The sequence below is a fragment of the Buteo buteo genome, chromosome Z, assembly GCF_964188355.1.
Source record: "Buteo buteo chromosome Z, bButBut1.hap1.1, whole genome shotgun sequence".
Lineage (NCBI taxonomy): Eukaryota > Metazoa > Chordata > Aves > Accipitriformes > Accipitridae > Buteo > Buteo buteo.
In genome coordinates, this window is record NC_134204.1 from 73,654,279 (window position 1) to 73,895,899 (window position 241,621).

At 41.2% G+C, this 241,621-nt stretch overlaps 4 protein-coding genes across 10 annotated transcripts; 2 read left to right on the forward strand and 2 right to left on the reverse strand.

Moving 5' to 3' along the window:
- Nucleotides 1-25,223: 25,223 nt before the first annotated feature.
- C9orf72 (C9orf72-SMCR8 complex subunit) lies at nucleotides 25,224-53,174 on the forward strand. 5 transcript variants are annotated; one of them, XM_075019560.1, is made up of 11 exons: nucleotides 25,224-25,539; nucleotides 27,073-27,558; nucleotides 30,620-30,679; nucleotides 31,585-31,680; nucleotides 32,346-32,410; nucleotides 34,530-34,602; nucleotides 48,022-48,138; nucleotides 48,827-49,062; nucleotides 49,569-49,626; nucleotides 50,153-50,262; nucleotides 50,344-53,174. In XM_075019560.1, exons 2-11 carry the CDS (start codon nucleotides 27,097-27,099, stop codon nucleotides 50,528-50,530), a joined length of 1,464 nt encoding a protein of 487 aa, XP_074875661.1. In that variant the 5' UTR covers nucleotides 25,224-25,539; nucleotides 27,073-27,096; the 3' UTR covers nucleotides 50,531-53,174. The 5 variants fall into 5 exon arrangements, with proteins under 5 accessions (XP_074875661.1, XP_074875659.1, XP_074875658.1 ...); XM_075019558.1 differs by lacking the exon at nucleotides 25,224-25,539 and adding an exon at nucleotides 25,739-25,771; XM_075019557.1 differs by lacking the exon at nucleotides 25,224-25,539 and adding an exon at nucleotides 25,751-25,907.
- A 21,964-nt stretch (nucleotides 53,175-75,138) lies between these two features.
- MOB3B (MOB kinase activator 3B) lies at nucleotides 75,139-214,801 on the forward strand. 3 transcript variants are annotated; one of them, XM_075020409.1, is made up of 7 exons: nucleotides 75,139-75,269; nucleotides 106,412-106,513; nucleotides 125,236-125,844; nucleotides 173,456-173,658; nucleotides 212,017-212,103; nucleotides 214,067-214,123; nucleotides 214,579-214,801. In XM_075020409.1, the coding sequence occupies exons 3-6, from the start codon at nucleotides 125,427-125,429 to the stop codon at nucleotides 214,121-214,123; spliced, it is 765 nt and encodes a 254-aa protein (XP_074876510.1). In that variant the 5' UTR covers nucleotides 75,139-75,269; nucleotides 106,412-106,513; nucleotides 125,236-125,426; the 3' UTR covers nucleotides 214,579-214,801. The 3 variants fall into 3 exon arrangements, with proteins under 3 accessions (XP_074876510.1, XP_074876511.1, XP_074876512.1); XM_075020410.1 differs by lacking the exons at nucleotides 212,017-212,103; nucleotides 214,067-214,123; nucleotides 214,579-214,801 and adding an exon at nucleotides 195,607-196,025; XM_075020411.1 differs by lacking the exons at nucleotides 212,017-212,103; nucleotides 214,067-214,123; nucleotides 214,579-214,801 and adding an exon at nucleotides 195,611-195,708.
- Nucleotides 82,310-92,181, reverse strand: LOC142027148 (interferon beta-like). Its single transcript, XM_075020834.1, has 3 exons — nucleotides 92,130-92,181; nucleotides 86,184-86,245; nucleotides 82,310-82,723 (listed from the first exon to the last, which is right to left on the reverse strand). Exons 1-3 carry the CDS (start codon nucleotides 92,179-92,181, stop codon nucleotides 82,310-82,312), a joined length of 528 nt encoding a protein of 175 aa, XP_074876935.1.
- LOC142026553 (uncharacterized) lies at nucleotides 144,133-145,953 on the reverse strand. The gene has a single exon (XM_075019675.1). It carries the CDS (start codon nucleotides 145,951-145,953, stop codon nucleotides 144,133-144,135), a length of 1,821 nt encoding a protein of 606 aa, XP_074875776.1.
- Nucleotides 214,802-241,621: the final 26,820 nt, after the last annotated feature.

Sequence of the window (241,621 nt, forward strand, 5' to 3'; positions counted from 1 at the left end):
CTGAAACCAGGACAGCACTCCAGAGTGCACAAAAGCATGGGTCCCTGCGGCATTGCATCTGCACCCTGACACTGCTCTACTGAACCTCGTCAGCTCCACTCACATCACCTTGTGCAGCTTGGCAGGGGTCACAGTACAAACCAATAGCATAACAACCACACCTTAGAGATGACTTTGGATTTAATCAGATGCATAGATAAGACTGAACCCACACACCTGCCTGTATAAAACCAAAAACTTTTCGATAGGACTGTGCCAGAACTCATAAAGGGACATGATGTTGCTCTTTGACAAACACTGTCTGTCACATAGAGCCCTTCAGAGAAGAAAACTGTTCCTTCCAAAAAGTCTGAAAGACTGTTATCAAATCCAGCACTTCAGAAGCCATATCTTTCTTGCACTACTTGGCCATGCATTTTCATCTTCATCACTCTCCCTTGCAGTTCTGCAATTTGTATTAACCCCTTCTGAGTTCAGTGATGGAGAACTAACTTTACGCAAGAGGACTGAAGAAGCTCAGCTTGTTTCAACCAGCAAAAATGGTCTCAAGCAAGGATGTGATTCTCCCTGAATACAGCAGAGTAAACACTGGGGAAGGATAAGGACTATTTAAGCTAATGGATGATGTTGTGAGCTAGTACAGCAGTCTGTTTGCAGACTTCTGGAAAAACATCCCTATAGATCTTCATACTCCCTTCACTTTCGGAGATTTCTGTGTCAGCATCGGGTTAGAAATCATCCCTCTCCTTTTATTTCTCTCTCTCAAATGGAAGATTTCAGTTCTCTATGCAGTTTTGCAGCAGGTGGCAATGCAGAAAATGGGACAACCGTGGAATTAAGAGAATGATTAAACCAAGTATCCTGCTACTAAGTCATTCTGCAAATTAGATGTGAAGATCTTTTTAACCCATGAAATTTTTAATGCACTTATGTCACCAGTGCATACAATCCTACTGCTGTTGTGCCTCTGGGAAGCCATACGGACCTCGTGCTTCATACCAAAATCTTTGTACGACAGAGAGCTACAGGCTGTGCAGCCCAGAGGGAAGTGAACTCCAGATTAAGTCACAGGCAGGAGACAACAGCTGTTTGTGATGGCTCCCATCACTCTGCTGCAGTATATGACAGAGCTGGGCATGCAGAGAGACTTTGAAGTGAGCTGGGTGGTGGCTGCAGTGGCCCCGAATGTCCACCTTTCCATGGTGAAGGTTGCTCAGCTGCCTTTCTGCCAGCACAGTTCCCCTTTTGCATGTCATGTTCCAGAATGAGCATCACATTGCTCTCCAAAAACTTACAGGGTTTAGAAAAGGCTGTGTTACTCATAAAATTGCCCATTACAACTGTCGTACCAACCAATCAAAGATCTCCTGAGTACTTTTTAAAGTACTCATTCACAGTAGGATTGCAAGACAGATAGTGCTTCATTTACAGCTGAACTAAGTGACAACCCTTAGAGAAATGATGCCATACTTAGTAACTCCAGTTCTGGCTGACTTCTGGTGCTACTGAGTGGTCCTTCAGTCAACAGGGTGCCTTGGCCAGGACCATACTGAAGCAGAGCCATGAGCAGAGCAGTCCCCAGCTCCCTGTGGAGCTGGTAGCATCACACCACGTTCACTGATTTCTGTGGCAGTGGTAAGGATGGCTCCTGGGTTCACCTAGTTAATGATATTACACACAACAGACAGCATTAAGAACACAAGTATAGATTTACCCACAGGTGTACAATATGTGTCTCAGAGGAGAGAAATGGAACCCTCCTGCTAAGCAAGAACAGTAAGTGCTGAAAAAATAAATCACTTCACTGCTAACAAACTCGTTGGAACAGTCCTTAAAACAAATCAAATCTACCATCTCCATCAATGTCTGACTAATTGTTGGACAAGAACTTGTGTTCTTTCTGTATTGTTTCTCTGCAAATGCCCACTCTCCTTGCTTGTTTGCTGATTCTTGCTACAGATGATATAATAATACTTAATTTACATATAGATTAAAAATTACCTTGAAGCTTTTTTACCTGTTGATGAAGAAAGGCAGTGGAACACCATACAGATAGATAGGTTGCATTAAGCCTGTGTCATATTAAGTATTAGAACTAAAAATTTCGGTGTTCAGTTTTGCTGGGTCAATATCACAAACTGAACTTTGGAAAACTGCTGTTTTCATAGCACTTCAAGTACAAAGTATTATTGCAGATACTAATAGCCACTGCTCAACTGTTGCTATTTACTTTAGAGTTTAAAAATTATTAGGCTTGCTCTGGTTATTAAAAATTATTGAGTTTGTTCTTATGCCTCATTGTATTATCTTCAGCACATTTTACGAAACTTTCCTCTCCCCCTCCTGGTCTCAGACGCTGTCAGCACAATGTGCTTTCAGATCTGGCACCCTGACAATAGCCCACTGTCCCTCTGCCTCTCTCTCAACTTTGTCTCCTGACACTGATTTCTGAATCAGGACACTTCACCTTGATCCCCAGAGGACGTTACATGTCTTCAATAATGCATTCTCTGCATAGTAAACAAGAACTAGAGATGGAAAAATAACATGCCAGGATGTAAGTGACTAAAATCTTCCCTTTTTCCTTAGTTTCCTAAGGAAATTATTAAACTTTTCTGTATTCATTTACTGAGGTCTCCTTATCTTCTACCATGCATTAAGCTTCATTATTGCAAAATATTACAGATGTTTCATCACCTCTAACTGCTTGTTTTCAGTTTAACAAGAATAAGAAAGGGAGCAATTGCTGACAATAAGACAGGCATACATAGTGTTCCTAAGCTTACTAATTTTCTTTATGCTCCACATATTATTGAAACTTTGTAGTCAGCTGAAGGATGTCTCCACTGATCTTTTTTCTGTCCTTTCTCAGAAGAGGATGATGCATATTTTCCCCTTCTGAAGAACCTTGCAAGTGGAGCATGAACTTAGTCTTTGTGAATGCATTTCAGGCACTGCAAAGCCTGCCAGGATGCTGCCGGGCAGCAGCTCTGTCGGAAAGGGGAGCCCGAGGCCCCGGCTGGGGCACGTGCCAGCAACCTCCTCTTGACAAGGGCCAGCCCAGGCATCCGCACCACTTGCTGGCTGATATTTAGTGATATTAAGAACATGGGTTATGCTCAGTTTTAGTATACAAGTGAAGTGCATGTCAGTGGACTTCTGGACATTTTCACTCCTTGGTAACTTCAGGTCTAGGCTGTGATGGCTAGTGAAAGAAGGGTACTCATAACCTTCACAAAAACAAAAAATCAGGTTGGAGACATTTGCCTGTCTGATTGCACAGCCCTATAGCCATGGCTGAGAGCCCACAGTTCAATACTTAATCCAATATTAACTTTTTTAATGAAATGACACCTCCTTCACAGCAAGATCAGGTATAGGACTATGGGTTAAAAAAAATTGGATAAGAAAAGAAGTATTGCCAGCCTAAGTGTTCATTATTGTGTAAAAAAGGGGAACTAACCTAAAACTTCAGGGAAAAGCAGTTTTCATGATTGGTACATGTTTCTTGTCAAGAATGCCTTTAAGAGAGGCATATAATGGGTCCTCTAGCATGTGTAAAAAGGTAGGTTTAGAGCACCCTTAAACCCCAAGGCATTGACTGAGCCTGTAAGCTTTAAAGCCCTTGTGCTGATTGTCACTTCGAGCAGTTCAGCTCCAAAAGCATCATTTGAAACCATTGGACTAAATCAAATCAGGAGAAAGAGGACGTGAAAAGACATATCAGTATCATGAAATGACTCTGTAGAGGACTCTCCAAGCTCAACCAGAGTGGCTGTACTTAGAGCTCACTTGGTACTAATGGGGCGCCTGAAGTAGGATCACTTTTCTGAGAAGCAGGAGTAATGGCAGCGTAGCCCCATCCCTTCCTGGCTCTGAAGACACACGCAGGCGGAGCAGCTCTCACTCGCACTCTCTCCCACGCTTCTCAATCAGCAATAACCTCCTTTCCTAGCTTGTTTTCTCTCCCACCACAGCCTACTCAGGCCACTGAAATACAGCACCGTGCTTGCTGCCACAGAATGAGAGGCCCCCCCAGCAGAAAGGAGGGGAACAGGTACTAAACAGCTTTCATTTAAAAAAAAAATTGCTGCTATTTGTTGTTATGGTTCACAAACATTGCTGGAAAAAAGGCCAAGTATTTAATGCAGAAGACAGGGTGCACAAAAGGGCAGGGGTGGCTATACTGCATAAATTTTTCTTCCTTCTCTGTAAAATGGAAGGTATAACAAAAAAATTGCACCTTGCCCCTTCAACACAGTATTGAAACCTTAAGTTGTGTCAAAAAGGTATGTGCAAGGCCATACTACTAGTATCATTAAAATCCTTCCACAGAATAGCCTTTTTTTGTAATGAATACAGCCCCTTCACTTCTGTGTTCATTTTGACATACATGATTTAAGTATTTAAGACCATTCACCATGGATCCGTTGTGAGAGACATAAGGGACAGATTCCTTGTAGCAATCACCATTCTTTTGCTGCGGTAATTTTTCTCAGTTCTCTGATCTCTTTGATTTCAAAAGAAGGCCATCAGCTTTAATTTTTTCTAAGCTTCTCTTTTCAGTGATTGAAGTTTTATTACATCCTCTTACAGTGTCTTGCACAATTTGGTGGATGTTGTAAGTACAGGAAGGCCATATATGAGTAAAGAAACCAAAAAGAAAGTGCACAAATATCAATAAAGTAGACCTTGAGTTATACTTTTTTCGAGCTAACTGTGTTTTCAAGAATTTACTATGACCTTACATATCCATTTGATAGCTGGGTAGGTATTTTTCCGATCTTGATAACCCTGATGTAATTCTGAGTATTGGTTTAATCCTCCTACTATCTCTACCCAGACAAAATACCTCTTTTCAGTGGGGCTGACATTTTACCTTTTTCTTCCCAAATGATATGACCATATCCTACTTATCCTATAACCACACAGGAAAAAAATTGAATTGGAGGTAAATGTGTGTCCTGTGAAAACTATGTGTTCCACTCTGTGTGTGTCTGTATGCCTGCATCTTGGTACATCTCCACTGTACTCATAACACTGTGTCATCCTGACATCCACAGAGTATGACGTGCACTGCTTTGGTAGGACTCTGACAAGTCTACTTGGAGTTCACCTGTTATTGGCCTGTCTTACATAGGGTGTTCTGGCACCCATATTGTCTAACCTTTACATAATCTACACAAATAATGGTCTTAACAGAAAGAAGTCAGATGTTTAAAAGGCCTGCAGTAAAAAAAACATCTGTGGACTATCTGTGGAAGTAGAGTGGATACTGTGCACCTGGTAGGATGAAAAATACAGAAATGAATCTTGGGGTGTTGTTTTTCCTTTGTATTTCATGACTGGGTGGCTGTGGTTTACAGCTAGGCACATACTTACCAAATGCAAGAAAAAGGTCAAATGGGTCAGTGAGCAAATAACTGAAGGAGCTTCCAACTCACAGACTGTATGTGCAAGCAGTTAAGAAATAAGGATTACACATAAGGAAGAACAAGCTTTGAATTCACCTGAACTGTTTCTAGACAGGAATAAAAGAAGAAGGGCTCCAATGATGATCACTTAGAGACAGACTGACTGGCTGACTTGGGTGTCTATAAATTGAGTGGGGTAATCCCCTGGGCAATGACGATGTGGGTCTCTGGACACCACCCTCACTCCCTGAAACCCTCTGCTTTCCACATGGGTTATTATGGCCTGCTCCATCCTGAAACCCCCAGCTGACAGTATCATAAGGACAATGCATGTTTCACTATGGGTGGTGGATATTTTGTAGATCAGACAATTCTGTCATTTTTTTGTATTAGTGTCCCTGTAGTTTTTTCTTAAATGGGTAACATGATTTATTTCCCCTGAGTAAATTAGGTATTACATTATGACACAAAACCTCAGCTTTTTAAAAGCTGTGGCTTAGAATCATTCTGGTTTATTCCCATCTGTTTATCTGTGCAACTACTAAGGGACTTGTCCTACAGATCTTTTTCTCCCCTTTGAGTGAGGGGAGAATGAGAGTTACTGCAACAGCTGCAAGAGCCTTTGAAAGGGAGACTTTCAGTGTAACTTGGGCACTGAACTACTGTTGTCTTGGAAAATGTCTCCCTTAATGACATGCTTTGGCATCTGTTTTAATTTTGGTTGCTGACATAGCAGAGAGGATTTTGTTTCCCTTCATTCTTGTTTCCTCTAGGGAGTTTCCACAGAATATATAACGCTCATATCTTTCTCTTACAATACCTGTGAGATGGATAATACTAGCAGCTCCTGTATTCATTCTATACCTCTAGTCAGATCTATTAAGAATACCTTTGTTTAGTCTTTGAGAAAACAAAATATATTTTTTTTACTGCCATCCTGAGGAACTGGTTATTTCTCTGCATCATGCTGTGATGCTGCCTTCAGTCACATCACTCTGGAAAGCGCCCAGGTGTTTTTTCTCTATTATATTAAGACATAAGAAGATTAAAGTTATATATTTCATTTAAGGTGATGTTTAGTTTTGTATGTTACTAATCCAGTGTGTTTATGCCCAATTAGATACTCAGGAGGGCTTATCAAGTTCTTTCAACTGGCATCAGAAGAATAATGTTCATTTTTTAGAACTAGCTAAAATTAAAGCCTAAGTCATTGCGAGTCATTTGAACTGTGAATCACAGTCTCCATGACTGGAAGTTTCCAGATGTACAAGTACTATGTTCTCCTTCGGGGCTTTCTGAAAGGAAGGGATTTGTGTTTCATAGCTATATACAAGTCTGCATCAAAAATAGTCTGCAGTATAGGAATGGTACTGAATGGTCCCACTATTCAGTGCCATGCCTTCAGTCTAAATATATACAAATAAACAAGCCATGCAGCCAGATCTTGCCTAAATTAAGCATACAACTGATGCAACTGCATAATAACAGTGTGACCTCAGCTGGCCTTTTGTCCACATAAAATAGGATTTTAAAACAATATCTAAAGATGACTGATTTGCAATAAATCCTGATACCTTTTAAAAGATACAAAATTTCATCCACATTTCCTTTTTTTTTTCCTTTCATTCTCTTAACTGTTTGGGGGATTGTTGATCCAAACCTGGATGAGGCATACCTGGCACTCTTTTGCATGTGTGTATAGCTTTTGCACTGTCTTTCAGATGTCTGTCTTCCTTAAGTATTTCAGTCACACCAAGGGCTGAACATAAGAGAACCATGACATATTTTTAGCCCCGCTCCCTACCTTGCTTCAATAAGACCCCTTTTCAACATGAACAAAACCAGGATCTGGCCTCAAGGCAGGCAAAAAGAACCCAGAATACCGTTTCAAGAGCATTGCCTTTAATCCCTGCTACCTCCTGTACAGATTGACATGAGCATGAGGTCAAATTAGCTTTCCTTACACCAGAATGGGTGGGCATGTTGCACTACTCCTGTCTTAGAGAAAGTTTAAGCTCATTGCAGCCAAAGCAGAGATTTGTGACACCTAGAAACTGAGTGAGCATTACTTAGGGTATAACTAACATTAGCTTGCCTTGAACCCAATATAAGCATACTAAAAACTGTAACCAATAACAGCATGTAACTGTTTTGTGCCATTGTCATAGCATAGCCATACACAACTCATAAGCACTTTACGCATGTGTCTGAGCAATGTGAACACCAACAGGGGAAACAAGTATACATACAGCTGCACACAGGAAGCATCCAACCAAGAAAAAGTTAACAAAGAACAAGACAAATACAAAAGGCTGCAGTAGGCAGGACATCCTGCTGCATACAAATGAAGGATGACTGACAAAACCAGAACCAAGGTAAGCAGATGAGATCTCTCTTTCAGGAGGCAGGCAAAGAGCATATACACATCAGGCAGGGAAAGAAAAGACAGAGAGGGAAGAGGAGAGGCCCACATATGATCAGACTTCCCTTATCAAAGAGCTCTCAAGCCTGATTGCCTCCACGCCCATGACTAAGGCCACCAAGGACTCAGTCATCAGCCCTGACTTCATGGCACCACATACACAGAGGTGATTTAGGATATCAGTGTTAAGGACAAACAGTTTTAAATATATAGTGAAGACAATTGATATCATGTAAGTGCTAACCATTAGCAGAAAACATGAGTTGTTAATGAATGAATTTAATAAAGGCTTTTAACATTGGCCTGCTTTATCAGTCTGCTAAAAACTCCAGTCATAATGATCTCTATTTCTCTATATGTAAACATATATTTAGTTGCAAGATTACCCTCTTTTTAGCTTTAATGATCACAAAGTAAAAATGTGAACTATTATTTTTTATGGGTGCCAGGGTCCTTGATTGTAAAGTTTAACTCATCCTTGCTGTGAGGGTACTGTGTCTGAATCCTACCAGGACATATGGCCTTTTCTCAGTGAAGAGTTAAATAGAGGCAACTCATGTAGGGGTGTGAGCATCTGAATGATCAGAAAGTGCCAAGCTGACTAAAGCTTGTGCTGTAAGTACTGCAGATAAGTAAACATATAACTTTTCAGTGTAATCTGCTGAAATGTTGATTGCGGAACATGTCCTTCTCTCGTGTAAGTTGACCAAGCTCCATGGCAGTCCATTAGACCCAGGCAAGATGCTGGTCCTACCCATGAAAGCTAATTCTTTGCAGTTTGATCACCTCTCAAATACTTGCTAGCAAAAGGCACTTACTGAAAACTTTAGCAAATAATCTTCTGTCTGTGTCATTTTTAAGGTGTCACTGCTTATGTATCTAGTACAGAATCTCCTGCTGCTGTCAACACATGGTTTATGTCACTTTTAATCATCTCTAATTTTGCAAAAGCATACTCTTTAGCAACCCTATTGTTTCAAAGGAGATGTGTGCATACTGCTGTCCCTCACTTTACAAAGATATAACTAGAATTTCACCTCCTCATCCCATTCCACTATGATTTGTCCGAAGACTTTTTTCTTTTAACTTCTGTTCATAAATTCCAAATGGAAATAGCAGTGACTGATTACAGCAGCCTTGTGTTTAATCAGTAGTGCTGCCCATTTGCCCAAAGCATTTGATTTGCATATTCTTTAGATGACACATCTTCTTCAATTTCATATCAGAAGGATATAACCTTGCTAGTCTGCATCAAATGCCATTGTTATTACATTTCTGCAGCTGATGATGTAACTGCAGCTGATGATGTAACTGAAGGCCTTCTCTGCCCAAATGCTGGGCTTACAATTTTTTGTGTTTATCTGAAACATTGCTTAAGCATGCCTCTAACATTGCATACAATTGATTATTTTTGTCATTTTTATTTTAAAAAATATACAAATTAAAATTATAATCCACTAGGTATAAGGAAGTTGGTAATATCTTAAAATATTTAATAATGCACTCAAAGTTCAATTAAAGGTATCCCGTTACTTTGCAGGCTGAAATAGAGCAATGTTATAAAAGATCCCCAAATTTGGTTTCTGTGAAGTAGAGATTAGAACCAGTTATGCAATACTAGCCAAAAGAGAGTTCACTTGTTTATAAACTGATTACTCTGATTATAAGCTGATTGCTCTGACTAAAGTGCCTTGGTTGTCCCACTCCAGACTCCTCTGATAGTGCAAACAATTTTGAATTCCTAAAATACATATTAGTGTATGTAATGCCATTATGAACACACTTAACTTCTCTGAGCATGCATTAATCACAATTTCTGTGAGACTTGGTAGGTGTTTGTGGATCTAAAGTTTATGACCTTGTGAGACACGTGACATTTTGTCTAGTCCTCAGTACCAGTGGGAGTTAGGGGCTGACTAGGATTACTCCCTATTGGCTTGTTAAAGCTTCCTCTGTTCTTTCCTACAATCCTGTGCAAAATAATGTACAAGAGAAAGCCTAGGCAATAACAATAACTCATTTAAATCCCTGATGATTCACATAGGCTCTTCCATATCTCATCTTATGCCAGGGTAGCCAACTGAGTCCTTGCGAGGTACTTCTTTCCTTGATCCCAGGGATAGCAGATCTCAGACCAGCCTGCTCTGTGACCTACTACCTTTTCTGGGGCTTATACACATTGCTAAGATGGCTCATTTTTTCAGTTTACAGATTTATCACACCACTTCCCCCATATAAGAAATGCTTCACTTGTTATATAGCTTATTTAAGATCATCCTTAAAACAAGCCAGCTTGAAGTGAAAGCCAAAATAGCATCATAGCTTCTAACACAGCATCATTACAAAAGTTCTTAAAAAAGTAAGCCAGTGGAGTTGGGGCAGAGGATTGTTAAAGTGGATACTGAATGTATTTGCAGCATGATCATACTTAGATTCCTTATGTTTCAGGCTGCATGCGTTAGAGAAAACCTCCTGATGAAAAAGCTTCCTGCTCGCAGCCAGCTCTACTAGTTTCTTTGGGCATGGAAATGTTCTATGTTTGGACCATAAGACCTCCACTCTGTCTATTTACGCAACTTCTCAACTCCTTGATGTCACGTAGAATATCTTCCTCCCACCTGGGTGACTAAGGCTGCTGCTTTTGCAGAGTGAAGTGCCTTCACCTGTTGAGCATAATATTTAACATCATTTGCACACTGAAAAAAAGCTCAACAGAAATATTTGAATGGGAAAATGCAAGTAGCTCATTACCGGCTCTTGACTGAGATTAGACATGACCGTAATTAATCACTGCAGGATGACATTAAGCTTAGTGTGGCTGACCTCCTCCACATTTGAGAGAGCATAACAATTACAAAATGTAGATAACAACATGGTGTGGCTTCCTGTCTTACTCATTTGTGCTCTGCACCTTTAGCATTGTTTACAAATTCATATTGTTTCTTCTATCAACAAAATAACTTAATTGGCTTTTACACGTGTCCTGTTTGTACAAGATATTTTTCTCAATATGCATATCAAGATTGGATTCATGCTTTAATGAAAATACCCGGACAAACTCTCTCATTACTATGGCTGTAGAACTTATGGAGCAAGCTTCGTCAGTCAGGTTGGTCAAGGATACTAATTATCGGATATACCACCCCTCACCATAAGAGATCAAATACAGCAGTCTTCAGATCTATTCACACAAAACTCAATTACATCTGAAGTTGTAAGTGGCAATCAAAGAACTGGTGAGTTCATACCATCCCCAAAGACATTGTTAACAGACTGTAGCTGTAACACACTGGAAAACAGGCCAAGAGGGACATAGCTCACTTTATTCAACAACTTTCTAAATGTTACTATGTTGCAGAAATTCTTGGATTTTTGAATGAACTAAAACAGCTGTCTATTCCCTGTCATATGCTGGAGTCAAGTAATATAGTGGGGATTTTTTTGGTCTTTATTTCAAATATACATGCTGAAATATGCTCTGGAAACTGACCTTTTCAGAAGAGGTTTAGCAGTAAGCATGTCTCAACATTGTTTGAAATGTCATCTCAGAGTGAAAGCATGTAACTTGGTCACAGTCATGCATGTTTAGATTGTCGGCAGTGTTCCTCCTGTGGCCGTGGATTGCTGGTGTTTGACACCTAACCATTGGAAAATCATATTAGGTCACCAAAACCACTTCACAGACAGCACCAAAGGAGTAAATGAGAGCAAATGGAACACTCCTGGCCTTTTTTGCTCAGAGTCCTGAAGGTCAGTAGGACTCCACCTACTCCACCAGTGGCGGGAAATATCTGCACGTCAAATTACAGTGACCCTTTTTCAAATAGCCTGGCATTGGCCTCTGGCACTATAGAGTGGATATCAAATGAAACCCCTGTGTTTTTTCTAAACGACCTTCTTGCCATAAACATTTCAAGTATATGAGAGCTGCTAAAGTGCAAGTGCACTTTATATGATGACATCGGTGTGTGCCAAGCATTTGACTCATACATGAACTTCTGTGGCAGAGATGCTAGTTCTCTGCTGTAGTTTGTTCCACTGCATATAAGCTTCCATGGCATCTGCACAGTAATTACAAACACAGATTGAAACAACTGATAGTAGCAATGTTACTGAACACACCTTTGACCAGATAAGCATCTTGACTTCGTGTATTCAAAAAAGGCACTACAATTAAAAAGTGTCTGCCTATTGTAAGGGAATTGGAGCAGCTAGGAAAGACGTGAGTCCTGGAAGTGCTCTGGGGCTTGCTAGCAAAAAAATTCAAAAGAATGGGGCTTTGTTCCTCCTTAGGTGAAAAATATGCTGCAAACAACAGGCAAAACATACCATTCCCTGCTTCTTTAGCTGCACTGCAGCACAGGAGAGAGTGCACTCAAATTCCCCAAGCCTTGAAACAAGCCCTTGAGTGTCAAGTACTAACTGTGTGGTGCGTTGACCCTGGCTTGACACCAGGTGCCCACCAAAGCTGCTCTATCACTCCCCTCCTCAGATGGACAGAGGAGAGAAAATATAATGAAAGGCTTGTGGGTCAAGATAAGGACAGGGAGAGATTACTCACCAATTACTCTCATGGGCAAAACAGACTCAACTTGGGGAAAATTAACTTATTACCAAGCAAATCATAGTAGGGTAATGAGAAATAAAACCAAATCTTAAAACACCTTTCCCCACCCCCCCCTTCTTCTAGCACTTAACTTCACTCCCAATTTTCTCTACCTTCTCCCCCCACAGCAGTGCAGTGGGACAGGGAATGGGGGTTGGGGTCAGTCCATCACACCTTGTCTCTCCCGCTCCTGACTCCCCAGGGGGAGGACTCCTCAACTCTTCTGCTCCAGCATGGGAGCAGAAGATGGGAGGCAGTCCTCCACAAACTTCTCCAACGTGGTCTTTCCCATGGGCTGCAGTTCTTCACAAACTGCTCCACCGTGGGTCCCTTCCACAGGCTGCAATCCTTCAGGCACAGACTGCTCCAGCGTGGGCTCCTCTCTCCACAGATCCACAGGTCCTGCCAGGAGCCTGCTCCAGCGCGGGCTTCCCACGGGGTCACAGCCTCCTTCGGGAACGCACCTGCTCCAGCGTGGGGTCCTCCCCGGGCTGCAGGTGGAGATCTGCTCCCCCGTGGACCTCCCTGGGCTGCAGGGGGACAGCCTGCCTCACCAGGGTCTTCCCCATGGGCTGCAGGGGAATCTCTGCTCCGGCGCCTGGAGCATCTCCTCCCCCTCCTTCTGCACTGACCTGGGGGTCTGCAGGGTGGTTTTTCTCACATGCTGTCAGTCTTCTCTCCGGCTGCAGTTTCTGATGTGCAGCAACTTTTTTTCCTTCTTAAAAATGTTATCACAGAGGCGCTACCACTATCGCTGATGGGCTCGGCATTGGCCAGTAGCAGGTTCGTCTTGGAGCCGGCTGGTATTGGCTCTGTCAGACATGAGAGAAGCTTCTAGCAGCTTCTTACAGCAGCCACCCCTGTAGCCCCCCCACTACCAAAACCTTGCCACACAAACCTAATACAAATTGCCATAAAGAGCTGTCACTTACCCAACTCCCTTACGTATCTCTTAGCAGCACAGCTGCTTTGAACTCATTGGTGAGGGGCATGTTATTTGCAAAGACTATTAACTCCTGCTACAGATTCTGATCTCAAATATTTATTTTAGTAAGAGATGAGCTTGTTCCTTGCCACTTTTGTTACATTTCTTGATGGAACACAGTAAACATGAAAAGGTGTCTTTCACAAGTATTTGGCTAGCATGAGGATTGCAGACAGCTTTGCAGTGTGTTAAGTTTCTTGTAAAGTGCACTATTAGAATATGGCAAAAACAAATTCTCCTGACTTGCTTCAGTAGCCATGATGACTGATGGATTACTTACATCTGTCTGTGAACAGGGAAGTAACTTTCAATGTCTCTAATTTATTTTTTTTTAAAAAAGCAGAATTTCTGGTCTTACATGCTGACTGATTTTGAATAACAAATGGAAATGACGGCCTTTTAATCCTGGCTTCCGACAACAGTTTACTGCCTCTGCCATTAATATATCCTGAAAAAAAATGAACTAGTAGTGGGGAAAAAATTTGTTGCTTCTTCCTCATCAAATTCAATACCTCTTTCAGTATTTTTAGGTGTTATTACAACAATAAAAATGACTTCGTATTCACTCATTAATTCTCTGGAATGAGTTTATCCATCAGCACCTGAACTTTAATTTCTCGTGCTCTAATATCTCATATTTCTATTACTCATTTCTGCCCAGTATACCAAGCTACTTTGCCCTGCATTTTGAAAAGAAAACTATTATTAACCTCATCAGTGAGGGTGTACAGGTCTTACACTTTGCTTAAAAATTTTGGAGACATATTGGACAACTTCCTGTGAAGTTGTGTTGTAGAAATGATAAATTCTTGTCACATAGTGGCAAAGAAAATACTGTCAGACCCATATTTCTAAGCCACCAATTTTATTGCTCCCTGGCTGCACTACTGTTTTTAGATACTAATCCACACTACTTACTCAGGCAAAACTTCCTCTTGAAGTTCCACTTTTATGCCAAAGCAGAAAGGATGAAGAGAGACCCTGGTTTTGATTCATGTTTTTCTTTGCTTGTGAAGAGGAAACAGAATACTATATGCTCTTCATTGTTTCTATCTATCTGAATATTTTCTTATATTTCCTAAATATAAGCATTTGTTTTACTGGATGTGGTACCTCATTGCTATAACCAGTCCTTAGAAATTCAGAACTTTGTCTGAAACTGCTGATTATTTTCAGCATAATCTAAAAGTACAACTGCTTTTTGCAATGAGGCAATGACATATGAGGCCACATAAGGCAATCCCCCCTTGCATCAAGTCACACTGCAGAGTAGCTTTAAAATGGCTGATAGGATTTTAAGCCCAAGTGGAAAATTAATAGCATGTTACAAGAAAAATGGATAAGATTCTTCAGTGACAAGACAAGAAAAATTGAAACCAGACCATAGAAAATTTTGTGTTCTTTACACCTTTTAATTGTTGATACAAGTAAATGTGGTGGACAAGAAATACCTTGGATAGTTAACATCAACAGGCAGGAGATAACCATAGGGGTTAGGGGTGAGTGTCCAAAACTAAGCTTCTGAATTCTCAGGCACAGGTCTGCTATTTGCTAGCTACAACCTGTATGGGCTTACTGTAAAATGTAGCAACACCTGGTCTAGAGAAAAGTGACATACACCAAATCGTCCAATGAATAAAAAAGACACATGCCATAACATGAGGCAAAACCCTCAATGAGGAGGCAGATCACGTGTTTCTACATATATAATATTTAGATGGAGAAAAGCAGGTTTTTAAAATCGGAAAAGACCCTGGAAATGGTGGAATTCCTTGGAAAGGCACCTAAAAAATCTCAGGGATGCATGAGGACTTGGCCACTGACACCCAAGATCAATAACTGCAAGCACCAGAAAAGCACAAAATCAACACTTTTTCCTGAACTCTCCAGGACCAGCTGCAATCTCCTCAATGAGAAGGAAGTCAAGACTGAGTGAATGTGAGTTTGGGAATGAGTGTGTGTGTGAAATTATCAAGGAGGATAACAGTACCAACATCACCAGTTCTTAAAACCTCGGTATCCAAACACACTATATTTTCTCTGTCATGTTCATGACAGTATGACATGAAAATAAAGTAGAAATAAAATATGTAATAAAAATGTATTAGTAGGTTATGTAGACAGAAGCTTCTGTAAGACATAAACCTACCATAAACCGCTGCAAGTTTAGCCAGTCAAACAACCACTAAAACAAATATTTGATGAATCACAACACGTTTTTTCAGTATCACTCAGAAAGATTCTCTAATATTTGAACATACCAAAAAAGATAATCAAGCCTGAAAGATAAGGACAGAGAAAATAAATATTGAAGTTAAGACAGAACGCCATAGATGCGAAGCTTGAGTCTCTTACCAAGCTTTGTATGCAACACTTCAGAGCACAATCAAATGAAGGAGGTGTAGAAAGCTACGAAATATTTTCTCCAGTGAAAACAATCATACACATTATGAGGCACTGCTGAATTGTACCCACATTGCTGTTCTAAGGTAAAGCTGTCATTGACAACTGCAGTAAATAACAACCTGCACTGCCTCAAGGCTAGGCTCTCCTCTCCTGGAAATCTAAAGGAAACTTCTGCCACTGATCCCAGTGGAAGTAAATCCAAATGCAGAGAAAGCAAAAAGACATAGCAAAATAAATAGAACATCTTCAACACAGATTTATTGCTGCAAACCTCACTGATACTAAAGGTTTGCCTGTGTAAAATGCCAGTGTTTGACTTTAAGAGATGAATGAGTATCTGTAATCATTTTTAGTATCATGAAATCCTATTTGTATTTCTAAACTGACATCATATACTGATCAGAATTCTTTACAAGTAGCTTAGAGGGCTTGCTAAATGCATTTGACATGACTGCTAGCCAGCTGTGTGGTTGCTTGAAGAAACCTAGTCACCTTCAACAGTCCTAATATCTATGCAGCCAGCAGCCACTTCATCAAGCGGTTACGTACTTGGCTTCCACCTACTCATATTGAAAGACCATGCTCTCACATATGACTCCTTCCAGCTGATGATAAAATGCTGAGCTGTATCTGAATTTTAAGTACTTTCCCATATGGAAAGGATAAGAGACTTAGCAACTCCTGTGATCCTAAGAAACCATCGTTTTTCTTCACTGCCCAGTCCAATTTTCTGTAGGACAATGTGTGTGACTGGCTCCTGAGTCACACACAGCTCTGGGAAGTTCAAGTGCAGTATTTCTGCTGGAGCTACAGCCAGTGATGGCAGCAAGGCAACAGGAGGACAGGGTTGCTGGATAATCAAGTGTCTAACTATGAGAGCTAGTGAGCCGGCAGGGAATGCCAAAGGTGCCAGTTCTTCATTGCCTTGCTGTCTACCTGAATATCCAGCTATCCCTCAATGAAGAACTACTGCCATTTTCTGCTTGCAAATTACTCCCAGGCCCTCTGCTTGGAGATAGGTGCTATGTGTGTTGAGGTTCTGGGAAGACTTGGATATGCACTTTTAGTCTGACTAGGTAGGCTGGAATATATTTCTTTGGCCTTGGAACTGTAGGAAAAAAGGTGTAGGAATTTTGTTTAGCTCAAGAGGAGGAACAAAGAAGTCTATGCACCTAAGAGTTCTTAACAATGCTATGCATAAAATCCAGCTCAGGTGTCTTCTGTCACACATGCATAGAAGAGCAGCAGATATAAGCATGCTGCTCTAACAACACAGTTTGGGGCACCACAGTATTTTTATCAGAAGAAAAAGATCAGATTCTTCAACACCTGTAAATGCCTTAATAATGGCAAAATAATTGTAATGTGGTGATTAAAATGAGCTGGCAGTAAGACAATGAAGCCAACTAAACAGCTTGATAGCCTAGCTCAGTATTCATAGCTCTGTAAACTTCTGATCACCCTTCAGCTGGTGCTATTTCAGGCACAGAATGCACCAGTGTCACTAAGACTCTTTTCAGGTATTTTAACCAGAGGACTACATGTTCAAAACACTATCAGAGCACCAAAACGACATTATCTAGCTTGTGAGAATCGCCCACTAACCCTTTTGAACAGGAAGTTCTGGTTAGTTTGTTTCCCTCTAGAATTAGGAGCTCTTAAATCAGTGACAGACAACCTGAGCTGGCCATGCAGTATAGGTAACAGTAAAGCTATCCCCAATTAATTGTTGGATGCTTAATACAGAATGCTATGTCACGCATGTAGAAGGGAGGACTGATCAGCACTGCAAGTAAGTGTGGAAGTGTTTTCGACCTAGTAATCAAAGCGTCAGTGTGTTTTATCCAAAGGTATGTCTGTCCTGGTTCTAAGGTTCCATGCTTTGGTTTTTACTCTTAAAATGCCTTGTGCACTTACATTTAGATGTATGGCATGTTACAAATATGCAAGCAGACAGGACAGAATATGGCTTTTCCAGCTCCTCATCCTTTCCTTTCAGCCACAAAAACATCTTTCTATGGTTAATTCCCTGCTCAGATTTCTGATAGCTAGAATATGAGAGAGATTGTTGCGATGCCTGCGAGGCCCCTCTTCTCGTTCAAACAGCCACATAACAAGAGTGGATCAGATAGGGAAATAACAGTGTAACAGTGAATGTGAATGGGACACCCAAAACCGTCTCGGGGCATTTGTCCAACAGTGATAATGCTAAAGATGAAGATTACTCTCAGATGGATCAAACAGTAATCAGGCAATTAAGAGAGACTTTGGAAAAGAAGGGGTCAGCCTGAAAAGCAGTATAAAAGCAGCAGAAACATTTGCAGGAGTGGGGAAAGCAGCCAAGTGCAGGAGTGCCAGTGCAGCCCTGGGACACCGCAAGAGCTGCTGGTGCTGGGGCAGACAAAGCAGCCTTGCTGCAGGGCACTGCTGGGCACCTGCACCCCATCACTGTGAAGGACTCAGGGGAAGGAACCCCCATTTGCACATGCCTACGGGACCTTGCATGGGGCTCCCTCAGTGGCATGTGGGTCTGGGTTGGTGGGGTGACACGGGTGCAGGTACAGCTGGAGCACCCTGTCACACACAGCAGTGCTCAGGAGAGGGGACACGAGCTTGTGACCTACATACCCAGTCATCCATTTAACTGGAGGGGGCCGGGCAGCATACATGGATGTCATTGTAACTTTTCGGGATTAGAGACAGGCATATAAAAACGTGCAAGTGGCTATTAGTGTTTTGCCAGCATCTAGTATCGGTTTGTCTATTATATTGCTGACACTGATCCTGAATGCACAGTTCATTGATTGTCAGTTCACTTCATGACACTGAATATGATGGAACACTTAGATCCTGATTTGACAATGGGGATTTGAACATTTCTATGGTTCTAGAGCAGCTGATGATTACAAAACAAGTCCAGTAACGTATGCTTAAAAGAGCATTGTGAAATACCAGAAACATCAAAATTATTCTTGTAGTGAGGATGAGACGCATATGTGTTAGTAGGTTTTCACAGCTTTTATGTAGACATCTGCCTTCTGCCACATTCCCAAGCCCTCCAAATGCCCTGTAGTTCCTCGCTGCAATCATTCCTTGTAAAGATGAACAAGGAACCTCAGCCACATTTTCATGGCTGGTCAGGTTGGTGAAAAATCTGTCAAGAACAGTTGTGATATAGCAGATCCCACCTCTCACCTGCAACCTTATTTGCTATGTTTCAAGTGAAGCTGCACACTAGGGTTCATTATTTCATGAGTGCAGTCATCATGTGTGAAGCACGTATCATGCTACCAAAGGTTATCACACCAGCTTTGTACATTGCTTTAACATGTTGTGGTACTAAGCCACAGGTAACAAGTGAAAAGCAAAGCATTTCTTATTGGAATAACATTAAAAAGCAGATGCATAACAGTCAGTGATTCAATCAAACTGACTGACTACAGAAAATTGCATATACGGAGGATTCAGCAGGAAGACTGATGATGTCTGCTTTCGGTGGCAGTTGCAACTTTGGCTGACCTCTGAGCAAATTTTAGCACTGGGTCTCAAATGGGACAACACTAGGAGGAACCTGATGGCTGCTTTCAGGTTTGGGTCTGACCTTGGACAACTCCTGAGGAAACTTGCTTGTCCCCAGTAACCTTTAGTTTACAAGAAGTCTTACGGAAACTGCTTCTGCTTACAGAGCAATGTCCTTTGGTGACACTAAGTAGACCTGGTAAGGCTGGATCAAAAAAGCGGTGATATCAGAATAACCCTGCTGCTTTCCTGTGAGACAGACCTTGACTTCAGAAAGCCCCTACATTTTTCCCTGAAAAAGCTTGCACCAAACCTATGAGCATCAACCTCAGATACTACATGAGAAAACTTTTTACCCATCTTGGACTTGTTACCCACCTCCTGACCAGCTTCTACTGACTCTGCAGCAAGTCTCTAACCCATTCCAAAGCTAAAATAGAAACTGGATGTTGCCATGCCACTTAAGAGTGTACATTAATGTATTTTGAGAAAACATGATGGTAATTTTATAAGTTACATACTTTCTTCAGAAACAATAAGCACTCCCTACATCTAGCATGGTATAACACTTCTGACAGCAATAAGGCAGATGGTTTTAAAATCAGTGTCCTTTTTTCAAGAGGAAGTTATATTGGAAATAATGAAGTAAAAAATCAATGTTTTTAAAGTGTACTTGAATATTCTGTTAAAAGTGGAAGAAGAAAGACCTTCAAGTACAGAAATACCACATCTCAAAAGTTTTTATGTCAGGGCTCATGAAAAGGCTGTGTATCCATGAAAACAGCTGGGCAAGGTACTACAAAATATGTGATGTTTTAGATTTAAAACTTGAACAAACTAAAGTCTTCATTTTCAGTTTTAGTATGAAAATCTTTGGACTTGAGAAAAAAAACAGGAAAAATGAATATAAATTGTCTTTGCTGGCTTTCCTGAAGTCCCTTATCCAATGAATAAAAGTACTAGTATGTAAACAAACAGTAGGATACAGAAGTGTCCATCAAATATGACATTTCCTGACTAACCCTGTTCAGCCATACCTGACTGTGAGAGGAATGTAATTCCTTAGCACGGTCTGCTCGGTGATGGCAGGTACCTGGTCTGTTTTGCTATCCAAAATTCAAGAGTGCCTTTCATGGCAGCTGGAAGGTCCATGAGAGGACTTTATAGTCTTCTGCCCGTTAGTAGATAAAGGTTAATGAAATCAAACAGATTATTTTAAAACATTTCCCAAACCTGCCTGTCCTAATAGGGTAGTACTGGGTCATATTCATAAGCCTTGGAGGAAAGGGCAAGATTTCCTCTGCCTGAAACTCCTTTAAGATGTTGTCGTGGTTTCAGCCCAGCCGGTAACAAAGAACCCCGCGGCCGCTCGCTCACTCCTCCCGCCCCCCTCCGGTGGGATGGGGGGAAGACGGAGGAGAGAAAAGAAAAAAAAAAAAAACCTGGAACTTCGAGGGTTGAGATAAAGGCAGTTTACTGGGACAACACAAAGAAATTACAACAACAACGACGGTACTAATGAACGAGTATACAAAAAGAGTGATGCACAGTGCAACTGCTCACCACCCGGGACCCGACGCTCCGCCACTTCCCCCACCGAAAGAAGAGACCACCCCCCGCCCGCTCCCTATATATATACTGAGCATGATGTCATATGGTATGGAATAGCTCCTTGGCTAGTTCAGGTCAGCTGCCCCGGCTATGCCCCCCACCTCCCAGGTTCCTGTAAAAATTAACTCCATCCCAGCTGAACCCAGGACAGATGTCTTGATTGCCAGTGACAAGCATGTCCACGGCAAACTGCAGGGGCTATCTACAGCTTTTAAAAACAGCATGTTGCCACAGATTTTCATCAATACTTCTCAGAGTCTTCCCCAAGAAGAGAAGTAAAACTCAACAGAAGAAGTGAAACTGAGGAAGAAGTGGTTTATGTAATGGTCCTAACATGAAGTGCTGCTACAGTTTCTCCGGCCTTTTTCATTTGTAACGTGTATTGAAGAAAGCTTTCATTGAAGTTTTTTTTCCAGCATCTTTCAGACTTGAAAATTTCCCAACATATACAACTCCTATTTTAAAATATGGTATTGGGTTATGACCAATTTTGGTTTATTGTTATAAAGCTTAATATGACATGATATATGCTTGCTTCTGTACAACATTATTCCCAAAGTTAGGTTTGCCTGCCTACGTACAGAAATGAAAAAGAAATTGGTTTTCAGACAGGTGAGCCTGATCTGTTGTACAGCTAGTTTGTATCATCACACAAACGTTAATACAAGCAGAAAAAGGAAAGTGGGAACACTCACCTGGGCCTGGGAAGAGAGGAGAGACCAGACCAGACCAGCTGTTTTCAACAGCTGTGTGAATTCAGATTTGACTTAGGTCAGCTGTGTAACTGCACCTGAACAATGCCATTGAGTCTTAGAAAGACAACAGACAAATAAATCTACCATAGTAACTTGGATCACAGAAACTAGCCTTAGCTAAGCTGTTACTGCTATGAGAAACTTGATTTTACAAGGCACATCTGAGAGATATAACAAATCACAGGACATTATCTCTTATTTATTGAAAGTGACATGTCTATCTCCACGCTCCAGCTAAACTCTACATGGATTATTGTATGTTTGCTTTAACATCATTTATAGTCTTATTGAGACAGTATCCTCCCTCAGTGGCATTAGAATGAAACAACAGAGCTGGGTATACCTCAGTGGTGGATTCTCCTTGAGTTTTGTAATTTATTTATTTCTAATTGATGCTGCAGCAATATGGCATGGACTCCATGCTCCCACCATTTTGCCAAGTCAAAACTACTCTGATGCTTATTAAAGCAGAACCTGTCTTGCTGTGTTTGGAAAACAACTATGAAATCAACAAAAAACTCAGAGCTTACATGACCACGGCTCCATCATAAATAAAACAGTATCATCTTTGGAATTTTTTATTATAAGTATTTCTAATCAATGCTAAGCATCTTTAAAGACACCAGATTTGGTTTTCGATTTTTTAAATATGTGGCAGCTTAAGAGGAACTGACAGTGTGATTTCAACAGCAAGCAAGAGTTAATTATCTTTCCTGCCTAAATCCACAGTCTTTCTATCCAACCCGTACAAAGCTGAACTGCTGTTATGTAAAACTTAGGGACATCTGTCCAGATAGAGGAAGCCCAGTGTTCCCTGAGCTCCAAAGCAGCTATTGTCTGAAAGCTCTTTAGCCATGTATATTCTGCCTCCCATAAATCTTTTGTTGTAATTTTACCACTGTCACATGGGCTTGAAGAGATACTTTTCTTTAAGAGATCAAATCACCCTTTCCATGTGTAAAAGGATCACGAAAAAAAAAAGTCGTGGGAGTCCTCAGGATAAAATACTTCAGTGCTCCAAAATTCTGGATCCTTAACTTCCATTTGAAAATTAACTTCCACGGAGTGGCGCTAGAATTGTAGGCTGCTTTCTGTCACTGTTATTAATGGATCCCTACACTGCCATGTCCGTCCATTTAGTGATCTGCAAAGTGTTAACAGGATAATGACAGCAGCCTGGGATAGCTCAGATACAAACAACTGGTGGGATGCTGCTAGAATCAATACTAGAAGTTGTGTGAAATTAATTTTTATTCACAGGTCAAGCTCAAATTTCCATGGACCCTAGCACTTCCTAAAGCCAGTGCTCCTAAGAACAAGTTAAAACTGGTAACAAGAAACTCCATAAGCATGACAGTGAGAGTGCAAGCATACTTCACTGGTTTTACCATGGATGTGAAACTACAACCTTAAACCATCAACCAGAGATACTGCAGAAAATCCCACCTTTCCCCTGTTGTAGGAATGAATAGCTGGGGACAGGGTAGTGCAAGCTTTGTTTTTTCTAGAGCTGAATCTGGCTTCATGTTGCTTATATGTGCATAAAGTGCAACCGCAACACTGATTTCTGCACCACCACCAAGCATTCCTGCTTCTTGCAACCTCAACCAACCTTTCCCATTTGCTCTCCTTTACCCCATGTATTAATTTTTGCGGCAGTCCGATCTGGCTGGAAAACATTATTTTTATTACTGTGAAATTAGCTTTCTTCAAGATCAGTTTTTTGCAGTGGTGCAAACTTGCATTGGCCTGAACACATGCATGCTTTCAGTGCAACAGGGTAGCTAGGTAATGCCTTGTGTTTCCGTGGCCTTTCTCCACCAGGCTGAGCAGCTGAATTCCACTACATTTTGTTTCATCCCTTTCCCTTTCTGCCTATGTACTCCCTTATTTTAAAGCATGACATCAGTCACGATGATGATTCAGGATGCCATACTCAAAACATAAATAAATAAAACTGAAATGTGTTTTTGCTTGAGCTCAGAGCCTGAGCTCATTCACTCTCTAATTAATTTCTCTGCAGCTGTGCAGCATTAGGCTTCATAGCCAGATGTATTCTCTGTCAGGGGAAAAAAAATCTGCTTACACTGCAGCCTGTCACCACATCTCTGATGCGTACACAAAAGGCACCTGCAGAAATATTGTTAGTCTCTCCAAATTATATGCAATAGGATTCTTACTCCCTCCTCTGCCTGAAGAAAGCATGAAAAACTGAAGGGGAAAAAAAACAACAACAACCAGACAAGGGTCAATATTTCTACAACAGGTAGAAATTTCACTCTGTCAATAACACCACTGCAGCAATTACAGAGACTCATCTATTACTTCCAAGAAAAAAGAAAGGATTTGTAAGTCATGCTAATATTTCTTTTCACAAAGCACAGTGATTTGCTTTTAAACGTAGAATTCTTAAAGCAGTTTCTGATGTGAAAATTGATGCAGCACTATCAAGTGTCTTATGCAAGGCTACATTACAATTCAGTGACAAAATAAAGATAAACCCTACTTGTCCACCCCTGAAGCCCTCTTTTCCTATACCATTACTTATCTAATATCAGTGCACTTTTCTTACCTTACCATAGAGCTTAGTGTCTACAACTACATGAGAAGCAGTTTACGTTCATTTACCTTCACTGTTCAAAGATAAACTAAATGCACAAAACCTGGGGTTTTTTTATAAACTGCATAGATTTACATTTATATGAGAGATAAGTACTGAAATTCCACTGAGTTTGATGCCTAATCTTTGAATTCAGCAAATTAAATATCAGCAACTTTTAAAACTAGACTTTAATTCTGCTGTTCCTCCAAGCTCTGGTATAATCATTACATAAATTTTGTGGTCATTTATTTTTATTGGAATTCTGCTTCTCGGAAGCTAAACTACAATCCAATATACAGACATAAGTAATTTTAGATTCAGTGTTTGTTTTAAAAATCCTTAATGAAAGTAATCTAAAAAGCAAATTTTAGCAGGCTGAAGGCTACATTTTTCGATGTGAGGCTACTCAAATTGCCTAACGTTAAAAGGCATTTTTGAGGAAGGTGGCTTTGTGGATAAATTGGGACGGTAAGGCTCAAAACACCGCGCTTCAGGTCTGTTGTGGCCTGTTAAGACTTTCTGTACGGGCCACTTCAAGCTGCTTAAGACACAACCCCTCAGGGTACGGCAGAGCTGAGGGAGCCTGCAGGACTGGGCGTGTGTCGTCACATCAGAGGGGTCTCTTTCCTTTTTAGGCTGTAAATGAAAAAAATGCCTCTTACATGTGACTGTGGCGATTTTCATCCAGACTGGATGGCAGAAGTGATGGAATGTCGCGACCATACAGCTGTAAAACTGAAGGAAGCTCAAACAAGCGCACCTTCACCGTTCTGCATGCAGTATGTTCGGCTACTAACCTAATTCTGTCATTATTAACTTCTTATTTTGAGCCTAAAAGCCCCTCCACAAAATGACGCACCCGGCACAGCGCCGGCAGCCGGGGCGTCCTGGCCTTCCTTCACAAGCTGCACTTGGTTTTCCCGCCGGCCCGGGGGCTGGGTTGGGGTTGTTCCCTCCCACAGTGGCCCCTGGCTCACACGCACTACTCTTCCCCGGGCACACCGGCACTGCTCTCTCCGCCGCGGCGGAGGCAGCTGCCGCAGCACCCAGGAGCTTCTGCGCACGCTGCGCCGCCGGCCGCCATTTCTCCTCCGCCACCCCTGAGGTAACACTGCCTCCCCGCTGCCGCCGCCGCTCCTGAGGTAACACCGCCTCCCTGCTGCCACCGCCCCTGAGGTAACACCGCCTCCCCGCTGCCGCTACCGCCGCCGCCCCTGAGGTAACGCCGCCTCCCTGCCGCCGCCGCCCCTGAGGTAACGCCGCCTCCCTGCCGCCGCCACCCTGGGAAGGGCTTGGGCAGCCCGAGTCCCCACCCGCCAGCACCGCCCGCTCCCTCCCCCCGCCGGCGAGGGGCGGCGCCGCGCCTGCGCGGCAGCGCCGCTGAGGCCCGCCGCTGGGTGGGCAGGCGGGAAGGGGGCGGGCGCATGCGCGGGGCGGCGGCTGGTGCGGAGGTGAGGCGGGCGCGGGGCTGGGGCGGCGGGCGCTTTCCGTCCCGGGAACTGTCGTCGTCGTCGTCTCCGTGTCCTGTTTGCGGAGGGAAGGAGCTGGGCCCCCTCGCAGCTCGACCCCCAACCGCCTCCCCGAGAGGTGGGTCCTTTCCGAAGTTCGGAGCAGAGCTGGAGGGTGTGAAAGGGGCCTGATCCAGGCTGGGAGCGCGGTGTTCCTGCCGGCGGGCGGGCGGCCGTCGTGTGCCGCGGCTGGCTTTCCTGGAAAGGCTGCGGTGAGAGGGAGTCTCTCGTCAGCCCGTGAGCGTAAGGGAGCAGGGGTGGCTGACGCGCTCTTTCGTCTTCCCTGAAAACTGTGAAGTCACGTGTAGAGCCTCAAACGGCTTCCCCCCTCCGGGCTGGTCAGCGGCTGGCAGGGGATGGCCTAGTGTTCAGCCGGCCTTGAGAAGGAGCCGGAGAAGGGTGCTTTACCCTACCGCTGTGAGGAAGTGCATCTGGACGATCCTACTAGGGACGCTGATGAGAGGAAAAAAAAGTTCAGATACATGGAACAGAACGGTGCCAGAGGCCTGGCGAGTTACAGCTGTGTCAGTGAGGTGGCTGTTACTGCTCCTTAGGTACTCCAGGGGTGTCCCCTCTGGAGTGCTGCAGGCAGAGAGGAAAGGAAGGCTGAGTTCTGGTCATGTGAGGTTTTGTCGAGATCGGTGTGTTTTAGCTTTTAGAGTTTTCCATCCTGGGTTGAATTTGTCGGTAAAACTTTTTTATTTAATGCATTCCTGTGACTGTAGCGTAACTTTTAGGGAAGGTGGAACTTCCTGTTATCTTCTGCAGCCCTATGAAAATAGGGAAGCTCTATCAAAATGGGTAAGTTGCTAGGGAAAATGTTTAAGGATTTGTGTGTACGCGGACACAAATGTCTATGTGTCTATGAAGAATTTTCCATCAACAGATTCTACCAAGTGCTAAACATTCATCTTGTATCGCAACACCCTGCATGTCGCTGTGATGTAAAGGATATATATAGCATTTGTCAGTTTTCTTACACAAGTTGAATGTTGTGCAGGCTCATCATACTTGTGTAGTGAGTAAAGGATATTTGAGGTCTGACTGACTAAAGTTTGTAAAGCGTACCACTTCATTATGTGGAAGGTATGCGTATATGCTTCCTTCTTGAATGAAGTCTACAGTGAAATCTCAGGTGTAGAAGTCAGGTTGTCTCTTGAAGTCTTATTTGGAAACAAAAGAAGATGAGATAATAATGAGCGCAGCTCTGATCTTGTTTTTTTCTATGAAAACTTTTTTTTTAGGTAACGTAAGCATTTCAGTTATACATGAGAGAGGAAGCAGGCATGTCAGCTCTTTGTCCGCCACCATCTCCTGCAGTTGCTAAAACAGAGATCTCTCTGAATGGCGAGTCACCTCTACTAGCTGCCACTTTTGCTTACTGGGACAATATTCTTGGCCCCCGAGTGCGGCATATCTGGGCCCCAAAGACAGAACAGGTACTTCTCAGTGATGGTGAAATAACTTTTCTTGCTAACCACACCCTGAATGGAGAAATACTTCGGAATGCAGAAAGCGGTGCAATAGATGTGAAGTTCTTCGTCTTGGCAGAAAAAAGGGTAATCATTGTGTCATTAATCTTTGATGGAAACTGGAACGGAGACAGAAGCACATATGGACTATCAATTATACTTCCACAAAGTGAACTTGGCTTCTACCTGCCACTTCACAGAGTATGCGTGGATAGGTTAACACATATTATAAGGAAAGGAAGAATATGGATGCATAAGGTAAGTTTATCGTTCATTACTAAAACCAGTTGTCCAGGTTATCTTGAGCAAAAGCAAGAATTAAGATTCTGTGAAACTTGTTATGTAGCAATTCATACACAAAAGCTCAGAGGACGTCGACCTCTAAAAGTATACAATTTTGAACGTTAAAAGTTATCAATATGTCAGCAAATTCAAGGCTGGGGTTTTTAGCCACATGATTTATCCTGGTAATATTATATAACCTATACCAGGCTATCTTGGTGAAACAGGTATCCTGTACAGATCTTAATCTCTGTGAATTTGATATAAATTTTTGCTTTTAAGTGTGTCAATTAGTGTATTTAAACTAGGTAGAATTGTAAATTTACTGTGTTTCAAATCATTGTTTTCACTGTTGAGTTCCAGAAGAGGGAACTGATGCAATTAATGTTGTCATTGTTATTACAGTGTTATTTTTCAAAAAAAGGGTATCAACAAACAGTTTGGCAGGTGTTAAATTGTGTAAAACTAGTGGGAGAACCACAAAAATACATCTTCTTTAGTCCAGATATTTCTACTTTTGAAATTCAAAAAGGAAAACATGCTAGATTTTTCTTAAGAATTGCAACTCTTACTTTTGGATACATTATGGATAATTCCTTATGAAGTGAAAATTGTTATGTATTTTTGTTTAAAATAAATAACTTTCTAACAAGAAAAATTAAAATCTCTGTCGTCTTCATGGAGTACAAGTTGTCTTAGAGCAGTAGATTGCATGTCAGCTGTAATGTGTATGGTGATGCATGTTTGATAAAGTTTTTGTTCCTCTTCTGTTTTGAGACTTCTAGTCAACATACTTTAGACTTCCTTTTTGAGTGCTCTTATCTGAACTAATTAAGATTCCAGAAATAATAAGCTGATGCTAATTTTTGTGGTGGTGTTTCCTTTTTGGTACACGAACAAACTCCATTGATTTTTGCTGTATTGCCTGATGATGGCTGCAGTGTTTTCTGTCACATTGGGTCTTCATACTTCTGGGGTTTATTTTTCAGGGGAAGGATAGGACGTAAAGTTTATTTCTAATATAGTAGAAACACAAATATGTCATTCCTGACCTAGTCTTCTAAAAGCCTGCTGGATGTTAGTGCTTTTGACGTAAGTGATGCTATCTCATGTTCTTGTTTACATTCCTTCTCTGTCGTTTAGTGTCCTTTGTAGTGACTTTTAATGTGAGTGGTCAAATAAGAATTTTCCATCTTCCTTAGCTATAGTAGGTCTTCTGTCTTTTTAGACATTGATCCATATCAGTAAGTTTTCACAGTAGAAATAACCGTCAAGTGGCATTGAGAATGACAAAAAAAATGTTTTCTACTACTTTCCTCAGAAATCAGTCATTAAGTTCTTCATTCTTTTTCAGATATTCTTGAAGCAGATAGGTCAGCTGGGTTAGCTGAGACAGTGATACGTTCTGAAATAGACTTTTATTGTCTGTCTTTTTTTTTTTTTTTTTGTTTTGTTTCTGGAGGAAGATCAAAGGTTCCTGCATATATCTGCAGTTCTGCAGCCATACCTAGAAGAGAGAAAACTGCTTTGAAAATGTAGATTAAACTTTAGGCATGAGCTGTAGAATGATAATACTGAATTAAAACAGGCTCATTTTGTAGTTTGCGTTTTGAGGCAGTTCAGCAACTATGGCTACAACAGAACAAAAAATGTTGAAGTCATATCTGAAAGGAACTGTGTATCTGTTCTGGAATTTCTAATGGTTGTGGTTATCAGCTCTCATGAGTTCTGTGTAGAGCCAGACAACAGTTCCAGCTAGACTGTAGAAGAAGAAACATCACCTCAAGGACTAGGAGAAACATGGAACAGTGTCAGACTGGCAAAGAAAGACAAGCAACTCCAAGCAAGTCATCTATATGGGATTAGAATCCCCTTTTATCTACTTCAATTTTATGTTACAGATGTTTGTCTAATAATTTTGAGCAGTTATATTTCTAAAAAGAAGTGGCTCACACCATTTGTTCAGCCTTATCTTCATGAAGACTGACTTCTTTTAAAGCAAAGGATCATCATTGTCAAGGATGTCCTACTTCACTGACGCTGAACTCAAGGATGGAGTTGCCCCAAAGGAATCTGCCTCGTTCCAGTATTCTTTTTCACAGATGCTTCTTTTAAATGGTTAGACAAGTTTTATTACTGTTCTAGGGCAAGTTACTGTAGCTTGTTCCCTATTCATCTGCTCAGAAAAAGTCATGTAAACTCTTTTCTCACTTGAAGTTGATCAACTTTGAGTAGTTCAGTCACAGGAAACTAATGAGTAATCAATAAAAATGCAATAACCTGCCAGCATCGAGCAAAAGATACCATTAGTTCTCGCAGCATCTTCCATTTTGGGAGTATTATATTGATTGTTCCAGTGATTAATGCCAAATTCTCTTTGTGAATAATAACTTGATTCTGTTGTAAGTTGCAGTTTGAATCCAGTTTGCTACTCAGATGCTGATGAGTCTGTTTTGATAACTTTGTCCAGTCTCTTGTACATTGTCTTTTGTGTATTTTGAGGTTTCATGTCTCCTGTACTTGGTTAAAAAACAATGTTTTGAAGACTTGTCAGTGTCTCAAGATGTGGAAAAAAAAGTCTTGTTTTTCCTACCCTCCCCAAACAAATAATTTTTCTCATTCTGAAGATCTCTCTTTTCTCTTGCTGCATCAGGATCCATCAGTCTGTATCCATTTGAAAATAAAAATCCATACCTAAAGTGGAATTCTGCACTTTAATCTGATAATTTGGCATTTTCTTGATCTGTAATGAAGAAACTTAATGTTTTGTCATTGTCATCACACCCTCCCTTTCTTGCTACTCCTGGCCAAGCATGTGAGAGGTTTGGTAGGGGGCAAAGCAGGGCATGTTGTTCTGTTTAAAATGACATCACTTCCTGCTAATGTCAACTCTGTAAAAGAAAAAAGACTTGAACATCGAAATTTGAATCTATGAAGCGTGACTCCACAGGGAAGAAACTGTACCATTTGACTGTTGTGTGCATACATATATAAACAAATACCAGAGCGTTTATATTTAACTGCTTCTCTTGCTCAGGAGAGGCAAGAACATTTCCAGAAGATTGTGTTGGAAGGCACGGAGAGAATGGAGGATCAGGTAAGGGCCATCTGATTGATGCGTATGGCACACCATCACAAAAGTATTTGACTGCATCTGGTGACTGTAGAAGTTGGTGCTGCTTCTTATTTTTGGGATCCAGGAAGATACTTTGGAGTGGCTGATGACCTGCCATGCACAGGAGGCAAAGTTTCTGAAGATAGGATGATGGAAGCTGTGAACAAGTTGAAGGACAATATATTTCATCACTTTATGGGTAAAACGGAAATCTATGAAGAATATTACCTTTCAGAAAAGGAAAGTCACTTGAACTTGAAGCTCTGTAAAGGTAGTAGCTTCCATAGATTCATGCTCGCCTCCTATCAAGGATGGTTTTTCAATAGGTCGTTACCTTTTCAAGTTACAGAGACATACGGAGTCTGTCATATTGGAATGTGGTTGGAGACCTAACGGATAAGACTGTGCAAAGAATTTGATTTCTGAAACTGTAAATATGAAATTGTCGCTTCAGTTTCTTGTGATAGATAAATCAGATAAGTAATTTTGTGTGTTATTAACTAATATGCCTGTGTTTGGTTTCCTGTCATTGTTAAAACATCAGATTTGAATCTAAAATGCTTAACAGTAATTGCATGTAATATGGTATGATCAAATTATCTCACTCCAAATACTTGTCTGGGCCAATCAAACTGACTGTGAAAATTAGCACTGGACCCTGGAAATACATTTTAGACATGATGTTGAGAAGCAATATGTATGTTTCCAATTCATAATTATTGATGAGCAAAGCCCAAGAAGTCTATGCATCAATTTCCACTCATACCACACTTCCAAACAATAGGAAGTTAAAGATGTTTTGCATGTAATATTGCAAGTTCATGTTAGTAGTAACTTCTAATATTGCACAATGTGCTTTTACTTGAAGCATTTTATTTATTGTGCAGGGCCAGAGCATCATTCCAATGCTGACCGGAGAAGTCATTCCTGTAATGGAACTCCTTTCATCTATGAAATCACACAGTGTTCCAGAAGAAATAGATGTAAGTCCTTGCGTTCTTTGCATTCTGAATAAAAAAGTGGCTTTGGCACTCTGCTTTGGTACTCCCTTTGGTGGACAAAACCCCACAGTTGTCATAAATTCTTGTACACCCCAGTTGTTTCACATCAAGTTCTCCTAAGTAGTGTCAGTAATGGTTTAACATAACTGTTATAGTTTGGTAAATATAACAGTAGTAACAGTGGTTTTTGTGGTCAGCACTTAGCAAAATTGACTGCGTAGGACAATACCGTTTTTAAGAGTGGAGTGGAAAGGCTATTTGATGCATAGCAAAATGAATGGGGAGGTAAATGGTTTTAATGTTGATACTTGTTTCAGTGTGGTTTAGACTTCTCAAGGAGGAAGTAGAAGTGATCTCTCATGTACTGATTTAAAGTATTTTGGACAAGGTTATAGAAAAGAGCCACTGAAAGGAATCTGACTTATGACTGGTGAAGAACATTTAATAATCAAGTAACTTTCTCATTTTCAAAATGCTTTGGCTAAAGTTAGAAGGTCTTTTTAAGGTTGTGCTTTTTTGGACAGTCTTACAACTTAGCTTAAATAGTTCCCAAACAGTTCCTACCTATCATTAAAACCAAAAATCAATTAATTGGAATGTGTTGCAGAAGGTTGTCTAACCTTCTTTTATATTTACTTGCATTTCAGATAAGTGACACGGTACTAAATGATGATGACATTGGGGATAGTTGCCATGAAGGCTTTCTTCTCAAGTAAGAATTTCAGTTTTGATTTATGCTGCAGTAAAACAGTTTAAACTTGTGTGTGTATATGTATGTATATATTTATCTATCTTTATGTGCATGTGAACATGTATTAGATTATTTTTCTTCATAGGAGATGGGAGGATGATATGTATGTGGCTTTTTGAAATTTTTGTCTACAAAATGTGGCAGAAGTTGCTGTCGTTTTAGAAGAATGGCTCTGAGCTGATAGCTGCATCTCTATAGTCACAGAGTCATTTTCTTGATAATAGAATTTCCATCAAATATGATTTTTCTTTGATAATTACGTTTAACTTTATGAGGATATAACTCTTAAGTCTTACATTTTTATGAAATGCCAAAAAAAATGGGTTGTGGTTACTGCCCAAACTATGAATAAGAGTCATTAATGGTATGGCATATAGAAAGGTTATTATTAAATTGTATATTTCTCTTTTTTCACCCTGTTTTTAATGTGGAATTGGAAGTAGTGGCACTTGAGAGCATCTTGGTCTCTTCCTGTGGGAAAGCATATTTCATAGATTTTAATTGATGTTCCATTACCTTTCAGAACATCTCTGGTGTAACCGCATTCGTTTATGTAGTGCCTAGTGCCATCTATTAATACAGCGTCACATATGCTTTCAGTACTACAGAAATTCATGTGCTAAATTAACTAATTCTTCACAATAATGTAGTATTTAGTTCCATAGAGAATTTGGGAAATAATGAAGTGACTGTTACGGAGTGTATTATTGTAAACAACTAGAGCCATTGATCCTACAATGATGAGCTATTCTTATAACAGATGGAGATTTATTGGGCAGGTAGTAGCCGGTAGGGTGTCAGGTTAATCTCTTGTGCTGCTGCTTCTCCCTGGAAATTTTGCCCGGAAAAGAATAACGTGGCGATTCGTGTGAAGGGTCCAAATGTCTGCTTTTTAGCTTATCTGCAAAGCTTATTAGCTCATCTAGGTTCAGATTTCAAGTCTTAAATATAATGTTGTATGGATTTATACATGTCATTGAATAAAAATTGGATTGAACTAAGTTAACTGCCATATTAACAATACCAACCTCTAAAATAAGTAGATATGCTTTCTTAGTAACTTCTAAATGGAATTAAACATCTATTTCTGCCCCAAAGAAAGAACTCATAGGTATTCAGATGACCTTAAATTTAAATCTTAGAATATACTGGATAAGAGAAATAGTAGCAGGTCACTATAAAGTCCACCTGTAGGATTTCAGAGTCTGAGTGTAGCTATTATAGTCCTTATCAATTAGAGGTGTTTATTAGAACTGGTTAATCACATACAATTCATCCTTCAGTAAGATAGTATAAATGTACTTTTGTATATTCACAGGTATTGGAGAAATTTTTTAATACTACCTGGACTATCTAGGGTATCTAGACTTTTTGAAGCTGTCAGCCAGGTGCTAGTTTGAGAAAGTACAGGGGGAAAGGGAGGATGAGGATAAGAAACCTCAACAGAAGTTTCTTAAGGACAAGTTCAGAGTTGTCAAGGTTAGTCCAGCTATATTTACTGCAGCCTTCAAGTTTAAGGGAGACTAAATCAGACCTGTGTGCTGTTGGCAACTCACAAGACAAGATCATTCAGCTTCAAGCATGCCTGTGTATGTTTTGAGGGACACAAGCTTGTGACATGCTCTTGCCCATGTAGTTAGCAAGAGTAGAACAGTTTACCTGCCAGGTCTCCCAAAATGGGTTTCTGACCCACAGTTTCAGAAAACTGGGACAACCATGGAATACGTCTTCTGTATAGATGCTTTTGCATCCTTCATTATTAGTATGTCTTCTGTTACTTTAGATGAGTTATTTTATACAGGTTCTGTAATACAGTTAGATAGTAGCAATAGACAGTTTTTGTTTGCTCTGTAACTGGTGTTTGGAGATATTGAGTGACAGTCTTTTTATTCATCAAAATGAAAACGTAGATACTATTGAACTTTTGGATTTCAGCAGTAACCTACACAGCTGTGTGAGGCCCTATGGGTATGGGCCTATATTTATACTAGAAGCACTTCATTTTTCTTATGAAGTTGATAATTGTTTTATTTGAAAAGTCTGATTAAATGTATTAACCTATGTTTCTTTTTATTTGCAGTGCAATTAGTTCACACCTGCAGACCTGTGGTTGTTCTGTAGTTGTAGGAAGCAGCGCAGAAAAAGTTAATAAGGTAATGCACTTTCTAATAAACCAAATTTAAATGCTGTTAGGAGTGTTAGTGTGTTATTTGGAACAAGGTTTATCTATAAGCATACTTGAGGTTGAAGAAGGACAGAATACTGTTGTCTGGTTGTCTTACTTCATCTGATTCATCTAGCAGTTGATAATTCTGCCTGAAAATTGCCTTATCAGTTGTATTCTGGCAACTATAAGAAAACCAATGTATTTAATTTAATTGATACTCTATATAAACAAGTAAATTAGTCTGAGCTTTTTGTTAGCTACAATACACAAATTGAAGAGGTCTGAACTGGCTTCCTCAGTTCAGCTATGTCAGTGGGTATTTTCCATGTATTCTTAAGAAATTAGTATCTGCATAATTTTTCTTAACGCTGGGGAATAAATGTACTTCTGCATCATGAACTGCTCATGTTTTGTGGAACCTCAAAGCTGCTGAGCCTGTAGTCACACACACAAACATGTTGAACAGGCAAGCTTACCAGGACTTCAAACCATTCCAGCAATTCCAGTATATTTTTTCATCATAGCTGTATTTGTGTTGACTTCATCTTCAGTCTGTTTAAAACTTAATTGGTAAGTAAGTGTACAGTTCAGCTGGTAGATCTTAAATTAGGTTTGACTCATTGTCCTGGTTTCAGCTGGGATAGAGTTGTCTTTCTAGTAGCTGGTATAGTCCTGTGGTTTTGAGTTAGATATGAGAAGAATGTTGATAACACACTGATGTTTTCAGTTGTTGCTAAGTAATGTTTAGTCTAAAGTCAAGGATATTTCAGCTTCTGATGCCCAGCCAGCAAGAAGGCCAGAGGGGCACAAGAAGTTGGGAGGGAAGACAGCCAGGGCAGCTGACCCAAACTGGCCAATGGGGTATTCCATACCATGTGACGTCATGCCCAGTATATAAACTGAGGGAAGGGGCAGGGTGGGGATCACCGCTCAGAGACTAACTGGGCATCAATTGGCGGGTGGTGAGCAATTGCATTGTGCGTCATTTGTATATTCCAATCCTTTTATTATTACTATTGTCACTTTATTAGTGTTAGCATTATTAGTTTCTTCTTTTCTGTTCTATTAAACCATTCTTATCTCAACCTAGGAGTTTAACTTCTTTTTCTGATTTTCTCCCCCATCCCACTGGGCAGGGCGGGGAAGGGAAGTGAGCGGCTGCATGGTGCTTAGTTGCTGGCTGGGGTTAAACCATGACACTCGTCTTTCCAGAAGAACCAGAAAGAGGCAAAGTCCAGATCTAAACCCCTGAAAACGTGTCCTCTAAAAGCAAAACACTCAGTGTGTCATACTGGCTGGAGCACATCAGGGATGATGTTTAGGAGCTTTCAGGTCTAGAAAAAATAAGCAGCATTAGCTGTACCTCTTAAAAGGGAAGAGTGTATACATAATTATGGTCTATTTGGGAGGAAAAAAAGGTCACTCTTGGAAGCTATCATTTCAGAACAAGAAAATAATTACATTTTTGTGTCAGACTTTTTTTTCCCATGCTGTTAGTAACTCTCTTGTAGCTTGTTATGAAATATTTAATTTGAACCAGTATGAAACTATCACCTGCCCTGCTTTTCCTCTAATGTTTTAGTGTAAATGGAGAGTTTCTTGATGCTTATTTTAAACTTACCCAGTATGTGAGGGAAAAATTCAAATGAGGATGTTTTCCTTATTCAGAATTGTCCAAGTACTTTTTTTGTATACAGCTTTTTGATTATACCAAAATGCTAGTTTCAGATAAACTGAAGGCAGCTCCTGGAAGAGATACACTTGTGTTTACTGTCCATTGAAATATTTCTTAAGCATATTTCCTTTTAGTGTACTGCAATGCATCAGCATTTTGTTTAGAGAGATTTCCCTTTAACTTGCATTTAGTTAGGGTGTTACTCCATCCCTTCTAATAAAAAAACTGAAGTTAATTTTCAGTTAGGATATTCAGAGATAAATCATGAAGGAAATGTTTTCTTTGAGAGTAGATGTATTTCACTAAATCAATTGCCTCTCTACGTTCACAGCTGTGTCCTTTTAATAAACCTCTTTGATTCAGAATATCCCTCCAACTGGGAATGAAAAGAAAGGTTTCATAAAAGTGCAATCCTAGAGCCTTCAGGTATTAGGCACCACCACACTTAATGACTATACCAATACTGCTGTGAGGGTAAGGTTCTGTGTAGTTATGTAGCATTACAAGTTTTCAATTCACACTGGGGCCTCTGGGCCATACAATAACAATAGTCCTATGTCCTGAGACCATGACAAAGGTCCTACAGTGGTACCTGTGGAGAAGAAGTATATTCAGAAAACGTCATTTTGTGATAAGGAATTGTTATAAATTTCGACCACAACAGATTACAACCCAATTGTAATTTATTGATTATAGCAAGTAGAATATGAGCAAAAACAGCGCTGGATGGCAGGGGAGTCTGCGCTCCGCCAACTGCCGTGAAAAGCAGTTCAAACAGTCCCTTCTTATACATCTTTACTTCCGTGCTCATGAAGTAGTGGAGATACTCTGCGCATGCTTCAGTTATTGATAGGAGTTCGTTTTCTGCCTCCTGGGGTCGTTGAGGGGATAAGAAGTCTTCCTCCCTTGTCCCATAGTCGACCCTTTATCCATATGTCCTTATGGGTCATTTGTCATGTTTCTGTAGGTTCCTGGAACATCTGGCGGTTATCTTATCTTGCACAAGCGGTATCCGGTGGTTGTTTTAGTTTGCGTAAGCGGTTTCATATCCTTTACGGTGCGACCTTTACATTGGGCTTAACATAAATCTTAATAAACAATACCATACTCCATAGTTTCTCACAATCCCCCCTTTTTCTTTTTATTCTATTATTGTTTATTAAATGCTGCTTTCATTCTCGGTGCTGCAAGCAAACCTTTTTCCACAATCCCTGCATTTATCATAACATTCGCAATGTAGTTTCTCACAACTACAATAGTCACGTCGCATATCGCATTCACAATAATCTTCATCCTCATCAGTAGGTACACTCTTATATTTTATTTTAGATTCTGTAGTTAAAATAAGCAATTTAGCTATGTCAAACCGTTCTCTAATAAAGTGTAAAATATAGCGTAATATACAAGGCCCAAATATAAGTCCCAAGATCAACATAATAAGCGGTCCTGCTAAAGCAGACAACAAAGTGGTTAACCAAGGTGAAACATTAAACCAATTTTCATACCACGACCTGCCCGTCTCACGATCCTTCTTACGTTGATCTAACCTTTTCCGGAGTTCAGACATGGCGTCTTGGACTACTCCCGTATGATCAGCGAAAGAACAACATTCCTCATTGAGAGCTACACATAATCCTCCTTCTTTTAAAAATAGTAGATCCAATCCCCTTCTATTTTGCAGCACTACTTCTGATAAGGACTTTATTGAAGTGGCTAAATTTTGGATAGATTGTTCTATTTTCGCTAAATCCTCATCTACAGCCATCTGCAAATTTTGTAATTCTTGACCTTTTACTAGAGAGGCTATACCTGTACCTACTCCAACTCCGCCCGTTATCAACAACGTAGCTAGGGTTACCACTGTAAGTGGTTCTCGCTTATGTCTGTTCAGGTCTCCTTCAAAATGGTGTACTATCTCCTCAGAGGTGTGATAGATCAAACGAGGAACAATAACTACCTGTATACAAAACTGAGATTGATTAAACACGTTTAGGGATAAGCAAGGTGTTACTCCGATGTCTGAACAAACCCATTTAGCTCCTGATGTCGGGATAGCCCATTTGTCATTGTTGTGTGTTTTTATGTTGGTGCGAGTGACTGTTGTATTGCACAAAGGCTGATATTTTTCGGGAACTGTACCTATACATTTTCCTTGACCTGTCACGGATTGAATAGTAATTCCTTGAGTATGGTTCCTCTGGTCATCCCATGGACATTCTCGTGGGTTTTGACTATTGGACCATTGAATCCTACCTAGTTTTCCAATTGCCTCGAAATATGGTGGTCTAACATTGTAACATAACCAGCATTCCTTAGTTAAATTTGGTTTGCTTTCATTAAGAGCGTGATAGGAGGCTTTCATTAGATTCCATAAGGGGTCTTTGGGTTCTGACAACTCTGGACCCCTGGATAAGGAGAATTCAGTCACAGTGTCTTTAGTTGTTTTTGATAGGGAGTTTAAAGAATCGGTGGTGATAATTGTGGGGCCAACTTTTTCTTTTTCTTTAGAGAAAGTGGGTGGATTTAGGACCAGATTTGGTCCTATTGGCAAAAGGTCATGAGGAAGCTTTTCTTTAACAACTTTAAAATAGCTTCCTCTATCCGCCCCTGTTTCCCAAAATCTGATTCCCCAAATTCGTCCAAGTAACCATGTGTCATCTTGGGGTTCTCTTATAGTAATCTCAACTCTAGGACATTGTGGGGGTTTACAGCCTGGGGGTCCCCGAGTTATGTCTATGTATTTGTCTCCTTCTGTTTTCCAGTCTGAAGCAATAGTTTCACAACCCCAATATGCACAAAAATATTCGCCTGGATGATTGCAATAACTTTTGCCAGGGTTACTTGCTGGGCATATGTAAAATGGTATTTCCTCGGCCTTAAACCTCACACCAAGGCGGCCTCCGCGGCCCCCCCGGCCATAATTCTCCTTGAATTGCTCAATAGGTATCAGAGAAGTTATAGACACAGAAAAGTTCCATTTTCCTGGACCGGTCTGAGTTTGAATTAATTTTGATTCTTGAAAGTTATACAATTTCCAGACCATAGGTTCATGTGGGTTTCCTGCCATTGTGGGTAGGACTAACATGCTAAAGGTGCACAAGAAAAAGGGTACTGTGAGATGGTTTTGTTTCTTATTAAACTTTATGCTCTTACCAGTCCTGGGGGAGTTCAGCCAAGGTCGTTTGCGCATTCCAAGTTGTAGGCTCTTTCCTCTGGTAGGTTCTCCTCTGCCTCGCCCGTCGACTGGGTTGCAGCCAGCCACGGGGGTTGCCATCTTCTCGGCAGCAGGAGTCCCTGGTGGGAATATGCCTGTTGCACTTGGTTAATCGGTGAACATAAGCAGGCCAGGCCTTGGCCTTTACCATATGTCCGTTGCACCTTATGGCTTTTACTTCCCGTCTACATTGGACTGTGACAATATCAATTACGAATGGTACTCGTTCCTGAGGGTGATAGCAATAATACTCAGGGTTTATTCCGAATGCAAAATAAAACCACTGTTCAGGAGTCCAATCCGGAAATTTGTTTCCAAATCGTTTTAGGGCCCAATCAGTCAGGTGCCTCTCGCTTTTATAGCAAGAGCTACAAACTCCTCGAGGAGGAGTTCCCCTCTCACAGTGTGTCCACCATTTTTCCTGACACTTTTTGCACTTAAAACATATAAATGGATAGCACTCACAGTTAGGCTTCTCACACTTTACCTTCACGTCAGAGGTATAGGTGGCAGAAGTTGAGGTGACTTTCAAGTAACAAAATTTTGGTAGATTAACTTTCAACGGACAAGCCCAAAAGACTTCAGGCTGGGTCATATACTGAGCAGACATAAATTTAACACACCCCTTTTCCACACTTAACTATTTTCCACAGATAATATACAATCAAAGAACCAACCAATGCAAACAATATTCCTATTACACACTGTATACCAAAAGGTAGATTTAAAAAATACTGAAAAACAGTTTGTATCATTACTTATCGTCTTAACACAAGCTTGGTGTCTCCGGGTGAACTAACAATCTTCCACTGTGGAGGAGTTACTGGTCCTTTAACACGACTGGCATGTGTCCATCCGCACTCTGCAGTGCGGATAGCTGTCTCTGTGGTGAGTAGAACAAGGTAAGGTCCCTCCCAATTGGGTTTTAGGGTTTCTTCTTTCCACGCTTTAACCAATATCCAGTCCCCAGGTTTAAGATTATGAATCTTTAAGTCCAACGGGGGTCGTTGCACAATCAGTCCATGTTCCCAAAGCTTGTTACGATGTTCTGCTAATTGTGAAACATATTCATTAATCACACGGTCTCGAATTAAAACATTTGTCTGTGGACTTTCAATTCTATAGGGCATTCCATACACCATTTCAAATGCTGATATTCCCGCGTCTGCTCGGGGTCTGGTTCTAAGAATTAATAGTGCCATGGGTAGGCACTTAATCCATGATAATTTAGTTTCTATCATTAATTTAGTCAAAATAGTTTTGATTTCTCCATTCATCCTTTCAACTTTTCCCGAACTTTGTGGATGCCGTGGTGTATGGTATTCCCACTTAATACCCAAACTTTCTGTTAAATCTCTAACAATTTTTGACACAAAATGTGTTCCTCTGTCCGAGTCGATTACCTCAGGTACTCCATATCGAGGTATAATGTGTTCAAGTAACACTTTAGTAACTTGGTTAGCAGTTGCCCTAGAGGTAGAAAAAGCCTCAACATAATGCGTTAAATGATCCACCATTACTAATAAATATTTGTAGCGCCCTACTTTGGGTAGTTCAGTAAAATCCACTTGTATGTGTGAAAAGGGTCTATATGCTGGGGAACGCCCTCCAAAAGGTTTTTGTCTCATGCTGCTTCGATTAACCTTTTGACAGGTCTCACAGGCTGCCGTGACTGCTTTTGCTATGTTATATACGCCTATACAGGCAAACTGTTGATTGAAATGATCAACTAACGCCTGGGTTCCCCAGTGTGTTTTACTGTGTATTTTCGAAAATATTTCGAGTGCTATGCCCTTCGGCAAGACTTCTCTCCCATCTGGCAATATGTACTTACCATCCTGTTCCTTAGCCCCCATTTGTTCTAGTTTTCCCTTTTCTGCAGGCTCAAAACTCAAATTTTTACTAACAGGTATTTGTCGCATAGTCAAAACCGTACTATAATTGCCTGCCACTCGTTTCGCTTCTGTATCAGCTGCATTATTTCCCCTAACTTGATAACTTGTACCTCGCTGGTGTCCCTTTATATGTACAACTGCTATTTTATTCGGCACTTTTAATGCCCCCAGAACTCGCCAAATTAATTCCGGGTGTATCAGTTCTTTTCCCTGTGAGTTAACGAATCCTCTTTCTTCCCATATTTTTCCAAAGGTGTGTACTACTCCAAACGCATAGCGGGAGTCTGTATATATAGTTCCATCCTTTCCCTTCAGTGACATTAATGCTTTCCACAATGCATACAGCTCACAGGCCTGAGCCGACCAGCTGGCACTCAGGGGGCCTGATTCAATTGTCTTAAATTCTCCTTTTTCTAACTTAACGATAGCATATCCGGACAATCGTTTACCTTCCACTATTCGTGATGACCCATCTATAAATAGCACTTCTCCACATTGTAGTTCTTCTTCTTCTAAGTCTGGCCTAATGCGTGTCTGTTGTTCAATTGTTTGAAAACAATCGTGCAGTAGTTCATTACCTTCTCCTGGGTACAAAAATTCAGCGGGGTTAACTGCTCCAATAGTTTTCAAAGATAGTTTAGGGGATTCTATAAGTATTCCCTCATACTTTAATAATCGGCTATCTGTAAGCCATTTTTCCGCTTTTTGTTGTAACACTCCCCTGATGTTATGAGGCGCATATAAGACAACTTCTCCATTAAAGGTAATGCGATTTGTTTCCTCAAGTAATAAGGCAGCAGCCACAATGATTTGTAAACAACTCGGCCAACCCCTGCTCACAGGGTCCAACAGCTTTGATAGGTATGCCACCGGTTTCTTTTGTCCGGCCCATTCCTGAGTTAATACTCCGAATGCCGTTCCTTCATGTATATTAACAAATAAATGGAATGGCCGCTTTAAATCTGGGAGGCTTAAAACCGGTGCTTGGCTTAGCTCTCTTTTGAGACTGGCAAACTGTTCTTGATCCTGAGGGGTCCACTTGGGTATTTTGTCTTTAGACAGTTGTTCATATAAAAATTTAACTTTAAAACTGTAATTCTCTATCCATTGCCTACAATACCCAAATAATCCTAATGCCTGCCGAATTTGCCTCTTAGTGACAGGCATAGATAATTCCAGAATTCCTTTAATGCGCTCTGGATCCAATATCTTCTTGCCGTTAAACAAATAATGCCCTAAATATTTCACTTTTTCCTCCACAAATTGTAACTTTTCCTGTGATACCCGTAGTCCTTTTTGTGCAAGAAAATTTAGGAGTCGGATACTCTCTTTTCTTACATGCTCCCTATTATTCCCTGCTATGAGCATATCATCTACATACTGTAACAATATGTTTCCCGTTTGTACCTGGTATTCTTTTAAGAGCTCTTCCAGGGCTTGTCCAAACAGATTAGGGGACTCAGTGTACCCTTGGGGGAGCACGGTCCATCTTAATTGCTGTCTACGGCCTGTCTCTGGGTCTTCCCATTCAAAGGCAAAATAATTTCGGCATTCTTCCGCCAGTGGACAGGCCCAAAAGGCATCTTTTAAATCTACCACACTATACCAGGAGTTATGGGGTCCTAGCTTGCTTAGCAGTGTGTATGGATTTGCTACTACAGGAAACCGGGTGACAGTTCTTTTGTTTATTTCTCTTAAATCATGTACGAGCCGATATTTCCCATTTGGTTTCTTTACAGGCAGAATGGGGGTGTTAAAGGGTGACATACAAGGCTCTAGGATTCCTTGTGCTAACAATCGATCAATTTCTGGTTTTAATCCCCTTCGTCCTTCTAGAGATATTGGATATTGTTTTACCCTCACAGGTATGTGGGGTTCAGAAATTTGGACTTTAATCGGTGGGATTTCCAGTCTACTAATTGTGTCCGGAGAGTACCAGACATCGGGGTCAATTTGTTTTTGATCTTCTGCAGTCAAAGGGTAAGTAGACACCGTTAGTTTTTGATTTTTCACTTTAATTTCTAATTGCAATTCAACAATTAAATCTCGCCCTAGCAGATTAAATTCTGCTTCAGGGACGAGCAAGAGTTCACCTATTCCAAATTTATTTTCGGTTTCGAATACCACATCTTTGATTTTGCTTACTTTAAAGGGTTCCCCTTTCGCCCCAATTACTTGTACTTTTTCAGGGGAAACCTTACATCCCTCAGGTATTTGCCTAATAGTCGATTTTTCAACCCCAGTGTCTACTAAAAAGGTGAACTCTTGTTTATGGGGACCTATTTTTAATTTTATCAAGGGCTCATGATGACTCCGGTCCCCTAGGATATAGAGCCCCTGACTTTCCTATTCCGTTTTTAATACTTCCTCATCCCTGATCCTTTCTCTGCAATTCCTCTGTATATGTCCCTTCTTTCCACAGTAAAAACAACATCCCTGTTCCTTTTTTATTACTACTTTCCCTTGTTTCATTCCAACAGGTCTGTGTTCACCGGTCCACCCCTTGCGATCCTCTCTGACTGCTGCTACCATCATCTTTACTTGCCGCTTGCTGCTCTCCTCTTCTCGCCTCACGTAGACTTTCTGAGCTTCCCTTAACAATTCATCCAAGCCTCTATCCTGCCAGTCTTCTAACTTTTCAATCTTCTTCCTGATATCTTCCCATGATTTTGCCACAAACTGAGTTTTAAGGAGTGCTTGTCCTAGAGGGTTGTCTGGATTTACCCCAGAATATAGCTGAAGGGCTTTCCTCAGTCGCTCCAGCCACTCAGTAGGGCTCTCATCTTTCTTTTGCATTTCGTTAAATGCTTTATTGATATTCTGGCCACGGGGTACTGCTTCTCTAATTCCCTGAATTACTATAGTTCTCAGGTCCTGCATATGAGTTCTATGCACCGGGTCCTGATTATCCCAATTAGGTCTTTGAAGTGGCCATTTAATGTCTGCTTGGGGTCCCTGAACATGTTGAGCATCCCACAGTCTCATTCCTGCTCGCCTAATCATATCTCTTTCCTCGGTAGTAAATAATTGACCAAGGATAGATTGCATTTCATCCCAAGTGTAAAGGCTTGGTCCCAGAAATTGATCTAATCTTTCTGCCACTCCGAGTGGGTCCTCAATTAAGTTTCCCATCTCGGTTCTTTTAAAATCTCGTAAGTCAGCCGAGTTTAGGGGTACGGAAATATATCCAATCACGGGTTGAGGTCCCCCCATGGGCATTTCCCTTAGGGGGTACATCTGAGCTGCCCCTTTTTGACTTCTAGTCACACATCTAGGAGTAGGAGGAGGGGAAGACTCTTGTTCTAACTCTAATGGAGGAGTGGGCGCTCTGGGGACCTCTGGAGAGGCTGCGGGGGCAGGAGGGGGAACGTAAGGGGGGGGGGTTAGAAGGGTTTCGTCTAACCCTTCCTTCTTTTTCTTTTGTTTGGTTTTTATTTCATTTAGCGGATAAAGTCTAGCTCCTGGTCTTTCTAGCCATACTTCCGCATATTGACTCTCCTCTGGGTTAAGGGGTCTTTTATTATTGACCCAGAGGTTTAACTGCTGTCTTACCCAATCTTCTTCTGACCCGTAGACCGGCCAAAAGATTTCTTTAGAAATCTTCTTCCCTCCCCATATCTTAGTACAATATTTTATCATTTTCTGCTTATCTTTCCCTAGGGTTCGAGGGAGATATCTCCAATTGTCTAAGAGATATGCCAGAGGGGTATTCTTAGGTACTGTGGGTACCCTTCCCATGGGAGTCGAAGGCTTGCTGCCCTTCGCCCCCATCTTCTGGAATATCCACAAACACACACTCACTCGCTCCTCTTGTTCCTGGCCCAGTCCCTCGCGGGAGATGGGAAACGCAGTACTTAAGAGTCCACACTCGCTTGGTTCAGTATGTTGAACCTCTCATTTGCTATATTCCAGGAAACCCAACCCCGCCCGAACGGCAAGCCCGCGAACAAATTCGCAATATACTTACGCGCCCTGCGTCTTCGTCCGGACTTCCGTGCACAGAATTTTTATGGGATTTTACCGGTTCTTTTTTGCTCACTATCCTAAAATTTAGGTTCGTCGGTAAGGTTGAAGTAAGCTGTTGGTCGCGGGGCCGCGGAGTATCGCGGGGCGCCTCCCCGGAGGACCAAAGCCCACCGTTCCTTATCCGAGTCACGGCACCAGATTGTTATAAATTTCGACCACAACAGATTACAACCCAATTGTAATTTATTGATTATAGCAAGTAGAATATAAGCAAAACCAGCGCTGGACGGCAGGGGAATCTGCGCTCCGCCAACTGCCGTGAAAAGCAGTTCAAACAGTCCCTTCTTATACATCTTTACTTCCGTGCTCGTGAAGTAGTGGAGATACTCTGCGCATGCTTCAGTTATTGATAGGAGTTCGTTTTCTGCCTCCTGGGGTCGTTGAGGGGATAAGAAGTCTTCCTCCCTTGTCCCATAGTCGACCCTTTATCCATATGTCCTTATGGGTCATTTGTCATGTTTCTGTAGGTTCCTGGAACATCTGGCGGTTATCTTATCTTGCACAAGCGGTATCCGGTGGTTGTTTTAGTTTGCGTAAGCGGTTTCATATCCTTTACGGTGCGACCTTTACATTGGGCTTAACATAAATCTTAATAAACAATACCATACTCCATAGTTTCTCACAGAATGGTTTTGTATATTGGGCTTTTCTGTCTGATTATGTTTTTAATTGTGATGTGCTAATTATTGAGCTCTGGTTTATTTTGTAAGACTGAAACCTTCCTTTGAGGGAAATCCATTTTAATTCTCAAAGTTGATGCCCTTTTTGATATATGTATGTATGTATCTGTGTGTATTGCTTCAGTGTGAAATAAAAATTAAGACCAGTGGTCCTGCTGAGAATATTATATATTAATTGTAGACTATAAATATTATGTATTTTATAGTATGTAGGGCTTCTTGCTGCAGTGTAATTGTCCTGGGTTCAGCTGGGATGGAGTTAATTTTTACAGGAACCTGGGAGGTGGGGGGCATAGCCGGGGCAGCTGACCTGAACTAGCCAAGGAGCTATTCCATACCATGTGCCATTATGCTCAGTATATATATAGGGAGCGGGCAGGGGGTGGATCCTTCTTTCGGTGGGGGAAGTGGCGGAGCGTCGGGTCCCGGGTGGTGAACAGTTGCACTGTGCATCACTCTTGTTGTATACTCGTTCATTAGTACCGTTGTTGTTGTTGTAATTTCTTTGTGTTGTCCCAGTAAACTGCCTTTATCTCAGCCCTCGAGGTTCCAGGGTTTTTTTCCCTTTCCTCTCCTCCGTCTTCCCCCATCCCACCGGAGGGGGGCGGGAGGAGTGAGCAAGCGGCCGCGGGGTTCTTTGTTACCGGCTGGGCTGAAACCACGACAGTAATATAATAGCCTTTTTAAAAATTCAAGGCGCCTTTAGTAAACCTGTGTTTTGAAATAAGCACTTCATGATGCTTTATAAAAATTGGGGGGGGGGGGGGTGCATTGTTTCATGTGTATTGGCAGTGATGGTAAACCACCTCTGATGAAATAGACAGTAAATGCTGATACTGAAAAATAATCACAAGCAACAGGGGAACCAAAGAGAAGAAAATTCTCAGTTCTTAGCTGAAATCAGCTAACCACAGTTAATAGGTATTGTTTCAGGGATGTAAGATTTGCACATATTTGAGTTAGCATAATAGGGGAAATGTTAAAGGCTTAAGTGGTTATAAAAAGCTTATAGTTCATAAAATAATTAATTAAAAGGCTTTATGGTCTAAATGGTTATGATTATGTAAAATAATGTATTGATAAGCTAGACACTATAGGAAAAAAAACAATCTGGAAAAATGTGAGTCTCAAGATACATCCGGGGTAAATTTCATAAATTCTACACGGGTTCTTATCAGCAGTGTGCTCTTTGTGTCACAGTGCAACTGTTCTGAAGTAATTGCTTTCTTTATGGCATACTTTAGCTTTCCTTAAAGTAAAAAAACATCTGTTGCATCTTGCTGAAGTGGCAAAAAGCATTAGTGAGAAACTAGGTTGTCATTGTTAGGTACTGCACAAACACATTGTGCAAGGATAGAGCCTTCTCAAACACCTTACAGACACAGGTAGGACTCCACAGGTTAAGACTGAAAGATTAGCAGAATGCATGATTACTTGTAGCTGTAGTAGCACAGGAGTTTGAAAATGGATAATGAAGTACCTTTGTTGCTCTTAAGGGAGAGTTTGAGGAAATAAGCATGGATACTTATTTAGGAAATCGACTGTGCCTGAATGAATAAAGAGGCTTAAAAGGCTAGGAAAGTAATCACAGTAATTCATGTTTATGTAATAGGAAGAGGCAGTAGAAGGCAAAAGTGATTTGTTCTATGTAGTTGGCTAAAAAACAAACTTTGCCAAAAAGTGTTGGATTTTTTCTTTATTTGACAAGAAGTTGGAGTAATATGACTTGCAGCTTAATAATTGAAGTATGTTACTGTTCTGTGACCTTGGTAAAGTTTTGGCTTTTCTAATAAGCATGGTGAACTTCTTTGTTCATAATTTGAAATGCCTAATATATTCTAATCAGAAATTCCATTTGAAGATCAGTTCATTCCTTACATTTTCATGTTTTTCAAAACTGTTCTTTTTAATGCAGATTGTGAGAACGTTGTGTCTGTTTCTTACGCCGTCAGAGCGGAAGTGTTCCAGACTCTGTAGAAATGAGTCTTCTTTCAAATACGAGTCAGGACTTTTTGTTCAAGGCTTACTCAAAGTAAGTAAGCTTAGGGTAGTTCTATTCTTCTGTAGTTTAAGAACTTTCTTTGATGTGTGTATGCGTGTGCATATAATATGCACACACATACATAGATGTTCAAAGAAATACGTGATCTTCCCTTGATTCCTTTCTGGCACTATCACTTTCCTTGTAACTATTTGCATGTTAAAATTCCAAGCAAGTCTTTTCTCTAACACATCTACTTCTTGAGTATTGTTCCTGTACTTTGAGGTACAATAATAATACTCTTTTGCCTCCTTGGGGCTAGAATCCCAAAAGGCATTAAATTTTTGTGTTGTACCAAAACCAAAAAAAAAAAACCAGTCCATCCATCCTACAGTTTCCAAGTATTTTGAATAGAAAAATAATACTTTTTGCTCTAGCAAGCAGTCTAAACTTACCAGATAAATATAATACTGTAGTGTTAATGGGCTCATGAAGCAGATGATGCAATACTATAATATACAGGTTACCTCAGTACCTGTTTTCACGATTATATTAAGGGAAACATCCAGTATGAGGGACTTTTTACTGGGCTACAACCACCAGTTCTGTCAAACAAAACGTGTCTAAATAAATGTGATTTAAAATTTAGGCATGATGCTTTAATACTGTTTTGTTCCAGTGTAGCTTTGGTTTTTTTTAAAAAGTAACTAGAAGAATAATTTTTTTTTCACTAAAACAGGATGCAACAGGAAGCTTTGTGTTGCCTTTCCGTCAAGTAATGTATGCCCCATATCCTACTACACATATAGACGTAGATGTCAATACAGTGAAGCAGATGCCCCCTTGTCATGAACACATCTATAACCAACGACGATACATGAGATCCGAGCTGACAGCATTTTGGAGAGCTAATTCAGATGAAGAAATGTCTCAAGATCATATTATCCACACAGATGAGAGTTTCACGCCTGATTTGTATGTACTTCTCTGTCACATCTCTCAGAAGTTACTTGATTTGGGACAAGAGAGTAAAGTAGTACAAAGTGTACTTTCTAATAAAGTACATGAGTTTTTTTGTTTTTAATAAGCTTCTTCAGCTCCAGTACTTGCATTTGTTTTGGAGGAATTTACCAGTTCCATCAGTAGTTTCATTGCATTAAATATTACTGAAACTCATTTTCAGTGATACATCTGACCATGTTATCTTAATTTTGTTGCCTGTTTTAAATAGGTGTATAACAGGCCTAGGTGTATTTGACAGGGCCCAATGGCTTTCCTGGGTTTAGTTAATAACATCTGAAAGTTTTGCTTTAAAATTCTGGATTAGCTTTAAAAATAGCAGTATTATAAATCACTAAAATTTTGAATTCACTTTTAATTTCTGACAGATTGTAAACAGTAATGCTGTTGCTGTGCACAACTGCTGGACAGTTAGTGTCCAAGACATTACCTCACATGTTTGTTTGCTTTCTTTTCTATAGAAATGTCTTTCAAGATATCCTGCATCGAGATACATTAGTAAAAGCCTTCCTGGATCAGGTAATTGTTGCTTTTTCAGAAAGAACAAGAACTAAAGTTCAGTGCTTTGAGCCCTAGTAACAGATAATTTAACATGAAGATAATTTGTTGGCTTGGTAGCTCTTTTTCATACTAGCGCTATGATTCTTCTCTGCATAACTAGAGAGAAAAATACTTGTGTTATTTGTAGTATAATACTGAAATTCCTTACATATGAAAAACAATGCACATTTTCTGTTGCTGTGCAACAGTCTCTACAGTTACGTATTGAGAAAGCTACCTGATGGAGATTAATTTCATATAATTTTAAAAAGGAAAATAATACTTTATCCAAACAGAATTGTAAAACAGCTTAATTTATTGCATCTGAGCAGTTAGAAAACTAAGAAAGAATGTTGAGTATATCTATAAATATGCTGTTAATATGCCTGCTTTGCTATAATTAAGGATATGTATGTGTGTATGCAATGTTTCTTTATATTCGACATTCTTAAAATGATACTTGAATTTCCATGTCTACTTAATTTTTTGGTATAATTTTTAATAGATCTTCCATCTGAAGCCTGGCTTGTCTCTAAGGAGTACTTTCCTTGCACAATTTCTACTAGTCCTTCACAGAAAAGCCTTAACTTTAATAAAATACGTAGAGGATGACACGTAAGTGAACAGATAATAGAAAGCAGGTGTTGAGAAACTTCCTCTGTTCGTTCTTACAACACCTTTTTTATTTTCTTACAGGCAAAAAGGAAAAAAACCTTTTAAGTCTCTCCGTAGTTTAAAGGTAGATCTTGACTTAACAGCAGAGGGCGATCTTAACATAATAATGGCTTTGGCTGAGAAGATTAAACCAGGTCTACATTCCTTTATCTTTGGGAAGCCGTTCTACACTAGTGTACAAGAACGCGATGTGCTCATGACGTTTTAAAGTTCTCCACCGCTGACGTGTAATATTGCAGTCTTGCATGGTACGAAAAGAAATCTGCTAGTGTGACCACCACACTTGTGACAATCATTGACTTGATTGAGGATGGAGCATTAGGAGCACAGTGACACTACAGTCTGTCTGAAGCAGGAGGGGATCTTGTTAGAGGCAATATCAGCTTAACGAGAGAAGTGTGATTTTAATGAGTCCATCTCTTATGTGTGTTTTAACAATAAATGTTACCAGAGGTTCCCTTGCCATATAGGCTTAGTAGATAAATTTGAAAAAGTTTTGGTGTATGATAAAGGGAAGCATTTTAGTTTTCTTTCCTGAGAGACTTCCTTAAGGTGCATGTCAGTTTTTCCCAGTTCTGCTGTGTCAGTATATTTAGTGTTTCCACAGAAAACAATACATATGTCCTCTCTAATCATGGAGTAATCATGGAGGTTGCAGAATAGGGGCCCTCCAGGCATTTCAGAGAGGTTTTAAAAGTGTTTGTTCTTATGTATGTGGTACAAATCTGAAATATGTCTTCCCTCATCTCCCTTTTTAACACTACTGTCTCCTCCATTTAGAGCATTAAAAGTGTTTGGGATTTTTAATATACTACAAATTGCTATTCTTGTGTGCAAACTGTTGACTATGAGCAGCTTAAATAGCAGCACTCTACTTGTGGGAACTGGGTCATTATTTAAGCAGCTTTCTGCATGTAAGTGCCAACCAGGATACTCTGTCACAGATTGTTGGGCCATCCCGCAGTGAAGTGTTCAATGATCCAGCATAATTGAGCTCTTTCAAAACACAAAGCAGAAAATTTGTGTCATTCAGCAGCAGTTGTCAGTCTTTCTGTCTGTAAACTGCTGCTGTTTTTTCCATTGTCAGTTAGAATAAGGTTCAGATTAAAGTATTAGACCTTCCCGAAGAACACAATGGTGATAGCCAAACTAAAAGATAAAACAGTTGGTTTTTTTTTTTTTTTGCATTGCCATTAATATATTTAGTAATCCTTAATTCAGAGGTGAGCACAGCTATGAACTAATGTGATTAGCATTTTCCTAAGTGAATTCTAGTGAATAATCTTGCTCATCTTCTTAGTTCATCTTAGCACATCTCCAGCTTTGCTTTGCTTGAAAATAAAAACACGTTTTCTATTTGTATGCCTCAACCTTTCCTTCTTAGTAGCATGTAGAGCAGTGTGGTGTCAGGTTATCCACACCCATTTTTTTGAGTTCTGATGCACGGTTGGTGTGTGTTATATTTAAATCAGTGGTACATCTGTACTGCATGTTGTTGTATTACTTTTCTTTTTGGACAAACACAGGAATATATTTGTATTGTGGTAGCATAACCTCATAACTTAATATTCATTGTGAAAGAGCTGCACTTGTGATTAAAGAAGCCACGGTTGCTTTATTGCCAAAATTGTCCTTGGCAAACAGGTTTCTGTTTTCAAGATAGCTTTTTAGTGTCTCTTTCATGCAGCGAGGCGTTGGAAGTTACCAAAAGTTAGATTCACAGCTTCTCCTGAAATGTGCAATACTCAGATTTTAAAAGGAATACTGTCCTTTTTTATTTAGATGTCCAGAATTCCCTTACACTTCCTGAAAGACAAGGATTCACAATTAATTTGGGGCTGTTTAGTCTAGAAAAGAGGAGGCTGAGGGGAGACCCTATCGCTCTCTACAACTACCTGAAAGGGGGCTGTAGTGAGGTGGGTGCTGGTCTCTTCTGTCAGGTGGCTGGAGATAGGACAAGAGGAAATGGCCTCAAGCTGAGGCAAGGGAGATTTAGGTTAGATATTAGGAAAAATTTTTTTACTGAGAGGGTGGTCAAACATTGGAATGAGCTGCCCAGGGAAGTGGTTGAGTCGCCATCCCTGGAAATATTCAAAAAGCAAGTGGACACGGTACTTCAGGACATGGTTTAGTGGGCATGGTTGATGGTTGGACTCGATGATCTTGAAGGTCTTTTCCAACCTAAATGATTCTATGATTCTAAATATTTAGTGCTTCTGAAAGACATGGAATTGAGCCCCACTGCACACCATTTTTGTGAATGAGCATCATCAGCATTACCTGGTTGAATATGTAATTACATTTTGTGGAGCCGTTTTTTTTCTGCACATGCATGTAGGACTCTTGCAATGAGCTCAGTGCTTCACAAAAAGAACTTGTCAGAATTATGCTGACATAAGTTACTTGCGCTGAGATTCTTTTGTCTTCCTACCATTGTTGATCCATTAGAAAAGAGCCTGATTGTGCTAAGTTTTTACTCTCATGTCTAAGATTGTGGAAAAAAATGTAAAGACTGCTGAAACTTCTAATGTAGAAGTTGTGGTGAAGGCTAAAGAAGAGCTTTAAATGTGTTGCTGAAATTAATCAATTCACGTTGATAGCCATTGGAAACTTAGCATTGACACTACTAACAGTAAAGTTCTGTTTACTAAAGATCCTGTCACTTTTTGAAATTACTAAATGCTGGAAACTTTCTCAGTTGCTACTTTTGTTGCACAACTGTCACAATTGCACTGTCAGAACTGCAGAATGTATGGTGAAGTAAATTATTAAATGCGTCTGCATGTTGTATTGTAAATCTTGCTCAGGAACAAAGTGTTCTAATAAAATCCATGCACAATTTTTTACTTTAATTGCTGCTGATTTTTTTCATAGAAATTTCTGTTCTGTGTCTGATAGAATCATTATCTTTTATCCTTTAAAATAAAGAAGAAACCTTTTTCCATATAGACTGCCATTGTTAGAAAGTCATCTGTTACTTAGTTCCTCCACTTCTGTTAAGGACTTAACTCATTTCAGTCTGAGACTGGTGTGACGTGCTATGTTTAGCCTCTACTTTTAAAAAGTTTTAATCCCATATGTGAGAATTTAGAAATGTTTTAAGGAGTTCACTTATATCTACCAGTCAGTGAATACCTTTCTTCAGAATTTTAGTTCCTTGCAGTTAAAAGAATATAGAGCAAGTTTATTTCTTCCAGTTGGATTTGAAAGGGGAGTAGTGTTTTAGAGCATTTTTAGTAGCACATTTTCCCTGATCTTGATTTCTGGTCTTTGCATACCTATAAAGGTAGCACAGAAAGACATCCACTAGAATGTCTTATTTGTGAGGACTGCAGAGGCTATTCCCAGTCTAGGTATCGGTATGTTGTAACGTCAGTTTTATTCCAGAGCGAAACGGGTATTTTGGTAATGTTGTTATCGCTGAGCCACCAGTACGTTATACCAATACAGAGTGCCAGGACTTCTACACTCCATCCTCTACTGAGAAAAGGCATTAGAAAGATTTCTCTTCCTACTCTCAGATCTGTGAAGACAAAGGAAAGTGGTCCAAAATGCGAGGGCAATCTCATACAGGCATGTTGCTCACCTCTGTTGTCTAATCAGAGCCTATAAAGAATATACTTTGTTCTCTCTTAAAGAGTAAAGAGGCATAAACCATGTTCATTAGTATGCAGAGGAGTTTTGCACATGAACAGAACATGGTTGTGTCATTTACCTCTGTCCTGGCACAGAGCTAACGTAGAGCTCTGTTACATCTCCTACTTGGGCAAAACACCAAGGAAACTCCATGGCAGCATAGCCTTATTTACAAGGTTGTTCATGTGATACTTCGGTTAAAGGAAGTAATTATCTCACTTCTCAAAGGCATGCTGTTCATATGCATGTCCAGAGGATTCAAACACAGAAGACTTTAATTAAAGTTGAGAAGTATGAAAAAAGGACACAATCCTGACAATGATCATCGAGTAACTCTGACTTCAGTTCTAACTAAAATAATAGAGCTACCCTGCAAGAACTATTAACCTTCAATTAGCACAGGGGAGCTTTTCAAAGCAAAAGATCAATGGAAAGAGAAATTTCTGCTTAAACGGCATGGCATGGCAACTGGTAATTCAGCCCTTTTTTTACATGTTTGTATGTGTATTGTCATGGAGGTGGGTGAGGTCCCTGGCAACTGGAAAAGGGCCAAAAGACAATCTGGGGAACTGCAGGTTGACCAGTTTCACTCAGGTACCTGGGAAAATCATGGCATGTGTCTTCTTGGAGCATGAGGGAGAAGAGGGTGTCTTCTTGGACCATGTCTTGTCACATGAGGGAGAAGAAGGTGATGGGGAACTGTCAGCACAGCTTGGCCAGGAGTGAATGGTACTTCACCCACCTCATCGCTTTCTGTGATAAAATGAGTGGATTAGTGGACAAGTGGAAAACGGGGGATATCATTTAGGCTGACTTCAGCAAGGCCTGCAGCACTCTCCCACAATGTCCTTGTGTCCAGGCTGGATGTTGGGGTCTGGGTGGGTGCCCCAGCAGGGGAGTAAATACCTGGCTGGGCGGCTGGTTGGGCAGAGATGGTGGTCGCTGGACAGAATCTTCTGGTAGGCTGGTGCCCCGTGGGGTCCCACAAGGTCTGCCCTGGGGCTTGTCCTGTTCAGCATCTCCATCCATGGCCTGGGGAGGTGGCCGAGTGCACCGTCAGGTTTGCGGGTGACGCCAAACCGGGGGGCACCGGCCGATATGCACAAGGGCAGGGCGGCCGTCCAGGGGGACCGGGCCAGTGGGAGGAGAGGACAGGACCCCCCCGCGCTGGGGGCAGGAGCACCGCGCAGCCCTGCGGCGGGCAGGCCGAGGCCTGGCAGCCATGCCGGTGGGGCCTGGGGCAGCTCTGGGGAGAAGGCCCTGGGTCCTGGTGGGCAGCCAGCTAGGCAGAGCCCGAGAGGCTGGAGACAAGGGAAAGCTTTTCCCCCACCAGGACAGCTGGGGAGTGGGGCCGGCCCCAGGGAGGTGCTGCCATCTCCCTCCTGGGAGGGTTTCCAGCCCCCGCGGGATGGAGCCCTGAGCAACCGGCTCCGACCCCGTGGCTGAGCCTGCTCTGGGCAGGGGTCAGACTGGGGACCTACCAAGGTCCCTGCCAGCCCGGGCTGTCCTGCAGTGCTACGTCCTGGCAGGCAGGCTGCGGTCCCTGCTGCTTCGAACCAGAGAACAGCTGAGGTGGGCAGTGACCTCCGGAGGGCAGTGGGTCCAACCCCCTGCTCGGACCAGGCCAACTTCCATCGAGGTTGCTCGTGGCATCATCTGGCCAGTTCTGAGTATCTCCAATGGCGCAGATAAAAGCAGGGGCTGAATAAACTCCACTGTGAGAGCACAAGTGTGCAAAAGCTGAAAGGTGGCCCTGGATTCAGCAGTGAAACTGTGGGTGGACTAATATATGAATCCCAGAGAGAAAAGTTAGGTATCAGGAATACGGTATCTGTAGCGTCTAGCACACACGTTACAATCAATGGCAGCATATCCTTCACTTGAAACACGATGGCTAATCGGACCTTTTTGTAGAAACATCTATCTGCAGCAAGGAAGCAAAGACTTTTAAGAGGGAGGAATGTAGACATATAAGCAAGGGTAATTAGGTAAAATCACTTAAGATGTTTTTGGCTGAGTGTCAAAGCAAAAGCTTGATGCTGTGAAGCAGTGGTATCTCAAAGGCAAACATCTGAACCTTCATCCCTAACCTGTATCTAACATTACGCCAAAATGTTTGAAAATGTACAACAGCCAAAAGCTAATTTGTGAAACTTAAAGTTCAATGCCAGCTTCTCTTCCATTTAGAAAATTGTCTCATTGTAGTACAACAGTGTCTTTTCCAGCTTCAGTTAAATATGACTAATGGTTGCCAGACTTTTGGTTTTCAGTAGAAGCAGCAACATAAGAAATTACAGGTCAGGGAATACTGAAATTTAGTACTGCAGCCTCTACAAACAGTAATTCAGTATTTCTGCCAAAATGTTGAGTAGTGTAGCTGACTGATGAAACTGCAGTTACAGCCTTCTGCACTCATCCATAGGGATGCAAAGCAGTTTGTCCTTGATGAGATTTCTGTCTGTCTCAGGCTGTTATTCACTGGAGATTAATCCTGCATCACTTCATCTCCTGCTGGTGTTCCCTGCCCTGTCTCTGTGACAGCAGTATTTGGAAATAATTTCTGATAACTTAGATTCTGGAGGAAGGACCTTCTGGCATTAGGGTTTTTTTTTCAGTAGCCAAGGGCAGCTGCACGGACAAACCACACAGAATACAAAGGTCCTGGACAAAAGTAATGACTAATTAACTTCATACAGTTTTTGGCAGAGAATTGGGCACTGGCAGGCTGAGGAACATTGTGGCTTCATTCTGCTTTTAGCATTGTTACTGCCAAGGTCCCATAGGACCTGGGCTGCTGTGGGACCGTGTGCCCCACCAGCCGTCCGGTATGCCGAGGCCAAGGGGTTGGTAAGCTCCAGAATGTGCAGGAAGCTGACTGAATGAAGCCATGAGGCACCTTTCGGTGCCAGGACCTCCAGGATGGGGAAACAGAGACGCACTAACAAGGCCCCTTATAGGGTACAGGAGCATGGGGTAGCAGCACAGCACCTCACAAAACAAGCATGGGTTCGGGGACCCACGATGCTGGCATGTCTTTTACTGCAGTGCACTGGTGGTTGTTTGATTTCCTGTGACTCCATAAAATAAGGTTGCTCTTTGATGACAGCTGGTAGTTGCCATGGTGGCTCTGTAAAATGTGAATTGTACTTTAGACCCTTTCACTGTCTCTCAAGTTCTCCACAAAAAGGCAGCTATATTTCTGACTTTTTTAGGATAGTTGTAGCCCACATGACTGTACCATCTGGCTGAGCTGTATTTACAGCTACCTGTATTTCAGGCAAAATTTTCACAGAGGTATAAATCATACACAAATAAAATGTAAACTATGCAGATGTGAAAAAAATATAATAAAGCATTCCAGTCACCTTTCTGATAATGCATTTAAAAAAAAAAAAAGTTAAAAAAATCATAGCTAATAGACTCCATTAACTTTCAGAATGTCTCTTTTCAAATTAATCACCCAGTTTTCATTCCCATCTTCACATATTTCAGTAGATTTCTTTCTCCATTTGTGAATAAACTTACCACTCTGTCACATATGAAAATAAATGTCTGTTTGTTTGACTGCTCGTACGGATTTGGTGACAATGTGATGTCTTTAATTAGTTCCAGAGAAGTGCCAGCTTGTACATGTGCTTATTACAGAAAAAAGTAGCCAGATCTATAGGACTAGATTTACACATTCATGTCAGAGTATATCTAGTCTTTTGATTATGGAGTTTTGTTAATCCAGAGTATGTACACATAAAAAATTTTGCAGTGCTTGAGTGGATGGTTGTGTTGGTGGAGGCTGCATTAAATGTTCCAGCATCTTATGTGGCTTTTTTACGCTTTCTCTGCTGGTAATTTTATTTGAGAGTGCAAATTCACAAACTGAATACCAGAGGTGCCTTTCATTTTGCTAAAAACTTTAATGTTTTAGTCCCCTTGTTTTTGTTAATTTCTGATGCTTAGTAATGACATGTATTACAAAACCAATGCATTGGGATAGATGCCAAAAGGTATTTGTGTTAGATTAAGCACAACCCTTCTACAAAGAATATCATTTGGAAGTTGCAGCAATTTTGAGGCAAGCCTTGAGCAGCCAAGAGCTACCAGAGTGATGCTGAAGCTACGGGCTGCAGAGAGAAGCCTGATAGCAACAGTTTTGAAGCAGAGTTTCAGCCCTGTTTCTGAAAGCTGCAGGCCAGTCCCTGTCTGTGCGAGGAGGCAGCTGTTCCTGGTGATCTCAGCTGTTTGCTGAGCTTCCCATACCTGCCTTTGGTTCCAGGCAAGACTATGAAATGAGCTTAAAAAAAAAAAAAGGATGTTGGAATCTGGCACAGAGGAAGAGAGGTTAAGTTATTTTGCAGGAGACTGAAGAAAGAATCCAAGAGGCAACAGTTTGGTTCTCTGAGCCCCAGCCCGAACGTGGCTTACCCAAGGAAAAGGAGCAGGGTGGAAACCCAGATCGCCTCCCAGCAGCCCTTGTTATTCGAATTCTGCCGTTTGGCTCTACAGCTCAGTGAGGGACAGAGAGGTTTTCCTATGGAGGGGAAATCTCCCCATGGCTTTGCCACAGTTTAAATGCGGAAGAATTAAGTTTTTTTCACCTGAGGCCATTTTTCTGAACTCCAAAGAGCCTGACTGTGCAGAGACTGAAAATATTTTTGCTTTTAAACCCAAACAGGGCTACTTCTTTCCTGAAACACAAGCCAGTGTTATTCTGCTGTGCAGTGAAAGGTTGATTCTTCAGGCTGTGAAAAAGAGGCTTTTAGATAACTTGGGTGCCAGGGGTCACAAAGCCATCCTCTGCCCCACTCAGTGCACAGAGACCTCCTGTCTATCTGCAGGCAGCTGCTGGAAACAGCTTTGCTGCAGTCGGTGGAGCCTGTGACCAAACCAATTGAGGAGCAGCTGGTGGGATTTCAAATGCTCTCTGTTTGCAGAGAGAATTCACAGAATATTTTGAGGAAGAAGCTGGGAAGAACAGCGCAATGACACAGCAAAAGCAAACTGTGTGGTTATGGCTGTGCTGAAAGGGCAGCATTTACTCCAGTGCAAACAAAGCATTTGGGTGGAAGGAGGAGGACTTGGAGTGGTTAGGCATGAAATTCTTCCCAAGTGGGAAGGTAGAAAAAAAAGATCCATCCATGGAGGTCAGGGAAACTGAGCCAAAGCCGTCTAGGAGGGGAGGACTAAGAAGGAAAGGATGCTGGGGAGGGCAGAGCAGCGAGAGACCACCAGTGGTGTGCTGGGGAGCCCAGTGGTCAAGAGGTGCAAAGGGAGGCTAAGAATGTCAAAGCTGTGTGTGACAACCACAGCACTGAGATGAAAACCAGTAGATGCATTCAGAGGGCACAGAACAGCCTTAGTGGGTGTGTGGTTACTCTAATGCATGCCTGTTGTTTTGTTACATGGTTGTTAGCACTTGGTGAAATGGTGTGGGAGCGGTTTCATTAGTGCTGAGGACCTGAAGTCCACACTGTACGTGTCTCAGCAGTTTCACTTCAGACGAGCTTTAGTTCCATCCCATACCCTGACTCCTCACTATCTGCTGAAGTGCCTCTTCCCATTCAGTTTAACGGGATGCAATCCATTTTATGCAGTCCATTAGGTGAGCCAAACTACAGTGAGGAAAGGCAGATGGTCAGGTGAATGATTGTAGGAAAGCATTCCTGATGTGAACAGAAACACTGCTGCAGATGTACCCTCTGACCAGGCAGCTGATCACAAGTAATGGGTACAAGTGTGCAAATGAAACTAAAAGCGAAGAAGGATAACAGAAAGGAGAAAATGAGAAAAGAAAAGGGGGAAGGAAAGGGTTAATTATCCAGGAAGCTCCAAAAGAAGAGGAGAAAGGAATACCAACAGGCCTTTATGTGCAAAGGTAGCATGGTAGGGGGTGGAAATTAGTCTGTTTCGAGATCTGTGCCTCTGATTAGAAAAATGGTCTGGTTTTATCATAAATACATTTGAATTTTCAGCATTAAAAAAAAATCTGAATGGTGGAAACCAAGTAGATATTAGAATGATCATATTTATGTGCCTCTAGTTTTTTTTCCCACATCTGGTTTGGATTACTATACTTTTCTTTCTAGTGGTAGAAGATTGTTGAAATGCATTTAACCGATTCCTTCCTCCCTTCTTCTCCCTCCCAGCCAATCACTGAATGCAGGCAACATTTTTATTTCTAGCAGAAAATTAATGCAGCATGCATCAAAAAAATCAGGCAGAAACATGCCTCAGCAAATATTTTTGTATGTGCTTTATTATGAGAATAACTTTTAAAACTATTGTAATATATCTAAATGCTTGTGAAGACATACAGCTTGATCAGAGGCTATTGAAGTGGACTGAAAAACATCTATTGTTATCAGCCATGGGATGAAGTTGGGGGAAAACCTAGTATGTTTAAGTTTTTCACAATTTGTTTGAAACGGTCTACAGAAAGGAACTGATTACTATGTTCATTGCTGTAGGTTCCTGCGTTTCCAGTGCAGCCTGATTTAATTCCACTTCCACTTAGTTTTACAGGGTTCCTCTCCAAGGGCTTTTTGTGCTGCAGTATCTCCAGTTTTTAGAAGTTTGGCTTCTCATTAGAAAAATCCTGCAGTACAGAGAAGCAAGGCATCTTGGAACCATCTCACACTTAGTTGTGGGCAGAAATTGTGGAATGCTGACTATTCTGCATGTCAAATCTTGCCAATGGCTGGAGAAAAATAAAGCCATTATTAAAAACAGCATTGTTATTTTTTTCCAGCAAAAGCAAGACCCATCTGGTTATTACACTGTTTGAGACCATGTCTATAAGTTTAAGCAGTGCAGACTTTGCTGACTTAAGGACAGACTTCAGAACCAGGATATTTTTAGTGTTTCATGTTCGAAATCTTTTTGGCTCGGGTCATGGGGGAGGCTGTAGATAGGGGTAAGAAGGAGAACCAATGGCAAGATCTATGTGTTTCCATGATTCCCAAGACAGGAGAGAGCTAAATGCCTTCTACCACAGGCTGGAAGGACGTTGCTTACATCATGGCAGCATCTCAGGGTTTCAGCTTGGTGTTTTGCGCATATCTGAAAAAACAGCTCTGGTGACTGTACAGTGATCTGGATAGTGTGGGGTTTAGACAGCTTTTTGATGCTCTGGGTTTTTAGCCTTGCTTTTTTCTTGTTAAAAGATTGCTCTGATGAGTACAAATGACTCTACAGGCAGGCAGCTGCAGAGATAAAAGGTGAAGAGGTTTATACCTCATTAATCAGTGTTAAGTGATTGTGGTGAGCCACTTGAAGCCAGCTAAAGATGGTCCAGAACAGGAATTATTCAAAGTCTGCTATGTTTTAATACTAGTTTACTTTAATAAGTGATTTCTCTGAAGGAGACATTTCTTTTGCTGTTAAGTTTTCTTAACTGCTCCTAGTCAAGTTCTGGGTTAAAGGGTGGCAGGAAAAGTTTTTGTAAGTAGAAAATTTTATTTAACAAAACAGCTGTTTTTTGTCCCAAGTGCAGACATGTCCCAAAGTCAGTTTAAGCCAAGTCATGGCTTATCAGTAAGAAAGCTAGGCTTTGCTCTAGAAGGCATATCTATAGCACAGTATTTCATAGCCTTGATGATGCAAACATGTCATTAATGATCAGCTAATAACAGGATTACTCATTTGGACACCCAAAACCAGCAATGAAACTCTGTGATGTTCCCATAATGCTGATCTTTATTCAGTTAGTGGGGGCAAAAAAGACCAGCCTAAGTACTTCCTTGTCGTTCTCCCTTTCAGTTAAGCCCCTCTGTTAACCACAGAGCCTTGCTGACTGCGTAGCAAAAGTGCTCACACAGTCACTCTTGAATCTCTGATGTGAGGTGACATGTATATTTCTGATGTCCAGCTTTTCTGCTCCCTTTTCTGGCCATAGTGGTTTTCAGGAGGAAGGAAAGGGGAAATGGAAGCAGAAGTGGAAGTAGAAGGTAAAGGAGAATGTAAACAAGCCTCTTACTAATTACCTTCCTGGAAATCTGCCATATAACTAGTTTTCATTAAGGCACTTAGAAACAGTGAGATGAGACCTGTAAATCATTATAACAGTTTTTGCAAACCAATTACTAGCCAAAAAAACCCCAACCAAACAAAAAAAAACCCAGCATGTGAACAAAAAGAAAACAAATACAACAGAATTCTGATTTTTTCTGAGTGATTCAGTTGCCTGTATATGCAACCAAACAAAACTAGAAAAACAATTATTTTTAAAAGCTGTTCCAGTTGAGGTTACTTTGTTTGCCCCTCATTGTCTATAGAGCAAGTACTGAACTGTGAAAGTTGTAATGGAACTTCTCTTAAGCTTTTTACTCTTTCATTTCAAAGCTTGCAAGGACATTTTTGACACTCTGTGTTATCTGCTTTTTACAATGAGTGTTATGGCCTGTAGAATTGGCAGTCTCACTTGCTGGGGAGCCAAACTCACAAACCAAAATTTCTCTGTTCTTTAATGTCAGGCACTCTGAATCCTTGCATGTTTCTGCATGCAGTTTACTGTTTGTTCCCTTGGACCCCATTCAGATACATCACAGAATTAGTTGGACTGGAGCAGTCCTGATGGAACCATCTCCCACTTCAAGTAAGTCATCAAAGTTATTTAGTGAAAATAAAATCAGAAACATCCCAGAATGACATACACATGGAAAAATATACCAAGAAAACTTTGTGTGTGATGAAATACAAGAGTGAATTCCAATATTTTCAGATTAGGATTCAGCTTTTCCTTTGGTTCCTTCTTCTCTGTAGGAGGTGGAGTTGGGATTTCACAGTCTGGATCCTGGTTTGTAAATGGACATCACTTTCAGGGTGTTTCAGATACCTCTTTTGTCTCTTTATTTTGTAGGTACCTGTAAAGAATATTTTGTCATGAGCTAGCTCACCTGAAGGTCTTCATTAGACAATTAAGACCTCACTGAATTCATGATTTGGTTGGATTTAAAAGACACATCTCTTTGGAGCAGATTCAGAGAGGCTCAGGGAACCATGCATGAAGCTGAAGATCATGATGGAACTTGGTGTGCAAAAACAGTGGTCCCATACTGACTTCCTAGAAACTAAAACTGTGAGATTGTAATCCATGATGACAGGAACAGGAACATCCTGCATCAGTGTAGTAAAAAATGGCAATACAAATACATGTGATTAAAACTGCATATGAAATTTATACATAAGGAGACTTTGGGGCTGACACTGATGTTTTTTCTCTTCAGTTTCAAATCTTTTTTTTACAGTATAAAGTCTTTGACTCAGAGGCCACTGGGGGTTTCCAGTACCAGAAAGGACGTCTTTTTTGTGTCATGTGCCTATGGATGGAAGGAATTAAAACATTACCACATTCTCTACCTTACTGTGTGTGTACTGCACTGTCGGCAAGGACAGAGTAGTATGGATGGAGCTTTCTCAGTTAAGGTGCAAAAAGGCACTGGGCACTGCAATATGAGTTTTGTTCTTCACTTTCCTTTTATATTCAGTGTGATTTGAAGTTCTTCCCATTAGACTGACGTAAAAGGTTGTTTGGCCATCTGGATATGGATAACCCATGATTAGTTTATGTAGTCTGGGAATGCATTTACATAAACATTGGTAATTTAGTCACCCTGAAACCAAATTAAAGTGTCTGGACAGGGCTTCACACTCAGGTCTGTAGAATCCTGCTGGCGTTACACCAAGAAGATTTCTGCATGTGGGCAGGCCCCACTTTTTATTTAATTTATTCAAACCCATCTGCTTTTCCTTAGAGAATTATATGTCCTAGGCAAATTGTACCACTGCTGATAATCCACAGGGTTGTCTAGACTAGCTCTGTATTTTGAAATGCATTCCCCACTCCCTTCCATTAGTACTTTTCACCAGCTGGAATGCATAGTCATATCTTGTGATGGATTAGCCCACATTTCCATATCTCAGGGAGATGTAGAGGTGCACTGCTACCTGCTCTTTAATGAATAAGTACATCATATTTTACCTATGGTCATGAAATTGGTGCTCTGAGAGATGGGATTATTATTAAAGCTAGTAACTTAATTAAAAAAGGAAGTCATGTGCTTTAAGATGAGATATTAGACTATGAATACTGCCTCTATTATCAAGTGAGTCCTTAATGTTGTTTGAAGGAGACAGTCACCTTGGAAAATGTAAGCCTCGTGGTTTAACAAGGTGTTTTGGAGCTGTATTTACCCAATTCCTTTCATTTATGAAGGAGGATCTTGTATACATTTAAAGGCAGTACTGGGCCCTTGCCTTTCCTTCACCTGCTGTGGTAGGAATAACTTTGCAAAACTTGTAGGACCCAGGTGATAATGCTGTATGTGCAATGAAGAGTTATTGTGTTCTTCTGTATGTTCTTACAGATCCACTCAGTGAAACAGAGCGCAGACAGAAAAGTATTACTCTCTCCTGCTAGCCAGTGTATGGAAGGTTAGCCAACACATCCCTGCAGAAAGCTGAAATGCACTGAGGCTGCAGCTTTTAGGCTGGAAGAGAGAACCAGGTGACAAGTGAAGAATGATCTTTAATACTTTTTGCTCCCACTGCAGTATGCATGGGTCTGAGCCCTTCCTGGGGGCATCAGCGTACTCATCTTGGTGCCCACTGTTCAAAGAAGTGCATCTCTTTCACTGAGCTGGCACTTCGTCCATGCTTTGGCCTGTAAGGCAACCTTCCTTGTGTGGAAGACAGTAGTGTTATCTTTAGATAAGGGAGTGAATTAAGGGTAGAGTAACTAATTTTTTTAAAAGGGAAACACATGGCAGTGTGTTCCATAGCCTGTCTTGTTGTGATAGTTTAAATTTGAATTCAGACTATCTAGTGTTCTGGATTTGTTGAGTCCTCAGAGAATAACTTCCAAGAGTATATTTTATTTAGGTATGTTTTATAAGACATAAACACCAGCAATGTCTTTCCAAGGATTCAATAGTCTTCCTAGTTTATAATGATATTCAAAATAACAGAATTTCATTATCTAGATATTCTACCAGCTGATGCTACTGCACTCAGCACCTAAACTAATTATATGCTGCAAAGAGCTGCTTCTAACCTTCCCTCTCCCAGTTGCCAGACTGGAAAATAAGATTTAATAACACATCTGGGAGTTCAATCTGGGAAGAAACAGACCTGAATAACCAACCGCCCTTGCCACCCACTTCTCTTTTATATCAAGGCTTCTCAAAGTTGAATGCCTCTTCTGCTGATAAAATAACCCAGATCCAAAACAATTAGAGCCTTGAAAGCTTTGAATTTTCCCTGGAGACTTCCAGGCAGCCAGTGCAGCTGTCTGAGCAGCACTGTAATGCTCTCCTGTCGTAAAGTCCCACTTAATAAGTGGGCTGCCAGGTTCCAAAGTAGCTTTGGCATCCCAATGGTGTCATTAAATAGAAGGAGAGATTAGGGCTAGACAGGGAATAGGCCAGCCTGAATCTGAAACAACATTAATCCACAGCTTTTCCAGTTGCATATACATCCTTCTGAAAAGTGCTGAGGTGCTATATCAACACTCAACAGGTAAGATTAAGTGCCAAGAAAAATATTTATCAATGTACGCATAGGGCTTTTTTAAAGTGTATGTTCACACCTAAACTGTTCTGATGTGTCATTTATAACATGAGGTATCCAAGAAACACCACAAACTTTTCATACCCCATATATGTTGTCAAGTGCTTAGTGACAAAGCATGTCAGACATTCACAGTGGGTCTCCCTTCAAAATGTGGTTGAAATAGAGTAGTGAAGTTCTGCACAATTTCCATTTTTTTTTTTCTTTCTTTCCTAAGGTTTTTTTCCCCCTAATGGCAGGCCAAGCTAATACAGCATAGACTTACTGGGTTTTGCATGAAACATAATTCAGAGTGTGTTCAAAAAGGAGTGTAACTTCTCTGTTAAATACTAGGATCACTGGGAACTTGGGCAAAGAAGGCAGTTTGCAGGACTTTGCATATGGTCCTTTGATTATCTGCTCTAAGAACAGGTGGAGGAGTGATCGTGGTAGCTTTAAGCAGGAACTTAGAAGTTCCACGGGGAACCTCTAAGAGTGGAGGGAAATAGATCAGGAGAAAACTTGGAGATGGATCTTGTAGCTTCCATGCTTAGGGGAGTATTTTAAGTAGCTCTTGTACACCAGGAGGGAGTCAGGGTGGATTTTGAGTACAAGGGATGCTCCTCTTGCCTCTTTCCATAGCATTGTAGCTATATCTTTTATCTCTGTGTGCCCTATGGTAAATAGAACATTTCTCTTTCTCATTTCCTAATGTAGAAAATGCTGGTGGGTAGGCTGGGCCTAGGTGGGAATATAAGCTTGTCTGATGGTTGATGTTACCTGGAGATCTCCTTGCTTCCTCTCCTGAAAAGGTTGTTGTGCATTGCATCCTCTCACAAAACACTGCCAGCGAGGGCTGAAAGAGAGGGCTCCACTTTGCAGGGCTTGTGTCATTATTTCAGCTGATGTCCTCAGGTTAAACAGCACCCAGCCTGTCCTGTCAGGTGCTCTAAAGGCTGTAATGGTTTTCACCTGCTGGAGAGATCACAGTTCTATCCTTCAGCTACATGCGATCATTGGGGAAAGCTGGTTTTGGCCGTGCCTTTTCTGTAATGTGACTTGAGTGGTTGAAAACAAAATCCTCCATCAAATAGCTCTTAACAGAGCCAGAAACTGAACCAATGCGTGCTTTGTGGACCTGACAGAGTGCCTTCTTATTACATTAATGTTATAACAATCCCAGAAGGAGATATAATTTTGCCACTAGTTCCAGGAAAGCATTCTTTCTGCTGTTTATAGGGAAGAGGAAGCAAGTATTTTAAAAAAATAAAAGGAGGGGACTTCAGTTTTGTTAAAATGCAGTAAGATTATAGCACTTTCTGGTCCACACATTTTTGACAAATAAATCCTAAAGAGATGCTGCAATTATAAAAGAGGAATTAAATTCAGAGAGCAGCTTGAATACAACCATTGTCCTGAGAGAAGCCTTGAGCAGCATCTGAGTGAGACGAAATAGTAATTGTATTTTGCTGTTTACTTTTTGCTGGGTAGGAATGGCAAACAATACTCTAATCTCAAACGGACAAAGGGCACCGAGTTCCACTCTTGGTCACCTTCCTATAAATGTATAAGCTCTTCATTGGTAGGAGTGGAAGATTTTCTTGGTTTATGCTGCTAAGATTGAGCAAAACTTGCTTCTATGTACTTCAAGATAAAATCTGGAAGGCATTACCTAATGCTAGCAGAGGGGTTATATTTTGCATTGGAGAGTTCTAGAAAAGTTTTCTTAATGCAGAAGCAAGTCTAATAATTTGGTCACATGCTGCCTTTTCCCTCTAGGTACTGTGTTTCCTCCTTAATTTTAGCATCACTTACACTGCTTAGCAAACACTAAAGAGATTGGATTACCATAGGAATACACAACTCCCTGCCTCTCCCCATCAGCTGTCAGCCACAGAAACCTGTGAGAGTATCCCACAGGTGAGCAGAAACAGGCAGGCAGCAGAGGCAAACAGATGATCCATGCAGGTCTCTTGACCTCAGCAGTGTTTTTCTTTCACTCCTGAAAGCACTAGTAAATTTAGTCCGCTAGCATTCAGCTGGTCTCCAAATGAAACAGGACTCCTTCTGCAAGACAATGCCATGAGTTTTGACAGCTGTTAACTGCATCTGAGCACCCTACCCACAGGGTATCGCCAGTGTCAGACCTCAGTTAAATATGCTTATTTTCTTTTCCCCCCTCACAAAATTTTCAGCCCAGACACCATGCTCTTGAGGCAGTTATGACAGAACTGGAGTAAAAGCATGCAACCAACGGCACGTATGCACCAAAACATGCTCAGGCCTCTGGCACCACAATGAGGCCACCAAATGTTCTTGCTGATGCCATTCAGCTGCTGGAAATAAATTGTTCTATGGGCAGCTATAATTATCAGGACAATCATCAGAGGGAATAGCTGTCTTTCTGAATCACTGAACCAGAAAATAGGCTTTTGACAGGATCATCATAATCTCTGGCCAACATCAACAAAAAAGGATTCCAGCCCTAATGAAGCTGTCATGGGACCATCCAATGGGTTTATTCAGAGTTTCTGTACCTTCCCTTCTCGTGCCCAGCCTCTCAGCAGGTCTGGGAGCAATGAGCTCTGGTTGCAAGTAGTAGCCATTATGCAGGAGCTGGTTGTGGATGCTCTGTGAGCCACCCTAAGAATGGCAAAGCTAGTCCTACAGTGCTTTTTATATCACTATATCCACTGCTGCTGCTTGCCACCATACTACATATGCTGGACCATCTCCAAATTGCAGAAAGCCACCTTAAGTTAAAAAAAAAATAAAAATTGAAAATAAGTCAATATATGAAAAAGCTGATTCTATGTCTGCTCATGATAACAAGGACGCTGTTTGAAATCCCCCCTGCCATACCATAGTGTTTTACAAGGTACATCAGTGGCAGGTTTCCAGGGTGTGATGCTTTGGACTAAGTGAAAAATCAGGCTTGATGGCATAGTTCCTAATATAACAGAGAGAAGATTTACTGCTGTAATATTTTTGCTAATGCCAACAAATTCAATGTATGTTCAACATATTTAAAAAAAACAACAGTAACATGTGAGTCTAGGGACTTTGGAGTAGAGTATTTAGACTTTCTATTAAGAATATTTACAGCATCTAGAGGCATATTACATGTATTGCCCTATCAAAAAAAAAAAAAAAAGAAATTCTATATCTTGTTTTTTATGGGAAAGCATCATGGTTTAACCCCAGCCAGCAACTAAGCATCATGCAGCTGCTCACTTACTTCCCCACGCACCCAGTGGGATGGGGGAGAAAATCAGGAAAAGAAGTAAAACTCGTTGGTTGAGATAAGAACGGTTTAATAGAACAGAAAAGAAGAAACTAATAATGATAATGATAACACTAATAAAATGACAACAGTAATAATAAAAGGATTGGAATATACAGATGATGCACAGTGCAATTGCTCACCACCTGCCGATTGATGCCCAGTTAGTCCCCAAGCGGTGATCCCCACGCCCCCCCTCCCCCCAGTTTATATGCTGGACATGATGTCACATGGTATGGAATACCCCGTTGGCCACTTTGGGTCAGCTGCCCTGGCTGTGTCCTGTCCCAACTTCTTGTGCCCCTCCAGCCTTCTTGCTGGCTGGGCAGCAGAAGCTGAAAAATCCTTGACGTTAGTCTAAACACTACTGAGCAACAGCTGAAAACATCAGTGTTATCAACATTCTTCGCATACTGAACTCAAAACATAGCACTGTACCAGCTACTAGGAAGACAATTAACTCTATCCCAGGTGAAACCAGGACAGAAAGAGTCCCTTTACATTTGTAATCCCAGGTGCACATGTGTGTAGTGGGGAGTAAATTGCCTATCTGTCCCACATAAGAGGGGGGTGGAGACCACACTTTTGGGTCTGAGTTGTTCTGGACATGTAAAGCAGGTGTCTGGGGAGTAGGAATAAAGCTAGGAATGAATGCATGGAAGAAATGCATTTGTTTGCAGCAACAGGTGCAAGCCATATTAGTGGTGGTACCCGCTCCTGAGAGAGCAGTTCTGGCCTCACTGCACTTCAGCCTCTCCCTCAGCAACACCAGCATCAGCTTGCCTCCAGCGCAGGTGCAGGCATCTCAGCAGTGCAGCCACAGCTGTGTCTGCGGTCCAAACTACTGCCTGCTGTGGCCTTGCCTAGGTTGGTGAATACTCTTTGTATGCTGCCAGAACTAGTGAGAAGCAACTATGCTAGATCCGTGCCATACATAGAAGTTTCAAGGGGATAGTATGGTGTGAAACAGGATTACGGTGTTCAGTTTGTCTTTATGGCAGCAGGCCCTCACTGTGCAGTAATTTGGGAGTAAGTCAGAACTTAATGTTTGGTACTGTGTGGAGTACAGTTATGCTGTGAACAATGAAGAGCTGTTAAAATCATGAACTAGTAAGGATGGATACTGACATGAATTACTCTACAGTCTACCAATTGAAAGGAGTGCAGGGAGATATAATCCTATAAGAAAGTATATTTAATTTTGCATGAATTGTGGCTTTAACCTATTCAGAATGTCATTGATTGATTCTCTCTATGTGTTGATTTTTTTCTTTGTCTGCTTTCAATTTTTTGCTATATCATTTTTCTACAGATGGCACAGGGGAGACAAGTGTTACGGAGGCTCACACAATGAAATCCAGCAGCTGTTAAAACTCAGATTTATTCTTCAGTAAAAAAGTTAGTTAGAACTCTGATAACATTTGTGAACCACAGGTTCAATGATGTAAGGGGAACTGGTGCTACACAGCCAATTTATGAATTCTTAAGATTTAAAATGATGACCCAAAATACGCATACCACTCACCTAAAAGCTGAGGGCTCTCTCCCTTGAGGAGTTACCACGGGCGGCATCCCGACCCAAGGGGAGAGTCCCTACTGCAGACCTGCTGCTCCAAGGAGGACTGACTCAAAATGTCCTCTAGCAGGGCCCTTTATACCCTTGTCAAATCTGACCTGTGGTCATTTTAGTCCCCGTTGGCCAAAAGGTCACTTCAGTGTACCTGGCATATCTCAATTGGTCAGTTCAATTTTCAACCTGCGGCCTGCAGGGTTTGGGGTTTTTTTCCTCTCCTCCCTGCCTAGAGAAGTTTTGTTTCCTGGGGCAGTGGGGGTGTACCTGCCACACCAAGTCATGATGGTGATTAAAAAAAGAGGAAGACTCTTTTAAAGGTGACTATAGAGGAAGATCTCCTCTACAAATATGAAGGGTACATAGTGTTCTTTTCCTTCTTTCAAGATATGCTGCTGCATAAACAAATCCAAGTCAGTGAACCCAAATGGTAAAAAAGGTAGGCATATTCTATTACAGTGCTTTGCTGTATTCTGTCCTCTTTCCTTCCTCACATCACAAGGCACCCTTTTTACCGCTGGGAAAAAAAAAAAAAATTAAAAAAACCCAGGTTTTTTTTATTTAACTTGTAGCAGAACTTTCAAACACAAGCAGGTTGGTTACATGTCACTGGCTATATTCTCAGAGGGTGTAGCATGGCATAGTCCTGTGGTTTCAGTAAAGCTGTGTAAGTTATAGTCAGTAGTAAGGCCAGTCCTAATATACACAGAATTGGATGCTGGTAAACACAAAGACATACTTACTTCAAAAACAGATTGAGTTGTTTAAGTTACATTCCAAGTTTTTTTAGTCACGTTACTTTGAAGCTTTACATGCCTACAGCCCCTGACAGGAGAGGCTGCTATAACTTATTTCAGTGCAAAATCAGCTAGTCTGAACTGCACTTGATGGTGGCTGAGCTAAATGAAGATGTTTTATTTTTTAGTAAAGCGGACTCAGTTTTGGAGGTGTTAATCATCACTAAATGGGAGGCAATAAGCTGCTGCAGACAATAGCTTCTTAAATACCCCAGTTGATTTTGCCAAGCAGTATTTAGCAACAGCCTGCTTTGGCTTGATTTAAGCTGATTCAGGGCCTTGACATAAAACTAAATCAGTAAGTTTGATGCAGAATGGAGTAAAAATTATCTCCAAGTTCAAATTGGGTTTAACAATGCCACAGCAATTTCTTGTAGGCTCAAATCAAAACCATAAGCTAGCCACTTGAAAAAGGAAAGAGGATGAGGCAGGCTCTAATTTTATCCTGCTTTCCCAAGAAAACAGAGTTTATGATAGTATCTTGGTTACATGCATGTTTCTATTCTTCCCACTGCCCCCAGATCAATTTTGATTTTGCCAGCCAGTTTTGTAAAATTGATTAAGGGATACAAATCTCAAAGACGGTATGTTCCAGCAACTCCTGTGCAAATTTATGTCAGGGTAGACAAATAGATGTACACAAACTTTGTGACCTACCAAGGAGGCAACGTGAATTCAGTCATACCAGGCACAAAACTCCAAAACAAAACAAAAAATAGACAGAAAAGAGCCATAGGAAAATAACCCTTGTAAACTCCACTTGCAAGATCTTGGTTCTTTCAGAGCATCCAAGCACATCTAGCACCAAACAGGGCAACATCACAACAGGTTGTTCCTGCTAGTTTAAATTGTTTGTACCACTGTGATCTGCCCCATTTGTGTCCTTCTCCATTCCGGATTCCCAACAGTGGAAGACATTCAGCAATCCTCAACCATTTGATAATGAATTAAATTGCATTTCAGTTCATTCGTACTGACAACAATTAATCTGAAGACCTGCTTCCCCCCTGCCCCCCGCCTTGAGCTGCGTATTTTATGCAGTAGGAAGAGGAAAGACCCTTGACTTCAGCATCTTTGCTGTATGTGCTTAGAATAATAGGGCATACATGACTGAATCGATTCCTGGTGAAATTCCCCAGAAGGAAATTGCCTGACTGGGTTCACAGTCCTGGTCTCTGACTTCTTTCCCAGCAGCAAAGGAGCAGCTTCCATCGAGTGTGCTGATGAACGTGGTCATGGTAATGATCTAATTGTACAACATGACTACAGAGAAGGGAGGTGCAGGCATCTTCCTGTTCCGAAAGTCAGCTCTCCTTGATGTGCTTTTAAGCACTTTGTCCCTTTCACCTCCCGCTCTTGCTGGAGTACACTACCACCTTTAGCAATCTATGATGGTAAGAAAAGAAGAAAGGGGATGTGAATTGGAGTTCAGGAAAGGAATCGTCTGCAGTTTGTCCTTTCTGGGCTCTAGTTTGTCAGCAAAAATAAATTCTTCCTAGGCAAAGTGGGCAGGTTTTTGATACGCTTTAATGATTATGGATTACAGAAAAGAGAATGCTGTCCTCAAAGACACCATCTATCCTTGTTTGAGTATCTATAACAAAATGGATCTTGTCAACCACACCTGCATTTTTAAAACATCCTTATGTGCAGTGTGTAGAGGGATGCAAATTTAAACTTTTGGGGATACTGGGACAATGGGAAGACTATAGCTTGTGTAGGTCGTTCAGTTGTTTTTAATAGGGAACTTGCCTGAAAATTGTTTTACTGTGTTGCTGAGTTTTGATCTGGCATTGTCCCAGTATCATGTTTAAGTGTTTCCAAATACTTTAGGAAATTTTGAGTGTGGCATTTTCTCTTTTTTACCTACTCCTTCTTAGAGCTCTGATCCCACAAACTCTCTGTATGCATATTTTACTATCTTCAATTTTCTACATGGGATACAGTAATGACAATGTCAGACCAGGCTGCACCTCAGGAAAAAGGACTGACTCTCTGCCTGAAAGCAGGGAACTGGTAATGAGATAAAAAGCAGTTCCACCAGTGACTTAAACCTGCTCATTCTGTGTTCAGAAAGATTATTTCCACTGCTATTTGTTCAGACAGCTCTGTGAGAAACACCTAATGGCTGCCACACTAAAACTAAACAGTTGTTTCAAAAAGGGTCACTTCTCAGGCTGTTCTTGCTGTGTTTGTGAAGGTACAAGGGTTGCTTCCACTATCTTTATTTGCACATGTTTGGTAAGAACAGTTAATCAGTTGCAATACAGTACTTCCTCCAAGCAACTCAATCTGTCCCCTTCCCCACCCTGGTCACAAACTGCTTAGTTACCCATTCGCCTTTTTCTTCTCTGGTTTGGCAGCCAATAGTTCCTAAGCCAAACTCTCACCTAAAAGGCCACAGATTCAGCCTTTCCCTAAGGCCAGCTGAGCTTCTGCTTTGCCTCTGCCACATGGGAGCTCCCGCCCCACTCCATCTCCCATTTGACAGAAGTTGGGCCCTTCTGCAATGGTACAGTTGGGGTCCATAGTGGGGAAAAAGAGGCCACCTTCCTTTGCCTTTCACAGTGGGAAAGGACAGAACGCCAGCCATCAACAACCTTTGTTGATTTGTTGCAATCTTCTGCAAAGCTGTGAAGTGGGCAGCCCTCTCCCCCATGTCTTACGAGATACGATTCCTCCAGACTGACAGTCCCCAGGGACATTTTTTGATGCTTGCCATGCTGTTCTTTTTCTCAGAAGACTGCTATCAATTTTGCATAGTTCTTTGTCTTGCATCTTCATTAGGCTGTGTAGTTCCTCATGAGTTCCTGCTGCTTGAAAAGAGGGGGATTTGGGTTTTGTTCACTCAGTGAAAACAGGATTTCCCCAACTCATTGCTGTTGGGTTTGAAATTTTTCCACTTAAGAATAAAGAGTTTGGCACACAGCCATTTTGTGTTGAGTTGGGTGGCACTGAAACAGGTCTCTGCTGTTACTATCTCTCTTCCCGTCCCCCTTTATTTAGTTATTTATTGCCCAGTGGAAAAGACGGGTCAGATCATAAGTTGTAAGGCCCTGAAGTCTTGTTGGCTTGAAAAAGAGTTTTTTGTCCAAGCTGTGTGTGTACATGTATATACACACACACACACACACAGAGCTAGGAGAATGCGTTTCGTTGTTGGTTTTTTTTTCCTAGCAAGACAATCCGATCAATGTAACTGCAAAGGTGGATTTAGTCATACGAACGGCTGTGTATCAGCCTACTCTCCATGGATCAGATAAAAGCAAAAATCCCTTTAGCTGATAAAACAGCAACACAAATATGATTATTTATCTTATCCTCCAACCCTGAGGGAAGGGACCGTGGTCTTTGGTCTCTGCTGATGTGGTAAAACGACACCGCTGTGGAGGGCAAACGCCTCCAGAGCACTGTGTCTACGAGGAGCCGAAAGAAGGTGGCGCGGGTTGAGATTCGCCAGCTGCTTGTTACAGACTCCATGACAGGTCAAAGTCCCGCATTTGCTGCCTAAACTGAAGCAACTTCTCCAGCAAGCTCTGCTAACTGCGGTGTAGGATGTAGGCCTCCTCCCGGTAGCCGTGGGGAAAGAGGGCCGCCCATCCGACGGGGCCGCAGGGCAGGGGGCTGCCGCGGCGCGGGCTGGGAAGCCTCGGGGCGCCCTGGGGAGCTGAGGGGAGCTGAGGGGAGCTGAGGGGAGCTGAGGGGAGCTGAGGGGAGCTGAGGGGAGCTGAGGGGAGCTGAGGGGAGCCGCGGCCGCACCGGCTGCCGGGCCCGCGCCGCCCCTCCCCTGCCAGGCGGGGTGTTCCCCTGAGGGCGGACACCGCTGCCGCCGCCACGGCGGGGCCGGCCAGCCGGCAGGCAGCAGGGCAGCGCCGCCATTTCGGCCGCTACCGCCGCTGGCCGCTTCGCGCCCGCCAGGGGGCGGCCCCCGCCGAGGGCCACGCCGAGCCTGTGGGGCCGCGCGGCGGCAGCCCGGGGCCGGCGGGGGGCGGGCGGGCCTGGCGGTCGGCAGCGCCTTGGCGCCGGTGGTGCCCGGGGGAGCCGCGCCGAGCTGTCGCGTCCCTTCCCTGCCTGGCCGGCGAAGAAGGCACCTGGGCGGGCGGCAGCACCCGCAGGGGTGGAGGTAAGGCGGGGGCGGCGGCGGGGGCGGCGGGTCGGGTCGGGTCGGTGCACGTGAGGGGAGAGGTCGGCCCCGCCGCCCCACAAACTTCGCGCTGTGAGCGGGTCGCCGATCGGGACGCGCTCCCAGCGCTCCGGCCGCCCCTTCCCCATCCCGCTCAGCCCAAGTGGAGGTGCCCCCCCACCCCAGCTCCTCCCAAGCCCGCGGGCGGAGGCGGCCCACACCTGCCAAACGCGGGGGGCTCGGCCGGTGCCCGCCCCCGCCGGGGAGGGTCTCCTGCTCCCCCGCGGCCGTCGTGGCCGGCCGGGACGGGGGCAGGTTCCCGCCCCGCCACCTTCCGAAGGAGGAGGCCCCGGGCCGGCGGGTGGGCGCCGTGTGAGAGGACGGGACGGTCCCTGTGAGGGGCGCTTGGCTCCCCGGTCACAGGCACCGTGTGGGTACAGCAGCCGACGGGCCCGGAGCCCCTGGAAAGGTGCATTTTCCTAAGGGCTCCCCCCCCCCCCCCAATGTCTCCGAGGTCGCTGGGTGCTTTCCTCCAGAGCTCCAGGGTTTTGCTCGGTCTTGCTCCGGGAGCCGCTGTCTCTGTAGTCCTGTTGCCGCCCGGTGGATGTCTGGAAGCTGGCGGGACCGAGGCACACCTGGGCAGGGCGCGGGGGGCTCCTGCCCCCGCCCTGTCAGGCACCGGGCGGGCGAGGGTGCACGCAGGTTCAAGAGAGAAAGGAGGAGGCAGGTAGTCGTCAGACTTGGGTTTGGGTTCTCTTTCCCCCCTCTATATATTTAAACCCAGTGTGGTGTCCCGCTCCCAGCCCGCTCGTCCTGCTGCCTTTCTGCACCGCGCTCTGAGGCAGGGAGGTGGGACGCAGAGCCCTGCCCGCTGGTACTGTTGTACCCGTGTTGAGCAAAGGGGTGGGAGCCTCAGCACGACGGGCTGGGAGTCTGTCTTTCGGCACGGCAAACGCTGAGGCACGGCCCGTTGAAAACGGCAATTTTGCTGCAGTTCTTTTAATGGTGGGGACGAAGTTAGTGTCTCAAGAAACCTGCCATGCAGCTAATCTGCCAGGTCTTTTAGCTGTGGAGAGACAGGCTCAGGGTGGCAGACTTTGCTTTTAGTTTGCAAGGTTGCTCAATGAAAAATGGTTTGTGTTAAACTCCTTGTTCACTAGTGGAACACAGAATTTGAAATCTCTGCAAGTCTTTGCAGCATCATGATGTGACAACCTGACAGCTGGTCTCAGAGGCTGACCCAGGGCCTGTTATGGAGAAGTGAGTAATTGCTGGTGCAAGGAGCAGCAAACCCTAGAGGTACCCACTGTTGGCTTAAAAGAGAATAGCTGCAATGCAAGCACAGAGTGGTCCTCATTGGCAGGGTCTCCTGGAGAGTCCTGCTTGCAGCTGATTGACCCTGCAGATCATATGTCTGTCTTCTGGCAAGACTGCTGCCAGCTGGCATTTGAAGATGTAAAGGCCTTCTTGCTCCCACTTGATGGTCAGATCAGCCTGTTCTGGGGCTGTCTGTGGGCAGCTCTCATAAACAAGATGTTCTGATTGATGCAGGGGTATGTCCTAAACCAAGTTAGAGCAAGAACAGGTTACCTGTATGATTATCAGAAGGGTAAAGGGTGGTTGAGGATCTTTCCCACCCTGCTTAGGTTGAAGTGATTTCTTATATAGACAGCAGGATTGTTTCTATTCTCCAAGCTATTTAATTGTGTTTTTTACACACAGTTATAATCTGTATGTGAGGTATACTCATGAGAAAATCTTCCAGACATTCTTCTCAGACTGGAGAGTTTATGGGCTAGATGCTCTGCAGTAGGTAGATGGAGACCCTGTTTCCCCCTCTTCCACCATAGCAAAGCATGTTACATTCTAAGATTTGCAGACTCTTCTGAGTGGACCAACATTTGTGATAGTTTTGCTTCTCCACTCTGTGCGGTAGAGAAAAGAGTGTTCCTGGGACAAAAAAAGGAGGAAACTATTCTTTTGTAACAGACTGTATGCCCATGTCAAAGACGGGGTAGGGTAGAAAGAAAACGAACACAGGGTGGATGGGGTACAGGCAAACAATACTGAGTTCCAGAAAGTACTATAGAGCTAAAGGAGATGGATGAAGAATAGTGTGATGTTGTTTTGCATCACGCAGCTTGGAATGGTGATTTAATGCTGTTTGCCGCAGTGTTGGTGTAGTAGCTGGTGCTGCTTAGAGCACATTAGTGAGTGATGTGAAACTTGGGACTGGACCAAATCACTTCAGATCCTTTGCTGATATTTATCTCATGATAAATGTTTCTTTATCAACTGCCAGCAAAGTACTTGGCGTCATTTGAGATCCTTGAGGAAGGTACTTCTGTTCTGGAACAGAAACTAAGAGAAGCAGAGAGGGCCAAGTGCCCTGGGAACATGGATCACAGAGTCATTTGGAATAGCATTTGTTAAAAATATTACAGGAAAAACATGGTACTGTTCTTTGTTTAATATTCAGTATTTATCATGAGTCAGGTAAACTGACATCTTAGATGGAATAGTTTATAGACAAAACACAATGTTATTTTCATTTTTCGTTTTAGGATATTATCTCAGGATTAGGTGCTTCCGTAGTACCATTGACAGATATCAGTCTTGTGAGCCTTTTCTGAGCCAGGGACTTAGGCCTGTGCAGGTAAGATGGAGACAGAAAGCTGGAATGAGTAAGATATAACTGGAATTTTAATACTAACTGCTGTACAATTAAATTTACTTCCAGAGAAATTACCAGCTTACTACTGCAATAAGCTTCTTTGGTGATAGGTAATTAGCATGTTAGTATTAAAGGAAAAAGGCTTACAAGTGCACTGCGGGTATGGCTGAAGATCTAGTAGTCAGTCATACACAAGAGTAACTGAGAGGCTCTTTTAAAGGAGTTTGGACCAGATAAGAGAAGAGGAGGTTTTACTCACTGTTCTCCTGTGTTTGTTATGCAGTCTTGCTGCCACACTCCCCCCTTCTCTTTTGTGCTGGTTCTTATATGCAGTGGGTGTTCTTCCCTACTTTACTTCAAATCTTTCCCTTGGAACAAAAGTATGGATTTTGTTTGTTTGGGTTTTTTTGATAATTTCCTGTTGGTCTGGTGAGCTCAGGAAAAGGTTCAACAAGTGTTAGATCAGAACAAGAATGTGGAATTGAAAAGTGGGGAAGGGAGAAAGAGAGGGTGTAAAATTGGGTCATCCTGTCTTGTGAACCATAACTTTAGTTTGATTTGCCCCAAAAAGATAAAAAGGGATATAGGCTAATCAAATAGCTTCATGTGAAGACACTTTTAAGAGCAGGGGGCTCTTCAGTCAAGACTTTCCAAGGTCTGTTTGATCTAGGAAATGTGTGTTCAGATTTAATTTAAAATGTCTGCCACTTTGTCTGTTGAGGGTGTTTCCTTACCACACCAATACAATCAGAAAAAAAAGGATTTTCTGTTTTTGTGTGAAGATTGAACAAACCCTCATGCTGTCAAAAGATGCTGGTTTCTAATCTGGAAAGACTGTAGCAAATTCTGTCGCTGGTAACGTGCAGTATATCCAGGTATTTGGTAGACAACCTTTCCTGTCTCAAAACCAAGTCTTTCCCCACTGAAGCGAGCATTGGTTTTGGATTTTTGTAATTTTACACTTATTACCATTTGGGAGTACAAAAAAATTAAAATATATCTATCATAATTATGCAGCTCTGAATTTTTTAAAACAAATGCTAGCAGATAGATGAGTGCAGCCTTTAAATCAGGGACTAGAGGGAGTGCTGAAGCATTTAAAATAGCTTGGGGAGTCTTGACACCAGCCCTTGACTGGGTGGTCCTCTCAGTGTGCTGAAACCAGGGAAGTGTGGCTGAGGGCTGTAAGAAATGAAGTTTCATTTTATTTCTCATCCTTTGGTCATGCATTCCTTATTCCAGCTCTAAATCTTGGGAGATCTGCAGTTTGTCTTTTCCATCTCACAACTGTCTGTATTTCAAAGTGATCCAACCTTTCATTGACCAGTGCAACATGGTGCAAATGCTAGCAGTGAACATTTCAGGTGGCGCTTCCCTGAAAAATATGGACTTCTGCTTTTTCTTCTTTTGCCCGGGAAAATAGTCAAGAAACTGTCCAGTTAGGGGATCTTGAAACGTAGTCAAATTTTTTCTTATAAGAAATTTTAAGTGACTTTGAATCTCTGTACTAATTCTAAGAGTCTTAGAATATAATTTTTACTTTCTTATTTTAGTGTCTTTTTTCCCTTTGCTCTTGTATGGAGTTACCCACTGACATGGTAGTAAAGTGCTTGATAAGGTAGACATTGAAGTGGTGTGTATCCACTGTGGTATTAAAACCCACAATCTAAAAAAACTTGAACAAGTAGACTTATTTTTGTTTCTTTGGGTCCCCAGTTATAGTAATCATAAAAAGTCACAAAAGTGTTAATTGTAAAAGTTAAATGTAACAACAGTAGTCTAGAATTTTTCATAGAAAAGCACAGTACTTAATTTCTAAATACTCCTGTAAGGGAAAAAGTCAAGATTTAAAGTTATTTGACTTCAAATATTAGAAGACCATGCACTCAGACAGCGCAACTCTTTTAATAGGAATAGAAAGTTGCGTATGTATCCTCACTGAGGGGTAACCCTGAATTCCAGACAGGAAATGTGAAAATAGTGTTGTCCACAGTAACTTCTTTTTTTCTTCTACAAGATATAATTAACTTTAGCTTGTAAAAGCAAAGATTTTTTGCAGAAAGAAAGCATAGGCAGTTCTTAAACAACTGTTTCCTATAAATGCTTAGCTGACATCAGTCAGTTAAGCTCACCTGGACACCCCAAATTATCACCTAATGAGTGTATGGCTTTACAACCTCTCTATTTCCTCCTTTCAAAAAAAACCCCAAACCCTGCCTCTTGAAATGGGAGTGACAATGGATGAGTTAATAGGCATATCTGCTTTAGATGCATGAAGGTACCTCCCCAGAAGAGCAGATGAAGGAAGCAAATGTTTCCATGCTGCCCAGGGATGGGCTTTTGCTCATGGTGCTGTCATTACCTAACGAAAATATGCTGTGATGCCATGAATCCCATTAATTGAAGGAATTTAGTAGGCTGTGTAAGGTTGTGTCCAGTCATATCTGCTGAAGTCTGTGCTGACTCTTGGCTTTTCAGAGACTGCAATCCAAGTGCAGATTTGAGCAAAGAGGATTATGTCCAGCATAGACATAGGTATATAGATAGAACTTGACATCATCTTGCATGATGCATTACGCACAGGGAAACCTGAAGTTCATGGGCTTCAGTTTAGGAACTTCCTCAACTTGGGTATCCAAAGTTGGCCTGTATTAATTCCCCACATTTTTACATTAAAAGCAGCAAATTAAAAAAAAAATAAAAATTCAGCATTAAATGGGGTTGAACGTGTTTTGCTGCCATTAAACGCCACTATAGTGTCAACATAGTTGCAAAGTGTTTCAGTTAACAAAACAGGGATTCCAGAGATTGATTGAGGTTGTTGGAAATTTAACTATGTGACAGATTGATCTTAAGCTCCCTTGTTACAACTAGTTAATAACTGGGCTCTTTACCTTGGTGACTGAAAGTAGGCTTATATTCAGAAGTCTGAAACCCATTCTCTCTTTCCCAGTTTCTGAAAATAGAGGTGTGTGAGAGCGAAGTGGGTGGTCCTCATCTCTTTAGCTCAATGTCTAATTTAGATGCTTAAAATTAGGCAGTTGTAAGTATCCTGTTGTTGCACTCCTGGCATTGGGAATAATACCATTCCATTAGGATTGCTACATGCAGAATTAGTGTGTCCCCCCCCCCCCCCCCCGCCCGCAAAGTGGGAAAGGATTTTGAGATATATATTCCATTTAAATAAAGGAAGGGCATGGGACTAAAGTTGCTCTCCAGCCCTCAGGCTTCTCAGGCAAAACGTTGAGATTCTGTGCTCAGGTAAAGGTAACAGCACATTGAATTTTTTCTCTTCAGAATACTTTTTTTCTTCTGCAGTCCCATATAGTCACAGAAATATTTTAACTCTTTTCCTCTTACATTCCAATTCAACATGTTCCATTTATGATAAACATATTTTAGGAATCAGATAGGCTTAGAAATCTGAGGTGGGAAAAAAATCCATGTCAGAACTCATCCAGCCTTCTAATATATAGGGAGTGATACTGAGACCCAGGGTATTCAAGGTCTCTTGAGTAGCAGTTAAACTGATGAAGATGATGACTTGAAGCACTGCCTGTATGATGGAAAGAAAGGTGGGAGAGGAGTGGAAGGAATTTATTTGCATCTCTGTCCATATCGTAAATATTTTCTGATTAATCTTGTCTGCTTATGAACTAAAAGCAGATAGAACAGATACATATTTTATAGAGCGTTGTGAACCAACATATCCTAAAAATCCATGCTGTAGTTACTGAATATGCTGTTGTTACTGAATATGCCTTATAGAAAGATGGGTTTTGTATTCCCTTAGGATATAGAGATGAGTCTATTTGCAAAATAAGGATCAAAGCTGGCAATTGACTTCTCTGGCTCAGAAGGTCTACCCATCATTATTGCTGAGTTTAAAGAGGTGCAAGGCATGTTTAATTCTCATCTGTTTTGTAAATTAAGATCTTTGCAGCATACAGGACTCCAGGAAGGTCTGTCTTCCTTATGCATGTCTGCATCCTGTACTTTTTTCTACATTAGTGAAGCAATGCAGAAGAAAAATCTATGCAGTGTCCAAATGCAAGAGTTTCAGGTTGTAAAACAATTGGCATATTCTGTGGAAAGACCACGGAACTTTTTTGTAGTGCAAAGAGAGAATACAGAGGAGCAATATCCACTTGTTTTTTAAAGAGCTTATCTTCTACAAAAGCAGTGATAACAAGTGCCCCTTCATTTGAGTACTCGACATATTTAACTTACAGCACTGAATGCTTTTTGAAAACAAGCCCCAATTATCAATTTCAAAATGATTAAAATTTGGAAATGAAAAACCTATCAAAAAGGGGAAAATTATCAGATACTTACAAAGAATCAAAAAATAGAAGATGTTACCTCTTTATGATGTGTGTTTTTTCATAAGACTGTCAAAAGTTATAAGGCATGTTCTCAATTCCATTTGGACTGCTTCCCAAGAACAGTGGCTGTATTGTTTGTCTTTTAGAAAATCAGTGATTCTTTGGAAGTACTTTTTCACGCTGAATGTAGTGCTTTTTAGGATCCATGTTTGAAAGCTGCTGCTTGCTTTTGATTGCTCTTCTGACAAACATAACTCCAACTCTTCAATTTGCTGATGAATTCCATTTTGGAATTTCTCAATCTTGCTTGTATTCCAAGCACCAACAGGAAGATTTTTGCTAAATAGTTGGAAGATCTGTTGAAGGAACTCATAGATGATCACTGTGACATTCTTCTGTGTGACCTTGGTGATCTCAGTGGGGAATCTGAAATCAGTTGTTTCGCTGAGACATCGCTGAGAAAAATAACTACCCATTTTGCACAGAAAGTTCATGTGGTGGTAGTGCACTTTGATTCCTTGGAAAAGGCAAACTGGATGTGAGATTTTGATGTACAATGCCAATGTAATGCAAACTCGCAGTAAACTTCTCTGAACCAAGATGCTCATGCTGAAGTAGTCAGCACTATTTTCCTTGCCTTTTTGCAGATCTGTAAGCTTGCAGTTTCTTGATTGTCTTGTCTGTGTTCACATATTTCTCCTTCATGTCTCTGAATTTATTTCCTCAGTATGACATGTTGAGTATTACTCATTTTATAGGAATTGTGTTTTTATCAACTGTGATCCTGCCAAGGTTTACTGTTTATTTCAGTTTCAAATAGTTGCAAAGGTTTGCTCATTTCTGCTTTGACTGTATTTAATTGAAAAAAGAGTGAATCAGTCTGGTCAGTCAGAGGACATGGACAGATTAGCAGGTTAGAATCTGGTAAGGGCATTTCATTTTCTCATAATCTTACCAGAATAGGCAGTCTCGCTTTATGCTGAGAAATTTTACTTTTATGCTTAAGTTGGCAAAGACTGTGAAAAAGAATTACATCCCCAGATAACAGATCTGCAGATTATGTGCTCTAAGCAAGATGTAATTTTATTGATTTAAAAACAAATGTCTTTTTTGGTAGGACAAATTGGTTTGGGGAGTGTCTTAAATTTTATTAGCAAAATAACCCTGTTGTTGACACAAGCTTTGACTCTACTAGGGCATATGTTGCTATCACTATGTTGGCAAAAAAAAGAATTATATACAACTCTTTCTCCCAAATCTCTGATAGTTTGCTACTCAAAGAATCTTTCTTCTACTTCATCACTTGACTAATCAGCCTAAATTTTGAGAACCGTAAAGGAAAGCATGCTTTTTTAAAGAAGAGGAATTCCTTACATTTCAGAGTAAGAAAACTTCTGTTCTGAAGCCTCCTCCTGTGAAGACAAGTTCTCAAGGAGACTGAATTTACTTGTGTTGGTAGCAAAATGTCCTTCTTATCTTCAGGACCACCCCAGCCAGTGTAATGATGGAACGTGTCTCCCAGTGTCTGGCCAGTGTACTTCCCTGAATATCGAGTCTTTGGGCTATCTTGTAGCAGGACTGCAGGTAGCCAACAGCATGTTAATTGTAAGTGCCCAAAACAGTCTCAGTCTTTTGAGATGACAGTCCTGAGGTAGTGCTACATAAGCACTGTGGCTTGAAATGAAAGTGCTTGGTTCATTCCTGAATATGCACTACCAAAGTGCCATGTTTCTAGGTAGTGCTGGCTTCCTCTAGCGTGGTTCCTTTTGACCAGCACTTTTAACCAGTTCCTGTAACCACAGTATGAGAACTCACTGGTGATTGAAGAGGAAAACTGGATTGAATATTAAGATAAGCAAAAGTTACAAGGCATTTAGCAGGCAGATTTGCTTGTCTTCTTGTGGGAATCTTTAAGGATTGCTAAATCTAAACGTGAATGAAAGTGATTTGGTCACTGAAGTGTACAGAGTTTTGAAAGCCAGGGGACATGCCCTTATGTAAGTTAGTCTGCATAATTACAGGGATATTTGAAAAAGAATATGGAGAATGTTGAAGCTCAGGAATGTTTGATGTAAGCAGCAGAGGAACTCTTAGATACTCTTGAGATTAGAAAGTATTTTCTTAAAAAAAAATTGTGTTGATGCTTGGGAGGACCTGTTATAAGGTGTCAGACTGAAAGACTGCTATGGATAAGCAGTTTCTTTAGCAAGCCACAGGATGACTTCAGCAGTTATACCGTAGGACCCTACTAATATATTAATATTCCTGTGGTGATTCTTCTTGTTTTGCTACTGCTGATGCTAATACTCTAGTAATATTATGGTATTATCATAAATAACCTACACCCAGAGATCTTCAGAGAAATTAATTCATGAATGAAATTGTGGGGAGGATGGTTTTGTGTTTGAAAGACTGGACAGAGAATTAAGAAGGCTACGGTAGATTTAATGCATGGATTTGCCACAGGTATCTTTTGGTGAGACATTGAATTACTTTCTTTCAGTTCTTAGTTTTTTTAAAGACAGGATTATTACATTTCCCTTGGGTTTGTTGGGTTTTTTTCTGTATCTGTTTGTATTCCTTGGCACATTTAAGATACACATGATTTTCAGTGTGTAAGGGATCTAAACTTCGTTGGAGGCGTTGCCTTTGTTATATGTTTTCTATTTTTTTTGAAGTCTGTGCATGTATTGAAAGGATTTAAGCTAAACTGTAATTAGCAGGTAGTGTTAACATGTAGTGTTAGGAAGATCAGAATATCTAATTCAAATTTAGTGTAATAAAAGGTTAGTGAAGCTTGTACTAGAGGGATAATGATGAGATCTCCTGAAATTAGATCTATCACAAAAGATCCCAGGACACAGAATGCATTTAGTAGTCATTACATACAGTCTAAAGCAGCAGCAAATATGTTTCTCTGATTTTTTTTGTTAAAAAAAGCAGTGGAGCATTTCTTTTCTAACTGAAGACGTTATAGTGTCAGAAAATTCTGGCTTTAATAGACTTGACTGAGTAGAATTAAAATAAATAGTGGACTGAATCAGATCTTGAGGCATGGCTGGAAGTGTATAGTGAAAGATTAGTTATGTATGCTGAGCTGAAATGGGTTCATTGAAGGCATCATATGAGAATAAATCACATCAGATTCATGTCTAGGTTACAGCTAGAGTAATCACATTAAGAATGTCTATACAGTAATGCCAGAGAGGTCAGAGTCTGATCCAAAAGCTTTACCATTGGGAACACGGTTTTAATGTCTGGCCATAGTTTTGATAGTTCAGTTCAGAATTCAATTTTAATTCACCTCACCTTTAATTTGGCTCATTCTTTACAGTAGAAATCTCAGGACAGAATTTCAATTTAGTGTACATATACATGGCTCTGTTGCATTAAATGGAACAACATCAATTTAAATCAGGTGAGGACCAGTCCTTTCATCTGCTGATGCAACATGAAAAACACCTCAGTGTTGCCTGGCAAAGCTGGATCTGATTGACTGTTAAACTGTTTTATTCTGTTTATACACTGGAGAGCAGTCTCTTATCCCCAGTCATCCCTTGCTTTCCTTCCATTGTGATTTCCTGGGTGATCCATGAGCTATTTGTATGTCGTGAAAAAATACTAAAATTTCAAGGGGAGATTAAGCAATAATTAAGCGTCTTTTAGGTGTTACTAGGGAAGAAGTTTTCTCTGAAAAAAAAGAAGAGGCAACAATGGAAAACCTGTTCGCAGTTACTTCTAGATGAGCTAGTTATAGGTGGTGAAGGAGGGAGTATATTCATTGTGGAAGAACCTTTTGGCCGTGATTAAGGATCTGAGACCTGTTGGCTTTGTGCTGCTTATCTAGGGACAAGTAAGGATGATTGCTTCCCAGGGAAGTTGAGTTGTCTCTACACAATACTGTAACTCTCCTACTTTGAGGACATCTATTTTACTCACATGAAGGTTACCATCTTCTAAATTAAAACTCTTCTTCCCTGAAAAAAGAGAGGAAAAAGAGATACACACATTCTACCTTGTAGTGCAAACCATCCACCCTGAGACCAGTCTCTGCACACTGACCCTTTCTTAACCCATCACTGGCTGTTCCTGCAAACGTGGAAATACTTTCCCTGTGGGAATGAGAAGAACTGCTTGAACGAGCAAATCAGGAGCTATGAATCTATGCTTTTGTTTCAGTGCTTTAGGTTCTTCTAAGCTTTGTGTTACATTCTTTCCTCTTAATCACCACTCTGGAGTTTGGTCAAGGGACCTGGAACAGCTGGAAGAACCATTTTTTCTCTAGTGAGGTAGAATGTGTTTGTTAGTTGGTTTATTTGGTTGTTTTTTTAAGTAATAATTTAAGAAAATCACTCCATTACAGATTTTGTATGTCTGTAATAAGAGTGAGCATCAAAATGTCTTGTGCTCACACAGGCTGTCATGCTTCAATGAAGGCTAAAGAACTTTTCCTGGACTGTGAATCCCATTTTGCGCCAAAGCCCTTGAGGACATGAAAATTTTGTGGCTTAGGAGGGAGCTGAAAACAAACTTCAGAGGTCAAAGCTGAATCAATAGGTCTGCTACAAAGGACTAGGAGACAACTTAATGGAACTCAGATCCCAGATCAGAATTCACCTATGTAATGCCTAGGTTCAAAGTGTCTTTTAGTTTTCCTGTATTTTAAGAAATATTTCAGCAATTGTGGCCAGGGACCAGCAATTCCAGTAGGAAATCCACAGTCTCATCTAAGTGCTTATAAAGTACTCATCTCACCTCATTCGTGTTATTGAGGGCTGAATAAGTGACGGAACACTTGCAGGGATAAGAAGAAATGATTGATCTTTATTGGAATATCTGCCACGAGGAAAATGTAGCGGTCATAGCCTACCAGAAAAACAGAGGTGGAATACCCTACAAAGGCTGTTTGGCTTTCCAAGGGAATTTCCATCTGGCTGCATTGTCAGACTTTTTGTGTTAGATTTTTGTGACTCTAGTGTTCTCATCTGCTTGCAATCAATTGTAATAAACAGTTAGACTAGCATTATTGTTCATCCGTTTGTAAAAAGGTCATCTTGGCAGCCAATAAAATAGCAGTCATGAAAGCATGTCCATAGTGATGGGAGATACAAGGTTCCTAATGCTTCCTCACTTGTACCAGTTTGACAGTGCTGGTCTTATTAAAATTGTGTGTTTGTGTGGTAAAGTAAGAATCCAAAATGCCAGGCTAGATTCCAGGAGAGAAACTCACTCAGTTTTCCTGCTGAGCAGTGTTTCTTTCTGGGAAGAGTGCAAACACCACTGTATTTCTTCTCTCACATGTGAAAAACCCTTAGGCCTGAATCACAGAATCCAATAAATGTGATAGGGAAAACTCCACCCAGCCAACTTGTTTACCCCCAACTGCAGAGGAAATGTTTCATGCTGCATATGTTTTTAGAGATCTTTGTTAGTCAAATTACTCTTGGGAGCAAGCGTCCAATAGAGCACAGATGATGTTGAGCTTAGGGTGAAGTTTTGCCACACACAGCCAAATTGATCTAATAGTTAGCTCCTACCCAAGGGTGCTGGTTGTGTTTCTCTTGTTTGGCCTTAAGACTGTTTCAGCTCGGTAAACTACTGTGACTTTCTCTGAGAGAGGCTGGGCGGGGAACAGGGATGGGGACAATTTTTTGTCTGCTTTTCTACCTTGAACTGACTAATCAGAGTAGAGCTGGTGCCAGCACATAGGGACCACCAGAACATGGCTATTAGCACAGGAACAGGACCTGCTTTCATCAGCAGGCAGCCTTCAGATCACCTGAGATGATATGTTTAGGCTTGGATGATTTGATCTTGCTGATTTCCCTAATGTCTCTGAGGAAAAAAGTTTATTTTCTTAGCTTTTAGAGTGATGCAGACAGTTTGGATCAGGTCTCCTTTGCCTTCAGACCTTTTTAAAAGGAGACATGAGACTAAGAGGCTGGAAACCTAGTATTCTGAGTTTAGGAGCCTGTGCTGTGTATAAGGCAACCTGAAGTAGTCATGGGATCTTGCCTCATTGTGGCAGCCACAAGTCCCATTTTGTGGGAGAGGGAAACATTAGCTATATTGCAAAGTGTCTCAGCTCCTCATCTCTAGTACTTGGTCCTGAGACTGGCTGCAGAATGCAGAACAGAGCAAAAACATTTAAAACCAAACTAATGAAAAGCTAAGAACCTTACCAATTTAACCTGAAATTTCTGAGTACCGTATGTGTGCTACAGACCTCTGTCTTACAGAGTTGATGCCAGATACAAATCAGTCTGGGTTGTATGTTAGCCTGTATGAGTATTAGAGGCTACAAACATGCATTAATATTATTCCGCTTTACAATATATGTAGGCTATCCTGTGTCATCCTCATAATAACAAATAACAGAGTTTTTCAGGTCATTTACATCGGGTGGAGGGCAACTGCTGTTCTGATGTAATGAAAACTTCTTTGTGTTGCTGACAAATGCTTTTTATTTCAGCATGACAGTTTGCTTGTAAGAAATGTCTTGAACAATGCGGCATGACTGTAGGAAGACTGCTAACTGAGTATTAATGCAGAATTTCCCGGACATGGTGAGGTGAAGACTTAATTATATGTGGCAGGTGTGTTTATAATTTTTAAAATTTTCTTTCATGAGCTAATGAAGCCTGGTTTCTGACCTCCTTTCACTCAATTCTCCAACTTGTTCTCATTGCTTTCAGAGCTTTCAGAAGGTAAGACAGAGGATGTAGTGTAACTGATTTTCAACTCCACATGTGCTGAGTGATGAGGTTTTTTCTTGGAGAGGTCAGTAGGCTTGTTTTCATCCCTGTCCAGCTGCTAATTTTGTGAACTCTGGAGGACAGTATTTATTCTGAGGTTTGAACTGCTCTCTCAAACATCATTGAAGCTGGATGATGGTTTGGAAAGTTATTGTGGGAAGCAAGACAGACAGTTGGACTGCGTAGCGTCTTATTTCTAGGAAATTGGTTGAGAAGTGTAAGAGAGAGATAGTTATATATTTTCCCTTAAAAAGTTGTTAAAAGTTATTAACACACACAGTTAGTATGTCTTTGGAATTAAGCATTATTGTCAAGTGTAGCTGCAGTGGACTTTTTGTGAACACAAGTGAAATAAGGTGAGGACAGAGAGTATTGACATTGACTCAGTTTGACACCAGAAGCAATATCCATGCCAGCTTCTGCTTGTTTGGTTTGGTTTTCTGTGCCCCCCAGTAAATGTTAGTGTTTCAGATTAGCTTTGTTTCCCCTGGGTAGATAGTCACATCATGAAAATTGTCATTACCAGCAGTTCTAACAGCCCGCCTTGCTAATGATCTTGGCTAAAGTATTAAATGTTAAATGGTCACAGGGACACTTTTCTCTGTGGTTGATGGGTTATCAGGTTACAAAGTTGTTGAAGGCTCTCATAAGCCTTGACAGGAATGTGTGATCACATAGGTTCCTGCAGCAGGGCAGATTCCTAGTTGGGAACAGTTCATGGTGCTCCGTGAAAATATGACTGTATCTGTTCCCTGTCTGCTGTGTGCATAGGGGTGTTTGGGGTACCATCCATTCTCACACTTCACACTGCATCAGATACAGTTCAGACTTCTGCTTGAAGACCTCCAGTGAATCCAGTGACATTCAATTAATTTGCTCTGTAGATTGTGACTCCAGAGTGACGAACTATTTGTAGTGTGTGTTTTGCTATTTAGGAGTTTGCAGAAGTCTGTCTGTGAAAGAGCTAGGTGGGTTTCCTAAGCACTTTCTCACTCTGCTCAGTAAGAGATTGTTCGGACTGTATGGGAAGACATCACTTCTTGATTTAGTGAATTGGTGCATGTGCCTTTTAATGCAGTGCAGTTAACAAATGGTCTAGGCTTTTGGCGCCAATGCTTATTTTCAAATTGCTCAGCACATGACAGGCAACTGAGCAGGCTAGCACATGACAGAACTGTGTTTTGGACAGCATCTGAACACAGGAACTTTTGATGTGCTGAAACTGTGAACCAGTTCACTGTAAAGCTTATTTCAAACCCCATAGGAATGACAGCTTTAAGACCCTTGACAGAATAAACTGGGTTTCTGTCTGAACACTTGCACATTAGGCAAGGAGAGGTACTATAGCAAACTGCCACAACAGGCTGCAGTGCTATATACTTACTCATCCCAATTCCACAGTGACAGACACTGACCTAACAGCTACATCCTCACTCCAGAGGGCTAGTAGTCACCTTCTGTGAGCCATAATTGAGATTAGTTTTATAGATTTGTATCAGCATTGTGGTTGCAGTGAATGTTGAATGCTGCAAGCAGAAAGCAGCTGTTGGCCCCAAACCCCCACCTGTTTCTAATAGTGAGGTTAGCAAGTTGCTGGAGAGATTGATGATTTCCTGGAAAAACTAAAACTGGGCTCAGTGAATGAGTCCCCTTTTAGTCCAGTACTCCTATTGACTGAAGAATAACCTGACCTGGCGACGCTGGGAGCTGCAAACTTTCCTAAAGCTTCTTTCCTAAATGCCACTGTTGCTTTTGTAGAGACTTATATCAGAGTCTTAGCACTAATGAGGAGAGAGAGAGGAATTCAAACCAATAACAGTATTTTATTGTCAGATGTAAAACACACACCTACCACGTAACAACATACTGAAGGGACTAAAAGTTTTTTATTATGAGTATGCCATTGGGCTGCTGTTATGCAGCAGGATTTATCTGCTGTGTAACTCCTGTATATTGAATGGGTGAAGCAACTGAAATCTTTCTTGCAGGTCCCAAACCACAAGGTGTTACAAGGTGAACCCCTGAGATGCACTACTGTTTCGGCACATGTGCCAGTTTTGATTACCTGTGGTGCTACATGAAGTTAAAATAATAGACTAGAAATGTTCTGTAAGAAAAACTCTTGTAGCAGTGGCATGATTGCGTATACCGTGATAGGCTAAGGACAGGGGAAGAGAACTACTTTCATTTGGTAGATTGAAGTTGAGAAAGTAATAGGCAGGCTTTCTTGTAGAGAAAAGCAGGAGGAGTCCACACTACGCTCTTTGCTTGTTATGTCATTGCTTAAAATGTAAAAATTATTCTGGTTGTCCTGCATTTTTTAACTGAAACAGGCACTTCTGGGTGTGAAAGCCTCTATTTGAAATAAAAGTTTTGTCTGCTACTGTGCAGTTAGTACCACACCTGTTTTTCTGTTCACAATTTGGATGTTAGACGAAGAGGTGAAATGGGATATGATTGATTTTATGAAATAGAAATTTTAACTTTTTAACTCTTTTAATACCTGTCTAAGCTCAGAACAGGTTTCGGTTTAACCCAGTACTGTATGTAGTACTCTTCAAGACTGCTGAAGTGTTTTTATAACAAGAATGGATTATGATCTTTTTCCAGACTGGATTGACCCTGATGTAATCAGAGCAGGGTTCTGGTTTGCACTGCAGATGGGTTGTTTGGTAGGATAGCACTTGTGTGGAGTCTGGAATTCCCCCACAGTCCAAAGTCTTCTTTGGTAACTCTTCAGGGCGAAACTGAATAGGACCAATTTTTAAAAGACAGTTGCTACTTAGACAGTGCTGTTCTGTTAGTGGGCTGGCAAGAGGATAGCCCCAGTAAGTATGTTGTCTGAGAGAGATGAAAGAGCAGTCTTGGTAGTTACCTCTCTTCTCCTTTATTTATTTCTTCCTCTGCTGTGACTGCTAGAAAGATGCCTTCATTTTTTACCAGCATTTAGGTCCTGGGCAACCTGGACAGCTGTAAGCTGGACTGACCAGTTTGGGAACTGCTGTTGAAAAACCCTTGACTTGTCAGCTGGGCCCTCCACACTCCATGTCAAAGAAAAAGAAGTACTTGCATGATTCTGGTTACACCACATTTTCTGTCTACAAACTCTTGTGTCTTGGCAAGGTGATGAAGACAAGTAATTTCCAGGTAACCTGCATCAAATTTCTGTGGTGCTAAAAGGGCATAGCTTTCCTTACGTTATTTCCCATTTTTTAAAAATTAAAGAGTATTTTGAGAAGTAGAGAGAAAGTGCTGTTCTGGCTTTATGGCTTTTTCTACCCATCTTGTCTCCTTGGTTTGGACCACCTTTACTTTGTAGAGATGTTACTTCATCCACAAAAAGAGTCCATTTTTTAACTTGGTGAGTGGTTTGTGGTTTGTTTCTGTTTTTTTTCCCTGTAGCTTATGCAGCAGCTTAATTTAAAACACTCCACAGGAAGGGTGTTGACAACTGCTATTGCCAGCCAAGCAACTAATAATTATATGATGCACCTATTCTCTCCCAGCATGGGGTAAGAAGGAAGGGGAACTCCCAGCGCTGAGTGCTTAGCACTGACATTCTTTTTTCTGGACAGAATTTGGGCTGAAGGATTAAGTCTTTGCATCTCTGTGAAGAGAGTTGTGGTGGGATTCTCACATAGACATTTGGGTCTTGATCAGAGGAGATCAATGGTAACCTGTTTTTAAGGTGTTTAATTTCTTGTAAGGAATGTCCTTACAAGTAATATATACCCTTATAAGAAATATCTTGATAAATATAATGCATGATATTTCTAATGGGGTCTTGAACAAAGCAATTTCCTGAATTAAAATATTTTTTCCTTAATTTTGTTGCGGTTGTCAGCACCAGAAGCATTATTAGCAAATGGAGGCCTCATTTCTTCCTTCAATGGGATAGTGATAATTAGCTTGGAGGATATGCATTTTGTTCCCCTGATCGAAAGGACTTGGTTCCAGAAAACCATTTACTGTGATAGAGTCTCAACCTACACACAAGTTGGAGGTGTATGGAAATGACCTGAATAAGTTCAAACTTACAGAGGCCTTTACTCTAGCTGCCCAAAGGTGAATGAGTAACTGTCCTCTGTTAATCACAAATTGATGGGCAGATGTGCTATGTTGGAAAGAGGCACAGGAATGGGAGAGAAGATGCCGGGCCTTGGAACCTCAAGAGGTTTTGCATTTTCTCTCATCAACTAAGTTTGCCCCTTGATACTATTTTTGTTTTTCCTCCCCAGAACTTACCATTTTCAGACAGAGACCTTAAGCAATACCTTATAAATATCTTCAGTCTAAAATATTGCTATTCCTTTGGAAAGTGATAGTTTCCAGAGCTAAGAAACAAGACAGTGAAGAAGAGGTGACTATCAAGCAGTTAGGTGAAGGACTAGAGTACGTGCAGGAGACAAGTGAACTCAAAAGTGTATTAAATTTGTCCTCTACTCTTCCATCTGTCCCAGAAAATCTAATGAGTCATGTCCATACCTTTTTCCGGTCACTTGAGCTGGCACCTCCCGCTTCTACTATTTTCTGGTTTGCTTGCAGGTTGAACTTGCTAGTTTAATAGTTATGACCATTCCTGTTCTAGTTTAATGACATTAAGACTTTAAGAGCAGTGCAATTTCCTAGCAGGTCAGAGGAAAAACTTCCTGAGGGATAAGAAGATGTCAAGTTTGTGCTACCCGTTTTTCTGACATCTTAAAGTCCAGACTTCATTTCCAGTGTGAATCTATTAGATCCACAGGACTCCGTTATCCAGTGAAAATTGGACGTATGTTGTTTCATTGAGCAGGTTCAAGCTGAGTTAAACAGAGGTGCCAAAGTCTGCTTCAAGAACGTGTTTGGAGTCTAGCTTTATGAACAGATGGCAACTCCAAATGAGGTTAACTGTGGTTTTCTTCCTTGGTCTGCTATTGGCCTGCTATGTAACCTTGGACAAATGACTTGCTCTCATGTTTCTTGCTTTCATCTGCTGTTCTCAAAGGATTTCTGGAGACAAATATTTTACAGAAGTGACAGTGGGACTGGATTTGATAAGAATTTTGTGGTTATATCTTACAGCGGAGAGAGGGGCCACTTGAAAACCAGGTCTTTTCACTATTATAAAAGGTAGCTTTTATAATCTGATTTCTTTTTAGTTTATTGTACTGATAAAGACACCAAATACAACTTCATTACATTAATGGCCTTTAAAGAATTATAGAGAAGGAAAATTCCTCTTGGGTTATACGGCTCATTATGCTTGCAGGTGTAGGCTTCTTACCTCCTAGCTTTTTCTAGTGCCTTGTGCTAGGAATTTACTGATTTCTGCAGTGTCACCAAATGTGGCTGGTTGCAGGGGCAGCCTAAGAATCCTAAAAGAGTCCTAAAATGTCATGTAAAGCATGTAGAATACTGATAGCATTCCACTGTAATCCCTGAACAAAGTCTTGATTTGACACTAGCTTTAAGAGACCTTGTCTTGCAACAAAAATGCTCAGGCTGAAAATCCCTTTGCTGAAGCATCTTGTGCCTGGTCATGGAGGAAAAGAATAGAATGAGCTGCTAAAAAATATGGCTCATCTCTGTAGTGCACAGCACAGGGGCTGCATGATTTAACTCTTTTAGTGTCCTGAGACCAGAGGAATTAGCAAAAATAAATTTTTCCTTGCTAAATCCTTGGAAATTTTGCATTTCTTCCTGATGGCATAGCTAGGCAGCCTTTCTCTCTCTTTTATGAGGGATTTGGAGGAAGCAGAACTTTGCTTCTGCTTTTTGCTTTAGACAATCTTGAGTCCTGCTGTGTGTTGCTTTATAAAATACAATCACCCAAATGCAAGTGCCAGGTCACTTTTTTAAGCAGAATTGCAAATAAAGTTATTAATGATCCATCTCTTACCAGTGAAGCTGGAGCATGAGCTGAGAGAAGCCTGTGTAACCCAGTCCTCCTACTCAAACAGACAGGTTTGCTGCAGAGCAGCATCCAAAATTCTCAAAGCTGGCTGTTTTCCATTGAGACAGGCTGCAGAATCCACACGGGATGATGGATAAGAGTCTGTTATGGTGACCTCATTAACTAGATCCTCTCTTCCAGGTGCTATCTTCTGCATCATACTGTAAACAGAAGCAAAACAGAACTTACCATATGAATAAAGGCCTGGAGAGAGAGCTCTGCCAGTCATCACGAAAACAGCTTCTATTTTCCAAAGTCTGTTATAACTCTGTTCTCCTCTAGGAACTAGTTAGGATTAAAAGGTGGTCATAGCTTGAGGTCTTCTAAGAGAAAGTAAGGTAGGTATAAGGAGTTAGTTTATGCTGTGGTAGAAAGCTGCACAGAATAATAAGGAATGCATATGTGTCCTGGTTTTGGCTGGGATAGAGTTTCTTCCTAGTAGCTGGTATAGTGTTATGTTTTGGGTTCAGTCTGAGAATATGTTGAAAACACACCAATGTTTTTAGTTGTTGCTAAGTAGTGTTTAGGCTAAGTCAGGGATTTTTCAGCTTCTGATGCCCAGCCAGCAAGAAGGCTGGAGGGGCACAAGAAGCTGGGAGGAGACACAGCCAGGACAGCTGACCCAAACTGGCCAAAGGGGTATTCCATACCATGTCATGTCATGTCCAGTATATAAACTGGGGGGAGTTGGCTGGGGGGGATGGATCACTGCTTTGGAACTAATTGGGCATCGGTTGGTGATTGGTGAGCAATTGCATTGTCCATCACTTGTTTTGTATATTCCTATTATTATCATTATTATCATAATTATAATTATAATCATTAGAATAATTATCATTATTATCATTATTATTATTGTCATTATTATTTTCTTCCTTTCTGTCCTATTAAACTGTTCTTATCTCAACCCATGAGTTTTACTTCCCCCCCCCCCCCCTCAGATTCTCTCCTCCATCCCACAGGGTGGGGGGGAGGGATGTGAGCAAGCGGCTGCATGGTGTTTAGTTGCTGGCTGGGGTTAAGCCATGACAATATGATTTATTAGATCAAGAATTTAGCCTTGAGAGTCTGAATTCAACTGGTTACAGCCTTTTAATGTAACGCCTAGCACTTCATGGCAACATATTCAATACAATGAAAATAAAATAAGGTGACTGGAAGGAGACTATATTTAGGGCATGTGTGGAGGCCATGTATGACCATTTGAATTTAGCAGTCATTTGCCTTGGATAGGTAAGATCAAGAATATCTAGCAAGGAGGAGCAAGAAAGATATTTTAGGTTTTGGTCTTCTTCAGCAGGGCTAAATTTTTCAATAGATTTCTAACAGTGTTGTTAAAAATTGTTACCCAGTTCTCACCGGCCTGTTGGCACTCAGTGGACTTTTCAGGCATTACACACCTTTTCAAGTAAAGTTACTTTAATTAAGGCCAGGAGGGCTTTATCTCTGCCATGGTGGTGGCTAACCTGCTTATCTTTCTGAACTCTTTGTTATATTTTATAACTGTGTGTACTGAGTCAATGGAATTGCCCTGTGTTTAAGAGGAGTAAGCCTGGAAGGAGTAACTTGACATTTCAGTGCAGTATGTGTGAGGACACCAGTGGCTACATTAAAACCATAAGGTCGCCGATGGGATTAGATAGAAAGTGTCAGGGTTTGGGGTTTATTTTTTATTGTCCTGTAGGTTTTAAGTCAGCTGTGTATAAGAATCGTAGGTCTCATAATCTGTTGCTGCAATATCATCTGCCATGGGAGGCACTTCTACACTGATGTATTAAAATTCAGTAGAGAATTACTACTGTCTTTTTCATGAAGACCCAATACAATATTTACAAAACATTTATTCACTTCTAAAAATGTCTTGCATCAGAGAATCACATAATGTTTTCCCTGGATGTATTAATGAAACCTTGTTTTACATATAAGCATTACTGTGCTTCTGTTAAGACAGAAGAAAAATGAGCAGAGGAGCATGCCCATAATCTAATGATGTGCTAGTGATGAGAGCATGAAGGGATGTTAAGGATGGGATCTGCAGCTTCCAGCTTACACTGTAAGACTTGCACATCTGGACTCTACCTTAGCTACCTTTATTGTCAGAGGAGACAGATGAGCATTTTTAAATTCGATGCATCTGTGATGTATTTTACATGTCTAGGATGAGACGAGTTGTGCCGTAGAAATGTGTTTCTCTTCATTAACTATAATGGAAGTCTAGACAAGAACCAAATGTGTCAAAATCTACAACAGAAATACCTAAATTTGAACAGATGATTTCCTTCCCAAAGGCTCTAATTGTAACCCCTCTGTATCTTACCACTACCCTACACTTCATCCCAGAAGAAATAAATTCCCTGGGTTTATGTACTTTGCTATGACAATAACCCACACGGCTTACCTGAAAGCTTTAAATTTTGCCATGTTCTCAGTCGTGGCAGTGGCAGCTGCACCTGCTCCTGCTGGACTACTGTATTTATCTGTGCCAGGGCCACCAGTGTTGTGCATTATGGGAGCATTGATTAGCCTGAGCGTGCTGCTGCACCAGTGTGCTCCAAAGGGCCAGAAGTCTTCTCCAGTTTTTGTGCTCTGAGGACCGTGGTGTAGTGACACTTTGAGGACTGGTCTGGCCCGGTAACCACAAAGCCAACACATTTCTGTGTCCTGGGTATGCAATGATGAACCATCAGTGCTGGCAAGGTCAGGTGGCTGATGTGATCAGGCTGTGCTCAGTATGAAATTGTCTCACTGGCTGGAATTGTGTTCTCCCTGTCAGTTGTACAGTCAAAATTTGTTCAGTCCTAAGCCCTTTCAGAATTTAGCCTGTTTTAGGCAATACCAGTCCAGAGGCATAGTTGCCTTACTCTCCATTCTCCAGGTGTCCCACCCAATAAGCTACTGTTAGGTAACTGAGAGTTGCTGGAGTTGCTAGTTAGTAACTTTGTTCATGCACTTATTTGATTTAATATGTGTGATTGTTTATTATGCCATATAATCTGACATTTGGTCCAGAAAGGTGGAGTTGCTGAGTTATTATTTGTAATTATTAGATTTCTAAGGCAGGGCCATTAGTTGCTCTTAATATGAGCTTGTGCTCAGCAGTGCAGTAAATTAAGCTGCTAGGTATTACGTTATTGTGTTGTTCATATTGCCCTGTCATTTGTAAATTGTGGGGTTTAATTATGTCCTGATCACTGTGTTTATATTGCTGCAGTAACACTATCAACCATTAGTATTAAATTTGGCACAACCTGTACTGTTTTTAATGATCAAAGCTAAGCTTCTCTTCAGACAGGTCAGTCTTGTTTTATTAGTTAGACTAAAGGAAGGAATGTACAATGGTCCAGTATATTTCACCTGATATGAAAGCTATTTTTCAAACATGTCTAGGACTCTTAAATTCCAAGATTTATTTTCAAAAGCACTTCACGGGAAGCACACAAAAAATTCAGATCCACTAAAAGTGTGTTTTTACCATGATTTTTCATGTTAAAAAGCCAAATCTTTGTTGGCCTTCCAGACTACTCTCTTACCACTTACAAAGAAAGCAGACAGAATTACTGTTAGTTGGCTGGTTTTGTACAATATTATAGAAAAGGGCAATTGCAAGTGCATTTTCTGAAATATTATATCTTCATGAAGAATTGGCTATTAAAGCTTCATAGTTAGGAGGTCCTTAACATCCCATTGCATCTCATGGTTGACAGGTATAGCATTTCCAGAAGTGGTTTCTTCCTTTAACAAAATAATTAAAAGGGGCTGTTGCTACTTATCTTTCATGGGGTCATCATCATGGTTTTCCTCTAGAACTAATGTACTGCACTACTAGCATGTATTTGTTTCAGATATGTAAACATGAGTGAATGTGCATGGGTACGACAGCATGGAAGGACTAATGCTCATTCTGCAAAAACTGACATGGAAACTGGATTTGAAATTTGAACTTAAGTGGGAACATGTTTACCCACAAAAAGGTTGCTGCTTTACTTTAAGGAGGTGTTAATTTGATTGTAGAGTAAATTAAGTCTTTACAGGTGTCATGGTTTAACCCCAGTCAGCAACTAAGCATCATGCAGCTGCTCACTTACTTCCCCACGCACCCAGTGGGATGGGGGAGAAAATCAGGAAAAGAAGTAAAACTTGTTGGTTGAGATAAGAACGGTTTAATAGAACAGAAAAGAAGAAACTAATAATGATAATGATAACACTAATAAAATGACAACAGTAATAATAAAAGGATTGGAATATACAAATGATGCACAGTGCAATTGCTCACCACCTGCCGATTGATGCCCAGCTAGTCCCTGAGCAGCGATCCCCCACCCCCACTCCCCCCAGTTTATATACTGGACATGACATAACACGGTATGGAATACCCCGTTGGCCAGTTTGGGTCAGGTGCCCTGGCTGTGTCCTGTCCCAGCTTCTTGTGCCCCTCCAGCCTTCTTGCTGGCTGGGCATGAGAAGCTGAAAAATCCTTGACTTTAGTCTAAACACTACTTAACACTGATGTTTTCAGATGTTGCTATCAACATTCTTCTCATACTGAACTCGAAACATAGCACTGTACCAGCTACTAGGAAGACAATTAACTCTATCCCAGGTGAAACCAGGACAACAGGATAGTTTTGTGCTGTTCTGTGCTCCTTTTTACCTCTTTTACCCTCTTGGGGAAGCAAAGCATGCCTCAGTTCTTATTCTCTACTTAGAGCAAGTATAGCATAAGAATTTGTCCTTATACTGAAAATTTATTCCAGAAGATCCTTCTGTGTGCATGCTAGTGTTTCAACTCAAAGCAGGCTGTAAGGTAACAGTAGGGGTTGTTTCAGTTTTCAGGCATACTGAGGCCTGAAACATTGAGTTGATTCCTTGTATTCCCTGTAGATGTCCCCTTTCCTCAGTCCATTTCATTATACCTTCACACAAAAAAAGAAGTGCAGCTGAACCAATTCATTTGTTTGGGTTGCTGCCTGCACTCTTGGAATCTGTTCCAGCAAAGTCACATCTTTTAATGCTCTTAATGCTTTTAATGCTTTTAATGTGAACAGTAGTACAGCAGTGCACCATCTGCACCCTAGACTAATTGTATTAATCTGATAATGTCTCAGAAACCAAAACATTATGAAGCCTTAAGCAGACAAGAAGCGTAATGCTTGACATTGTTTCCTGTGTTTTTTCAGTGAAGCTGTTCTGTAACATCTGCCTGATGCTGGAATAAACCATGCAATTAATCTAACAGTCCTAGTGACAAAGGGATGTGACAGATCAGAAGCGAGCATATAAGGTTACCCCTTAGCCCTTAGCAACTGTATGTTGAAATCTCTTTTGTGCAAGGCACAGTTCAGGTATGGAGTATGCAGTTTCACAGTCTGGATACAGTATCTCTGCCACACAGATGAAATATGAGTCAGTATATCCAAAGACCAATGTCAACAAGCAAAAGTTTTATGTGTCCAGCCTAGCATAGATGACAACTGCTCTGTGGAATTTTGCAGGTTATTATGTCATTTGGCTTAAGGGGTGTTGGATAGGTACTTGTGTATTAGAAATTAAAGCTTACATTCTGTCTCCACAGGTATGTCTCTTGAAAAATTAGAGGTTACATCAGATGTACAAACTTTGAAGGAAATCTGTAGAATGTGAAAGGAACCTGTTATATCTCTGTAGGCCAGAACAGCTACATATTACATCTATGCAACTCTTGTGAGACCCCAGCTGGAGTACTGTGTTCAGCTCTGGGGCCCCCAACATAGGAAGGACATGGACCTGTTGGAGCAAGTCCAGAGGAGGGCCCTGAAAATGATCAGGGGCTGGAGCACCTCTCCTACAAAGACAGGCTGAGACAGTTGGAGTTGTTCAGCCTGGAGAAGAGGAGGCTCCAGGGAGACCTTATAGCAGCTTCCAGTACATAAAGAGGGCCTACAAGAAAGCCAGAGAGGGACTTTTTACAAAGGCATGGTGGTGATAGAACAAGGGGTGGTGGCTTTAAACTGACAGAGGGTAGATTTAGATTAGGTGTAAGGAAGAAGTTCTTTACTGTGAGGGTGGTGAGACACTGGAACAGGTTGCCCGGAGAAGTTGTGGATGCCCCATCCCTGGCAGTGTTCAAGGCCAGGTTGGATGGGGCTTTGAGCAGCCTGGTCTAGTGGAAGATGTCCCTGCCCATGGCAGGGGAATTGCAACTAGATCATCTTTAAGGTCCCTTCCAACACAAATAATTCTATGACTCTGTGAACTCTCTCTAGATGTAATCTGCTTCACTAAATTATATTGGACTTCAAATAGTACAGTTTGCATGGGGCCTACACAATTTCAGAAGCACCCTTATGTTTTTACTATATTCTTGAGACTTATCAATATGTTTATAATAAAGTAAGTCTTGGTTAGGCCTTTAGAGAGGTCTGGAAGGACTTCTGAAAGTGATATATTAACCTTGCGTTGAAATATAGCGGCATGACCATTTTACTGCTGTAAGCTTAATTTAACTCCTGTTAATCCAGTGATCAAGATCTATTTGAATCTGAAGGTGTGCTTGCATTGCAAGGTAGCTCTTTATTTTTCCATAATCAGATCATTTCAGTTTTGCCTGTTCGTTTGACTAGTGTTTTTTTTCTTTTAGTAAGTGGTGGAAAACATAGTGCCAGTGTTGATATTTGTTTTAAAATAAAGAAGTTGGAGCTGAAAGAAACGGAAGAGTGATGATGCTTAGCAGAATTTGGAAAACCCTGATTTCCTGGCAGTAGTAGATTATTGCATTGTAATTATAACTGGTGTAGTCAGTATTTGAAGTTTTCTCCTATATTTATCGTGTTCCTTTACAGTGATCATGTTCTCTAAATTTGTATATTACTTATACCACATTTTTCATGCCAACTTAAGCAGGTGTATTAAAGAATGAATCACAGAGTAGTGGATTTTATCTTAAATTCCCAGGTGTGCCACATCAGTCTGGCTCTGACCTAAATGGAGCTAATCTCTTTTTATTTTAGAGCAAGCAGATGAAGAATTGGGTGATAGGCTCTGGTCTTACAGGCTGTATAACTTGTAGTATGTTGTCCTGTCCTTAAAACAGGAAGTGCGCAAGAAGAATACTTCTCTAATTGCATGTACTCCCACACACATGCAATAGTTTAATAATTGAACCTGTCTGCACATGGTTATATAAAAAGCAGCAAATGTAGGTGGTTTACACTATCTTTGTATATTTGTGTGATTGTTTTCCATAGTTGAACCTAGGGTTAGAAACTCAATAGAGGCAAAACGGGATGTAGCCAGCAGCCTTTGCTTTTGTGCGTGCTGTCAGCCTTCTAAATTGCTGTTTAGCTGGCACTTAAACCAAAGCCTGTTGCAGTTCCTGGATGTGACTGTGAGAAATACTAAGTAGAAGAGTGAAGAAGGAAGAAAGAAAAAAAGCACAAGGAAAATGAAAAGGATGTTTTGGAACAAAGAGAAGACTAGGAGGGAATAGAAATTCCTTATAGAGAAAAAGCAACAGGGGAAAGCATTTCTGATTCTTTGTCTGATCTTATAGCATTGGTGAGATGTGTGTTTTAAGCACATGAAGTGGTATGGAAGAAGCTGTCTATTAACTACCATCCAATTTGCTGTAATCATGGTACCTACAGATACCTCTCCAGTGATTTGCACCTTGGTATTCCTTGGGTATTACCAGTGGTTACTAAAGAAATATCTATAGTCTAAGTTGCAAGTCTTGCTGGAGCCAGGGTACTGGTCTGAAAGATAGTGACTCCCTCAGGAAACTGCTTGCTTAGAAACTTAGTTGTGTGGCTTGCCATCCTGGGTTCTCACTCATTTTTCTAATGAAAACTTGGACTTCTGTCCCTGCTGTGTTAGGATAGGGATTCAGTCTTCTCAGTTAGTCAGCTGGGTAGCATGCTTTTTAGAGAGCAGATGTATTGTTATTAGGGAGTACTCTTGGCATGTGTAGTGATTGCTGCCTCAAATTATGATGGCATCTGCCTCTCTGATAGCAGATATTGTGTGTGATACAGCTGGGTTTACTCAAATTTGGGACTGGATCAAAACCATAATGCATGGAATGCATGGGTGGCAAAAGATGTGATTGAAATGGGATAAACAATAGCAGGGTAGCAATGCAATTTCCTAAGCATTTATTTATGTAGCAACCAGAATGATGAAAGCATCCTAAAGGGCAATAGGTCTAAGGCTGTTTTGGCTTAATGCCAATTTAGGAATAAATTACAAGTACTAAAATTTGTGTGAACATAATCAGCAATCTCAGTATTGTTAAAGATTCTGTAAAATTCTGGTGGATAAATGAAAATGTTAAAATAAATATAATAAATCCATGTAGTAGAAGGGCTAAATATATAGTGAAGAAAAAATCTCAACACCATTATCTGCTGGGTGTTGCAGGATGTGTGTTTCTGGTAGGAAGCAGGAAAGGGAAGGAGATCTAGAACCAGGGCATGGAGACATTCAACAATATAACAGATACTTTTGTTTCTATTATGATGTGAGCCAGGGTATGGCATCTAGGCTGTGGTCTGGATGAACGGGTGAAAAGTGTGTTACAGATACAAGTGTCTCCCACTTGGAAGACTACAAAAGTGAGGGGAGGGCTGGGGTAGGGTGGAAACCTCAGGTGCTAATCACCATCTAAGACCAAGCAATAAGTGATGTTTTGGGAGGATATTTTTTAGTGTTGTTTTTCTTCAGTTAAATACAATTAACTTGAATGTACAAATTATGATTTCTGTAAGGTTCTTCAAATTATCTGCAAAAATTTTATCTTGCAGGCCTTCTGGGCATACTTTTAAGTCAGTTTTCCAGCAGCAGAATATTAGTGAATAATAAAGTGCCATATATTCAGATTCTCAAATTGAAAGTGAGCTGTTAAAAGAATAAGATAGAAGACTGAAAGTCTGAGTGCAGGTAGTGCAGACAGCGCAGGGCAGTTTACTCCAATGACTTCTCCACACATTTTGATGGCTTTCCTGCTTCTGATCTCGCAAAGTGTATTTTCTCTCTTCAGTGATTTTCTGGTTTGTTTTTTTTTTTTTGCTATAATTACTCTAAACCAGCCTCTGCTTCTGATGTCCTAAGGGTTATGTGAATGTGTAAGTCTTACCTTATTTTGAGGGAATAAGAGTCTTGATGGTGTATGTGTTATATGCATGTGTTTAGTGATATAGTGGAGGTGCTGTGAATTCCTTCACTGCTGTAATCACTGTAACCACCTATTGGTTTGGATGTGTCTTTGATAAGACAGCCTCTCCTGCAACATATGTTCCCCAGTATCTACAGTCTCTCAGGGAAAAGTGCCAGGACTTAGGTGCCTTTTAGCAGTTCCCTCTAAAGCTCTTCTGTACATCTCTGCTTTAGAAGATGTGAGGCCATGGGATGAGGTGTGGTGGAAAGTGGCCTTAAAGCTTAAAGGGTTCATTAAGAAACATCACCACGGAACCTCCCTACTGACATTCTAGTTATACCAACAACTAAAAGTTTGTAATGGTGTTGCTCTGGTTGGGGCCTTAGACAGACAGAGACCTTTCTTTCGAGTCACAGCATGTGCTACACATGAGTGTACAAGTAGAAACAGGAAGCTATCGGGTTTTCTTTTCTCTTGGTTGGAAATTGTTGGGGAGTTACTGAACTTATGGGAAACGTGCTGCATAAACTAGTTCTGCAGGAGGAAACTTAAGACACCTTGACAACTCCCACCTTCAAACTGCCAGCATTACAGTCAATTTTTTATTAAAATCAGCAATTGGCTTTTAGTTAGAGCTAAACTAAGCAGTGCCAGATTGTTGTGAACCACTCTAGGTCAAAGCAGAGTCCTTCAAATGGCACCTTCCAGAGGCTGTCAGCTGTGCTTTCCCTGTTTGCTGGCAGCTATGGCCACACACACCACAAGGGGCACTCAATTCTTTTGCTTCAGAGTAAACTGCTTGCTATAATGGTCAGGAAAGAACCCATCTTATCCCTCCCTGCTGGTAATTTTTGCATGTTGTATGAATAATGATTTTTGTTTCCTTCTTTCTGTAGTATTGGGTTTTTACTGGCCACAGCTGTGGGCAACTTGGTTTCAAAAGCCAGATCCTTAGCTTGCAGTGAAGAAAGTTTTCCTCTTTTTATGCCTGTTAAGAGCTTGGTCCTATAGCTCTGTCACAGTAAACTTTTTTGTGCATGGTTAGAAGCAGAGTACGGCATAATACAAAATGGTTTAGGGGAATACAGAAACCTGATCTCAGAGCTAGTGCTGGATGAGTGTCCAGGTTTTGGCTGGATAGAGATAATTTTCTTCCTAGTAGCTGGTATATTGTATGGTTTGGATTTAGTATGAGAATAAAGTTGATAGCACAATGATGTTTTTAGTTATTGCTAAGTAGTGTTTAGACTAAGTCAGGGATTTTTCAGCTTCTCATGGCCAGCCAGCAAGAAGGCCCAAGGGGCACAAGAAATTGGGAGGAAACACAGCCAGGACAGCTGGCCCAAACCAAGCAAAAGGATATTCCATACCATGTAACATTATGCCTAGTATATAAACTGGGGGGACTTGGCCGGAGCGGGGGGCAGATCGCTGCTTGGGAACTGGCTGGGCATTGGTTGGCAATTGGTGAGCAATTGCATTGTGCATCACTTGTTTTGTATATTCCAATTCTTTTATTATTGTTGTTATTATTGTAATTTTGTTGTTGTTATGATTATCATTAGTATTTTCTTCCTTTTTGTTCTGTTAAACTGTTCTTATCTCAATCTATGAGTTTTACTTTTTTTCCCTGATTCTGTCCCCCATCCCACAGGGTGGGGGGGAAGGATGTGAGTGAGCAGCTGCGTGGTGCCTAGTTGCTGGCTGGGGTTAAACCACAGCAGAGAGTTGCTCTCACCACAAACTGTAAAGAGTAATCAAATACTGTACTTCTGCCTAGAAATGGCTTGCTGCAGGGACTAATTAAAAAAACACCCAAACTCTCCTTCCAGATCAGTTTGTGAATAGAAGTTTTGTTTGCTGTCTTAAATGCCTTCTGAAGCACAGTATGCATTAAGCAGTATGTAGAAAAGGCTTTGAAAGTGTTTTAGTTCGCTAGAAAGGCAAAGTAGAATTATAAACTGGAAAGTTACTCTTTGGTGTGTGGGGGGAAGAAGGCTGTTCTGCAGTTGTTCCCTACAGCATATTGCTAGCGCATTGCTCCTCTACTGCTCGTGCATCGTGGCCTGTGCAGAGCTATCCAGTCAATGGCAGGTCCTGGCTACTTAGTCTCTGCTAAACTGCAGTAGGGACAGCACGTTTTTTCTGTCCTATTCTCTCCCGAGGTGAACAATCCTTGTTACAGCAACAGTTGTATCATGAATTGGAGAGGACACTCACTGTCCTCCAAGGAGGTGGTTACTACTATCCTCAGTGTTCTTTCCCATATTAAGTGTTTGATATATCATGTCTCTGACTTCATTTACTTACTTTCATTATATTTCAGGTATCGCAGATGGCAAAGAAAACACTGGATTTTTTTCTCCAAGTGAGTCCTGTAAGACTCCTGATGTAGAGCTCTGGAGTGTGGATGATTACCTAGCCCCAGGTATTCTGTTTCTAGGCTGGTTTGGGGTGGGGGGGGGGCACAGATTTAGCACATTCTCTGGTTTTCCCCCTGTGCATAATAGTAGGTCATTGTGACCAAATGATAAGGTTGAACATGGTAAAGTTGCAGGGTGGTCATCAGAATGGTTCTCTGGAGAAAAATTTCTTCAGCCATCAAGTCAGTTTCATCCTGCAAGTTAAGGCCAACTGTCATGGTTTCAGCCCAGTCAATAACAGAGCACCACACAGCTGCTTGCTCACTCGCCCCTCTCCAGCCACGGTGGGATGAGGAGAAATATAAAGGCAGGCTCATGGGTCGAGATGAGGACTGGGAGGGATCGCTCACCACTTATGGTCATGGGCAAAAACCAGACTCAGCTTGGGGAAGAAACAAAATCAGTTTAATTTCCTACAAATCAAATCAAAACAAGGATATTAGGAAGTAAAACCAAACCTGAGAACACCTTCCCCCCACCCCTCCCTCCTTCCCGGCTCACCCCACTCCCGGTTCTCTCTCCCTCCTCCCCCCAGCAGCGCAGGGGAACAGGAGATGGGGTTGGGGTCAGCTCCCCACACCTTGTCTCTGCCGCTCCTTCTTCCTCGGGAGGAGGACTCCTCACCCGTCCCCTGCTCCGCCATGGGGTCCCTCCCACGGGAGACAGTCCTTCACAAACTTCTCCAACGTGGGTCCTTTCTGCGGGCTGCAGTTCCTCACAAACTTCCTGGCGTGGGTCCTTTCCGTGGGCTGATCTTCACACACTGCTCCAGTGCGGGCTTTCCCATGGAGTCTCGACCATCTTCAGGGGCCTCTGCTGCCTGCTCCCCTCCATGGGCTGGGGGGGACAGCCTGCCGCCTCACCATGGGCTGCAGAGGCATCCACCTCCTCAGGCACACCTCCTCCCCTCCTTCCTCACTGACCTTGCTGTCTGCAGAGGTGTTCCTCTCACATTCCAATCCCACTACTCACTGCAGGTTCCCCTTCTTAAACCTGTTCTCCCAGAGGCGCTACCACTGTCACTGACAGGGTCAGCCTTGGCCAGCGGCAGGTCCAAGTTGGAGCCAGGGAAGCTTCTGGCAGCTTCTCACAGGAGCCACCCCTGCAGCCCCTCCCCCACTACCAAAAAAACCCACGCCACACAAACCCATAACACCAACATATAAATCAACATGGTGGATGATTTATTCCTCTGAATTTTGAAAGCACAGATCGCACAACTAGACACTTGTGACCCCACCACTAACTGCAGAGGCTATGCCTTGTGACTGCACACTGCTGAAGCACTGTATGACTTGCCAAGTTGCAGGCTACCAGTACACCAGACCCTTGACCTACAAAATCATCATTTCTGTCAGATCTGTGAAATCTTTTGTGTTCTTCAAAAGACACAGGTACAAATACCTTGACTTTATGTCTCCTTGGTAAGAGTTTGAAAACATCCATAATCAACTGTAGTTGCTGCCACTGTCCCTAACTGCCATATTAAGCACTTTGATCCAAACCACAGGAAACAAAGATTTCTTCTGTTGTTTCATACACTTAGCTTTCCTGATAACCATGCAGAACTGTGGTTTAAAGTCAATGGATTGAGTCCTACAGCTCCTGGAGCTCCATTTCAGGACAAAGTTTTAGATTTATGGTATAAATAATTGAAAGATATTCACAATTAAATTATAACTTTTTTTCATATTCTACCACTTTTAAAGAACTATGCATTTTGCCTTGTCTTCATCAGCCCTGCTTTTTAAAGACAAATAAATCCTTTTTCCCCTTTGTTAATACTGAAGCCACCTTCACTGTGCTCCTACTGGAGAGTGTAGTGCCCATAGCAATCTCACTCAGTTTTGAGTTATTGGCAGTCAATTTGAGGGGCTGCATATGTCAGACTTGACCTCAGTTACTGACTCCCACATGATTTTAGGCAAATTTTGTCTCTTGGCAACATAGAGTTTAAGCTAATTTTTTGTAACTGAAAATCACGATGGCCATGTTGAGAATTACCAGTGTTTGTTAGAAAGGGTGCAGTGCACCGACTGAAGATGCTGTAGCCTCCTTGGAGATCTTTGCTTTGGAAAACATCTCTGAAATCCCGAACTTCTTAGGACAGTTGCAGAGGCACTGTGTCACCAACCTGCCTCTCTCTCCCCTGTCCACCCTCTGCACAGTAACTTGAGCTTTGGTGGCAGAAGCCAGACAAGGCTAAAGGGTCGGAATGGATGTTGACTGGCCTTGTTACATCTTATTTTCAATATCTATGCTTGCAGGAAGCCCTGTTTTCTCTGTGGAGTGTTAATTATTTGTCTCTGTCAGCATAGTATATGTAACATGACTCTGCTTTTATATCTCTGTTTCTTTGCATGCTTTCCCTGGACAAGAAAATGAGTGGTTTTAGCTGAAATGTCACTGAGATGGAACATATGATTTAGACTTTTTTCTTAAAGCAGAACACATACGTGGTTTCCTAAAGCTAAGATTTAGACCAAAAATAAAACTGAGTTTGCTTACTGCATGCAGAGTACAGTGCTTGAAGGTCTAGGGCATAAACTGCTGTCTTCTAGCAGATAAGCCATTGTATTGCCTTGTACAGGGAGACCTGCCATCTGGTTGATCTGTACACAAAGGAGAAGGGTAAGGCCTTGACATGAGGTCTGAGACCACATTTTTGTGTGTGCATATTTTGCTGTTCCCTATCACTCATATGACCTGACTGGCATTTTTTCAACAGGCTTCAGTGGACTTAATTTTAGCCTTTTGTATGGGGATTGTGTGGATGTTCTGAAAGTGTAGGAGTGAGCAAGAAATGGTTAATTGAACTTTCTTGACTGTCTACTCAATTGTGCCAGTACTTTTAAAAGCCAGAATGTAGATTTAGGAGTAGATTAAGCTGAACAGAACAAAGAGATTTGTAAAGTTCAACTGTAGTTTAATAAAGAGTTCTTATTGTCTTGTCAAAGGAGAGTGTTCAGAGTGTAAAAGTAAAATTTTAGCTCTATTGAAGTCAGTATCAGAACTTCCACTGACTGCAGCATAGTCAAAATTTCATCTTCAGAAAGAGGTTGGAGTCAGAAATGAAACAAGCTGGAGAAGATAAATGTATATTATCATAGAGAATCACCATGTAATTTAATTTGTATCTCCTCTTCTTCTTCAAGGCCATTAAAATTTTCTTACTACCTTCACCTGTCCTCTGTATATTGATTTTAAAGGATAACATTTATCTGTTGCAGCCAATGCTGCAATAAGCATGCTACAGAAGTGTAACAACTATACACTGTTGTGGTGAGAACTCCACCCACAAAGACTGAAAGACTTTGGCAGAAGCAGGGTTAGTGAGCTGGTTCTGTTGCTACTCCTACCGCAGTGGGTGAGCCGAACTACTCAGTATGGTAACTGTTTACGAGAGCGATGATTGTAACAGCAGCTGGCGAGACAAGGCATGTGCACTCATAAAGGCTTTGCTTTCTTAGTGGTGGAGGGACATAGCAGGTCACAAGGGCCTGATAACTGAAAGCAGAGGCTGCTTGTGTACTTACAGAGAATGTGGTTTGGTGACTGTGCTTGCACGTATGCTAGCCACAGCTCAGACCAGTAAAAGCCTGTGAACCAGGGAGAGAGCTGGAAGAACTTGGGTGTGTAACAAAAAATCGGCATTCAAAGGGACTGTCAGAACTGCATGCTTCACTGTGATCTGTCATGCTGTCAGACTTCAGCCTTGGTAGCTGCCTGAGCTACGGGGAGTTCCCCACCTGCTTTAAAGGTTTGGGAGGTCTGAAATGATCATGACAAACGCTGTGATTCACTAAAGTGGCTGTGGCTGAAAAACCACTCCCATGGGTTTCATATTCCATCTGCTTTCCACACAGACTTTTCCTTATGTTGTCCTCTTCCCTGTGCTGTGTGACCAAGCAGGGGATCAAAGAAGTTGATTGGGATGAAAAGTCATTTGTTTGTTTAGTTATTGCAGTTTACTTCTTCGTCTTGTACAGCTCCCTGCAAGGGGATATATAAACACCTGGGCCATGTATCATAGGGAAGATGGCAAGAAGGCAGGAACATGAAAGGGGTGGAGGTGAGGCAGGACTGACTTTTCAGAAAAAAGTTGTAGCCATACATAACCCTGCATGACTATCAATCTGTAGAAGGTCAAGACCTTAAATTCCTGGATGAAAAAGGAACAGAGGCTGAACTTCAGTGTAATCTAAACCATGCATTTTTTGCAGTTTCTTTACTGTAGTTCTGAGAGAGACCTATTTCAGTTCACTTTAAACTGTATGCTACAGTAAGGCCATGTTCCTGACTGGACTGCCATGGATGCTGTTACAATATAAACTTGCAGTGAAGAATTAAGTGCCAGGGTATGCTCAGTAGTTTCATGGTGATCAGTGTACCTTTCCAGAACTTCAGATGTGTTGTAATTACATTTAAGACTTGTAGAAGGTACTAGAATGATACTGGTTGAGAGGTGAGTCCTCTGTTAAAACACAAACCTTTATTGCCATGGTGAAAAGCATGCTTCATTTGGGTTAATAAACAGCACTTATCACCTAAGATTTGAGCAGTCATATCTGATTCTGCTGCTGTCAAACAGCTAATGTATTTCATCGTAGAAATGATTGCTGTTTAAGTCAACTTTTAACTGTTTTGTACAAACAATTTTCCTGAAAGGAAAGAGGGACTTCTCCTTTTTGTAGTCTGTAGAAGGAAAATTTGTTGAAAGAAGTGCAATTAAATGGTTGCAAATAAAGCACTGGGATACTAAAATGCAATAGTTCTACCTAACATCGCCTCTAAGGTATGCTCATGATATGCTGATAAAATGATTAAGGGCATTTGTCTGAAAAGGACTGCGAACACCCTGACGCCCACTGAAGCCATTGCTACTCAGTCACAACAGAGGGATTGACCCTGTTCTTCAGCCATTATTTTTCAATTTTATTGCTATGAAAATCTCTGGGTTTTGGCAGAATCATAAGGCATTATTTTATTCCCTTTGTCATATATTGCTACTATATTAGCATAGCTTAGAGATTTTCAGGCAGAAGTTGATCCAATTTAGTTATTGTTTGTCACATGTTACATAACTATGTTCATTTTTAAAGGACTCAGTTTTACAGACAGCTATCCATTGTATTTTGCTTTCCCTTTCTAATTTGTTACCTTAGAAAGGGGGTAGAATGGTTATTAGTCTAAACAAGAAAATAATCAAAGGTCATTTATATTTACTTCATCGAGGCTTGGCACCTTGATTGTAAAAATACTGTTTATGCTGTTTTCTTTGATCTTTTACAATTGTGGCTTTTATTAGTCTCATGAAATCACTTGCTCCTTTTTTTCCCCATGCACAGACAAAACAAAGGCTAGTTATTTCATGTCAGATGAATGGATATTGCTGTATGTGGGAATTGTTTCTGACTATGGAAGGCTTCTTCCCAGTCAGTGCTTTCCATGTGAGTACCTTGAAGCTGCAGTGTTGTTACTGTGGTTGTCACATAGAGATTAGTGTAAGGTAACCCTAGTAGTTTTGGAGGAAAGGGAAGAACTTGGAGAAACCACAGGAATCCTTTCTGGGGGAGAACTTTAAGCCAAATTCTGATTTTTTTCCTAAAGTTTCTGGGACTTCTACCACAATAAAAAAAAAGCCAATTCTTGTCTTGAAGCATGAGTAAGCTTCCTTTCACTGGATGCTACCATTTACTATTGTTATTTTGTGTATTAATTGATGTGCTCTAGATTTCATATAGATAACACAGAAACCATGCACAAAGGTTGCAGCATGTCATTGTTGTCCTTTATAGTGATGGTTCTACCTGAAAACTTTCACTGTACAAGCTGTGGAGAAGCTATCCAAGCCAGCACCTGGGAAACTGAGGCATTGTTTAAACATATCTGTGAATACTTCTTCTAAGTCTTACAGTAATAATCAGACACCCTTAATTCTGGGACATTAGTCTTTATGGTACTTGCAAGATTATTGAGGATAGGTTGGAATATAGGAAAAGATACACTGACCCTCAGAACCTTGTTCCTGTGTTTGTGTATGCTGCTTTTGAGAGACATTTTCTCAGTAACCTAAATTTGCTTTGATCCTTTTTCCTTTCTGTTTCAACTCTGGCACAACCATAAGGTAAATCTTAATCTCCTTGTGTACATTATAGGTTAGTAAGTGGAGGGGTTTTTGCCCATGAAGAATGTCTTCTCATATCATGAAGTTTTCACTATGAATACAAATAATTGCACAACATTTTTTTTTCCTTCTGATTTCAGGTAAAACTTACCTGAACTGCAGAAATTGAAGTATGTAAATAAGTTACACAGAATATTATTGTTCCTACTCACTTGACTGATTTTTACTTTGTAAATAGGAAAGGTGTTTTCAGATTTCAGAACAGGCCTTTCCTTACTGAATAATTATTTGTACTTCAGCATTGTCGTGGTTTTAGCCCAGCCGGTAACAAAGAACTACGCGGCCGTTCGCTCACTCCTCCCGCCCCCCTCCGGTGGGATGGGGGGAAGACGGAGGAGAGAAAAAGGAAAAAAAAACCTGGAACTTCGAGGGTTGAGGTAAAGGCAGTTTACTGGGACAACACAAAGGAATTACAACAACAACAACAACGGTACTAATGAACGAGTATACAAAAAGAGTGATGTACAGTGCAACTGCTCACCACCTGGGACCCGACGCTCCACCACTTCCCCCACCGAAAGAAGGATCCACCCCCCCCCGGCCCGCTCCCTATATATATGCTGAGCGTGATGGGACATGGTATGGAATAGCTCCTTGGCTAGTTCAGGTCAGCTGCCCCGGCTATGCCCCCCACCTCCCAGGTTCCTGTAAAAATTAACTCTATCCCAGCTGAACCCAGGACATTATCCACCCCTTATTCTATACTATCTACATCATGTCTAGATCTTACATTTTCTAATCAACTATTACTACTTTCTTTGTCTTATATATATATAAGTATATGAACTTGTTCTTTTTTCTCCTGCACACACACACACACACACACACACACACAAATGGTATTGTTTTAGCCTATGGGCTATTCTTTTAATGTGTCCATCGATTTATTTAGTCCATGACTTTGGGACTTTATTTGTTGTAACAGTTTTTCAGGGTAAGAGAGATAGTGTGAGATGTTGGGTTGTTGCATGTTGCCTTTGGAACTTGTGGCTAGTACATTTGGTGCAACTCACGCCCTTGGTCTGGAGGTTGAAGATGTTGATCTTGAGGAAATTGTTGGGTGTCAGTTTAAGTTTTATTGCTGTTGTACTTGGTTTAGTTTTAAAGTCCATGCTGCAGTCATTTGGGTAATTTTTACAGTAATATCTTTGATATGGTATATAGACATTATAGTTATAATGACATGCATTGGTAGGTTATTTAGCAGTTAAATATTATACAGCCCAATTCACTGGCTATTTTCTTCCAAAATCAAATCTCCTTGAGGTATACATCGAACTTTTTCATCTTTTTGTATTACTTATCAGGTGTACTCAGGTCCTTGAGCAAAAACAACTCTTTGAATGGGTTTGTCTCTGTTTGAGGGAGGACTAACCTAGACTGTCTTTCTTAACATACTCCTTATGCGCACTACAGGGACTTTATCCTCTTTTATACTATGTGGAAGTCTTGGTTGGGCAGGGTCAGCCCGATTGGCGGATCTTCTAGTATTAATTAACCAGGAGGCTTTTGTTAAAAGTGTATCCTAATGTTTGAAAGTCCCACCCCCCATCTCTTTTAATGTAGTTTTCAGCAGTCTATTGTATCGTTTAATTTTTCCGGAGGCCGGTGCGTGATAAGGGATGTGATATACTTACTTAATGCCATGTTCTTTGGCCCAGGTGTCTACGAGGTTGTTTCGGAAATGAGTCTCATTGTCCGACTCAATTTTTTTTGGGGTGTCATGTTGTCATAAAATTTTCTCTTTAAGGCTTAGGATAGTGTTCTGGGCAGTGGCATGGGACACGGTATGTTTTCAGCTATTTAGTGGTTGTTTCTACCATTGTAAGCACATGGCACTTGTCTTGGTGTGTTCGTGGGAGTGTGATATAGTCAATCTGTCAGGCTTCTCACTGTTTATATTTCAGCCATCGCCCCCCATGCGACAGGGTTTTTTGTCGCTTGGTTTGTTTAATTGTAGTACATGTTTTACATTTGTGGATGACCTGTGTAATAGTGTCCACCCCTCGATTTCGAGCTCATTTATATGTTGTATTTCTTCCCTGATGGCCTGAGGTATCGTGGGCCTATTGAGCCATAAATAGCTCACTTTTACGTTGTCAGTTCAGGTCCACCTGAGACACTTCAATCTTGGCAGCCTGATCTGCCTGCTGATTGTTTTGATGTTTTTCAGTGGCGCGACTCTTGGGTATATGAGCATCTACGTGACGTACTTTTACCACTAGCTTCTTTATTCGAACAGCGATATCTTGCCACAGTGCGGCAGCCTAAATGGGTTTACTTTTGTGTTGTCAGTTGCCCTTCTTCTATTGTTGTAGCCACCTCTATAAGGCATTTGCCACCATCTATGAGTCAGTATAGAGATAAAGCATTGGCCACTTTTCTCTTTTAGCAATGTCTAAAGCTAGCTGGATGGCTTTCACTTTTGCAAACTGACTTGATTCACCTTCTTCTTTAGCAGTTTTTGTGACTAGTCGTGTAGGACTCTATACAGCAGCTTTTCACCTTCGATGTTTTCCTACGATGTGACAGGACTCATCAGTGAACAGGGCATATTGCCTCTCATTTTTTGGTAGTTTATTATACAGCGGGGTTTCTTTAGTCCGTGTCACCTTTTTCTCTGGCGACATTCCAAAATTTTTGTCTTCTGGCTAGTCTGTGATCATTTTTTAAAATTCCTGGGCGACTGGAGTTTCTTATGCGAGCTCGTTGTGTGATCAGTGCAATCCACTTATTTTATGTGGCATCAGTCATGTGATGTGTAGAGGAAACTTTCTTTTTGAACATCCAGCCCAGCACTGGCAGTCGGGGTGTTAAGAGCTGTGTTTTAGTACCAACCACTTCTGAAGCAGTTCGAACTCTTTCATATGTTGCCAATATTTCTTTTTCAGTTGGAGTATAGCAAGCTTCGGATCTTCGATATCTCTGACTCCAAAACCCCAGGGGTCGGCCTCGGGTCTCTTCAGGTGTTTTCTGTCAAAGGTTCCAGGTAGGGCCATTCTTCCCAGCTGCAGTGTAGAGCACATTTTTAACATCTTGTCCTGTCCGGACTGGTCTAAGAGCTACTGCATGAACAATCTCCCGCTTAATTTGTTCAAAAGTTTGTCGTTGTTCAGGACCCCGTTTAAAATCGTTCTTCTTTCGGGTAACTTGGTAGAGAGGATTTACAATTTGACTGTAATTTGGAATATGCATTCTCCAAAAATCCACAACACCTAAGAAAGCCTGTGTTTCCTTTTTATTGGTCGGTGAGGACATAGCTGTTATCTTGTTGATTACGTCTGCAGGGATTTGACGACGCCCATCTTGCCATTTTATTCTTAAGAACTGGATCTTCTGCGTAGGTCTCTTGACTTTATTTTCTTTTATGGCAAAACCAGCCTTTAAAAGGATTTGGCTTATTTTCTTCCCTTTCTCAAAAACTTTTTCTGTTGTGTTGCCTCATATAATGATGTCATTAATATATTGTAGGTGTTTTGGAGCTTCACTCTTTTTTAGTGCAGTCTGGATCAGTCTATGGCAAATAGTGGGGTTGTGTTTCCATCCCTGGGGCAGTCGATTCTAGGTGTATTGGACGCCCCTCTAAGTGAAAGCAAACTGTGGCCTGTACTTCGCTGTCAAAGGAATGGAGAAGAATGTATTAGCAATGTCAATTGTGGCATACCACTTAGCTGCCTTTGATTCCAGTTCATATTGAAGCTCTAACATATCTGGCACAGCAGCGCTCAGTGGTGGCGTGACTTCATTTAGCCCACGATAATCTACTGTTAGTCTTCATTCCCCATTAGATTTTCTCACGGGCCATATGGGACTATTAAAGGGTGAGTGAGTCTTGTTGATCACTCCTTGGCTCTCCAGTTGGCCAATCAGCTTATGGATGGGGATCAGGGAGTCTCGGTTGGTGCGATACTGTCGCTGGTGTACCGTCGTGATGGCAATTGGCACTTGTTGCTCTTTAACCTTCAGCAACCCCACAACCGAAGGGTCTTGGGAGAGACCAGGTAGGGTAGACAGCTGCTCAATCTCTTCCATCTCTAATGTAGCTATACTAAAGGCCTAACGGTACCTTTTTGGGTCCTTGAAATACCCGCTTTTGAGATAATCTATATCAAGGATGCACGGGGCCTCTGGGCCAGTTGCAATGGGGTGTTTATGCCACTCATTCCTGGTTAGACTCATTTCAGCTTCCAATACGGTTAGCTCTTGGGATCCCCCTGTCACACCAGAGATACAGACGGGTTCTGCCCTTTTATAACTTGATGGCATTAGGGTGTATTGTGTACCAGTGTCTACTAGAGCTTTATATTCCTGTGGATTTGATGTGTCAGGCCATCGAATCCACACTGTTCAGTAGACTCGGTTGTCCCTTTCCTCCACCTGGCTGGAGGCAGGGCCCCTCTAATCCTGGTTAGAATATCCGTTACTCACTTTTTGCACACGTGAATCAGAAGTCTCTTTAAGAGGATCAGAAATGAGATCGGCCCATCTACTGCATCTGGGGGACTGCTCAGGGGAAACTGGAGCAGCAGTTTTCCAAGAAGAATCCTCTTTTTTGGTTGTTTTGTCTCGCAACTCCCGTACCCGTGCATCCAAAACTGAGGTAGGTTTTCCATCCCACTTCCTCATGTCCTCTCCATGGTCACGCAGGTAAAACCACAGGTTAGCCCGTCGTGTGTACTTTTTTTCTCCTCTCTCTTGGGCAGAGGAACGCTTACTTCCAATAACTGTGATGCGGGCCTGTACAGGTGAGGAGGAGGACATATCCACTTTGAATTGCTGGAACTCTCGGGACAATTTCTCTACAGCTGAGACACAGGCCTGTAGGGAGGAAGAGAGACTTCTTTCGTATTGCTGGAGTTGGATAGCTAATTCATCCACCGTTTGTCCATAGCCTTCTTTCCAGGACATTACTGCCAATGAGTTGGCATGGGTTGGTGGTGCACTTCGTAGAAACTTTTGTCACATCGGTTGTGTGCATTGGACTTTATCTGGATTTGTGAGTGACTGCCTATTTTTTGGATCATTATAAATCACCTCTAGCACGGCTAATTCCCGCAGGTACTGGATACCTCTTTTCATGGAGGTCCACTTGTCTTGGTGACATGTAACTTCATCTCTGAAGGGGTATCTTTCTTTTACACCTAACAGAAGTCGTCTTTAGAGGCTGAGAACTTGTGTTTTTCTTTCAATTGCCTTGTCGATGCCCCCTTCCCTAGACAGAGATCCCAACTGCTTGGCTTCTTTACCCTCTAATTCTACACTATTAGCCCCACTATCTCAGCACTGGAGCAGCCAGGTAACAATGTGTTCACCTGGGTGGCGGCTAAAATCTTTTTGCATGTCACGCAACTCACTCATGGATAGAGATCGGGTAATTATTTCAGGTTCTACCTCTTCTTTCTGTTTTTGCGATGACCCTGGTTCACTTTCATTTCTCACTAAGCGAACTTTTTTTTTTGTGTGTTTCTTTTTCTGTACAGGGGCGACTGATACTGGCACAGGTTGGTTTTTTGGTTTAGCCGCAGTATCTGTCACCAGGATAGGGGTAGCCACGGTACCTGTTGTCGTGGTAGGGGCAGCCACGGTGCTTGTCATCGGGGTTGGGGTAGCCACGGTGTATGTTGTCGTATTTTCCATCTTTTCCTCCTTTTCCCCCTGAGGATGTTGCCTAGTATCAAGCAGTGTTTGGTAGATATCGGCCAGGGCCCAGCACAGTGTAGTGAGTTGTGTGTCTCTGGGATAACCACAGCTTTTTTCTTTCAAAAATTCTATCACTTTATCAGGGTTCTGTAGTTGTTCGGGAGTGAAATTCCAAGTCACTGGAGGTGAGAAGTTCTCTAGATACCTTCCCACATTCTTCCACATGCCGTGCCACCCATGCATATCAAGCTTTGGGACAGATCTCTGGGTGGTACTCTTAAAGAGCCTTTTTGTAGCCCTAAACAAGACCTGGAACACAGTCAGGAGGCATAGCACTAACAGCACATTGGCTTGCGCATCCCAAGGATATTCAAAATTCTCGAAAACTGTTGTAATTAGTCGGAAGGAGAAAAGGGAGGGGAATGGACGGGGGGAAGTATCCCCCCCCAACTTCCCAATGGATTGGGTGTATTTACCAATAAAATCCGACAGAAGGTGCCCAAGGTATGGAAATGGTATCACTGCCTCATACAGATACCAGCTTAACCTCATGACCCGTGATGTATCATTTCACAAGTCGACATTGCCCAGTACAGCAAAATGATAATCCCAATCACTCTCCCAGAGATGAGATACGCAACTACAGGCAGTACATAGAGCATATAAGAACTTACAAAACGCCACCATGTAAACAAATTAATCAACATTGTGACTAACATCTATTTATCTAGTATAAGAAATGCGTATGACAAATTTGTTTCAAACACGCTCTGGCCAGATCTGTCGTTATCTCAACCCTTCGGGCCCCACGTTTGGCGCCAAAAAGGACTGTCGTGGTTTTAGCCCAGCCGGTAACAAAGAACCACGCGGCCGCTCGCTCACTTCTCCCGCCCCCCTCCGGTGGGATGGGGGGAAGACGGAGGAGATAAAAGAAAAAAAACCTGGAACCTCGAGGGTTGAGGTAAAGGCAGTTTACTGGGACAACACAAAGGAATTACAACAACAACAACGGTACTAATGAACGAGTATACAACAAGAGTGATGCACAGTGCAACTGCTCACCACCCGGGACCCGACGCTCCGCCACTTCCCCCACCGAAAGAAGGATCCACCCCCCCCCCTGCCCGCTCCCTATATATATGCTGAGCGTGATGGGACATGGTATGGAATAGCTCCTTGGCTAGTTCAGGTCAGCTGCCCCGGCTATGCCCCCCACCTCCCAGGTTCCTGTAAAAATTAACTCTATCCTAGCTGAACCCAGGACAAGCATGTTAAACAGAGTACCTGTTCATTGTATAGTATAATACTGGCTCTCAAACAAGAGCCTGGAAGTAGAAAATGCACATTTGCTCAATCAGAAAGGAGCATGGTATGTGTATGTGCCTCCCTACAATGTATTTGCTGCCCGAGTTGTCTGATGTAGCTGGAGTAAAATGGCCCCTTGTATGGATAGTGAAGTATGAAGCCAAACATGAGAAGTCTCAAAAATGTTGGACCTTAATGGGATTTGGATCAAGTGTGTGCTTTCCTACAGGCTTCAGCTGGCTTTGCATCTGACTATGCAAGTGCTCAAAATGGAGACCTACATTTTGGAAGGAAAAATGTAAAAATCAGCTGATGTAGAGTTGGTTTTCAGACAGTGTCTTGCTGTATAGATGGCTTACTGTATATTTGATGCTGGAGAAGTCATGTCTCTTCACTTTATTGATTAATAAAATGGGAATTATACCAGCTACCTTCCCAGCAGCCCTCTAAAGCTTGCATAATGCTCACTAGAGTGCTGTGATGAAAGCTGTGTGTTTATAAACTGTGTCATTTAACATTCTTATTATCTGTGATTTTATAGAAAGTATATGATGAAATGATTTAGTATGTTTTTAACTCAGCAGTGACTCAGACATGATGGTGGTAATGGTGTGTGGTTTGTTGTAGGTGGTTTTTTTAGTGGTGTCTGCATGGGTAGGACTGGTTTATTATTTCCATATGTTGACTTGGTATACCTGATATTTCAACTGAGTTTCTCTCTCTCTCTCTCTATGTGCATGTTTCTACATAAGGCTGGGGACAGAATATTGATAACTGTGGTGCTGACAGCATGGATGAAGCTTGTGAGGGTCTGGTTCTCTATTCTGAGCTCATCTCCAAATCTGCAGTTACCATCCTTACACTGGCTCTTCCAGCAAGGGGATTCACCCAACTGCATTATTCATGCCATCGAATAGTCCCTCAGGAAAGTTGTTGGTGACTGTCACATGTCTTCAGAAATACATTGCTCTGAAAAGAAAGAAGAGAAGCTGAAGTGTTGGAAGGAGTTTTCTGAGCTGCCCATACCAGGACAGACATATATTAAGCATCTAGTTCAGAAGAGCATCCAGAACACCGACTCTGTATACCATCAAGCCAAAACCACCATGACCCACAAGGCCACTCCTTATATCCTGTTGTATAGTTAGGACCTGTCGTAAAAGGTCAGAAGCTGGTTTCTGTTGCCTTTGACACAGGTATAAGTCAAGAGCAGTTCTGCTGGCATTACTATGATGTGAGAGGAGACAGCAAAATATGTTAGCAATAGTCAAGGAGGGTGGGTACTACTGTACCACATATTTCAAGGACTTATGATCCAATCTAACCAATATCACAACATTGCTCACAGTGTTTCATCTCTGAAGTAACTCTCCCAAGACCAATTGAGATAATGAAACTGGGAGTGTTTCACATTCTCGTCAGATGAAAATTGTCATGGAAGTGAAAGTGGTGGCCAGCAAGCCAAGTTACGTTCTCAGTGCTTCAGAAATCAGGAGGTTTTGCCCACCATTTGTTGTTGAGGTTATATGAGTTTTCCGTTTGCTAATGCTATGTGATTTTGAGGCAATAGCTTTGCATTGTAAGTCCAACACTACAAAGTTTTAATTGACAGTATGTGGTCTCAGATGTAATGACAAACCTCTCATCAGTGATTGTTGATTCAAACACAGTGCAGCAGCATGTTGGAAGTCTAATGGTGAATGAATTCCTGCAACAGCTTAGTGATTCAGTCCAAAGCAGAGGAGTGGCCGTCATACCATTAGCTACTGCCACTTCATTGCCTAAGCAGTAAAGATGCTTTTAGAGCCCACAGACTCTGGCTAGAGCTTTCCCATTAGCTCCAGCCTCTGATCAAACCTAAAGTGTCTGTGTTTGATCTCCTCTGAAAATCAGGTGAGCGTCTTCTTTTGTCTCTTGTCAGTAAAGCGAAAGCTTCTTTATTCCAGCAAAGTAATAGAGATGCTGTTTGTAACTGTTTAGAAAAGCCTAAATGAGCTGGTTGCTTGAGTGGGGGGAGTAAGGGCAACTGTGTAACCTGCAGGAAAGCAGTGTGTTTCAGAAGTGAGGGGGTGAGTCTCAAAATTGATTGTTTGTTCATTCATTTCTGTTAGCTTTTGAGTGAAGACATGGGTTAATGAGACAGTAAATACCCTCAGGAAGCAGGATGCAAAAAAATATTTCAGAGGGATGATTCACTACAGTATTTCTGTGAAATTCTGGTCATAGACTTTTCTATTTTATATTCTTGCATGTGAAAATGCATGAGAAAGCAAGTCTATCCATCCCCTGGCTTTGTACAGCCTTCAGGCACATTTTAAGAGAGGGAAAAAAATCAGTTCTTAGGACAGCTAAGTCTCTAAGAGAAGTTAAGCAGTGAGTTTGACTTCTGCAGTCCAGCATTGCAAAGATAATGTAGTTTTGTATTGTGTAAAGTGATAGAAAGATGAAAGAGGAAGAGCCTTAGCTTTTATTGCAAGACACTGAACAGAAGACTCGCCAGACAGGAAATGTATAGGAGATTCTTGTTTGTTCTGATTCTGCCTTGGTGGATTAAAGAACAGTTTCATCTGGCTGCATAGGAGAGGAATCTTTTGAATTAGTCTTTGGGTTGAGTTTGACCGTGATGGACGTGTGCTTTCACAGACAATTTCAACATGTGACTCCTGGTACACAGAAGACTTGAGTTCATGAGTTGTTTGCTGAATGTTTTGGTTGCTTTTTCTCTGCATTAATTGGTTTTATGCAGGCTTACTGAATGTATGGAGAGGAGTGGGAAAGAGTACGTGTTTAATATGAATAATCATGTTTACATATTCAGTAGAAAATAACTTATAAAACATGGTGTCTTCTGTTTTTCTTGGAAAAGCTTTAACAGCAGTGACTACTGTGCTTCAAGATGTGTCTTTTGAAGATGAGTTTTATTTGGTACTCAGCTTGTTGTTTTACATAAAAACTCCTTGCATGTTCTGGTGAATATTTACAGGTGAGGAAGGGAGTCAAAGTAGCCACATAAGAGTGCCAGGTATATTAGAGTGGGAAAAAATTAGTTACCTGAGCTGTAAAACTCTAGAGCTAACATCCTTAGTATTGTAAACTGGGACATTGACTCTGTGCCATTGCAAAGTGTGTCAACTGCAAGCTCAGTCTGTGCAGCAGTACTCACCTGTTCTTCTGAGAGGCTTTTAAATAAACAGCTGACTGCCACAGAGCGTTTGAGAGCTGGATGTTATGGGTCTTAGTAACAAACACAAACTGTAGGGCAAAGTTGTCTCTTTGAAGTGCCTTCATTTTCTGTCAATGACACTTAACTAAATTATTCCAAGGCTAGTTTTGTTTGAAGTCTTCTTTCCCCGACCTATGTCAGGTTTCAGGATCTCCAGGTTTGAACATTACTCCAAGGGGCATGTTGGATATGACAGTAGTCTCCCTGGAGTTCATCCCTGAACTTACCATATTATGCTGGCACTGAAAAAATGACTGTTTATAAACTCATGATTGGAGTATCCCTCCATCATGCCATCAGCAAAATGAAAACCAAGCACTTCTCTGCTTGTTTTGTTTAGCTGCTGCTTCCTGGCAAATTGGGTGGATGCTTATCTTTGAGCTATTTGGGAGAGGATTTTTTATGGCACTTACATTCTATTGTGTGGGGATGGCATCTAGCACACCAGATTTCTCTTTGCTTGATATGTGTTGCTTTCTTGTGGTGCTTAAGAAAAAAGAAGCCCCTTTTTCTCTTCCTTTCTGCCCCTCAGCAAAGCTTTGGGCAACTGTCTTCAGAAAAATTTAGTGCTTTCCACACAGCCTAGTAGAATTTTCATGGACATGATTTCTGTTAAGCGAAACAATGGAGCATACGTAATACCATGATGAGAATTCATCAGCCACTGATCGGGCAGGTTTTTTGTAGTGCTGTGCAAATTTAAAACTTACTGTGTTATCTAATTTAAACAATGCACAGCATGAAATGCTTAGACTCTCTTTAAACATAAAACCTGCAGTAGTAGAACAAAAGTCTAATTGTCATAGCCCCTATCTACCCTATTACCTACTCATTGCCTACATTTGCTGATGATAATACTCTTCTGCACATATGTATAAGAACAAACAAGGCTCTGATGTGGTGTCCTGGTTTCAGCCTGGATAGAGTTAATTGTCTTCCTAGTAGCTGGTACAGTGCTATGTTTTGAGTTCAGTATGCGAAGAATGTTGGTAACACTGATGTTTTCAGTTGTTGCTCAGTAGTGTTTAGACTAAAGTCAAGGATTTTTCAGCTTCTCATGCCCAGCCAGCGAGAAAGCTGGAGGGGCACAAGAAGTTGGGACAGGACACAGCCAGGGCACCTGACCCAAACTGGCCAACGGGGTATTCCATACCATGGGATGTCATCTCTAGTATATAAACTGGGGGGAGTGGGGGTGGGGGATCGCTGCTCAGGGACTAACTGGGTGTCCATCGGCAGGTGGTGAGCAATTGCCCTGTGCATCATTTGTACATTCCAATCCTTTTATTACTATTGTTGTCATCTTATTAGTGTTATCATTATTAGTTTCTTCTTTTCTGTTCTATTAAACCATTCTTATCTCAACCCACAAGTTTTGCTTTTCCCAATTTTCTCCCCCATCCCACTGGGGGTGGGGAGGCAGTGAGTGAGCGGCTGCATGGCGCTTAGTTGCTGGCTGGGGTTAAACCACAACATGTGGTAATTTACTTTTTCATTCAGACTGGCTGTTAAAACCATTCTTTGTTGCTAGAGTAGGTTAGATGGAGCAACTGCAAAGTCTATGCTCTTCCTTTTGCAACAATGACAATGCCAAGTATTCCCCTGTAGAGAAGATGAATAGAGCGGTAAAGAAAGTGGCAGCTTCACCTTCACTTTCTAATCATTCTACACAATCCAATAGAAAATCAAGACCACTGCTGAATTCCTGAAGGTGGGTCAAGAAAATTAACAGTCTCTGTATGGTTCTGTGGGAAATAGGAATTATTTCTGTGCAATACTGTAGGTTTCACTCTGACTAGGTTCTATGAGTCTAGAACAAATTGTTCATTAATTAAAAATAGAGGACAAATACAGAAAAATCTTGCTTAAGGATTTTTTTCCTACAGAGAAGAGCACTGAAGCTATGGCGAATGCTTAGGGGCACCATGGGTCACTTCAGGAGCAGTTAGATAGGACTTCTACATTGTCACATAGTATTTTGTCTACTAAACTTACACATACATTATGTATGGTATGCAGTCACTGTAAAAAATGCCGCAAAATGAAAAGGTTGGTTTAAAAATTATCTAAAGATGGGAAAATTATACAAGATTTATTGAATTCCCATCTTTATGATAGCTTAAAAGCATCTATTTGGGTAAATATTTTAAACAGGACAGAGAAGTTAATTCCTTAATACTTTAAAAAGTAAGGCTTTCTTCTTTTTTTCTTTTAAATGTTCATCAGGTTAGGGGTTGGCCAATTTTTAAGGCTAGCTTGTTACATATTTGCTTTTCAGCTTATAATTACCAGAAAATGATGGTAAAACAGTCACAAACTGCCAGGGCCAGACTTGAGCTTACCACTAATGTATATTGTTTCCATATCCTCAGGGACATGAAACCTTTTGGGAAGGCTTTCAAGACAAAGAGCTAGTAGACTGCTCTGAAATTGATACAAGCTTCTCTGAGAAAACCAGCAGAGCCTGGAGGACCTGTGATAGGGAGCAACTGTTTTCAGATACCTGCATTAAATCTCAGCTGTGCTTTTCTGCCAGCTGCTGCAGAGCAGAAGATTAGCAGACATGTCCATAGCACTCAAGCAAGTCTTTAATAAAGATAAGACTTTCCGCCCAAAACGCAAGTTTGAACCTGGAACCCAAAGGTTTGAACTCCACAAACGAGCTCAGGCCTCTCTGAACTCAGGTGTGGACTTGAAAGCGGCTGTGCAGTTGCCCAGCGGAGAAGACCAAAATGACTGGGTGGCGGTCCATGTTGTTGACTTCTTCAATAGGATCAACCTCATTTATGGAACTATCTGTGAATTCTGCACAGAGAGGACCTGCCCAGTGATGTCTGGAGGCCCTAAGTATGAGTACCGATGGCAGGACGATATGAAGTACAAGAAGCCCACAGCACTGCCAGCACCCCAGTATATGAATCTTCTCATGGACTGGATTGAGGTGCAAATCAACAATGAGGATATATTTCCTACAAGTGTAGGTAAGTGCAAGGACGAAGTCCTAAAGCATAAACTGCCTTTCATTCTGTGTACTAAGCACGTTCTTTTCCCACCCTCATTTTTAAGGATTGTGAAATTTAAGCCTTTAAACAGTAGGTGGGGAGGCTGAGGGTGTCTGGCAGAAATGGTGTGAAATACATGAAATGTTAACTGTGGCTGCCAGGTGTGGTGGGGTTTGTTAGCCTAAAATGTTTTCATTCTAGCCATTTGTCTCTGGTAAGCCTCTCAGGTTAATCACTAAGGGTGGTCAGCATTGCATTATTAGCTTGTTGAAAGCTAATCAAGTTCTCATTGCTTTGCACTTTGCCTGGCCACTTAGGCAGATACGGAGTGGATGGAAAGCAATGCCTAATTAGAGTTGTATCCTCCCTTCAAAGTGTGTACAGCTATGTGCAGTACAAGGCAGTGGAGTCAGAAATGCAGTGAACTCTGCCCTCCCACCCTCTCTTGACTTCCCATCCAAAACTGATGAATTGGGTGGTGAATTATTCTCCAGATTATTGTTTCTAAGATGATATATAACTAACAAGCTTTGCTGTGGTTTAACCAGACAGCCCAGATGAGAGAACTGTTAAGGGCAGCACAATTTTCCTTTTATAATACTATAGTTAGTTTTCCTGAAGAGTGGAGCAAGTAGGTGGAAGTATCTTTGCTGGAATAGTTTCCTCTGGATGAGGAGGACTTTGCAGAAGAGTGCGTTGTGTAGCGTAGACAGCCTAAATCTTTAGCTGTGGCTGCAGGTAATAAAAAAAGACAGGATGTTACACCTTAGAGATGTCAGGGTACTTATGTAATTTTTAGCAGTTTTAGCTAATGAGTCCTGATTCACTTCTTGCAAATGGGAAAGCTGGGAGCTTGCTGTAAGGAATGTGAGATGTTATAGATAAGTACTTGGCCCAGATGAGTAACAAACGAGAAGAATGCTTATATGTTAAAATTAGTTCAGCTGAATATTTTGCAGTTAATATGCAGCTGGGGCCTGCGGCTAATTGGTAGATGATACATCAAGAGGCTGCGTCTGTCAGTATTTCCTGACCTTTGAAATACCTTATTCTTGGCATTGACAGCTGTTTGTCTGGACAAACTTGTGGTTTGTTTCCCAGTTCCTATCACTTTTCTTTTCTACACTAATAGGTAGAAAGAAGGCAGTAACTGTATCTTTTACTCTGGACTTTGCCAGCACAGCAAGAAGGAGGAGGATTTCAAAGGAAGCAGTACCATATATTTTGTGTAGTGAAAAATGGGTTTGATTTCTCAAGCATTTGTTGTTTTATGTTTCTTCAGGGTGACTGATTTTTGGAATTGCAGGTGGGTTGAAGGTGCAGTGAAGTATGTAATTCTGCTTCCATTGGTATTTCTGCAGACTTTTGTTATACCAAGTTTCCATCTTGGAGTATTCCAGTATTATTCTGTTCTCTTGCAGTTTGCATACACAGAAAATGTGGTCTGTTTGCAAGCATGGGGAGCAGGTAACACACTGGCATGCTGATGGGCTTTACTGAACCAACAAATAATCTATAACACACAACCTTTCAGCTCTAGATGCTCCCGCCTTATGTTTGTAGTAAGATACATCTGGAGGAACTTTTATCCTGAAGGTTTACCTATTGTAAGCCTAAGAATGGAATCAGTAAATACCCTCAGTCTACTGTTTTTCTCCTCCCAGCAGCTGCTGCTGTTGTAGATTAAATCAAATCTGAAGAAACTGAGGAAGGCGGAAGACCTGTGGTCTCTAGAATGGGGCTGGACTCTGATACAAGTCAGAACAGGAGTGCTTGATGTCCGTGAATAATACGAATTTGTCTCACTCTGAATTGACCCGAAGGAGGGGGAAAAGTCTGCTTGAACTTTCATGGAGTGGTGAACTGTGCCATGGTTGTATTACAGACCAAGATGACTGAACAGTCCCATAAGGAGATTTTATAGATGCCCTTTGGAGCATTAGTCCATAGAGCAGCACTTGCATCTGTATTCTGCTCTCCTCTCCTCTTGAGCCTTTGCTGCAGATACCATAGTGGCCACCTGCACACTACTCATTATCTTCTTGATTCACCAATTTGTGGTATGAAACTGTTGGTACAATTGTTTGGGAGGCCTTTGGTCTTACAGTTCAGAAACAGATACATCCTGTGTTCTGGGTATCTCTTCTCTCAGCAAGTTCTTATTTAGGCACCCAGAACAGTCAAAGGGAAGTTTGGGTCTGTCCTGGGGTAAGTTGCTTTTCTTTCAAGGGAATCTTTCTGATTTATTTGCACATCAATCCCTATCTGTATATTGGGGATGATACTACCTGCCAGCCTGAGTACTGCTTATAAAGCTGTTGAATGAAATGCAGTCTCCCAGTATGTATATTGTTACATGTTTTGCTTTTCACAATTGATCAGACAGAGAAGCTTTGTTATTGTGTTGGGTACTCTTTGCTCCTACCTGTTCTGCAGCAGCCTTTGGTTAGATGCACCACAGGCGTAGTATTAATGCAAACTTCTATTTTCATTCAGAGAAATTAATGACAGTGAAAATGACAACTGTTCATTCCTCGAAGCAGTTGAAATAGATCTTGAAAGACGATATACTCAGATGTAAAAACAAAACAGGCATAGGTATGTCCTTACTAATAGTACAATAGTTTTGAAGCATTGAGTGGCTGTAACTTAAAGAGATTAATTTATTTGTTTGACTCTCTGTAGCATGTGATCTGCAGAGAATTGTTCTGGAAAAAGTATATGTCCAGTGGATGGGATTTGGGCTGACCTTTCCATTAGCAAATGACTTTGGTGAAGAGATCTAGAGTGGGATTCATAGAAATTTGAACACATTTTTGTCACCTTAATCCTATTAAGTTGTCCTCTTTCATTTGACATATCTCATGCAAACTATCTAAAAAGGGATTTCAAGAACTGCGATTAAGCGTGGGTTTCATTGAGGAGCTACTTTCAAGGAAAATGATTTCAGGATAAGGATAGCCAGGCTTGGTGGGCTTTTTTTTTTGTCGTGGTGGCGTTCCTCTGTGGTTTAAAAAAAACAGGAATACAGTTGAATTATGAATTGTTATGAATGTTATATTTAATCCTCTCAGTGTTTACATTGGCACAATGACCTCTGGCCACTTACCAGTCTCTGTATTTCCTGTGGTCTGGTGCTATTTCCTCTCTGCTTTCTCCAGTCATTCTGGTCTATTCATTTGCTGGTATAGAGTGTCTTCCTCCAGCTACTCTCCTACTAATACTGAACTGGCTGGCAGGAGAAAAGGAAGCTGTTATGGGAATGGAAGAGCTATGAAGAATTGTATGCAGGTGACAAAAACAGGTGCTGAATATTAGCACAACTTCTTTGTATAGGCAAAGCTTTAAGGACTGTCTTTGTAAAGTGGCCTCACAACCTGTAGAGGATTTTAGATGTGATTACGTACTTGTTCTTATTTCCATTATTCTCCATTTCCTTTATCCATTTTAAGTGGATTTAAGGCACGTAAGAGGCTGACAGCTCTGGAAACAAGTTCTGTGTGTAACCACAGATATACCCTGACCTGTCTCAGCCCTCACAGTGTGGGAATGCAGGAACAGAACAGAGCAGATATCACTCCCTATGCCTGCTCAGGCCACTCTGGTGAAACTATCCATAGTAGTCCCCAGCATGAATTTTTGTTGTGTGCTGGAGTTTTGTTTAGCTTTAGGTAAACTCTTTTTCTTCAGTAAATACTAGTTGCTCTTCCAGGCACCTAGTAGTCTCACTATTTAAACACCTTTCGAGACATCTATTTCCCAGGCTTATCTGGACAACTTAAATACCTCATTGCTTCAAAAGTAGCTTTTTTTTTTTTTTTAACTCCCCCACTTTTTTTATCTCTGTGCTTTTTGGTAAACAGGCTGAAGAAATCATTTGGAGCGAGAAGCAGTAGATCCTTGGGACAGCTGCAGGTTTTGGTGAATTGCAGTTGTCAGCTTTCACTATATGTGTTTGGGCAGTATCAAAAAAGCAGCTAAGAAAGCAAGTAGCTCTCTGCTCCTGTGCTCCCTTCAGGCCCAGATTCCCAAACAAGACAAATTCAGTTGCCTTAGATTTTTTTTCTCCTCCTCATTGTAGCCTTCAATTGAGAGTAACTCTGTCTTGTTTGCATTTTCAGAGAATGGAATGGGGTTTTTTTTCTGTTGTAAGAGTCCCTGGGAAAGATATCCAGATATTTAAGGCCACAGGTGATTATTTCATTTATTCTAATCTGACCTCCAGCATAACACAGGCCAAAGAACATTGCCATGTGATTTCTTCATCAGGTCTGTAGTTTGAAATGAGAAGACAGTCAGAAGAGAATTCTACTGAAATAAACAAGAGCATGGACTTCTTTTCGACTTGACATAATGAAAAACTTTTTCCAATGAGGACAAAAAAGCAGTACAGAGGAGGCCCAGAGAGGTTGTGCTGTCTCCATCCTTCGGGGTTTTCAAGACCAGACTGGATAAAGCCCTGTGCAACCTGGTCTGAACTGATGGCTGTATAAAGCAGAAAGCTGGGATGCAGACCTCCCAAAATCTGTGCCAGCCTGAATCATCCTGTGATTCTTAATGCTAGTTTCAGCACTGGCAGGCTGCTTCAGGAGCAAGACCTAAATTGATTGGAGACTGATTAAGCAGTTTAAGAAGCTGGAACTTGGCATTTAATGGAAGTACAAAATCACTTTTAAGCTATGAGTTTTTGTAGAGGAGAATTTCAGAAGTTATTAACTTACTGTAATGAAATAGCCTAGTTATGGCTGATCAAAATGAAAACATACTTTTAACGTGTTTAAAGCCTAGGACTTCTGCTGAAAAATTAATGCATATTCAGAAATACACTGCCTGGTCCATGCTTAACTAGTAAATTTTGGTAGCTGGCAGCTTCAGAGTTTTTGCACAGAGCATGTGTGTAATGCTACTTCCAAAAGAGGAGCCCAAAAATACAGCTACAAAAACAGACCAAGGCTCTGGAGGGCCCTCGTGGATGTGATTCAAAACAACCACTAAATCAGGAACTAAACTTTCAATTGTTTCTTACTAATACTGTGGTAGAATTTTTCTGGATTCTTAGCCAGTAATAATAGTTGCCACTTGGGGCACTTTTCTGCAGGTGCAGGGAAGCAGCTGACTGGTAGGTATGAATAGAGATTCCTCAACTACTTTTACTGAGCAAAGGCCTCTTCACAATACAGCCTGTAGAAATGTGAGGACACTGTTTGACATCACTGACTTTGTCTTAGAGCTCTCCCTGTCTTACTGCTCTTCCAAAGCATGAAGAGGTGCCCATGATGTGGGCAAAGTGGTGTTTGCCTGCATTTGCTGTCTGTACTCTTTCTTCATTCTTTGCAGCCATTGCAATTGCACCATCTCGGAACCGCCATTGCTTCATGCACACCTGCCCTGCAATAAAAAATGTATAATCTCTACAGCTGGCTTGTTTCTTTCATTTTAAGACAAAACTTTGCCAGGGGCTGAAGGGAGGGGTCAGATTGTTGGCTGTTAACTGATCATTCAGTCACCCAGTGGTGGATGCATGTAGCTGTAGGCTACCAGCTGAAGACTATTGTAAATTCCAAACAATCCTTCCTGCTTGATCTTTACACCTGTCACACCAATGCTGGATTTGGGCTAAAGAAGAATTTTGTAAAGCTTACCTTCTTTTCACTGTTGCTGCCCTTCCTTGGTTCTTCCTTCAATATGGATGTGCTTGCCAAGGGCTTTGAGTTAATCTGTTGTGCCAATGAAATAAAGAAAATTCTGCAAGACATAGACTATTGTATGGCTGTAGCTTTCTTCTGTTCATTAAACTTTGTGAATTCTGTGCATATATGTATGTTACAGCAAAGTTATAGCAGCAGCACAGCTATCCTCTTAGAAAGTTTGGTGTCTTGAAATATATGTGCCTGGAAAATACCAGGTAGATATTTACAACTAGATTTTATGTCAGAGCTTCCTCCTTCTCTCCCCTTTTTCCTGTTCCTGTGGTTCAGGATCTAACAGATGCTTCATTGTAAACTAAGCTGGCGGGTGAATCAACCTACAAACCCAGTACACTTCAAGAGTACCATCAAAGGAGATTGATAAAAATTGTGTTGGCCCCATCTGTATGGTGAGTGATGCAGTCTAATAGATAGCTGTCTATCTGTCCGCCTTAGCACTGAATTACTTTCTTGCTGACTTACTATACTTTGGAGCAATTTGATTCCCTTTTTTTGTCTAGTGTCTAAATGCCTTGATTAGTCTAGGCATTCTGCTTATACAAGCATAGGGACTGAACCTTAGGAGTGGTCTAGACATTCCTCAAGCCCAATCATTGTTGACTGACAGGTGACAGCTCCCAAAGCCATCCTCTGCAGCTGTGTTCCCCAGCGTACCCTCTTGATCTGATGCTAGATGTGCCATTTGAGGAGCACAGAGGTCTGCTTCCAGATCAGACATGTAAATTAACCCATTCTTCAGTCTAGTTCTGATAATAATAGAAAACATGTGCAATAGAAAGTAAGTGCAAATTCTTTAGCACATTCTCTGCTTTTCCATGAGAAGGATTTGTCACTGCTGCTATGAAGGAACGCTGTCTCACCTGGAGAATGAATATTAGAAGGCTGATGCCTCATATGCCAGGTTTTCTGCATTATGGAAATCATTAAGGGCTAAAACACATAGAAAAGCAGGTCTCAGCAGATCTCTTCCATTCTCCATGCTACAGAAACTTAAAAAGAATAAGAACTTAAGTGGTAGCATGAATGGTGGAGGGAAAGCTGATGGGGAGAGGAATGTGTTAGCTGGCTCTGCAAAGGCTGAAAGGTTTCAGGATCTCTGCTCATACTGATACTGCTTTGGGAGGAAGAAAGAAGTATGGAAAACCTTCAAGAAGTGGTGTCCCACATGGGAGCAGGAATGGTCTGTCTTGTAGCTGCCAGGTCACTTGTTCTCAAGGAATTTAGCTCTCCAGCACACTGTGACTACATACACTGTGGGACATTACTTAAATTAGTCTCTCAGAGGATCTGCAACTCCACAACCACAGCTTCTACCCTAACTGAACTTGTGACCTCTTCTCTTTAGCTACTGTCACGGCATGGCTGATGTCTACAGTGTGTTAAGTCTATGGCATACTGGGGTTGAGCTTGTGGCCAACTCAAAAGTGTGGGAAATTCAATACCTTGAACATGCATTGCCTTTGAAAGTGGGTTTGTATGAGCTGAGTAGTCTGCATTCCACATTGTTGTGTGCCTTCCTTTTCCTGATGAACAAGGAAAATAGCTCCTTATTTAAAACCTTATAAAACAGACTTTGTCTGATATGCTGCAAAGCAGAATATGTGTAGGAGTAGCATTTACAAATCATAATGACTTTGCTGGTTCATTTTTTGGAACCCAAACAAAATAAGATTCACAAGTATCAACTTTCTTAGTGGCTACTTTTTGCCTATGTTTATTTTGCCAAATTTAAGTTGTTATTTAAGCTCAGAAATATTGTAGAAAATTGGTAGATTTTCTAGAACATGTAGAAAATAGGTGGTCCCTACTCTCACAAAGTATTTTCATCCTTAAGGTCAATCTTTTGAGGACAATGCTGGTACTTTTGGGGCATGTTTTATGCACAACCTAGCCAAGGAAAGAGACACATGTCAGTGGGGTCTTCAGCTGCCCCAGACGTATGGTAATGATCATCAGAATAAAGAGTGATCATAGAGGTATGAAAATAAAATAATTTAGTCCTGTTTAAAGTACAATCTCAGTTTAACTTCATTGTGGAATGGCTAGAGTGCTACAGTAGGGTGGTTCTAAGGGAACCTGTAGAAAGCTTAAAGCCAAGGACAAGGTCTTTGCTTCAGCCAGAGGTATATGCACCAATACTGCCTTTAAGTTTGGCCACCTTCTTTCAAATAGAATTTTGGCCTGCTAGATTCACATAGAGTACATAAATAGAGCAAAATTAGAAACCTTAACAGGGGAAAACTCATTAGTTTCTTTTAAATGAGGTCCTCATGTCTTTTATAGATATTTGCTGGAGGAAAGTCAAATACGTACTTAAAAAATACATGGTTAAAAACCTCTTGTGTTGATAAAAGCTATGCGTGAGCCTTTGTATCAAAATAGTGTGTCCAGCAGGGCTAGGGGAGTGATCATCCCCCTGTATTTGGCACTGGTGAGGCGACACCTGGAATACTGTGTTCAGTTTTGGGCCCCTCACTACAAGAAAGACATTGAGGTGCTGGAGCATGTCCAGAGAAAAGCAATGAAGCTGGTGAAGGTTCTAGAGCACAAGTCTTATGAGGAGTGTCTGAGGGAACTGGGGTTGTTAGTCTGGAGAAAAGGAGGCTGAGGGGAGACCTTGTCGCTCTCTACAACTACCTGAAAGGAGGTTGTAGTGAGGGGGATGTAAGTCTCTTCTCCCAAGTAACAAGTGATAGGATGAGAGGAAATGGCCTCAAGTTGCTCCAGGGAAGGTTTAGGTTGGATATTAGGAAAAATTCTTTACTGAAAGGATTATCAGGCATTGGAACAGGCTGCCCAGGGAAGCAGTTGAGTCACCATCCCTGGAGGTATTTAAAAGATGTGTAGACATGGTGCTTAGGGATATGGTTTAGTGGTGGACTTGGCAGTGTTTGGTTTACAGTTGGACTTGATTATCTTAAGGGTCTTTTCCAATCTAAGTGATTCTATGATTCTTTAGTCTTTAAACACAAAAGCAAGAATTACATACTCAGATAACCTGAAACATTTGTAAGCACAATGTTCATCCTGATAATGCTGCAGAGAAACCCATCAAACTTTCTTATCAGTATTTATAAGTGTCATTAAGTCACTTGTGTGCTTACCATTAAAGACAACTGTATTAGTATATTTCTGTGCCTAGTTACGCAGAAGTTCTCTGCCTTGAGGAGCTTACATGCTTGGAGAAACAAAAGTCAGCAAGAGATTATGGGAAGAAAATTATTCCCAGAGAAAAGCTGTTTAGCATGGCTTCTGCTAGAATTGATTTTTCCCCACCAGGTTAGTTTGACCACTGTCTTTAGCCGAACACTCACTGGTAGTGCTGCACATGACATGACTAGCCCTTGTCTACATGGCTGCATCTTCAGGTTTATCTTTTCTTCATGAGTGTGTTTGCATGTGTTTACATTGGAAAAGGCCATACCAAAAAAGTGAAAGCCAACGACAACGATGGTGGTACTGAAGGGAGTTTATTTCAGAGTCTCAGAGTGGCTCCCCTTTAACTTTGTGGTCGTTGGGTTCACCATTTCTGTGGTATGTTGGCTACTGTAGTCCCTCATGCAGGAGATTGTCAATACGTGGTGCCTTAGTTATTCAGTACCTTGAAGACAACAACTTGAAATCTCAGCTCTGATGTGATCTTGAAGAAGGTAGCTGTGTTCCTTCTACTGTATTGATTCTTCAGGATGATGACAGGCCTGGTACCTTAACAGGCATAAAGTAGGAAGGACAACAGTCTCTTTTTTTAAAAAAAATGTAAGTTGGTGTAACCCTGAACGTGAACATGTAAGGTTGCTTAGGAAATAGAGGAGAAGGAAAATGCAGAGGCCAGTCTTTGCACCATTAAGGACAATGTCCTTTTTGTCAGAACAACTTTTCTACAGTGCACTCAATCCTCCTGCTTATTCACTGTCCCTTTATCCTCAGCAGAGGGGACCAACGCTTGTAGTTTATGTTCCACAAGACTGTGTTAGAGTAATTCAGCCATTCATTAAAATGAAACACATTCAAGCTTGATTATCTTCCACATTCAGGAAAAGATGAATTACTCTTGAAAGCAGATTCAAATCATCATTGGCTCAGTCATGGAGAAGAGTTTGCCAGTATCTCTTGTCATAGCTACCAACCTACCATGGCCACACAGGATTCACAGTTGGTGGTCTCTGTTCAGTTGAAGCAAGCCTAGCATTGGCCTAGCAGAAAGAAATGGAGATAATAAGGTCAGGATTGGGTGTAAATTTGAACCTTAAATCATATGATCTTAACTTATTTTTTGACACTGAAGAGTACCTGCAAAAACGGGGTTTATGTGCAACTCGCTAATTATTTATTGGTCACTGTAAATCAACCAGTTCACATTCAGTGATTTTAAAATTAATGGATCATACCCTGTTTTATTACAGAAGTGTGAATCTAGTATGATACGAATCAGTATGAACACCAGTTATCAGAGTTCCTCCATGTTCAAGCCAGTACAGTTATTTTGCTTAGTAGTCATACTTAGTGGTAATTTAAAGCAACCTTCTTGTTTTTACTGATACTTGTGTACTAAGCATCACCAGGATCTTTGATCAAAACTTGTGTAACAAGAATGGACCTTACTTTACCTTGTCTTATCATCATATAATATACCTCATTGCTTTTTATCTAGTTAAACCAGGCATGTGCTGCTGATGCCAGCTAGCATCCAACAGTGGTTAAGCAAGAAATACTCCATTAAATGCTTTGGGAGTGTACAGCGACACTGCTGTAAAACATATTTCTTCATTTTATGTTTGTATAGTGAGCAAGGCATTTTTAAATGGACAATTGTTTTCCTGTAAAAAGTGGGGTTTGAGCGTAGAATTGTTCATATTAGACAGTTGTGCTGTAATACTCCCAAAACATGTTTTCTGCAACATACTTTCTAATGGAAACTTCAAACAGTAAACAGCACAGAAGAAGTTTTTGAAGTATATTTGTGTGTGTCTAGATCGATACTGAGTGGTAGAAAACAAAGTAACTGAAAACACTCTAACAACAGGACAAAAATGAATACTTAGCAGCTTACGCCCCATGCTTCAATGGAATGTATGTGTGCTCTGATTCTAACACTGCCACCTGTTACACGCTGGGGGACCACCTGACTTCAGGAAAACTAAAACAAAAAGTAAACGCTTTGGTAGGTTGTTCCTCTCTGTTTCTATGTGTCTATCCAAGCAGGGATAAAATCCTTTCATACACCTTTGTTAACGTTCTGGACAAATCCAAGCAGAAGTCATCAAGTACTGGCTGCTGGCTTTCCACAACCGCAGTGCAGACACTTCTATAAATATGACCGACACAAGGTATGCCTGTAGGTGGTGAGTGAAGGGTTTTTTTTCCTTGATAATTGTGAGCTGTGTTTTTCAGTCCACTGATGCATTCAAGCTTGTCTTTCTACATGACTTGCTTGCTTGCTCCTACAACAACTGTCCTGTGGCTGTACATGTGACATGTACAACTTTACATGTTCATGGTGTTTAAGCACTGTAGAACTCCATCCAGTCTCCCATCTGCCCTCATGGTAACTCTATGCAGTGCAGTTACCTCCACGAAAATCTACGTACTATTTGACTGTTGGAATTGCGCAGATATACAACAGAAGCTGGAATTTCATTGATGTTCTCTTTCATTCTCTCTTAACAAATGTAGCTGCTGGCATAATTGTTTCTTTTTTTCTGTATAAGTTGGGCAGTTTTGACTGGAACCTATCAGCCAACGCAGTCCAAGAACTGCTTGCAGTGAATCAGGAAACAAAATGTGCATCCTGCATATGCCTTTTGGTGTTTGAAGCCAAAAGATGAAGACCAGTCTTATCAACGCAGCTGTGACAGGACAAGTGCTTGTCCTGCAAAGAGATCTGATGAGTCACAGAAATAATGTGACATAGTTATCTGCACTCTTACCTTCTTCCAGCCATGTGGACAGAACTACATATGCTGTCTTAATTAAAGCAACAAACTTCCCTTCTCCTCCACTGATGGTTAATGTAGCTTCCATGTGCCTAAGCAGTGCACTGTGAGATGCCAGACAACTGTTGTTACGCTGTAACTCACATTGACAACAGAGTCCCTGGAGAAAGGCTTTGCAGCCTGGCAGTCATTCTCAGGGTGAGTTGTAAACTCTGTGTCACGAGGATGAACAACTTACAGTAAAAATTCTTTGGTTATAGTAGGCTGTGTGCCACAGAACTTACATGTGCAGCATATAGACTGTGGAAATATCAAATAATTTTCAGTGTTTGACAGTGTTTATACAAGAACCAGTCTTCTGATTACACATTTAACCTCAAAGAATTGTTTTTAAGTAGAGAAAACCACAAAGCGAAGGTCTAAATTGTTCCGTTTTCCCTGAAGACTGACACAAGATGCTCTCCAGCAGATGATGCACCACAGTAGTTGGTGCCTCCACATGCAAATGGACATGGGAATTTCCTAAAACACAGATCTCTGTAGCGTTTCATGAGCCTCCCTTTTCAAAAGTTTTGCTTTACTTGGAAAATCCTCTGAGCCATGCCTAGAATCCTTGGAATAGGGCTTAAATGCAGGCTGTGGTACCTGGTGGGTGACTGTTTTGTATGACTGAGCAGAAAACCCCACTTACAGCAAAGTCAAAGATTAGAAAAGACCTGACAAATGCTCAGAGCATCTCAGCAACACAGTACAGAGTGAAACAGGCTTTACTGACAGTGCTGACACAGAGGACTTTTTTTCTTCTTTCCATCTCGCATTGAGTCATATGTCTGAAGAATGCGAGGGGGCTGTGCCTCTTCATATGCTTGAAAATACACAGTGGAAACATATTTCCTTCTCATAACATGAATCAGTGGCACTTTGATTCATGAGAAACAAAAGGAAGGTTGCTGAGACATCTGGAATCAGAGATGATCAAGAAGGGAATAATGAAAATCTGTTAATAGTTGGAAGGGGAAAGGGAGGACAATGAACAGCTTCTCTTTGAAAGACAGAACTCTCATCTGGATATGGAAAGAAGTACCTTTTCTTTTAAGAAGTGGATATTCAGCTGAACTGAGAAACATTATAGTTTACCAATAAATGTATACTGTCAGCACGAGCATGGTGAAATAATGGTAACTGTTGTTCGTACAGCATCGGGCCTAACCAGCCTTAGCAGAAAGAACTCAGCCCTCTAACAGACAAATCCCTAAAGCTTGAAGCCATTGTACTCGGCAACGGAGACACTTCTAAACCACATGCTGGGTGACATCAGACCTTTTAGAAAAGTGCCAGTGAATATTTGGGCATTAAAACAATACATCTGTTTAGAATTTATGTGCTCTAAAATTAGTTGCATACCATGGCTGCCTTTCTCTTGAAGTTTTAGGGCTTGGTTTTGGTATTTTTATTCAAGATCTAATTGTTGAAAAGCCCTATAAAGCAAGGTAAATGTTACTATTCATTTGTCAAATAAGAGATCAAAGCTCAGGTAATCAAAGTAGTCTACATAATGTATGAGTAGCTATTCAGGTGGGAAATTCTGAGTAGAAGTGATTTTTCTTGGATTACACAGTGGTTCCTTGGTGCATCCAGAAACAGGTAGTGTCAGTGATTCAAAGAATACTCTTGATTTGTTCCTAATCCACAAGCTTTGTGTATGCATTTGGAGTAAAGGGAATGAAAAATGAAAGGCTTTAGAAAGACTCCAATCCCATGCATTCCTAGCCCTCCAGGAGAATGCTTGACAGAGTTTCTGGAGGAATTAAAATTGCAGATCAAACAGAGGAAGAGGAAGGTTTTGCCTAGGTGTTTGTTCACTCAGGACCTAGAAGATTTTTGAATGTTTGCTTCCAGATCCATGGCTTTTGAGCACATGATTTGCAGAAGAAATTCTGTAAAGTTCAAACAAGGGTCCAGCCAGCCCAATAGAGGATGTCCATGGGAGAAGAGTGTAAGAAAAGGGGAAAGTGCTTTTTCCCAGCTTTCAGCAATCCATATGTTAGAGGTGTGAGAACATCCTTTGATCCGGGGTATTCTGGCAAGAATGAGGATCTCACAAATGGCAGTCCCACTGTTTTATCTTCATGGTGACTCTCTGTTCTGCTCATTTCCGTTTTCTACTGGTTTGAGCTGCATTGAGAATTTCTGCCCATAAATTTTCCTGGTGAAAAAAGAGCAGTTGGAAGGTTTGGGCTGAAGATACATCCTTCTGTTCTCCTTCCAAGTGAGAAAAAGAGATCTAAAACTTTATGCCTGATTTTTCTTTCATTTACACTTGCAGTTCCTTTAAATACTTTATAAATTTCCTTTAGACAGGGATATTTTAAAAACTGTTTATGTCACAGTAGCCATCAAATTCAGACCCAAAATTTTTCAGTAAAAATCGGTGCTCATTTTCATATTCAGGCTGTGTTGTAACTTGACCCAGTTCATTACCAGTTAACTATGTATTTTTGCTGCAGAGATCACAAACATTTGTTACTGTCCCAAGGCACAGCAACAGGTGTCAACAAACAAAAAAATAATGGTACAGTAATTTAATTGCCTTCTGAGAAACCAACAGCAGCAAAAGAGAGAAAAAACCCCACAACTGAAGCTTGTTGATGCAAAGAAATTGGGGGTATTCACTCATGGACATGTAGCACTGGCATTGTGATAAAGTTTTAGTTTTCCATAGTCCATGCCGCCTGCAGACAACTGGGTTGCAAGACACTGAGGACTTCATTTTGAAGCTGCAGCTGCTTTCACATGAGCTGAGAAGCTTTACAGTAAAGCAAGCAATGATGTAAATATTCAAGATGAAAAAATTGTCACATGGAATGTAGCCTTCAGCTAAAATGAAGGATTTCCTTGTTATCTCTCCTGTCATCTGCCCAAGCTTATCCTAGCATGTCTCCTATTATGAGGGCTCAGCTGTTAACACACACAAAACTTCTCATTCTATTTAAAATATGTCTTAACAGTTCCTCTTTTAATGAAATTTAAAAATCTTCCCATTCTCAGAGTAAATGCTGGTGACAGTGACACCTTCCTTGATTTTTTGAGCAGGTTTTTCTTTATGTGAGGATTTATAGGGCTAATTTACAAAAGTTATGTTTGATGTATCAGGATCTTTTTTTGTTGGTAGTGCAATTTCCCCTGACATTTTTTATCATCAGGTTGGGTTTTGTAAATTTTGGAGGGAACAGTCAGGCTCTGACAAATGTCATTGACTCCCAGTGAGATTTCTGATTCTAAAATCTGAATCTTTTATAAAACCTTTCTAAGCAGACTGATTCTATGTGGCATAACTGGGAACATTAAGGTAATGATTTCTGTTATTGGAAGTAGTTCAGGGCGCGTAGGCCAAAATAGAGAAATACAGAAAAAAGCCCAGTTCTCTTTACCAGCTGCAGTCTGTATTCACTGCTTAGTCGAAGCTGTCCTAAAGGTCTGGGAAAACTTCTCCAAGAGGTGGGATCCTCAGACATACACCAGTACCATTGTAGTGCACCAAACTGCACCCAGTTTAGGGGGGATGTAGGATGGGATAACAAAACTGGATTTCTGCTTTGGCAAAGAGTATTGTGTCAGGCAGCTGCAGAGATCCTGCAAACTCAACTTAGAGCCAGCTTTGAAAGCTATTTCATCTGTTGCTTTATCCTGCAATCAAAACCACAAAAGCTCACCCGAAATAGCAACAGCTAATGAACTGTACCTGCCTTTCAGCGTCGTGTGGATGTATAGCTATGGAGGCCACACATGGAGTTAGAAGTCTCATTAAAGCACTGTTCTTTCAGAGAATTCAGAGTCCCCATTTTTTCTAATGTTTTGGCTTTTGGAGTCTTAACATTTTCAAATTGAGCAACTCCTTTTCAGTCTTATTACATGTTACATATTGTGATAACGTAAATTGTCACCTGCTAAATTTCTGGTCTCGGAGTACTAGAGAGACATTTACAAACTTTTCCAGTAATAACTAACTTTCACTCTTCTTCCAGCAATGAGAAAACAAACTGTCCAGTGTCAGAGTCATATTCTGCCTTCACCAAGGTACACAAAAACCTTGCTGAGCATGTATGTACTTAAGTTGTTTGCACCCTGAATCCGTTCCCAGTCTCCAGGCTGTGCTGTTGGTCTGAGGTGGAAGTGTAGGTGCATTCCTCTCCTGCTGCTGGGGAAAGAATTGCTCTCTGAACCTGTCAAGATGCCTATATTCAGTACTGTTAGGTCTAGGTCTGGTACCATAAGTTACTCTGTCAAAGTACTCCTACAGCTGTTCAAGTACAACTCCAGATGCAAGTTGTAGAGTACAACTCCAGTACAACTCCAGGTTGGCAGATGGGAACAGGCCTCCTCACCTCCTAATGTGGTCATGCAGCCCCAGTTTAAAGGTGTTTTTAAAGGCCGTGAGCGCAGCATGGTAAGACAGTGAACACTGGTCCTGATCCTGGCACTGGGAGCTCTACTGGACAGAATTACAGAATCACAGAATAATTTAGGCTGGAAGAGACCTCTTGAGATCATCTAGTCCAACCTCCCGGCTCAAAGCAGGGTAATGTAGAGCAGGTTGTCCAGTCCACAGATGGAGATTCCACAATGTTTCCAGGCAATCTGTTGCAGTGTTTCACTACCCTCACAGCAAAAAAGTGTTGTCCTGTGGTCAGATGGTATTTCATGTCTTTTAATTTGTGCCTGTTGCCTCTTGTCCTGCCAGTGGGAACTACACAGAAGAATCTGCCCCCTCATCTTCATTCCCTCCCATCAGGTATTTATACACACATATAAGGTCCCCTGAGTCTACTCCAGAGTGGAGTCCTACCTCTCAGCCTCTCAGTCTCTTCTTCATCTCTGTGGCCCTGTGCTAGACTCAGTTCAGTTAACTCCATGTCTTTCTTCTACTGGGGAGCCCAGAACTGGACCCAGCACTCTGGGTGCGGCCTCACCAGGGCTCAGTAGAAGGGAGGATCACCTTTTCTGACGTGCTGCCAATGCTCTTTCTAATGCAGCTCAGGATACTGTTGGCCTTTTTGGCTGTGAGGGTGTATTGCTGGCTCACGGTCAGCTTAGTCTGCCAGAACCCAAAGGTCCTTCTCAGCAAAGCTGCTTCCTAGCCACTCAGCCCCCTGAGTGTACTGGTGACTGGGTTGTTCCTCCCTGGGGGCAGGACCATGCATTTAGCCATGTTGAACATAATGAGATTACTCTCTGCCTATTTTTCCAGCATGTGAAGGTTTCTCTGAACAGCGGCACACCCATCTGGTGTTATCGACCACTCCTCCCAGCTTTGTATGATCTGCAAACATCCTGAAGGTGCACTCTGACCCACCATCCAGATCATTAATGAAAATACTGAACAGTATTGGCCCTGTGTTGCAGATGAGTGATTTAGATCACTTAAAGAATCAGTGTCAAAAGTATTAGCAAAAATGGTTTTAATATGATGTTGTAGAAGTGCAACTTAACAAAGTTTGATGGCAAGGTTCACTCTATTAACTACTGCATGGAAAAAAACACACAAAGGAAAATTGAGTTGAATTAGAATGATTCACACAGAGACCAGAGACACAAAAGGGTAAGGGAGACCCTCCCGTTGAGTCACGAGGTCCAGAGTGGACCCCCTTTCTTTATAGACTCCTTCTCAGAGAGGAGTCTAGGTGCGGCTGGATCCAGACTTAGTCTCAGACTTGGTCAACGGTTTATGTCTAGCGGAATTATCTATACAAAGTTTATAATAATGAATATTGAGTAGCTACATGGATTAGTAATGTTTCATTAGTATTAATTTGGCATGCTGTCAGTCACTTACCGAGGATCTGTTGTGAGTAAGGAAGGATCTTAGTCTCAGGTAAGGAATCTCAAACCTTGAGAGGCATCCCTGCTCAAGGGGAGAGTCACCTGGCGTGCAGTCTGGTTGCAGTTCAGGGAGAACTCAAATTGGGCTCATCCAAAGATCTGTCATTGGTAAAAGGTCTCTGCCTCGAGGAGCAACCTTGAGAGGTGTCCCAGCTCAAGGCGAGATCGCCGCCATGCAGCCCCGCTGCCTAGCAGGGAGAGCTCGAAGAATGCTCACTTAGGCTGTCATATTTATGGAATAAAGTGGTTGGCTTGTAGTCAAATTACATACAATGGGAAAGGTATGCATGAGACTCCTTGTACCCACAGTTTTCTTTGTTCCTTGATAAACTGAGTCTTGGAAAAGCCACCTGGTATTCATGTGTTAATCGCATGGTTGGTGTTCCAAGATCATATGCATTGATGCTCACTGTGTCACTCTGCTCCTTTGTGGGTTTCCTAGAGGAGTACTTGGCCCAGCTACCGCTCAGGCCTTTACCTCCTCTGGAGCCTGTACCAACCTACTGCTGGTTTGGTTAAGGTGGGGTTGAGTGCATCCGTCACACTCCACCCTGTGACTACAGTCAATCCACTTTATCGACTCATAGAGTGGCGGTACGGTTACCTCTTGCTTTGAGGCGTCTTGCAGATCAGTGGTAAGAGTCCAATTATTTGATAAGCTGTTTAGTTTAAGTGCCAAAATTAATGTTAATTGTATACTATGTTGTCACGCTTGCAGATCCATGGTAAGCAAACAGCTTTTTTTTTTAGTATAAAATGTTACTATTAATTACATTATTGGGTGCTTTCTTGCGATGAACAGGGAGTATTTGCTTCATTATGTACCAAACCTTTACATATAAAATGATTATGAGTGATAAGCACAATATTGTTAGAGCTAACAAAATCACAATCGGATGAAGCATGAAATTCAAAGTTCCTGTTGCTGTCGGTGACCATCCGAATAAGGTGTCCCATGAATGAAGTTCTCCATCCTTCTTCAGTTTTTCTAGGACATGGTGTATCTTCTCTGCATCATGATGGATGGTAATCAGGGTTCTTTGTCTGTTGTTCCGGATTCGTTTTAGCAATTGACTCAGGTCATCATGTTGCAACAGTTCTCTTACCAATGTAAGATTCATTCCAATGGGGGTAGGTAGTAAATCTTGATATGATATATAGTTAGATTGTAGCAATTGGTAGGTTGTGACAGGAGCTGAATAGTTAAAGTCGCATCCCCTAATTCTGCTAAAATTACAAATACAGATATTGGAATGATTATTTATCTCTACAGTGGTGTTGTCTATAAATACAGAATCACAAAGGGTTCTCATACAAATACATCCATTTCCAACATATACAAGTACAGTCTCAGGGGTTTCATCAGGATGTATTTCAAAATGACAAATATTATGTTCAGTGTCAAGACAAATGTCTTGGGCCTTAATGGTATTACTTTCACAAATAAATCCCTGTTGTTCCTGTACGACACATGCATCAACATCGACAGTTTGCCATTTGTTCCCATTTTGTCGGGCCCATACTCTGTGTTCTAATGGATAGAGGACAGTTCCATGGTGATTTAATCCCAGCGCAACGATTGGGTATATGGTGTATACCGAAGCATTGCGTATTGTCAAAACAAAAGCTGTGGCTTTATTGTTGGTAGGGTCATAGGTGAAATTAACTAGACACCACCAGGATTGGAATTCCCTTTCAAATTTAGTTGCATTATCCCAGATTACCTTTTGAATTTCAGTGGGTAAGGTGCCCTCTTCACCTTCCCTTACAATTGCTGCCACAGTAGATTGTACCCACAGTTGAGCCTGAATACACCTAAGAGCGAGAGAGACATTAATTTGGGCTGCACCTAGTGCATTCACAATTAGTTGGTGGTCCTTTTCATTCATTCTTTCCCATTGGGGTAATATATCAGATGAGAGCCATTGGTTAGTTCGCAATGCCACCAGAGAAGATTGCAATGGACGTTCTAACTTGTATAAATTACTTGCTGCTGAACTTATTTCGTTTGCTAAAACTTCAGCGTCCATGCTGTTTAATGCTCCTAATCCTGTCCCCAGGATGCCACTCACATCTCTCCTTGATCGTTTTGGGGAGGTGAGGGTTCGCCCATGCAACCACGCTAACCATCCTGTATAAGATGTGTTCAGGAATGGTAAGCAGGTAGGTTTAATTGCAGAGATATTAACCTGCATTGATAGTTCCACTCGTTTGAGGGACCATGATGGATTAAGTAGCACTTGTTGCTGGCCTGTATATTTGATGGCATAGGGTCCAATTTTAGAAATTCGAGGGGATAGACCTTTCTTATCCTTTACAGTTGGGGTGGATGTTAAGTGAGGTTTGGCAGATGTTGTGCTAGGCTCGGTAATGTCTATTTTAAATTTAAATGATAGTCCTACATCCTTGTGAGCCCAGAGGCAGATTACAAAAACAGGTTGCACTAAGGTAAAATTGTACCAACAGTCAAATCTTTCAGAGGCACAATGTTTTGTATCTTCAGTGTTTGACGCAATGTTGTGCACAGAAATCTCAGTTGCCTTCTCGTGGGTAGAGCCATTGATCATCCTACATCCTATTTTAATTTCTTTCCCTGCCGTTCCCCAAAGTTGCGGAACTTTATTAACATCTGTTTCATTTCTATCCCAGCTCCATTCATTTTCTAAGTATACTTCTGTTCCATGCATAACCACAGTGGAAAGATTTAAATTTCTCCCATTAGGGAGTGTTCCCATAGTCCTGGTGTACTTAACACAAGCTTGAGACCATGGCCACTCTAGGGATTTTTCAGTAAGACTTCTCAGTAAAACTGGGGGAGTATTCAAAGTAGGCACTGATGTCGTTGTGACAGGTTTAGTGATTCTGAGAGATACTGATCCTAGTATTAGATTGCGTCTCTTTAGAGTGTTCCAACTGCATGCTATTTCAAGATCATGTCGTTTCACTGTCTCATGTATTGAGCAATGACTTACATTAAAGCAGTTTCTATGTGGCATGTGAGAGTTATTATGAATAATCATAACATAAATACATCCCTTAACAGGTGGTTGGGTTTCACAAGTCACGTTTATGTTATTGTCTGTTAATAACAAGACAGGATGCTTATCTGTATTGACACAATTGCATCTGATTTCCTGATTGATGATTAAATTGAGACAGGTGGGCGTTCGTGGGGAAGCAAGTATTACCGAAATCTTCAACAGCAGTAGGATGATGTATCTTACTTTCATGTTGGAGGAGGCTGCAAGACAAAAAAGTAAAATAGACTAGTCTTAGTGGGGTTTTCCAGGCAGTTTACCCTGTTAGAAAGAAGCAAAAATCTGCTGTGTACTAATTCTGTGTTTTGCACCACTGCTATCAGTAGCTTCCCAAGCAAGCAGGCCACGAGGTTTAGTTAGAGTCATAGGTACAGTTCCAATTTGTGGTAAATTCACAATGACAGGTTGTCCTGGCTTTAATGCTGTTGGATATTTTATTTCATCAGAAGGTGGAGCATTAGACTCAGCTTTTGCAAAGAATGCTTGGCTCCCAGGGCTCCCAGTCGGCCCATACTGATTATTCAGTTGGTGGAGTACTTTGAAAAGTTGAATATCCCACTGGGCCTCGTGTGGCTTAAGGCTCTTTTTCAATAAGCCATTAGCTCTTTCTACCATCCCATTTGATTGAGGATAATATGGGGTGTAGAATACCCATTGAATTTCTTCTTGGTTTGCCCATTCCAGCACTTCCTTACATGAGAAGTGCAAGCCTTTATCACTTTGGATGACATCAAGAGTAGCTAGACCTGAGAACCAGGACAATAGCCCTTGTACTGTATTTTGTCCATCGGCCTTTTGGCACTTACTTGCCATCAGCAAGCCGGAGACTACTTCCACTCCTGTGAGGATGTATCAATGCCTTGCAGAGGGTTTTAATGGCCCAATATAATCAGTCTGCCATGTAGACCACAAAGTTTTTCCTTGATTGATATGTAGCAGTGGTGCTTTAGCAGGGCGATTTGTTTGTAATTTTAATCTACGTTGAGGACATTCTGTGAGAATAACTTCACAAGTTTTCCTGTCTAGGGGCCAACCCGTGCTCTGTGCAGCAAAGTAAAGCACTTCTTTACCTGTGTGACCTAATTTTTGATGTAGCCATTCTCCCAACTGATACTACTCAGGATTTAAGCAGTTCCCTATTTTTATTTTCCTAGTTTTAGTCAGTGCATCCACCTTTTAGTACCAATTTGTGGATGGTTTATTTCATTGGCATAAGCTTTTACCCATCCCATCTTGAATGGTGTTTTTCTGGCTATATTTAGTAATAGTTGCCAATCTTGAGTTCTCCAAACTTGAGATCTGTTTATTTCCCAGTTCAGGGATTCCCATTGACAGAGCCATTGTGTCGTGCCAGTCCACACAGCATAGGAGTCTACATATATTATTTTTGCTCCATTCTGTGCTGCTGAAACAACTGCTCTTAATTCTCCTACTTGTGCACTATACCTTCACCTTCTTCTATTTGTTTGCCAGTGGTAATGTTTAGTGCAGCAGCCTTGTATTGCCATTTACAATTTATTCTTTTTGCTGAGGTATGAGTGAACCAAATGTCTTGTGTTGGTGTTTCCTCGGTGAGGGGAGGTGCATCTAAAATTGGTGAGGGTTTAAAAAGTTGTTGTAACACGAGTGGATCTGCATTTATAGGCATCTGTAATTTGGAAACTTTAGTATGTCCTTCAGTTAATGTAATTTCCTCTGCAATTCCTGTCAAGCAGGCATACCATTTTCTGACTATAGATTTTTGTGCAACTCCTTCTAGGGGAGCAGTCTCCTTTAGGATTGCTTCTGGCAAATTAAACGGTCCTCTGGTTTGCACAGGCTATTTCTGATATATTTTTTCAACTTGTTTTACTGCTTGGACTAAAGACAAAAGTCCCTTCTCCCATTCAAAGTATCTCTGTTCTGTCTCTTTAAATGCAGTCAAGCTGAATAATAAAGATGTCTTTGGTCTGTGATGGCCAATTTGGAAGAGGTTACAGTAAGTACCATATTCAGCAAAACCTCATTAGGCTATGTGTACTGGTTCCAATGACTGATACATTTTTAAATCCTGTATTAGGGTTTTGAATGTGTCTTCATGTTCTGGGTTCCGTTTCTACAGTTTTCTCTTTTGTAAAAGTGAGTACAGTGGTCGAGCAATGTTAGAAAATCCAGGTACATGTTTTCTCCAATATCCTAAAGTTCCCATTAACTGTTCTTACTCTTTCCTAGAGTGGGGCATTCACAGCTGTTTGATTTTTCTTAAGGTATCTGGAGGAATCACTGCACTGCCTGCTACACACCAAGTACCTAAAAACTTTACTTCTCTATTTGGTGCCCGACATTTCTCGGGTAGGATCTCAACTTCTGCTTTATGTAATGCTTGCCACATTGCTGCTGCAGCTTCCTCCACCTTTTCAGGGGAAGTTCCTCTGATTAGAATATCATCTATACATTGGTACAGTCTCACATCTTGGAGGACTGAGGCTGTCTGTAAAAGTTCAGCAAGCAGAGCATGAGCAATCATGGGTGAATGTTTATACCCCTGTAGGAGTCTGCTAAAGGTGTATTGTATACCTTCCCAAGTAAAAGCAGATTTCTTTTTATTCTCCTCCTGTAAGGGGACCATAAAGAGCTTATCTTTCACATCTAGCACTGGCATCCATGAGTGTGTGGCTGCTTGTGGTGTGGCTATTAAAGTGCAATATTGGGTACTGCAGCCGTTAGTGGGGCTGCATTGGCATTTAAGCACTGATAATCAATCGTTAGATGCCACATCCCATCTGTTTTTCAGATTCGCTAGACTGGTGAATTGTATGGGGAGTGGATTCTGGAAATAATATGCTGTTTTTCCAAGTCTCCTATTACCTCAGAAATTCCATTTCGTGCTGCAGCAGAAATTGGGTATTGAATCAGGGAGTGCAGGGGCTGCGTGAAGAACACACACTGTAGCCTCCCAATTTCTATCAGGGTTAGGGTCAAATTTTGAACGAAAGGACCACACACTGTCACCCAGCAGGTGCCGGTTTTGTCTGTTTAAGATATCAAAACCCCAAATACTTTCATTTTGATCTTTAACTGCAAAGCGAGTACACAACATGCGCTTCTCGCCTGGGAGCCATAAATTACCTTTTGTGGTTTGGCAAATAACATTTGCTCCATTAACTCCAGTGACTTTAACTCTCTGCTGTCTGGGTTACACACCCAGCTTCTCAGTATCCTGTTGTGTTAGTATTGAACTTTGTGCTGCTGTATCTATTAGAAGTTTCACCAGTTGTCCTCAGGGACCAACAGGAATCAGAATGTATTCTGCTTTAATGATGCATCTATCCTCATATTCAGAGGAATCTGAGGGGAACAAGAGGTCATCCTTTCCCTCATCATAGTCACCAGGATCACCCCAAATATCACCATCCCAATCCTCTGGGGACACTATTATTTCCTAATTTGCATGGGGTTAGACAGGTGTGGGACCCACAAGAGCATCATCTCGATCTTTTCTTCCAACTTTTGTATTTTCTCATTTTCTTCCTGTAACTGCTTCTGTAGCTGTTCAATTTGCAGGGACAGTAATAACTCGGCTACCTTTATGCCTTCTATTTCCTCTCTCAGATCATGTCTCTCTCTGTTTCGGTTTTTCTTATCCTGACACACAGCTTCTAGGCAGGTGCCTAACATTTTATAAATAATTCCTTTTCCTTTACCATTGTTAATATTTCCTCTTACTAATTATAATTGTTCCTCAATAACACCCCAGTCATGCCAGTGGTCACAAGCCCATTCTTCTGAGAATTTGGGATCAGACTTATTCCATGCTTCCATAAGTAATCAGTGATACTACTTGCCATCCTGCCGACTACAGCAATTTGCTGCGAATCCTAATTTAGGATCCTGCCAACTATGCCAGTTTGTCACATATGAGTGATTTAGATCACTTAAAGAATCGGTGTCAAAGGTATTAGCAAAAATGGTTTTAATATGATGTTGTAGAAGTGCAACTTAACAAAGTTTGATGGCAAGGTTCACTCTATTAACTACTGCATGGAAAAAAACATACAAAGGAAAATTGAGTTGAATTAGAATGATTCACGCAGAGACCAGAGACACAAAAGGGTAAGGGAGACCCTCCCGTTGAGTCACGAGGTTCAGAGTGGACCCCCTTGCTTTCTAGACTCCTTCTCAGAGAGGAGTCTAGGTGCGGCTGGATCCAGACTTAGTCTCAGACTTGGTCAACGGTTTATGTCTAACGGAATTATCTATACAAAGTTTATAATAATGAATATTGAGTAGCTACATGGATTAGTAATGTTTCATTAGTATTAATTTGGCATGCTGTCAGTCACTTACCGAGGATCTGTTGTGAGTAAGGAAGGATCTTAGTCTCAGGTAAGGAATCTCAAACCTTGAGAGGCATCCCTGCTCAAGGGGAGAGTCACCTGGCGTGCAGTCTGGTTGCAGTTCAGGGAGAACTCAAATTGGGCTCATCCAAAGATCTGTCATTGGTAAAAGGTCTCTGCCTCGAGGAGCAACCTTGAGAGGTGTCCCAGCTCAAGGCGAGATCGCCGCCATGCAGCCCCGCTGCCTAGCAGGGAGAGCTCGAAGAATGCTCACTTAGGCTGTCATATTTATGGAATAAAGTGGTTGGCTTGTAGTCAAATTACATACAATGGGAAAGGTATGCATGAGACTCCTTGTACCCACAGTTTTCTTTGTTCCTTGATAAATTGAGTCTTGGAAAAGCCACCTGGTATTCATGTGTTAATCGCATGGTTGGTGTTCCAAGATCATATGCATCGATGCTCACTGTGTCACTCTGCTCCTTTGTGGGTTTCCTAGAGGAGTACTTGGCCCAGCTACCGCTCAGGCCTTTACCTCCTCTGGAGCCTGTACCAACCTACTGCTGGTTTGGTTAAGGTGGGGTTGAGTGCATCCGTCACACACCAGTATTGAATCCTGAGGTACACAGCTAGTGACTTGCCTTCAGCTGTACTTAGTGCCACTGATAACAGCGCTCTAGGCCCAGCAGTTCAGCCCGTTTTCAGTCCACATTATTGTCCAGTTATCTAACCCATACTTTGTCAGCTTGTCTATTATGATATTATAGGATGCAGTGGCTTCACTAGAGTCAAGAACATCAACTGCTTTCCCCATTATCTGCCTACCTAATGACCTCATTGTGAAGGCCATCAGGTTAGATAAGTGTGGTTTCACCTTGTAAATCCATTTTGACTACTCCCAATGAGCTTCTTGTCCTTTATGTATTTGGAGATGCCCTCCAGGAGGATTTTCTCCCAACACCTTCCTAGGGACTGAGGTGAGGCTGACTGACCTGGAGTTCCCGGCATCTTCCCACTTGCCCTTCTTGAAGATAGTAGTGATACTTGCTTTCTCCCAGTTTCCAGGAACATCCTCCAGTCACCATGACCTTTCAAAGGTAGTCAAGAGTAGCCTTGAATGACAGACAGTTCCATCAGCACTTGTGGGTGCATCCCTTCAGGCCCCATGGGCTTATGTATGTCCCATTTGTTTAACTTTTCCCTAACCTAGTTCTCCTTCACTAAGGGTAATTCTTCTTTTTTCCATACTTTCCCTCTGGTCTCAGGGGCCTTGGATTTCTGAAGGCCAATCTTATTAGTAAAGACTGAGCCTAAGAAGGCATTGAGTACCTTGACCTTCTTCTGTATCATTTGTCACCAGTTCCTGTGCGCCATTCAGCAGCAGACCCACATTTTCCCTAGTTTTCCTTTTGCTGTTTATGTACTTGTAAAATCCTTTATTGTAGCTGTTCACATGCCTTGCCAGAGTCAACTCCAGTTAGGAGCAACTTGCTCATACTGCAGGCCTCCTGCAACATTTGCTTGATTTTCTATCTGCAGGACAGACTTTTCTTGAGCTCAGAGGAGGTGATCCTTGATTATCAGCGAGCCCTACTGGACCCTTCTTCTCTGTAGGATTGTATCCCATACGATTCTTCCAAGCAGATATCTGAAGAGTTGAAATGTGCTTTCGTGTAATCCAAGGCTGTGGACTTCATTTTTGCCCTCCTTGTCTCCTCTTAGGATCCTGACCTCCACCACCTCATGATCACTGCAGCCAAGGCTGACTCCAGCTTTCATGTCCCCCACCGCTTCTTCCTTCTTCATTAAGTATCAGGTCTGGCAGAGCACCTTTCCTTATTGGCTCCTCCACTACCTGTGCCAGGAGGCTGCAATGCACTCAAGAAGTCTCCTAGATTGCTTGAGCCCTGCTGGACTGTCCTTCCAGCAGATAGTAATTGGGTTAAAGTTCCCCTTGAGGACCAGAGGCTATGACTGTTAAACTTCTTCCACTTGTTTGCAGAATGCCTTATCTACTACTTTTTCCTGAGCAGGCAGTCTACAGCAGATCCCTACCACAACAGTGCCTAGGTTGGTCTGCCTGCTAATCTTGACACAGAAGCTCTTGACTGTCTCCTGACCTGTCCCAGCGCAGAGCTCTTTGAATTCCCAGTGCTCTTACACAGCAGATTGCTCCCCTCCTTGCCTTCCCTGCCCCTCCTTCCTTAAAAGCCTGCATCCCTCCATTGCAGTCCTCCAGTTGTATCCACCAATATTTATAATGTGATTTCTTACAACAAGCATTACAATTTCTGATGTGCTTATAACTACCTTTTAAGTGGAATTTTGTTGTATTATCGTAGATGGCAAACTAGCCTGAAACAGACCCTGCCAAAATGTTTCTTGCTGTAACTGGTGGATGGCAGCCCCCTTCTTTCAAAACCCCTTGGGATGGCATAGCTGACCGCCATTCAGAAGTGCCAGGAGCAGTGCTGGGAGACACAGGCAAGAGATTCTCTGGGGAGGGATAACAGAAAGTGTGGCAAACAAAATCAGTTTCTATAAAACCTCCCAGATTGTAAGTAGATATACACCCTTACTTGTTCATAAAATATTTCTTGGATGATAGACCAGTGTCTTGTAGAAAAACAGAAAAAGATAGGATGGAAACGTAGACTATGAATCAAATCACAGATTAAGTTTGAATTATTTAAAACTGAAAATTGCCTTCACAGTAGTGTGGCTGATTACAAAAAGCATAGGATATTGAAGATCAGGCTTACTAGCTACAGATTAATTTGACTTTTTTTTTCTTACGTAATTATAATGAAACCATATTTGATTTTAATAATATTTTCTTCTTGAATAAAATGGCAGTGAACAATGTCTTTCTCGTGTTTATATTTTGGCTCTGTTGGGCTGCTATGTGTCTCCAGCATTTTCCTCTATAATGTCTATGTTCATGTGGTCTAGATTTAATCACCTAGATAGGAATTCAAAGCTGTGTACTTACACCACCAATCCTGTTCCCCTGGGACTGAAGTGTTGACTTAAAACCTATTTGTCAGAATATGATCCCAAAAACACAAGTAGTTGTCTTCCCCTGTGAACTTCCAATACTCTTTGCTGAGCAAAATGGACACTGCTTTCTTTTTTAAATTTCCTATTGTTAATACCTGGTGACTGAGACAGACAAAGAAATGAGCATGAGTACTCTCAGCTGTAGACTCCAGCTGCTAATTCAACCAGCCAGACTCTGCTGGCTTTGGCAGATGGTTCTTTCTTAGCACAACGTCTTTAATGGCCCACTTCCCCTTGTTGGCCAGGGACAAGCTGTAAAATCATTAAATGGTACTTAAAGATACCTATTAAACTTTCCATCTGCGTACCACATTTGAACTCCACACACTGCCTTGTTACTAACATGATTTTCCCAAGCGAGACAGCCACAAAGTTTCCAATTTATATTTCAGTTGTTTTTGAACATTGTCTGCATTTTGAATGTTTTTTTACTTAAAATATTTTTGAAGCAGAAGTGCAAAACTCTCTGAATGTTTACTTTTAGCTTTGATGGTCTCAAAGGAAAAAGAAGAACTTAGAGTAGCTTTTAAAATCTCAGAAATTATTAATGATTTGAGCATGTCATGTGTGAATGCCAGAAATGAGTGATTCTTTGAAGAGACCTTGCTTTCTGGATGCTTGGAATGTATAAGAGGCAGCATGTGATTCAGGGCAATGGACAATCTCTGAATCTAAGGCCATACTTAGCATTAGCTTCCAGCACTGTGGTGAAACTTTACTGTCTGAAAGAATAAAGAGCAGTAGGAAAGTTGTAAGAGTTTTCTGTGATCTGGAAAGTGGGAGGAGCTGTTGACAAAACTCTTACACAGGAGGGCACCAGATTAGTTCTTAGTGATGCCATACACCTGTGCACTAAGTTGAAATAGCAGAAAATGGTTAAACTGCCATGGTTGTCTGACTATGAATAACTGCCAAAGAAAGTCAAGTAGGCCAAGGGATTAATTATTAAGTGGGTCAGCTAACAGAATAAGGAGCAACAAGCCAGAGACAGCTGAGGTAGATTGTACTCCAGTGGCAACTGAAATTGGTCTTTTCTTCCCAGAAAAATCTAACCATTCAGGTTAATGAGGTGTTACTGCAGGGAGTGGGACAATTAACTCTCCTACTGTTGCCTTACTTAAGGAATTAGGTATTCAGTATTACCCTGTTGACCTGCCTTGCTGGTGTTTTGTTTTGTCTTTTGAATCAATTGACCCAAACATTATTTTTATTAGCGAAATCCATCTCCTTGATTACCTTTTGTGTCCTCACACCTGGCAAGTAAGCATTACTTAACAATAACTAAAACAACAGTGTGTTACCAACATTGTTCTCATACTAAATTCAAAATACAGCACTGTACCAGCTACTAGGAAGAAAATTAACTCTGTCCCAGCTGAAACCAGGACAGACTGCATTTTTGCAATGGTCTGGATAACTGGTCCTATATGGGTGTGGCTGTAGCCAACAGAAAGAGTTTCAAAAAACTATGTCTATTTTCAGTAGAGCCATCATCACAGAGTCATCTTCTTGTGTACATTAGTTTCTCTGGAAAATTTGTTTCAGGATGACTTGATTTTCTTTGACTCACTTTTGGCACCTTGTCACATAAACTATCTCAGTTTACCTTCTAATATGTAGAGCGTTTTTCTGTTGTTTTTTAAGAACCAACACAATTAAAGAACACTGTATATGAAGGGTTTTCCCTATCTAGTCCTTGTTCTTTGTCCATTTTTGATGAATCCCCTTGAAAAAAGTGGTCTCTTGATCATGATACAATTATGGTATTTGCATACTAATAGCTACTTTGCAATGTTGAGACTGCACGTGATAAATGCATAAAATATTGACTAGAAAAGAAAGCAAAGGGTAGGAGTAAATAGTTGAATTCTTCCACTGTGGAACTGAAGAAGGTCAGCCGTAGAGTTCTGAAGCCTGACATGGTGGGACTTCGATTCCTTAACATAGGTAAGCTGGAAAAAAGGGTGAGCAACCAGGTGATAACATTTGCTGATGTTACGAAGTTATTCAAGGTAGCAGGACAGAACTGACTTTGAAGGATTGCAGAAGGCAATACTGTGAGACAGTAACTAAGCAATAAAAAAGCAGATACAATTCAGTGTAGAAAAGTAAGAGAAGTGTTGCATGTGGGAAAACAGTCCTGGTTTCTCTGTAAAATCTCTGAGGCAACTGTTACCACACAGATTAAGAAAGACAGTTCAGTGCCAACCAAACATTAAGAATTACTAGGAAATAAATTGGGAGCAAACCAAAAAGCATAATTATGCACCTGTGTAAATCCCTGTTTCTCCCACACCTTTTTGCAGTTCTCATCACAGAGAAGGTAATGTTAAAACTGGAAAAGTTTCAGAGAGGGCAACGAGGATGAGCAAAGTTATAGGAACACTTCTGAATTAGGAACAGAGGAGTTGACTTAGACATGTCTCCATAGAAAAGAGGTGAGCTGACGAGCAGGATATGGTACGAGCATTGCAGGCAGGGTTTGCCTGTTTACTGCCTCTTCCAAGCCAAGAACTCACCAAGGAGAGTGAAACATACAAGAAACACAGTGCTGGGCAGACTGCAGAGCACTTTGTCAAAGGAAGATGTAAATGGAAGAACTACAGACAGATTTAAGGGGTAGCTGGAGAGGCAGTTTGAAGAGAGATCTATTGCCGGCTACAGTAGGCTCAGCAAATTGCTTGAGCAGAAAGTGGTCAAAGGCAAGGAGGTCATTAGGAGAAAGCATCATATATAGAATACTGGCCTGAACCAGAACACTTGTTTTCATGTTACTTCTGAAGTAAATTTTTTATTCTTCATTAAGGCCTTTGGATGTAATGTATTCACCTCTACATCTAATATGGCTTGGACAAACAGGCAGAAACAAATGGAAGCAACATACCCCAAGCTGCTGCTGTTCCGAGTTGTCCATTGTGCCCTTCTGACAGACAGTGCCTTCCCTTGTGGCCTGCTTGTGAACCAGTACCCAAACTGCTGCACCTTTCAGCACATTACAGTGAACCAGCTCTGATCTGAGTTTTAGATCAGACATACATATCATAATAATAGCAAAGTATGTGAAGGGATTGGTGTGACAGGTTGAAGCGGTAACAGCCAATTGATTTGCTGTGCCCCATGGTCTGTCTGCCTGAGCCATAAGTTTCAGAGAAGACAGACAGATTTGTGGATGGTAAGCTGAAAATCTCCATTATGTTTGGCAGTGTAGTAGATCTTTTGAGTTGTGAATGTAGTGCTACATTGAGCACTGAGTGCAACAGGCTTTTTTCCCCCCCTTTTATTAGCTTTGTTACTAATACTCATCTTAGATTTTCAAGGCAGGTAATAGAAAGATAAGAAATTTTGTAACACTGCAGTTACACAAAGAAAGCACAAAGCAGGTGGGACATAACTCTGTGATTCCACAAAGCCCTACCTTCTATATTTGATATTAAGCCTGTGCTTACATCCACCCCTCTTCAGGTAAACATCCAAGAGCAAAGACATGAAATGGGAAATGGTAGTATTAGGGAATCTTGCCATCAACTGTCCTTACGTTATGTGTTTCTTATTTTTATTGACCCCCCCCACCCCCCCCCCAACTTTCTGACAACAGGAATGTGATGCTTTAATGGAATTGCATACTCAAAGAATAGTTAGGGAAGTTACCTTCTGAGGTCATGTTATCTCCTCTTTCACCCCAAACTATGGGGTTTCTAAAGCAATTACAAATCAGAATGACAGAAATTGTCCCTTGTCACACAGAGGTTTTGTCAGAAAAAAATAAAGAGAAAGTTTTAATGGTATGTTCTCAGTTGGAACAGCTTAAATTTAATTGAAAACAGTAATTTAAAGGTAAGTGGGTCTGGAAGGCTGATCTGTATGCTGATTAATAAGGCTACATGTTTTGCACTTGGGTATCTCTCTTTAGTATTTCTAGAGCTGCTGCATGTTCTCCCTTTTGCACCAGAAAGTTCAATGGAGATACTGCAGCTGCTCTTGGTGCCTAGTAGTGCATCCAGAAAATTTCAGTGCTGTAAACAGATTTTTTGAATTGGAAGGGTGCCACAAACGTCTCAGATTCAGGGATTGATGCAGCCTTTATTTTAACCTGAAGTTTACTGCTAGGCAGGAAGTGAAAGTATTACAGACTGCGGACTGTACATACTGCTTCATGATCTATACTCAGGGAGAGCTTGCTTTATATATATATAAAAATATATATAAAGTTTTAAGTGATACACTCCACAGTAGTGGCAACACTTCTGTTGGGACTTACTGTGACTCAATAATGGTCTGGAGGAACTCTAAACCTGTAGTAAAGTCTTTTTGTAAAGGACAATCCATAGCAAATTTTGAATGAATGAACACACAATGGGGTCAGTGTGATGTCTCTGTGTGCTCTTCAGTCATCTTGTATGCAAACTTAAACACAACTTAAAACACACCTTTTGACTGAACCTTTGTCTTAATAACTGACAAAGAGCAGATTTTTAAATGAATTTTTGTTTAGTCTTCTGGATTCTGTCTTTAGTGTTCATGTTTCAAACTTTTTTTTCTGCAGAATCATGAAGGCTCAAACCTTGTGTTTAATTTTGGGATAGATATTAAAAGATTTTGTATATACATTTATATAAAACCAATCCAATTTTTCACATAGCCAAAAGCTTCTAGGAGCTTAAGTGCTGCAAGATAAAATGTCCATGTAGGAACACTTGTGATGGTGTCTTAAGAGTTCCCCATACTCCCTAAGGCAGCATGATCTCCTAAGCCCTTGGAGAGGTCTGTGCACAAAGTCATTTTTTAATGTCTTGCAGCCTTCACAATGTTTGGAATATGTTGACCACATCCCGAGACTGATAAGCACATTGTCCTGGGAATAGTCCCACTGAAAATGTGTTCTGAATCAGGAGCAGGAGGGGAAGAGTCTAATCATGGTGATGCTTTCAGAGGAAAAATAAACAGACTTACAATGACCTCAAGTCTGTGGAGATCAATGCAGTTGTATCCATTGGGTTCAGGGTAAACTTAACTCAGTTTTCATAGAAGCACATACTACAATGTGTAATAATGTCCATACTAGTGCAGTGCCGCTGTTGAACATTTTTTCATATTTACTCAATTTTTGTTGTTACAAAAGGTGACATTTCTGGGAAACAATGAGTGGATTCCTAACCATGGTATAGCCAAAAAGTATGACTTGTTGCAGAAATTAGTATGTGAAGTTCTGTGCACTGTATATTGAACAACACTACACCGTAGTATCAGTCTGTTGTGGCCAGCCATCTCTTTCTTCTCACCAGTTCTAGTCTATCTAGGTTTTTAACCTCGATATAGCATGTTTATTGCAGGAGGGTTTTTGAACACAGTATGTAATAATTTTTCTTTTAATGTCATTCTATTTTCCAGCACAGATCCATGCTGAATCTGAGTGGTGGGCTGCAGAGCCTCCTCGATACTTTCTCTTTTCCTCACAGTCATGTGTTAATTCTTAAATGTAATAGATGAACCTCATCCCAGGGCATGCACAAATAACAGCTTGCCTAAAGAATATATCGTCTAAGTTCACAATTGTTTAGTTAGTGCCTATCTATATTTGCACATGAAGGCACTGTACTGAAAGTGTAGACGTATAACAACACATAACTAGATCCCTTCCCATGCTTCCACTTCTCATGCAGTAGCCTCTTGTGGTGCACCACTAGTGCATACTATGCTATTGTTAAAAATTAAATGTTTTGCTTAGTGTTTTGCTCTTGTTCTGATGGAACTATGTGATCCAAGCAGAGAAAATCAAGTACTTGGTCTTTGCAGACCAGTTTTACCTCATTACAGTTACTAGCAATGAACTCCTTGTTGTGAAAATGTATGAGTTTATTGCCATTGTTCTTTGAACAGTCCCACTTTCCACGGCCGTGTTAAGCTTTTGCTGTCAGAAGAACCACAACTGCTGCTGTGTTTATCTCTGGGACAGGAGGAAAGAAAAAGGCACAATGCCTTGAGCATGTAAACTCTAGAGCCTCTCTCTGTCTTCTGTCACAGGTGGAGTTCTCCATTATACTTGTAACAAATTGCACCACATTAGACATTATTTCCATAACATTCAGCTTCCTGGAACATCACTAAAGGGTAAGTTGGCAGGCTGGCCTAATGACTCTTATGAAGATCTAATGTTTTAAGACACACTGAACTGGAAATCCTGAGGGTGAGAGCAGGATTTAAGAGACTAGTATTGATGCCATCCTCATCATTTTAAAAATCAAAAATATAAACAGGTCTATTGTGAGTAAGCAGGAGGAAATAAGAAATCCATTTTCTCTATGATTTATTCATATTTTTGTTCCATGGAAGAGACAGCTTGAGCCCAGTACCTAGAGATACCCTTCAAAATGCAAAAGTGAAGCCCTTTCTGAAAGTCTGACCTTACCTGCCAGCACACTGACCTATCAGAGCTCTCCTAGTAAAACATGTATCAGAGAACTGGGTCTGCAGTAATTTGAAGCTCTCCATCCATTTGCTTGGTAGTCCTTTTTTCAGTAATACACAGCTGACTTCATTTCAGGTGCTAGTAGTTAAATTGCCTTTGGCAGCACTGTCTGAGATGAGATGCTCTGTATTTTACACAGTTCATTGATGCTCAGAGCCTAAACACACTAACTCAAAGCCTGAAAGCACAAAAGAGGTGGAACTAGCACCGGTGCTACTGTGTGCCTCCTCTTTAAGGACGCTTAAGGATAATTGCTGAGCCAAGACCACATTCACCCATTGTCCTGCTTTACAGACAGGAAATTTTAAGTGTCCAGATACATAAAACTGCCAGCTCTCTGTCAGGTTTTACACCCAACTTTTATCTGTCCTTCACTGTCTCAGCTTTCAGACAGTGTGACCATATACATGCCAGTAAACTTAAAAGGTGATTGATGTTACACACCGTATGAGCAGTGGCAGAGATCATGTAAGCTTAAGTTAAACCTATAGATAAAAATGTATAGACATTAAAACATTAAACATGAAGATAAATGAATGTTTGTTCTTTAGATGATTAATCTTAAACATATAGATAAATCAGTCTCCTCAGCAAGAAACTTAAAAGTATATGTTTAGCTGTTACTGAAGTGGAGTAATCACCCTTGCCAGTATAAGTGCACTTAGTCTTCCTGTAGATTTCTAAAGCTGTGCTAAAAACAACAAAAAATCCCTGTAAATCCCACCTTCAGTTAAATTGTCCCTACATGATGAAAACAGTGTGGGGATCTGACCAGTATTTCAGTTTCAGATATAAGGTGAAAGGAAAGGCGGCAGTGTAGATGGTATCTGTTGTGCATCTGAGGACTGGAGTGGCGATATATACTATTTTTCTGTCATTCATAAAAAAGTATTTTATTAATTTGTATAGGCACCCTAAAGAAACATTTTATGATTCTGTGTTTGAATTTCTTTAACCTTTTCATTTATGAAAATTAAGGTCCAATGAGTGTTTTCTTGTTCTCGTGAATGAACTAAAAGTAATTCCTGCAGAACTAGCTTCTAGCTTCTAGAAGAAGATAGTAAGCTAAAATAATCTTTGGCTTATTTTCTTCTCAGGTCTGTGATATTCAGTAGGCATTAAATGGAATAACAGAAAATGTTCATAAGCAGTTTTGAAGAGCCAAAGAAGAGTTCATGCAGCTGAAGCTGTTGCAATATAGAAATGTTCTTTATGTAACAGTTAAAAGGTCTGTTGATAAGATGGTATTGCCCATGACTAGTGGGGCCTGAGGTGTTTCTTCTAAAAGTAGTGTTCAAGGCTGTCAAAAATATTTGATATTCCAGGCTTTGGTGAGTGGGAATTGGATGATGGATGCTGAGTTAGGGAAGGATTCAGAGTGTATTAACCCTGTAAAAGATCTGTTAATGAGAAGATTTTACTCTAGTGAAATCAGGGTGCCTTGTTTTCTCAGCTGAATTTGATAATAGAGCAAGTCAACTTATTTTTGGCTAGTTATGTTTTAAAATACTCCTTTCATTTGTTCTCTTTGAAAACTTTTTATCCTGTAGTGCATTTGATTTTTATTGAGTTATTTTCATTCAGAATTTTTATTAGCACATGAATCTTGCAAAAGTAGTTGGTTAAGGTCAAGTTAATGCAGCTTTTGAAATTGTTTCTGTAATTGTCCTTTGCTAGTGACATTAAAATAATATTATGCTGCTTAAACGGGATACTCCTGCTCATTGATTTTCCAGACTCATTTTCAATGAAATTAGTGGTAAAGCTTCTTTTGAATTTCAGGTACCAGATGGAGCCCTAAGCATCTGAAGAGGCAGATCGTATCTATTCATGACATATTGGAAGAGTCTGTTTAAATGATAGTAGCTCCTTTGCATGGGCAATAGTAGGTTTTGAGTGCCTTGTAAATCCAAGCATCATTGGGCTATACTTTAGCAGTAAAGATAGTCTTATAGGGTCATATACAGTCAAAATATTCAAATCTTTTTTATATGACTTTAGTTCCTGTTTTGGAATTACACTGAATCCAAAACCTGTCAGTCAATAACAGCTTTTATGCAGGCTCCACAAACTCCATGAGTTTGTGTGTGTGTGTTTCCATGTGTGGATTTGTGTGTGTGTGTTTCCATGTGTGGATTTGTGTGTGTGTGTCCGTATGCCTGCTGACATAACCTGAAATGTCTTGAAAAGTGCTGTCATCTGTGATCATAAAGTCCCATGTATTCTGGTTCCTTTTCCAGAATGATTTGAAATGGTCTTCCTTTTATGAGATTAATATGTTACTGCAAAATGCAGAAGTGCTTCCTGGAGCAGGACTACCCACTGGGCTACAGAGTCATGCTGTGTCTTCTGCTGCCTTCTGACATTGCAAGTCTTAGAATCATAGAATCATTTAGGTTGGAAAAGACCTTCAAGATCATCGAGTCCAACCATCAACCATGCCCACTAAACCATGTTCTGAAGTGCCTTATCTATATGCTTTTTGAATACCTCCAGGGGTGGTGACTTAACCACTTCCCTGGACAGCCTGTTCCAATGCCTGATAATCCTTTCAGTAAAGAAATTTTTCCTAATATCCAACCTAAACCTTCCCTTGTGCAACTTGAGGCCATTTCCTCTCGTCCTATCTCCAGCCACCTGACAGAAGAGACCAGCACCCACCTCACTACAACCTCCTTTCAGGTAGTTGTAGAGAGCGATAAGGTCTCCCCTCAGCCTTCTTTTCTCCAGGCTAAACAACCCCAGTTCCCTCAGCTGCTCCTCATAAGACTTGTGCTCCAGGCCCCTCACCAACTCGGTTGCCCTTCTCTGGACACGCTCCAGCACCTCAATGTCTTTCCTGCAGTGAGGGGCTCAAAACTGAACACAGCACTCGAGGTGCGGCCTCACCAGTGCCGAGTACAGGGGGACGATCACCTCCCTGCTCCTGCTGGCCACACTATTTCTGATACAGGCCAGGATGCCGTTGGCCTTCTTGGCCACCTGCGCACACTGCTGGCTCATATTCAGCTGGTTGTCGACCAGCACCCCCAGGTCTTTTTCTGCTGGGTGGCTTTCCAGCCACTCTTCCCCAAGCCTGTAGCACTGCATGGGGTTGTTGTGACCCAAGTGCAGGACCTGGCACTTGGCCTTGTTGAACCTCATACAATTGGCTTCAGCCCATAGATCCAGCCTGTCCAGATCCCTCTGTAGAACCTTCCTACCTCTGAGCAGATCAACCCTCCCTCCCAAATTGGTGTCCTCTGCAAACTTGCTGAGGCTGCACTCGATCCCCTCATCCAGACCACTGATAAAGATATTAAACAGAACTGGCCCCAGTACTGAGCCCTGGGGAACACCACTTGTGACTGGCCACCAACTGGATGTAGCTCCATTCACCACAACCCTCTGGGCTCATCCAGCCAGTTTTTCACCCAGCAAAGGGTACGCTTGTCTAAGCCATGAGCCACCACCTTCTCAAGGAGTACCATGTCATAGGCGTGAGATACAGCATCAAAGGCCTTAGTGAAGTCCAGGTAGACAACATCCACAGCCTTCCCCTCATCCACTAGGCGGGTCACCTGGTCATAGCAGGAGATCAGGTTGGTCAAGCAGGACCTGCCTTTCATGAACCCGTGCTGGCTGGGCTTGATCGATCCCCTGTGTGTCCTGCATATGCCATGTGAGCACACTCAAGACGAACTGTTCCATAATCTTCCCCATTACTGAGGTCAGGCTGACAGGCCTGTAGTTCCCCGGATCCTCTCCCTGACCCTTCCTGTAAAAGAGCGTCACATTGGCAAGACTCCAGTTTTCTGGGACCTCCCCTGTTGACCAGGATTGCTGGTAAATGAGGGAGAGTGGCTTGGCAAACTCCTCCACCAGCTTCCTCAGTTCTCTTGGCTGGATCCCGTCTGGTCCCATAGACTTGTGAGTGTCCAGGTGACATAGCAGGTCATTAAGTATTTCCTCCTGGATTATGGGGGGGTATATTCTGCTCTCCGTCCCTGTCTTCCAGCTCAGGGGGCTGAGTACCCTGAGGATAACTGGGCTCACTATTAAAGACTGAGGCAAAGAAGGCATTAAGTACCTCAGCCTTTTCCTCATCTCTGGTGGCAATGTTCCCCTCTACATACAATAAAGGATAGATATTCTCCTTGTCTCTTCTTTTCAGCACAGTAGCTTCAAGATGGCATGAAGAGTACAGCTGCCCAGATTCATCAGTTTTCTATTGATGAACATACTTCCCTGCAAAAAAGTAGAAATAGGTTTAAGTGTCCTTAGCTCAGATAACACTACCTTCTCTGGCTCTGCTCTGAAATGAAAAGTGTCACCACTGCCTTTGGTACTGAAGCTGATGCAAGCAGTGTGTATCAGGCATGTGCTGAGCATTCCTCCGAGGAAAGCTGGATATCCTGTTTAGTGTTTGAACATCAGTTAGTATTTACATGGGAGGGAGGGACTGACCTCTTCCAGTAAGGCAGTTCTCAGAAAACAAGGGAGGCTAAACTTCGGGTGCCTGGGAGGCTCCTCGATTGAGCGAGGGCATGGAGTGGAAGCAACTGAAGACAGAGTAGCTGAGGTTGCAGTTACAGACTTCTGAAGAGTGAATCTGGCTTAGCTCTCTAATGTTCCAGAGTGCTTAAGTGTGCTGGGAGGGGGTTGCTTGGCTCTTTTTTCTTCAGCTGATGGGTTCATTCAATTTTACAACCCGTTAACAGTTGTAAAAACAGAGTAATGAAAAGCATCTGTTGTGCTACCCTCAGATCTGATGTTATAAAAGCAAAAATAGTTAAACATGGAAAAGCAGATTTAAAAGCTCCAACTGGCTCTTGCTCGTCAGCCTGCAGAATTCTCTCCCAGGATGCTGGACTTTATTCCAGGCTGCACTGTTGTAAATCAGGATTAACTCAAACAAAGTCAGGGACAAGGATTCTGTTCTTGGGGTTTTTTGTTCTTAGTTTTCCTAAGAATTTCCAGTCTTCCACTAAACTTCCCTTGCATGCTGCTATATAATTGTCTTTCCCTATCTCATGAAAGAGCTACATTTTAATGGAGGGAAAAATAACTCATTAAAAACTTCTAAATCAGCTCTCCAAGGAACTACTGATATGCACTGAGGATAGTGTCATACACACACAAGATTCCTAAGTCAGAAAACAACTTGCATTAGGAGACACCAGGGCTGTGATCTGAGGTGTTAGAACTGCCTGAATTTTTCTTCTAATGGCCCACTAAAAAGGAATTTAGCACAGTAATCGTCTGAAGAATGAAGGTTTCTTTTGTGATATTAACCTTTGAACTACAGTTACTTGTTAAAGTCAAGCCATGAGTTTTGGCAGATGTAAGGCCTCTTTTTCAGTCAACTGCTGGAACATCCGTGTCTTGGGGACAGGAGGCTGTTTTGTCTGATTCTGAGTGCATCTCTAAGACCACCCTGCTTGCTGCTTCTGATAAAGTTTCATATTGCTGCATCTTGCTGCATTAGTAAGCCCAAGAGGGGCCCTTAGAACAGCACGTAACTTCCAGTGTCCCTGTGAAATTAATGGGGAACCAGAATGTTTGTTTCCTGAAGACATCAGAAGTTAATAAAAAAAATAAAAGCCATGCTGGCCAGTGGTGCACTCAGCAAGGAAAGCCCAAACCATGTCATTACCTAGAAATTGTCAGGCTATGGTAAGTATTGTAGGAACAAAGCTATTAACAAACCTCTGCCAGGTGGGAAGGAAAGTTTTTTCATTGATATCTTGGCCAGGCTACAGTGTTCATACATTCTTTTTCCTTGCATTCACTCATTGGGTTAATAAACTCTCTTTTCCCATCCTAAGCTGTTATACTGCCAAATGGCTGCTATATTTTCTGTCCCAGAAAGAGGCTGCATTTTGTTCACTTGTACTATAGTTTCTGCTAAGGCAGGGAGAGCTCTAAATTATTCTAATGGATCTCCCAGCCTATTTTGGACTATGTGTATTTTAATGCCATATAAAGTTCAGATGCAATGCTCCAACAAATCTCATTCTGTTACTGTAGTGAAGATGGATCTTCCAGGGCAGATGAGTTACATTGTGACACAATCATGACTCTGCAGCTTTTTATGGCATTCCGTGTTCTCCTTGCCTTGAATACCTACAGATCTATTCTAATGGCTTTATCAGCCTGGTTATTGTCTGGGGTAAAACTACTCTTGCTTGGTACAGGCAGCAAGAGTGTTCTGCTCTCTAGCATTGCAGTGTTTCTTTTCTGTTCCTCTGCAGCAGCAGCAGCAGAAGCAGAAGTAGTATGTAACAGGGAGCAGGTCAGGTTGTAGTCAGGAACAGCCATTGTAAATTTGCTTAAAATCCAAGGTATCTGGCTTATGCAGTGCAAGGATTTAGGTCCCTCTGTCTCTGATTTCAGGGTGAGTCAATTCAGGTGCTTTGCATACTTAGGTGTTTCACAGTATTTGCATTATAATACTGCTTTTCCAGTGAAATTGTTCATTAAATGGCAAAGTTTAGTGCCATCACCCATTTCTTCTATACAGCAGCAGGGAGAGCTGTTGTGGATGTTCAGGTAGTGCAAAACCTCAAACAATTTTCTGATCTGTACCCTGTTCCATTTAGAGTTCTCTCCAGACAGCACGAGTACCTTTTTTGAAGATCTGACAGTGGACCTGCCTGCTGATTTATTCGCTCAAGAGTAACACTGTTAAGAGGTAGTCCTGCTTAAAAAGAGAAAAGGACACCACTTTGCTTAGAAAGCCTTATAACCAAGAATGTTTTCCTTTCTTCTGCTCTCTCTGACATGAGAGCAGAAAGGAAGGCAATATCAGGAAGATGTAGGTACATGGTAGTCTAGTTTATCCCTAATATTTTGCAGCTGTCTGCTTATTTATGTGAGGAACGAAGTCCAGCAAAACTGACATTGTTTTCATGCACCCTTGAAACCGACACTTCCTTGACTAACACACTGAGATAACATTAAACATCTGCTTGGATCACGGTAGGTGTTTTTGCAGCAAAGCTTCCAGCAATAGCTGAGGGCATCTTTTGCAAATTTCTGTACTTGGGGCAGTGATAGGAGAAGGAAAACATGGAGGGAGGAGAGGAGAAAGGGTTTGATTCAGGTGCCTTCTCCAAATGGTTAGTTTCTGGTAACACTGCTTTCTTGCTCCTTACTATAAAAATGGAAAAGATTCTTACTTTACCAGATTGGCATGTTTTTAGCCTGTGTTTGCAATAGTATAGTGTCAATCCTTTTGCCAATGGAGAAGGGAGTCTCTCTTTTTTCTCAGATGTGTATTTTTAAAAAAGAATGAATTATGACTGTGGCCTGTAAAAGGATTTTCAAAATTGCAGCAAAATTTCTGTGCAAAATTGCCAAAGAGCTTACCACCTTCCCTTGAGTAAAGCAAGGCTTCAAACCATGCAAGAAGGTCAAAAATGCTCATGCATCTGGCATCACAGAAGATCTAACTGGGCAGTCATTTTCATTGCATGTTACAGGTGAGACTGTGAGACAGTCAAGAAATGCATGGTCAGGGTTGTTCTTTCTGGTTCCTCAGCATCAACTTTCTGGGACCATATACTTTCTGACTCTTGTCTAGAGATAAGCAGGCAATAAACCCTTTCATGACTTTTCTTCTGTTTCCTCTCTAACCTGTGCAACTGGCCTACTTCAGGGGAGGTTGTGACACATATTGAAGTAAGAAGATTCAAGATTGTTGTATGTTAAATGAGATGGACTTTTTGCCTGTTCCATTCATCTCAGACCTTTAGTTACCCTCCTTTATCCCCACCTAATTTAGTTTCTTTAACGTCTAGTCTCTCTGTCTCATCCCACCATTTTTTTCCATCGTACAAAGCACAGGTTTTGTATCAGCAGGGTTTAAATGCGAACCTTCACCATGGCATTAAAACATCTGTGTTTTAAAACAACAACAGACCATTAACTTACTGGTAATCACTGCACAAGATGGTTAGCATACTTCTCTGTGTTATTGTGACCAGCCTTTTGAGCAGATAGCAGTCATAATACTGCTTTGGGGAAGTGAGTGTCATGAGAGGAGGGCCATGACACTGTCTGGAGTTGTCATGTATGTGGAATACTCAAAAGAAGTAAGACAACTGATTAATGGCATGACTTAATTTGTTAGCACTGTGCTCTATGTCCGTTCAGCAATGGATAGATTAGATCTCGATGCTTGCTCCAGCACAGGAGCAAGTCACCCAATAGCAAATTAAGAATGTGTAAGGAATGAAGTCGATAGCCTACAGAGAACTGTGGGTATAAGGCTGATTTGAAAAAGAAGGGGGAAATCTCTCCATTCTTCAATGGAAAAGAACTTGATAAATGGTTCGAGCCAGCTGAGTTTTGGAAGTTGTAGAGAGTCCTGCTCATGTTAGGAGTCACCTTTTCTAGCAAATCAACAGAAGCAAAAAGGTCAAGGGAGTATGGGGAGTTTGAAGCGCAGGGGAAATGATGTGATTGTTCCCCTATGCTGCTGTGGCGCATCTGTCACCAGGTTATATGGCTGCAGCTTTTCTGAAGTAGAAGGCCATCTGTTAGTACAGCACTGGCAAGTACAGCAGACACTACAGAGGTATGGGTACAGTCATGCTGGGCATGTTTGTCACTGGTTATACCATGCCTATCTACCCCCTACTTAATTGTTTCCCAATTGCATATATAAACCTGAGTTAAAAGAGCTTCTACTGTGTGACTGGGACATTTGAAAGGTGCTTGCACATTCTTGGGATGTAATGGGGAGCTCTGGGGTTTTGAACACCAGGTTAACAAAAAAGACCATTCTGTTACTTTCTTCTCATGCAGCAGCACTGGGGCTCAGCCTACAGATGAAGCAAGGCTGCCAGTTCACTCATCCAGAAATACTTTTTTCAGCACGTAGCAACTAGCTCAAAAATTTCAGTGTCATCTTTGTATTTCTTTGCCTTTTTGTTAAGGGAAAAGCTGCTGCCTGAGCATTCAGACATCAATCAAGCAGCTAGGAGTGGACTGGAGTCTCTTCGCATCAGGCAACTCCAGTGAGCCAGCGGGTGCCCCTTTCGACTCCTCACATGCAGACATACACAGACACAGACACACACACACGCCCCCCACCCCCCCCCTCCCCCAACCCCTTCGGGTGCTGCTTCTTCCCTCAGGGTTAACCCTAGGTTCCCCAAAGCAGAATCTCTAATCAAGGCCTTCAAAAGAAAAAGCATAATTTGTTCGATCTATGGCGCACAAATTTAGACAGCTTGAGCTGGGTGCCTCCAGAGAGGGACCCCAAAAACTAAATCCCTGGCCAATTATACCCTTACAGTTTAAGTTTCTGCCCCTCACACCATAGTCTGGTCCAACAGTAATATTCAGGTCTGGGGTCTTCTCTCTCATTGGGTCCTCTTTCTCATCTCTAGGCAGGTTCTTTCTCTTTCCTGGTTTTAAGGGTGGTTGTTACTATGTCTGCTTTTCCTGGCTCAAGCTTTTCTGGCTCTGGGGTTTTCTGAATTTTCTTACTCCTCCAACCAGAGAATAGGTCAATGTTAAGCAAAAGCATTAAGCAAGCTATGAGTTCTGCTTTATCATGAACAACTATTTTTAAGAAGCTTAACAAAGTCCTTAAAGCAATCCAAAACATACTAACAGCCTCTATAATTTATATACATTCCTGTGCTATTATAGCCTTACGAACTTATCCCATGATTGCCATGTGCTTTTTACGTCTTGTTTGGGTGTCTTCCACATGCTCTTGTAGCTCAGCTTTGCCACCTTCCAAAACACTTTTAATAATGATAACTCAGCAATCTAATTCGGTGTTTTTACGTTCTGCCTCTTTGAAGTATCACCTTGCAGATAGCAAGGCATCTTCTTGGAAATTTTTTTCCCTGTTAAAAAGAATCCAAAGTTTAAATATATATTTAGACTTTCGGTGGGTTTAGGGTTTTCTTCTTTGTCTTCCTCTCCTTTTTTAACTAGAAAGTTCGAGGAAAGGAATTATTACATCTGGACTCCATGTTAAATGAGGGCTTGGAGGGGGAAAAAGCAAAGGCTACTGTGGCTGAGCTGAAGAACAAAGAACAGACTCCTTAACAAGGATTTAAATCTAAGCTATTCCATTCCCAAGAGCCACTCATAATAATTATGTTCTGTGGTTGATTTATTTATAACTATAGCAGTTGCAGTGGGAGCAAAACATTAGGCCAAATTCTGACCTAAGAATATAAATCTAGAATAATTTCACTCTGATTTTTTAAATTTTAATGGCATTACTTTGGATTCATTCTACTGTAACTGAGATCAGAATCTGTTCTGTTGTATTAGATTATTCTTTTTCTTTGAGCCTGCATTTCTACCATCCTTTTGTCTAATTTTGAACACAAAGAGCAGCAGAGTGTATGTTTAAACTAGTGTGTTAGCCACCTCTGTATGCTCATCTGTACCTTGAGGCTGACCAGACTTTGAGCCTCCTCTGTACTCCAGGAACAGACTGGCTGACAGGCTCTCCAAGGCTGTGGAGTCTAGCTCACTGCACAGCTACCAATTCCTTTCAGTGGTACAAGGAGGCACTTTTAAACTATCTAGGACACCGTCTCTGTTTGTAAACCAGTTTTGCAGAAAGGGGAGAGAAGTCAGAGAGCCATTATGGATTCTGCTGTACCCAGGTGATAAATCTGTGGTAGCAGCAATGTTTCACTATTTAAGAGTAAATGAAACAGATAGCTTTGCAAAATTGGAGAAGTTCCACAATAGCAAATGAAACTACCCAGCCTGTCTGAAAACTTAGTGCATGTGGAGAGCCCTGGGAACACTGCAAGTTTATTTATGCACCCTAGACTGTACTGCACTGGCTATTTTTTTTTCTGTGTGTTATTTACATGTCTTCAAATTGTCTGCCTAGCACATCAAAAAAGCTGTCAGATGAAAGTCCTTTCCCACAGCAGAAACAGTGCTCTACGGCCTTTGCGCTTACTGCCTGTAACTGTTAAGTGGGAACATGAGCTGCAGAGAAGCTAAAGGATTTGTCAGCTTGGTTTATTCAGCTTGTTTTAGTCAGTTAATGTAGAAGTATTAGTTCCTTCATTACAGTAACATTCTTCAGTAACAATCATATGTCAGCCTGTGGAAGATGAAACTAATTATTCTCCATTTTGGGACATGCCTGTTCTGGATCAGAAAATACAGTGCCTTCAAGAATTCATCTCTTAGTTCAGTAAACCAGCTTGCAGTGACAAGTGCCAGCTATTCCTCTTCCCCCTTTTTTAATACTTAACATCTTCTTGGGTATATTTTTAAAATTCTGGTTTGGGTAGCTTTCACAAAAATGTAAAGCAGGCTGCTGCTGTAATTGTTCCTGAATTTAGCCATGTGCTGGTGGCTGAAATGTGATCCCCTGGTTAATAAGCAACTAACCTATTGTTAAGTATCTGTTATGGTTTTTGATAGATTGTATTTATTTTACCTTTGGAAATAACAATCATTTGTTATAATCCAGGTGTTTGGCTAATTGTATAGAGTTTTGATTCGAATATTGCCAAGACATCTGTACTTATTATCATTTCCATACTTCAGTGATGTCTCAGTTCATGGCTTGAGCATTTAGGCCTCCTCCTCTGTGACCTTCGATATTAGCTTTAGCATCAAGATGAATGGATGTGACAACCAAAAGCAAAAACAACCAGAAGCATTTCTTAAGGAGATAAAGTAGTTGTGTTTTGATAGATCCGGCTATTTCTTTGGTCCCCGGTTTGTACATCAGGAGCAAGAAGGGTTGCACTGCATCTCTAAAGTTACTTGAAATTATATAAAAAGGATTTGCCTCTGATGAACCCCACACAGGCCAAAAAAACTCAAGACACTTTCCCACATCATCTGCACCTTAGGAATGGCAAATGTAGAGGCAGTGCAAGGATACACTGAGCAGGACAGTTCTGTATGCTGATGTGTTCCCCACGTACATGCTAACAGACACAGCGGTGTTCACATCTGCAGTGGATATACCCCAGTACCTCCTCGGCCAGGGAGTCCAAAATGAGGCGCATGTTTCTGTTGAAGGGACCCAGACTTGTTACAACCACAGCTGATATTTCATGTAATCTGTAATCAAAAATATGTTTTCAGTATGGAAATTCTCACTGTATGCCCCCTTCAGTAAAACTGTGCAATTTGTCCATTAATTCACCACTCTTATGAGTGCTGAGCAGTATTTAACAGGAGACTAAAATTTGAAAACTAGAAAGCTTGCAGCAGCGTTAATTTAATATCTCCATCTTCTTTCTGCAAATAATAAATGTTTATGGGACTGGTTAGCTGTAAGGTTTTGGTTTTTTTTTTTTTTTAAAGAGGCAATAACTACAGTTATGTAGTTCAAATGTGACTAAAATATGAACTATAACTAAAAATCAGGAAGATGTGCACAAAGCAAAGTAGCAGTAGAGTTTAGGGCATGGCACTAAAGTCATCATGTCTGAGGCACAATCATAGAAGGAGATGAACCCTTCAGCTTTTTGGGGCAGCTCAGTGGTACACAATGCCATGCAAGATCAGTTTTTAATGAAGGGCAGATTTGAAGGAATTATTGGTGCCACATTGTGGATGCCTGGCTGTTCACTTGCAGATATTGCTTCTGCTGCTCCTTTGGAGTCTCCAGCTGCAAAGTAGTGTAACTTCTAAGGTATTTTGGAAGAGCTGTTCTTGTGTGTCTCCAAGAATTTTTTTATTAAAAAAGCAACCAGATTGGTACACATAACTGGGAGGAAGGTGAAAACAAAGGGGTCTGTCCTTCAGTCAGGTATTTCAAATTTGCTACTAAATTTGATGCTGTGAAATGCCACTGTTGAATAAGATGAGCAGGAGACTGTCTGTCACTTCTAGGATGAGCTCTGTATGTATTAGTATTGGGAACAGCCACCTTAGGATGTAAAGCCATTGATGTTAATGGGACAGTGTGCACTGCAGTGAAAATCACATTTCTGAATGTTACAATACTGGATGTTGCTCCATTAAATTGTTCAGGGAAAAAGGATCAGTACCTGTCGTCTTGATCCATTAAAGTTGCTTAAGTATTTGGTTGTCTTTGGTGCTAGTGGTCAGATAAATGTATGCATTAAGTGATCTTCTGGATTGGAAAGGAGGCCTAGGAAGTCTTAACCTAGTTTGCAGTTACAAACTCGTACTTTGCTCCAAAGCTGTTGTCTTGGGAGGATGACAACCCTGCCTTCTCTGTTCACAGGTGTTCCCTTTCCAAAGAACTTCCTTCAGATCTGCAAGAAGATACTCTGCCGGCTTTTTCGGGTGTTTGTTCACGTCTACATCCATCACTTTGACCGTATCATCCTTATGGGGGCTGAGGCCCACGTCAATACCTGTTACAAGCATTTTTATTACTTTGTGACAGAGCTCAACCTCATAGACCGCAAAGAACTAGAGCCTTTGGTAAGTGTGGGGTCTGGGGGAAAGCTCTAGGAAATTTTCCTCCTCCCTTCACTGAGCCTTTCCCACACTTGTTGCAGTGGGTTTCCGCTGGGAATAAGGTCCGTGGTTGAACACAGGCAATTTAAAGGGATGAACTCTTGCCTCTGTCCATAGATCCATTCCACCTGCTCCAATATTTGAGAGATGCTCATTAGGCTCAGTAGAAAAAGAAAAGTGCAATGTATTTTGTATGGAAGAATACAAGGTGGGAAATACTGCCATTTGGAAATAGAAGTTCATTTGTCTTCTGCTTCTTCCTCTACTATATATTTTATATATAATTTTATTCTGTCTTTTTTCATTGGTCATTAACAGCATGGTACTCATAGCAGTGACTTGAATACTTGTGAAGGGAACAGTGGTCTATATAAAGGTGAATTTTTTTTATTTTTTTTTTTTAATCTTTAAGTAGGTGTTTGTGAAGGTATTGAGTGTGTTAGATCCAGAGCACACTCTGGATCTAAGTGAGACAGATGAGGTGAGACAGCAGTTCAGACAATTAGCAGTGTAACAAAACCAGGTGCTTCCTTTTGGATTGAAATAGGTCAAAATTAAATTCATTGTTTCCAAAAGTAAGGCTCCAGAAATGGAAACGCTTTTGCCGTTGCTTGCAGATGCAAATAAAAGAAAAGTGTAAGCAGAGAAGGAAAAGTAAGGTGCAATTCAGAAAGCGGTTTATGCAGAAACCCTCGCTGTGGGCACTTAGCCAACTTTAAAAGGGATCAGGGCAACATTTCTCCATGGGTCAGACTTTGGAAAACACTGTGTTCTACAGCTTATTGATGAAGTGCTAGAACCACTGGGATATTTTTTTTTTCCACAGAATCAGAGGTTGGCTGGCACCTGTGGATATCTTGTAGTCCAAATCCCTATTGAAAACAGTGTCACCTAGAAAGGGCTGCCCAGGACCATGTCAAGTTTTCTGTTGTTCCACATAAAGGCACATTGCAAGGAGGTGTATAGCATAGTTGCTATGAAACACTTCTGAAAATGTGGCAAAGTGATGTTTGCCTGCATTTCTGCAAGAATTGGAGCTGTTGCAGGTGTGGTACATGTATGTGCTTATGTTGATTGAAGGAGAGCCTGTGAAGTGAGACAAAATGGATGGTTTTGTTTTCAGCAGTTTACAATGCCTGCTGAAAGACACTGCATATGGCATGTATTGATAACCTGCAACGTATCTATGGTTTCTTTCTAGACAGAAGAACTTAATATGCTACCTAAATGTGTCCTAAGGGATAGAAGGAGGCCTTGCAAAAGAGAATTTCCCTGCCAAACTAGTGATCCTAGGTTCGCTGTAGCTGTTAAATGCTAAGGCTGTGTCACAAGCAAGATACAAGGCAGGATATCTCAGAGGTAGGAAGAGAGGCAATCTTAAGGCTGTTACAAGGTCCTTGCATGCTTTGGAGTACAGAGAGTACAAAAATGATTTAATGCTGCAGTTGGTGGTTAGCAATATTCCTGCACTCAGCAGACAATTGAAGGATTGGGGCCAGAGTGGTGCAGGAGGTGGCCCAAGTCCAGCAGCAGAGCAAGCTAGGAATGTGCTTCAACTGGTGTGTGCTTTACCCTTGCATTCCAGCATGCTGTCCCTTCACAAAATTACCCTTATGATCATCATATGATGCAGTATTATTAACTTTGCTGGGATGCAGGGTCTCCCAGAAAAATGTTTCACCTGCACTGGGGAGGCATTGTGTCAGCAAACCTTCAAAGCTCCACCTGCTTCCATCTTACTGTCCTTGACAGTGTGGAAATGCAGAAAAAAACCCATATCTGTAATTTTGTCTTCAGATGGGCAGAGGAAAGGGAAGGAGTTGCCAAACAAAAGCAGACATTACAAATAATCTTGAATTTTAATGGGGTAGTTGAGACAACCTGTGCCCTGCCAGGTTCACCATGGCAGGAAATGAGCCCACATTATCTCCCTTAATTAGAAAATGGGCCAAGAGCTGATTAAATAAACAGACTGCCACATGCTTTAATAAACATGAAGGCAACCGATTTATCAAGATAACTTCAAGAAGGGAGAATAATTGGGGAAGCAGGCAGTAGATGAATACTAATATTAGCCTGCAGGACTTATGCTTTTTGTTTAAAATAGATTTTATCAGCCTTTTGCAGCCCGGTGCAGCAGTTATAAAATCAAATGAAGCAAATGAGCCAAATACACTTCCCCTCCCATTCAGGAATTGTGTAGCTTGTCCTTTCTGCAGTCAAAGAGGGGACCATAGTTTAAAATGCTGCATATCTTTTTCCCATCCCCATTGCTATGTTAATATGACAGATCCCCAAGTCTTTATAGAGCTGTTTTATGTGGGGACAAAAAAGGATGTTGGCACAGTCACTGACCCCGCAGGTGGTCCTGAGGAAAAAAATGCAGGTCCAATTGGTTAACTTGGGGGAAAAGAAGAAGTCTGAAAATGTATCTGCCTTTTCCTGCAGCTAACAGGCAGACAAGGCAGTCTGCACTGTGAGAGCTCTTAGAAGACCTTTAAGGCATGCCTCCATGGGGAGGCTATCAGGAAATAAACTAAGGTTTGAAGTTTAAGATGTCACATCTGGTTTGTGCTGGGTCCCTGTGTGACTGGCTTTATTTTCCACTGGCAGTAGTTCATTTTAATTCACTTCCAAGCCTCTTCCCATGGCCAAAACTGTCCAGCTGAGTGCTGCCTATTACCTCCATCCCACCCTCACTCTGTGTAGGTCACTGTTTGTATAGGGTGCTTTAAACACTTCATCTAAACATGGTTTTAATGAGAATCTTAATGCAGCTGCCTCAGCCCAGTAACTTCCTGTTCAAACGACAGCCCAGGTACAGCAAGTAATGCCCATCTACTTCCTTTCTGTGATCCCTTTTCTCTAACAACGGATTTTGTAGTATGTAGGACTTGAGAAATATGCCAGACTACTTTATAACCATGTCCTGAGCAAAACAGTCTTGGTTTGGAGAATTTTACTTAATTTATTGCCAGTTAACAAAACTTTTGATTACAGATCTGGGTATTGAGGAAAAAAAAGACAATTAAACAAAACACTTGGTGAAGAAACACCTCTCTTCCCCAAGCTCTAATTCAGTAAAAAACTTCTCTTCCTCCCTTCTGGTTATCAATTCACCTTGGTTTTGCTACATGTTACACTCAGCTACTCCTAATCCCTTTGGTGAGGTGAGAGGCAAAGCAGGAGATTAGGGATGTGCGTACTGCTTCTTGCTTCTTGCTCATTTTCCTCTGCTCCAGCATGGGTTTACCATGGGGGACAGTCCCTCCCTGGTGTCCCTGCTCTCGTGTGGGTTGCAGATGACCCACAGTCTATTCAGGGGTGTGCCTGCTCTGGCACAGAGTACTTCCTTCCGAAAGTACATCTCCAGCCACATGTACATCTCCACTCCCCAACAGTGCCACCTGCCATGTGTCCTCTCCGTTTAGTGGCTGCTGCTGTGAGCAGAGGCACCATGTGCTTCTCTGTCTGGTTGAAGTTTTGACGCATGGTGGGTTATTTGCAGCAGTTTCAGGGGCAGCTGGAGGTAGCTGTGACTGGCACAGGGCAGTTCATAGCCTCCCACCACAAGTCACACCTGTAGCCCCCTGCTACCAAAACCCTGCCAGTTATGCCCAGTACAAAGCATCCTCTGCAAAGTAAGTCGTATCCAATCTGTTGCTTAAAGCCTTGCTTTCTGTTTCCAGTTCTGTTGTGGGTTTCTTGCCTATCTCTGGGTAAGAGCACTTTTCATGAGTTTTCCCATGTGGAATATAAGAATATTTAGCATTTGACAGAAATATTGTGAGCCTACATTCAACAGTGTTTGCAAAGTACTCTGGTAAGATGAAATAAGAGTTGTAGGAAGAGTAGACTTTGGTCCTAGTTCAGCTTCCTACCTTCGGCAGCATACCTTGACACATACAAAAGGAACGGGAAGACTAAAACTTCTGTGTTCCTTAACTTGGTGCTCGCTGATTTGCTTTGCTGTTGCTTTAGGAGTTCCACTGGTGAAAACGGGAAGTGTGCAAGCACCACACTGTCATGCTTCCTAGCTGTGTAGAGTTCACATGAAACTAGCAGTCTGTTAGTCTGGGCTCTGAACTACAGATCCAGACCCTTGTTCCCCTTCTCTCTCAGGGTACATTGGATATCTTCAGAACTGCTTCACAGAATACCTCATCTTGATTAAAGTGTTCTCAATATATGCAACCACATACCCCGTCCCTGCTTGCAAAAGGTATAGCTCTTTGTAGTTAAGATATAACTTGAGACCTGTTTTTAATATATTTTGCTGGGATAGGTCACTCATCAGCTTTTTTTACTTTTAAGCTGCTGTATGCAAGGCAACATAATCCCTTCCAAATAGTTTTTGATTTCTTTAGCTCAACACAGCATAAATCACCATAAATATGATCTTCTTTAAAGAGAGGTGAGCACCTTCTCTGATATGCATCACTTTCCATTACTCCCGTCTCAGAAAAGAAAGGCTAACTAGCAGGTATAAAGTACTGCTATAGGTAGAGCAGGTCTCCCCTATAGGAATTTATCACTTGAAAACGTCTTCTAGTGATGTGGCAGCATCAGGTCACAGAAGAATTTTCTCTGGTGTAAATAACACTGTTTCAAAGAAAAAGAATTCCTCCTTCCATTCCCCATTCTGAGGGGGTGGGGTGTCTTTTTTAGCACTAGGTGGTGACCACTTTCAGATGCCTGGTTTGGCTTGGTGATTGCAGAGCCTGTTTACTGCTGCACTCCCAGCTTAGCTGAGCAGGCACAGATCCTGTCGTGAAACCTGAGGATCAGAGCAGCTACACCACATGACCTCTGGAAAGGGTGCGGGGAAGAAAAAACTACAACCTGAAAAACAATAATGCCAGAGAGGCATTAAACCACAAAGTGGGTTGGTTTTTTTTTTCCCCAGCAGAAAGGTGCCTATCAGACAGAGAAACAGAGGCAAAGAATCCAGCAGCTGTACTTCTCCTTCAATCATGTAAGAGCCTTCTCATTCAGAGGCCTTAGAGATTTGTGACAGAATCTCAGTGCAAAGCATTTTGTTGGGTGACAGCTGGTCATGCAGTCAAGTCTGCTCCCAACTTCACAGCATTGGTCTGTGTGTATTGCAGTGTCTTGTTTTGATTTCTAAATCTGTACGTTTTAATTTGCCTGATACTTCACTGTGCCTTGTGTTTGTCGGTTAAGTTAAAACAAAAACCAAACACCTAAAAATGTGAGATTTCAGTGTTAAATTTGGAGAGCTGAGCATTGTGTAATTCACTTGAAGGAACAAGGTTCCCAAGATGCATTTGGTTTTTTTAAACTTGTGGGAGGTGTGGACCTAGCTCTTTTTCTCACTATTGAGGATTAGACACTAACATAACCTTAAATTGTATTTCTAAGGAGGAGAGATAGCTAAGGAAAAAAAGATATTTGGTCTTTTTGCTGTGCAAGTCTGTGCAAGGTCATAGAGGGCCTGAGAATGTGTTCAGGGCTTGTATATTCAATATGTACCCTGAAACTCACGTTCGAATAAAAAATCTAGGTGGCAAACCCAGGTATATTTCATGTCTCTGTGGCCACCCAGTTACAGAACTGTGGTCAGGTCAAGCATTCATATCGTGCCAATGAGCAGTGGGAAGTGAGGTACAAAGAGGACCCTGCCAAATAGGAAGGAATGATTCATATGGTTTGATTCACATGGTTTGAGTACATTTGCTTCTCTCACAGCTATTCGGAATTGTCAAATGCACAAATCTGTTTGCCAGAGATACCAGTATATGTAGTTTTTGTATGTTTTTCTGCTTAACCAAGGTAGTGTCCTCTTACAGAGCAGAGAGTACCTTTTGTGCTCTTTCAGAACTACCCAAAAATACATTGCAAACCAGTCAGATTCCCAGCAGATTCCTGGATAACTCTGGAAACTATTGATGGCAGTGAAATTTCCCTCTGAGGACAGGGCTAAAAGACAGCAAAATATGGCTATCTGCTTTGCTCATTCTCCTTCTTTTTTTCATAAGTCCCATCCTGTGAAAACTTTGACCTTTTTCTCAGAAGTCATTTTTTATAAACATTTTGTTTATGAGAACAGAAAGTAATAATTACACTTGAATGAAGGAAAATAGAGAAGGATATTATTTACATGTGCTGTTCTGATAACTGTTCAAATGCTGATTTCATTTAGATGCAGAGACAATCAGCCATGGATAGCATTGGGGCTGAAAGTGGTGGCAGTTAGTGGAGCTGAGTGTATAAAAATGGTGAAGCTGATAATGGACAGTGGTAATGACAATGGAGTTCATCTGCAGGATGAGCAAAGACAGTAAGGTTTTCTTGCCTTATTCTCCATTATTCTCAGTGTAAAAGCTTCCATTGGCTTTATAGCATGATTGGATTCTGATAACATTTTCATCCAATATGTGCAGTTGCTTAAAAGTGACCATCTAAATGTTGAGGGTTTTTTCCCATCTCTGTAGAAAACTGTCTTTCTGAATGGAATTTCTAGTGCTTGTCCAGGCAGTCTACTAAGTAAAAAGATAAGTATTTAATACACTAATCAAATCATTAAACTCCGTTCAGTTGTTTGAGATTTTCTTCTTTTTTTTTTCTTTCTCTTTTTTTCCACCTCGGAAGCAGTATTATATATTATTTGCAAAAACCTATTATGGTCTGGGGGACAGAAGATTTCAAAGTTCAGGAAATTACACATTGTGGTTTGTGTAATGAGCATAACTCTACCTTCCTATATTTTATGATTCAGAGCTGTATTGATGCCCTGATGACACTGACATGAGTCTGAGGCACTTTCTTTTCAGTCAGTGGAATCATTCCAGATCTTCCCATAAAATTCAGAGAAAAATCTAGCCCTGCAGCCACAGATGGTATGTCCATGTGCTCTTTTTCCACCAACACTAGTATTACACAGTATGCTGCTTTGTGTGCTGCTGCAGGCTGCTCTGCACCCCATGAATGTAATAATTGACAGGTTTGTAGGCACATTTAGCAGAACAACCAGAAACTACACAGGGAAAAGGAAGAGTTGGTTTTGTACTTATAGCCAGGATGTCAGAAGTCCTGCCATATAAGTGTCATTGTTTGTGAAAAGACAGTGTTTCTATCTCTGCACCTTTCAGCAAGTATCTTCCATAATCTACCAAACCCGCCCCCCCCCCCCCCCCCATCACTTAAGGTATAGTTCCACAATCATTTTAAGCCAAGATGAATGCAGCCTGAAACTCGAAATGGTGATCCTGCCCTTCCTATCACCGCTCACTCGATAGTCCTCTCTCCTTCCTTGTGTCAGAGCTAGCCTTTGTGTTACCATAGTCAGATCCAGGGATGCTGGATCTGCATCAGCATCAGCTTAGCCAAAACTGGTGATTTTCATAGAAATGTAGAATGGTTTGGGTTGGAAGAGACCTTTAAAGGTCATCTAGTCCAACCCCACTGCAGTAAGCAGGGACATCTTCAACTAGATCAGGTTCCTCAGACCCCTGTCCAACCTGACCTTGAATGTTTCCAGAAATGGAGCATCTACCACCTCTCTGGGCAACCTCTTCCAGTGTTTCACCACCCTCATTGTAAAAAATTTCTTCTTTATATCTGGTCTGAATCTACTGTCTTTTCATTTAAAACCATTACCCCTTGTCCTATCACTACAGACCCTAATAAAAATTCTGTCCCCATCTTTCTTGTAACCCCCTTTAAGTAGTGAAAGACCACAATAAGGTCTCCCTGGATCCTTCTCTTCTCCAGGCTGAACAACCCCAACTCTCTCAGCCATTGTGCATAGGAGAGGTGTTCCATCCCTCTGATCATTTTTGTGTCCCTCCTCTGGACCCGCTCCAACAGGTCCATGTCTTTCGTGTGCTGAGGACCCCAGAGCTGGATGCAGGACTCCTGGTGGGGTCTCACCAGAGCAGAGCAGAGGGGCAGAATCCCCTCCCTCAACCTGCTGGTCACGCTGCTTTTGATGCAGCCCGGGGTACAGTTGGCCTTCTGGACTGTGAGTGCACATTGTCGGCTCATGTTCAGCTTTTCATCCACCACCACCCCCAAGTCCTTCTCCACAGGGCTGTTCTCAATCCCTTCATCCCTCAATCCCTTCATCCCCCAGCCTGTATTGATACCAGGGGTTGTCCTGACCCATGTGCAGGACCTTGCTCTTGCCCTTGTTGAACCTCATGAGGTTCACATGGGCCCACTTCTTGAGCTTGTCGAGGTCCCTCTGAATGGCATCCTGTCCCTCAGGTGTGTCAACCACACCACTCAGCTTGGTGTCATCTGCAAACTTGCTGAGGCTGCATTTGATCCCACTGTCCATGTCACTGATAAAGATATTAAACCGTACTGGTCCCAATACAGACCCCTGAGGGACACCACTTGTCACTGATCTCCATCCGGACGTTGTGCTGTTGACCACTACCCTCTGGATGCGACCATCCAACCAATTCCTCATCCACCTAATAGTCCATCCATCAAATCCATATCTCTCTAATTCAGAGAGAAGGACATTGTGAGGGACCATGTCAAAGGCCTTACAGAAGTCCAGATAGACAGCATCCATAGCTCTTCCCTTGTCCACTGATGTAGTCTCTCCATCATAGAAGGCCACTAGGTTGGTCAGGCAGGACATGCCGTTGGTGAAGCCATGCTGGCTGTCTCAAATCACCTCCCTGTCCTCCATGTGCCTTAACATAGCTTTTAGCAGGATCTGTTCCATGATCTTCCCAGGCACAGAGGTGAGGGTGACAGGTTGGTAGTTCCCAGGGTCCTCCTTTCTACCCTTCTTAAAAATGTGTGCAGTGTTTCCCTTTTTCCAGTCAATGGGAACTTCATCTGACTGCCATGACTTTTCAGGTATCACGGAAAGTGGTTTGGCAATTACATCAGCCAATTCCCTCGGGACTCTGGGATGTGTCTTGTCAGGTCCAATAGACCTGACATGTTCAGATTTCTCAGGTGGTCATGAACCTGATCTTCTTCTACAGTAGGAGCGACTTTGCTCCCCAGTCCCTGTCTTGTGGTCCATCCACTTGAGATGTGTGGGAAAAGACATTGACAGTGAAGACTGAGGCAAAGCAGTTGTTGAATACCTCAGTCTTCTCCTTGTCTGCTGTTACCAGTTTGCCCGTCGTGTTCATTGTGGGTGTACACCTTCTTTGGCCTTCCTTTTCTGGCTGACATACCCATAGAAATCCTTCTTATTTTATTATTCTTTGTGTCCCTTGCCAAGATCAGCTCCAGCTGTGCCTTGGGCTTTCTGACCCCATCCCAACACAACCAGGCAATACCCCTCTACTCTTCCCAGGATACCTGTCCCTGCTTCCACTGCCTGTGCATTTCCTTCTTGCCCTTTAGTTTGACCAGCAGGGCTTGACACATACATGCTAGTCTCTTGCCATCCTTTCCTGATTTCTTAGACATGGGAATTGAGAGCTCTTGTACTCTGTGGAAAGTGCCCTTAAAGATCTGGCAGCTCTGTTCTGCTGCTCCCTTGTCCCTAAGGCCAATTTCTGAGGGGGTCCTATTTACTAGCTCCTTGAACAGCTGGAATTTTTGCCAGGACACTTTCCTGAGTGGTTATACATAGCCTAATATCGGCACAAGACAGGTGGTGGAAACATGGAGCTGGGAGGGGAAATGTGATGGTGCGACTGTTGCTTTTGTGGCAGCCTGCACTTCTGACAGCACAAACATATCCAAAAGTGTAGTCCTTCACTGTGTGCTGGAAGACTGAGTGACCCTACCTTCACGTGGGAGTTTGGGCTTGCAGCAGTTGCTGGTGCTAGTCCTGCCAGGTGTTTAGGGTATCACACAGAAGTGCAAAATACCAAATCAAGAAGTCTCTGTTTTCACATGAGTTTCTCCAGGCACCCTGTCTGTTTCAGGATGAGCTAATTAAAGTACCATAGGCAGATGTTGCTCAGGTGAACACTTAAGTGTTTCTCTTTCATGCTTTTTGCTTTGCCAGGGCTACAGCAAGGTAAGTATTAGTCCCCCAGCTCTGTCACTACTGTGCTTGAAGCCCAAGTAGTTACTGTTACACATCCAATTTACTACAAACAGTACATCTTTTCACAAAATAATTAGCAGCTTTGCTGCATCTTTGTCTATATGACAAAAAATGTTTACTCACCAGGCAATTTTTTGCCAGACATGCTGTAGACATAGTAGAAATACCATAAACATAGCCCATCTGGCACTAGCCCTATCCAGTGATCACAGTGGCAAAATCAGCAGTAGCAGGCTTAACAAAACATGGCAAAGTATGGGCATTTTGACAAGGGTACACTCAGATGAAACACAGCTGAGTTAAAACAAGATGATTAAATGAGACTTGTTCTGCAGACAAATTTTTCAAGCATATATTTTAAAATAAAAGTATACCTTTCTTAATTCACTAGAATTTTTTTCCAAATTATTATTTGTCTGCTTAGCTAATTTGTTATGTTTATGGTGAAAATTAGAATTTGTGCTTTTCCAGTCCATTTTCTCCATATGTCCATTTACAATCTTCATGAAAGTAGTGATGGTACCCATAAATCAATAGACTGTTGTCATGGTTTAACCCCAGCCAGCAACTAAGTACCACAAAGCCGCTCACTCACTCCTCCCCACCCAGTGGGATGGGGGAGAAAATCGGGCAAAAGAAGCAAAACCCGCGGGTTGACATAAGAACGGTTTAATAGAACAGAAAAGAAGAAACTAATGATAATGATAACACTAATAAAATAACAACAGCAATAATGAAAGGATTGGAATGCACAAATGATGCGCAGGGCAACTGCTCACCACCTGCCGATTGACACCCAGCTAGTCCCCCAGCGGCGATCCCCCACCCCCACTTCCCAGTTCCTATACAATACGTGACATCCCATGGTCTGGAATACCCCTTTGGCCAGTTTGGGTCAGGAGCCCTGGCTGTGTCCTGTGCCAACTTCTTGTGCCCCTCCAGCCTTCTTGCTGGCTGGGCATCAGAAGCTGAAAAATCATTGACTTTAGTCTAAACACTACTGAGCAACAACTGAAAATATCAGTGTGTTACCAACATTCTTCTTATACTGAACTCAAAACATAGCACTGTACCAGCTACTAGGAAGACAGTTAACTCTATCCCAGCTGAAACTAGGACAACTGTGAAATATAAATTATTTGCCAGTCAGCAGAGGACAGTTTGAGCTAAAAAGGAGAGGAGAACTGATTTCATTAAAGTCACTGTGTTCTTGTTATCACTATCCTTTATAGCTACCCATTTCTATTTTTATATTGCTGGTCATTGCCATCAAAGTACAGCCCATTAGATCCTTCTGAAGCATCCTGTATTATAGCACTTCCAAGAAGCAAGACAACAATAATATTAATATATTGTTTTAAAAATATCTCTGGGTTTTTATCCTCCTAGACTTCCCAGTGTGTTCTGTGTGCTGGCTGGCTGGCTTAAGCTTTAGGCAGGGAACATGTAAGGTTTACTCTTGTTCAGCGTCATAGATGCTGCTCATGCTCCAGAAGGATAACTGATCATTCCCTAATTAATCTCTTGTTAACAGATTCTGACCCAAAAATCTACCAGTGAAGCTTCTGTATGAAAAGCTTTTCTTTCTGCTTTCCTCATCCCTTGACATTGGGGCATTCAGACAGAGAGCTGGCAACCCACTGCCACTCTGGTAAGAACAGGCAAGCCCAATCCAAATAGCTCCTTCTGGAGAAGCTGACACCTAGCTTTTCCATCCCTTCTCTGGCCTGCTTTTGTCTGTCCTCCCACAAAATTGCACACCATGCCCTCTATTGGATAGAAATCAGCCTCTCTTAATGCAAAACTCACTTCCTAAATATTTATCATGTGTCTTGTAGAAAACTGTGACCAACAGTTACATGTGCCAGTAGATGCAGAACTAACACCCAATATGTGTGTACATACAGTTAACTGAGTCAGAGGTCATTTACCAATGTGTGCATGTTCTGTGGCTGTCTTTAGGCATGTAATGTAGGCATACAGCTATTCTAAAACTGTTCAAAATTCAGGTACTTGTGCATTCGCAAGAACAACTCACAGTATGAATTTATCTAATAATTTAGTTTTCCTGCAAGGTTGTTGCTTATGGTTGCTTTAAATTCTGTTACTCATCACAAAGTGGTAGAGTCACTTAGTACTTTTTCGGGTATTATCCAAAATCATATAAATACTTGTTGAGCCAACTTTAAAGTAGGTATAATTTTCTTTCTTTATTTCCCCCCCCCCCCGGTTGTTTGCTTTAGTAGAAGAGTCTCCATTCAGGCAAGGCTTGTCACTGCTGCCAACTAGCCAGCAGTACTTTTTCCTTCTTAAAACAAAAAAAGAAAAAAAAAAGGAGAAAAAGAAACAGAAAAAAAAAAAGGAAGAAACCAAACATTCTCTGCCCCCGTCCAGTTTTTCCACTTCAACGAGATATGGTGATAATATCCAACAGGATTTCTTTAACATTGTAAAAATGATGAGAATTTCTCACCAAATGGATCTGATCACTAACTGAAGAAGAAACCAGTGGTAGCTAAATAAATGCCATCTTTTCCATCTCCTCCATTTCCTGCAAGAAGTTAGGGGGAAATGAGAACTCTAGGACTTAACATTGCTGAGAAATAGGATTCTCAGCTTTGATGCTCAAAGAAAGCAGAGTAAGATGCACTGCAGTACCAGAGTTCCTGAGTAAATAGTTTCTGGTATGCACGTTTTAATGACTATTTTTATCACATCAGCTGCTTTGCTTGCACTGAACCCAAGCATGGACTGCTGAGAACAGGAGGACAGAAGGACTTTCCTACTGACAATTTTCTGTGTGTCATCAACTCATCAGAGGTTTTGGAGTGGTTCTTTCTGGTGCTGTGGATTAACCGATCTGCTGTCTTGTGCTCTGACACAATTACCTCTCTTTTGTGGGTACATAAGTACAGGTGTCTTTTGCTGGTGAGGAGCACACCATGTAAGTCCTGTTTTAAAGTTAAGCTAATGAATGTAAATTACAGCTTGTTGAATAAATGGGCTTCTCCAAATTAATTCACATTTCGTAGTTTGCAATAAACAACATCACATTTGTACTTCAACGACATTATTAATAGAAGATAAAAAGAGTTATAGTTAACAGTCCAGAATAAAGTGAGAACTGGAAACTTTTGAAGAAGCTTTTTCCTCCAAATCTCTTTAATTTTGCAAAACATTAAAAGAGCAGAAACTAACTGCAATATAACATCCATCTGATACTTTTGCACTTTTTTTTTTTTACAATGAACTCCCATGAGATTGCTGTAATACAAAAGACATGACACACAAAAAATCTTTTCAATAATTATTTAATTAATTTTGAGCTTCTGATGCGTTGATGAGAATCTTGCCTAGTCAATAGGTTGTTGCTCTGTGCTAGCTCAGTATGTGTGGTGAGTACCTGGCTTGATTATGGCAACAATGAGTAAAAACAGAGTAGAAGGCAGCAATTGTGGTTGCAAAAACCACAAAAAATGACAGCGGCATTCCAGGTCAGGTGTGATACAAAGATGGAATTTGAAATTATTTGCTTTACAATGGATACATAAGTGTCCCTTTACTCACATGTGAGCTTCCTGCACATGGACTTGCCCCCTATTTAAATTCTGAGCTGAATCAGTTCCAAAATTGCTCCTTTAGTAGCCAATGTGAAGCAGAGTTGCAGTTCATGCCCCATCAAGGAAAAACCCAAGAGAATACACTGTAGGTAGAATCATAAAGTGGCAAAACCTTTAAGAGTTTGATCAAATACGCTTTAACATCTATATTTGTATGGGTCCATTTACACTAGTTCTTATACTGATTAGTAGAAGGGGTCCTTGCTGATTGTCTGTGCTCTGTGTGGAAGGCGCATTAACAGCAACCGGACACAGGAAAAAGCTTTTTCACCAGCACTGCTAAAAGTAAAAGATGAGAACTCCTCCACTGTGGTTCCTGTAATGCTTTTGGAAATGCTTTTGTCCTATGTGCATTAGCATCTCAGCTGTTCTTATTACTATAGAGAGAACTACTGATGTTCATTTTCTTTAACAAAGTATCATCCTCCCAGTTTAGATATATCCTGTGCTTCTCTGAATAAGGTAGGTCAGCTGCCCTTACTAGACTGAAACAAGGAGGCAATCCACTGATTGAATGTTGTCAATCTTCACAAATAAAAGACTGCTTAAAAAAAAAAACAAACAACAGCAGCATGTCATGGTTTAACCCCAGCCAGCAACTAAGCACCATGCAGCGACACACTCACTTCCCCCCCACCCAGTGGGATGGGGGAGAAAATGAGGAATAGAAGTAAAACTTGTGTGTTGAGATAAGAACGGTTTAATAGAACAGAAAAGAAGAAACTAATAATGATAACTAATAAAATGACAATAGTAAGAATAAAAGGATTGGAATATGCAAGTGATGCTCAATGCAATTGCTCACCACCTGCTGACCAATGCTCAGTCAGTTCCTGAGCAGCAATCGCCCCCCAGGCCAACTCCCCCCAGTTTATATACTGGACATGACATGACATGGTATGGAATACCCCTTTGGCCAGTTTGGGTCACCTTCCCTGGCTGTGTCCCCTCCCAACTTCTTGTGCCCCTCCAGCCTTCTTGCTGGCTGGGCATCAGAAGCTGAAAAATCATTGACTTTAGTCTAAACACTACTGAGCAACAACTGAAAACATCAGTGTTATCAACATTCTTCACAAACTGAACTCAAAACATAGCACTGTACCACCTACCAGAAAGACAACTAACTCCATCCCAGCTGAAACCAAGACACAGCAGAACTTGAGATTTCCTAGAACTCAAAACAACCTGCAATTTTGGATAACCGTTCAAAAAATTATCTGTAATTTCCTTTCTGTAACACTTAACATCTTAATCCAGTAGTCTAACTGGCATGAGAAGGCGATTGTGAAGATATTAAGAACAAGTTTTGGGAGAGCTAGTCTACCTAACTAAAAATACGTATTTGCATAATTTGAATAGTACTTATTGAGTGACTCTATTAATTTTATTGAGTATTGGATTGGGCTGTTACTATTCTTTCTAAACCCACGTGAACCAGAAAACTGAGAAACAGCAAGAACAATTTTTCTCATTGCCAAAAGAAAAAATCTAGTGCCACATGAACTTGGCAGTTTTGTAAAAAAAGGGAAAGATGTATTTATCATCCCATTTAAAGGGATCTGTTAGTGTATAAAATTACTTATGTAAAATACCTACTATATGCAACAGAATTGTAGTTCATAGTAGAGAACTAACATCTCTCCTGATACATTTTCTGCAAAATTTTACACTAGAGATAGGGTTACAGTTTGCTTATTCACTCTGCATGACCTCAGTGCCAAAAGGAGCACATTTGAAGTCTGTTTAATAGGGTAAGATACACTAAAACTGGCAGATGGACTTTTATTTTATCATTACAGAATATAAAAACACACAGAAGGTGAAAGTACCTCCTTGGAATATGATGCCTTTAAGCAAGTTGGTCATCCAAATGCATGTTCTGTGTATCTGCCTGGATCTAACCCTACTGACAGGTGCATTTCGCAATGTAATTTCCTGATACTGTTCCTGCTTGCAGTCAGTTGATAAAATGCCTTTGTTGTCAGTGATAAGAGGTTACATTTGCAGACAGGAGTATTATCTGTGTCCTGCAAACACCACCATAGAAATTCAGGAGTAATCAACTAGGATTATTATCACACCATCCTTAGCTTCAAAATAACTACCCTGAAGCCAATCAGATTGTAGGAGAGATTAATTTAGTCCTGTGCATCATGATAACTGAGACTCATTCAAGTGGAAGATGACCTGAAACCTAACAAAGGAAATACCCCAATGATCAATATGCCCATTGGATAGCAATTACCAGTCTGTAAATACCTTTCTGTCAATATACAGAGACAGGGGCAACTAAAGAAGTAGAGGAAATTTTTTTCAGTAACTTTGGAGAAAACAATTTTTAAATGAAGATTCAAGGTGTGGCTTTAACTAAAACGCCAGAAAAAAAGGAGTTTTGCAAATGAGTTAACTGTTACAAATCTAGCTTCAGCCTTCCTATCCTGGTCAATTAGCTGTCTAAATATAGATTAGTTGTACAGCACAGGATCTTAGACCGCGTGATCTGTGCTATTCCATAGTAAACAGCCTCTTTTGTGACCAGGGTACAAAGAGCCTTGTCCACATGATGATTATTTGTCAATTGTTGAAATCTTTGTGAAGAAAACAACAAAAATGTTGCAGAAGCCATAGCCATTTGTGCTTTGAAGAGCAGTATGTAAAATGTTCCTTTAAACCTTTTGCTTCTTCATCTACTTATTCTGTGAAGTGGCTCCGTGGGTACATCACTGAGCCTCTCTGCATATATATGCGATTCCCCTTGGGTGTGGCTTGCTTTTCTGTCTGTGAGAGTAGGGATGAGAAATGTATGTCCCAGTGATGCTTCTGTCTGCTCCAGCAGAGCCTTCTAATCATGAACCACACATCACAAGGGTTGTTTGGGTATTGCCTTCCTGCCCAACATCGTGTATTTATTCACAGGATTGTAACACAGATATTAAGTTGCTTAACTGTGAGAATATGGTTAAGGCTGGGCAATGTTTTTTTGGGGGTTGCAGTGTTTGAAGACATGAGTACATGGCAGGCTACATGTGGAAAGTTGTTTTCTCTAGGTTGGTTAAGTTGGGACAGGTGAATTGGGCATGGTGTCTGTTGCTGGCATCTCCTTGCTGTTCACTGCTTGGCCAGGTCTTCCAAGCTGCTGGGTACCTCTGGGCAAGGTATCCCTGCCCGTCAGGAGGCAATACTTTTCCTCTAATCACTGCTCTGCTGAGACACTTGCATCCACATCTTAAACCCTCGCAATGCTTAAAACAGTTGTCAAAGGGCTAAAACAAGCTGTTGTCACATCATTCTTAGGCTTGCCAACTGACAGTAGGAGGTGAGGAGGGGGAATGGCAAGCCCTGCCCGGCTGCGGTTTGGGGAACTGGAAGTGAGGGTGGGACAGAGGCACTGAACGAGAATTCAGATCTTTAAAGCGGCCCTGGTTTTAGTGAAGGTGATTATTGCATTTATTAATTTTCTGGTGTTCTTATAGAATACTTTTATACTATTTATTCATGTCACTTCACTCACTTTCCCCTCAGCTTTTTCACAAGACAGACCGCAGACCCCTTGCTTCTATTAAATACTGGAAGAAAGGTGATGTCTGTTTTTTTTATGCCTTATGTTTTGCCAACTCCGTTTTTGACTCATGCAAGCATAGAAGCACTAATTTCTTTGAAGAACATGATTCCCTGTTGGGGAACTCATTCTTCTTCTAACACATTCAAATTTGATCTGCATCTCCCCATAGGTAGATTTGTTTTGTTAAAAAGAGATTTCTTCAGCTACTTTTGCATGCTGCAAGATGTCAGATTTTTCCCATTCTTTTCCTACTTTATTTAAAGGTGAACTGTGGAGTGGAAATTAAAATAGTTAGGTATAGATTTATGCGCTGAATGTATCTGACATGTACGTTAGAGCAGTACGGAGGGGAGAGGACCAGACATCTATCAGAGATAAAGATTGATTACCCTTTTAAGACTGTGTGTTGCTTTTTTCCTTTCTTCTGGGAAATCATGTTGGTATTCCCTGGAAAATGTTGAGGAATGCATCCTTCCATGAAATCACAAATGCTAACACAATGGACAGATTTCTGGTGCCTACAAAGTGGCTTGTTAGCATTAACTCCAGCAAGTGAGGAAGTACTTTTAAGGACTTGACAAAGAATAGCAAATGTTTCTCTTTAAGTTACTTAGAAGTTAGTTCTGTGTTAAATTCTCCTCAGTGGCTGATCTGTGGCCACAACATACAGATAGGGTCCAGATTTTTCTGTTTTGTATTTTGGCTTTGAAAACCAGAATTTATTTCTGCCTTCATTTTTTGAGTTAACTCTGTAATCCAAAATTCAGAGCAAGAGCAAGTCAATGCAGTGATACAGAATAACGCTCTGGAATTTCTTGTTATTCATTTGCAAGAGGAAGCACATCTGGTATCAAAAGCTTTGGTATGGAGAGTTTCTGTTAACAATGTTTTGTGTGTTTAGTCAGCACAGAAAGACTTTGAAAGTTTTAAATATCTTTAAAAATGTTTGTGCGTGCCTGTCCACGTCTCTGTGTCTGATTCTCTAACTTGTCTGTCTAGCCTGTATATTTCATTTAATATCCAGCTGGGGCTGGGTATTGGTAGTACCTTAAGCCAAAGAGTCAGTGTTTCCAGTCTTCCTGCCTTCTCAGATGAGTCAGTCAACAGCTAGTTGTAATTTCCCATGTTTGGGAAGCACTCTTATGTGCTTTTAATTGGTAATCATTAGTCAAGAATATACCTCTACATATTTCCCAAATTAAAATGAACAGTAAAGTTTCAGAGAAGCACAAAACCAGTAAGTCTCAGGAAACACTGAAGAAGACTCAGCTTTGAGTTTGTGTTAAAGGCAGTGCTCACCTAATGGCTGTGCACCACCAGAACAACTAAGGAGCCAGATCTCTGATGAGGTTTGAGAGGGACTTCTCTGCTGAGTTAAGTAGAGTGGGACTGTGTGCTAAGTTCCCTGGTGCTCATCAGAATCAGTGATTTTCCAGCAGGCTCTGTGAAGAGCGGGTGATTAGTTTTTAAAGGTAAGTATCTCAGAGGGAGCATTTGGCAAGTAGGAGCATTTTGTTCTATAAAAGGCTCAGCAGTAGGCTATGCAGCACACAGCATGCCTCATGTTGCCGCCTGGCTGAGGCTGGACACTGTGGGTATGACCCTTCCTCTCATTCTCACCAGCATTTTGAGTGAAGCTAACTTTTTCTTTGCCAGCTTCCTAATTATATCAGTCTCTGAGAAAGCATTTCCTGTTTGTTTTTCTTCCCTATTGTAAATTCCTCTAAGAAAAAAACAGCTAGAAGTAGGTCACTCTCACAAAGCATGTACCAATTCACTGTTTCAAGGATAAAGTTTTCGTGGTTTTTTTTTTTGAAAAACACATCTAGTTCATTGTCATTGGCTGAAATCAGAGCTTAGGCACATATATGCAGGAATGCAATGTGACCATGTGTCTGTACTTCTGTGTCCCTCATTGACTGGTAACAATATAGGTCAATACAGAAAAAAATTTCTGTGCATCAGAGATGATCACATTTTGTAAGTTTTAAGTTTTTCTGACATTACAACTTTGGTGAGCATTTCCAAAACCAAAGCCAAGCAGGTGTTGGAACAGAAAGCCTGTTAAGTAGAAGCAGGAAGAAAACTTCAGAGCCATTTGCAGCAACATCCTCCTGACAGGGCAGGGGGAACAGGATTTAGCGGGGAGATAGTGGATGTAAGCGACTGTGAATATAACTGTATAACCAGACAAAAATCCAGAAATGAAGGGAGGGAGAGGCTTGGGGAGAATTTGTATTACTATAAAAAATAAATTCTGCCTCTACAGAAAAGTTAGGAATGGCATGGTAGGTTTATGTGTCATGACTCTTGAGCAGTGAAACACTCACAGCTGCCACCTAGCTGAAACTTACATGGCAAACTGCTTTAAAGCCCTCTAGTTTACATCTCATGCATAGATTATCTAGGCCTCTGTTCTTTCCTTTGCCTGGACACATTTATCCATGTCTAAACTCCTGCCTCTGATGCTATTTTTTTCTTTAAAGTGAGAATAGAGACGCATTTTGCATGTTGAATATGTTGCTTATGATGTTTTATTATTCTGTTGAGAGGCAGTTTGCCACCCACTGCTCCCAAAGGAGGGTGACCAAGTTGACAATGACTCCGCTAGTGTCCACATTACTCTCTTTACTGCTTTTCTAACAGGATAGTAGCACAGTGTGGATGTGCAGACACTGAGTATGTGTAAATTTAAGAGGTCTGTAAAGTTTAACGCTGCCTTGAGAAGCATTAGCACCCAATTAATCTTCAGATAAGGGAAATTAAATTATTATTTAAAATCTGGGAAGAAAACACAGACTTTGGCAATAAATACGCCTTTCCTGAGTGTGTTTTAGCTCCTTTCTGCTTGTGGCAGATTTTGCTGAGGAAGGTGCTGAACAGTCTCCGCAACGCATGTGGCTCCTCAGGCGGTAGCAAAAAGTCTGGCACCACCGTATGGAGGCAGCTCGGAGTGCAGCTGGGGAGCGGCCAGGGCAGCACCTGGCATCCTCGGCTGGGAAAAACAGCTTTGGAAATGGTGTCGGGCCCTGTCAGTGAAACTTCTGCATGGTGTCAAACCACATCAGGGCTTGTGGCCCCTGCACTGCCCGGGAAGACCTTCCTGAGGGCTTCAGATCAAACTGCGTGCTGGTTGATTTTACCAGCTTCTAGATGCCTACTTTGGTCAGAGCTAGTTATCGTGGTGTTAGTGTAGTAGTAAATTAAATGCTGCTCTTCAGTATTTCCTAGCATAGTTGCTTTTTCTGATCTCTCAAAAAAAGAAGAGGGAGAGGCATTTTGTATATGCTTGTGTATAAAACAGTAGGAAGCTGTCCAACAGTGTGCTGAATTATGTTAAATTCTGCATTTGGTGTTTGTTGCTCTGAAGGAATAAGCCTAATCGCATCTGTTTCAAAGGAAAACAACCCCCCCACCCCCATCCCCCCCAAAAAAACCCAAACCCAAAACATTTAAGGAGAAAAAGAGACAGATTTTTCCATGAACATTCATCTTTGTCACCTTCAACAAATTGGAGGAAAGGAAAAACAACTACTAGTTCAGATTACTGTATGGATCACCGTGGAGATCACACATTACTGTATAAATTATTATTCTAATTACCATTGTCTTTATAACAGCTGCAAATGACAATACTCCATTGTTACATGCAATGACAGCAAAATTACAAGTGATGCCAGACAGTTTATGAATCAACAAGAAATGAAAACTAATTAAAGCTCTGGAAGGGGAAAGAAGTCCTACAGTTCTGCGTAGGATTCTAGGTGGAGAAAAGATCTGTTGAGCACAGAGTAAGATACAGTTACAAGACTGTCAGGAAGCCCTTTAAGTTAGATACTAATGATCTTATAAGTTATAACAAATTATTCAAGCAAGCTAAGAAGATTTTTAGAAATTCCTGATAACTTGGTAAATCTAAATGGATTTTTCCAAGGGAAATACTGTACAGTCTGGAGACACTATGAAAAAGGACCTAAAGTGACAACCTGCACAACTATGATGACCCTTAGATGTGGCAACCCTTCAGCCTTGGCAGCAAATGGCACACATTTATGCGATGTATGTGGATGGCTGTTGGACAGACCATCTGATACATCTTTGAAGAAAATCTGCTGAAAAATACGAAGAGTTTTATAGAATGGGGCAGCCAGTTGGGGCAGACAGTTATCAGAGAGTTTGTATCAGAGTGCCTGTAGATCAGAGCAATTAAATCCTGTATGGATCCCAAACCTCAGTTCCTAATGGAGTCTATGCATGCCCCAAGACCCCAACCTAGAGACAAATGCCTCAGCTCTGGTCAAGTGTTAAAGAACATTTGTGTCCATGTGCCCTTTGTGTCCACATGTAGGCAGAAGTAACTACACAAAGAATGTATCTCCACATTTCCTGCTGGCTGCAGGTTCAATGGCAATGATTGGAATCCTTTTTCTTATATTAAATTAAAAGGTTTCTTGCTTTTGCAGGTGATGTATTTCTTTTCTGGGGAATGTAAAACCATTTACCTGACATGGCTAGGGAATTAGTAGGGTATTAAAGCTGTCAAAAATGACAACACGCTGCATGCTAATTGCCAGTTTTGTTCATTGTCCTTGAAAGTGACAGAGAGGAGCAGAACCATGGATGCATATAAAACTGTGTGAATTTGAAGAGATGCAGAATTGTTACCTGGGAAGAGGTGTGTGCATGCTTTACAACAAATGCCATTTGCTTATTAATCTCCCCTTCTTGTTTTACAGAAAGAGATGACAACCAGGATGTGTCACTAAAAAGCTACCCACTGAAGAAAAGCAAGGTCCAATTTCCTTCTTACTGCAGAGTTCAAGAACGTGACAGTCCCCATGGACTGAGCCTGCTTGTTAATCCATGAAAGCAGGAAAGTTGGGAACCACAGTTACTTTCACAAACGCTTCCCACCACTGTCAGTGTTCTTAACACTGAATATGCTGCTAGGAAGCTCATCTGAGCAACACAGATTATTGAGGCAAAGAAGAATCAATTTCCTATTAGTTCTAGCTCCTTCATTAGGGACAAGAACCTCTTCAGCCACCAATGATGACAGACTGTGCTCCTGCTGCTAAAGCTTTACTGAAATTCAGGTCCCTGGGCTGACCTCCAGATTAGTTGTTTTGAAATGAAACTGTATTGTTAGCTGCAATGTTGTTTCCTTTTTCTTTTGTTTCTTGGTATGTGCTTTGTTTTGTAAGCGCAGCAGAATATTAAGACGGTCTAGAATTGCAGAAGACTTTTAGCCTTTAATGCCCCCCCACCCTTCACCAGGCCACCTAAGGCTTGGCCACCATTCCCAAATGCCAGCAAGCCTTGTGTTTCCAGGAACACAGCCCTGTCCTTCAGCTGATCAGGCAGTTTGTGCTTCATTGTGGCTCATAATTGGGTGACAATGGGACAGCCTGATCTGAATTAGATGAGTAGGAATCCAGATATAGCTCTGCAGTGTTGAAGTCTTCCCTTTGAATTCATACTGTGACTGACAGCAAATCTGCTCAGTATCTCTATGTTACATAAAAAATAGCTATAGTCAGCATTTTCCTGAAGTACCCTCTGAAGTACACCAATCTGTCATCTAACTTGATATCCTCCCATCCTCTTAGAAAAAGGATCCTTCTCATTCACCATTAAAGTTTCATCTTTTCAGGGAAGAAGAAATTTAATTTTAATAACTGGGAGGAATATACAGTAAAGGTGAGTAGTATAAAGGTTAGAGCAGGAGGGACAAAGTGAAGGTCTCACTTGCATCTAAACAGTGTCCAGCAGTGTGGCTTGCTTTCTACACTGGACTAACACAAAATTTTTTTCCAGTACTCAGCCCAATTTAACACATGTATGGACAGCCTGGAAGGATCCATTGCAGTAAATCAAGTCTTCTATGCCAAATATGTCCTGCTAAGAGGCTTTCTTCTACAAAGAAAACTAAAGCAATAGTTAACAGAGAGCTCACAAGAGAGATACAGCTGAATAAATGGGAGTTAAGTGGAATACAGCTATATATTCTGTGCCTTCTAATGAATTTTGCACCCTTGTATTATTGTGAAAGATTACTCCTTCCTGAGTAAGCGCTGAGCCCCATTGCTGCCTTCTCAAGTGAGTTAGGTATGTTTACATCTTCTGAGACAGTATCAGAAGCAAATCTCGTAGACTATCCAGTGATTGGAACATTGAAAATAGAGGGGTAGCAGACACTAAAGAATAACAGCAAACCTTTTCTAGCTCATGTGGTGGTACATTCTGATTTGCTTGCCTGCCTGCTTAAAATAGGGCTTGTAAATGTTAGTGATCATGTCCTTGCTGGGACAAAGGGCTTTTGTCTGTGAACATTCAGTGTAACTTGTGGAGGCTTTTCTGCATCTTTAGAATTATGCAAGCAGCATTATTCTTTGCTTTCAAGGGGATGGACTGACGGTGTTCCTACCTCCTTCGGTGGTCTTTGCAATCAGGTTAATTCTTTGGGGATTAGAATGCGCACACAGATAATTTCTGGCCTGCTAGCACTTTTGCAGGATATAACTAGCTTGTTATATGTGGAATTCATTGCCACAGCTAATGCTGAGCTTAGTTGCCTTATTTTAAAGAAGATGAGAAATGTTACATCTTTGGAAGAAGGTACATGGTACGTGTGGATCACAACTGCCTGGAATTACAACATCATTTGCATACGAAAGGGTTTCCTGTACTCCTCCAAAGTGACTGGGCTGTTGCACTGTTGGAGATGGAGCTGTAGCCGATACAGTGCTCTTGAATTTCACTGTGGTCAGTTGCCATTTGAGCAGTACTGCAGTGCTATATTTTAAAGATTAACATGAAGATGCAAATGCGTGGAATTTTGTGCATAAAGATCAAAGTCACTACATATATTGAAAAACATGGTATTTTATACATAAAATAATTTATTCTTCATTTTATTACACTACTTAACATACGCTGTTTAAGTCTATTCACTGTAGCTCAGTCTGAAGATGAAGAATTTGTTCCCATTTACTTTGAATTATTTTTGAATAACCTTTTTGTGAATGCAAAACTCACCTCTTGGAGTATTTTCCTTTCTCTAAAACTGTTTTTCATAAACTCTTGTGTTTCCTTTTCTAGTACAGCACACTGTATGAAGCAAAGGAGGGAAATGCAGAGTTGAAACCTAGAGGATTTGTTTTTGACCTGGCCACAATTCCTGTAATGGGAAAAACCTATTACAACCCAGGAGCTGAACCAGCCACAAAGAAGTGCAAAATGTACTTGGTTTGGTTGCTTATTCTGCTGGGAAGAACATGGAATTTGCCAGTTGATGAAATAAACTTCGTCCAAATGGCAGGGCTTGGCCTTCGGCTGAGTATCTCGCAACAGGTACTCTTGCTTCCACTGCAGAGATATTCAGCCACAGCCCAGCCATCTCAGGCCATGGGCCATTTCTCCTTTTCCTGTGCCTGGTATTTGATATCCCAATAAGAATAATGTCTGGAACGTGGCATCACTACATCAAAGTGTCGTATTATACCTTCCCATAGGAGAGGGGCAGCGTCCTCTTGGATACTGTGCTCAAGGATTCCAGCTTCATCAGTAATTTGCTTGGGGTCATATCTGGACAGAATCGTGGTTTTGTTGTTAATTGCGGGTCCTGGTTTATGTGATTCCTCAGGATATGTAATGAGAACTGAGTTTAAACGTGATTGTATGCAGAGGCGCCCATTTCACCTACTGAGAAAAACTTTCTATGTGATCTTACCAATTATGTATGTTCCTAATCATTCCAGCATTTCATATGGTTCTGGGATTTGGCGGGGAAGGGGTTGTTTGGGTTTGTTGTTTTGGGTTTTTTTAATCACCTTTCTAGTCTTTCAATCAGGTCTTGTTTTTCTTGCCTAAAAACCAATTTTTTTTAGTCTGGTACTTATCTTAAGAGATGCTGTTAAGTGTTAAGCTTCAAGGCACTATGAGATGGATCACTTCAGCTGACTGAGACCACAGGCAGCTTTACTTCAGAGTGTGAAAGGATCCTGTGATACCAAAAGTGCCTTCAGCGATTAAAGACTTCATAGATTTCATTTCTCTGTAATAAGGGATTTTGTAATGAACTTCTACTTAGTGTGAACATAGGCTAGTGTCATTGTAGTGACAAATGTAACATGAAACAAATCTTAACATAACCTCCCTTAGGTTTTATGAAGGGTCTATCAAAGGGGTTTTTTTTACTGATACACAGGAGTGAAATTGATGATTTCCATCAGATTTGAGAGAAGTTGGGTACTTAGGAAAACTTGAGTTTTCTCCAAGCGCTCAAGCTCTATGCAGCAAAACTTATACCAGACAAGGTATTTGATTCTCCTGACCAATGGATTCATTAAGAACAAGGCAGGGAAAGGGGAAGAAAACAGTTAATGTGTAACTCTATGGGGACCTACAGACAGCTACTCAAGACATGCAGAAACCTAAGGGGTGAACATTGTCCCAGCAATCATGTGCAAGAAAATTCACTGGTCCTCTCTGGAGAGGACACAGAGAACGGTACCCTTGGGGAGCCACTATTACCAAGTCTCTATTAACAATAGACTAAAATGGTCTTTTAGCACCTTTGTAGTTTGGGTTGAATAAATTACCAATTCTGGAGCCCTCTCACAAAAAGCCATTCCTTCCTTTTGCTTTTTACCTTTTCTGCATGTTCTTCAGGTTTCTTACATTTTCTGGAAGTGAAGTCTCAGAGCTGGCCTTCTGCCTTTTGATCTTCTTTATGCTTTCCCAGGGGTGATGTTCTTGCAAAAAGTAGCTTTCTCACCTCTCTCTGTACCTCCAGAAAGGATAGCTCTCAACTACACCCTCTGAGGAGAGACCACCAAGGGTTGGCTTTGCATTATCTCTTCAGAAGAGCAGAAGCAAGAGAGCAGGAGGTACCTGCAAGCACTGCAAAACAGGATGCACTATGTATAAAACAGTAATATGCTTGCTATTATATAACGTGCTTTAAGTGCTTTAGAAAGGGGATAACACTGGGGCACCCAGTACAGACAAGTGGTCAGTGTTTAGACATTTTTTCCTAGATATTGGAAGAAACTAAAGACATTTTTAATAATTATGGAGACTATTCCAAGGGCAAAGCAAGCCAAATCAGTAATAAGAACCTGGTAGTGGTATACTTTTAAATCTAAAATGATCAACCTTGATTTTTCATGTATTTCTTGCTAAATAGAGAGGCAGTGTTCTTCAAGGTTTAGCCAAATACGTTGGAGGTATTAAAGGAGTTGTTTCTTTTCTGTTTTAATAAGTTTTCCTATTTTAAAGACAGATAATATAATAAAGAGTTATAATAATATTCTCCCAGGGAAAAAACAAATTACTTCTCCAGTCTAATACATACATGCGCGTGCATGTGTGTGCGCATATATATATATATGCGCACACACATTTGGTGGGGATATGGATATGGAAGTATCAGTGCATGCATATATACACTCCCTGCTCTTCCCCACAGAATACATTTTTTTATTTTGATAATTTTTAAGGGGGATGCATCTTTCTAAGAAATAAGTGGTTGATTCCTTTTCCTCCTCCATGCATCAGTGCTGTTTGGTATGTTAATTTTTTTTAATGATGTCAGATGTGTCTTAGGCTCTTTTAGTTCTGTTTGCTATTAAATGGTGGTTCAACTGCATAGGCAGAGAGACCGACACTAACTGTTGTACTTATTAAAAGAAAAGGAAAGATTACTTTTCAAATCAATCCTAGTGGATGAAGTGATGAAATCCAAATACAAATAAAAGAAACATAACCTTGCAGAAGTGTTATGAAGTTGCTTGGGATGTAATTCTTCAGCAAAAGAAATGCATATGGTTTTCTTATTGTGGGGTAGAATCTCCTGGCAGGCTCACAGGACTTAGAAGTGAGTGAGATCCATCACTACCAATGCACCAACTTCCTCACAGCCTTCTTGGCACCAATGCGACATCAAGAAAAATTAACCAACTGCCATGCTAATGAAAACTGGCCAGGTTCTCACTGACACCAGTGGGATTGGATTAGCCATTCAAGTAGCCCTTCCTTAGCTAAGCTGGCCTGCTAGTTCTTGCCTGTCAGTTCTTTGAGCTTGGGTAACTCATGTATTTCAGCTGGTTCCTGATTGGACACTCCAAGCCAGGAGGGACATATAAGTAGCACCAAGCCAGTTAGTTCAAGGCAAAGTTTCATCTCCTAAAAACGGAACTAAAGAACTTTGGTTAGAATTTGGCTGCCACAGAAGGAAATTAAGATCTAATGGGATGACAGAAACTACCTCGAGCATATGGACATTGGACTATTTCTTTTTCCTTTGGCCTGATTCCTAAACCATATGTAACCATATTTATATATGCACTATTATATATAAAGCTACTGTGTACTGAATACAAGTTAGTTACGGAGCTTGAGGGGAGCAGGACCGTAGGGGTTAAGAATGGCTGTCAGCTGTGTTGAGACAGCACCAAGGAGAAGGAGGGGTGATGCTAGACTTTGGGTGTCTCTGACGGTGGGGAGGACCTGCAGATTAGACATGCTGGGACTAATGGAGTAACTGGAAAACAGCTGCTGAGGGAAGTGGAGGAATTTGGCAGAGCTGAAAGAAGCCAAATGGCAAGGGTAGCAGGAACGCTCTCAGGGTAGCATGTGCATATTGGTACATCAGAGGGCTGTGCCACCAGTCAGAGGGCCCTCAATAGGTTGGAGAAAGAGGCCAACAGGAAACTCATGAAGTTTAATAAAGGGAAATGCAAAGTCCTGCACTTGGGGAGGAACAGCCTCAGGCACCAGTACATGCTGGGGGCCACCCAGCTGGAAAGCAGCTGGGCAGGGAAGGACCTGGGGGTCCTGGTGAACACCAAGCTGACCATGACCCAGCAACCTGCCGTCATGGCCAACAAGGCCAACAGCCTCGTGGGCTGCATTAGGAGCAGTCTTAACAGCAGGTCAAGGGCTGATCCTTTCCCCGTGCTCAGCCCCGGCAATACATGATTAGAGTGCTGGGTTCAGAACTGGGCTCACCAATACAAGAGGCGGTACAGACTGGAGCAAGTGCAGAAAAGGGCCACAAGGATGGTGAATGGGCTGGAGCATCTCTCATACAAGGACCAGCAGAAGGAGGTGGGACTGTTTACCTTGGAGAAAGCCCATGGGGGTATTCGATGAGGTGAGTGAAGACAGTCAGACTCCTCTCAGTGGTGGTATCCAATGACAGAAGCAACGGACACAAACTCCTGTTGAACAGGAAACTCCTATTAAACATAAGGAAAACCTTTTTCTCTGTGAGGGTGTTCAAACACTGGAGCAGGTTGCCCAGAGGAGTTGTGGGGTCTCCATCCTTAGAGATACTAAAAAAGCCAACTGGACACAACCCTGAGAAACCTGTTCAAAGTGACCTTGCTCTGAGTATGGGGTTGGACTAGCAACCTCCAGCAGTGCCTCCAATCCTGTGGTGTGGTGATCCTGCGATTACAGCAGCATATGTAGGCTCTTTAGCAGCAATGAAACTCTTTAGACTGCCATTGTCAATTTCCCTGTCTAGGCCCAAAGAGACCTACGCTGTCAGGAGAAAGACCTGCAGTAAACTTCCCTCTCCAGCTTTGCTGTGTGCCTCCCTCTTTTTCCCTAGCCTGATTCCATAGAGCAATGAAAGCTGAAGAGCAAGTGGAAGACACCTCCTAAGTCAGCTGAGGAGCAAAACAGCAGAGAAGTGAGACTGGCTGTTATATCCAACACACCCTGCTACACTGGAGAAGTTGTCTCAGCTGTGTCATTGCCACTGGAACTGGGATGATGATTGCTTGCTGCTGCACAATATGATGGCAAAGCAGGATTCAGCTTCCCTTTTCTATTCCAAACTGTTCTTCACAGTCCTCAGAGCTGGCATAAAATAAAAGTGGGGCAAACCCAGCAGGTGAGATGGTGAAAAACAAACAGATCTGCCTGATTAAAAAAATAGTTCTGATATACAACAGATGGGCCTCATGATTTGAGCCCTTGGATTGTATTTAATATGTCACAGCATTAGAGCAATTTAAGTAAATTGGTCATCTGAAGGCATCACCCTCCAGGTGCATGCATTTTGCTAAGTGGAGCCATTCTGGCACCATTAGTAGCAGAGTAAAAGCCACACATTACACCCCTAAAAGCCATACTCTAGGTAATTACTAACCATTCACTAATAAATGTGGCACAAGGGGTAGCAGTAGTTAGGAAGGAAGGTGGCATCTCATTGCATAATCAGTAACTCAAGCCCATCTCCTGCTGTAAGCCAAATTATATCATATTCTAGCAGTCAAACAGAAGAAAACCCACAACACAAAACCAAAAATAGACCATTCTAAAATTTGACATTTGTATTGTATCATCATGAGTTGTGTCATGGAGTCCTCCTAGAGCGCTGCAAAATCTTGTCAGGCTAGTCAGCTCTGCAAATCAGGGTGCTTTTTTTTTTAGTTCTGTGTTAAGCACCTGTCATGTTACTTCCTGCCTTAAAATGGGCAACATCTATCAGCTGGCAGTACTAGTATGTGCCAATGCTCTTCATAGCAAGAGGCTGACTTCTAAGAAGTGGTATTGCTCTCACCTAGCAAGTGAGGGAAGCAGTTTGCTGAATGCACCTACCTTCATGTGGTTGGAGCAATAAAAGTGGCTGGGAACCCACTGAACTTAGCTGCATCCTTCACTGCTGCTAGCCTCTGGCTCAGTGGTGCTGTCATTTTAGACAAATCATTGAACTATTTGTTTTCTACCCAATGGCATCTGTATTCAGGAGGGAAAAGAGAGTCAGCGGATGGAGTGATAGTAACAGAATTCAGGCCCAGGTTTGGAAGACCTCCTCAGTCTGCAGATAGGTCTTAAGTAAGTCAGCTGTGAGTGACTGTCCAAGCTACGTGCTGGCATGCTGCACTGGAGTGTATTTCACTCACAGTCCCTGAGTCTTTCAGGCTCTTCTGGGCTCAAGCTGTAAGAATCATCATAAGTTTCCACAAATTGTTCTTTTCTGCTCCCAACAGACAAGTGCTTAGTAACCTAAGTTGCATGTGCATTTTATACTATGTTAACAGAAAACGAAACCACCACCTGTTTTGGCTTTCTGAGACTTTTTCCTAGCAAATGATCAGAGAAATATGCTAACAGTATGGTCTAGTAACTCTCACACTTACCAGTAGTTTCAGTGACACACGTATGTAAGACCTGCATAGTTAAGCCCAAGAACTAAGTCACCGGCCCTCCCAGTTGCCACTATAATAACCATATTAATACTATGACCAATTAATCTGCCTACTTACTTGCTTAATTTTTAAGTAGCTATGACATGATCAAGTGTGAGAGAAATAGCATATACTGGGTGGCACTCTTCAAGGAGAAAAAAACGCAAATCCTGATCATCTAATGCACTGCATTTATGCTTCTCAAACTGGGTTGTATACAACAAATTTCTGAGCTGTTACATATAGCCTGAGAAGCAGAGCTCGTTTCCTTAGTAAGCAGGTTTCACTGACAGGACATCCTTCATTAAGTGTTCCTGTGCTAGATTTTCCTAGCAGAAAAAAAATCAGTGCAAGAAAAGAAAATTACACAAACACTGTATTCTTTTGTTTTAGTGGTGGTGTTCAGAGCCCATCAATCAGCCAACTTGCTGGTAATGTACTTCTATGCTGATCATCCACGGCAGTGAAATCAGACTTGCCTAGCCTATGTTTCTAGCTTTGAGTTATTTGGACATGACATACAGTTATAAAAACTGGAGAAAGGTTAGGCTAAAGGAAGAGGCTGAATTGATTCAAAAGACTCAGCTTGTAAGTGGCACTTATGCGTCACCAGTGTACGATTCTGAGCTTTGTGATGTGTGGCTGATCCTCAAAATGTCTGTTCCAAATAACGCATAGAAAATTGAATTTTACTGATAGATGAATGCTTGAGTGCCTCTCAGGGTTCCCATCTCAGACAACCTGAATGCTCCTGCAGATGAGCAGGAACTGTGGTAAAGCTGCTACCTTAGTCTGACACAGCATTTTGTTGCTATTAGCTAATATTTCACAGGCTGATTTCATGCGATGGACCTACATCAATCATTCTTTACACCAGTCCATTGGAAAAAACAATTCCAAAATACAAAGTACAGCAGAGAAAACACATACCTTAGCAAAGAAAAAAAAAACACCAACAAAACAACCCGAGACGTTTACTCTGCAGGCCTGGAGAGTGATGTCAAAGGCCAGCCTGTACTGCTGTTTTTGACACTGCCACTTCAGGTGCTGGGAAACACAATGTCTTCAGTTTGTTACTTCTGATTTGTGGGCTCTTGCATTTCCACAAGTTGTTATGATGCAAACTCGTCTCTGAAAAGTGATCAAACTACTGGAACAGGAACATAATAAAACTCAAAACTCGCACCTCACTTCAAACAAATGTCTGAAAATTTGACCACTATAAAATAATTGGTATAAAAGCCTTACTGCAGCATCTCACTTGTTAACAGACTGGAATAACAAATGGGACTAAACTTAATTGCCATTTCCTGTTCTTAGTTTGGAGGTGGTTTTGCAGGATTCAAAGTGGACCTGATGCATTCATTCAAAATTCTTAATTGTTCTAGCAGGTTGGCTGTTCCCTGAGGGTCTGTGGCCCAGCCAGAGGCTCATTATTAGATCCAGCTGGGGTATGTGCCATGTTCAGAATGTTGAAAAAACCTTCTGCTCTGCTCAAAAGGAATGAGAGATGTAGAGCAGAGCAAGTGGCAGCGTGAGTGAGTAAAGGAGAAAGCTTTTCGTTTGAACCAATACAAGAATAAAGACCATAAAAAGAGCTAAGTATGTGTCCTGGTTTCAGCCGGGATGGAGTTAACTGTCTTCCTAGTAGCTGGTACAGTGCTATGTTTTGAGTTCAGTATGAGAAGAATGTTGATAACACTGATGTTTTCAGTTGTTGCTCAGTAGTGTTTAGACTATGGTCGGGGATTTTTCAGCTTCTCATGCCCAGCCAGGGCACCTGACCCAAACTGGCCAACGGTGTATTCCATACCATGGGACGTCCCATCTAGTTTAGGAACTGGGAAGGGGGGAGGGGCAGTGATTTGGCCGCTAGGGGACTGGCTGGGTGTCGGTCGGCGGGTGGTGAGCAATTGCCCTGTGCATCATTTGTACATTTCAATCCTTTTATTACTTACTGGTTTCATTTTATTAGTGTTATCATTATCATTATTAGTTTCTTCTTTTCTGTTCTATTAAACCGTTCTTATCTCAACCCAGGAGTTTTACTTCTTTTCCTGATTTTCTCCCCCATCCCACTGGATGGAGGGGGAGTGAGTGAGCGGCTGCGTGGTGCTTAGTTGCTGGCTGGGGTTAAACCACGACAGTATGGTATTTAACTTTTCCTAGTGAAACAGCTGGAAACTGTTACTGATTACTTTTTTTTCAAGTGGAAGATCTGAAATAGTATTTTTTCTATTCTTCTAATTCCTATGTGAATGTACAAATTTCCGCTGTTGCCCAAGCACTTCTATGTTTAAATAAAATGAAATCAGAATGTCCCTTCTGTAGTGCTTTTGTCTGTCCAGACATCAAGCACTTCAGGTTGGGTTTTCTTAGATTTTGTTTTGGTTTGGTTTTGTTTTTTAAGTGTCTATGCTGCACTGCCTCTGGCCTTCTGTTCTGAGCCTAGGGTGATGTGAAAAAACTGAGGAAATGTTCAAATCCTTCTATCTTGTTCTTTCTGTAGGCTAAAGTCACCAAGCCTTTTTCTTGGTTGTCAAACCCAAGTTCATGGAAGTAAATTCCTAAAATCCTGCTCAGAGTAAAGCTATGACAAGGAATCAGCATGCTAGAAATGGCACTGGAGCTGCTAGTGCTTAATGCTGCTGTGTAATCACTATAGAGCTTTTTAGTTTTGATATGGAAAAAGCTGTATTTTCTTTCAAAGTGAAATGCAATATACTATGGTTGCAGATTTTAACTAATAATCTAATTCTGTGATTGATGAGCAGAATGAAATAGACCTAAGAGTTTTCTGAGCAGAAATTAGTTCATAGATTAGTATGAAGTTCCTCACATTATATTCTGTTCTGGGGTTTTGATTTCTTCTTTGGTTTTGGGGGGTTTGGTTGGGGTTTTTGTGTGTGTGTGTGTGTGTGTGTTTGTGGGGTTTTTTGTTAGTCCTTCTCTGGTACTTGTTTGGGGAAAAAGTAAGGAAATCATAGAAAATTGCATCATTTGGCCCAAGAACATCCTCCACATGCAGGAGGTACTATCAGTTCTGGTGAACATTCAACTGATCCCCTTCTGGAGCACTCAACGAGGGCAAAGAGAGGAAGAGATAGTCCTAAATGGAGTATATATTTAAGTGTGCAAAGTAATGCATTTTCAAAGGCCATGACACCAAATTAACAAGATGGATCTCATTAACTTTGATCCTGTGGCAATGCTTACTCATAAAGAGAGCAGGCAGTATAATTATTTCTTGAAAAATGAAAATGGAAGAGATTCTGTGATCTACAGTAAAAGGAGAAAAGCAAGTAATAGACAATTAGGTTGTTGTAGATCAGTTGCAAGACAGCTAAGAACCAGTACCCTGAAATTAAACCTGTTATAGATCATCTGTATAATACAGATTTACACATATCTCTTAATTTCCTCTCTATGGAAGCAAAATACATACATAACCAATCTGGATAATATCAGTATCCTGTTGTTAAAGTTGGAAGGTGGTTTAGCCCATGTAAAAAAAAAAGTCAGTTTTGAAAATAATTTTGGACATCTTTAATTAAGGGACAATTTAAATCTGTTGTTGTACTACCTCAAGCAGAGACCTAAATCGCACGTCTGCTCCTTTTGATATCAGTACCTTCTGCAAGCAAACAGGTACCTCAAAGTCCACTTTGTGACTACTATGCTGTCATTTACTGTTTGCCTGGTACTCTGACTTGGCTGACCTCAATACTGCAAGAGCATTATTGTAATAATTAGTACGCACTACACTAAGAAGCTCAATCATGTTCCTTTAGCTTCAGTTATGGCAGATCAGATGCATGGCGATATTACCCATGTGTGTTCTCCAGCAAGTCAGTAATTTAAACAGCAGTGAAGATGATTATACAGGTTATTTTACCATGCATTTGCAGGAGATGTTACACTCCAGGCCTCCCTGGCAGCATGACTCCATATCCATGAGGAAGAACGTGGAGGGTACTAGTCCAGGAGCTGGACAGGCACCAGCAGTGTCTCCACAATGTCCAAGCTCCTGTCAAGGAGCAACTGCCCCCTCTACAGCAGGCCAGGTCAGCAGATGGGACACCAGTCCTGTAGCAGAGAGTGTCTCACACTTCCTCCCGGTGCTGCTGCAGGGCTCAGGCTCTGCTGGCTTGCCTGCTTCATTGGACACAGATCTGACTCCCTCCGCTGTTGTTAGGACATTGAACCTGCTCTGTAGCTGAAGATATACAGGTGGTGCAGGAGTAGTCCTCCTGGTGCAAGAAGTGACCAGCTCCCAGCCTTCACCATAGAGGGAGTCTCCATCTCCCAGCTTGATAAGCACAGACTCTGCCTGCCCCTCCTTTGCGACAACTGAGGTGTTCAGGCTTTTGTTTGGACATGACCCAGTTAAGCTCTTTCTTGATGGATCTGAGACTGTGCAGCCTGTTGACCTCTTGCTGCTCCTTTACTTGGCAACAGAGAACCTCAAACAGTGCACACAACCTCTGTGAGCAAGGGCACCATCACCCTCATCCTGGCCTCAGTGAGGCCCCAGTCTTCTGCACTGACCTCCACCCCACACCTGGAGACCTGCATCCTCCTGTGGAAGTCCCATCTAGGTCAAGATCAGGAGCAGTTGCTCCAGTGGGTTCTTGAGACTGTGACCACCGTTGCTGAGCACACATGCACAGCTCCCAGCAGAGTTCCTGCCTTCTTCTGCACAAAGTGTTGTGCAAACTGCTGGGCCTCTGGGCTCCCTCTGTGAGCTGTGCCTATTGAACTGAAGTGTTGAAAGAGCATCACACTGATTCCAATGCAACTTGCAGTGTAAATGGGAAGAATAAGTTGAAGTTAATGGCTTTGGTTTAAACATTGGCTTGTTTGGTTTGTTTGTTCTTTTTTCCCTGTCCTCCTCTATGTTCATCATCACCTTTTTCTTCCATTCAAGTTTCATCCTCCCCACAGCAGCAATACAAGGAGGATAAGGAGTACTCCTCCAGTTTGGTGACACAACATCATTGGATCCTGGGGTAAAAGACTGTTGATGACCATCCAGAATTCCTTGTTATTATTTCTTCACCTCAGTCCTCTCTCTTCAATATATTCTAAAATGTTGTTTTAGATGTTTGGTTTTTTCCATAGCCTTCTGTTTACCATGTGTCCAGTTCTGCTAAATCAAACCTCTCAGCTCAAAATCACATTTGCTGGTGTCCTGCAGCACAAACTTTCTGGTAGCTCCTCATGTTGCTTTACGTCCCTGCTTGTTAACTAGTCAATCAATCACTTCTAGGCTGCTTTGAATATGAACCCTAATTTTTAATGCCACCACACTATGCTTAATCATAGGGTTCGCATTCTGTTTGACTTGAATTCCTTGTGGACAGATCTGTGCACTACCTGCAATGATGGTGTAGGGAATTATTGCATGCAAGTTGCCTCTGTGTTATTCCTCTCACCTGTAGTGAGGGATCTGTCACTTGAATACAGTCCGCCTCAGACAGAGGTTGAAACTTCTTTGTCTCCAGAGAGCGAATGCGCTTGTCTCTGATGTTAAAAAAGATATGTCATGTTTTACACCAAAAAGGGTTCAAGTGCTCATGTCCAAATGCAAGTTTGAAAAAGTAGTGACTGTTACAACCAAAACTGAATGCCTCTAGGAAGGGCGATGGCTGTAAGATCGCAGTTCATCTTACTGAGCCAAAAGCCATTTTACTGAACTGCCAAAAGCTACAGACTGGATCTCTATGTGCCACACCAGAAACACCCTTCTTTCTCATCTTTGCATTATTGTGTCAAATTTACAATCCTTGCTTATGTGAGTAATGTGGGCCAACGGTAAGTCAGCTTATGTGAGTGTTGATTAAATAAGTATTTACAAATTGTGGACTTCTGTTCTCCTAGTATAATTATATTCTTCTCAGCCTTCGTTTTTAGTTCATATATTTGTTCAGCAGCGCTCTCTCCTCAGCGCGTATTTTTTCATTCACGTTTTAAAAACCTGACTTTTCTTTCTGTAGTCAGCAGAGGGAGCTATGTCACTTACTTATGTAAGACCTTAGCGGTTTGTGCTTTGACTCTTTATTGCCCTTTTTCCAGTTCACAAAAGCTAGAATGATTCTCATGTATTAAAATTTCTTTAAAAGGCTCTGGCACAATGGCAGTCACATCGTTAGTTTGACAAACTGTTACAGATTAGGAACATGATACCTTTCCTAGTTTTTTCATTTAAAATTAACCATGCTGAATATTACTAGAACTCTATATTCAGCATTATCAAAACAAAGAACGTTGTATTTTGAAGCAATGAAGTCTTTAGAGTTTAGACAAAACCCTTGTAATCGGAAACATGCGTTTGAAACAGTTGTAGTTTACAGTCGAGCAAAAATAACAGGTGAGAACTGAAAGTTGTGTTGAACCTTATACTTGTAGATCAAGTCACAGGATGTGTGTTGCAATAAGACTCTTCAGCAGGAGAAGAATTTTTTCTTTTTTTAAATAGGATCTATTACAAATTACAGTGTCAAATGCATGTCCTCCCCTCAGCAAGCCACACAGCACGATTTAACAGTGAGGAGTTACGTGGGAGTGGAGCTGTTCAGTCCTTCTACATCCATAGGGCTCTCTGCAGCTCCATCTGTAAGACTGATTGTATGATCTTAAGTATGTGTCCCTGTACTCCAGTGTAATTTGTGGGGTCTTGCCCGATAGGCAGGCTTGCCTTCTTGTCTGACTGCCTTATGACAGCTCTTAGCATGATGATGATGATGATGTCACAGTACCACACCTCTGAAGGTGTCCCACTTCTGACTAAGAAGAGCAGCCATAGAGACCAGGATAATCTCTGGAGAAGTAGCACTGTTTCCACTATGAAAGTAATTTTGCTTGTCTTTTTATCCCTCCTAACTTCTGCAGGGACTACGAGAAAATTTATTTCACCTGATGGTATGTTCTAATCAAAACTTCATTATGGTAAAAATTATTACAGAGCTTACATTCTGCTAGATATATATATAAAAAAAAAAGGCAGAAGGTATTTCTTCCTCTCATTATTTTTTAGTTAAATGAAGTTTTTCCTCAGAGAGCTTAATAAGAACGTTCCCGTCCACTGCGGTAGCACTGTTGTTTTGAAAACATATCCTGCAGTTTGCCTTGTTATGCCTGTTTGCAGGTGCAAAAGCACACAGGAGGCAAACATGCATAGAGCTTGTCCAGCATCTCCAGCAACCACACAGCATCCAGTCAGAACATAACCATTAGAGCTCGTAACACCAGAGACAAAAGCATCTGCTCACAATTCTGTGAACCAAGCAACAAGCTGAATTGAGAATTGCACAAGGTTTGCCCCTGAGCTTACTAATGGTCCAGGGACAGTCAGTCCTGCAGATACACAACAGAGTTCAGTCATCAGGAACAGCAAAACTGCAACAGTGAAACATTCTCAACTGTTTCTCTGGCTGGCTCCAGCTCAGATTCACTGTTTCACAATAGGAAAGGAAAAACGAAAAAATGTTTCACAAGGTAAAAAAAGCACTATTGGTTTCCTGATCACTGCAGCAGTTATCTTACACTCCAGACCAGAGACTGGAATATTGTTTTCTTAGCATATATAATATTTTGTCCTGACTGAGAAATACTGTGATTGGCATGCTGTCCTGTGAAGGCTGCAGATTAGAGCAAAGTGGGAGCCTGACACAGGAGACAGTTCCTTAACAACAGTGTATGTACATAGCTGTTGGAAACAGGCCATATTTAGAAATACAGTGTCATATGACTATTGAGATCTTAATTAAATAATAACAGCATTTTCAAAAAGTGAATAATATTGCTTTATAATATATTAAACTGGGTTTAGTCACTTGTTGCAGCAAACGTATTTTGCAGCCTGTCAAATCACCAGTTTTTTGAAAAAACATATATTGGCTAAGAAGTTACTGATTAAGCATTTTCTGGATTACTCCAAAGTGGCACTACCTGGAGATTATTTGGAAGAGGAGAAGGAAGAAGATGATGATGATGGTGAAAAAAACACTGATGTTGAACAAAGTCCTGGTAAGAAAATTATAGAAACTATGACATTAAGTTGCAAAGTATAGATATTCTGTCACTTCAGGATCAGGTATTCAAAATTTTATGTGAAGTGGAATTCTCCCTTTTATTTAATATGAACTTAATGTTTGCAATCACTGCTCATAATACTGTTTAACAGAGTCACTGTCTCCACACAAACCTACTGAATGGCTTATACATCCACACAAATTTGGTGGGGACTCTCTAGTAACAGGACTGGATAATTGCATCTAGGAACCTGTTGGCTATGTCCTTGAAACAGATTTGATCACGCAATCACATGCCTAGTGCTTACAGAAGGGACAGAAATGAAAAGCCTACCTGTACTGGGACACAGGAAAGAGTGGACTATAGAATATCTCATGGACAAAGTCACCTTGGCTCTTTTTCTGGCAACATTTGAAATACATGGATTTGTAATATCAGAGAATTATAATGTTAAAGAATGGAATTATAAAACACCCCTGTAAGGAAAAGATTTTAGTTAACTAAAATTTTCTTCCTCTAATGCATCACGAAGGGAAAGATGGAAGAGAGAGGAACAGTGCTGTACTATTCAGTCCTTGAACTAAGCACGTTCAAAATTTGTACTATTCATTTATAAGCATGTTGTAGACTGGAAACAAAAAAGGTTATGAATAAAAACATAGAGGAAGAAACATGTTATATGTGGCCTTTGGAACACTCATTTCAATTGCACCTTAGGCAGTTACAGAACAATGCAATCCAAATTTTCAGAGAAGAGAATGTTTGGTTTGTCTGTAAAAATGACTGCATTTAATGAGCCAGGAATCGGGTAGTTTGAAAATTGTCTCTCTCACTTGGATGTGACTGTTTTTGCGAATACTCTCATTGTGCTCTTTGGAAAATGCCGGACTTATATGGCAAAGATAGGAGTTCAACTTAATATGCATTCATTTAGACATGTCTGCAAGGACAACTGTGTCCCAACTTGATGATGGAGAAGATCTGTTAAAGAAGAGTATGCAGAAATTGCAGGATAAATGTAAGTAGCAGAAGATACCATTTAAGCAGTGTGAAACTATATACACCTGCTTAAGCAGTAGTAAGGTCCAGAAAGAAGAGCCTGGCACACGTATCAGGCAGCTATGCATCTCAAATTTTATGTTGTGTTGCATTCATTTGTTACTGACACAACTGTTCTAAGAACAAGACAAATTAATGAAACGTTAGGTCAAGAAATCCTAAATTAATCCCGAAGTATTGAACAAAATTACAGAATGGTAGGTGAGAGAGGAGAATGCATGTCTTGCTGCCCTCCCACCTTTTAACAAAATACGTTCATAGACATAATTTGACTTGTGAGTAATCAGATCCCACTGATTCCCACTTTGTTTCACTATGTTTCAAGAATCCTCTTAACTGTTTACTGCTCACTGGTGACCTTTGTGATCACCAACATGGTTTACAGTTCATGTTTAAAGAGAATCCACATCTGAATTAATTGCAGACAATAAGTAAAGCCACAGTGTCTGTCAACACACGTGGCACTGTGTATAGATTAACACAGTCGCTTTCCAGTTCTGTCTGAATTATTCCTTTAAGGTATTTCTCTTACAATTTAGAATTAACAATTGACCATTATGAAAATGGACAATAATAGTAATGTAATTTTGCTGAGTGACTAGCTGCATATAGGAAGTGACATACTGGTGCTGGCTGTTACACTTACCAACTCTGCCAAGAAGCATGAAAGGTGGTCTCATGTAAAAACTGTTAGCCCATCCAGAACACCATAGGCAAATGACGCATTGCCTTCCATACCTGGCCATCAAAAATCAAATATTAGTCTGGAAAATGCTTCTGCAAAAATAGGTCTGCCTTAAAATTTATATGTAGATTGGGATTTTTGTAAGTAGTTAGTTTCTACTCCTAAAAGATTCACCTTGTGTAACTTCAGCTTCTTAATTATTACTGCTTGTAGACAAATTCATCACCAAAGGAGCAGAAGAGGACATTTCTCAGGAAGAGCAGGCACTAGGTAACAGCTAATCGGTGTTTTCATTGAGTTTTCTAGTATTATACCATCACATTAAAAAAATCTGTTTTAACATGCTGATCTGACATGAATTTCCCAGGTTCATTGAGCTGAAGACCAGGTATTCCTTTGCTATTTGTAAGTTCATAACATAGCTGTTTCAAGTTCTCAGTTTTTTAATCACTGTAGAATTGCAAAGTCCTAGAAAATAAAACATACGGGGGGGGGGGGGTGGTGTTTCTAAAGCAAGCAGTTCTTACCACTTTTCCAAACGTGTTTGTGAGTCAACTACAGTAATTTCTGATTTTTCTAGCTTTTAGACTTTCAACAATAATGAAGCAGGTTTCCTAGGCATGCTTCCTCTCCTTCCCTTTCATCTTAGATGTTGAACTTTCTGTTTTTTCTTTCTCTGCTTTATCTTAGAAATAATCTTTGTAGCTGTTCTTTTTTCTTTCCAGAATCCAGATTTGGACCCCATTACCTTACCACTCTCACACAGAGTCATAATGAAGAACTACCTTTGGATGGTATGGTAGAGGACTCAGCAAAAGATTAAATATAAGTTCAATTCTTCTAACTAGACAGTATAAGAACAAAAGAAATTCTAAATTTGGTGGGCAAAAATGAAATTTAAAAGAAACTTGAAATCAAGAGATTTTGTCACATGTTCATCTGAGAATCACAGAAGAAGAAAAAATCATAAGCCAAGCCCTGTCTTTGAGACATGTACTTGTTAGCAGGTAAACAAGCTGAAGTCCCAAGACAATGAAACTTAGCATGGGCCATATTAGCAAGCCATAGAAAAAGTAATGCAAATAACTGATTTTAATCTGAAAACATGCTTCTGCGCCAAAACCTTGAAGAATATTTTAGTTTGTGTATGTCTTGTTTTCCGACCTCCAGTTAGATTTTCTTACTACTTTGCAACTGAGGGAAAATGTTAAATGTATTCACAAATATATGGATGAAGTTAAGTTTGTACTGACCTGAACAGGAGACATACGTTTGTGTGCAAAATTTGTGTGCAAAATTTAGCTTCTGACTTATATGGTTTTTTTCCATACTGATTCATGAATGAAACAGCAGTATATGCTTTCTGTATCTCTGGCAAAATAAATTAGCTTGTTTCTATTTCTGAATAGCTAGAAAAATATACCAACCTTGTTCCATTTTCTAACAAAGGGCTATAAGAAAAAGCATTTCTATAAACCAAACTGTAAGGAAAGAAATTACTCTAAAAGGTTTGTCTGTTTGTTGTGAGTTTGTATGTAGCATCATAAAAGGTGAAATAAAAAGTTATTGTTTAAATGTAAGGTTTTCCTTGTGTAATACTGAAGTATTACTATATCTTACATTTTTCAGATCCAAGAGCCAAATTTATGAATGTTTGTGAGTATGTCTCTGAACGTAATAGAAGAGCACAAACAGGGAGTTTCACCTTGATAGATAGAAGTAGCTTTATGACTGATTTGGAACCCCTTTTTGACTGAGAATTAGTCACCATTTGAAAACTATATAATGCTAAAAGCTAAAGATCTGATTGTTACTGCTTATTAGAACAAATTACACTTAGGAAAGTTAACAAGATCTAAGAGAAACTGAAGGGGGGGGTTATATCTATACGAACTTTAGCAAATCCAGGATTAAAAGATAGCCATAAAAAGCAGTAAAAAAAACTTTAAAAATTTAAAAAACAGAGTCACTAGCTGTCCTGGTTTCAGCTGGGATGGAGTTAATTGTCTTCCTAGTAGCTGGTATGGTGCTATGTTTTGAGTTCAGTATGAGAAGAGTGTTGATAACACTGATGTTTTCAGCTGTTGCTAAATGGCGTTTATACTAAGTCATGGATTTTTCAGCTTCTCGTGCTCAGCCAGCAAGAAGGCTGGAGGGGCACAAGAAGTTCAGAGGGGACACAGCCAGGGCACCTGACCCAAACGAGCCAAAGGGGTATTCCCTTAGGCATGACATGTCATGCCCAGTATATAAACTGGGGGCAGTTTGCCTGGGGGGATCACTGCTTGGGAACTGACTGGGCATTGGTCGGTGGGTGGTGAGCAATTGCACTGTGCCTCGCTTGTTTTGCATATTCTAATCCTTCTATTAGTATTGTAATTTTATTATTGTTATTATTATCATTATTAGTTTTTCTGTTCTATTAAACTGTTCTTATTTCAATCCATGAGTTTTACCTTTTTCCTTCTGATTCTCTCCCCCATCCCACTGCGGGGGGTGGTGTGGAAGTGAGCGGCTGCGTGGTGCTTAGTTGTTGGCTAGGCTTAAACCACAGCACTAGCTCGCTGAAGACAGCTCCCAGTACATTCCTTTTCACAGGCAAAAGAATTAACATTGATGCAATCAAGCATGCTATAGCAGCCGCACACAAATTGTCTTAACTAGAACAGCCAACTGCTTGGAATTTATTTACAATCCCACTTGTTTCACTTGATACAAAAGAATTAGCTATGTATTTAGATATGAAATGCAGAAGAGATGGATTTTTAATTGCACCAAAGACATTTTTATCAAATAAGAGCACATAATCAAGTTCCTGATCTCAATGACAGCAGATACCATCCAAGCAATGTATTTTTCAAAAAAATGCCAAGTAAGAATATAGTATAGCAGTCTTGATGGGGTTTCCACACAGTAAATTAGGAATATGTAGAATTGGTGGTTCCACAGGTGCTTAAGACCACCCCATCTCCTCAGAGGTGAAAAAAAGGGTTCTAATAAACTCAGAGTAGTAGCATCTCAACAGTCCCTGGGGCCTGCTGAACTTCTGTCAGAAATACTCTTTAAGATGGTTACAAATCATGTCTAGAAAGATTGAAAGATGTGCTTTTAGCCAATTCATCAACTAGTTATTTTATTAAAAAGTGCTTATCTTTATTTGCATAATGCACAGATATAATCCATTTCTATGTAAGTCGCTTTGTCCAGGACATGAACTGTATGTGTACTAGTGGAGTGGTGTGCTTTACTGTTGTAGTGTCAGACGGCGCTGATTTGCTTCAAAGGAACATAGCTCAAGAAACCAGCCAAGAAGATTTTAAAGTAAATGTAATGCTTGCTGTGTCATGTACAACTCTCGCCTGCTCCTTAATATTCATGATATGCTGTTGTATGGCTTTCATCAAGTACAGAATGGAAAAAGGGTAAGTTTTCCAGTCACGTGCTGTGCTTTATTATTTGGATAGTAAAGTAAGGTGCTACTCCAAACATAGGATTAAAGACTATGCAAATATGTGATAAAAGCTCAGAAAGGCTGTACACACTTACTTAGTTAACTTACTTACTTTTCCCCCTGCAAACGAAAAGCAAAGGCAGAAATTATAAAAAGTAGAAAATTACATTATTACCAAGAGTGTACATACTAGACTTTTCCTTATAAGTTGAGATGCTCCCCTTTGTTAGTTCAAATTTTGAAAAAAAAGGAAGTTCAGTAATTTATTGTCCATCTTCAATGGTATCTGTTAAGTTCCTATTGGTTTACTCTGATTAGAATAACATAATGATTTTTGTTCTGTGTTTTAGAAATTTTTGTCGTACATTCAGATACTCACGTGAACAACAGAGAGCAGCTTCTGCACCTTACTTTGACCCTCTGAGGGGAGTTCCTGATTCTTCAGTTTCCAGAGCAGCAGAAAGCAGCCTGCGGGGTGAGAAAACAGCATCAGACATACAGGGTAATAGTAAAAGCAAAAAATCAGAAATATTACCCATCATCAGTTCTGTAGTTGATATACCACCAATTTCTCATGCATCAAGTCTCAGCAGTATTCCTTCGTATGAAGACTTAAATGGAGACCACAACTAAACAGAATCTCATTGACAGTGACTGACAAGCTCTCTAACTCAGATGCTGGTGTATATGCACAACTATGTTTTTATAAATGCTACTTGTGATTCTCTAAATTTGTAACTTGAAATTTCACAACAGGACAGAATAAAATTTACATTCTGATAAGACAGTGATGTGTAATTAAAGCTGGATCACAAATGTTTGTGGGCAAACATTAACTGCTTCAGAATCAAGTGCCCGGAGATACAACCGTGGCCAGAAGACAGTTATTCCTCATTATTCCTCAGGTTAAAAAGAAACAGCTGAAACACAATGACTTCTTGAAATGAATTCAAGCAATCCAACATTAGCAGCACACACTGAACAGGAATGCAGTGATGGATCTCTGAACAATAATTACTTTTTAAATTAAGATTTTTTTTTGAGCAATAATTCACTAATTTATTTTTTTTTAAAATATCCTTTGGGAAAGTTATGTGAGCTTAGGTGCATTTTCGAATGTTTGTGTACATAACAGCTCTCTATGCTGTTTGTATGTATACAGTAATATGCAACCCTAAATAACAGCAAGGCTGGTATTTTTAACAGAAAAAAGATCTCTTGGTGGATCTTCTAAGAGAACAAAATTTTTTTATTATTTCCCCTGTTTTTTACACACCGCCTTGAACCCAGAATATCGTACTTGTCTTTGCCACTCAGAGACAGTAGCAACAATTCTTCAGTTGACGCTACCCCGACTTGGGGAAGGAAAGTGCAACGAGAACCATAGGGTCAGAAGTAGAGGCTGGTCTGTAGAGAAATTTTAAGCAGTGGGACATGAAAATCTAGGGTTTCCAGATTACAGCCAAAATGTATTGTCTTCAAGGCAATGCAATCGATTTAGAAAAATTGCTTGGCCATGGTCTTCTAAAGCCAGCTCAAAACACAGGAATTCTTCCATTAACTTTCAGGGTCTTGCACACAGAAGTAGCTATAATGACTTAAGTTTTGAAAATAATTTGTCCCACAATGCAGAAATACAAGACAGCAATGCAAGACTTCTTTTTCTTCATTCTTTCTTATATATGAGAGATGGTTACATCAGCAGCCCATTTTCAATTAGTTTCTTCATTCTTTTCTCTTGTTATTATTTTCATGCTTTCTGTGTTTTGAAATTGTACTTGACTATCTGAAAATAAAGTTCTGCCTTAGGGCTGGTACTCAAGCTCAACCCACCTGTATGAGTTGAGAGTGTTGATGACTCAACCTAGCAGGATTAGTAGGAAAAGAATACAGAACAGCACACAAAAATGTGATAGTGCTGTTCCACAAGTTCCCAGCTAGTTTACATTGTGAATACCAAGTGCAATTCTGGTCCCTTACTCTTAAAAGCAAGAGACAAAACCAGAACAGTTTCAAGGTAGGGCAACAAGGATCGTCGGAAGTATGGAACTGCTTCCACAACAGCAACCATAAAAGCAGGCTAGAAAAGAGCATGTGTTGGTGGGAGGGGAGAGTCTATTATAAATATCGAGTGCCACAGGTGAAACAGATAGCGATTGACTATCCATTCCAGTTGCACAAGCAAAGAGCGTCAAACAAAACCCACAGGAGCCGGGTTCAAAGTACGTAACAGATGCTGTCCTGGCAGTGCGTACTGAGCAGACCAGACGAGCCACTGCACGCTACTCAACAGACAAGCTCACCAAACCCCCTGCGCAGAGGCCTGGAGGGTGCTCTAGGGAAGCCTTGCATAATCCTGCCCTGTTTTTTGCAGCTCCCTAGCCACCTGGCTCCTGGCCCGGCTGGAGGCAGAGCACTGGGACAGGCGGGCCCGTGGTAGGAACTCACCCTGACATTTGCTCTCGGTGATGGGCTGCGGGCCGCGCGGCTCATTCTGGACGAGGCGGATCCGCTCGTTACAGCCCACAGAGCCCAGGAAACCTCTTGGCTCGGTAGGCGGGCGCGTGGGTGGGTGGGTAGGCGGGTGGGCTGAGTGAGTGGGTGGGTGAGTGAGCGGGTAGCTCTCCTTCGGCTGGGGCAGAACGGCTGTCAGGACCCGGGTGCTCCTAACAGTAGCCCAGACGCCTAGCTCGCCAATAGACACCGGCCGGGGCGCCCGCCCGGAGGACAAAACGGTACTTCGCCGCCCTTTCGAACCAGGTGGGGCTGCAGGTCAGCACCGCAGCTCCGCCGGCCGCCCCGCCGGCAGGACTGCACCGCTCCGCCCGGGCGTGAAGCCCCCGATTCGCACGGGCTCCCCCGGCAGCGGGGTGCCCGGTGGAGGCGGGACGCTCGCTCCTCACACCGCCACCGCAAACGCTGGCTGAAGCCTCCGTCGCCTAGGCCGAGGCGTCTCCTCACGGGCCGGGCCCCCGCCCCGAGGGCTGCGGGAGGGCGCCGTGCCGCCCTCCCTACCTCCTGTCACGAGTGGCGAGTGGCGGGCGGACGCCTTCCCGCCACGACGGGCCGGCAGTGCCCCCTCCCCCGCCAGCGCCCGGCGGGGGGCGGGGCTGCGGGTTGGTGGGGGGTGGTGACTCCGCCCCTCGCGCCCCACCCCTCCGCTCCCATTGGCGGCCGGGGCGGCGCGCCGCCTTCATAGCGGCCGCCAGAGGGGCCGGGGGGTCAGGCGCTCGCTCTCGCGTCGTGCTTTCCCGCGCTCTCGCTTCACGTGCCCCGCCGGCGGGGTGAGCGATGCAGCCGTCCCGCTGCGCCCGGGCTTCCTCCGGCCTCGCCGTCTGCGGCGGCTGCCCCTACCGCCACCAGGCGTCAGGCGGCGGGCTGCGGCCCTCAGGGGCGCCGCGGGCGGCCGCCGCCCCTTCCCACGGTGAGAATGTCGGGAAGGAGGGTGCGGACCCTCTCCCCTCCCGCCGGCCCTCCTCAGGGGCGGGGGCTAGGGGAGCAGGGCCGCAGCGGCGCCGGCGAGGGAAGGAGCTGCCCTACGGGGGTGATGCCGTCCTCGGGCAGAGGCGGTGGAGCCCGGTGCTCGAAGGCACGCCGGTGCGGGCGCAGCTTCGTTCCTGCCGTCCGAGGGTGGCAGCGGTTATTCCAGAGCCGTTGCGCCGTGCGTGAGAGCTGGAGAGCGAAAGGACGTGACGGGAGGTCTTTACGGCCTTGCCCTGCCTTTGCTCTTAGGAGAGGAGAAAAAGAAACCAGAAACAACCCACCCCCCAACGTTGCAAAACAGCAGTGACAATACCAGGATTAAAATACAAGCTGGTGGTTGGGCCTGGGGTTAGGGTTTGGGAAGCTGGACTTGGGAGGATTCCTTAAACCACTGTGTGGTGGATAACAGCGGGTTACTTCTTGCTTTCTTGGTAGGCTGATATCGCCTTTCCTTTGTGGTGCGTGACCTTTAACCCCTGTACTGAAGAGCAGGACTTGTAACATGACTTGCTTTTAATCTTTGTAAGGCATTTGCTTTCCTCCCGGGATCAGCAGAGTCCGCAAAGATCCTGCTTGCGCCTCAGTGAATAACTGTCACTTTCTCCTCAAACTTTAGTATGCATCTCCCATGGTGCTCTGCTTTCTTCTTAAGCATAATAAGATTTGTAGCTAGCTTTTTTGATGTTTGTTATGTTCCTCTTATGACCGAGTGTTTTCAGGCAACTGTAAGCTCGATCTCATTAGCAGAAATAGTAGTGTGCTCTAACTGTTGGTAATATAGCCAAATGGGTGTAAGAGGCAAGGGACAGAGTATTAAAATAAAAAACTCTAAATGGGAACAACAAAATTTAGCAATACTAATAGCCTATGTTAATGAAAAAAAGCAACCTGCCTCCAAACTGGATTCGAAAAGCTTATAATTAGAAATGAGTAGCTGCACTCTGTTTACCTTGGACTTGGGTTGGTCTCTTCCACATTGTTTGCTATGGGTTATGTTGATAGTTTGAAGAGTTGCTTGATAAGTGTGTAATCCAGGGAACCATCAAAGCATCTCTTACTCTGTCATGTCTGTGTTTTTTAAGCAGATGCTACTGATTTTCTGCCTTCACAGCTCAGAAGTGCCAAAAGGTCCGTCAGAGAGCAGGTTCTCCCTCTGCATGTAGTATCTTTCTGTGCAGCAGAAGCTTTCATTTCCACAATAAGTACCTGGGATTTCAGTTATCTGTATATGGTAATGTTTTATTATATTCTCAAAGTTTTCTGAGCTTAAGCATAAAGAACTGTAGACTGGAAAAAGTGCTGGGGGCAGGAGGCGAACAAAAAAACACCCAGCATGGAGTCATTTTCTTCCTGACTTCCACTTGCTGATTTTGTAGGTAGGTAGCTAGCTGTGCAGCATGATGTGACTTTTCGAAGGCTGAGTCCAGAGGTGTTTCCTTTCAAGTGATAAACATCTGTGATTAAATGACTTCTGCAATTTCTAGCAAGCTTGAATCCTGAAGGTTCACTCAGGCTCTAGTTAGTCAAAGAATAATCCTATAACATGGATTACTACATAGTCTAAATGGTATCTCATCTGTATAAAAGGTGGAGAGACATTACCTCTCTCAGATTATTTGTATTTCTGACAAGAACAGTTACCAACACAGAGTATTCCTTTGACATGGAGGTGTACTGGTTTTGGCTGTGGTAGAGTAAATTTTCATTCTAGCTCTGTACAGTGCTAAGCTTTGGATTTCTGACCAAAACAATCTTGATGACACACCCATGTTTTAATTCTTGCTGAAGAGTGTTTGCACAGCCTCGAGGGCTTCTCTCTTTCTCATGCTGCCCTGCTAGTGAGTAGGCTGGGGATGGGCAAGAAGTTGGGAAGGGACACAGCTGGGACAGCTGACCCAGGCTTACCAAAGGGATACTTGAAACCATATGATGTTGTGCTTGGCAATAAAAGCTGGGGAAAGGAGGAGGAAGGGGAGACATTTAAAGTAATAGTTAGGCATGATGAAACCCTGCTTTCCTGTAAGTGGCTAAACTTCTGCCTGCTGGTGGGAAGTAGTGCATTAATTCCTTATTTTGCTTTGCTTGTGTGCACAGCTTTGCTTTACTTGTTAAGCTGTCTTTTTCTCAGCCCAAGAGTTTTCTTGCTTTTACCCTTCAGATTGTCTGCCCCATCCCACTGGGGAAGTGAAGAGAATGGCTGCATGGAGCTCAGCTGCCAGGCAGGGTTAACACACAACCAGGGTAGCAAGGCTTTGTGGTACCACCCTGTTTTAGTGTATTGTTATTGTGTTTATGCCAAAACTACTTATTTTTGAGTAACCTGGAAAGGATCCCATTCACTAACAAAATGTGACTTTCTATTATTTCCCTGAAGTGTTTTGTAGTTACTGATATGATCACTGTTGAAATCAAATGGTGACATGTGTTTTAAAATGACAGTGTAAATAGCATTGTTGTTGAAATACACAATTGATGCCAATAGGTCTCTTGGATGACAGGGTCTGTGTAGAATTAATGAAATGTGGGGAGGGAAATAACCACTACCTTTTGTGATTTGCCAGAATATCCGTGTGAGGACGGAGATAGTGCCTTGAGAAAGTGTCAGGCTGAATTTTGGTAAGCAGTCTACAGCCTATGAAAGCTAAAAAGAGAGCAGTTAGTTGCTTAAATGTGCAGTTGGAACATTTGACTTTAAGGCTGCTTGAAGTTTGTGCACAATTATAAATATGCCTGGCTTGAAAAGTTACTGGGTATTTGGGACAATGAGATTTGTAGTCTTGTCCATAATTAATAAAATAGATTATTTTTTTTCCTCAGCTGAAATCTGTAGATTGCAGTTTAGGATGCCTTAATTTAAGGTCATAGTTGTTTTTCCTCAAAGAGAGGCAGCTGATTTACAAAAACCCAAAAGGATTAAAGTAGCAGTAGATAGAGTCAAGAATGAAATCAAGGAACAGAAGGAAGTGTCACAGTACAGTCTTCCCAATTAAATTATTACAAACACTTTAACCCTTGAAAATGATCTTAAAGTAAGATATTTTCTCCTAAGGAAACCATTGTAGTGCATTTTTTAGCACATGTATGTCTGTCATTATTTGTATACTAGGAAGTTGAAACCACAACTGGTTTTTAATCAGAAAAATACATTGATTATAGTTGTCCAGCAACTGTTTGTGAATATAATCTTCTACAAAATTATTTTGCAGGTCTCTCTATCTCTTCAGTAACAAATGAGGATGAAAATGCTAAGCAGCAGTGTCAGCCAACAGCAGTATTTCCATATGAAAATCGGGAAAGGAATTCAAAGATGTCTCCATTTAGGAGTAGACAGGAATACACAAACAGGTCAAACTTTTCCCCAGTGCAAATTGAAATAAAACTTCAAGAATCTGATGACGAATGTGATCTTGTCATTGATGTGCCACCACAACCTGTTAATAAAAAGCCAGAAATACGTAGGAACTGTACAAAGGGGAACAGGGACAGAGAACTGGCTGCTGTAATACGTGAAGAAAAATTATGTGTTAGTACTATAGCAGACATTTTTGAGTGTACAGAAGAAAAATCAGAGAAAATGTTCACTCTGTGGAAGAACAGCAAAGGTTTAAATAAGCGTGAAATACCAGGCAATGTTTTTCCAAAAGCAAATGAGATTTATTTGCCTGAAGTAGACACTGATACATTGAAGGTTTTGGAGGAAGGAGATGCCCTTGCTTATACTGATGAGAAACATACATTTTCAGCTGCTTCTGTTGAGGCAGACATGCAGAAGGGAATTCTGAAGCAACAGAATGCAGAAACCTATATGTTGGTTGAAGCATTTGTTCAAGAGCATACTACTAATGAAGACTGTGTGAGCAGTGGAAGAGTAACACGGTCCATCTTGTCTACTGGTCACTTATTGAAAGATGAAAGTACAACTGGAAGACCTTATAAGGAAATAATAAATATAGAGGAAAGCCAGAGCATAGAAGTAAATTGCAGTAATAACAGCCCAGAAGACATGTACCCATATCGAACTTATTACTTAAACAAGAAAAAAAGTGAAAGAACTCTGCTGAGCTCATCTGTTGAGGAAATGGAACCCGGTAGGGAGGACACAGGGCTCTCTGAAATGGATGATAATACTTTAGAGGAGTGTCGGAGAATTTTTGAAGAGTTCGAAAGAAAAGCACCAAAGCAAAAAAAGGACAGTGATAAGCAGGTATTTTTCTTCCCTTTCAGTGATTGGTTGGGGTTTTTTTTCTGAGCATATGAGGGGGGGAAGTGATATATAGTCAAGTTCAAATACTGTGTCCAAAATGTGTGTTAGTAAAGGTTAAATATTTGAGCCTTCAATGCCAGTAGACAAAGTCATGAGGAACACTTACGACGTTTTAGTCTGGTTTGACAATATGTTTCCTGAAGTAGAAAATAGCTCTGAATAGCTCCCTAGCTTGAGGTAGCCATTTTTACTTTTACTGAAATAAGCAAAATTTGAGAGGTGGTTGTGTAGTCAGTGGTGTCCTGTTCTTTTTATAAACTAGTGTAGGAACTTTGAGTACCACTGCCTCAGCTTCAAAGCACTGTGGCTTAACTGTTCTAAATGTAAGATAACTGTCTAATACTGATGCAATTGTAATTTTTCTGGTGAGTTTTTTGACTGAATATCCTGAAACATCAGAATAAATAGGTCATGAGGATATTACTAAAGTCTGGAGCTTCATAACAGTTGATCTAATTAGTCTGTTGCTGTTTTTAATAGGCTCATAGAAGAAATGAACATATTAATTTATTAGAAACCAAAGTAAATGTTCCTGCAAAAAAGAGAAGAATTGCACACACGGCAAAATTTGATGTGAGTTATAATCTTGTAATAAACTGAAGGTGAACATAGCTTTACTTAATATGTGTAGACTCATGTTGAACTTCAGGTGGTCTGAGTCTTGTAATCTAGTTGTAAAAATATTTTGAAATTAGAACAAAACTCTCATCAATGCTTCTGTTAAAAGTTGTAGCAAATATTGTAGTATTTAGTGTTGGTTACTTATGCAGGTGAAGTAAGCTGCTGCCCAGGGCAGCTGAGGATAGTGAGTATTGAAAAGTAAGTTTGGAGTAGAGGCTTGTACCATGAGATTACAGATACAGCACTTGGAAACGCAGAGTGGCTGTGGCTTTCTCTGCTTTTACAGTGCTTTCGGTGGCAATGTTAATAGGCATAATTCTTTAAGCCCCCTCCACGACCTCTGAGCTCTTTCAACTCTGTGTTTTCCTTCCAGGGACAGCATGCTGAGCTCTGAATCTGATAGCAAAATTCAGTTTTAAGAAGCAGTGTGTTAACTTTAACACCATCTTGCTGTGATTTAAAACTGCTTGAATGTTAACTCTGTTTTGTGTACATGCATATCAGGTACCTAAAAAAACCGAAATGACACCGTTCAACACTTCTCATTGGAAGCAGGGTCATAATGCAGAAATTAATCAGGCCCACTGGGAGACAGTGAAGTCTGCAGCTAAAGCTACAAGGAGTCGAGCTTCTATTGCTACAACTTCCGAACAGAAGAAAACTAAGTCTAGATTGTCAGCTACTCAATTTCCAAGCAGTGGACCAACAGGTGTGACGGATTGATCTGTAGGTTTGACAAACTAAACTTCATTTTGCTTCAGTTAGGCATCACTTGAATGTGTTCATTTTTGTTGTGGTGTATGTTAGCTGTGAGTTGAATGATGGTGAGCACTTAGCTTGTGCAGATAGATGCCTTATCCAACTACAAGGTTATAACTAAAGTCTTGGTAGCTGTAGTGGAAAGGGAACAAGTACTTTGTGCTAAGTTCTTCGAACATGTACAGTTTCGACTAAAATTCTGAAAAACGTTTGTTTTGTTGATAGTCTTCTGATACATGAGTTGAAAGAATAAAAAAAGAAATCTGGTGAGTTTTGTTTTATAACTGATATCAGCTGTTAGGTTTCTAGTCTGATGCATTCAGACATTCTGTAACAATTTTTTGAATCTTGTGATTTGAAAGTCGTATGTTCTTCTCCCTTTAAATTCTCTTTCATGTGTGGAAAACTGGAGTAGAAGTTATTTTCAGCATTTGATACTAGTTAGTGTTTCCCCTCCAGTTGTTCTACTGTCACTTTAAATGTATGCTTACAAAGTAACCTACCTAGCAACTAAATTTAATAAAATACTGCTGCCTAGTTTAATTCATGTGTTTTTATTACAGATGCTGTAAAACATCTTCACATATAATTGAGTCATTCTGCCAGTGTATGCTTTCTTTCTGAATAACAGATTAGTGTATCTCATGCTGTACAAATGTGTCTTGCTGCATAATAGGTACTGATGCAAGTAAAGTTAAGCAGGCTGGCTCAAGAATCTCATGACAAATTTTTATTTCTGAGATCTGTAGCTTTCCTGACTTTGAAAAGGCAAAGGAATACTTCAGGGCACTTACTGATTGCATTGGAAAATGAGGCTAGAATGGTGGTTTTCCTGATTTTTTTTTTTTTCTTGCTATCATGCTTTTTGTAGGGGAGAGGAAAGGAACAGGGAAGGCAGGCAAGTAGGTGTTTAAAAATCATAGTCATTATAACTTGAAAGTGGCTTTTAACTTGACTTGTGTGGCTGCTTTATTCTAATGTCTTCAAACTGATGCATGTTCTCAAGAATACTGGAGAACAATTAGCATTAAAATCTATTGGCAGAAGTGAAGTCTTAATGTGTTTCCTGAAATTCTAGGTTTGCTTCCATGCATTCGTTTACTATTACCCTGCTTTAACAAAGGAGCTGTAAAATACCTGTTTTCCAGATTAATGTAATTTAAATAATAAAACTTACCATTAGATTTTTAGATTCAGTCTGTATCTTCTGTGTGTTTCAGCCTCTTCAAATTTGTTTGAGGTTCAGCCCACTGCAACCAGCAGTGGTCAACTGTGTGTACCACCGGCACGAAAAGTTGCAACAGCAGTGCGCTGCAGAGGTTCTGGTGGTTCAGTCAAAAGGACTATTCCTGTATCATGCAAGGTACTGTAGAGTTACTGCTGCAGAACTTGGATATATGAATGGGAACAGAAGTGGAAAAAATGCAGTTGATTTCAAACAGTATTTTACAATGTAGACCCAGTAATGTGATATACTACTATAGCTTTTTAAAAAAATTACTTTGTTTCCTGTGTGCTTTAACTGAGTTGCTATCCAAATTGTATTTTCATTTTCCTTGGTTGTACTAGCCAGCACTACACAAATGTAAGCAATTAAATATATAAATTGTTAATCAAAGTGGTTGTGATGGGAGAATTAAGTACTAGTTTGTTTTCACTCAAGTTGTGCTTGCATGTTGGTTATTTTCCCTTAAAACTTCCTGCCATGTATAGTGGCAGATGATATCTGATGAAAGGCTTTATTTGACTTCGTGAGAGGTACCCTTATAAATTAAAAGGCTTTCAAGGAACTTGTCAAAAAGTTAATGCAGGCATATTTTGGTTTGTTAGTACCAACTTTGCTTTGTAATTTTCAGTGGCAGAGTATTGTAAGGTTCTCTTCTCAGAAAAATAACTCTACCTTTGTTGTTAAAGCAGAGGTCACTGAAAATTCCTGGGGTCAGATAAATTACAAGATCAGAGTTTAGCTTTCTAATTAAAAATGTCAAATGTTACAGCTTTGGTCAGTTTGGTTATTGACATTTTTCTAGGATATTAAGTACAGATTATTTTGTGCTTCCTATCTCCAGTATGTATCTTCTTGTTTCCTAAGCAGAATACTGCAGGCCTCAGTAATGATGAGACTAGATTGTGACAATGATACACATTGCCTTTGTTCCCTTTATGCAGAAATTACTCTCTCCTTGGTAGTAGCACACACATTTAAATGCTGCTCTTAAAGGATCTTCATTAGTGAATAAATGTGGTATAGACAGATTACTCCTTGTTTGATACACACACTGCATCTTTGTAACTGTTCAGACCTTTTGGGGTGTGATGGTGGCATGGTTAACTTACTGTCAGATTTTTGAATGTGATTTTAAATTCTGTGCTTTATTTTAAAATAAGCATATTGTGATAAGCAAAAACTCTACATTGTGTTGTCTAACAAAGACTCTAAGTTCCTAAAAATAAACTCATGTTTTTCAGTCTAGTTCACTGGGTCCTTAGTTTATGCTTTGAGAGAAGTGCTGCCTGAAATAAAGGCCAGATGAAGAGTGTGACTTAAATCGTAACTGAACTGCTGGTGCTTGCTGGATGACTGAACTTTCTCTAAGAAAAAAGAAGTTTAAAATTAGTTTTAATACCTCACAAAATTTTGAGCAGAAGATTTAGTTTAGTTCAAGCAGGGAAAAACCTCTATAGCTACTATTTCTGAAGGCTTTTTCTGGCTCCCTGCCATGTGTAACTCCAGTTTTCTGAATAGGTATTCAGCAATGCTTGATTTTTTTTTTATTATTTTTTGTTTTTTTCTCTGAGGTTGAGCAAAAGAATGTCTGAACTGGTTTTACTTCTTTGGGCTATTTGTTACATATTGACCCCATTAGTATGGTTTTTTTTGTTTTCTTTTTTTTAAGGTTCCTAGTTGGCAAAGGTCTTCTGTCCCACAATCAAGAGTCAAAGTAACACTACAGACAAGACAGCAATATGTCAAGGTTTTCTTTTCAGAATGCTTCAAAACTTGTAGCTCAATGAATGAGGCTTTTAACAAGGTTTGTAATGTTTTATAGATCTTTCAATTCCTCTTCCAAATTAAGTTGGTAGGTCTTATCTTGCACAGTGTGTCGGTGGGTTTTGTTATTTAATTATTTTTAAGGCAAATATTTCAGACTTTTCAGTAAGCAGAAGTTAAAATGTACTTGATGTTATACTTGCCAGCGTTATCAATCAGTTTCAGTTTTTTCTAGGTGAAAACTTTTGTCTTCAGCACTGCCAATCAGCTTCCAAAAAGACATGTTATTTTAATATTAAAAAGGGAAAGTTTTTCTTTTGCAAATGCAAAATAAAAATCTTCTTGTGAATACTGGAAGCTTCCTGGCATGTAATACTGACTTCTATTCAGGAAGAATAGAATGTAATAATGAGATCTATTCAGAACAGGAGGAAAACATGTCTGAAGAACAACCATAAATCTCTCAATTATTTTGAGCCTTTGATCTTGTATTTACTGTTTACACCACACCAAGTGCTACTCAAGCTTATAGCCAACAGATATAGTCTGACAGATGCAAATATCCTGAGCTTAACCTTAAGGTGATCTAAATTTCTTGCATGCTGGAAATCAAAAGAATTTATGGAGGTGTCCTGATAAGACTCTGTATGTGTATTTAATTATATGTTGAATGAAAGCTTGTAAAACATCAGATGTTACTACTCTGCCATTTACTATGTGTTCTTTATATTATGCAGCATACCTTGGTATCCCTGATTTCTTCTCACTAAGTAATGTTTCTTTTACCTTCACTTTAACTTCCTCCTGTGTTATTTCTCAGCTTCATCAGTTTTCTGCTTTCTCTTTTCCTCTGCTTAGAGGTTGTAACTTGTGAATTGTATTTGCTGTAGTGATTGTTAAGAAGTGTTTATGCCTGAAATAAGCTTCTCCTTTGTTGACTATGCAGATAGCGTAAACAGTGAAATAAGACCAGGGAAGAAGCATTTTAGTTCCCCTAGGAAATTAATGAACATAGTCGTTGTTTCAAGTCTGCTTTTTCATAGGTAAAAGGTGCTAGACCTTCCTTTCACCTCAGTTTCTTATAACTTTACAGAAAGAAAATTAAGGAAAAATTTCTTGGCCTAAAGAAGTAATAATGCTTCCTTTGAAGCAGGATTAGAAAAAGCTGTCTGTAGCCACCAGAATGGTTACTCTAAGAGTGTTCAAATTCCCACAAGGATTAGATTTAAATTCTGAGATGGACCACTGATTTCCCCCACACATCTTTGCTTCATAAGTACTGAATTTGTCTTTCTAGATGTCTTATCCATCTGACTTCATATCTCCTGTTGCACATCAGATTTAGGGCACTGCCTGCCTGTGTATCTTCCTCTAGGTTCAGAATCTCAGATTCTAAATGGCAGTGCTTTTTGTAGAACATACAGTACTCCACTAACACTCAGTCTCCTTTCTTTTTTTAAAATATAGGCCATGAAAGAAGAGCAATCTGTTTATGATCGTTGTGGCAGTAAAAAAATGTACCTGAATCTTGCTGTGAAGACTCTCAAGAAGCTGAGGGATCATGGTAGTTTTGATTTCAGTGAAGATTTTTTAAATGGGTTGTAAATGTAGAAATTAGAACAACAGAGAAATAAACTAAATAATCCTCTTAGGACAACTTTACTGAAGATATTTCTGCATATTTTAATCCTTTTGTAGAAATATATCAGTGAAATTGGTGGTTTGATTTATAAATATTTGCTTAGGATATTAACAGGAAATCTAAAATTGAGAAGAAATGCTAAAAATCTGTTTTCCTGCATTCAGGGCAACTTAGTAACAGCAGATCTTCCAGTGGTGCTGGATCCATGAAGTCAGAGGACGAGAAAGGTAAGGAAGGGGAAAGGGGGATGTCAGTTCTCAATTTTAGCCTATAAAAGGGCTTATTTCAGCATGAAAATGTTGCTCTGGTTTTGGTCCAGCTTTACCTATTAGCCACTGCAAAGGTTTCCAACACAATTCCCTGTTTATATCTGAAGGCTCATTGCCTAGCCTTTCTGGGATAGCTAGTGAGTTAACATCCCTATTGTTTAGTGTCTTTGTTTTGAATAATGCTTCACCTCTAACTCCTAATTGCTCTGAGGTACAAGCATATAGTCTTTGTATGTAAACTATAGTGCACATCTTGTAATTTTGGTTTTGTTTTATTTTGGAAGTACTAGGATATTTGAGTGCTGCTTATATTTGTTCTAATATTGCTTAAGCTTTGGGTTTGTTTACTTTTAGGTTTTTGGTTGTGTTTTGTTTTAGCATTTACAGGCAATGCTTTATATGAACTTTTAACAAATTATCTTCTGACTGAGGAACAACTGAAGGAAAATAACTTCCCTCGACCAAATCCTGGAAAAAATGGCCATGCTATACTTAGTGGGGTTCTAAGAAATACTGTGTATGATGGTAAGTGCTTACTAGACTGCAACAAAATTGAATTTCAGTCAGTAGTTCACAGGACAGTAAAATACACAGGTATAAAATTATACATTATGTCAGTGTTCTGTATTTAGTGCTGGACTACGAGTGAATTCACAACTAAATTCATAACTAAATAATGCAGCTTCATAGGTCTTTTTTAATTTTTGTTTCAACATAGTAATGGAAGAAGTTGCAGGTAAACTTGAATTTCTTATTGTGCTACAGAGGAACTTGTTCTTTTTTTTTTACACATGGCTAATCTTGGGAGGCTGCTTATCTATTGATACTCTGCTCTTGCAATTACTGTTCACGTAACTTTTTTTATACTTCAGTTCAGCATTTTTTAACTTTATGGCAAGCCAGCTAGGAAATATGCTTTGTTTATTGCTTTTTTTCAGCTTTCAAAAGGTTGTGCTGTAGGTGTGGTAAAGTATATGCTGTTACTGCTTCAGGAGAACATAGACGTAAAGAAGAATGCAACTATCATTCTGGTAGAGTATTGGAACAAAAAGGTATGTATCCTTGGCATTCAATCTTTGTGGAAGCTGTTACAAGTTAGAACATCTCATGTCAAAACTGAACAAGATCAGAGTATGAAACTTTTTTGTACAAGGTTCAGCTGAGATACATTCTGCTGTTCTTTGGGGAATGTGGCTAGTTAGTAAAGCCTGTGTTCTCTGAATATGCCATAAATGTAGGAAAGCTGATTGTGATGGGTTGACCCTGGCTGGATGCCAGGTGCCCACCAAAGCTGTTCTATCACTCCCCCATCCTCAGCTGGACAGGGGAGAGAAAAATATAACAAAAAGCTTGCGGGTCAAGATAAGGACAGGAGAGATCATTCACCAATTACCGTCACGGGCAAAACAGACTCAGTTTGGGAAAATTAACTCAATTTATTACAAATCAACCAGAGTAAGGTAATGAAAAATAAACCCAAATCTCAGAACATCTTCCCTCCACCCCTCCCTTCTTCCCGGGCACAACTTCACTCCCAGATTTCTCCACCAAGCCCCCCCAGCGGCACAGGGGGACAGGGATGGGGTTTACAGTCATCACACGTTATTTTCTGCTGCTTCAGCTCCTCAGGGCGAGGGCTCATCACACTCTTCCCCTGCTCCAGTGTGGGGTCCCTCCCACAGGAGACAGTCCTCCACGAACTTCTCCAACGTGGGTCCTTCCCGTGGGCTGCAGTTTTTCACGAACTGCTCCAGCATGGGTCCTTTCCACGGTGTGCAGTCCTTCAGGAGCACAGACTGCTCCAGCATGGGTCCCCCACGGGGTCACAAGTCCTGCCAGAAAACCTGCTCTGTGGGCTCCTCTCTCCACAGGTCCTGCCAGGAGCCTGCTCCAGCACGGGCTTCCCACAGGGTCACAGCCTCCTTCAGGCACCCACCTGCTCTGGCTCCTCCCCGGGCTGCAGGTGGAGATCTGCTCCACCGTGGACCTCCCTGGGCTGCAGGGGGACAGCCTGCCTCACCAGGGTCTTCCCCACGGGCTGCAGGGGAATCTCTGCTCCGGCGCCTGGAGCATCTCCTCCCCCTCCTTCTGCACTGACCTTGGTGTCTGCAGGCTTGTTTCTTACATGTTCTCACTCATCTCTCCGGCGGCTGTGTCTCACTGTCCCAATTTTTTTTTCCTTCTTAAAAATGTTATCACAGAGGCGTTACCACTATCACTGATTGGCTCGGCCTTGGCCAGCGGCAGGTCCATCCTAGAGCCGGCTGGTATGGGCTCTCTCGAACACAGGGGAAGCTTCCAGCAGCTTCTTACAGAAGCCACCCCTGTAACCCCCCCCACTACCAAAACCTTGCCACACAAAACCAATACACTGATGTTAATAAAACTGTGTGGGAAGATGGTAGAAAAATGTTCATTGTGTGGCCTTGCACTGACTTCTAAGTGAACCTTGTAATCTTTTGAGACACACGTTAAATACTCAGATGCTACATTAAAAAAATTCCCTCAGGGAAAACCTTCTAAAGCATACTACAACTTTCTCTCTCCCATTCATTGGTATTTCTTTTTTCTATGGAAAACCTTGTCTCAGGACGGAATGATGTAGCTTGTCATCTTGGCATAGGTGGGACTTGCCTCTTTCCAAAGTGGAATCTCAGGAGAAAATGGAAGAGAAATCTGAGAAGAGTGTACTGATTTGGTTTTGCCATTGCTAGTTGCTGCAAAAGCTGCTTAATTTTCAACTTTTCTTCTTGACAGTTCCTGGTGGTGTGGAAAAACGCTATAGCTGCTGTGATAGAGCAGTTGGGTCTGATGGATGTCAGATTGCAAAGGTAGGAAAAATGTTCTCGGAAGGTTTATATAATGCAGTATCTCAGTTTTGCTTTCGGTGTCCTTTTGATTTAAAGTTGAGTCATAGCTTTCTGTGAATGGTTTGGTATAAGTCTTTTAGGTTTACTTACTAGTGTTTAGTAAATTATGTGGCAAATATTGACAGGAAGTATATATATGCTCCTGAGTCTGTTAGAGAAACAAATTGTCTGGTAATTTGGGTAAGATATATCTAGTAAACTTGCACTTAAATACTAATGGAAACTTTGCAGCTTCATGTTCATGATGGGAAAAAGAAGAAATTGGAAGGCTTCATGAAGACATTAATTAAATCACCACCTGTTGATGGAAACTATGGTGTATATGCTCTAGACTGCGAGACGGTATGAGCAACCTAAAAAATTTGGTTCAGATAATAGAGAACTATATTGTTGATGAAGCAATTTCCTAACTGTAATAGTGTGGCACCCTCTCTCTGAGAGGTCTGCAGAACTCTGACTAGTCACTCTACATGACTAGACCTTCAGTCTGACTAGTAACTCTATGTAACTAGACCTTTAGTGTTGAATGTGCATTGAGCAAAATTGTTTGGAACTGTTGAGTTGGTAGCCAGTTCTGCTTTCTGTAAAACTTACATAATGTGAGGAAACATTGCTGTGTAAATGCTCATTAAATTTACTTTTCTTCAGTGTTACACAACCCATGGCTTGGAACTAATTAGAGTGGCAGTGGTCAACGCTAAGCTACAGGTTGTATATGATACATTTGTTAAACCAGATGGTAAAATTGTAGACTACGATAAAAGGTATGCTAATTAGTCTATAAACTGGCAGATAACTGTATAAGAAAAAAAATGTCTCTCAAATATGTATTTCTAGTAACATAAAGCAAAGACCTTCAATCAGGAATGAGGCCTTTGTTCTTACAGGCTCAATTAAATAGGATTTTTGGTTTTGCCTCTTTGTTCAATTTATTTTTTTCCGTATTTGAAGACTCTTTCTCCTCTTCATTCAAAAAAAAAATTTAAGATAAACCTCTCAGAACTTACTAAATTCCCAAAGGGCATAGAGGCAAATGCAAATTTAATCTATAAATGTCATCTCACAGAAAAGCAGTATAGCCATAAGCCATGCATTGAGGCCATCAGACTGTACAGCTTAACAAGATTTGGCTGTATTTAGTGCAGATGACTTGTATTTGATCTTTCTATTGGGTTTTGTCATTGAGACCTCGAAGACATGTTTTCGATTTCTGTTAGTTCTTTGAAGTCCTGCAACTGCTCTGAGAAGAAACAGGTTTCAAGCATCACTGTAAAAAAAGTGGGAACACCAACATAAAGTGCTCCTTCAACAGCAACATTTGTTTGCTGCAACGTTGTTGTCTGCAAGACAGAGCCCTGTCTTTGGTCTATGCTTAAAAAACAGGCTCACTTATAGTGGTAGAGCTGAGTTAATATCACCTAGCTTAGATTACCTTATGCTACCTAGGTGAAAAGGAAGAGAATGAAAAATGCCTTATGTTGTCTTCAACATTATGTGATTTCAAAAGGCTAGTGTTAACTTTAGATGCTGGGGGGTGACTACCATAAACCTAGTTCTTCTAGATATTTTTTAGTGTCTCTGTTAATGAAGCTCTTCTAAATCTGTCTTTAGACTCTCTGGAGTAACAGAGAATGATCTTCAGAATACCACAACATCTCTTCGGGGTGTACAGGCAATACTGCTAAACTTGTTCAGTGCAGATACAATTTTAATTGGACACAGCTTGGAAGATGGCTTATTTGCTCTCAAGGTAAAATAACCTGGTTTAAGCCAATTCTAAGAGGTGACTACTTGTCTTTAATGTGTTCTAATTGATTTTAAAAAGCAACAAAATGTTGCATTTTGGCAGATCAACATGTATGAAAAAAAGAATGAAATATACTTGATTGCTAAATGATAGCTGTATTAAAGATAATATTACATTCAGAGAAGGAAGAGATGTGTATACAAACACAGTATGGTAAAGATGTTAACATTTGGGCTTCCTAGTTTGCTGTTTTATGCTTCTAAGTATGCAACCATATATCACCACTGAATAACATTGCCTTTATTTATGGGTTCACAGAAACCTAGAATTGCATGATTTCTGATCTTGCTGAACTCATGCTGGCAAGTGCATAAATGGCAGTGACAATGCATAAAAGGCAGTGGCAATTCAAATAATACTAAGGTATTGCTCTTAGAATCTCTGTAAACAATTATGCTGCCTGTCAGGTAATTACCTTAGGTACCAGAAATGAATGGATTATGCTATTAAATATCAAAGGCAGCAATATTCCATAAGAAACATAACCATCTGCTCAGGAAGGCTCTTACCAATGTATATAAATTACCTGAAGGGCGTGTGTGAACAAGAATGAGCCAGGCTCTTTCCAGTGGTGCCCAGTGCCAGGGCAAGAGGCAGTGGGCACAGACTGAAACACTGGAGGTTCCCTATGAACATCAGGAAACACCTTTTCATTGTGAGGGTGACCAAGCACTGGCACAGGTTGTCCCAAGAGGCTGTGGAGTCTTCTACCTTGGAGATGCTCAAAAGCCATCTGGACATGATTCTGGGCAACCAGCTCTAGGTGGCCCTGCTTGAGCAGTGGGTTTGGACAAGATGACTTCCAGAGGTCCCTTCCAACCTTAACCATTCTGTGATTATTAGTAATGAAGGAATTAAAATTTAGCCTTGATAGGCTTCCTTGCTAGTGATATCTAAAGACCAAAGCAAATGAGACTTTGCAGTATGGTATTGGCTGCCTAAAACCAGAATTAATCGTGTTCACTGTATATTTACAACTAGTGAATAAATGTCAATGCAGTGTACAGAAATCACTGTAAAACACAATTTTTCCACAGTTTGCCATTCTATAATGAATAGAGGAACAGGGGGCAGATGATGTAGTATCTGGAGCTCAGGAATTAGTTTGGGCATATTATTGAGAAAGGAAATGGTTTAGATGCCAGATAGGATTTCTTTAATAAATAAAGGAGGTGCAAGACTAACTGGATGTGTAGTTATTACTGTGGCCTCTGCTCTTTTCCAGCTAATTCATGACAGAGTAGTGGACACTTCAGTGGTGTTTCCTCATTGGCAAGGTTTGCCTCACAAAAGACAACTTACAAGTCTGGTGGCTGACTACCTCAGGAAAATTCGTCAAGATGATGGTAAGAGTGGAGGTTCTTATTAAGCAATTGGTATATTACATCATGAAATGGGAGACAGGAATAACCCAGAAAACTGAAAAGATGGTACTATACTTGCTGTCATTTAAAGCTTTGTCTTGGATACTTTTACTTCAAAATTATGGTAAAAGCAGAGGATATACCTGAAGGGTAAGATGATTGGTGTTGTGCTTTGACCCCAGATGGCAGCTAAGCATCACACAGCCTCTCACTCATTCTCCCCAGTACAGTTGGCTTGTTAAAGTGTTCACCATAAAAGTGTTCCAGTTTCTCTCCCTTGTAGAAGGGGCATTCTTAAAATTCTGAAGATAATGTGATGAGTCTAACACCTATTTCAAGATTCACTTGCTTATCCAAGCTGATACAGGAGCTGGCTGTCAAAGACAAATCAATAAATCTGTTCTACAGTGTGCATATAATAGTTATGAAACATTGTATTTGACAGATATGTTTTGCATTGACTGTGCCATTCTAAATTATTTTTAATCTTATCTTAGATAACAATTTTTTCTAATAAACTGACAGATTCTTACTTGCTTTTATCAGTGAAGCCTTCTGGACAACAACATTCTATTCTGCTAACATATCTTCATTGCCTAGGGAATACATAAATGGTGACACTGAGCAAAACTTGATGGCCTTTGATACCCAGTGGAGTAGCTGGATGCTGCATCTCAAAGCTTGTAATATCCTCTGACTTCCTTTGCTTTGACAGTCTGATGCACAGCACTGTGGTGGAAAGCAAATGCCAGTTGAAACTTTCTCTGAGATAGTAAGGATGGAGGGGAAACTCACAGGATCACCTGTTTTCTTATCCAAATGACAAAATTTTTTCTATTTGATTATTGGCAACTGTTCTGTTTTATTTCTTAAGGTGCATTTAGGAGAGGAGAAAACTAAAACTTGCAAGGTTATTACCAGCTGTCTTCTGATTCTGTGAGTAGGAGAAGTTACTAAGTGGTATAAACTTCTCTGCTACAGATAAAAGCTATGAGTCTCCTGCATTAGCTTTCACGGCTCTTTGTATGTCCAATCTAAATAGGTATTGCAGGAGTGGTTCTTATAAAATATGCTGGTGAAAGCATTAATGTAGGGCACTAATGCTGTTACAGGTGATTACAATGACTGTGTAAATTATGTGTTCACTGAGAGGGAAGTATAACCACTTCCACATTCAAGGAGATACTGCACTGCTTTAAGCCAGTAGATATCTGAAATGCAACTGCATGTCTGTAAATGCCTTAAGATTTTTTTCTCAGTCTAGACTGCTACATGTGAAAAATGATCTCAAATCACTGGCACTGAAGTGTTACAAGAGAAAGCTAGAGGCTTGTACTTTGACTATTGAGTCAACTTTTGTTGTGAAAGCACTTAATTCGTCTGCTTCTTTGTGGAATGGAACATCTCAATTAAGTCTAAGAAAACTATTTTTCTCCCTGGTATCAGCTTACTATATTGTGGTGTTCTCCCCTGCCCAAAGCAGTTGCAGAATCAGTAGATGTGGAATCTGTGCAGTAATGCAGCGCTATAGTGCAAAGAAGCAATACCTTTTTCTTTTTGAGTCACTAGCTCAGCAACAGAGTGGGGAGGGGATTTTGTTACCTTCAAATGAAAATGCTGGTCTGTATGATCTCAGATTTTTCTTCCACAACTTTTTTGGTTTCTAAATAACCAGCCCCAGTCCCAAACATGTTTATCTGAGATGTTCTGTACCTTTATTAAAACTTCTATACTCAAAATGGTATCTTTGTTTAACATAACTTAAACCATACAGGATTTAGATTTCCCTTGATCAGCTCACATAGGACTTAATGAGGTACACATAGTCAAATTAGCCAATGAGACAATTTGACGCTGTGTCAAATTGCTGTGTATGAAGATGATGGCCAAATATAGTAGGTCTATTCTCTACCTGTCCTAAAGTTGCTAGGAGACCCCCAACATGCAGCTTTGGCTTTCAGTAGGGAGGGCTCAGAACTTTCAGTAGTTAACTACTGTTGTCCTGGCAGCCACCATTTTCTTGTATTAACTTAATGTTAGGAAGGGTATTCTGATGCCTGTGTTAAGTGCCAACTAATAAGAGGATTGTATCCATTTTTTGTTTGAATGACTACTACTATTTTCCAGCCAGAATGCATTAAAACCTTTCTACTATAGTTTTTGTAGTTATGGGAATTGTATAAAACATGTAAATTTAAGTTATTGACTTTTTAAGGTTTGACCAAACATGTAATAAAAATGTATAACTGTATACAACTTAAATCCTTTAACTCCATTCTATTCAGATTTTGTGGAGCATTTCAGTACATCAGGACAAGTAGATTGCCCTTAATTAACCAAGGTAGAAACTTACCATCTAGTTGCAAAACCAGCTTGTCATCTGTTACTATTTCAACTTCTGATTTGAAAGTACATGACTTAACTGTCTTTAGAAGACCAACCTATGTTGGATACTCTAGGCTACTAATCCAGGCTCTGTTGGATATTGAAGCTGATGGACGCAGTGGGAAACGGAATATTGCCAGACAGTACTGGACTGCTAGAAGCATGTTGTTATTACCTTGAATCCTGGTAGCAAGAGGTTGCACCAAAAACTGTCTGAATACCAAGTACTGTCTTAATATTCTCAACAATTGTTCAACTTAATAAACAAAGCTACCATTCTTTTATAAAGAAATACATAATCTAATACTTCTAATTTATTTTTTTGTTCTCTTCTAGTTTGTGGTCATAATTCCAGGGAAGATGCAATTGCTTGTATGGAACTAATGCTTTGGAAGATCAAGGAGGACAATAAAAGGAGAAAATGGTGATTTTTATGGCTTTGGAGGAAGAAGATGGTGGGGAGAATTGACCTCAGTTTAGCTCACTGCTCTGTAATGCTTCAGTACCAATTATTTTTCTGATGGGAAAATCTAATGAGAACTTGACTATATCTACAGGAAAGAGAAAACACAGATCTATAAAATACAAATAAGATGCACAGAGTAAATTCTTGTGTTGAATAGTAAGCCCATGCTTTTTTTCTGTTCTGTTAAGAGTATTATTTCTGTTATCATCCTTAGCTATCATTTGCAGTAAGTGAAAGCACTATTTGTTTAAAATTCTGGATACAATTTTTCTTTCCACCTTGTTCAGCCTCTGAAGTAAAACTTAATCACACAGCAGAAATTTAAGATTACTGTTTTCTTTTTTTGTTTCACTTCCTTCTTATGTCTACCTCCCCATCTGCTTTCAGAGAGAGAGAAAACAGTCACGTTTAATGTACTGACACAAAAAGGCGTAATGGTGGAAATGTGTCCTCTTTTAGAGCGGAATCAGCTGGTCTCTTTTTAAAGAAGTTGAGCCTTTCAACTGTAAAAATAATAAGCTTTGCTGAGTTATAAGAGTTCCTAAAAAGCAGAGTACAAGAAGTAAATGTGTTTACTGCTTCAGCTAAAATTGGACTATACTCTGGGTTATAATTACCTGTCTCCCACTTAAGACAGGATTCAGCATCTGCTACCCTCAGAAAGGAGGATTTTGAAGTCTGTTGCCACTTATTTTTGCGTGAAGGGAACAGAAGGAAAAGAAAATGTAAGAATGGACCATGTTTTTTGTTCAACACTAGCTCTAAGCTGAAGTTATGCTTTGCACTGATTAGTCAAAGAAAGCTGAGAGGAGTGAGGAAAAAAACGATCTTGACTGAGGGCCCTATAAGAGTAGACCAGTAGTGTAAAGATCTCACAGTTCTCACAGACATGCCCTGAAGAATGAGTACACTGCATGACTAAATCTGTATTGAAGGTTAAAAATCACTGCTAAAAATCACTTCTTGCACATTAAAGTAGTTGGGGGATGTGTCCTGTCCTGTAAGACACTGATAGGCAATAGCTGTGGTTAGAAATAGCTAAAAAAAAAGACTTCTGATTTTTCCTTCACCCAAGAATAGGTGATGCTTCTTTCTATATTAATTGAACAGTCCTTTATACAGGCCCTACTACAGCTTAGAGAAGGGGCTTTGGCCTGTTCTTTACGAAGGGGAGAGACTTGCTCAGGGATAGTCCCAGCTTTGAAAGTAGGTCTTTTTAGTGAAGGTTGCCTTTATTATTTGGCTTTGAGTAAATCTAAGGAAAGAGATGAATGTCTACTCTGTAGAGCTTGCTTCTAGTTGGCAGAGAAAACCTGTGTTAGTCATCCAACAAGCTATTAGCAGTGACCAAGCTGGTACTCTGAAGCTCTGTAAGCCATCCAAGGAACCTCCATC

What these genes read in the sequence shown, in the direction of transcription:
- MOB3B (XM_075020409.1), top strand. Translation starts at nt 125,427, where the DNA reads ATGTCCATAGCACTCAAGCAAGTCTTTAATAAAGATAAGACTTTCCGC. An exon ending in TATATTTCCTACAAGTGTAG is followed by an intron (nt 125,845 to 173,455) that starts GTAAGTGCAAGG and finishes CTCTGTTCACAG; the next exon opens with GTGTTCCCTTTCCAAAGAAC. An exon ending in GCAAAGAACTAGAGCCTTTG is followed by an intron (nt 173,659 to 212,016) that starts GTAAGTGTGGGG and finishes ATTACTCCAAAG; the next exon opens with TGGCACTACCTGGAGATTAT.
- LOC142026553 (XM_075019675.1), bottom strand. Translation starts at nt 145,953, where the DNA reads ATGATCAATGGCTCTACCCACGAGAAGGCAACTGAGATTTCTGTGCAC.
- C9orf72 (XM_075019560.1), top strand. Translation starts at nt 27,097, where the DNA reads ATGAGAGAGGAAGCAGGCATGTCAGCTCTTTGTCCGCCACCATCTCCT. An exon ending in CATGAAGGCTTTCTTCTCAA is followed by an intron (nt 32,411 to 34,529) that starts GTAAGAATTTCA and finishes TTTTATTTGCAG; the next exon opens with TGCAATTAGTTCACACCTGC. An exon ending in TAAAAGCCTTCCTGGATCAG is followed by an intron (nt 49,627 to 50,152) that starts GTAATTGTTGCT and finishes AATTTTTAATAG; the next exon opens with ATCTTCCATCTGAAGCCTGG.
- LOC142027148 (XM_075020834.1), bottom strand. Translation starts at nt 92,181, where the DNA reads ATGCAGGTTACCTGGAAATTACTTGTCTTCATCACCTTGCCAAGACAC. An exon ending in CACCTTGCCAAGACACAAGA is followed by an intron (nt 86,246 to 92,129) that starts GTTTGTAGACAG and finishes CTCTTTTTTCAG; the next exon opens with GGAAGAAGAGTTTTAATTTA. An exon ending in GTAAAATAGATGTCCTCAAA is followed by an intron (nt 82,724 to 86,183) that starts GTAGGAGAGTTA and finishes TATTTTTCTCAG; the next exon opens with CGATGTCTCAGCGAAACAAC.